Source organism: Dendrobates tinctorius, unplaced genomic scaffold, assembly GCF_039654945.1.
Source record: "Dendrobates tinctorius isolate UK_male_01 unplaced genomic scaffold, ASM3965494v1 ptg000067l, whole genome shotgun sequence".
In the NCBI taxonomy this organism is placed as follows: domain Eukaryota; kingdom Metazoa; phylum Chordata; class Amphibia; order Anura; family Dendrobatidae; genus Dendrobates; species Dendrobates tinctorius.
This window is the reverse complement of record NW_027361735.1, coordinates 4788355-5076712: the sequence shown is the minus strand read 5'-3', so window position 1 is coordinate 5076712 and position 288358 is coordinate 4788355. Positions and strand designations below refer to the sequence as shown.

At 49.6% G+C, this 288358-nt stretch overlaps 1 long non-coding RNA gene and 1 other non-coding gene across 2 annotated transcripts; one reads left to right on the top strand and one right to left on the bottom strand.

The window, feature by feature from the left end:
• The first annotated feature begins 59365 nt into the window (after window positions 1-59365).
• On the top strand, window positions 59366-187621 carry LOC141095123 (uncharacterized). The gene is made up of 3 exons (XR_012233310.1): window positions 59366-60017; window positions 185089-185239; window positions 187431-187621. It is a non-coding gene; the product is annotated as an uncharacterized lncRNA (long non-coding RNA).
• Window positions 70920-71073, bottom strand: LOC141095153 (5.8S ribosomal RNA). The gene has a single exon (XR_012233321.1). It is a non-coding gene; the product is annotated as a 5.8S ribosomal RNA (ribosomal RNA).
• Window positions 187622-288358: the final 100737 nt, after the last annotated feature.

Here is a 288358-nt window from a genome sequence, read left to right as displayed (position 1 = left end):
AATATGGGCAATAAACATGGAATAATATATGTAAAAATATCAATACACTGAGAAAATAGAATAAAACGTGTAGGTGAGAGGCTAAGACCATGTTAACATTTAATGCATTCCACAGTTGATTAATTTCCATGATCCACAATTAAATACATGGTGCCCATTCCTAGTTCTTGTTTAGAGAGTCTATAATTATTTTGTGCGAATGTCTATAATTAATAGAGTGAGACCGTTGACATAAATGCATTATACTGTTTTATTTTGAGACAAGTGCATCACTGAAAAAAAAAGTATGCCCTGTAAATAATAATAATATTTTTATGTATTGCATTACTGCATGTGCCGATTATGGGTTGTTAAAGGGGTCAACTGTTTTAGTCATTTTCTTTTTGTTAAAAGGGTCCCTTTATGAGAAGATGATCAATTACAGTGTTCCCTTACTAAGACCTTCACTGATTAGATGTCATCTTTTTAAGAGATATCAGGGAGATATTTCTGTACATCTCTGTGACATCGGAATTGATGGAAATATTGTAAACATAACCCCTTAGAGTCGAATCATGACGTGAGCGCCCTGTGCCGGCAGCACTCACTGACAGCAGACCAGCAAGCACAGCTAGAGATGTGGGGACCCATTTCAAGGGCCTGCTCTCTGATAGCTGATATCGGTCAGTCATTCTTACTAATTTTACCTCAATGGGTGTTTTACATAAATAAACCAAGCAGCAACGGTTGCAACGGTTGGTGGGAAATGCTGAAATATCAGTACTTCTGTCAGGATCCTGTCAGCATCGGCAAGGTGCCACGGCTGAGCAGGGTGACTTACCCACACTATGGGAGGGCCCGGGGTCTGATACTGCAGGGAAAGTTCAGGCAGACAGGACCTGCGATGCTGAAAGTAGTAAAGAGTACAAGGACCTATGATCATGTGACTGCAGGGGGCGGGGCTTAGCGTCCTACTGCTGCAGATGATGTAATATACTTACTACAGGGATACTGTAGTAAAGGAGAGGGAAACTCAGGTCAGACAAGCAGAGGTCGTACACGGAGAGGGCGGCGTGGTACCAGAGGGACAAGCAGAGAGTAGTCAGATCACAGGCAGAGAGTCATACACAGAGAGGGTAGCGCAGTACAAGAGGGACAGGCAGAACTCGTAACAGGGATGGAACCGGATCAAAACCAAACAAACAACAAGTTATCAGGCACAAGGCACATGTACGCAAGGGGTCAACTAACTCAGCCGAGGGCAGGAGTATAACTGACACTGGACCTAGTTTGAGTGGCCACTAAATAGCCGCCCTCTGCCAGAGAGAGGCAGAAACAATTAACCCGTGTCTGACCAGGACGGACCAAAGACAAAACCCCTTCCTGGATCATGACTGTACCCCCCTCTCAACGGGGGGGCCACTGGACCCCCGGGTCTCTCAGGATACCTGGCATGAAAGGCCCAGACCAACCGATCCGCATGAACCGATCAGGCAGGAATCCATGACCGGTCCTCAGGACCGTAGCCTTTCCAATGCACAAGATATTGAAGAGCGTGACGGACCAACCTAGAGTCAATAATTCGCTCCACCTCGTACTCAGACTGCATGTCTACCAAAACCGGTGGCGGGGAAGACAATGATCCCTCCCCACAGGACCCCACAGGTTTCAAAAGGGCTCTATGGAAAACGTTGGGGATCCGTAGAGACAGCGGGAGATGCAACCGAAAAGCCACCGGGTTAACCGCTTCGGTAATTTCATAGGGACCAATAAATTTAGGTCCAAGCTTTGCAGAGGGGACCTTGAGCCTTATGTTCTTGGTAGACAACCATACCTTATCCCCAACCTGGAACACCGGCCCCACGGAACGTTTTTTTGTCTGCAAAAAACTTATATTTAGTCTGAGCCTTTGTAATGTTACTTTGGACCTCCCGCCATACCTCCTCCAACCGCTGGATAGTCTCATCCACTCCAGGACACCCAGAGTCCAAACGGGAGAACTCTCCAAAATATGGATGAAACCCATAGTTGCAGAAAAAGGGGGATGTACCCGTAGACTGTTAAACGCAAACTCGGCCAAAGGTAATGCAGTACACCAATCATCCTGTCGGGCTGAGTTCAGGCAACGCAGAATTTGGTCCAGAGACTGATTGGTCCACTCAGTCTGCCTATTAGTCTCTGGATGATAAGCGGATGAAAAAGACAGACCAATACCCAACCTCTTACAAAATGCCCTCCAAAATCCGGAAACAAATTGTACTCCTCTATCACACACCACATTCAAGGGTACCCCATGCAACCGTACCACATGCTCAACAAACAATCTGGACAATGTTTCCGTATTAGGTAAAGCCACCAAGGGTACAAAATTTGCCTGCTTACTAAACTTGTCCACCACTACCCAAATGATGGTATTACCCTTGGCAGGGGGAAGATTGGTGATGAAATCCATGGACAAATGGGTCCATGGTCTATCAGGAATTGGCAGTGGCACCAATTCGCCGGCCGGTTATGGGGGTTTTTCGCATGGGCACATACACCACAAGCAGACACAAATTCCCCAACATCAGAGGCTAAAGAAGACCACCAGAATATCCTAGCGATGGCCTTCCGAGTAGCCGAGATCCCTGGATGTCTACCCAGAACTGAGTCGTGGAACTCCCGAAGGACCCTGAGACGAAATTGAACTGGTACAAAAAGTTTATCCACCGGCTCTTAGCAAGAGACTGAGCTTCCCGAATCTCCCACTCCAACACATAAGAAATACCTGCCACCACCACCCCAGGCTGAAGAATGGAGCATGGAGGTTCGGGGGGAGACACCGGATCCAGACTGCGTGACAAGGCATCAGCTCTGACATTTTTGGATCCTGGCCGAAAAGTGATGGAGAACTGGAATCGGGAAAAAAAAGTAACCATCTAGCCTGTCTAGGAGTCAACCTTTTAGCTGACTCAATGTAATCTAGGTTCTTGTGGTCCATAACCACGGTAATAGGATGGACAGCCCCCTCCAAAAAATGCCTCCATTCTTCAAAGGCCAACTTCACGGCCTGAAGTTCTTGATTCCCAACATCATAGTTTCTCTCCGCAGGGGAGAATTTCTTAGGGAAAAAGGCACAGGGTCTCAAATTAGTCAAAGTGGCAGGTCCTTGGGACAACACCGCCCCCACCCCCACCTTTGAGGTGTCCACCTCAACAATAAATTGTTCAGATGGGTCCGGTTGAATAAGAACCGGAGCAGACATGGAACATTTTTTTAAAAACTGAAACGCCGCCATCGCTGCGGCTGACCAATTCTTGATATCGGCCCCTTTTGAGTCATATCTGTGAAAGGTTTAACTACCTGTGAGAATCCCCTTATAAATTTGTGAAAATAATTAGTGAATGCTAGGAAGCGCTGCAGAGCCTTCAAATCACAAGGTTGAACCCAATCGACAATGGCCTGCACCTTATTAGGATCCATGCGATAACACTCAGCAGGCACAATGAATCCCAGAAAAGACAGTTCCTGAACAAAAAATAAACATTTCTCAAGCTTAGCAAAGAGACAGTTCTCCTGGAGCCTTTGGAGAACTGCCCGAATATGACCAATGTGAGCCCGTTTATCAGGTGAGTAGATAAGTATGTCATCCAAATACACAACCATAAAACGCCCAATAAAATCAGAGAACACACGATTGATGACATTTTGGAAGACTGCTGGAGCATTGGTAAGACCGAAAGGCATGACCAAGTTCTCAAACCTCATATTCCATGTTACCTTCAACCAACACAGGGTCAGGAGGTGCCGCCATAGGAACCACTGGTTCAACAAACCTCTTCAACAAGGACTTATGAAACACATTATGAATCTTAAATGTGACAGGAAGAGCCAACCGAAAAGAGACCTGATTAATAATCTCCAAAATCTTGTAAGGTCCAATAAATCTAGGTTTAAACTTTGGAGAAGCCACTTTCATAGAGATATTCTTTGATGACAACCAGACCATATCACCCACCTTAAACCGGGGACCAATGGTCCTATGCTGGTTAGAAAACCGCTGGGCCTTTTCCTGGGAAAGAGACAACTTTTCTCCCTCACCCATGACAGCACCACGGAGAGAGGGGGTCCGCCCATCAAGGACAGGAACCTACAGACAAAAGAGCGGCACCTCTCCTCCGCCCCCAGTTGGGTTCCTGTCCTTGACGGGTGAACCACGGCAGCAAGAGCGCAGCGCTTACCGGGAGGTGAAGATCCGGGACCGCCCCGTCCGCGGTCAGACAGCGGGAAGGCCCCTGTCGCGGCGGGGTCGGTTGCCGAAGCCGCCACCGCTGCAGCTGAGGGGCTGTCCAGGGTGAGCGGGCGGGGAGGACCGGGCCGCCGCTCCGGGAGGAGTAGGGGCCGAGGGACGCCGGATAGGGGCAGCGCTGGGTACACAGGTGTACCAAGATGGCGCTGCCCCGGAAGTAGAATGAGGAACTTCCGGGTCCCCGCGGTCGGCACATGCGCAGTACGCACTCCCCGGGGGAAGAGCGGTGCAGGCCGGGAAGACAGGTGACGCCAGGGCGGCTTATTCAAATTGGGAACGCTAAAGCAGCCTCAGAGCTGGAAGCGTTCAGGCGCGATGGATAGCGACCAGCATGAGGAGCTACAGCAGCCTAAGCAGCAGCAGCAGCAGCAGCAACAAAGGCAGCATCACCAGCGCCGCCAAAAGGATAAAGACGGACGGGGGAGCAGGTCCAGCAGCCACTCCACGCAGCAGTCTACTGCAAGGAGCAAGTCACCTGCCGTGGATCGCCCAGTGAGGGATTTGGATCCACTTCCAGAACTGGTACCTGCAACCGCGCATGAGGGGTAAGTGGATCTTCGTGAATGTTCCCCATTGTAATAGACTTCTTTCCCTTATCAGGGAAAGAAGAAAGAAAAGACCAAGAACAGGGAATGCCCCACCTGTGGGAAACCATTACCAACGCCCTGGGAGAAAAAATTGTGTGACTCCTGTATACAGGAGGTCCTCGGCGGTGAAACCCCGGATCATGCCGCAGACCTAAGGGCGGTAATCCGCGCAGAAATTCAGAGTGCCCTTTCATCCAGAAAACGGGAAAGGAAGGGAAGGAAGGGGGACGTGGTGATAGAGTCCCAATCAGACAGCTTATCGTCAGGGGAAGTCACCTCCCATACTGTAAATACCGACTCGTCATCCTCCGATGAGGAGACGGAAGGTCGTCATTGTTTCCCCCTGGACGAAGTGGATGCCTTAGTAAAGGCGGTAAGATCCACTATGGGGGTGGAAGACCCCCGGACTGATAGATCAGTCCAGGACATTATGTTCGGGGGACTGAGTCAAAAAAAACGGAAGGTATTTCCGTTAAATAAGAACGTCCAAGGCCTCATAGATAAAGAATGGGAAAAAACGGATAGGAAAAGCTCCACAATTCCTTCCATCAAAAGGAAGTACCCATTTGAGGAGGAAGCATCCACATCATGGGATAAGGCCCCCAAACTAGATGTGGCGATAGCCAAAGCTTCAAGAAAGTTTGCACTCCCCTTTGAAGATATGGGTACCCTGAAAGACCCGTTAGATAAAAAAGCGGATACCCTACTTAAGGGCACCTGGGAATCAGCAGGGGGAAACATCAGGCCGGCGGTAGCGGCAACCTGTACCTCCAGAGCTCTTATGGTATGGATAGACCAATTGGAGAGACAGATAAGGGAAGGGGTTCCCAGAGATAAAATCCTGGAATCCATGCCAATGATAAGAGGGGCGGCAGCCTACCTGGCCGACTCTTCGGCTGATTCGATAAGATTGTCATCTAAAACAGCAGCCTTGTCGAATGCAGCTAGACGAGCTTTATGGTTAAAATGTTGGCCTGGGGATCTCCAGACAAAAATAAAATTATGCGCCATTCCCTGTGAAGGAAAATTCCTCTTCGGGGAAACCTTGGATGACATCCTCGAAAAGGCAGGCGACAAAAAGAAAGGCTTCCCAAACCTAGGACCTGTGACCGCCACAGGCTTTAAACGGTCCTTTCGGAACAAAAAGTTCTTCCAGAGGAGACCCCCGAGAGACCAAAAATGGGAAGACAGAAGAAGGGACAGGGGGTTCATCTTCGGTAACTCGTCCCGGGATAAAAAACCCGCCAAGTGACTGTGGGCCCAGGGTGGGAGGGAGACTAAGGTTTTTCCTCCCAGCCTGGGAGAAAATATCCAACAATCCCTGGCTGATAAATCTTGTAAGATCGGGATTAAGGATAAACTTTCATTCTCTCCCGCCGCAAAAATACATAATTACCCCGATAAGGTCGTCAAAAAACGAACAGGACGCCCTCGAAAAGGAGGTTCTGAGTATGTTGGACAAAAAAGTCCTACAGGAGGTTCCCCCACAGGAGAGAGGCAGGGGGTTCTACTCGCCTCTCTTCCTGGTAACCAAACCAGACGGCACCTTCCGCACCATCATAAATTTAAAAAGACTGAATTGCTATATCAAGAACGAAAAATTCAAGATGGAATCGATCAAATCGACCATCAAAATTCTCTTTCCGCAATGCTTTATGGTGGTCCTAGACCTCAGCGATGCCTACTACCATGTCCCCATTCACAAAGAATCCAGGCAATACCTCAGGCTAGCAGTCTCGATAGCAGGAGAAATAAGAGAATTCCAATACAAGGCCCTGCCATTTGGGATCTCAGTGGCTCCACGGGTCTTTACGAAATTGGTGGCAGAGATGATGGCTCACATAAGAGAACAGGATGTTCTGATAGTGCCTTATTTGGACGACTTTTTAATAGCGAGCAACTCAGGCCAGAAATGCACAGAACAGAGGGACCGAGTGATGAGCACTCTAAAAAACCTCGGGTGGCTTCTGAACCTGAAAAAGTCAAGGCTGGAACCAAAGAGAGTCCAGGAGTTCCTAGGCCTGACACTGGATTCAAACATCCAAGTGTGTTACTTGCCAGATCACAAAAGGGACAGAATTATTCATATAGTACAAAAAGCGAGGCAAAACCCCTCTATGACACTAAGACGAGCAATGTCCCTGTTAGGGTCCCTCTCTGCATGCTTGCCGGCGGTCCAGTGGGCACAAATACATATGAGGGATCTGCAATGGGATATCCTGACCAACCAGCGGACCTTAGGAGACCACTTGGAACATCATATTACGCTAGGTTCAAAAACTATTCTTTCCCTAGCCTGGTGGGAGGACAAAAACAACTTGTCCAAAGGGATCCCCTGGGAGGCCAAAATCACACATGTAATTACCACCGACGCCAGTCCTGTGGGTTGGGGAGCACACATGGGCATCAGCGTGGCTCAAGGGGGATGGAGAAGTCAAGAACTAAAAGCCTCCTCGAATCAAAAAGAACTGCTAGCAGTAAATTATGCCTTGAGTCACTTTTTGCCAGCATTAAAAGGCCATCATGTCCGGATATTCTCGGACAACCGAGTAACAGTGGCCTATATAAACCACCAGGGGGGAACCAGGTCCAGAACGCTAATGGAGGCATCCTTCGAGATATTCGGGTTGGCAGAGAAAAACTTACTGTCCCTATCGGCGCTACATATACGGGGAGTAGAGAACCAAACGGCAGACTTTCTGAGCCGTACCCAACTACATCAGGGGGAGTGGGCTCTAAATCAGTCCGTTTTTCAGAAGATTGTGGAAATGTGGGGAACCCCAGACATAAACTTATTTGCAGACCACAAAAACAAAAAAGTGGAAACATTCTGTTCTCTGAATCCCAAAGGGAATCCTCACACCCTGGACGCATTTATGCTCCCATGGACACGGGGTTTACTGTATGCCTTCCCACCGACCATTCTCCTTCCGGCGGTGATAAGGAAAGTCAGGGAAGAGGGGGCTCGGGTAATACTTATAGCCCCTTTCTGGCCAAAAAGAACATGGTTTTCATGGCTCAGAATAATGTCAGTAACCGACCCCTGGGTTCTACCAGATCTCCCCGACCTTCTATCGCAGGGCCCTGTGCTACACCCCCAAGCAGTGAACCTCCATTTAACAGCATGGAATTTGAAAGGTCACTGCTGAGGGGGAAAGGATTTTCAGAAAATCTAATTTCCACGTTACAAAAAAGTAGAAAACCAGTTACAATCAAAGCCTATGGTAGAACCTGGAGAAAATTCCTATCCAGTTCGGGGGCAAAGGTTCAGGATGGAATACAAATGGATAAAATCCTGGAATTCCTCCAAAGGGGGTTAGAACAGGGACTAGCGACTAACACACTGAGGGTACAGGTAGCGGCCCTGGGCGCCCTCTATAATCAGGAGGTAGCGAGCGACCCTTGGGTGGCACGGTTTATGAGGGCCGCAGCCAGGTATAGACCAATAGCTACCCAGAAAGTACCATCATGGGATCTGAACTTAGTGTTGTCAGCCCTAACAGGACCCCCATTCGAGCCTATTCAGTCAGCTCCACTAAAGACCCTATCATTAAAAACGATACTGCTAGTGGCCCTAACATCGGCCCGCAGAGTAAGTGACATTCAAGCCTTATCGGCAATACCCCCATTCATTAAAATTATGGAGGATAGAATTATATTGAAACCTGACCCTGCATATTTGCCCAAGGTAGCAACACACTTCCATAGATCACAGGAGGTAGTCCTTCCTTCCTTCTGCCCAAACCCTACGAATAGAGGAGAGGAGAAATTTCACACATTAGATGTGAAGAGGTGCTTAGTGCATTACCTAGAGGCCACCAAGGGATGTAGGAAGGAAGGATCTCTCTTTGTGTGTTTCCAGGGACCTCGTAAGGGGCTCGGGGCGTCCAAAAGTACCCTGGCAAGATGGATAAGAGACGCGATTGCCCTGGCATACTCATGCAGCGGGAATACCATCCCGGAGGGTCTAAAAGCCCACTCTACAAGAGCAATGGCGACCTCATGGGCAGAAAGATCGGAGGTATCGATAGAACAGATCTGTAAGGCGGCCACCTGGTCAACACCTTCTACCTTTTTCAAACACTATCGCCTAGATCTAGCCTCTGCGTCTGACCTGACCTTCGGGAGAAGGGTCCTTCAGGCGGTGGTCCCTCCCTAAGCTACCAATCTCTGAAATTCTCTCCGTGGTGCTGTCATGGGTGAGGGAGAATAGCTTAGTTACTCACCGATAACGGTGTTTCTCGGAACCCATGACAGCACCCGCTTAATTCCCCCCCTTTTTTCACGTGTGCGGTGAGCACGATTTAATGTGTGTAGAGTGTGTTCTTAGTCACGAGGTTTCTCTATAAGTATGCAAATTATAATGTTATGTATATACTTTTGTTATTAACTAACCGGGAGACCCTCTGATGCTCTGTAACCAACTGGGGGCGGAGGAGAGGTGCCGCTCTTTTGTCTGTAGGTTCCTGTCCTTGATGGGCGGACCCCCTCTCTCCGTGGTGCTGTCATGGGTTCCGAGAAACACCGTTATCGGTGAGTAACTAAGCTAATCCACCACTTGGTCCCAAATCTGCTGCATTCTTTCCACCACAGTGTCAACCCCTGGACAGGCAGAAGACTCCACCTGCCCTGAAGAAAATCGAGGATGAAACCCAAAGTTACAGAAAAAGGGTGACATCAAAGTGGCAGAACAAGCTCTATTATTTAAAGCAAATTCGGCCAAGGGTAAAAATGAGACCCAATCATCCTGATCAGCAGATATAAAACATCTCAAATAAGCCTCCAAAGTCTGGTTTGTTCTCTCCGTCTGCCCATTGGTCTGAGGGTGAAATGCAGAGGAGAAGGACAACTGAATTCCCAACTTGGAACAAAAGGTCCTCCAGAATCTAGAGACAAACTGAACTCCTCTGTCCGATACAATGTTCTCAGGAATCCCGTGCAAGCGAACCACCTGTTGCAAAAACAAGGGCACCAACTCTGAGGAAGATTGCAACTTAGGGAGTGGTACAAGATGGACCATCTTAGAAAATCTATCACAAATCACCCAGATAACAGTCATCCTCTGAGAGACAGGCAGATCAGAAATAAAATCCATTGAAATATGGGTCCATGGCCTCCTGGGCACCGGCAAAGGCATCAACAACCCACTAGAATGAGAACAAGGCTTAGATCGGGAGCAAGTCCCACAGGACTGCACAAAATTTCTGACATCACGAGACAAGGCAGGCCACCAAAAAGACACTCACCAAATCTCTAGTACCAAAAATACCTGGATGACCAGCCAACGCGGAGCAATGAACCTCAGACATCACTTTCCTCCTCCACTGGTCAGGAACATATAACCTACCATTGGGACAACGCTCAGGCTTATCCTCCTGAAACTTCTCCAGAGCACGTCTCAAATCAGGCGAGATGGCAGAAAGATCCACCCCCTCACCTAAGATGGTAGCAGGCTTGGTCACAATAGGAGAATCGGCCAAAAAACTCCTAGAGAAGGCATAAGCCTTAACGTTCTTAGTGCCCGGAAGAAAGGAGACCACAAAATCAAAACGTGTCTCAGATTCAAGCGTTTAGCCGACTCAAGGTAGATCAAATTCTTGTGGTCAGTGAGGACCACAACTTGATGTCTAGCTCCCTCCAACCAATGTATCCACTCCTCAAATGCCCACTTCATGGCCAACAGTTCTCGATTCCCCACATCATAGCTGCGTTCCGAAGGAGAGAACTTTCGGGAAAAGAAGGCACAGGGGTTCATTTTAGATGTTACAGGATCTTTTTGGGACAAAACAGCTCCTGCACCAGTCTCTGAAGCATCCACCTCCACCTGAAATGGAAGTGAGACATCGGGTTGTCGCAAAACCGGAGAAGAAGTGAACCTCTGCTTCAGCTCCTGAAAAGAAGAAACAGCCTCTGGAGGCCAATTCAGCAAATCAGCGCCCTTCTTAGTTAAATCAGTCAATGGTTTGGCAATAACAGAAAAATTGGCTATAAACTTACGATAAAAATTAGCAAAATCCAAAAACTTCTGGAGAGCCTTCAAAGAAGTGGGCTGCACCCAATCATAAATGGCCTGTACCTTGGCCGGGTCCATTTCAATAGTTGACGGAGACAAAATAAATCCCAAAAATGAAATCCTCTGTACACCAAAAAGACATTTCGATCCCTTAACATACAGGGAGTTTTCCCTCAAAATCCGGAACACAGTCCGAACATGTTCCACATGAGAGTCCCAATCCCTGGAAAAGATCAAAATATCATCCAAATAGATGATCAGAAACTTATCCACAAAGTCCCGGAAAATATCATTCATGAAGCACTGGAAGACAGAAGGGGTGTTAGTGAACCAAAAAAGGCATCACCAGGTACTCAAAATGTCCCTCCGGAGTATTAAACGCTGTCTTCCATTCATCCCCATGCTTAATGCGAATAAGATTATACGCCCCCTAAGGTCAAGCTTGGTAAACTAGAAAGCACCTTCAACTCTAGAAAATAAGTCAGAAATCAGGGGTAACGGATACTGATATTTAACAGTAATTTTGTTGAGGGAGCGATAGTCAATACAGGGCCTTAATGAACCATCCTTGTTGGCCACAAAAAAAAACCCAGCACCCAATGGTGAAGAGGATGGTCTAATATGACCCTTCTCCAACGACTCCTTAATATAAGAACGCATAGCCTCATGTTCGGGTACAGATAAATTAAAAAGTCGACCCTTGGGAAATTTACAACCCGGACTCAGCTCAATTGCACAGTCATAACTCCTATGAGGAGGCAAAGACGCAGACTTACTCTCACTAAACACATCATAAAAATCAGCCAAATAGTCAGGAACCTCATGCGACTGGGGAGGTGGAGAAAACAGGAGTGTCACTAAGAGCACACCGACAACCCCAACTCACCACAGACACAGATTTCCAATCCAAAACTGGGTTATGGATTTGCAACCAGGGAAACCCCAGCACGATGGTATCATGCAAATTATGCAACACCAAAAATCTGCAATTTTCTTGATGGTCTGGGGCAACCCGCATTACCACCTGGGTCCAAAACTGAGGTTTATTCTTTGCCAAAGGAGTAGTATCAATACCCCTCAAAGGAATAGGTGTCCACAGAGGTGTCATAGGGAAACCACAATGTTTAGCAAAATCCAAGTCCATCAGGTTCAGAGCTGCTCCCGAATCCACAAAGGCTTTAGCAGAAAATGTGGACAGGGAGCAGATCAGAGTAATTGCCAGAAGAAACTTAGGTTGTACACCACCTACAGCAAATGTATGTGCAAAACGTTTCTCTCATTTAGGTCAGACAGAAATAATGTGAGAGGCATCTCCACAGAAAAAACATAGCTTATTACGTCTTCTAAACTCCTGATGTTGCGCCCTAGACAAAACTCTATCACATTGCATAGGTTCAGACATTTGTTCAACAGGTGGCAGCGTTTCCTGTATAATTTTACGTTCACGTAAACGCCGATCAACCTGAATGGCTAATGACATAGAATTGTCAAGACCAGAGGGAACAGGAAATCCCACCATAGTATCATTTACGGCTTCTGACAAACCCTCCCGAAAGAGAGCTGCCAAGGCACCATCATTCCAAGTGGTGAGGACCACCCACTTTCGGAATTTTTGACAGTACAGTTCTGCAGAATCTTGACCCTGGCTCAATGCCAACAGGGTCTTTTCAGCTTGATCAATAGCATTAGGTTCATCATACAACAACCCCAAGGCCTGAAAAAATGCGTCCACATTAGCTAGAATAGGATCATCTGGTACTAAAGAAAACGCCCAATCCTGGGGATCGCCACGCAGCAAGGAGATGACAATTTTAACCTGCTGCGCAGAGCTCCCCGATGAGTTAGGCTTCAACGCAAGAAATAATTTACAATTATTCTTAAAATTCAAAAATTTAGACCGATCCCCAAGAAACACATCAGGAGTGGGGATTTTTGGTTCAGCAGCGTGTGAATGAGCAAGATAGGCGGAAATTCCTTGCACTTCAGCAGCAAGCTGCTCCACACGATCAGACAATTGCTTAAACTCCATCAGAAAAAAAAAATATTCCTCCAACAGTCTCAGAGAACAAGAGAAAAAAATATACACAAAAAAAAAATTCTGCCGCCCTTTTTTTTTTTTTTTTTTAAACAATTCCTTCCTGCTTTTGAGTACCCTAGAATCTGCAGTATGGCTGGTGATTCTGTTTTGATTGAGTCACCGAGGAGGAAAAAAACAAAACACAAGCTCTGCCCAGAAAATCAGAGAGGTTGGAAACTAGCAGATTGCAGACCCCTGATCCTAACACACAACTAGCAGTAGCCGTGGAGTGTTCCTACAGTGATCTTAGACACCTCGTCACAGCCGGAGTTCTACACAAGCCTGAAGAGAGAAAAGAGAAAAACTGACTGGCCCAGAGCAGCCCCCAACATATAATGACGGTGAAGCAAGATGAAAACACTAACACAGATAGAAAGATAGGTTGAGCAAACGATGGGGCCCAAGCTAACTAAAAAGGACAGGACAGAAAAGCTGCTGTCTGCAATCCGAGAAAACCCTGCCAAAAAATACTACCAACACAACTGATAAGCAAAAAGGACCCTGAAGTCACTAGACTTCAAACCCTATATCAGCACTCAGAATATTCTGGAAGCAGAGCAAAAGAGACCACTGATCAAAGAAAGAATCCAGCACACCCCTGGCCGGGAATGGCTGAACTCAAAAAACAAGGTAAACAAAACCAAAACTAATAAGTTCAATAGCAGAGCAAAAACTTATCTTTGGAAGCAGGAATCAGACTGGTCTCCAAGAATCCAGCAGAGAAATCACCAGCGACTCAGAAGGGCGTCGGCTGCCTTATATCCAGTCTGTAGTTTCCGTTACCCAGTCACGATCCACCTGATCAGGTGTTTGGTTTCTTTCATCCAAATCATCCTCACTACCTTCCTTCACCAGAAGAGGGAGAGCCTCAGACACAAAAGATGAATGAACAGATGAGCTCACAACAAACAACCCTTCAGTAGTGAGAAAAGCAGTTTTCCACTCATCTCCCTCCCGGACCCGAATAAGGTTATATGCTCCACCGTAGATCCAATTTCGAAAACCACTTAGCCCCAGACAACTGGTTGTACAAATCAGGAATAAGTGGGAGGTGGTAAGTATTTCTCACAGTTATCTTATTTAACTCTTGAAAATCGAGGCATGGGCGCAAACCACCGTCTTTTTTCTTTACGATAAAGAACCCCACCGCCACGGGAGAGACAGAAGGACGAATGTGTCCTTTACGAAGACTCTCGGAAATGTATTCTTTCATAGCAGCCCGCTCGGGACCCGAGAGGTTATACAAGTGGGCCTTGGGCAATTTAGCACCTGGAACCAGGTCAATGGCACAATCAAATGGGCGGTGTGGTGGTAAAACTTCATCCTCTTTTTCGGAGAAAATGTCCTTATAGTCCTTCAGGTACTCCGGAATACCTTCCAGACCAACGGACGACACAGACACAGTAGCAAGACATCTTTCAGAACAATTAGGTCCCCATTTAACAATATCCCGGGAACCCCAGTCAATAATCGGGTTATGCCGTTGCAACCAGGGAAACCCTAACACCAAAGAAAACCAAAAAAGGCAGAGGACCCTGAAGGTCAGATGGGAATCAAGGGTAGACGTAGTTATGGTAAGGAGGAAGGATATAAATATCTATGAAAATTATCAGTAATACCTCAAAAATAAATATCCTTCATCTATTAATAACCATAAATATAGATGTATAATAACATTACTCCTTGATACAGTAGAGGCTCCATAAACAATGAGTAATTAACATAAGAAGATTTTTTTTTTTTAATTTTTATTAGACAAAAAATATGAATAGTGACAACATGGAAGCAAACAGAACACGGGATAGTGAAAATATGAATAAAATAATCATAAATAACCAAAACAAGGAGAAAAGCATAAGTCCTGTGTGTACAGCCGTGTGCCAACACACAGCAGATGAATGCACAAAATATTCACGACAAAGTACGGACTTAAATAGCTGTGCATATAGAGGTAAGCAATGTAAAAAGGACAAATGTCTCCCTGTGCAAAATAAATAGGGAAGGAGGGGAAACTGTCACACACTGCCTAGCATGATAGCTACAGCCACTCTCAATAGTGCAAAGAACTCCCCTTTTACCATATCTAACGCAGCCACAATGAAAAACCTAGGTAAAGTAATGGCTGTGTAATAGGCAATATAGCATAGGTGGCATAGACGGGAGCAAATAGATAGATATATTATTATGTTAGATACCTTCAGTCATGATGTAACAGAGAGTGGGTGCAGCGGGCACGTGTGGGACACCGGGAGCCTCGACGCGCGTTTCGCCTATGGCTTCGTCGGGAGGCTGGCTAGTTCAAGGAGGCATGGGCTTTTTAAATACAAAAGCTGAAATTTCAGCCAATCAAGGTTCATCATGTATAGAGGTCCGCCCATAAAGGGGAGGCGACAAAGCGCATTCCAACAAATAGAAAAGAGGGCCGTGACGTCGCTGAACGGTGTCACAGCGACGTACACATCCCCCAAAAGGGGCGGTACTAAGATGTCTCGCCGTGGCAATGCAAGTACAAGGGCAAGTCCGGGTATGTCGGCGCGCATCCTGTGTGATGCGCACGTCCGTGCTGCAAGGCGGCGAGCGCACGCCTCGGCGATGGAGGGGAGGACAACGTCATCTCCATCCATCGCCAAGGCAACGCGCACACCACCCAGACACCACAGGACGAGCGCAGCGCACACATAGAGCGCGTCTGCACCAACAAAATGGGAGTAAGATAAAAAAGCTAATGCCCGTATATTACGTTCAAAAAAAGGAAAAACAAATATATGTACTAACCATCCTATAGGCTAAATAGAGTGTAGGTATCACATATTGTAAAAGCATATATACGGAACAGGCACATGAAATCATTATTCGAAAAAAGGGGATGAAAAATAAATTTATAACAGACTTGTACCAACACATATCCCCGATTTCTCAATGCCTAATGTTAACCCATACAGATATCAAAAAGGACTAGTTCCAGTACTGTAATCGAAAAAAGATACTGCAATAGTCACATAGAAACAGAAGGTAATGTCCACTAATGTTAGATAAATATACACAAATTGTATATAAACATCAGTGGCAACAGCATCCGCATAATGACCACGAGCCAGGATAATCTTCGTCCGCCTTTGCTATATGTAATTGTGTATAATCTTGCTGAGATGATCCTAAGAATACTGGATACAGAGAACGGGGACGGAGAAAATCTATGATAAAGAAAAAATTAATTAATAAGGGAACAACACAAAAAAAATAAAAAGAAAGAAAGCCACATACCATTATAAAATATTTAAAATAAAAAGAATTTTATAAAAAGGATTTGAAGCTGACGGATTCATTGAGACCCATAGGGGCCACCGTATCAAGGATAGTGATCCATCGAGTTTCCTTTTGAAGTAATTTCTGTTTGAGATTTCCACCACGAATTCCTATATATATGCGGTCAATGCCACATACCTTCAGGCCTTTCGTATCGCATTTGTGGACCGCAAAAAAATGTTTCGGGATAGTTTTCAAAAGATGAGGTTCGGTGCAATCTCGAGCATTTTTAATGTCCCTAATATGTTCTTGAATACGAAATTTAAGGGACCTAGTAGTCATGCCGATGTATATGAAATCACAAGGGCAGCATGCATAATATATCACTGCTTCTGTTTTGCATGTGATATGATGAACAATTTTAAATTTTTTAGTCTTAGAGGAATCCCAAAATTCTTTAGTCCGCAGTATGTTATAACAGATTGAGCAATCTCCACATGGAAAACTACCCCAGGGGGGGCCCTTATTCGAAGTGAATAATGGTTTCGCCTGTGGTGGAACATAGTGGCTGCGACAGAGAATATCTCCTAGGGATTGTGATTTTCGCCACGTAATTGAAGGATGAGGGGTCAATTGATAATTTAAATCTCTGTCCGTCAGCAATATTGGCCAATGTTTTTTAAAAATATTATTAATTTCAATCCAGTTAGAATTAAATTTAGTAATGAAGCGTGGTTTGAAATCATTGGTTTTTTGTCTACCTTTTGATGACATATTCAATAAGAATTGTCTCTCAGAATGGACTGCTCGCATGAATCCTCTGTGAATATCTTTTTTGTTATAACCCCTATCTTGAAACCGGTTGGACAGTTCCTTTGCGTGTTTGAAAAAAGTATTGTCATCTGAGCAAATCCGACGTGCCCTTAAAAACTGTCCAACAGGGATTGAACTTTTTAATTGGGGAGGATGAGAGGATGAATGATGTAAAAGTGCATTTGTCGCTGTGTTCTTTCGGAAAATGTCCGTACAAATTATTCCATCCAAGTTTTTTGATATAAGGAGATCTAGAAAGTCAACAGATGTTTGACTATATTTTCATGTTAGCTTTATATTGAATTCATTAACATTCAAACGGTTCAAGAAGGTTTCTAAGTGCGACGTGGAGCCCTGCCAAATAAAAAGAATATCATCGATATAACGAAGCCACGAGGTGATATGGCAATGGCCTGGTGTGTCAAGGACCGTATCCCTCTCCCACAACCCCAGGAACAGGTTGGCATAGGAGGGCGTACAGGCCGCTCCCATAGCTGTACCCTGGAGCTGTAGGAAGGGGCGGTCCTTGAACACAAAAAAATTGTGTCAAAATAAACAATAAAAGGTCCAAAATGAATTGGATCAAACTTGGTTCCAGATTTGTCATCTGGAGAAAAAATCTAGCAGCCTTCACCCCGTGGCTATGGTCAATCGATGTATAAAGGGACTCCACGTCGCACGTTACCAACCACATGTCACTATCTAGAACGAGACCATCAAGTCGTCTGAGGACATCTGTGGTGTCTTGAACAAAAGAAGGGAGAGTTTCCACACATTGCTTCAAATAAAAGTCAATGAATTTACAGGCTGATTCACAAAGACCCCCAATGCCCGACACGATGGGCCTACCCGGCGGGCAGTGGGGGTCTTTGTGAGCCTTCGGAAGCAAATAAAAGGTTGGAACAATAGGGTGCTCAGGCAATAATGCTTCCTCCATTTTCTTAGAAATGGCTAGATTGTCTACCCCTTCATCAAGAAGGTGGACCAATTCGTGCTTAAAGCCTAGTAAGGGTATTGAATCCAACCTTCTATAGTAATCTTTCCTGTTGAGTTGTTTAAAAGCTTCCGCTTCATACATAATTGTTGGCCAGATAACTACGTTGCCTCCCTTGTCTGCCCTTTTTATTACAACATCCCTCATTTCTCTCAAAGCTCCAAGTGCTGATCGCTGAGAATGGCTTAGGTTATCATCAGAAGGATGATTATTCAATTTAAGAAGATCTTTTTTAACCATTTTAATGAAAATTTCAACAGAAGGACAGGCAGACAGGGGAGGAAAGATAGTTGACCGAGGGTATAGATGTACAGGAAGGGAAGATTCCTGAAATCCTATGCTTTCGGCTGCCAAAGATTCCAAATCACACAATGCCCGTAATTCAGTCCTTGATAATGTGGGATCTAGTTTAGGGGAGAATTGTTTTTTTAGAATTAATTTATGTGCGAATAATTCAAGGTCTTTTAACAATGTAAAATGATCAGAACCCATCACCGGTGCAAAGGATAGGCCTAAGGAAAGCACCTCAATTTGTGAGGGCGAAAGAGTATGTTGGGATAGGTTAATTACCTTTAAGGTTTCTTGCCTCTTTTGGTCCTCATGTTGTACGGATATTGTTTTCTCTTTGCTGCCGGTGTATAAGGATGTTGAAAATGATTGTTTGGTGGGCCATTGTTTTCGCTGGGCCCACCTCTTTTATCTAAAAAATGATCTCCACATACCCCTTCGGGAGCACTTTGGAATGCCCGCTCCATCTGCAATAAGCTCCATGTGATTCATGACCTCTTTCTCTCTCACAATCTTGCCTTCCTCGGCCTCACAGAAGCATGACTTACACCCTCTGACACCGCCTCCCCTGCTGCACTGTGTTACGGCGGCCTCCACTTTACCCACACTCCTCGCCCTGGTAACAGACACGGTGGAGGAGTGGGTCTTCTCCTTTCTTCCAACTGCACCTTCAACCCAATCCCACCTCTTCCCTCCCTAATCCTCCCCTCTTTTGAAGCCCACTCTGTCCGCATCTACTCTCCCTCCAACCTCCAAGTGGCCGTCATATACCAACCTCCAGGCCCGACCACTGCCTTCATTGACCAATTCTCTACCTGGCTTCTTCATTTTCTTTCAACTGACACCCCCACTATCATGGGTGACTTCAACATCCCCACTGATACCCTTCAGTCAGCAGCCTCCAAACTCCTGTCCCTTACTTCATCCTTTGGACTTACTCAGTGGTCCTCCTCAGCCACCCACACAGATGGACACACATTAGACCTAGTCTTCACCCGTCTCTGCTCTCTCTCTAACTTCACCACCTCCCCTCTCCCTCTATCTGACCATCATCTACTCACTTTCTCATCCTTGTCCTCCTCACCTGGCACCCATGTCCAGCAACACGTGCACCCCCGCAGAAACCTTGCACACCTAGACACCTATGCGCTCTCTGACTCTATTCTATCACTGGCATCCACATCCTCACTCCATGACACAGACGGTGCCACTGCTTTCTACAATGCCACTCTCGCATCAGCTATTGACGCGGCTGCCCCTCTCGTTCATGGCAGAATGCGCCGTATCAACAGACAACCCTGGCACAATAGCACCACTAAAAAGCTCCGGCTAGTGTCCAGGATGGCAGAGCGGCGCTGGAAGAAAACAAATTCGCAAGATGACTTCACCACATTCAAACAGGCAACACTCGGTTTCAAATCTGCCCTCACCTCTGCTGAACAGGCCTACTTCACAACCCTTGTATCTTCCCTATCTTACAACCCAAAACAGTTATTCAAAACTTTTAACTCCCTCCTCCGCCCACCACTGCCTCCTCCAACCTCCCTCATCTCTGCCGAGGACGTTGCCACACACTTCAAAAACAAGATTGACCAAACAAGGCAAGTCTTCATCACTCAACCACCACAACCCCTTTGTATACCAGACCCATGCCCAAACCCCATAATCTCACTATCCAACATCACTGAAGGGGAGCTTAATCGTCTCTTCTCCAAATCGCACCTCACAACCTGTGCACTCGATCCCATCCCATCCCACCTCCTCTCCAACCTCACCACCACACTTATCCCATCCCTAACCCACCTCTTCAACCTATCACTAATGTCCGGTACCTTCCCTTCTGCTTTCAAACATGCCACAATCACGCCTATCCTTAAAAAGCCAACCCTCGACCCAACCGCTATGTCCAGCTATCTCCCAATATTGCTGCTTCCATTCGCTTCCAAACTCCTGGAACAGAAAGTCCACGCTGAACTTTCCTCCCACCTATCATCTAACTTGCTCTTTGGAAATCCACAATCTGGTTTCCGCCCCCATCACTCCACTGAGACAGCCCTGACCAAAATTACTAGCAACCTACTTACAGCCAAATCAAATGGACAATACTCTATACTCCTGCTTCTAGACCTGTCCTCTGCGTTCGACACAGTTGACCACTGCCTCCTACTACAGATCCTCTCCTCCTTCAGCATCAAAGGCCTTGCCCTATCCTGGATCTCCTCATACCTTTCCAACCGCACATTCAGCATCTCCCACTCCCACACCTCCTCCTCATCCCAACCTCTCTCTGTTGGAGTCCCCCAAGGCTCTGTTTTAGGACCCCTACTCTTCTCAATCTATACACTTGGTCTGGGGCAACTCAATAAGTCCCATGGATTCCACTACCACCTTTATGCTGATGACACTCAGATCTACCTCTCTGGCCCAGACATCACCTCTCTGCTGTCCAGAATCCCAGAGTGTCTATCAGCCATATCCTCCTTCTTCTCCTCTCGCTTCCTCAAACTCAGTGTAGACAAATCTGAACTCATCATCTTTCCTCCATCTCACAGATCTTCCTTACCCGACCTAGCTATAACAATTAATGACATCACACTTTCCCCAGTACCAGAAGTCTGCTGCCTCGGAGTAACCTTTGACTCTGCCCTGTCCTTCAAACCGCACATCCAAGCTCTTTCTACCTCCTGTTGCCTCCAGCTCAAAAATATTTCCAGAAATCGGCCTTTCCTCAACCCTCAATCTACTAAAATGCTTGTGCATGCCCTCATCATCTCCTGCTTCGACTACTGCAACATCCTTTTCTGTGGTCTCCCTGCTAACACCCTCGCACCTCCCCAGTCCATCCTTAACTCTGCCGCCCGAATAATTCATCTATCTACTCGCTACTCCTCCTCTTCTCCCCTTTGCAAATCTCTTCACTGGCTCCCATTCCCTCAGCGTATCCAGTTCAAATTACTAATACTGACCTACAACGCCATCTATAACTGTCTCCCCCATATGTCTCTGAACTAATCTCCCGATACCATCCCTCACGTAATCTCCGGTCCTCCCAAGACCTCCTTCTCTCCTCCACACTTATTCGTTCCTCACCCAACCGCCTCCAAGACTTCTCCCGAATAGCCCCTATTCTCTGGAATTCTTTGCCCCAACAAGTCTGACTATCAACCACATTTGGATCCTTCAGCCGGAACCTGAAAACCCACCTCTTCAAGAAAGCCTACAGCCTGCAATGACCCTGCTGCCTCCTTCTCTCTCACGACTACTGGTGATATCACCTCAAACAACACCGTAAATGCTGCAACCCACCAACCTACTGTCTCCTTCCCCACCATCCTGTAGCATGTTGTCATGATCTCAGTGCGGGTTTGACTCGCACACGTGGGGTTAATGTTTGGAACCAGTGCTGATGACTGGCATTTCTGGGGTTAAAGGTTGTGATCCCGATGCAGGCTTACCTGCACACCTGGGGCTATGATTGTGCCCTCTCCCTGGTTCTGGGGGAGGCTTCTTATAGCCTTAGGACGCTCCCATCCCTGTCAGTTATACTCTTGCCCTTGGCATTGTGTGGTGACCCCTGAGTGTGTTTGTGCTGTGTTCTTGTTTATCTGATACTCTGTGTATGACTCGGTCTGTTCCCTGGATATCGCTTTGGATTCTGCCTGGTACCTCCTACGTCTGTTTGGTCTTGATCTCTGCTTGGCCCTGATTATCCGCTCTGTCTCATCCCTGGTACTGTACTGTGATCCTGTGTATGACCTTTGGCTTTGTCTGACCTCCCGTCTGTTTGTCCCTCCTGTACTTCGTTTGCCCGTACTGTTGTGACCTCCGTTTTGCCTGACTCTGAGTTGTTGTATGGTGTACTGTCATATCTGAAAGCAGGACATTAAGCCCTGCCCCCTTGCAGTCACATGACCATAGGTCCCGTGCAAGCTTGTTCCTTTTCAGTGTCTGCAGTGCCTCTTTACTTTCCTGCGCTGACTGGACCCTGACACTATTAGCTTGAAGCACGCCTGGTCACCTCTGCTGCCCTGCTCCCCAGGTAACTCCCTGCTTCTGTACTCAGGACACGCACACTGGCTCTATGAGCAAGTGTAGTGCGGTGTCTCTGACATTATAACTGACCCTTTCAGTTTTTTTTTTTTTTTTTTCAGAAGAAAAAAAAAAAAAAAAAAAAGTGTGTTATCCTCATGGATCCCATGCAAGCCTTGGCTGATCAGGTCAAGCACCTGACCCAAATGTTCCATAAGCTCAATGTGGAACAACGCACGATGGCCCAGACCCAGCAACAGTTGGTGGTTACTGTGCAGGGGGCTGTCGATGCATGGGCTTCTGGTTCTGAGGCTAGGGATGTGTCATTAGCGTCCCCCAAATCTCCGGTCAAATTACCAGACCTTTTCTCAGGGGATAAAAAGGAGTTCAGGTCTTTCAGAGAAGGATGCAAGCTTTTTTTTTCTCTAAGGCCCCGCTCCTCCGGGGATGAGTTCCAGAGGGTGGGGGTCATTATTTCCCTACTTTGGGGGGCTCCGCAAGCATGGGCTTTCTCTCTGTCTTCCTCTGCTCCTGAACGTATGTCAGTGAACGCATTCTTTGAGGCCCTCGGGCACATTTATGATGAACCTGACCGAGTGCGATTGGCAGAGGACATGGTGATGAGTGTCTGTCAGGGGAAACACTCAGCTGAGTGGTTTTGTTCTGAGTTCCGCCGCTGGGCGGCAGAGGTCTCTTGGAGCGACACCACATTCCGAGGACTCTTTCGCAGAGGCTTGTCCGAGCGGCTGCAGGATGCCTTGGCGTTACATCCCCCACCTAACTCTCTCGAGGACGCCATGACCCAGGCCGTCCGGATGGACCGCAGGCTGCGGGCCAGAGGGGTGATGCAGGTGGATACTCCATTATTCCCCAGTGGAAAAGAGACTGCCCCTGAGCCCATGGATGTAGGCGCCCTCTCCCTGAAGGATACAGAGAGGAAACGCCAGAAGGACAAGCAGTTATGCTTTTACTGCGGTAAAACGGGACATTGGAAAAGGGAGTGCCCGAATTGCCCGTCCTCAAACCCGGTCGGCGGGAAACGACTAGGTCTGGGTAGTCAACGGGGAGGCTGCTCAGACCCTCAGGTACCATTTTCCTCATTTTCTAAAGTAGTACTGCCTGTGGAACTGTTTGTGGATGGTAGTTCTTTTTCCTCTACAGCCTTCGTGGACTGCGGATCATCTATTAATCTTATTGACTCCCAATTGGTCACACACTGCAAGATACGGACAGTTAGGCTCAAGGTTCCGATCAAGGTGATGGCCATTGACTCATCTCCCCTCACTAAGGAGGGAATTCGCTTTATGTCTGATGTGTTTTCGCTCAGAGTGGGCGCTACTCATGTGGAAAACATAAGTTGTTTTGTGCTGGACAATCTACCTGCAGGGTTGGTGTTGGGCATGCCCTGGTTACAACACCATAACCCAGTTATTAACTGGAAAACGGGGGAGATTGTACAATGGGGGTTTAATGATTTTGAGTTATATGATAAATATGCAGTGCTGGTTGAACCTGTTAAATCTGTGTCTGTATCATCTGTTGAGCTGGAAGGTATTCCGGAATGCCTGAAGGACTTCGAAGATGTATTCTCCGAAAGCGAGGCCGAGACGTTACCGCCACATAGACCCTTTGACTGCGCTATTGAGCTGGTCCCGGGGGCTAAATTACCCAAAGCCCGTCTGTTTAATTTGTCCGGTCCTGAGCGCTTGGCTATGAAGGAGTACATTACTGAAAGTCTGCGCAAAGGACACATACGTCCTTCAGTCTCACCTGTGGCGGCAGGTTTCTTTTTTGTAAAGAAAAAAGATGGCGGGTTACGTCCCTGTCTCGACTTCCGGGAGCTTAATCAAATTACTGTACGGAATATGTAACCCCTTCCGTTGATTCCCGATTTATATAACCAACTATCAGGGGCAAAGTGGTTTTCTAAACTGGACCTTCGGGGGGCATATAATTTGATAAGGGTCCGAGAGGGGGATGAATGGAAAACCGCGTTCCTCACGACCGAGGGACTATTTGAAAATTTAGTCATGCCGTTTGGTCTTACCAACGCCCCTGCCATATTTCAGAATTTCATCAACGTGGTATTCTCGGATCTCATTGGTCGTTTTGTCGTTATCTACTTAGATGATATTTTGATATATTCCCCCGACAAGTATTCTCATTTGGAACATGTACGAACTGTGCTCCAAAGGCTGAGAGAAAATCATTTGTATGCCAAATTGGAAAAATGTGTATTCTGTGTACAAGAGTTGTCCTTTTTGGGGTTAATTGTATCCGGTGAGGGTTTTCGCATGGACCCCAAGAAGGTGCAGGCCATTGCGGATTGGGTGCAACCCCGAGATCTTAAGGGTCTTCAGCGCTTCTTGGGGTTCGCCAATTATTATCGCAAATTTATCCGGGGGTTTTCGCAAGTGGTCAAACCTCTCACGGATCTAACATGCAAAGGTGCGGATGTGAGAAATTGGTCATCGCTCGCAAAAGAGGCCTTTGCGACGCTGAAAGTGTTTTATGTCTGCTCCTGTGTTAGTGCAGCCAGATCCGTCCAAACCATTCGTCGTGGAAGTGGACGCCTCTGAGGTGGGGGTGGGGGTGGTGTTGTCCCAAGGGCCTGCCACTCTAATCAACCTCAGGCCATGTGCTTTCTTTTCCAAGAAGTTCTCTGCTGCGGAAAGAAATTACGACGTAGGCAATAGAGAGCTTCTTGCGGTCAAATTGGCGTTTGAAGAATGGAGGCACTTTTTGGAGGGGGCCAGTCACCCGGTTACGGTGATCACGGATCACAAAAATTTGTCGTACATTGAGTCTGCTAAAAGACTAACGCCCAGACAAGCCCGTTGGTCACTTTTTTTTCCCGTTTTCAGTTTACAATTACATTTCGTCCAGGGTCTAAGAATGTCAAGGCTGACGCCTTATCACGCAGTTTTCAGCCGGTGTCGCCCCCTGAGCCACCGTCCTCCATTCTTCACCCTGGGGTTGTGATAGCAGAGGTCTCATCTGATTTGGAATGGGAGATTCAGGGGGCCCAGTCGCAGGCCTCGGCGGCCAAGCCGGAGGGGAAGTTGTTTGTCCCAGAGCAACTTCGCCTGAAACTCTTGCAGGAGTTCCATGAATCCAAGCTGAGTGCTCACCCTGGTATTTCAGCCACACGTCTGGTGGTGGCTAGGATCTTTTGGTGGCCTACCCTTGGTTCGGACATAAAAAAATTCATTGCTGGTTGTGGGGTCTGCGCTCGTTCTAAAAGCTCTCATAGCCGGCCGGCAGGGGAGCTGATACCCTTGGCAGTGCCCGAAAGGCCATGGACTCACTTATCCATGGATTTTGTTACCAATCTCCCTCCATCTAAGGGTAATTCAGTGGTATGGGTAGTGGTGGACAGGTTTTCTAAGCAGGCTCATTTCGTACCCCTGTCCGCACTACCGTCAGCTGAGACGTTGTCCAGGTTGTTTGTGCAGCATGTGATCCGGTTGCATGGGGTACCCCTGAATGTGGTGTCTGATCGTGGTGTGCAGTTTGTGGCTAAGTTTTGGCGTGCTTTCTGCAAAAAATTAGGTATGTCTCTGTCCTTTTCGTCTGCATACCATCCTGAGAGCAATGGGCAGACGGAGCGCCCTAACCAGTCCCTGGAACAGATCCTCAGGTGTCTAATCTCTGCTAGACAGAGTGACTGGTGCGATGCACTGCCGTTGGCTGAATTTGCCTTCAATAGTCGGGTGAGTCAATACACTGGTAGGTCCCCTTTCTTGATTAATTATGGGTTCAGTCCTCATTTTGGTGAGTTTTCTCGTCTGGATTCGGGGTGCCCCGGGGCTGAGGACTCTGTTCAGCGGTTAAAAGATACATGGGCAGAAGTCCAGCGGCGTATATCCAGGTCTCAAGGCAGGTATAAGTTTTTCGCGGACAGGAAACGAACACCTGGTCCCATGTTTCGGGTGGGAGAGAAAGTTTGGCTCTCCACGCGAAACATTAAGTTAAAGATTCCGTCAGCCAAGTTAGGACCCAAATTCATTGGCCCGTACAAGATTGTGGAAAAGATCAATCCAGTGGTGAATAGGCTGTGCCTTCCACCCTCTTTCAAGATCCCTAACGTCTTCCACAAATCTCTACTGAAACCTTTTGAAGCAGTCCGGGGAGACTCCGAGTCTGCTGCTTCTCCTGTTTTGGTCGAGGGGCAGGTGGAGTACGAGGTTGGTCATATCGTAGATTCAAGGTTGGTACGGCGGTCGGTACAGTACCTGGTTCATTGGAAGGGGTATGGACCGGAGGACAGGTCCTGGGTACCGGCCCGGTTGATGCATGCTGATCGCCTGGTACGGGCTTTCCATGCTAAGTACCCGGGCAAGCCTGGGGGTCCAGAGGCCCCCCGTTGAGAGGGGGGTACTGTCATGATCTCAGTGCGGGTTTGACTCGCACACGTGGGGTTAATGTTTGGAACCAGTGCTGATGACTGGCATTTCTGGGGTTAAAGGTTGTGATCCCGATGCAGGCTTACCTGCACACCTGGGGCTATGATTGTGGCCTCTCCCTGGTTCTGGGGGAGGCTTCTTATAGCCTCAGGACACTCCCATCCCTGTCAGTTATACTCTTGCCCTTGGCATTGTGTGGTGACCCCTGAGTGTGTTTGTGCTGTGTTCTTGTTTATCTGATACTCTGTGTATGACTCGGTCTGTTCCCTGGATATCGCTTTGGATTCTGCCTGGTACCTCCTACGTCTGTTTGGTCTTGATCTCTGCTTGGCCCTGATTATCCGCTCTGTCTCATCCCTGGTACTGTACTGTGATCCTGTGTATGACCTTTGGCTTTGTCTGACCTCCCGTCTGTTTGTCCCTCCTGTACTTCGTTTGCCCGTACTGTTGTGACCTCCGTTTTGCCTGACTCTGAGTTGTTGTATGGCGTACTGTCATATCTGAAAGCAGGACGTTAAGCCCTGCCCCCTTGCAGTCACATGACCATAGGTCCCATGCAAGCTTGTTCCTTTTCAGTGTCTGCAGGTCCCGTGCCTCTTTACTTTCCAGCACTGACTGGACCCTGACACTATTAGCTTGAAGCACGCCTGGTCACCTCTGCTGCCCTGCTCCCCAGGTAACTCCTAGCACTGCTTCTGTACTCAGGACACGCGCACTGGCTCTATGAGCAAGTGTAGTGCGGTGTCTCTGACACATGTAAGCCCGAAAGGGCAGGGTCCTCTCTCCCCTCTGTATCAGTCTGTCATTGTTAGTTTGTTTACTGTAAGTGATATTTGTAATTTGTATGTAACCCCTTCTCATGTACAGCACCATGGAATCAATGGTGCTATATAAATAAATAATAATAATAATAATAATATTTGTGGGATTAATGTCAACTTTGTTTTGTTAGGTGACATCAAACCCACAGATTAGCAATGGAGAAGCGCCTATAAGATGCCTATCCATTACTATACATGGCCCCTTACCAGTCTGAGAACACCATCCCCCAGCTGTCTACATTAGTAGGCTGGTTGTAAAAAATGAGGGGGCACACTTTTTTAAAATTATTTATTTAAATAATTACAAAAATCAGAGTGGGGGCCCTTCTATTCATGATGACCAGCCTTGCTGAAGCTGACAGCTGTCAGTTTTGCCTGGCTGGTTATGAAAATACAGGGGAACCCATGCCATTTTTTTACATTTTTTATTTACAGCTCAGGCACTGGCTGATGAATACTCCCATCAGCCGCTCCTGCTTTCACTGTTGTTAGCGGCAGCAGGTTTAGGTTGATGGAAGCAGTAGTCCAGTGACTGGAGGTAAAGTTTACACCTACGATCATAGCTGCAGGCTCACGCTATTATTTGACAGTGTGGGAACCGTGGCTGTCTGACCGGCAGTGATGCACAAAACACGTGACATACCTCCGGTGTTCAGGGGGGCAAACCCAAACAGTAAAATGGACTTCCTGTGTTTGGTGTCCATGCCCGAACAGTAGGTTTTCAGTATGGGTGCAGAACTTTACTGTTCGGATTCACCCATCTCTAGCCATAACCCTAACAGGCTAATTAAGGTCTGAAACTTTAGTCGAAGTTATGTGAGCACACAAATCTCCTAGAGTGGCCAAACTTTTACATCAGCCCATATTCCTTTTTGTCATTTTTAAAATATAAACAATAGCTGAAGAGCCCGGCGCTGCCCGGGCATAGTAACTAACTGTGGTTAGTTATAACAAATTATAATAATCCTCCATCCCATAGTCCCGTGCCCATATACCCATCACACATCCACCATCCCATAGGCCCATGCCCATATACCCATCATACATATCCTCCATCCCATAGTCGAGTGCCCATATACCCATCCTCCATCCAATAGTCCCATGCCCATATACCCATCATACATATTCTCCATCCCATAGTCCCATGCCCATATACCCATCATACATATCCTCCATCCCATAGTCGAGTGCCCATATACCCATCATACATCCTCCATCCCATAGTCGAGTGCCCATATACCCATCACACATCCTCCATCCCATAGTCCCGTGCCCATATACCCGTCATACATAGCCTCCATCCCATAGTCCCGTGCCCATATACTCGTCATACATATCCTCCATCCCATAGTCCCGTGCCCATATACCCATCATGCATATCCTCCATACCATAGGCCCGTGCACATATACCCATCATACATATCCTCCATCCCATAGTCCCGTGCCCATATACCCATAATACATATCCTCCATCCCATAGTCCAGTGCCCATATACCTGTCATACATATCCTCCATCCCATAGTCCCGTGCCCATATACCCCTCATACATATCCGCCATCCCATAGTCCAGTGCCCATATACCCGTCATACATATCCTCCATCCCATAGTCCAGTGCCCATATACCCCTCATACATATCCGCCATCCCATAGTCCAGTGCCCATATACCCGTCATACATATCCTCCATCCCATAGCATGCCCATATACCCGTCATACATATCCTCCATCCCATAGTCCAGTGCCCATATACCCGTCATACATATCCGCCATACCATAGTCCTGAGCCCATATACCCGTCATACATATCCTCCATCCCATAGTCCAGTGTCCATATACCCATCACACTTCCTCCATCTCATAGTCAACCATTATGACATCATAATGAGCGGCGGCAGGGCTTGCAACCTATGATGACATCAGCGTCGCCATGGCAACCATTGTGACATCATAATGAGGGGCGGGGCTTGATGCGCACACGCTGCTTCCCCATTATGTAGATAGGGGCATTATGACATCATAATGAGGGGCGGGGCTTGACGCGCGCACACTTTTTCCCCAGTATGTAGATGGGGGCAAAATTGTTTGGTGAATTGGAATGCGCGGGTTTAAAATTTCGCCTCACAACATAGCTTAGGACGCTCTCGGGGTCCAGATGTGTGACTGTGCCAAATTATGTGGCTGTAGCTGCGACGGTGCGGATGCCTATCCCGGACATACACACATACACACACACATACATACATACACACTTTGAGCTTTATATATTAGATGACGATATGTATATTTTTGCCTAAAGTACAAAGAAAGTGTGTCATCTTTAACTTTAGGCCTTTTAAAGATCACTTAATTCTCAACTTACTTAACTGTTCACAAAAACAGTAATATTGACCAGGTATGCCCAAACCTTTACATTCCACTGCATCTACAGTATTTGAAACAATGCCAAATTTGTTGTTGCCTTTTCACCAAGCTGCTTGCCTATTGTCCTGTATCCCATCCCATCCTTGTGCAGGTCTACAATTTTGTACTTATACTATCTGGATGGGAAGATTGGGCCCTGTCTTTTTAGACAAGTCCACAGCTTTTCCAGAATTGGTGCATCAAATGAGAGGCACCAGTTTGGGTGATTTGCCTAGATCTTTCCAATTGCCCTGGTGCTGTGGCAGTGAGGGTAATGGTAGTTGGATTTGATGACTGCTGTGATTTGTCAGAAACATGCAGCTCCATTTCAGCTGCTTTTGATCTGGTCGCTAAAGCTTCCTATGAAACTCTGTCGTGCCAGTGAAAACTCTGCTTCCTTGCTCTTAGGAGGCACTGTGCGGAATAGGCATTGGTTGCGGCTATTGGAGGTTTGTCTTCCTGTGCTTTGTCCTACAGCTAAGTAGTTGAACTTTGAAGCTGGAGTTGTGGTACTTGGTAGTTTGCTGTTGTATGTGTGTGTTTATCTCCTGGCCCCTTAGTTATTGACCCAGCTCCAGGGACAGTTGGAGGCTCCTCCTCAATACTGAAGACTGTCATAGAGTGAAAATCGTTCACATATTTAGTAAAATAAAAAATAAAAATCCATGTGAGTCCGAAGTAATCCAACAAATCTGAAGTAGTCCAGAAAAGGATATCTGAAAGACATAAAAAGACAATAGACAATCCCTCATTCACTGACTTATTACCCAAAATGGTTCCATGCAGGGCTAGTGTAGTCCACATTCCTCAATTCTGTCTCTGGCATCTGTGAATAGCAGTAAAGTTCTTGCTCCGGGTTAATCTCTCTATATATAAGTGAATGTATGTATGTATGTATGTATGTATGTATGTGTGTGTATCACCAACCAATCACGAAGCATCTTTCATTTTACCAGAGCTTTTCAAAAAAAAGCTGAGCTGTGATTGGTTGCTATGAGCAACAGTTTTCCTTGCAACCAATCACTAAGCAGCTCTCATTTCACCAGAGCTGGTTAAAAGTAGCTGAGCTGTGATTGGTTGCTATGAGCAAGTTTTCCCACTTGACAACACCTCAGCAGACACTGACATGGTGGGAGAAATCTAGCATCTTCGGGAACATAAGCTCCGAGCCATTGTCTGCCCCCCTGAAAGGAGCAGAAAGCACATGACAGAAATGAATCCCCCCTCACTGCCCATATCCCCATCACACATCCTCCATCCCGTAGGCACATCTTCCCTCTTAAAGGGATCATTGGTATGGAAGTCAGAGCAAATCCATCCAGGGCTTTGGTTTTGACCGCTGGCCTCTCTTAAAGGGATCCTGGTATGGAAGTTAGGACCGTTCCACTCAGCTCTGTGGTTCTGAACCCAGAGTCTCTTAAAGGGATCATTGGTAAGGAAGTTAGGGCAAATCCACTCTGTGCTTTGGTACTGACCCCAGGCCTTTCTTAAAGGAATCTCCGGTATGGAAGTCAGGGCAAATCCATCCAGTGCTTTGGTTCTGACCCCAGGTCTCTCTTAAAGGGATCCCTGGCATGAAAGTTAGGACCTGTTACCACGGCTGGTCAGGAGACAAATCTCCAGGAGTGGACTCTCTGGACCATGGCACCGAGGGGCCCCGGGCGAGCTGCCAGGTGGAGCCGACCCCTATACAGGGATCATTAGGAGCAGGCCCAGAGGTTTGGGTACCTCGATAGCCGGTACCGAGAGGGGCGGCTCAGGACAGACTGGAGTAGGAGTGCGGGACTGAAGCGTAGACAACAGAGAGGGATCACTGCAGACTAGACCAGAGTACGACTGCAGGACTGGAGCATAGACAACAGGACGGAGCAGGAACACGGGAGGCAGGACTGGAGTAGGACTGTAGGACTGGAGTGTGGATAGCAGGATGGAGCAGGAACACCGGAGGCAGGACTGGAGTAGGACTGAAGGACTGGTGTGTGGATAGCTGAATGGAGCAGGAACACCAGAGGCTGCGAGCCTGTCAGAAGGGACTGCCGTGGCTGTCGGGCGGTGGGGGGCTGCGGCGTGGGAGCGGAGGCCGGGTGAGTATGCGGAGGTGGCGTGACAGTACCTTCTCCCCTAAGCCGCCCTCCCCTGAGATTAGCAAAAAATCTCTTGAGGATACGGTGGGCATTGATATTCTCCCGAAGATCCCAGGATCTCTCCTCCGGACCAAAGCCCGTCCAGTCAATATAAGAAAAAGAGTCCTACCTCTAACCTTCTTCATGGTGATGATCTCCTCCACCTCAAAGACATCATCGGCACCAACCTGCTGAGAACCAGGATCAGACACGGAATGGAGGCGATTCAGTACCACAGGTTTCAGGAGAGAGACGTGGAAGGTGTTCGGGACCCGGAGCGAAGCAGCCAACCTCAATTTGTAGGTGACTTCATTGATACATCCAAGAATTTCAAACGGACCGATGTAGCGTGGACCCAACTTGTAAGAAGGCAGTTTCAACCGGATAAATTTGGACGAGAGCCAGTCTTTGTTCCCGACACGATACGGTGGGGAATCCAATCTCTTCTTGTCAGCATAATTCTTCATCCGATCAGCAGCCCTCTTGAGTGACGTGTTGGTCTCTGCCCAGATCTTGGAAAATTCAGAGGACAAGGCGTAGGCCACAGGTACCTCGGAGGCAGGGGTTATCGGAAGGGGAACACCAGGATGTCTGCCAAACACAATGAAAAACGGAGACTTTGCCGAGGACTCGCCAGCATGGTTGTTGTAGGCGAACTCTGCCCAGGGGAGTAAGTCAACCCAGTCGTTCTGGTGGGTGTTGGAGAAATGCCCATTGGACTGTGGATGGTAGGCAGAGGAGAAGTCAAGGGAAACATTCATAAGCTTGCAAAGTGCCCGCCAGAACTTGGAGGTGAACTGAACCCCTCGGTCAGACACAATGCGTTGAGGTAGTCCATGGAGTCTGAAGATCTGATGGATGAAAACTTAGGCCAACTCAGGAGCCGAAGGGAGACCGGGCAGAGGGACGAAGTGGGCCATCTTGGAGAAACGATCCACCACCACCAAGATGACTGTACAGCCAGAAGAACGGGGTAGGTCGGTGATAAAATCCATGGCAATGTTTTCCCAAGGAACCGCAGGGAAGTGCAATGGAAGCAACAAGCCGGATGGAGGTCGTCGTGGCACTTTGTTTTTTTGCACAGGAGGGACAAGAGGCCATGAAATCGAGCACATCTTGGCAAAACGTGGGCCACCAGTAGTGACGCGTGATAAGGGCAAGGGTCTTCTTAGTTCCGGCATGGCCGGCCAGTCTGGAGGAGTGCCCCCATAGAAGAACCTTTAGCTTGAGGTTTTCGGGCACAAGAGTCTTGCCAGGAGGTGGAGGAAGCCAGTTCACTGGAGCCACTGTGATGATTCTAGAGGGGTCAATGATATGCGAAGGTTCCTCCACTGTTTCGTGTGGCTGCAAGACCCTGGACAGAGCGTCAGCTTTGGTATACTTGTTGCCGGGGCAAAAACGGAGCTCGAAGTCAAATTGGGCAAAAAATAAGGACCATCTGGCCTGACGAGGGTTGAGTCTCTGGGCAGACTGAAGATAGGCCAGATTCTTGTGATCCGAGAAGATTACAAAGGGATGGACAGCCCCCTCCAGGAGATGACGCCATTCCTCTAAGGCCAACTTTATGGCCAGGAGTTCCCAGTCGCCGATCGAGTAGTTACACTCGGATGGAGAGAAGGCCTTAGAGAAGAAGCCACAGGGGTGCAGACAACCGGAGGCAGATCTCTGGGACAATACTGCCCCGGCACCTGTCGAGGAAGCGTCCACTTCGAGTACAAAGGGTCACTTGCTCTCGGGACGATGTAGCACCGGGGCCGTGGAGAAAGCCCGTTTTAGGGTCTGAAAGGCTTCCTCCGCCTCAGGAGTCCAATCATTGGGAGTAGAGTTGAGTGAAACGGGTCTGTCAAATTCATAAGTCGCCGACTTTTGCTAAAATCGGGTTTTATGAAACGAAACCCGACCATAGCGTGAGGTCGGCCATGAGGTCGGCGACCATAGCGCCAAAGTCGCGTTTCAAATGATGCTTCCAGCGCCCTTTTTCAGCCAATGATGGAGGACACACTGTGGGCAACGCGATGACATGGGCAGCGGTCACCACAATCTTTGAGAAGGGCATGCAAGTGATTGGCTCGCTTTGTCTGGCGTCACACGGGCTATAAAAGGGCGTACACGCCAACCGCCATCTTACTTCTGCCGATCTTAGCATAGGGAGAGGTTGCTGCTGCTGATTCTGAATAAGGGAGAGCGTTAGGCAGGGAAGAAGAACAAAAAAACTGCTTCTGCTGGTAGCGATTTTCACTGTACAACACAACAGTTTGTGTGCAGTGAGAGGGGAGGCTATATTTTTGTGCATCAGCTCTGTTGGTTATTAGGCTGCCTTATAAGGCTCCCTGATAGCTGTATTGCTGTTTGCACACTGCTGTGCAAACTGCTTTTTTAAAAGCAAAAATACTTTTCTTCCTCTTTTCTGCACAGTTACCAAGCGTTCATTTTTCCACACTTTTGTGTGCAGCAGTCCTGCTTATTAGGCTGCCTGCTGCCATACTTGGACTGAGAGCATCATTGCCAGCCTCCTAAAATCTCTAGGGAGGTTCAAATTCTCCCCAATACTATTTACCCACCTTGTACTTTGACATACACCAGCCAATTTCAGCCTGTTAAATTGAGGTGTAATCTATAGTGGGCCTGAGATAATAGTTCAGCCTCCTAAAATCTCTAGCGAGATTCAAATTCTCCACAATACTATATACACTTTGTACTTTGTCATACACCAACCAATTTCAGCCTGTTAAATTGAGGTGTAATCTATAGTGGGCCTGAGATAATAGTTCAGCCTCCTAAAATCTCTAGGGAGGTTCAAATTCTCACCAATACTATATACATATTGTACCTTGTTTTACAGTACCATATAGCTGGTGATATTTTGGGTACATTTTCCCAAAAAAGAGGAAGTATGGTGGAAGAGGCTGTGAACGTGGGCGGGGGTTGCCTGCTGGTACTGATGGTGGTGGTGCATCTGCTGGGAGTGGCAAAAGCACAATAGCACCTAAGGCAGGAGGTGTTGAGCCTGCGTCATCGTCTGGCTCCACAAGGCCTCGAAGACTCCCTTTTCTGGGAGTAGGAAAACTGCTTTTAAAGCCGGAGCTTCAGGAACAAGTTTTGGCTTACATTGCTGACACAGCCTCCAGCTCTATCGCCTCCTCTTCTGAGGTTTCAAAAAATAAAAGCACTGAGTCGTCAGTGGAGGCTCCTGTCCTTCACCCCTATGAAAAGTGAAGGATGCGGCAGGCCACACTACAGATTATCAAGTCAAATCGTGTATTCCCCAGTCCAAGATTAATCTGACATGGAGTGCACTGATGCACAGCCACTGCTAGATTTTTCTGCTGGTACATTCACTCAGAGTACTACATTGTCCTCGCAGTGTACTGAACCAGAATCTGACCCTGATGAAACTCAGGTGCCCCTTCCCGCATACTATACCAACTTACACTTCCTGGCGCCGCTGGAGTGGCAGCCTGTTACAGTAGCTCCTTCTTTGCTCTCCTTTTTTCTACTTTTTTTTTTCTTTCTTTCTTTTATTGTTACTCCAAAGGGACATTGCAGTATGGAAAACCATAAGAGGACCTGGACCTTTGACGGACTTTTTACCTTGTTTTTACTAGGATCTATTGTGTTGGGAAATCCAGGAACTGAACAAGACCCTATTGTCTACTCCAGAGAAGCTAAACTGCTGCTTAGGGATACAGCAAGGCAACATGCTGCTAATAGACCAGAGGACATTTCACCAGAAATAAGGAATACTAAGAGAAGAGGTTGCAGAGCTGGAGCCCTCAGGAAAGCTAGAAGAAGGCGCTATAGACCTGTTCTTCCCTCCTTCATTATGGGCAATGTGAGATCATTCGGGAATAAGATGGACGAACTGTCGGCGCTGACCAGACATCATCGGGAATTAAGGGAGTGCAGCATGTTGCTGTTTACAGAGACCTGGCTCACCGAAGGTACTCCGGACACTGTTGTCTCGTTGGATGGCTTTAAACTCATTCGGGTGGACAGGACAAGGGAGAGCGGTAAGAGGAAAGGCGGAGGCCTGGCGATATTTGTGAATGATAGATGGTGTGACTCTAGGCACATCGTGGTCAAAGAGCAAACATGTTGTAAGGACATTGAGCTATTAGCAGTGGGCATGAGACCTTTTTATTTACCAAGGGAACTATCGCATGTAATCATGATAGCTGCATATGTCCCCCCTTCTGCGAAAGCTGATGCCGCCACTGAGGTCCTACAATCCACAGTGAGCATGATGCAGTCCCTTCACCCCCAAGCACTCATTCTGGTTTCGGGAGACTTCAATCATGTGTCTCCAGCATCCATACTACCCAGTTGCACACAGTATGTTACCTGCCTGACTAGAGACAACAAAACATTGGACTTGTTCTTTGCCAATGTGAGAGGGGCATATGCCTCGTCAGCCCTACCGCCCCTTGGAAGATCGGATCACATCCTAGTGCACCTCCAACCCGTGTACAAGCCACTTGTACAGAGAGAACCTGCTGTCACTCGCACAGTGAGGATATGGACTGAGGAGAGTGATGATGCTCTGAGAGACTGCTTTGAAACAACCACTTGGGAAGTGTTGCAAGATTCCTATGGTGATGACATGGATGGTCTCACACACTGTATAACGGACTACATTAATTTCTGTGTAGACAACACGGTACCCACAAAAGTAGTGAGGTGCTTCTCTAACAACAAACCATGGATCAGCCCCGGAATAAAGGCTCTTCTCAAAGAGAAGAAGTTGGCCTTCAGATCAGGTGACAAGGGCAGGCTGAGAGAGGTGCAGAAAGATCTGAAGAATCTAATCAGGCAGGGAAAGGCTAATTATAAGAGAAAGATTGAACTGAAATTGTCACAGAAAAGGATCCATGAAGTCTGGGAGGGTCTAAAGTCTATATCTGGGCATGGACAGACTGTCTCCAGGATGGTAGTAGATAAAGAGGGGCTTAATGAACTTAATCTATTCTTTAACAGATTTAATCACACACTGGCTGCTCCTTCCCCTGCATACCATTCACACCTCTCTGCTACAATAACCTCACCCCCTGCTGCAACTTGTCAACTGAGCCAGGGTTTGTTCTTCACAAGTACCCAGGTTGCAAAGGAACTGAATAAGATCAAAGTTTTGAAGGCTTCAGGTCCTGACGGCATCAGTGCAAGGCTAATCAAAACCTGCGGACACCAGCTGAGTGAGATCATTACATATCTGTTCAATATGAGCCTGAGAATGGGTATAGTACCACAACTGTGGACATTATCGTGTGTGGTACCAGTTCCGAAGAAACCTTATCCTAAAGACCTTAATGACTATAGACCTGTAGCATTGACATCACACCTGATGAAGGTATTAGAGAGATTGGTTCTCACACGTCTCCGTCCTCTAGTGAGCTCGGATATGGACCCTCTCCAGTTTGCCTACAGGCCGGGCATTGGTGTGGATGATGCCATTATCCACCTTCTAGATAGGACTCTCTCTCACCTGGAGAAACCTGGGAACACTGTGAGAATTATGTTCTTCGATTTCACTATTGCTTTTAACACCATACAGCCAGGTCTACTGAGAGACAATCTGGGCCTTGTTGGTGTGGACCTCCAACTCTCCACCTGGATCCTTAACTACCTCACGAACCGACCTCAGTTTGTAAAGGTTTGGGACAGTGTGTTAGACACGGTGATCTGCAAAACAGGGGCACCTCAAGGTACAGTTCTTGCCCCTTTTCTCTTCACACTGTACACTGCGGATTTTAGGTGCAACTCATCTAGCTGCTACTTGCAGAAGTATTCTGATGACTCTGCAATAGTAGGCCTCATCACAGGAGGAGATGGAAGAGAGTACAAAGATACTAACCAAGCTTTTGTGGAGTGGTGTCAGAGGAACCACCTTAGGATTAATTCCGGGAAGACCAAGGAATTGGTGGTGGACTTTCGCAAGGGCAAAAATCCACCAGTAGTCGTGAACATTCAGGGAAATGACATTGAGATAGTCGACACCTATAAGTACCTTGGTGTGATCCTCAATAATAAGCTTGACTGGGCCCATTACTTGGATGCAGTGTACAGGAAGGGACAAAGCAGGCTTTATCTGCTCAGAAGGCTGAGAGCCTTCGGAGTTAGCGGGGCACTCCTTGCATTCTTCTTCAACTCTGTTGTGGCATCAGTCATCTTCTTTGGTGTGGCGTGCTGGGGTAGTGGCATATTAACCAGGGATAGGAATAGGCTGGACAAACTGATTAGAAGGGACAGCTCTGTCCTGGGATGCCCCCTTGACCCAGTTCAGGAAGTAGGCGACAGGAGGATACTGGCCAAGGTGAGCTACATGGTGCAGAATGATTCCCATCCCATGCATGAGACCGTGACAAAGATGTGCAGTACTGTCAGTGACCGGCTACTTCATCCTAAATGTGAGAGGGAGCGCTATCGAAAGTCCTCCCTTCCTGCTGCGGTTAGGCTGTATAACCAGCACTGTCCAAAACGGAAAATGACCCAAACAGAGAACTGATAGATCCAAAGCTGTGATAGTCCGGTTACATCTTTTTTCGTATATGTACCTACCTACAGTCAATGTAAGGCCTTTATGCATCTGTATCTGTACTTGTTCCTGCCTTACTGCAGTAATGCTCTGAATTTCCCCATGGTGGGACAATTAAAGGATTATCTTATCTTATCTTATCTTATACGGTGACACAGAGGAAGGTGCACATGAAATTGAAGAGGAGGTGATGGATGACCCAGTTATTGACCCAGATTGGCATCCATTGGGGGAAGAGGGTGCCACTGCCAATAGCTCAGAAGAGGAGGAGGAGGATCCGCAGCAGGCATCGACATCGTAACAGCTGTTATCTGGCAGGCCCATAGCAGTCCAAAAACGGGTTACAAAAACCAAAAGAGTTGCAGGACAGCTTGGCCAGATGGTCAAATTAGCACAACGTGCAAGGCCTCAAAATGTCTTCCATAGTAGGAAGAGTGCAGTGTGGCACTTTTTTGAACAAAATCCTAATGATCAGGCAAAGGTTATCTGTAAGAAGTGCGCAAAGACCTTTAGCCGAGGGAAAAATCTGAGAAATTTGAATACCAGTTGCATGCTTAGACATTTAAGCACCATGCGCATGCAAGCATTGACGGACTACCAAACCTCACGTACCACATGTGCACCTGCTCCGAATGAAGGTAGTCAGCAATGCTGCATCGCTTCCCCCACTGTAAGCCCACCGGTTAGCACACCACCAGCAGCAAATGTTGAGGTGTCGTCGCAAGGCAAAAGCAGTCAGGGAATCACAATGTTATTGCTACGAAAGTCTGAAACTAGGCCATCAGCAAGACCACCAACACCATCACCATCACCAACCCTTTCTCAGTCCGCCATGTCCACCGCTAGTTCCACCATATGCAGCTCTCAAGTCCAGCTCACCCTACCAGGGACTCTGAGTTGGACAAGAAAGTACTCATCCTCTCATCCGCGTACACTGTGTTTGAACACCCATATTGCCAAACTAATGTCGTTAGAGATGATGCCCTACCGGTTGGTTGAAAGCGAAGCTTTCCACGAGCTCATGGCCTATGCAGTACCATGCTATGACCTACCTAGTCGGCAGTTCTTTTCTCAAAAAGCCATCCCAGCCCTCCACCTGCATGTGAAAGACCGCATTGTCCATGCACTCAAGCAATCAGTGAGTGGAAAGGTGCACCTCACAACAGATGCATGGTCCAGTAGGCATGGCCAGGGCCGTTACGTGTCCATCACTGTGCACTGGGTTAATGTGGTGGATGCAGGGTCCACAGGGGACAGCGGCGATGGGACAGTGCTGCCTAGCCAATGGTATAGGAAACAGTTGGCTGTAGGCGTTTGACCCTCCTCCTTCTCCAGAAGTGAAAGCTCGTCCACAGAGCGCAATCGCATGAGTACTCCATCCGCAGCTGCCAGTGTTGCACACGAGGTGTCCCACTATCGAACAGCTAGTGGTAAGCATCAGGAGGCTGTGTTGAAGATGATGTGTTTGGACGACAACAGACGCACCGCGGAGGTACTGGCTAACTACATGCAGCGACAAACTGAGTCATGGCTGGGCAGTCTACATCTTGAGGCAGGCAAGGTAGTTTGAGATAACGACCGGAATTTTGTGGCAGCCATAGCCCTTTCAAAACTCAGACACATACATTGCCTCACTCACACCTTGAACCTGGTGGTGCAGTACTTCCTCAATAATTATCCGGAGTTAACAGCCCTGCTCCAGAAGGTGCGAAGACTGTGCTCGCACATCCCCCGGTCACCTGTACACTCCAGTCGTATGCAGAAGCTGCAGTGATTGCTCCACTTTCCCAAGCACTGCCTAATTATCGACGTCCTTCAGTGTTTTGAGGAATGCACATGGCTGGTAAGCGCAGACGACGCCATCATAAGCATGAGCATCCCACTTATGCGTCTGCTCATGCAAACTTTGATGCACATTAAGGAGCAGGCATCTGTGGAAGAGGAGGAAGAGGAGGAGGATTAGGAGGATGATGGGGATGATTATTTAGGGGAGGAGGATGCTTCTCAGGGGGTAAGAGAAAATGTTGGCATGGCAAGGTCAGGTACAGGGTTTGTGCGTGACTTGGAGGGATGTGGATTTGCCAGAAAGTGCTCCTCCGCCCAGCACTCGTAGTGCATCATTGACACCTGGAACATTGGATCACATGTGTGATTATGCCTTGCAGATCCTAAAAAGGGACCCCTGCATTGCCAAAATGATGAACGATGATGACTACTGGTTGGCCAGCATCCTGGATCCACGCTGTAAAGTCAAATTCCAAAACATCATGCCACAGGAGAACTCAGAGCTAATATTTGCTAACAAATAGAGTTGAGCGAAACGGGTCGAAAAATTTAAAAAGTCGCCGACTTTTAGCAAAGTCGGGTTTCATGAAACGAAACCCGACCCTAGGATGAGGTCGGCCACGAGGTCGGCGACTTACGCGCCAAAGTCGCGTTTCAAAAGTTTGTTTTGCGCTCTTTTTCAGCCAATCAGGATCCACGGACACTGTGGGCAATGTGATGACATAGGCAGGGGTCACCACCATCTTTCAGAAGGGCATGCAAGTGACTGGCTTGCTTTGGTGGGCGTCACAGGGGGTATAAAAGGGCGTGCACGCCGACCGCCATCTTACTTCTGCCGATCTCAGTATAGGGAGAGGTTGCTGCTGATTCTGTAGGGAGAGCGTTAGGCAGGGAAGAAGACCAAAAAAACTGCTTCTGCTGCTAGCGATTTGGCCTGCACAACACACCAGTCACAGTGTGTGCAGTGCAAGGGGAGGCTATATATTGGTGTATCAGTGGTGTTGGTTGTTGGGCTGCCTTCTAAGGCTTCCTGACATTCCTGCATTGCTGTTTACCCACTGCTCCGCAAACTGCTTTTTTAAAATCAATCCCAATTTTTTTTTTTTGTCCTGCTGAGAAGAAAAAAAAACTGCTTCTGCTGCTAGCGATTTGGCCTGTACAACACACCAGTCACTGTGTGTGCAGTGCAAGGGGAGGCTATATAGTGGTGTATCAGTGGTGTTGGTTGTTGAGCTGCCTTCTAAGGCTTCCTGACATTCCTGCATTGCTGTTTACCCACTGCTCCGCAAACTGCTTTTTTAAAAGCAATCCCAATTTTTTTTTTTTGTCCTGCTGAGAAGAAAAAAAAACTGCTTCTGCTGCTAGCGATTTGGCCTGCACAACACACCAGTCACTGTGTGTGCAGTGCAAGGGGAGGCTATATTGTGGTGTATCAGTGGTGTTGTTTGTTGGGCTGCCTTTTAAGGCTTCCTGACAGGCTGGCATTGCTGTTTACCCACTGCTCTGCAAACTGCTTTTTTAAAAGCAATCCAATCTCCCTTATCCTCTAGTCACTTTTGTCACAGCTGTGCCATCGAGCCTGTGACATAGCGCTCAGATATCAGTGGGCCTCACACAATCCAAAAGTGTCCAGTGTCCACAAGTGTCTGCAGAAATTCAAAATCTCCTTTATCCTCTCGTCACTTTTGTCACAGCTGTGCCATCGAGCCTGTGACATAGCGCTCAGATATCAGTGGGCCTCACACAATCCAAAAGTGTCCAGTGTCCACAAGTGTCTGCAGAAATTCAAAATCTCCCTTATCCTCTAGTCACTTTGGTCACTGCTGTGCCATCGAGCCTGTCACATAGCGCTCAGATATTCATTGTGCCTCACACAATCCAAAAGTGTCCAGTGTCCACAAGTGTCTGCAGAAATTCAAAATCTCCCTTATCCTCTAGTCACTTTGGTCACAGCTGTGCCATCGAGCCTGTGACATAGCGCTCAGATATTCATTGGGCCTCACACAATCCAAAAGTGTCCAGTGTCCACAAGTGTGTGCAGAAATTCAAAATCTCCTTTATCCTCTAGTCACTTTGGTCACAGCTGTGCCATCGAGCCTGTCACATAGCGCTCAGATATTCATTGGGCCTCACACAATCCAAAAGTGTCCAGTGTCCACAAGTGTCTGCAGAAATTCAAAATCTCCCTTATCCTCTAGTCACTTTGGTCACAGCTGTGCCATCGAGCCTGTGACATAGCGCTCAGATATTCATTGGGCCTCACACAATCCAAAAGTGTCCAGTGTCCACAAGTGTCTGCAGAAATTCAAAATCTCCCTTATCCTCTAGTCACTTTGGTCACAGCTGTGCCATCGAGCCTGTCACATAGCGCTCAGATATCAGTGGGCCTCACACAATCCAAAAGTGTCCAGTGTCCACAAGTGTCTGCAGAAATTCAAAATCTCCCCTGTCCTATAGACACCTTGTACCTTGTTTTACATTACTATATAGTTTGTTGGATTTTGTCTACATTTCTACCAAAAATGAGGAAGGCTGGAGGAAGAGGCCGTGGAATTGGGCGGGGGTTGGCAGCTGGTAATGATGGTGTTGGTGGTGGATCAGATGGTAGTGGCAAGAGCAAAATAGGACCGAATGCAGGAGGTGTTGAGCCTGCATCATCGTCTGGCTACATAAGGCCTCGAACGCTTAGTTTTCTAGGAGTTGGCAAACCGCTTTTAAAGCCAGAGCATCAGGAAAAAGTTTTGTCTTACATTGCTGACTCAGCCTCCAGCTCTATCGCCTCCTCTTCTTCAGTTGTAAAAAGTAAAAGCACTGAGTCGTCATTGGAGGCTCATGTTCATGAACCACACCTTTCCTTGTGTCCTTCACCCCAACCAAGATTGAAGGATGACGCAGGCCATACTACTGATTACTCCATGGAGCTGTTTTCACATACCATGCCTGGATTATCAAGTCAAATGGTGAATTACCCAGGCCAAGATGAATCTGACATGGAGTGCACTGATGCACAGCCGCTGATGGATGATTCTGCTGGTACATTCACTCAGAGCACTACATTGTCCTCGCAGTGTACAGAGCCAGATTCTGACCCTGATGAGACTCAGGTGCCCCTTCCCGCACACTATACCACCATACACGGTGACACAGAGGAAGGTGCACATGACATAGAAGAGGAGGTGATGGATGACCCAGTTGTTGACCCAGATTGGCATCCATTGGGGGAAGAGGGTGCTGCTTCCAATAGCTCAGATGAGGAGCATCCACAGCAGACATCGACATCGCAACAGCTGTTATCTGGCAGGCCCGTAGCACTCCAAAGACAGGTTCCAAACATCAAAAGAGTTGCTGGACAGCTTGTCCAGAGGGTCAAAAGATCACAGCGTGCTAGGCCGCAAAATGTCTGCCAAAGTAGGAAGAGTGCAGTGTGGCACTTTTTTGAACAAAATCCTCATGATCAGGCCAAGGTTATCTGTAAGAAGTGCGCAAAGACCTTTAGCCGAGGGAAAAATCTGAAAAATTTGAATACCAGTTGCATGCTTAGACATTTAACCAGCATGCACTTGCAAGCGTGGACACAACACCAAACCTCAAGTGCCACATGTGCAACTGATCACAACGAAGGTAGTCAGCAACGCTACATTGTTTCCCCCACTGTAAGCCCACCGGTTAGCACAGCAGCAAATGTTGAGGTGTCGTTGCAAGGCCACAGCAGTCAGGGAATCCCACTGTTATATCAACGAAAGACTGATTCTAGGCCATCAGAAAGAACACCAACTCCATCACCATCATCAACCCTCTCTCAGTCCGCCCTGTCCACCGCAACTTCCACCATATGCAGTTCTCAAGTCCAGCTCACCCTCCCAGACACTATGAGTAGGTCAAGAAAGTACTCAGTCTCTCATCCGCGTACACTGGGTTTGAACGCCCACATTGCCAAACTAATCTCGTTTGAGATGATGCCCTTTCGGTTGGTGGAAAGCACAGCTTTCCGCGAACTCATGGCCTATGCAGTACCACGCTATGACCTACCCAGTCGCCACTTCTTCTCTCGCAAAGCCATCCCAGCCCTCCACCTTCATGTGAAAGACCGCATTGTCCATGCACTCAAGCAGTCAGTGAGCGGAAAGGTGCACCTCACAACTGATGCATGGTCCAGTCGGCATGGCCAGGGCCGTTACGTGTCCATCACTGCGCACTGGGTTAATGTGGTGGATGCAGGGTCCACAGGGGACAGCGGTGGTGGGACAGTGCTGCCTAGCCCACAGTATAGGAAACAGTTGGCTGTAGGCGTTCGACCCTCCTCCTCCTCCAGAAGCGAAAGCTCGTCCACAGAGCGCAGTCGTACGAGCACTCCATCTGCAGCTGCCACTGTTGCACACGATGTGTCCCCCTATCGAGCAGCTAGTGGAAAGCGTCAGCAGGCTGTGTTGCAGATGATGTGTTTGGGCAACAGACACACCGCCGAGGTGCTGGCCGAGTACTTGAAGCGACAAACTGAGTCATGGCTGGGCAGTGTACATCTTGAGGCAGGCAAGGTAGTTAGTGATAACGGCCGTAATTTTGTGGCAGCCATAGCCCTTTCAAAACTCAGCCATATACCTTGCTTGGCTCACACCTTGAACCTGGTGGTGCAGTGCTTCCTCAAAAATTATCCGGAGTTAACAGCCCTGCTCCAGAAGGTGCGAAGACTGTGCGCGCACATCCGCCGGTCGCCTGTACACTCCGTTCGTATGCAGAAGCTGCAGCGATTGCTCCACCTTCCCAACCACCGCCTCATTATCGCCATTGCAACAAGGTGGAACTCCACCCTGCACATGGTGGAGCGGCTGTGCGAGCAGAGGCAGGCCATAATGCATTTGTGGGAGGATACACGGCCAGGCACTTTGAGAGCAGACATGGAGTTGACAGGTGTGCAGTGGTCGAAGCTGAAAGACGTCTGTAAAGTCCTTCAGTGTTTTGAGGAATGCACACGGCTGGTAAGCGCAGACGACGCCATCCTAAGCATGAGCATCCCACTTATGCATCTGCTCATGCAAACTTTGACGCACCTTAAGGAGCAGGCGTCTGCAGCCAATGTTGATGAGGAGGAAGAGGAGGAGGGAATCCTTGATGACATTCAGCCATTGTCTGCTCAGGGACCTCTTCTGGACGAGGTGGAGGAAGAAGAGGAGGAGGATGATGGGGATGATTACTTAGGGGAGGAGGATGCATCTCGTGGGGCAAGTGAAAATGTTGGCGTGGCAAGGTCTGGTACAGGGTTTGTGCGTGACTGGAGGGATGTGGATTTGCCAGAAAGTGCTCCTCCAACCAGCACTCGCAGTGCATCATTGACACCGGGAACATTGGCCCACATGTCAGATTATGCCTTGCAGATCCTAAAAAGGGACCCCCGCATTGCCAAAATGATGAACGATGACGACTACTGGTTGGCCAGCATCCTGGATCCACGCTATAAAGGCAAATTACAAAACATCATGCCACAGGAGAACCTTGACCTAATATTGGCTAATAAACAAGCAACTCTGGTAAATTGGTTGCTTGAGGCATTCCCAGCACACAGCAGCGGTGATGGTTCTCACACGAGCCGTACGGGCCGGGGGCAGCTTGGCAGAGGTGTTCGTGGTGCACACAGCAGAAGTGGCGTTGGAGACAGGGGTTTCATGACAATGTTGTGGACTGATTTTTCAAATACCGCTCACACAACTGGTAATACTGCATCGATGGAAAGTGACAGGAGACAGCAGTTGTCAACTATGGTTACAAACTACTTTTGCTCCCATATCGATGTTCTCCCACACAGGTCATTCCCCTTTGACTATTGGGCCGCTAAACTGGACACCTGGCCTGAATTGGCCCAATATGCCTTACAGGAGCTCGCTTGCCCAGCTGCAAGTGTGCTATCGGAAAGAGTCTTCAGTGCAGCTGGATCAATCCTGACAGAAAAAAGGACCCGTCTGTCAACCCAAAATGTGGATGATCTAACCTTCATTAAAATGAACCATGCATGGGTTTCCAAGGATTTTGTCCCACCTTCCCCTGATGACACATAGGGTGACAGAAAAATGGCTTGCTTTGGTCCACCTCTTCCTGGGACTTCACCTATTTCGCCTTTTGCATCAGCTGAATGTCCAACATCAACATATGCCACTTTCTAAAACTCCCTAACTGTGCTGCCTCCCCCCCCATGGCCGGGGTCACCACCTAGCGCACGACACCGTGCGAGTGCCGTTGCCCTGGACAGGTGGGTAGGCCGACTCTTGGGTGCGGGCACTGGCACAGGGTCCCTCATAGTGCAATCAAGTGTCTCTGACGGTGGTGGTGCACACCCGCCGTCAGACACACCGCCGTACTATGAGGGGCCCAGTGCCAGTACCGATGCCCACGAGTGGGCCCCCCTTGCTTTGGCAGGGCCCCAGCATTTGCAATCTTTACCTCTCCCTGCTCCTCCGCTGTGTAATCTGGGCCGTCAAATCCATACTGTGCCTGACACCGTCTGAGCCTGCCTAATGATGTACAGACATATATTTTGAATGTGTACGCTATCCATACATGTTATCCGGGGATACGGTACCCTTTCTAACCTTTGTGCAATCACGTGCAATCCATACTGGGCCTAACACCGTCTGAGCCTGCCTCCTGATGTAAAAACATATATTTTGAATGTGTACGCTATCCATACATGTTATCCGGGGATACGGTACCCTTTCTAACCTTTGTGCAATCACGTGCAATCCATACTGGGTCTAACACCGTCTGAGCCTGCCTCCTGATGTACAGACATATATTTTGAATGTGTACGCTATCCATACATGTTATCCGGGGATACGGTACCCTTTCTAACCTTTGTGCAATCACGTGCAATCCATACTGGGCGTGAGAACGGCTGGCGAGCTGTTAAGCAAGCTACAGCACCTGTGGTTTGCACACGTAAGTTTTTCATTTTTTCAGGAATGACGGTTAGGCCTAATTCCGGAACTGCGGTTGACCTGCACTTACTGGGAAATCATTGTTCGCGGGTAATAATTGTCATCAGTGATCCCCATCACTAACGTTGTTCAGCGGGTTATCTGCACCTGTAAGCGACAAACGCTGGCCTTTTCAGTGTAGCGCACATGCAGCCACGGGCATGTAATGGCATGACACACCAGTTATTGACCAATCTCATGTGCCAGAGCCTCACGTGTCCCTCTAGTAAGCCGGACTCGGACCGCGGGGCATGACGGAGTCTCGTTCGTTAACGGAATTAAGCTTGCAATGTGTGCATCTGTTCTGTAGCTGGCATGGTTGAGGTTTCCCAGGTGGAGTCGAATTTAACTGTAGGCTCCACTCCTGGTGGTGCCCTTCTGGACATTCCTTTAAGGTTCAGCTTTGCAACCATAATGCCCACGTAAAACAAACACTTTGCCTTCATGAACGCTGTTTGGAGGGTCATGACTCGTGGGAATAACGCCGCCCAATCAGTTAAACTGCTAGAGAGATCGTTCGTTGCTCCCAAGCATGACATCACACTCCCTAGGAAGAAGGTAATGCCACTGTGGCGACCGTACTCCTGGGGGCGACACAAGTGCACTGATGCCCAGCCACTGCTCGATGAATCTGCTGGTACATTGACCCAGACCACTACATTCCCCTCGCACGCTACACGGCCTGAATCTGACCCTGATGAAACTCAGGTTACCCTTCCCATATACAGTTCCATCTTACACGGTGACAAAGAGGAAGCTGCAGATGAAAGTGCAGGTTCGGCCCACCCGCCATCAGACACACCACCGTACTATCAGGGGCCCTGTGCCAGTGCCGTCGCCAACGAGTGGGCCCCCCCCCTGCTTGCTCAGGATCACAGCACTTGCAAAGTTGAAATACTGTGCAGTGAGATGGAAGATGGGGACGACGAGGAGTCCAGACAAGTACAGGGATTCCCTAGCGAGGAGACTTATTTGATTGTTTTCAATGTTGGGACAGCAATTTTTGGGGAGCACTATACTCTGGAGAATGATAGATGGTGCCCACCATACACTGGAACATTCCAAAGGTGGACATCAGACACTGGAGCAGCATTTACAGGGCCCATTATACACTAGAGCATTAGAAATGGGGCCCATTATGTTTGGAGCATTATTTGGGCCCATAAGACAGTGGAGCTTCATCCATGGGGACCAACATATACTGTAGCATTATGTGGAGCTCATCATATACTGTTTCAAACATTATATGGGACCAATGATTCTGTATGGAGAAATAGATGGGCCTCGTCATGAGATGTAAAAAGTGAAGTATTTTTCATTGTACTATACCGCTATTTCTCTGCCGTATCGGAGCATGATGAGTTGTGGTATGTGTTAAAGGGGCGCTCTTTCGCCCAGGGCACATGAAAACCTGGAGCCAGCCCTACCCCCCCACAACTTTAGCCAAATAACCCCCATTTTTCAGTGCGTAACTTGTATTATGAAGTTAATTAAGGTTGACAAGCTTAAGTAAGAAGAATTGATGCTTTTGGCATTCAAATGGGCACTGTAGGTGTGTTTCCTGTCCTCCTCTCACTGCCGACTTTTATTCCCCATTGACTTACATTGGGTTTCGTGTTTCGGGACGACCCCGACTTTTCCCTATAATCGGACGATCTTGCTCGACCCGACTTTTGGAAAAGTCGGGTTTCACGAAACGAAACGCGACCCTAAAAAACCAAAAGTCGCTCAACTCTACTAACAAACAAGCAACACTGGTAAACCGTTTGTTTGAGGCATTCCCAGCACACAGCAGCGGTGATGGTTCTCACACGAGCCGTAGGGGCAACATGGAAGAGGTGTTCGTGGTGCACACATCTGAAGTGGCGTTGGAGACAGGGGTTTCACGACCATACTGTGGACTGATTTTTCAAGTATCACTCACACGACTGGTAATACTGATCGATTGAAAGTGACAGGAGACAGCAGTTTTCAACTATGGTTACAAACTACTTCTCCTCCCATATCGATGTTCTCCCTCACTGGTCATTCCCCTTTGACTATTGGGCCTATAAACTGGACACCTGGCCTGAAATGGCACAATATGCCTTACAGGAGCTCGCTTGCCCTGCTGCTAGTATCCTATCCGAAAGAGTCTTCAGTGCTGCTGGATCAATCATGACAGAAAAAAGGACCCGTCTGTCCACCCAAAATGCTGATGATCTAACCTTCATTAAAATGAACCATGCATGGGTTTCAAAAGATTTTGTCCCACCTTCCCCTGCTGACACATAGCTTGCCAGAAAAATGGCTCGCTTTTGTCCTCCTCTTCTCGGACTTCTTCGATTCTTCCATTTGCAGCTGCTGAATGTCCAACATCAACATATGCCATTTTTTCAACCTCCCTAACTGGGCTGCCTCCCCCCCAGGGCCGGGGTCACCACCTGGCGCATGCACCCGTGCGGGTGCCGTTGCCCTGGACAGGTGGGTGGGCCCACTCTTGGGCGACGGCACTGGCACAGGGTCCCTCATAGTACAATCAAGTGTCTCTGATGGTGGGAGTGCACACCCGCCGTCAGACACACCGACGTACTATGAGGGCCCTGTGCCAGTACCGCCGCCCACGAGTGGGCGCCCCTGCTTGCTCAGGGCCCCAGCACTTGCAATACTTACCTCTCCCTGCTCCACTGCTGTGTAGTCTGGGCTGTTAAATCCTTCACTGGGACTGCCACTACAAATTTGGTGAACTGATATATGATGGTTAAGACGTAGCTTTGCCCTGTCCTGCTGGGCTCTATCTTCAGATGATCAATGGCTTCCAATTGTTATGGACGTCGACTCTGAGATGCAGTGGTGGTTTATCATCAGCTTTCACAGTTTTCCTACTCACAGACGTGTGACATTCCTTCCCACATTTTTAAATGTGTCCTCTCATGCCAATCCAATAGAATCGCCTACGGCCTGTGGCTTCTGTCTTTTGCACTCCAAAGTTACCTGACAGATCATGATAGGCAGAGAGGACCATGTCTACATCTCTCCCTGTGATCACAATTTGATGGAGATGAGTAACCGTCATGGGATCCACGGTACTGCGATACAGCAACCCTTTCTTCACAAAGAACTGTTTTCGCTGTCTCCACAGACAAAGTAATTGAGGGTCAGCATCGCCTCTGAGAATTCTCCCAGGAGTTTTTCCCATGATTAGTAATTCCAAAATTTCGGCAATCACTTGACTTTCCGTCTGTACTTGTATCCATCTTGCTTCCTCTTGCGGAGAGTCTGGTCTGTCTTGCTGAGGCTGAAATATATATGAAGATTTAAAAATACCCCAACAGTGCATACTGGTGTACCCTTCGAATACATTACCCTTTTTTCTACTTTTTAGATTCTTGTCTTATCCATACTGAGGCTGTGAGTGTCTTTGTCGGACTCCGGAAACATACACAGAGATTTTTAATGTTTAAACTATGCTATATATACCTGTTATCTGGTGATACTGTACCCTTTCTCAACTTTCTACAATCTTGTCGAATCCATACTGGGCCTGAGACCGTCTGAGTCTGCCTCCTGATATATACACATAGATTTTTAATGTGTAAACTATGTTATATATACCTAGTATCCGGTGATACTGTACCCTTTCTCAACTTTCTACAATCTTGTCGAATTCATACTGGGCCTGAGACCGTTTGAGTCTGCCTCCTGATTAGAGATGAGCGGTGTTCGAGTGGAACTGTTCGCCAAGTTCAAATTCGAGCTGTTTTGGGCGGTGTTCGAGCCGTTCGTCGAACTCGAACACTTTGCTTAAAATTCGGCTGTTCGAGGTTCCGTTCGAGAACGGTTCATTCACCAAAAGCGTAACTTTATTTTCACATTAATAATGGTTTTCAATGTTAATAGACTGTTTCATGGCATAGTAGCGGTGTCTGGTAGCCAGCGGTGTAGTACACCTGTCAAGGAGCTACACCGTGTGTGTTTCTAATAATTTTTTACCGCATCTTGTCCAGAAAATCCTTTTAGGCCTTGTAGCACTGTCTGTTACTCAGCAGAGGAGCCCACCCGTGAACCAAGCTGTGCCGCCTGTTTATGTAAGAACCATTTTTTAACTCCATTTAGCCCAGTCAATACTTTGGGTCTAGTACCTGTGTCTACTGCTCAGCAGAGGAGCCCACCCGTGAACCTAGCTATGCCGCCTGTTTATGTAAGCACTGTCTGCTACTCAGCAGAGTTGCCCACCCATGAACCAAGCTATGCCGCCTGTTTATGTAAGAACTGTGTGCTACTCAGCAGAGGAGCCCAGCTGTTAAGCAAGCTACAGCACCTGTGATTTGGACACTTAATTTTTGCACATTTTTTCTGGAATGCCAGTTAGGCCTAATTCCGGAATTCCAGTTGACCTGCACTTACTGGGAAATCCTCGTTCGCGGGGAAGAATTGGAATCCCAGATAACCATCACTAATGGGATTCAGCGGGTTATCCGCACCTGTAAGCGACACACGCTGGTCCTTTCAGTGTAGCGCACGTGCAGCCCCAGACATGTAAGGGCATGACAGACCTGTTATTGCTCGATCTCGTGTGCCAGAGCCTCACGTGTCCCTCTAGTAAGCAGGACGCGGACCACGGGGGCATGCCGGAGTCTCGTTCGTTAACGGAATTAAGCTGACAAATCACTAGCACAACTAAAAACGGCCATGCACCACCACCCACAGAATCGAGAAAGCTTACAATCTGTCCATCCTTTCCGTGGCTGGCATGGTTGAGGTTGCCATTGTGGAGTCCAATTAAGCCGCAGGCTCCACTCCTTGTCGTGGTGCCCTTCTGGACATTCCTTTAAGGTTCAGCTTTGCAACCATACTGCCCCCATAAACCAAACACTTTGCCCTCATGGACGCTGTTCGGAGGGTCGTTGGAATAACGCCGCCCGATCGGCAGTTGGCATAATTTATGGTGGGAAGTCCGACGGTATATGATCATCTTCGATGTTAGAATATTAGAATTTTTTTGGTATTTTAGATTTTTATTCCAGCCTTTCTTGACTTTATAAGGGCATGACATGCCTATATCTGTGTCTCCTGCTCCTCCTTTTACTCCTCCACCTCTATTCTATGTGTAGTTGCCCTTTTCCATATGTTATTTGTGTCTTCTGAGCTTTTTGTCTGCTTTGCTTTGGGACACCTTTTAAGGTGTTTTGTATGTGTTTTCTATGTGTTTTCTATGTGTTTCTGTTTACCTGCCATTGTTTTCAATGGGGTTCGACGGTGTTCGCCGAACATTCGACGAACTTGCCTCCTGTTCGACGAACCGAACCGAACTCGAACACTAGCGGGGTTGCTCAACACTACTCCTGATATATAGATGTACATTTTTAATGTTTAAACTATGCTATATATACCTGGTATCTGGTGATACTGTACCCTTTCTGCCAGAAAGTCCTCCTCCACCCACCACTCTAAGTGTGTCATTGACTCCTGGAACATTGGCCCACATGTGTGATTATTTCTTGAGGATCTTCTTTTTATATTGTGGTGTGATCCATCCTGAGCGTGTGAGAGTCTGTGAGTTACTCCTGCAATTTATATGTAGATTTAAAAATTACCCCAACACTCTATACAGTTCTACGCTTGTGATACATTACCTATTTACTGGTTTTTATATTCTGGTCTAATCCAAACTGACCAAGTGAGAGTCTGTTTCTGACTCTGGAAATAAATACTGAAGATTGACAATGACCCCTACACTGTATACAGCTGTACGCTTCAGATCCATTATCATTTTACGGCTTTTTATATTGTGTTGTAATCCATACTGAGCCTGAGAGCATCTGTGTCTTCCTCCTGAAATATGTACGAAGATTTAGAATGTTTAAACTACACTATATATACCTGCTATCTGATGATACTGTACTCTTTTTCTACTTTTTATATTCTTGTCTAATCCATACTGAGTCTGTGAGCGTCTCGGTGTGACTCATGAAATATATACAGAGATTTACAATTATCCTTTGACTGTATACAGCGGTACGCTTCTGATACAGTACCATATATCTGATGTTATTTTGGGTACATTTTCTCCAAAATTTGGAAGTATGGTGGAAGAGGCCGCTGATGTGGGGGGGCCAGCTGGTACTGATGGTGGTGGTGCATCTGCTGGTAGTGGCAAAAGCACAATAGTAGCTAAGGCAGGAGGTGTTGAGCCTGCATCATGGTCTGGCTCCGGAAGGCCTGGAAGGCTACCTTTTCTGGGAGTAGGTTAACCGCTTTTTAAATCGGAGCATCAGGAACTGATTTTGGCTTACATTGCTGAAACAGACTCCAGCTAATATGCCCTCCTCTTCTGAAGTTTCAAAAAATGCAAGCACTGAGTTGTCAAGTGCTGGCTCCTGGTCAGGAAGAACCCCTTTCCTTGTGTCCTTCACCCCCACCAAAAGTGAATGATGCAGCAGGCCACACTTCACATTAGTCCATGTAGCTCTTTCTCACATACCGTGCCTGGGTTATCAAGTCAAATCGTGAATTCCTCAGTCAAAGATGAATCTGACATGGACTGTGGGTCGCCAGCCAGGGCAGTGGGGTTAATCGGTACCGGGCCGGTGTCTCAGAGGGATGTGTCACGGTGGTGGTGACCCGGTCCGTGGCCCTGGGCGTCCATGCAAAGGGGTGAATAACGTTTATAGGTGAATGATACGTGACGCCACCTGTGGTTTCTGATCAGATTGACCCACGCTGCAGTGTCGCTTCTCTGGGACAGATGTTGTGGTGCAGCTAAGCTGTAGAAGCCCTGCACAGGTAGGGCTATAGGCGCAGGGCAAATGAAAGAGTTGGTAGATGGTGTGCAGTGCAGGATGTAGCAGAGCCGTGCGCCAGGCGCAGGAGAAAGATGACAGACACAGTCGTGCAGCTCCTTTACCTGTACTTGGTAAGTGCCGTCCAGGACCCAGAGTACAGATGGAGAATGAAGTGCCCCCTGTTGACTCTCTTTTGGAACTTTCTCGTATGGCAGGCAGCCATAGCCTTTTCCTTCTGGCTCACACACGTCGCTGCTGGGTCCTCCGAGCCTTAGTTGGGAACAGAGCATTTACAGCTGCTACTTCCTCCGGTTTCTGCTGCAGGACCGTCAGTGTCCCTACAAACTCGGAGACCGGAATCCCGACCATGAGCTCCAGCTAGGAGTGAGCCTTAACTCTGCTCATCCTCCAGCTCCCCTTCTCATGTCCACACACTTCCCCTTCCCTTCACAAACTGCCCTAACTTCCCTCCTCCCTACCACAGAGAGCAGTTCCTCAGCAGTCAGGTTCAGAGCTCTCCCTGCTGACCTGGAGTGGGAACTGTGTTGTGTGTTGGTTTAACTGCTAGAGAGATCCTTTGTTTCTCCCTAGCATGACATCTCACTCCCTAGGAGGAAGGTATTGCCACTGTGGCGACCATGCTCCTGGGGGTGCCACAAGTGCACTGATGCCCAGCCATTGCTAGAGGATTCTGCTGGTACATTGACCCAGACCACTACATTCCCCTCGCACTCTACACAGCCAGAATCTGACCCTGATGAAACTCAGGTTCCCCTTCCCGCATACTATACCACCTTACACGGTGACAAAGAGGAAGGTGCTGATGAAAGTGCAGGTTCCTTGAGCAGGTGGGGGGGCATACTCATGGGCGACGGCTCATCTGTAATCGGGAGTAGTCTCTTTATGGGTGAGAGCAGAAATAGGTCTGGTTATTGCGGAAAAGTGAGAGATGAATTGCCGATAATAATAGGCGAATCCGAGAAATCGTTGTATCGCCCTTACTCCGATGGGGTGAGGCAATTTGAGAATGGCAGTCAGCTTCTCGGGATCCATCCTTAATCCAGCGTCTGAGATAATGTATCCCAGAAACGGCAGAGAGGTCTGTTCAAAGAGACATTTCCCTATCTTAGCATACAGGTGATTCTTCCAAAGATGCTGTAACACCAGACGGACACTCTTTCTGTGGGACGAGAGATCCGGAGAGAAGACGAGGATGTCGTCCAAGTACACGACCACACAGGAGTACAAGAGGTCCTGGAAGATCTCGCTGACGAACTCTTGAAACACTGCAGGAGTATTGCAGAGACCAAAGGGCATGACCAGGTACTCATAATGGCTGTCTCGAGTGTTGAAAGCCGTCTTCCACTCGTCACTTGCGCGGATACGGACCAGATTATAGGCTCCCCTGAGGTCTAGCTTGGAGAAGACCTGAGCCCCTCTGAGGCTGTCAAACAGCTCCGGAATAAGTGGAAGAGGGTACCTGTTCTTGATGGTAATCTTGTTCAAGCCCCTATAGCCAATGCACGGTCGTAGAGATTCTTGACGAAGAAAAACCCGGCTCCTGCAGGCGAGGACTTCCATATAAAGTCTTTGGCGAGGTTCTCCCGGACGTACTCGGACATGGCTACGGTCTCTGTGGGAGACAGGGGGTAGATTCTGCCCTTTGGAGGGGTTGAACCAGGGACTAGTTCAATTGGGCAGTCAAAAGGCCGGTGTGGAGGAAGAACCTCTGCTTCCTTCTTATCAAAGACATCAGCATAGGAACTGTAGGCTGACAGAAGGCCTGGAAGGTCTGGGGGTGGCCGAGGAGTGTCCGCTAGATAGACAGGAGTCAGACAGTGAGCTTGGCACGGATGCCCCCAGCGGAGTATCTCCCCTGAAGACCAGTCGAGAACAGGCTGATGAGTCCTTAACCATGGAAGACCGAGTAGAATTGCATGGGAGAGCTTGAGCAGAACGTAAAAGGCTATCTTCTCTCGATGTAAGGCTCCGACTTGCAACTCCACTTCCTCAGTGACCAAGGTGACGGTCTCCTGTAGCAGTTTGCCATCCACTGCGGCAATCAGGCAAGGATTACAATCTGGTATTTGTCCACCTCTTCACGCCGGATGAAGTTACCTGCCAATCCCGAATCCGCATAGGCCACCTCGGACCCATGACTCTCCCCTGAAACCAAAATAACAGATATAGTAAGAGGTTGAGAGGAATCATTAGCACCTAGGGAGGCCTCTCTTACCTGACCTAGGTGGAGGAGTTTCCCTGTTTCTCAGGACAGGTATGGACAAAGTGTGACGAGCCTCCACAATAGAGGCATAAACCTTGTGCCCGCCTCTCTCTCTGACACAGCTCGGCCAACTTAAGGTAATCTACCTGCATGGATTCGACCGAGGAGCGAGACGAGGACCCGGCAGGACGAGGACTGACAGACCGGATGGAAAAGGACGCTGGCCTAGTGGACCTCCTGTCTCTCGCTGACTCCTGGGCATGCTCCTGGAAGTGTAGGTCAATGCGGGTGGCCAGCGAGATAAGGTCCTCCAAGGTGGTCGGGGTATCCCGACCCGCAAGTTCATCCTTTATTCTGCTCGAAAGGCCGCGCCAGAATACCCCTACCAGCCAGCTAGAAGTGGCTCATTGTAACACTTACAGACAATGGCGTTTACCATCTGTGTGCAGAGCTAAAGTAAAGAAAAAAAGCTGTAGGAGATCGATATCTATCTATCTCATCTGTAGGTTTCTCTTTTTTTTAACTGTTCAATGCTGCAGATTGATGGCTACACCAGGGGCCCCAATATCTGATTTGGAGAGCAGATTTTAAAGCACATTTTCAGTGTGGGGCAGTTATTGGGGTTCTCAAACCTCAACAACTGCCAAGCAGAAGGTATTAAGCAAACTAAACTTGGCAGGAATATTGTCCAGGATGCCACCTACACACAGAGACATCACTTGTCCCCCTGCTCCCCAGAAAATTTGAATTCAGGGGGATAGAGCGTGGCTGTCCATGGATAAAAATGGTCCTGGTGGTGCAGGCTTAAGGAGGCACAAATGCCCAACAGAGCAGCACACTGGCCCAAGAACTGTTCCCTCACCTCAGTCTGGTAATTAGCTTTCAAATGACACCCCAATATCCCCTCATGCTTTACCAGAAGTCCCAAGAATTGCGCAAAACAGGTTTGGCAGTGTAAAATACAATGTACAATGCAACATTGTGTCACACAAACGCACACTGCACAAGGTAGGAAGCACATCTAGTAATTTAAAAACATTTGGGGCAGTATTGTCATGTGCACAGAATTGAGCGAAACAAGTTTGGCGCAGCAAAATCATACGAGAAAGGCTGGAGTCACACTGGCGATTAAAACGGACCAATGCAATGCAATAAAAAATCGCATTGCATTCGAACCCATGTTATTCTATGGGGCAGCTCACATCATGCGATTTTTTTTATCGCATCCGATTGTCGGACCGAGACAATCGCAGCATGCTGCGATTGTCACCGATTTTCGGATCGGATTCGACAATGCAAGTCTATGGATGCGATAAAAAAACGCAATGGAAAACGCACCACACGTGTGACTTGCGATTAAATCGCAAGATTTCTCCTGGGCAACAGGAAAGAGCATCAGGCATTGACATTGGATGTCAATTTGATGCTTAGATGCGAATAAAATCGGTTCATCTCCGGAAAATGGGATGATAGACAGATCCCTGGGCAAGAATTCTTTGTGCGATTTCGTACCGTTAAAATGGGACCGATTTTTTAATGGTTGTGTGTGACTCCAGCCAAACTCAACTTTGTATTACATAATTGCACACTGCACAGGGAAAGAAACATATTCATCAAGTTTAAAATATTTAGGGCAGTACTGTCATGTTTACGGAATTTAGCGAAACAAGTTTGGCGCAGTAAAATATCAGAAACTCAACTTTGCATTGCATAATTGCTCACTGCACAGAAAGAAAACACATTCATCAACTTGAAAACATTTAGGGCAGTAATGTCATGTGTACGGAATTGTGCAAAATAAGTTTGGCGCGGTAAAATCATATGCAAAACTCAACTTTCCATTGTATAATTGCACACTGCACAGGGAAGGAAACACATTCAACTTTAAAAAAACATTTCGGGCAGTACTGTCATTTGTATGGAATTGCGCAAAACAGGTTTGGCACTGTAAAATCCAATGTACAATGCAACATTGTGTCACACAAACGCACACTGCACAAGGTAGGAAGCACATTTAGTAATTTAAAAACATTTGGGGCAGTACTGTCATGTGCATGGAATTGAGCGAAACAAGTTTGGCGCAGCAAAATCATATGAGAAACTCAACTTTGTATTACATAATTGCACACTGCACAGGGAAAGAAACATATTCATCAAGTTTAAAATATTTAGGGCAGTACTGTCATGTTTACGGAATTTAGCGAAACAAGCTTGGCGCAGTAAAATGATATCAGAAACTCAACTTTGCATTGCATAATTGCTCACTGCACAGAAAGAAAACGCATTCATCAACTTGAAAACATTTAGGGCAGTAATGTCATGTGTACGGAATTGCGCAAAATAAGTTTGGCGCAGTAAAATCATAAGCAAAACTTAACTTTCCATTGTATAATTGCACACTGCACAGGGAAGGAAACACATTCAACTTTAAAAAAACATTTGGGGCAGTACTGCCATATGTACGGAATTGCGCAAAACAGGTTTGGCACTGTAAAATCCAATGTACAATGCAACATTGTGTCACACAAACGCACACTGCACAAGGTAGGAAGCACATTTAGTAATTTAAAAACATTTGGGGCAGTATTGTCATGTGCACGGAATTGAGAGAAACAAGTTTGGCGCAGCAAAATCATACGAGAAACTCAACTTTGTATTACATAATTGCACACTGCACAGGGAAATTGTCACGTCGCTGTCATACTCAGGGCCTACTGTCCCGACCTCGGCCACTAGGAGGCGCCGGACTGTCCCATCACCGTCTGACTCAGGGCCTGCCATTCCGACCTCAGCCACTAGGAGGCGCCATGGCTCGCGCCCGAGTGATGGCGGCGGCAGTGGAGGGGCTTCTGCGCAGGTGTCTAGTGGACGCAGACTCCACTCCGCTGTCAGTCGTGAAGGGGTTGGTGCATCATCAGGTCTGGTCCTAGGGGCGGTCCTGATGACATCATCAGCCCGGGAGCCTGTGAGGGATGACCTGATCCCTCAAATACCTTGGGACTGGGCTTGCAAGCCGTTGGATATATTCTTGGTTCCCCTGTGTGAATTGCTATAGTTGACTGACTCTGACCTTGGCCTTGACTTCTGACTCTGCTTCTGCCTAATGATTCTGTACCTCTGCTGCCCTCCTGGTTTGTGACTCTGACCTTGGCCTGAATCTGACTCTGCTACTGTCTACTTGTTTTTGTGCCTTGCTGCCCGACTGGTTTAGACCTGGATACCACTACGTTTTTGTCCTGTATTGGAACACCTTTCTGGTGACCGTCCTGCTCTGGCCACTGCTCCTATTCAGACAGCGCCTCCTGGGCTCTGCTATAAATCCAGATCCCTGTATAGGGGTAAAGGGTATCAGTGTTTCTCGGGGTGTTGTCTGGCTGCAGCCCAGACCGCAGACGGATGTCACATTATACCCGGCCCAACAAAACTGCTTTTTGTGTATATGTCCATCATATATAAAAGCAGTCTCCTGAATTTTTTTTTTTTTTTTTTTTTCTTTCTTCTTCTGACTGAGCTGATTTCCTGGCCTAACACCTGCTCCAGAGCACAGCCTGAAGGAACACTCCCATCTTCCTACACCAGCATGCTGCAGCCTGGAGGCTTCAAGGGAAATGCTGAGCGTCAGAAATCCACATTCCTGGGACGTCGGCCTCTGGGCATCTCTGGTCGTGCTGTCCCAGAGGCTCAGGTATTGCCCGCAAATGCGGCTAAACTTTTGTTACCCGTCTCTCTCTCGTTTTCTAATAAATCTCTGTGTGTGAAGGCCTATGTGGATTGTGGTTCCACAGGCTACTTCATGGATTTTTTGCTTGCAAAGAATCTTGGTGTATCTCTGCTGAGACTTAATGCCCCTATTCAGACCACTGCGATTAATGGTACATCCATTATCCAGGGTGGAGTGGAATTTGTTACTACAGACATTGCTATGTCAGTGGGGGCATTACACAACGAACAGATGTCATTTTTTGTTATACATAATTTATCAAATCCAGTTGTGTTAGGCATGCCATGGTTGCACCAGCATAATCCGGTTATTGACTGGCGCATAGGTGATATCGTGCGCTGGAGTCCACGGTGTCAGAGTAACTGTATGTCACTGTCAGTGAACCAAATTAAAATTAAAAACCCCTCTATTCCATATGCATTCAGAGATTATGAAGATGTCTTCTCCATAGTGGAGTCTGAGAAACTACCTCCTCATAGAGAGTACGACTGTCCTATAGACTTGGTCCCAGGTGCCCGTCTCCCTAAGGAGAATATTCAACCTCTCTGGTCCTGAGCGTGTAGCCATGAAGGAATACATAGCAGACAGTCTATGAAAAGGCTTTATTAGACCTTCCACCTCACCTGTAGGAGCTGGGTTTTTCTTTGTAGAAAAAAAAAGATGGTGGACTCAGACCATTCATTAATTATCGTGAGCTGAACGCTATTACTGTAAAAAATCAGTATCCGCTTCCACTCATTCCTGATCTGTTTAATCAGCTACTGGGAGCCCGCTGGTTTACTAAACTTGACCTCCGGGGGGCATATAATCTGGTCCGCATAAGAAACGGTGACGAATGGAAAATGGCCTTTAATACACCTCTTGGTCACTTTGAGTACCTTGTAATGCCGTTCGGACTCAGTAACGCACCTGCAGTATTTCAACACTTTGTCAATAATATTTTCAGAGACATTTGTGGGGTGTATGTCGTCGTGTATCTTGATGACATTTTGATTTACTCTGCTGACCCTGTGACACATGCTCAACATGTCCGTTCGGTACTGCAGAGACTGCGAGAAAATTCTTTGTTTGCGAAACTAGAAAAATGTGTTTTTTTGTGTCTTTTTTTTTTTTTTTTGCTGAAGAGGTACAGTTTTTAGGATGCATGGATCCTGCCAAGATTCAACCCATTAACCCCTTTCTGACATGAGACGTACTATCCCGTCCATGGGACCCGGGCCCCTATGCCCATGGACGGGATAGTACGTCTACCGCGATCAGCGGCGCCCACGTGGTGAGCGCCGCTGATGGCGGCCGGGTGTCAGCTGATTATCACAGCTGACACCCGGCACAATGTGTCAGGGGCGGTCACGGACCACCCCCGACACGTTAACCCCTTGCACACCGCGATCAAACACGATCGCAGTGTACCGGGGGTTAAAGGGAAGCATCGGCAGGGAGGGGGCTCCCTCCGTGCTTCCCTGAGCCCCCCACGGCAGCGCAATGTGCAGCGCTGCTGCGGGGGGCTCCTTTCCTGCAGGCCCCCGAATCCAAGATGGCGCGACGGGGGCCTGCAGGAAGCTGGCTTCCTCAGTGCCTGCAAAGCGCAGGCAAGAGGAAGTCTTCTTCAATGCCTGTGACAGATTGCTGATCTGTCACAGTGATGTGACAGATCAGAGATCTGTCACAGGACAGTGATGTCCCACCTGGGACTATGTAATAAAGTAAAAAAAAATTAAAAAAAAGTGTAAAAATATTTTTAAAAAAATCGCCAAATAAATTAGGAAAAAAAAAAAATATTCCCCCAAATAAATCCATTTTTTGGAAATAAAAAAAATAAAATAAAAGTACACAAATTAGGTATCGCTGCGTCCATAACGACCCGCCCTATAAAACTGTCCCATTAGTTAACCCCTTTAGCGAACCCTTTAAAAATAAAAAACGAAGCAAAAAATAATAATTTATTATCATACCGCCAAACAAAAAGTGTAATAACGCGCGATCAAAAAGACGCATATAAATATCCATGGTACCGCTGAAAACGTCATCTTGTCCCGCAAAAAACGAGCTGCCACACAGCATCATCAGCGAAAAAATAAAAAAGTTATAGCTCGCAGAATAAAGCGATGCAAAAATTATTTTTTATATAAAATAGTTTTCATTGCCTAAAACCGACAAAACATAAACGACCTAAATGAGGTATCGCTGTAACCGTACTGACCAGAAGAAATAAAACCGCTTTATCAATTTTACTGCACGCGGAACGGTGTAAACGCACTCCCCCAAAAGAAATTAATGAAACGATGGTTTTTGTTCATTCAGCGTCCCAAAAATAGGAATAAAAAGCAATAAAAAAATGTCACGTGCCCAAAAATGGTTCCAATAAAAACGTCAACTCGTCCCGCAAAAAATAAGACCTCACATGACTCGGTGGGTCAAAATACGGAAAAATTATAGCTCTCAATATGTGGTGATGCAAAAACTATTTTTACAATAAAAAGCGTCTTTTAGCGTGCGACAGCTGCCAAACATAAAAACCGCCATAAATAGTAAATCAAACCCCCCCGTTATCACCACCTTAGTTAGGGAAAAATAATAAAATAAAAAAATGTATTTATTTCCATTTTTCCGTTAGGGTTAGGGGTGTGTTGGGGTTCGGGTTGGAGTTAGAATTGGGGGTTTCCACTGTTTGGGCACATCAGGGGCTCTCCAAATGCAACATTGCGTCTGATCTCAATTCCAGCCAATTCTGAGTTGAAAAAGTCAAATGGTGCTCCTTCCCTTCCAAGCTCTGCCATGCGCCCAAACAGTGTTTTACCCCCACATGTAGGGTATCAGCCTACTCAGGACAAATTGCAAAACAATTTTTGGGGTTCAATTTCTCCTGTTACCCTTGGGAAAATAAAAAAATTGGGGACTAATTGATCATGTTTGTGGAAAAAATACGATTTTTTTATTTTCATGCCCTGGCATTATAAACTTCTGTGAAGCCCTTGGGGGTTCAAAGTGCTCACCTCACATCTAGATAAGTTCCTTAGTGGGTCTAGTTTTCAAAATGGGGTCATTTGTGGGGGGTTTCCACTGTTTAGGTACATTAGGGGCTCTCCAAAGGCAACATGCCACCAGCAGACCATTCCATCAATGTCTGCATTCCAAAACGTCACTACTTCCCTTCCGAGCCCTGACGTGTGTCCATACAGTAGTTTTCTCCCACATATGGGGTGTCAGCGTACTCAGGACAAATTGGACAACAACTTTTGGAGTTCAATTTCTCCTGTTACCCTTGGGAAAATAAAAAAAAATTGGGGATTAATTGATCATGTTTGTGGAAAAAATACAAATTTTTTATTTTCACGCCCGGGCGTTATAAACTTCTGTGAAGCACTGGGGGTTCAAAGTGCTCACCACACATCTAGATAAGTTCCTTAGGGGGTCTAGTTTCCAAAATGGTGTCATTTGTGGGGGTTTCCACTGTTTTGGTACATCAGGGGTTTTCCAATCGCGACATGGTGTCTGATCTCAATTCCAGCCAAAAACGTCAAATGGCGCTGCTTCCCTTCCAAGCTCTGCCATGCGCCCAAATTGTGGTTTACCCCAACATGTGGGGTATCAGCATACTCGGGACAAATTGCACAATAACTTTTAGGTTCCTGTTACCCTTGGGAAAATAAAAATTGGGGTGAAAAGATCATTTTTGTGGAAAAAATGATTTTTTAATTGTACCGCTGTACATTATAAACTTCTATAAAGCCCTTGTGGGTTCAAAGTTCTCACCACATATCTAGATAAGTTCCTTTGGGGGGTCTAGTTTCCAAAATGGGGTCACTTGTAGGGGGTTTCCACTGATTAGGTACATCAGGGACTCTCCAAACGTGACATGGCGTCCGATCTGAATTCCAGCCAATTTTGCATTGAAAAAGTCAAACGGCGCTCCTTCCATTCTGAGCTCTGCCATGCGCCGAAACAGTCGTTCACCCCCACATATCAGGTATCGGCGTACTCAGGACAAATTGCACAAAAACTTTTGCAGTCCAATTTCTCCTGTTACCCTTGGTAAAATAAAAAAAAATTGAACCTGAAGTATTTTTTTTGTGAAAAAAATTTAGATGTTCATTTTTTTTTTTTTTTTTTAAATATTCAAAAAAATTCCTGTGATGCACCTAATGGGTTAATAAACTTCTTGAATGTGGTTTTGAGCACCTTAAGGGGTTCAGTTTTTAGAATGGTGTCAATTTTGGGTATTTTCTATCATATAGACCCCTCAAAGTGGCTTCAAATGTGATGTGGTCCTAAAAATAAAATGGTGTTGTAAAAATGTGAAATCGCTGGTCAACTTTTAACCCTTATAACTTCCTAACAAAAAAAATTTTGGTTCCAAAATTGTGCTGATGTAAAGTAAACATGTGGGAAATGTTACTTATTACGTTTTTTTGTGTGCCGTATCTCTGTGATTTAAGGGCATAAAAATTCAAAGTTGGAAAATTACGAAACTTTCAAAATTTTTGCCAAATTTGTTTTTTTCACAAGCGCAAGTTATTTGAATGAAATTTTACCACTAACATGAAGTACAATATGTCACGAGAAAACAATGTCAGAATCACCGGGATCCATGGAAGCGTTCCAGAGTTATGACCTCATAAAGGTACAGTGGTCAGAATTGTAAAAATTGGCCCGGTCATGAACGTGCAAACCACCCTTGGGGGTGAAGGGGTTAAGGCTTGGGTGCAACCCAAATCACTGAAAGCGCTGCAGCAATTTTTGGGATTTGCAAATTACTACCGCAAGTTTATCAGGGGTTTCTCGGAGATTGCCAAGCCACTCACGGACCTTACCCGAAAAGGGGCGGACGTGACTAATTGGAATCCTGAGGATATTCAGGCTTTTTCCACACTAAAAGAGTGCTTCGTGGCCAACCCGGTTTTGATTCAACCGGACTTAGACCGCCCGTTTATTGTAGAAGGATGCCTCCGAAGTCGGAGTGGGAGCAGTGCTATTGCAAGGCACTGCATCCCTCACTTAGCTTCGCCCATGTGCTTTTTTTCTCCCGCAAATTCTCTGCCACGGAGAGAAACTATGACATCGGGAATTATTGGCAATCAAATGGGCCTTCGAGGAATGGCGCCACTTCCTCGAAGGTGCCAAACACAAGGTCACTGTTATTACAGACCACAAAAACCTAACCTACCTAGAGTCCGCTAAAAGAATAAATCCCAGGCAGACTAGGTGGGCCTTGTTTTTCTCCAGGTTTGATTTAAATTGATTTTTAATCACCTTTCGCCCCGGTACTAAAAATGTGACGGCAGATGCCCTCTCTCGCAGTTTTTGCCCCACACAGACCGAGGACTGTGAACCAGTCCCAATATTGGCTAATGGAATCGTCGTGTCGGCAGTGTCTTTGGACCTTCTGGAGGAGATCCGTAGGTCTTCAGAGCAAGTTCATGACACTACGCCCCCCCAAAAAAATTGTTTGTTCCGGCTAACCTTCGTCTGCAGGTTCTAAAAGAATCACACGACTCTGTCCTGGCAGGCCATCCTGGTCTCAATAATACCACCAGGCTGGTAACTAGGAACCTTTGGTGGCCAACGGTGGTCAAGGACTATGTTTCAGCGTGTGAAGTCTGTGCCCGCGCCAAGTCCCTCCATAATCGCCCTGCTGGCTGGCTACAGTCCTTGCCCACCCCTGAGAGTCCATGGACCCACATCTCCATGTACTTCATTACAGACCTGCCGCTCTCAGATGGGAAAACTTGTATCTGGGTGGTGGTAGACAGGTTCAGCAAGCAGTGTCATTTTATTCCCCTGTCTGGGATGCCTAACTCTGAAACTTTAAGTAAGTTGTTCGTTCTGCACATTGTACGTCTGCACGGTGTTCCGACAAATATTGTGTCCGACAGGGGTACCCAGTTTGTCTCGACGTTCTGGAGGGCGTTCTGTAGACGTATTGGTGTGGAGTTATCCTTCTCCTCGGCATACCATCCCAAAACCAATGGTCAAACTGAGCGTACTAACCAAGCTCTGGAACAATACCTCCGCTGTTATGTGTCAGAACATCAGTCTGATTGGGTGGAACATCTGCCTTTGGCTGAGTTTGCCCTCAATAATCGATATCAAGACTCCATTAAAACTACCCCCTTTTTCTGTAACTTTGGACTACATCCGCGCTTTGGGTCATTTTCGGCCAGGATGTCGGAGCTCCCTGGGGTTGAGCAAAATATACATCGGCTGAAAACGATTTGGTCTGAGGTTAATGCAAATTTGAAAGGGGCTCAGGTTAGACAGGCTTCGGCTGCAAATAGACGACGATCTAAGGGGCCGCACATGGGAGTTGGAGACAAGGTTTGGCTCTCTACAAAAAACATCAAGCTTAAGGTACCGTCTGCCAAACTAGGTCCCAGGTTTATCGGCCCATACGAAATTATCAAGGTGGTTAACCCAGTAGCCTTCCGCTTAAAACTTCCACAGTCATTTAAATTGCTTAACGTATTCCACAGGTCTCTCTTCAAACCTTATCGTTCTCCCATTCACCCTGTCCAGTCCCCTCCTCCTCCTGTTTCGGTCGGGGGAGCTTTGGAGTATGAAGTCCAGGGTATCCTTGACTCCCGCCTTGTGAGGGGCTCAGTACAGTATCTGGTATACTGGAAAGGCTACGGCCCAGAGGAAAGGTCCTGGGTTCCTGCGGGGAATGTCCATGCCAAGGTATTGATTAGGAGATTTCATCTCCTCCACCCTGACAAACCAGGTTTTGAGGGTCCGGAGGCCCCTCTTGGAAAGGGGGGGTACTGTCACGTCGCCGTCAGACTCGGGGCCTGCCATTCCGACCTCAGCCACTAGGAGGCGCCATGGCTTGCGCCCGAGTGATGGCGGCGGCAGTGGAGGGGCTTCTGCGCAGGCGTCTAGTGGACGCAGACTCCGCTGTCAGTCGTGAAGGGGTTGGTGCATCATCATTAGGTCTGGTCCTAGGGGCGGTCCTGATGACAATCAGCCTGGGAGCCTGTGAGGGATGACCTGATCCCTCAAATACCTTGGGACTGGGCTTGCAAGCCACCGGATATATTCTTGGTTCCCCTGCGTGTTACTGTGTGAATTGCTATAGTTGACTGACTCTGACCTTGGTCTGGACTTGTGACTCTGCCTAACGATTCTGTACCTCAGCTGCCCTCCTGGCTTATGACTCTGACCTTGGCCTGAATCTGACTCTGCTACTGTCTACTGTTTTTGTGCCTTGCTGCCCGACTGGTTTAGACCTGGATACCACTACGTTTTTGTCCTGTATTGGAACACCTTTCTGGTGACCGTCCTGCTCTGGCCACTGCTCCTATTCAGACAGCATCTCCTGGGCTCTGCTATAAACCCAGATCCCTGTATAGGGGTAAAGGGTATCAGTGTTTCTCGGGGTGTTATCTGGCTGCAGCCCAGACCGCAGACGGACGTCACAGAAAGAAACACATTCATCATGTTTAAAATATTTAGGGCAGTACTGTTATGTGTACGGAATTGCGCAAAATAAGTTTGGCGCAGTAAAATCATATGCAAAACTCAACTTTCTATTGTATAATTGCACACTGCACAGGGAAGGAAACACATTCAACTTTAAAAAAACATTTGGGGCAGTACTGTCATTTGTACGGAATTGCGCAAAACAGGTTTGGCACTGTAAAATCCAATATGCAATACAAATCCTGAAAAATTTTCTAAGTCCCAAAATATGGTTTTTCATCCATAATTCGACTTTCCCCCGTAAACCACACACTCTACCCCCATCTGAGGCACTCTCCCTCGGGTCCCCACAACATATGGACGCCCCAGAGTGGTGGGAGAAGGGAAAATCTGATTTTGAACAAAAATCCAAAAATCGCTCTAAGTCCAAAAATCTTGGAAATTTTTCTAAGTCCCAACGATTCTTTCTGAAAAGTGTACCCAGGCTCCTGGAAGCCTGCTGGGTACACCTTCTGAGACGCCCCCCTGCCTGGAAGTCTGTCTCATCTCGAAATTTTTCTAAGTCCCAAAATTCGGTTTTTCACCCAAAATTCAACCTTCTGCCCAGGATCCAGAAATTTTACCCCCAGTTTGGGGCCTCTCTTGGGACACGCTCAGACATATATTTCACTCTCTGACTTCCATCCACTGCTCACAGGGCGAATATTAAGCCTGCCAACCGACTGCTACAGGGCGAATATTAAGCCCACCAATCGACCATTAAGCCCCCTTCCGAATCTACTCAGTGTGGGTCTGAGCTGGGGGTCGGGAGTTCGCAGCCCAGCCGCGGCCAAAGTGCTCCACCTCGTTCATAGTTGTCCCGCCGAAAGAAACAGATGTTTTGTTCTGGCCGGGGAAGATTTGGGCCAGGGCCGGCAGCTGTTCGGACGAAGGGTTGATCAGGCCCCTGGGCGTGCAGCCGTCGGTCCCGCACCCTGGATGGAGTTCCCGTCTTCCCCCCCTGCGCCGGCGAGTGGGACTACGGTCAACCTCAACAGGGTCTTCTTTGCCCGCTGATTCCGCCAAGCCCGTTCTCTTGGCTGTGGTTTCGCTAGATAGTAGGTAGGGACAGTGGGAATCTCGTTCATCCATTCATGCGCGTCACTAATTAGATGATGAGGCATTTGGCTACCTTAAGAGAGTCATAGTTACTCCCGCCGTTTACCCGCGCTTCACTGAATTTCTTCACTTTGACATTGAGAGCACTGGGCAGAAATCACATCGCGTCAACACCCGTCTCGGGCCTTCGCGATGCTTTGTTTTAATTAAACAGTCGGATTCCCCTGGTCCGCACCAGTTCTAAGTCAGCTGCTAGGCGCCGGCCGAGGCGAGGCACCATCTGGCCCGGCTCCCCCGCCGCGCACCACCGGGGGTGAACCCGGCGACACGGGAAGGGGGCGGTGGAGAGGCGCCCGCCACAGCCGGGGCGATCCATGGGAAGGGCCCGGCGCGCGTCCAGAGTCGCCGCCCACCTGGGTTCATCCCGCAGCACCAGTTATGCTTACCAAAAGTGGCCCACTGGGCGCGCACATTCCACGCCCGGCTCCAGGCCAGCGAGCCGGGCTTCTTACCCATTTAAAGTTTGAGAATAGGTTGAGATCGTTTCGGCCCCAAGACCTCTAATCATTCGCTTTACCAGATAAAACTGGGTCTCTGGAGCGCGCCAGCTATCCTGAGGGAAACTTTGGAGGGAACCAGCTACTAGATGGTTCTATTAGTCTTTCGCCCCTATACCCAAGTCAGACGACCAATTTGCACGTCAGGACCGCTGCGGACCTCCACCAGAGTTTCCTCTGGCTTCGTCCTGCCCGGGCATAGTTCACCATCTTTCAGGTCCTATCGCGCGCGCTCGTGCTCCACCTCCCCGACGGAGCGGGCGAGGCGGGCCGCTGGTGCACCCGCCATGTCAACCTCTCGGAGCGGGCGGCGGGATCCCACCTCGGCCGGGGCGCCCCGGCCTTCACCTTCATTGTGCCACAGGGTTTCGCTTCGAGCCCTCGGATTCGCACGCGCGTTTGACTCCTTGGTCCTTGTTTCAAGACGGGTTGGGTGGGTCGCAGACATCGCCGTGGACCCCTGGCGACCGGTCCCGGCCCCAAAGGACTAGGGCGGTGGGCCCTCCTGCCTCGGCGGCACGGCGTGGTCAGGGCGCACTGAGGACAGTCCGCCCCGGTTGACAGCCGTGCCGGGAGCAGGGGGCCCCCTTCCCCCGTCGCCGACCCCCGCCTCTGACCGACGGCCCCCCTCGCGGGAGGTGACGCCGGGCAGGCGACGGGGAGGGCGGAGCGGTTCCGGAGGAGGTCGCGGAGGCAGTAGTCTCCCTCGGCCCCGGGCGACAGTGACTGCTGCCGAGAGGGGGATGTAACGCCGGGAGGGCGTGAGCCCTGCGCCCGAGAGCGCGGGCGCAACCGCCCGGCCACCTTCCTCCCCCGAGGCCTTCACAGCTGGCCCGGAGCGGTCGCGGCGCACCGCCGCGGAGGAAATGCACCCTGCGGGGGCCAGAGCCACATGGGCCGCGTCCGCCCCCAGCGCCCGCTGAACCGGCGGCGCCCACCCTCCACGCACCCGGAAGGGGGAAGAGGGGAAGGCGGCCGCCGGGGCGAGCCAGGGTGGGAAGTAGCGCGGGACCTGAGACGGCCGACGACTAACCCGCCTGGCTGAATTCTCCGGGCGGACAGCACGGACCCCACCCGTTTACCACTTAGCGGTTTCACACCCTCTTGAACTCTCTTCAAAGTTCGTTTCAACTTTCCCTCACAGTACTAGTCCGCTATCTGTCTCACGCCGGTATTTAGCCTTAGATGGAGTTTACCACCTGCTTTGGGCTGCATTCACAAACAACCCGACTCCAGGGAGACCGGGTCCCGCTGCACCGGGGGCCGCTACCAGCCTACCACCGTCCGCGGGCTGGGGCCACTATTAGAAGGACTCGGGCCCCGAGCGACGTCGGGGTCCCGTACGCCACATTTCCCGACGCCCGCCGGGCGGACGGGGATTCGGCGCTGGGCTCTTCCCTCTTCACTCGCCGTTACTGAGGGAATCCTGTTTAGTTTCTTTTCCTCCGCTTAGTAATGTGCTTAAATTCAGCGGGTCGCCACGTCTGATCTGAGGTCTTTAGTCGAGTCTTGCAGCCGGGGCTTCCGGCACACGTCAGTTCCCATCCACACCGCTCTCTTCCTCCCGTCGCCGGGAGCTCCGGAGGCATCCCTGTGTCTCCACAGACAGCCTTTTGGCGCGCTCCGGGGGTGACTGAGAAGGGTAACCCCGTCGGGTGGGCACCAGGCGGGTGGGTCTGGCCTTGGGGTGACTTAAGGGAGGAAGCCGCCGGGGCACGGAGCCTCGGGCCTTCCTCCGCTGCGAACCTTTGCGACGGGACCCCCAGATGCACCACGGAGGCGATCGATGGGTGGGCGACCCTCAGACAGGCGTAGCCCTGGGAGCAACCCAGGGCCGCAAGGTGCGTTCGAAGTGTCGATGATCAATGTGTCCTGCAATTCACACTAATTCTCGCAGCTAGCTGCGTTCTTCATCGACGTGCGAGCCGAGTGATCCACCGTTAAGAGTCGCGCTTCTGGTTCTGCGGACGCTCGGAGGCACCCTTCGCTCGTGTCGGCCGCAAAGGTATACACGGGGGTTGTGCCGTTGGGAGGAGGGGGGCTTTCCTCTCTCGGCCCTGTTGCCCCGGGCTTCTCGACCTACCGACCCCGGACCCGCAGCCCCAGGGAGGGGGGCATACGGGACTCAAGGGGGAATGGTACCTGGGATGGCCTTTCGCATGGGAGTTTTTTCCTGGGTGGGTCACAGCAGGGCAGAACATCGTCGACACGAGGACGGGCGTCTTTCTGGACGATGGATCGAGAGGGGCTCACCAACACCCTCCCTTCATCATCTGCCCGGCACGAACCTCGCGTGCCCTCGCTGCCCCACCGGTACGGAGTGCGCCAGCGAAGAGGAAGGATCCCCACCGCCACAGTCGGCCTGCAGGGGACGGGTCGGTCGGTGCGGGGGGGGGGGGTTTATCGGCTTCCAGCTCCGCGCCTCATCGGATTCGCCACCGTTAATGATCCTTCCGCAGGTTCACCTACGGAAACCTTGTTACGACCTTTATTTCCTCTAGATAGTCAAGTTCGATCATCTTCTCGGCTCTCCGCCAGGGTCTTGGCGGACCCCGGCGGGGCCGATCCAAGGACCTCACTAAACCATCCAAAGGGCAGGGACTTAATCAATGCGAGCTTATGACCCGCACTTACTGGGAATTCCTCGCTCACGGGGAAGAATTGCAATCCCCGATCCCCATCACGAATGGGGTTCAGTGGGTTACCCGCACCTGTCGGCGAAGGGTAGACACGCTGGTCCGTTCAGTGTAGCGCGCGTGCAGCCCCGGACATCTAAGGGCATCACAGACCTGTTATTGCTCAATCTCACGTGGCTGAGCGCCACTTGTCCCTCTAAGAAGCTGGACGCGGACCGCGGGGGGGTCGCGTAGCTAGTTAGCATGCTGGAGTCTCGTTTATTATCGGAATTAACCAGACAAATCACTCCACCAACTAAGAACGGCCATGCACCACCACCCACAGAATCGAGAAAGAGCTGTCAATCCTTTCCGTGTCCGGGCCGGGTGAGGTTTCCCGTGTTGAGTCAAATTAAGCCACAGGCTCCACTCCTGGTGGTGCCCTTCCGTCAATTCCTTTAAGTTTCAGCTTTGCAACCATACTCCCCCCGGAACCCAAAGACTTTGGTTTCCCGGACGCTGCTCGGCGGGTCATGGGAATAACGCCGCCGGATCGCCAGTTGGCATCATTTATGGTCGGAACTACGACGGTATCTGATCGTCTTCGAACCTCCGACTTTCGTTCTTGATTAATGAAAACATTCTTGGCAAATGCTTTCACTTTGGTTCGTCTTGCGCCGGTTCAAGAATTTCACCTCTAGCGGCGCAATACGGATGCCCCCGGCCGTCCCTCTTAATCATGGCCCCAGTTCCGACAACCAACAAAATAGAACCGGAGTCCTATTCCATTATTCCTAGCTGGAGTGTTCAGGCGTGGCTGCCTGCTTTGAACACTCTAATTTTTTCAAAGTAAACGCTTCGGGCCCCCGGGACACTCAGTCAAGAGCATCGGGGAGGCGCCCCAAGGCAAAGGGGCTGGGACTGGCGGTAGCACGCCTTGCGGCGGATCCCAAGATCCAACTACGAGCTTTTTAACTGCAGCAGCTTTAGTGTACGCTACTGGAGCTGGAACTCAATTTTTTACAAAAAAAAAAAAAAAAAAAAATCAAAGACATAACAAACATTCCAGAAAGAAAAACATACATTAACCAAAATACCAACAGTAACTAACATTAAGGACATACAAAAACCTGTGCAATATCAGCAGTTCACTTAAGTCCTCAAGCTTTGCAGCTCAGGGGACCCCCAGCAAAACCTTAGGCCTTCAAAAAAATTTTTTTTTTTTTTTTTTTTAAAAATAAACAAACACTTCATCCCCATTCGTTCCCTTTCACTCCCTTACGCACTCCCATCCACTCATTATATACCCTATGTACACTTACTTAGAAAAGGAAAAATAACTCCTCTGGCCCATACTGCCAAAAATAACTACCCGCCAATTCGGCAAAACCCTCACCAATATTGCAATACACCTGAAAATTTTTTTTTTTTTCCCTTTCCTCCCCACCACACCTCAGGTCCATCAGTTCATGGCCCATCACTCTTTAAGGTCCACTCAACGTCCGTGGCCTGTCACGTCTATTTGGGCGGACAAAACTTTATGCCACCCAAAAACCCTCCATCCAAAAAAACCGTGCTATTACTTATTTCCTTTCACGTGGTCCTTTCCTTTTTCCACGCTTTGTCCATCCTTTGGTTTAGGGTCATCTTTCTCCATACTTTCACCCCCCTCCCAACCTCACTCCACCCCCCATGCATTCTAACTAAAAGGGGACACAAATAGAATACAAATATAATACAACATGCAAACAATATACCAATATATACAACATAAACATAGTTTTCACCTTACCATACTGATTTACCTATGCAACCTTTATTTTGCAGGCCCAAGATCAGTGTCCGCAAGCCCAATATCCATTACATATTACACATCTTCAAAACAAAAAGCTACCTTGGCATGTATTAGCCCACCACCCGGAAGGGAGTTCTTGAGGCCCCATCCCTTGCTAACACATTCACCCTGTCCCTCAACAACTAAAAACTGTCCCTACCTGTCCCTATGCTGCCTAACTTGGCATAACTAATTCTCTATCTGTCACTCAGTGCCTGTCCCTCCCTGTCCCTAACACACCCAAGTGCAACTTATGCTGTCCCTACTTCATTCACATGGGCCTAGCTCTCCCTAGAGTGCGCTTTTAAAAGGAAAGACCCCTCCAAAGTTGAGAGGCCTTCCTCGCACCAAACCTCTCTAACTCCAAAGAACGAACTTTCACCAAGTCACCCAAAATGTTGGCTACAACCTCATCCTTTGGGAGCGATTTCTGCTGCGTCGACACTAGACACCGTGCGTTCCAAGTGTAGAACCTGACCACTACACTAACTAGGAATAACGTGCATGGGTCCCGGCCACCCAGGGTTCTGAATGCCCCATAGGCCCACTCAGCATAGGAGAGGGATGCTAGCCGCGGCCAACGTATGGAAGCACCCACCCTGTTGTAAACCTCTGTATTAAAGGGAGAATGAAGCAGGAAGTGTTCCATGCTTTCCAGCACGTCGCCACACTCCTCCCGGGGACAACCCCGATCATCAGAGTTCCTGTACTTCAGGTTGTCCCTTACATACAGTCTCCCGTGAAAGCAGCGCCAGGCCAAGTCCCAAAACTTCATGGGGATCCGTTTGGAATTTAAAAACCCCAGCCTGACCTCCAGATCCCGGCCCGGGCAATCCTTAAGGGCCAGGGGCTTCTGGAAATGGGTCAACAGAACCCTCCTGTCAAGGCATTGCCTCGACATGGTCCTGATTTTCCACATTCCCAGACCCCACCGGCGGATCACCTTCAGAACCGGGGTAGCGTAAGCCGGGAGATGCCCATGAGGTGTGCACAGGTCCTTCACTCGCCCTCCTGTCTCCCATTCCTGGAAGAAAGGCCAAAGCCAACCCCAACAGGAGACTACCCACAGAGGAGCCCTCTCTAGCCAGAGGTTGGAGATGTTGATCTTAATAAAGGTGTTCACTAGTAACACCACTGGGTTGACCATACCCAACCCACCTAGTCTCCTCGTGTGGTATGTAACCTCCCTCTTAATTAGGTTGAGCCTGTTCCCCCATAACAGTTGGCAGAACAGGCTGTAGACCCGTGTCCAGAGGGGTTCTGGCAAGATGCAGACGCTGCCCAGGTATATTAACAAAGGTAGCAAATAGCCTTTGGCCAGGGCAACCCTTTCCCTCAGGGTTAAGGTCCAACCCTTCCACTTGTCCACCTTTTGGGCGGCGATCTTCAGTCTGCCCTCCCAATTTAGCTGGGGGTAGTCCCCGGGGCCAAAATGGATGCCTAGAATTCTGGCGGTGGCCTGGGGCCCTGGAAGGGTGTCTGGGAGACCAATACTAGGATCTCTCCCTACCAGCCGGAGACTTTCACACTTGTCCCGGTTGATCATGGATCCGGATGCCTCAGAGTAGCACACCACCTCCGACATAACCCAGTCCGCCTCCCCTCTCGAGGACACGAAAAGGGAAACATCGTCGGCGTACGCCACCACCCTCAGAGAGGACCCAGAGCCCGTCTGGTCCATCCCGACTCCCGCCATCGGTCCACGATCGACCCTCCTCAGGAAGGGATCGATCGCGAACACGTATAAAAGCGGGCTCAGCGGACAGCCCTGACGGACCCCAGAACCCACCTCAAAAGGGCGACCCGACCAACCGTTCACCAGCGGAAAAGTCTCAGCCCCTTGGTACAATGTCTCTAACCAATTTACGAACCTCCCAGGCAGACCATACCTCAAATGGACGGACCAGAGGTACTCGTGGTTGACCCGGTCAAAGGCTTTCGCCTGGTCTAAGGACAATAGGTACCCCTTCCAGTGGCCTGCCCTACCCTGCTCCACTGCCTCTCGGTCACCGAGTACAGCACTAAAAGTACTGCGGCCTGGAACAGAGCAGTGCTGGGCCCCCGAAAGGAGCCGGGGTGGGAACTTCACCAGCCGATTAAATAGCACCTTGGCCAGAACCTTCCGGTCCGTATCGAGAAGCGCTATGGGACGCCAATTCTCGATACGGGACGGATCCTTACCCTTTGACAAAATAATGAGGGCTGACTTCCTCATTGACTCGGGAAGAGTGCCCGAGGAAAGACACTCATTAAATACCCCTGTCAAGAGGGGGACCAAGGAGTCCCTAAAAGTATTGTAAAACTCGGATGTTAAGCCATCCGGGCCTGGCGATTTCTTGGGCCGGAGCCCATCAATGGCCAGTCTAACTTCCTCTTCCCTGATTTCTTCTGCCAAAACATCAAGAGAGGGATCACCCCCTGGCTCAGGGACGGCTTCAGCCAGGAAAGCCGACATCCTGTCCCGATCCAGATCCTTCTTTTCCAAGAGGTGAGAGTAGAAGGATCTGACCACCTCCAGGATCCCTGATTTGGATCTGTTCAGGGACCCCGTACTGTCAATCAGTCCTGTTACCATCTTACAATTCACTGACATCTGACAGTTTCTGTAAGGGTCGGGCGAGCGGTACTTCCCGAAGTCCCTCTCAAAAACCAAAGATGTGTGCCTATCGTACTGACACCTCTTGAGCAAAGATTTCACCCTGGAGATTTCCTCGCGGTCACCTCCAGATGAGACAAGCTGCTCGAGTTTCCTCCCCAGGGCCTGGTACAAGCGGTGCCTGTTCAGACACCTGAGGCTCGAGAGCTGGCGGAAGAACCCCGCCACCCGCTTTTTAAAGATCTCCCACCTCTCTGACTTACTACTACAGAGATCCAACAGCGGTACCTGGCTCTGAAGAAAGTCCTCGAAGGATTCTCACCTCCGCTTCTTCCAGCAGGGACGAATTGAGCTTCCACAGCCCTCTTCCCATCCGAGTTGTCTCTGCAACATTCAGAGAAAAGAAAATCAGACAGTGGTCGGAGAACTCCACCTCAACGGCGGACACAGCAGAAAAGATGGCGTCCTCCTTTTAAAAAAAAAAAACCTGTCTATCCTAGACCTACAGCTACCCCTATGATAGGTGAAACCCCCGTGACCTGGGGTGCGCCGGATGTGGACATCCACCAGGCGAGCTTCACTGGCTATGCTATTCAACGCGACGCTATCATAAGCCAGGCGATCTCCGGGACCCCCCCGGTCACGGGACCTCGTAATGGTATTGAAGTCCCCACCGAAGACCACCTGTCGGCTCGTAAAAAGAGCTTGATCCTCATGAAGAGACACTTACGGTCCCACTTTGACTGTGGGCCGTAGATGTTTGAGCCGAAGCTCTTTTCCCCTCATGAAGACATAAAGGATCAGGCACCTCCCCATTTCCAACTCGGTAACCCGTCTGCATTCCACCTCTGCGGTTTTAAAAAGGACCGCCACCCCGCTATACGGCTCGGCCGCAAGAGACCAGTATGAGGGCCCGCACCTCCACTCCCTTCGTGCTTTATGGATGGCCCCCATGTCAGTTAGTCTGGTCTCCTGCAAAAATAAAATTTCTGCCTCCACTCGGGAGAAAAAATCAAAGGCCTTGAAGCGAGCCGCATCTGATTTTATGCTGGCAACATTAATAGATGCCAGCGTCAACGGGGCGAGTTCAGCCATCATGGGTGATCGAGTTGGATGGCCATTTTCTTACCCACCCCGCTATCACCTCCACCTGGGGAGGGGTCGGACACCTTCCTTTTCAAAGAAGCCCCCGATGTGTCCATCCCACCCCCCTCAGGCGTCCTCGCCCCCGGGTTCCAGGTCTGTCCCCCCCCCCCCCCCCTCAGTGCCCCCTGAGGGACGGACTCCACCATCCTCTGAAGGACCCTCCGGTGGCGCCCCCGGCCCAGCATCCTCGTCTTGCGGCTCATCGCCCGAGCCTCCGAGGACGCTGAACCGGTTGGAGAGACTGATCAGAGGGGGGTCAGCGGGCCCTTCCGTACGCACCTTGATGGTCGGGGGGATTCCGAGGGCTTGCCAGCCTTCCTCCCCCCCCCCCGGTTTACGGTTGGCACGCTTGTTCCTGCCACCCGATGTTGTAGGCTGCTCCTGGACCTCCTCATCAATACTTTCATACTGCGAGGACCCGTCCGAGTCAGCCGCTATATCCTCCCTCTCCATCCTCCTGATCTCCTCTCTCACCTCGCTCTCCCTCAGGACCTCAGAGGCTTTTGCCACGGGCCTGGAGGGAGGAGCAGGCATCGACCCGGTTGCCCGAGTCTCCACCCGCCCATTGCCCCCCGGCGTTTTATTTGCCTCCGCTCATATGCGGGGCCCCTCTTAGCAGCTTTGCCCTTCCTCACTGGTCCCTCAGCCACCTCCCCTCCGCCACCACCTGCCACAGCAGGTGGAACACTGCCAGAGGTTTCTCCCTCACGGTGTCCCTCCGCCGGGCCTGCGGCGGCATTGGAGGAGGAGCGAGGGCAGCGACTGAGAGGGTGACCTAGGTCACCACACAGGTGACAGCGAATATCCTTACACAAGGCAGCGAGATGACCCACCCCACCACACAAGGCACATTTCTGTACCTTGCAGCTTGCGCTGAAGTGAGTGGGGTCGCCGCACTTGTGGCAGACCTTCGGCTGCCCCTGGTAGAAGACCAGGATCCTGTCCCTTCCCAGGAACGCCGAGGAAGGGATGTGGGTGACCGTGCCGCCGGAAACCTTCAACTTAACCATGAAGGTCCAGCCCCCCAACCAGGTGCCGAACTCGTCCCGATTTTTTTTTTTTTTGGGACCTCGGTGACTTCCCAATAACGGGAAAGCCACGTCATTATGTCCACGCCGGCGAGTGACTCGTTACACGTAACCACGGTCACTCGCTTAACGGAGTTTTGGCGAGACACCGCTTGTGCAACGAAGTCTCGCCATCCGGGCTCTTCTCGCACCAGCTCGTAGTTCGACCAGAAGAGCTCAAGCCCCTCCGGCCGCACGAAGCTGACGTCGAAGAAGCGGGACGCCGAAGGGTGTATCAGGGCGAAGATGTCATTTGCCCCGAAGCCCATCTTAAGGAGGAGCTCTACCACCCTACTCCTAGGCGGGCAAGCATCACTGCCCCCCCACCTAAGACGGACCACATTCCTTCTTGGCGGCCCTTGCCCGGCTGTGGGGAGAGACCAAACAGTCCCTCCCTCCCTTTGGTTTTGGAAGGCGGCCAGGCCATGTCTCTCTATCCAGAAAGACAGGTCCACCGACCTCCCCTCTACGATTATCGATCGTTCCCCTTTTTTGAGAGCCTCCAGGAAACGGCGGTGCAAAACGCCGTCCCTGGATCCCGGAGGCGAGGAGACACCCCCCCCCCACCCCCCCCCCCCCCGGAACCGCCCTGAGGACCACCCCGACCCCGAGCCGCGGCCCCCGCATAAATACGTTGGGACCTTGCGGCTGGGGGGGGGCAGACGGGCCAGCCCTCCCACCACTACCACCACTTGCGCTCGCACCCTTATTCACCCTCCCAGCCACTCTCCCATTCGCTCCTTTATTATTGGCATTCACCCTGGCATTCACTCCAGCATTCACCCCTGCCCTTTCAGACCCATTCACACCCGCACTCACTCCCTCATCCATGTCACTCACATCTCCACTCACATCCGCAAACAACTCTTCAAAAATGTCACTTTCATACTCACTCTCACTTATGCTTGCACCCGTGACACCATTATTAACATTGCTATTTATATTATTTACATTTTTAACCTTGCACTTCCCCTCCCCGCCTGCTGGGGGCCCTCTCACCCGGCTGCTCTGTGTCAGTCCTGGGCCAGTGTCTTTGCTGGCCAGGAGTGCCGCTGCCCTTTTAAGAGCCTCCATGTACTGGAGGCTCAGTGTGTTGCTCTGACTGTTTCTGGGAGCAGCAGCAGCTCCTGGGCCCAGCTCATTTTTTTTACTTTGATTGTCGTCGTCATTATTTTCCTTGCTCTGGGCAGGGACGGCCTCTGGCACCGCTCCCTGCCCTGCTCCTTCTTTCTTCGCCCCCGCCGCTGGCACCACAGGAAGCGCCGGAGCCCCCGCACCCCCAGATGACTGTAGGTAGGCCGGGGACCCCGACAACTCCCCACCAGCTTTGGGGGCTAACTGCACGTTGCTGGGAAGGGTGGGTGGGACAGAGGGCCGCGGGCCCGCCGTGGCCACGCCCCCCCGCCGGCTGCAGCCCCTCCAGGTTGGGCAGCGACCTCATGCGAGGCCCCCCCCGGGTGACGTCAGCGCAGCGGGCGGAGCTGCGACCGCCGAGGCCACGCCCCCCGCCAGCCACCACAGGCAGAGCAGCGGCCCCTTGCGAGGCCACGCCCCCCAGGTGACGCGGGTTTAGCGGGCGGGACTATGGCCGAGGAGGACACGCCCCCCGCATGCCGCAGCCTTTGCAGGCTGGGCAACACTCGGAGGCCACGCCCCCTTCACAGACCACCGCTGCCAATCTGTGCCCACCGCTCAAGGCGGGCAAGGCCGGCCACTCCCCCACGTCACCCAGTGGCAGCGGAGCCCCCTGCACGGACCCATTTTTGGGTCGACGCGCCGGAGACCCCGCTCTTACCACGGGTGCCGACAGGGGAGCTACCAGCACCTTACACCGCCTGAGCTGGGTTTTAATTTGCTCTCCCTTTTTAGGCTTCTGGACCCCCATCAGCGATCCAGACTTAAAGGATCCGTGCGTGGGGGGCCCAGAAGCCCCAGCACTCGCCGCCGGAGGTGCGGCCCTGGCTGTACCTGGCGCCGGGCCAGCCCCCCCTGCCACCGGGGGCTGAGCCCGGACACCACCAATACACATACCGCCAGCGGCTTTTACCCCGCTGGCACCAGCACCGACCTCCATGTCGCTGCCTGAACTCCCACTGCCACCACTAGATGCGACAGCTAAATCCAGGCATACATCACTCTGCCCGCTCCCTTGCTGTGGACCCACCACAGGGCCCGAGCCGGGGTGGGCAGCGGGTTCCATACAGCGGGATAGGGGGGCCCCGGGAAGAGGGGCAAACACCAGCTTTGTGGTTTTTTTTTTTTTTTTTTTTTCCTCCTCCTCCCGGTTGCCTCGTCCTCTGGGCAGACCTCATCCCCAAACAGCAGCGTGCCAAACCGCGCTGGGGACTCGATCTGCCTCGCTTGCTGCAGGACGAGGCAGCCCCCCTCACTGCTACTACCACTTCCACCTTCCTCCCCCTCGCACCCACTTTCCTCCGAGTAACTGGAGTCCAGTGGGGGAGCCACCTGCCCAGGGGAAATCCCGCTATGTTACCTGGGATCCGCTGTTGCTCACCAGGTCTTCAGGTGGGGCTGGCGCTGATGGTCCGCCATCTTCCTCCTCCTCCTCATCCTCCACCTGGGCAGAGCCTCCTGACCCCCCAGGAGACCCACCGGTTTGGGCCCTAAACCGGTCATCGTTCCTGAGCTTCTCGAGGAAGGGACCGCTCCGTCCAGGATGGCCGCTCTCCTTGTCTCCAGGGCCTTAATCTCCCTCTTTAGGTTTTTTATCATGGCGGCCACTCCAGTTCTCTGCTCTGCAGGGAGCCGATTTTTGGAGATGACCCGGGCTCCCTGCAGCTCCCCCCGGAGCTTCACCAGGTCATTACCGGCCTCCTTGTACTCACAGAGGTGAGCGTGGATGTGGGAGGCATAGACCGTGGCTGGCTCTCCCGCTACCCTGGAGCCCCAGATGGTACGGGGGGCTCCCGCTGCACCCCTGCTGGCTGAGGCCATACCTCCGGGGGGGGGCCTGCCATGACGCTGCCCTTGGGGGACATGGTCCCTGGAGCCTCTTGCGGCCTCCCTGGCTTCCCCTTTTTCCCATCCCTGGGACTGGCTGGATGGTATACAGATGGTAAAAGGGCCCCCCACCCCCAGCAGGCTTGCCGGGGGGTGGGAGCCAGGGGCTCAGCCCCGAAGCTCAGTCCCAGGGAAGTCTCTCCTTGCCTGGGAAGGGGGCAGTGAATCAGTCCAGATGAAAAAAGTCCTCCCTTCCCAGGAGAACACAACAGCGATCCCACAGCCTCTCCACCAGCAGCGCAGCTCCTCCTCTTCCTGCACAGGTGGAGCTGGAACTCTATTTTTATTTATAAAATTACAAAAACATAAATATAAAACCAAATACATTACACCACATAACAGACAAAAACTTTTACAAAACAAAAATTGCCCCAACAAAGGCAGGCTTTCCAGCCCGAAGGGCCCCCGCAGGAACCCTCCCCACCTAAACCGACTTTAAATAAATTGCAAAAAATTTTTTTTCCCTATAACGCATTCACTGCCACATACACTCTTTCACACCCCATTCATACTTTCTCCCGCGCATACCCCAACTATATACAATTTTAAAGGAAAAATTATGTTCAGGCCCATTCTGCCACAAAAGAAAACTTAGCCTTACTTGGCAAACCCTCACCAACCCAAAAAATCTTTAAATTTTTTTTTTTTTTATTTTTTTTTTATACTTTGTTACCCATCACCACACCTCAGGTCCATCAATATTCGTGGCCTATCACTTCTATTCCCTGAACAAAAGTTTATGTTCCTGGGAGAAAACCCCCACCAACACCCAAAACCTTCCTTCCACGTGGTCCATGCCTCCACGATTTGTCCTTGTTCTTCTTTAGAAGTTTCTTGTATCTTTTTGTTTTCCTTTTCACGCCCCATTCACCCCCCACCCAACCTCACTGTACCCCCCCATACACTTCTAACTAAAAAAAAAGTAGCACACTACTGAAAAATAAACTATACAAATGTGTAACCTAGTATCTTAACAACCTATGAAACAACATACCATAACAGCATAACAATACAATTGCAACTTACCACACCTTACTCTTGCAGACCCAAGTTCAGTGCCTGCAAGCCCAATATCCATTCGAGGTACCATACAAAACAAAAAGCTACTGTGACATGCACCAGCCCACCACCAGGAAGGGAGTTCTTGAGGCCCTCTCCCTAACTAACGCATTCACCCTGTCCCTAAAAGAATACTAAAAACTGTCCCTACTACTGTCCCTAAAGAAACTGTCCCTATCTGACCCTCCCTATCCCTATTCTACCTAACTTAACATGGCTAAACCCTCTCTATCTGACCCTCAGTGCCTGTCCCTCCCTGTCCCTATCTGCCCCTACTTCTGTCCCTATCACACCCAGGTGAGATTATGCTGTCCCTACTTCATTCACACGGGCCTAGCTCTCCCTAGAGTACGACCTTAAAAGGAAAGACCTCTCCAAAGTTGAGAGGCCTTCCTCATACCCAACCTCTCGAACTCCAGAGAACGGACCTTCACCAGGTCACCCAAGATGTTGCCTACAACCTCGTCCCTTGGGAGGGATTTCTGCTGCGTCGAAACTAAACACCGTGCATTCCAAGTGTAGAACCTAACCACTACACTAACTAGGAATAAAGTGCACGGGTCCCGGCCACCCAGGGTTCTGAATGCCCCATAGGCCCACTCTGCATAGGAGAGGGACGCCAGCCGCGGCCAGCGTATGGAAGCACCCACCCTGTTGCAGACCTCTGTATTAAAGGGACAATGAAGCAGGAAGTGCTCCATGCTTTCCAGCACGTCGCCACACTCCTCCCGGGGGCAACCCCGATCATCAGAGTTCCTGTACTTCAGGTTGTCCCTTACATACAGTCTCCCGTGAAAGCAGCGGCAGGCCAAGTCCCAAAACTTCATGGGGATCCGTTTGGAATTCAACAACCCCAGCCCGACCTCCAGATCCCGGCCTGGGCAATCCCTAAGGGCCAGGGGCTTCTGGAAATGGGTCATCAGGACCCTTCTGTCAAGGCATTGCCTCGACATGGTCCTGATCTCCCACATTCCCAGACCCCACCGGCGGATCACCTTCAGAACCGGGGTAGCGTAAGCCGGGAGATGCCCATGAGGTGTACGCAGGTCCTTCACTCGCCCTCCTGTCTCCCATTCCTGGAAGAAAGGCCGAAGCCAACCCCGACAGGAGACTACCCACGGAGGAGCCCTCTCTTGCCAGAGGTTTGCAATATTAATCTTGACAAAGGTGTTTACCAGGAACACCACTGGGTTGACCATACCCAACCCGCCTAGTCTCCTCGTGCGGTATGTGACCTCCCTCTTAATTAGGTTGAGCCTGTTCCCCCATAACAGTTGGAAGAACAGGCTGTAGACCCGTGTCCAGAGGGGCTCTGGCAAGATGCACACGCTGCCCAGATAGATTAACAAAGGTAGCAAATAGCCTTTGGCCAGAGCAACCCTTTCCCTCAGGGTTAAAGTCCAACCCTTCCACTGGTCCACCTTTTGGGCGGCGATCTTCAGTCTGCCCTCCCAATTTTGCTGGGGGTAGTCCCCGGGGCCAAAACTGATGCCTAAAATTTTGGCGGTGGCCTGAGGCTCTGGGAGGGTGTCCGGGAGACCAAAACTAGGATCTCCCCCTCCCAGCCAGAGACTTTCACACTTGTCCCGGTTGATCATGGATCCGGATGCCTCCGAGTAGCGTACCACCTCCGACATAACCCAGTCCGCCTCCCCTCTCGAGGATACGAAAAGGGAAACATCGTCGGCGTACGCCACCACCCTCAGAGAGGACCCAGAGCCCGCCTGGTCCATCCCGACTCCCGCCAACGGTCCACGATCGACCCTCCTCAGGAAGGGATCAATCGCGAACACGTATAAAAGCGGGCTCAGCGGACAGCCCTGACGGACCCCAGAACCCACCTCAAAAGGGTGACCTGACCAACCGTTCACCAGCGGAAAAGTCTCAGCCCCTTGGTATAAGGTCTCTAACCAATTTACAAACCTCCCGGGCAGACCGTACCTCAAAAGGACGGACCAGAGGTACTCATGGTTGACCCGGTCAAAGGCCTTCGCCTGGTCTAAGGACAGCAAGTACCCCTTCCAGTGGCCTGCCCTACCCTGCTCCACTGCCTCTCGGACACCGAGTACAGCACTAAAAGTACTGCGGCCTGGAACAGAGCAGTGCTGGGCCCCCGAAAGGAGCCGGGGTGCAAATTTCACCAGCCGATTAAAAAGCACCTTGGCCAGAACCTTCCGGTCCGTATCGAGAAGCGCTATGGGACGCCAATTCTCGATACGGGACGGATCCTTACCCTTTGACAGGATAATGAGGGCTGACTTCCTCATTGACTCGGGAAGAGTGCCCGAGGAAAGACACTCATTAAATACCCCTGTCAAGAGGGGGACCAAGGAGTCCCTAAAAGTCTTGTAAAACTCGGATGTTAAGCCATCCGGACCTGGCGATTTCTTGGGCCGAAGCCCATCAATGGCCAGTCTAACTTCCTCTTCCCTGATTTCTTCTGCCAAAACATCAAGAGCGGGATCACCCCCTGGCTCAGGGACGGCTTCGGCCAGGAAAGCCGACATCCTGTCCCGATCCAGATCCTTCTTTTCCAAGAGGTGTGAGTAAAAGGATCTGACCACCTCCAAGATCCCTGATTTGGATCTGTTCAGGGACCCTGTACTGTCAATCAGTCCAGTCACCATCTTACAATTCACTGACATCTTGCAGTTTATGTAAGGGTCGGGCGAGCGGTACTTCCCGAAATCCCTCTCAAAAACCAAAGATGTGTGCCTATCATACTGACACCTCTTGAGCAAAGATTTCACCCTGGAGATTTCCTCGCGGTCACCTCCAGTCGAGACAAGCTGCTCGAGTTTCCTCCCCAGGGCCTGGTACAAGCGATGCCTGTTCAAGCACCTGAGGCTCGAGAGCTGGCGGAAGAAACCTGCCACCCGCTTTTTGAAGATCTCCCACCACTCTGACTTACTACTACAGAGATCCAACAGCGGTACCTGGCTCTGAAGAAAATCCTCGAAGGATTGTCTCACCTCCGCTTCTTCCAGCAGGGACGAATTGAGCTTCCACAGCCCTCTTCCCATCCGAGGAGTCTCTGCAACATTCAGAGAAAAGAAAATCAGACAGTGGTCGGAGAACTCCACCTCAACGGCGGACACAGCGGAAAAGATGGCGTCCTCCTTTAAAAAAAACCTGTCTATTCTAGACCTGCTGCTACCCCTATGATAGGTGAAACCCCCGTGACCTGGGGTGTGCCGGATGTGGACATCCACCAGGCGAGCTTCACTGGCTATGCTATTCAACGCGACGCTATCATAAGCCAGGCGATCTCCGGGACCCCCCCGGTCACGGGACCTCGTAATGGTGTTGAGGTCCCCACCGAAGACCACCTGTCGGCTCGTAAAAAGAAAGGGCTTGATCCTCAGGAAGAGACACTTGCGGTCCCACTTTGACTGTGGGCCGTAGATGTTAATGAGCCGAAGCTCTTGTCCCCTCATGAAGACATCAAGGATCAGGCACCTCCCCATTTCCAACTCGGTAACCCGTCTGCATTCCACATCTGCGGTCTTAAAAAGGACCGCCACCCCGCTATACGGCTCGGCCGCAAGAGACCAGTATGAGGGCCCGCACCTCCACTCCCTTCGTGCTTTATGGATGGTCCCCATGTCAGTTATTCTGGTCTCCTGCAAAAATAAAATTTCCGCCTCAATCCGGGAGAAAAAATCATAGGCCGTAAAACGAGCCGCATCAGACTATATGCTGGCAACGTTAATGGATGCCAGCGTCAACGGGGCGAGTTCAGCCATCATGGGTGATCGAGTTGGATGGCCAATTTTTTACCCACCCCGTTATCCCCTCCACCTGGGGAGGGGTCAGACACCTTTCTCTTTAGAGATGCCCCTGATGTATCCATCCCCCCTCCCCCAGTGTCCTCGCCTCCGGACTTCGCGTCTGTCCCCCCCCTCAGGAGGAACAGTGCCCCCCGAGGGACGGACTCCACCATCCCCTGAAGGACCCCCTGGTGGCGCCCCCGGCCCAGCGTCCCCATCTTGTGGCTCCTCACCTGAGCCTTCGAGGACGCTGAACCGGTTGGAGAGAACAATCAGAGGGGGGCCAGCGGGCCCTTCCGTGCGCACCTTGACGGTCAGGGGCGGGGGGAGATTTTGAGGGCTTGCCAGCCTTCTTCCCCCCCGATTTACGGTTGGCACGCTTGCCCTTGCCACCCGATGATGTAGGCTGCTCTTGGACTACCTCATCAACACTTTCATATTGAGAGGACCCATCCGAGTCAGCCGCTTTATCCTCCCTCTCCATCCTCCTGATCTCCTCTCTCACCTCACTCTCCCTCAGGACCTCAGAGGCTTTTGCCGCGGGCCTGGAGGGAGGAGCAGGCATCGACCCGGCTGCCCGAGTCTCCACCCACCCCTTGTCCCCCTGGCGTTTTAACTGCCTCCGCTCATAAGCGGGGCCCCTCTTAGCAGCATTGCCCTTCCTCACTGGTCCCACAGCCACCTCCCCCCCCACCACCACTTGCCACAGCAGCCGGGGCACCGCCAGAGGTTTCTCCCTCACGGAGACCCCCCGCTGGGCCCGCGGCGGCGTTGGAGAAGGAGCGAGGGCAGCGACTGAGAGGGTGACCCAGGTCACCACACAGGTGACAGCGAATGTCTTTACACGAGGCGGCAAGATGACCCACCCCACCACACAAGGCACATTTCTGCACCTTGCAGCTTGCGCTGAAGTGAGTGGGGTCGCCGCACTTGTGGCAGACCTTCGGCTGCCCCTGGTAGAAGACCAGGATCCTGTCCCTTCCCAGGAACGCCGAGGAAGGGATGTGGGTGACCGTGCCGCCGGAAACCTTCAACTTAACCATGAAGGTCCAGCCCCCCGACCAAATGCCGAACTCGTCCCGATTTTTTTTGGGGACCTCAGTGACTTCCCCGTAACGAGAAAGCCACGTCATGATGTCCACGCCTGCGAGAGACTCGTTACATGTCACCACGGTCACTCGCTTGACGGAATTTTGGCGAGACACCGCTTGCGCTAAGAAATCTCGCCATCCGGGTTCTTCCCGCACCAGCTCGTAGTTCGACCAGAAGAGCTCAAGCCCCTCCGGCCGCACGAAGCTGACGTCAAAGAAGCGGGACGCCGAAGGATGTATTAGGGCGAAGATGTCTTTTGCCCCAAAGCCCATCTTAAGGAGGAGCTCAACCACCCTGCTCCTAGGCGGGCAAGCATCATTGCCCCCCCACCTAAGACGAACCACATTCCTTCTCGGCGGCCCCTGCCCGGCTGTGGGGAGAGACCAAACAGTCCCTCCCTCCCTTTGATCTTGGAAGGCGGCCAGGCCATGTCTCTCTATCCAGAAAGACAGGTCCACCGACCTCCCCTCTACAATTATCGATCGCTCCCCTCTTTTGAGGGCCTCCAGGAAACGGCGGTGCAAAACGCCGTCCCCGGAGCCCGAAGGCGAGGAGACCACCCTGGAACCACCCTGAGGACTACCCCGACCCGCAGCCCCCGCATAACTACGTTGGGGCCTCGCGGCTGGGGGGGCAGACGGGCCAGCCCTCCCACCACTACCACCACTCGTGCCTGAACCCTCATTCACTCTTCCAGTCGTTCTCCCATTCACTCTCCCATTTATTCCTTCATTATTGACATTCACCCTGGCACTCATTCCTGCATTCACTCCAGCATTCCCCCTAGTCCTTTCAGGCCCATTCACACTCGCACTCACTCCCTCATCCATGTCACTCACATCCCCACTCACGTCTGCAAATAGTTCTTCAAAAATATCACTCTCATACTCACTTTCACTCAAACTTACACCCGTGACACCGCTATTTACATTACTACCATTACTATTTACATCATTATTTACATTTTTATTTTTGCAGTTCACCCCCCCACCTGCTGGGGGCCCTCTTTGTGCCAGTCCTGGGCCGGTGTCCTTGCTGGCCAGGAGTGCTGCTGCCCCTTTAAGAGCCTCCATGTATTGGAGGCTCAGAATATGCTCCTGGCTGGGTCTGGGAGCAGCAGCAGCTCCTGGCTTCTCCAGCTCTTTTTTTTTTTTTTTTTTCTCTTCGTCATCATCATCATTTTCTAGGGCAGGGACGGCCACTGGCACCGCTCCCTGCCCTGATCCTCCTCGCTCCACCCCCGCCGCTGGCACCACAGGAAGCGCCGGAGCCCCCGCACCCCCAGATGACGGTAGGTGGGCCGGGGACCCCGACAACTCCCCACCAGCATTGGGGGTCTGCTGCACGCTGCTGGGAAGGGTGGGCGGGACAGAGGGCCGCGGGACCGCCGAGGCCACGCCCCCCCGCCGGCCTCAGCCACTCCGGGCTGGGCAGCGACCTCTTGCGAGGCCCCGCCCCCCGGGTGACATCAGCACAGCGGGCGGAGCCGCGACCGCCGAGGCCACGCCCCCCCGCCAGCCACAGCCACCACGGGCAGAGCAGCGGCCCCCTGCGAGGCCACGCCCCCCCAGGCGACGCGGGCTTAGCGGGCGGGACAGTGGCCGAGGAGGACACGCCCCCCCCGCATGCCACAGCCTCTGCAGGCCGCGCAACACTCGGGGAGGCCACGCCCCCCCCCACGGACCACCGCCACCACTCTGCGCCCACCGCTCGAGGCGGGCAAGGCCGGCCACTCCCCCATGTCACCCAGTGGCGGCGGCGCCCCCCGCACGGACCCCTTTTTGGGGCGATGCGCCGGGGACCCCGCTCTAACCACGGGCGCCGATAGGGGAGCCACCAGTACCTTACACCGCCTGAGCTGAGATCTTACTAGTTCGCCCTTTTTAGGCCTCTGAACCCCCATAAACGATCCAGACTTAACGGATCTGTACGTGGGGGGCCCAGAAGCCCCAGCACTCGCCGCCGGAGGTGCGGCCCTGGCTGTACCTGACGCCGGGCCAGCCCCCCCTGCCACCGGGGACTGAGCCCGGACATCACTACATATACCGCCAGCGGCTTTTACACCGCTGGCACCAGCACCGACAACCTCCATGTCGCTGCCTGAACTCCCGCTGCCACCACTAGACATGACAGCTGAGTCCAGGCACACATCACTCTGCCCGCTCCCTTGCTGCGGACCCACCACAGGGCCCGAGCCGGGGTGGGCAGCGGGTTCCATACTGCGGGACAGGGAGGCCCCGGAAAGAGGAGCAAAAACCAGCTTTTCAGCCGGTTTAGCTGTAGTGTTTTTTTTTTCTCCTCTTCCCGGTTGCCCCGTCCTCTGGGCAGACCTCGTCCCCAAACAGCAGCGTGCCAAACCGCTCTGGGGACTCGATCTGCCTCACTTGCTGCAGGACGAGGCAGCCCCCCTCACTGCTATTACCACCACCGTCCTCCCCCTCCTCGCACCCACTTTCCTCCGAGTAACTGGAGTCCAGTGGGGGAGCCACTTGCTCAGGGGCAATCCCGCTATATGTTACCTGGGATCCATTGCTGCACACCAGGTCTTCAGGTGGGGCTGGCGCCGATGACCCGCCATCTTCCTCCTCCTCCCCCACCTGGGCAGAGTCTCCTGATCCCCCAGGAGGCCCACCGGTTTGGGCCCTAAACCGGTCATCATTACTGAGCTTTTCCCGTAAGGGACCGCTGCCGTCCAGGATGGCCGCTCTCCTCTCCTCCAGGGCCTTGACCTCCCTCATCAGGTTCTTCACCATGGCGGCCACTCCAGTTCTTTGCTCTGCAGGGAGCCGTTGTTTGGCGATAGCCCGGGCTCCCTGCAGCTCCCCCCGGAGCTTTATCAGGTCGCCACCGGCCTCCTTGTATTCGCCGAGGTGAGCGTGGATGCGGGAGGCGAAGGTTGCAGCCGACTCCCCCGCAATCCTGGAGCCCCAGATGGTAGGGGGGGCTCCCGCTGCACCCCTGCTGGTGGAGGCCTCACCTCCGGGGGGGGGGGGCCGCCATGTCGCTGCCTCCGGGAGGCTTGGTCCCTGGAGCTTCCATCTGGCCACCCTGGGTCCTTCTCTTCCCCATCCCTGGGACTGGCTAGGTGTTGTTTGATGGTAAGAGGGGCCCCCCACCCCCAGCAGGCTTGCTGGGGGGGGAGCCAGGGGCTTAGCCCCGACGCTCAGTCCCAGGGAGGTCTCTCCTTGCCTGGGAAGGGGGCAGGTGAAAGAGTCCAGGTAGAAAATCCTCCCTTCCCAGGAGAACTCAGCAGCGATCCCACCAGCAGCGCGGCTCCTCCTCTTCCTGCACAGGTGTGGAATTACCGCGGCTGCTGGCACCAGACTTGCCCTCCAATAGATCCTCGTTAAAGGATTTAAAGTGTACTCATTCCAATTACAGAGCCTCGAACGAGTCCTGTATTGTTATTTTTCGTCACTACCTCACCGGGTCGGGAGTGGGTAATTTGCGCGCCTGCTGCCTTCCTTGGATGTGGTAGCCGTTTCTCAGGCTCCCTCTCCCGAATCGAACCCTGATTCTCCATTACCCGTGGTCACCATGGTAGGCACAGAAAGTACCATCGAAAGTTGATAGGGCAGACACCCGAATGGATCGTCGCCGTCACGGGGACGTGCGATCGGCTCGAGGTTATCCAGAGTCGCAACGCTTACGGGGAGAGCGCGGCAGGGGGGGAGGCCGCGGAGGACCATCCCGACGCCGCGCCCGGGACCCCGGATTGTTTTTGGTCTGATAAATGCACGCATCCCTGGAGGTCAGCGCTCGTTTGCACGTATTAGCTCTAGAACTCTTTTTTAATAAAATGTAAAAAAAACAACAAATACATTATGTTACAGTGCATTACCACAACACATTCCGTGCTGTACAAAGCTTAAATCAGTTCCGTTATATACACAAAAAGAAATTTTTTTTTTTTCCCATACCTGCTTGACATCAATCATTCTTCATCCAACCGCTCCAATCTTTCACCCTTACTGATTCCGTCCTACCATAATAACATGTAATAACATGAATATGCATAACTTGCAAAACCCCTACATAAACAAAACATGACAAACTTTTTGTTTCCAAGCAAAGAATACAATTATTATTTTTTTTTTTTTTATAAAAAACCCCAAGTCCCCAATGTTTTTCCCCCAGTTCGGGGCGTACCCCAGATAGTCCAGTCTTGTGCAGTCCATCAGGCCCTTTAGACACCTTAGACCTCCCAAACCCATCAAAAAGGAGACCACCCACGCCCAAACCCTATGACTATACCACAAAACTATTCAATATATATTTTTTTTTTTTTTTTCCCTAACATATTCATTAAGTACTTATACTCCTAAACCCTTCCCCAAAAGCTCTTCCCCCTGCTGTGGTTCAGTGCTTGCAAACCTTTTCATCAGATTTCCAGGTTTTCCAAAACAAAATACTAGGGTGAGAGCTTAGCCCACCACCAGGAGGCTTGGAGTAATCCAGAACTAAGGCACCTGGAAGGAGAAACCTCTCCAAAGATGAGAGGCCTCCGGCGCTCCCAGCCTTTCATACTCCAAGGAGCGCACCTTCACCAGGTCACCAAAGATGTTACTACACACTTCACCTACTGGGAGGATTTTACTGCCCGTCGTCACTAGGCACCGTGCATTCCATGTGAAAAACCTGATCACTATGCTAACTAGAAAAAGCGTGCCCCGGTCCCGACCACCAAGGTCTCTGAAAGCCCCATAGGCCCACTCAGCATAGGATAGACCCACCAGCCTAGGCCAGCCCATGGAAGCGCCCACCCTACTGTACACCTCTGTATTAAAGGGACACCGAAGCAGGAAGTGCTCCATGCTTTTAAGCGTGTCAGAACAACTCTCACGAGGACAATTCCTATCCTCGGAGTTCCTGTACTTCAAGTTGTCCCTCACATACAGCTTACCCTGGAAGCAGCGCCAAGTCAAGTCCCAATACTTCGCGGGGATCCGTTTTGAATTTAAAAGACGCAACCCCACCTCCAGATCCCGACTTGGGCAGTCCTTGAGGGCCAGCGGACTCTGGAAATGGGTCGACAAGATCCTCCCCTCGAGTAATTTCCTCGTGAGAGTCCTCACCTCCCACACTCCCAAACCCCACCCGCGTATCACTTTCAAAACTGGGGTAACATAAGCCGGGAGATGTCCATGCGGTGTGCGGAGATCCTTCACTTGCCCCCGTGTCTCCCATTCCTGGAAGAAAGGCTGCAGCCACCCCCTACAGGAGAATACCCATGGAGGAGCCCTCTCTTTCCAGAGGTTTGATATGTTTATCTTAAAAAAGGTGCATATCAGAAACACCACAGGGTTGACCATATTTAACCCTCCTAGTCTCCTCGTACGGTAAGTAACCTCCCGCTTGACTAGGTTCAGCCTGTTTCCCCATAACAGTTGAAAAAAACAGGCTGTAGACCCGCGTCCACAGAGACTCTGGCAAAATGCACACACTGCCCAGATACATTAGTAACGGGATCAGGAAACCTTTGCACAGGCTTACCCTTTCCCTCAAGGTTAAAGACCAACCTTTCCACTGGTCCACTCTCTGGGCGACAGTTTTAAGTCTACCTTCCCAGTTTTTGCTTGGGTAATCACCCTGGCCAAATTCAACGCCTAGGACCTTGGCGTATTCCTGGGGCTCTGGAAGGGTGTCCAGGAGATCAAAACAAGGACCCCCTCCTCCCAGCCAGAGACTCTCACACTTGCTCTGATTGACCATGGATCCAGAGGCCCTGGAGTAGCCCTCCACTTCAGTCATCAATGCCCGCACCTCCTCTTCCGAGGAGATGAAGACAGAGACATCATCAGCGTAGGCCACTACCTTCAGGGTGGCTTCCTGCTCGCCCGCCTGGCCCATCCTCACCCCCACTATCGGTCCCCGACTCGCCCTCCTCACGAAGGGATCAATCGCGAACACATACAGCAGGGGACTGAGGGGACACCCCTGACGGATGCCGGAGTTCACCCCAAAGGCCCGTCCAATCCAACCATTCACAAGCGGGAAACTCTCTGCCCCTCCGTATAATGTTTTTAGCCAGTCCACAAACCCTCCCAGCAGACCGTACCTCAGAAGAGTGGACCACAGGTACTCATGATCAACCCGGTCAAAGGCTTTTGCCTGATCCAGGGACAGTAAATACCCCTTCCAGAGGCCAGCCCTACCCTGCTCCACGGCCTCCCGGACACCCAGAACAGCACTAAAAGTGCTACGGCCAGGAACACTGCAGTGCTGGGACTCCGAGAGGAGTTGTGGCGCAAATTTCACCAACCTGTTGAAGAGCACTTTAGCCAGAACCTTTCTGTCCACATTGAGAAGTGCTATGGGCCTCCAATTCTCAATGTGCGATGGATCTTTCCCCTTGGAAAGAAGGATCAAAGCTGACCTCCTCATTGATCTCGGAAGAGTGCCTGAGGAAAGACTCTCATTAAAGACCTGAGTCAATGAGGGGACTAAAAGGTCCTTAAAGGTCTTATAAAATTCTGACGTTAAGCCGTCAGGGCCCGGCGATTTTTTTTTTGAGCTGAAGCCCATCAATCGCCAGTCTGACTTCCTCTTCTTTGATCTCTGCCACTAAGACATCAAGCGAGGGGTCTACCCCTGATTCAGGATCGGCTTCAGCCAGGAAAGCCGATGTCTCATCCCAATCCAGCTCCTTCCTCCCCAAGAGATGCGAGTAATAAGATCTGACGACCTCAAAGATCCCTGATCTGGACCTGATCAGGGACCCTGTACTGTCCTTCAGACCCGTCACCAACTTACTACTCACTGACATCCTGCAGTTTCTGTAAGGGTCGGGTGAGCGGTACTTCCCGAAATCCCTCTCAAAAACCAAGGATGTGTGCCTATCATACTGGCACCTCTTGAGCAAGGCTTTCACCCTGGTGATGTCCTCTCGGTCACCCCCAGCCGAGACAAGTTCCTCGAGTTTCCTCCTCAGGCACTGATACAGGAGGTCCCTGTTCAGGCTTCTGAGGTTAGAGAGCTGGCGGAAGAATCTCGACACCCGATGCTTGAAGATCTCCCACCACTCTGACTTGGTGTTACTAAGGCCCAGCAACGGTACCTGACTTTGAAAGAAGTCCTCAAAAGACTGTCTTACAGCCGCTTCCTTCAGGAGTGATGAATTCAGCTTCCAATAGCCTCTTCCCATCCGAGGGGTCTCTGCAACATTCAGAGAAAACATAATCAAACAGTGGTCGGAGAACTCAACCTCCACCACCCCTAAGGGTGAGGAGACTGCATCCTCCTTCAAATAAAACCTGTCTATTCTCGACCTAGTCTGACTCCCTCTGAAAAAGGTGAATCCCGCGTGGCCCGTGGGGTTCCGGATGTGGACATCCACTAGGCGAGCCTCACTGATTATGCTATTCAGAGCGACGCTGTCGTAGGCCAACCGGTCTCTGGAACCTCCTCTGTCCTGGGGCCTCGAGACATTATTGAAGTCCCCTCCAAAGACCACCTGTCGGCTACAAAACAAAGGGTTTAATGCTCATAAAAAGACATTTGCGGTCCCACTTTGATTGGGGTCCATAAATATTTATCAACCTCAGCTCTTGTCCCCTTATGAGCACATCCAAGATCAAGCACCTCCCCATTTCCAACTCGATAATCCGTCGGCATACTACATCTGCGGTTTTGAAAAGGACCGCCACCCCGCTATACGGCTCAGCCGCAAGAGACCAAAAAGAAGGCCCATATACCCACTCCCTTTTTGCTTTTTGCAAAGACGTGAGATCTGCCAACCTGGTCTCTTGCAAAAACAAAATGTCGGCATCAAAACGGCCGAGAAAATGAAAGGCTGTAAACCTAGCCACATCAGACTTTATGCTGGCAACATTAATGGTTGCCAGCGTCAACGGGGTGAGTGCCGCCATCATAGATGATTGAGTTGGATAGCGAGCTTCTTCACACCCCCTTTTTCCTGCTCATGCGCAGCCCCCTCCTCTTGAGAAGAGGACATCTTACCCCTTTTGAGGCTTACTGACAGATCCATTTTGGCCTCAGGCACCCCTTCTTTATCAGACACACAGCCCGCCTCCGACTCCTTCACACTGGGCTCCTTATTACCTTTATCAGGCATACCCTTTCCTTTGTCAGGTGGCCCCGGGGTGACCCCCCCTGCCCCCCCCCCCAACCAGCGGCCCAGTTCCCTCGGCCCCTGATGCTGGAGGCCCAGCGCCCCCTGCCGCCCCGGTCACCTTGTCCGCAGCCATCAGCACCAGACCCTCCTCCTCCTCCCCTCCCCCCCCCCCCCCCCCATCCGGAGAACACGGGGGCTCACCCAGGGCCTAGTACTGATTGGAGAGCTCCACCGGAGGTAAGGTAGCCGAACCTTCCTTTGATATCTGGCCTCAAGGGGGTTTCCCCTTTTTATTCTGCCTCTGGTCACTTTTTTTTTTTTTTTCTTTTTATCCTTTTTTTTTTCCTTTGCTGTACCCACTCATTTTCCCCATCCCCCAACCAGACCTTCACTGGATGAGGACAGAGAAGCAGTGGCCTCCTCCTCTCTGACCATCCTCCTGACCTCCTCGTTCAGTACACTGTCCGGGACCTCAGCTGCAAGCTCCCCCGAGCTGGGGACCAAAGACATCACCCCTTGAATGGGAATAACACCGCCGGATCGCCAGTTGGCATCATTTATGGTCGGAACTACAACGGTATCTGATCGTCTTCGAACCTCCGACTTTCGTTCTTGATTAATGAAAACATTCTTGGCAAATGCTTTCACTTGGTTAGTCTTGCGCCGGTCCAAGAATTTCACCTCTAGCGGCGCAATACGGATGCCCCCGGCCGTCCCTCTTAATCATGGCCCCAGTTCCGACAACCAACAAAATAGAACCGGAGTCCTATTCCATTATTCCTAGCTGGAGTGTTCAGACGTGGCTGCCTGCTTTGAACACTCTAATTTTTTCAAAGTAAACGCTTCGGGCCCCCGGGACACTCAGTCAAGAGCATCGGGGAGGCGCCCCAAGGCAAAGGGGCTGGGACTGGCGGTAGCACGCCTTGCGGCGGACCGCCAGCTCGATCCCAAGATCCAACTACGAGCTTTTTAACTGCAGCAGCTTTTAGTGTGCGCTACTGGAGCTGGAACTCTTTTTAATTATATCAAAATACAAAAACATACAGAAACATACAAAACCAAGACACAATACATGAACATAAATAACCATAAGGAACATACAAAAACTTGTGCAAAATTGCCTAAACTTCGCCCGAGTCCGGAAGTTCGTGCTTCTCCTTAAGCTTTCCAGCCTAAGGAACCTCCTAAAACCTATTAACAGAAAAAACCTTCACCCCTCACTCTTTTTCATCCGCACACATACCCTTACATACTCCATTCACACTTTCCATCCATGCATATGTACAGATATTTACAACAAATTAAAAATCATACACCGGCCCATTCTGCCAAAAGAAATCAGCCTTACTCAGCAAAACCTCTACCAATTTTAACCACCAAAAATTTTTTTTTTTTTTTTTTTTCCCCCCCCACACTCACCCAAGGTCCATAAATGTTCATGGCCTATCACTCCTTTAAGGTCCATCTTATGTCCATGGCCTATCACATCTATGCAGGAACATGAAAGTTTATGTTCCTGAAACCCTTTCACCAATACCTCTTGCGTAGTTTACTCTCTTCACATGGTCCTTTTCCACGGTTTGTCCTTTTTTCCTTTTGCATTTTCCCCCATTCACCCTCCTCCCAAACCTTACTACACCCCACGCGCACCCCGCATGCTAACTACACGCCTAAAGGGGAAAAAAAAAAACAAACTTAACATGTAATCAAACATAGTAAGTAAACACAGAACATGTTACAAATTTTACTTTTTTAAACATTACTTTACTCACTACTACACCACATCCCATATCTTCAAATATTTCCCTTTTCTTGCAGGCCCAAGTTTAGTGCCTGCGAGCCCAATATCCATTATGACCTGTTTCTCAAAACAAAAAGCTAGAAGTGGCATGCTTCAGCCCACCACCAGGAAAGGAGCTCCAGAGGCCCGTCCCTCACTAACTCATTCACCCTGTCCCTCATGAAACTAAAGCTATCCCTACTTCTCTCCCTAGAGAAACTGTCCCTATCTGTCCCTTCCTTACCCTACCTAACTTAACATACTAACTCTCTACCTGTCCTTCAACATCTGTCCCTCCCTGTCCCTATCTGCCCCTATTCTGTCACTAATACACCCATGTGAAACTTATGCTGTCCCTACTTCATTCACACGGGCCTACCTCTCCCTATAGTGCGCTCTTAAAAGGAAAGACCCCTCCAAAGCCGAGAGGCCTTCCTCGCACCCAGCCTCTCGAACTCCAAAGAACGGACCTTCACCAGGTCACCAAGATGTTTCCTACAACCTCATCCCTCGGGAGGGATTTTTGCTGCGTCGAAACTAAACACCGTGCTTTCCACGTGTAAAACCTAACCACTACGCTGACTAGGAATAACGTGCACGGGACCCGGCCACCCAGGGTTCTGAATGCCCCATAGGCCCACTCAGCGTAGGAGAGGGACGCCAGCCGCGGCCAGCGTATGGAAGCACCCACCCTGTTGTAAACCTCTGCATTAAAGGGACAATGAAGCAGGAAGTGCTCCATGCTTTCCAACACGTCGCCACACTCCTCCCGGGGACAACCCTGATCATCAGACTTCCTGTACTTCAGGTTGTCCCTTACATACAGTCTCCCGTGAAAGCAGCGCCAGGCCAAGTCCCAAAACTTCATGGGGATCCGTTTGGAATTTAACAACCCCAGCCCGACCTCCAGATCCCGGCCTGGGCAATCCTTAAGGGCCAGGTGCTTCTGGAAATGGGTCAACAGGACCCTCCTGTCAAGGCACTGCCTCGACATGGTCCTGATCTCCCACATTCCCAGACCCCACCGGCGGATCACCTTCAGAACCGGGGTAGCGTAAGCCGGGAGATGCCCATGAGGTGTACGCAGGTCCTTCACTCGCCCTCCTGTCTCCCATTCCTGGAAGAAGGGCCGAAGCCAACCCCGACAGGAGACTACCCACGGAGAAGCCCTCTCTTGCCAGAGGTTTGCAATATTAATCTTAACAAAGGTGTTCACTAAGAACACCACTGGGTTGACCATACCCAACCCGCCTAGTCTCCTCGTGCGGTATGTGACCTTCCTCTTAATTAGGTTGAGCCTGTTCCCCCATAACAGTTGGAAGAACAGGCTGTAGACTCGTGTCCAGAGGGGTTCTGGCAAGATGCAGATGCTGCCCAGGTATATTAACAAAGGCAGCAAGTAGCCTTTGGCCAGAGCAACCCTTTCCCTCAGGGTTAAAGTCCAACCCTTCCACTGGTCCACCTTTTGGGCGGCGATCTTCAGTCTGCCCTCCCAATTTTGCTGGGGGTAGTCCCCGGGGCCGAAATCGATGCCTAGGATTCTGGCGGTAGCCTGGGGCCCTGGAAGGGTGTCCGGGAGACCAAAACTAGGATCTCCCCCTCCCAGCCAGAGACTTTCTCACTTGTCCCGGTTGATCGTGGATCCGGATGCCTCCGAGTAGCGTACCACCTCTGACATAACCCAGTCCACCTCCCCTCTCGAGGATACGAAAAGGGAAACATCGGCGTACGCCACCACCCTCAGAGGACCCAGAGCCCGCCTGGTCCATCCCGACTCCCGCCAACGGTCCACGATCGACCCTCCTCAGGAAGGGATCAATCGCGAACACTTATAAAAGCGGGCTCAGCGGACAGCCCTGACGGACCACAGAACCCACCTCAAAAGGGCGACCTGACCAACCGTTCACCAGCGGAAAGTCTCAGCCCCTTGGTATAAGGTCTCTAACCAATTTACAAACCTCCCGGGCAGGCCATACCTCAAAAGGATGGACCAGAGGTACTCGTGGTTGACCCGGTCAAAGGCCTTCGCCTGGTCTAAGGACAGCAAGTACCCCTTCCAGTGGCCTGCCTTACCCTGCTCCACTGCCTCTCGGACACCGAGTACAGCACTAAAAGTACTGCGGCCTGGAACAGAGCAGTGCTGGGCCCCCGAAAGGAGCCGGGGTGTGAACTTCACCAGCCGATTAAACAGCACCTTGGCCAGAACCTTCCGGTCCGTATCGAGAAGCGCTATGGGACGCCAATTCTCGATACGGGACGGATCCTTACCCTTTGACAAAATAATGAGGGCTGACTTCCTCATTGACTCGGGAAGAGTGCCCGAGGAAAGACACTCATTAAATACCCCTGTCAAGAGGGGGACCAAGGAGTCCCTAAAAGTCTTGTAAAACTCGGATGTTAAGCCATCCGGACCTGGCGATTTCTTGGGCCGGAGCCCATCAATGGCCAGTCTAACTTCCTCTTCCCGGATTTCTTCTGCCAAAACATCAAGAGAGGGATCACCCCCTGGCTCGGGGACGGCTTCAGCCAGGAAAGCCGACACCCTGTCCCGATCCAGCTCCTTCTTTTCCAAGAGGTGAGAGTTGAAGGATCTGACCACCTCCAGGATCCCTGAATTGGATCTGTTCAGGGACCCTGTACTGTCAATCAGTCCTGTCACCATCTTACAATTCACTGACATCTTACAGTTTCTGTAAGGGTCGGGCGAGCGGTACTTCCCGAAGTCCCTCTCAAAATCCAAAGATGTGTGCCTATCGTACTGACACCTCTTGAGCAAAGATTTCACCCTGGAGATCTCCTCGCGGTCACCTCCAGTCGAGACAAGCTGCTCGAGTTTCCTCCCCAGGGCCTGGTACAAGCGATGCCTGTTCAGACACCTGAGGCTCGAGAGCTGGCGGAAGAATCCTGCCACCCGCTTTTTGAAGATCTCCCACCACTCTGACTTACTACTACAGAGATCCAACAGCGGTACCTGGCTCTGAAGAAAGTCCTCAAAGGATTGTCTCACCTCCGCTTCTTCCAGCAGGGACGAATTGAGCTTCCACACCCCTCTTCCCATCCGAGGAGTCTCTGCAACATTCGGAGAAAAGAAAATCAGACAGTGATCGGAGAACTCCACCTCAACGGCGGACACAGCAGAAAAGATGGCGTCCTCCTTCAAAAAAAACCTGTCTATTCTAGACCTGCTGCTACCCCTATGATAGGTGAAACCCCCGTGACCTGGGGTGTGCCGGATGTGGACATCCACCAGGCGAGCTTCACTGGCTATGCTATTTAACGCGACGCTGTCATAAGCCAGGCGATCTCCGGGACCCCCCCGGTCACGGGACCTCGTAATGGTGTTGAAGTCCCCACCGAAGACCACCTGTCGGCTCGTAAAAAGAAAGGGCTTGATCCTCAGGAAGAGACACTTGCGGTCCCACTTTGACTGTGGGCCGTAGATGTTTATGAGCCGAAGCTCTTGTCCCCTCATGAAGACCTCAAGGATCAGGCACCTCCCCATTTCCAACTCAGTAACCTGTCTGCATTCCACAACTGCGGTCTTAAAAAGGACCGCCACCCCGCTATACGGCTCGGCCGCAAGAGACCAGTATGAAGGCCCGCACCTCCACTCCCTCCGTGCTTTGTGAATGGCCCCCATGTCAGTTATTCTGGTCTCCTGCAAAAATAAAATTTCTGCCTCAATCCGGGAGAAAAAATCATAGGCCGTGAAGCAAGCCGCATCTGACTTTATGCTGGCGACATTAATGGACGCCAGCGTCAACGGGGCGAGTTCAGCCATCATGGGTGATCGAGTTGGACGGCCAACCTTTTCCCAGTGTCACCTCCACCTGGGGAGGGGTCGGACATCCTTCTCTTTAGCGATGCCCCAGACATATCCATCCCCCCTACCCCGGTGTCTCCTCGCCCCCGGGTTCCAGGTCTGTCCCCCCCTCAGGAGGAACAGTGCCCCCTGAGGGACGGACTCCACCATCCCCTGAAGGACTCTCCGGTGGTACCCCCGGCCCAGCATCCCCATCTTGTGGATGCTGAACCGGTTAGAGAGAGTAATCAGAGGGGGGTCAGCGGGCCCTTCCGTACGCACCCTGATGGTCGGGGGTGGGGGAGGTTCTGAAGGCTTAACGATGTCCCGGACATATCCATCCTCCTCAGGAGGAACAGTGCCCCCTGAGGGACGGACTCCACCATCCCCTGAAGGACTCTCCGGTGGCACCTCCGGCCCAGCATTCCTGTCTTGCGGCTCATCATCCGAGCCTCCGAGGACGCTGAACCGGTTAGAGAGAGTAATCAGAGGGGGGTCAGCGGGCCCTTCCGAACGCACCCTGATGGTCGGGGGTGGGGGAGGCTCTGAAGGCTTATTAGTCTTCTTCCTCCCCTTCTTACTGCGCTTGGCACGTTTGGGCCTGCCACCCGGTACTGTAGGCTGCTCTTGGACATCCTCCTCAACACTTTCATATTGTGAGGACCCGTCCGAGTCAGCCGCTTTCTCCTCTCTCTCCATCCTCCTGATCTCCTCTCTCACCGCACGCTCCCCCAGGACCTCAGAGGCTTTTGCCACTGGCCCGGAGGGGGGAGCAGGCATCGACCCGGATGCCCGGGACACCACCTGCCCCCCGCCCGCATGGCGCCTTGCCTGCCGCCGCTGGTATGCGGGGCCCTTTGCCTTGGCAATGCCTTTCCTCACTGGTCCCTTAGCCCCCTCCCCTCCGCCACCACCTGCCACAGCAGCAGGGACTCCGCCAGGGGTTTCTCCCTCACGGCTTCCCTCCACCGGGCCCGCGGCGGCATTGGAGAAGGAACGAGGGCAGTGGCTGAGAGGGTGGCCTAGGTCACCACACAGGTGACACCGAATGTCCTTGCACGAGGCGGCTAGATGACCTACCCCACCACACAAGGCACATTTCTGCACCTTGCAGCTTGCGCTGAAGTGGGTGGGGTCGCCGCACTTGTGGCAGACCTTTGGCTGCCCCTGGTAGAAGACCAGGATCCTGTCCCTTCCCAGGAACGCTGAGGAAGGGATGTGGGTGACCGTGCCACGGAAACCTTCAACTTCACCATGAAGGTCCAGCCCCCCGACCAGATGCCAAATTCGTCCCGATTTTTTTTTGGGGACCTCAGTGACTTCCCCATAACGGGAAAGCCACGTCATTATGTCCACGCCTGCGAGCGACTCGTTACATGTGATCACGGTCACTCACTTGACGGAATTTTGGCGAGACACCGCTTGCACAACGAAGTCTCGCCATCCGGGCTCTTCCCGCACCAGCTCATAGTTTGACCAGAAGAGCTCAAGCCCCTCTGGCCGCACAAAGCTGATGTCAAAGAAGCGGGACGCAGAAGGGTGTATCAGGGCGAAGATGTCATTTGCCCCGAAGCCCATCTTAAGGAGGAGCTCTACCACCCTATTCCTAGGCGGGCAAGCATCACTGCCCCCCCACCTAAGACAGACCACATTCCTCCTCTGCGGCCCCTGCCCGGCTGTAGGGAGAGACCAAACAGTCCCTCCCTCTTTCTGTTCTTGGAAGGCGGCCAGGCCATGTCTCTCTATCCAGAAAGACAGGTCCACCGTCCTCCCCTCTACCATGATCGACCGCTCTCCCCTTTTGAGAGCCTCCAGGAAAAGGCGGTGCAAAACGCCGTCCCTGGAGCCCGGAGGCGAGGAGACCCCGACCCCCGGCCGCGGCCCCCGCATAACTACGTTGGGGTCTCGCGGCCGGGGGGGCAGACGGGCCAGTCCTCCCACCACTACCACCACCACTCGCGCCCGCGCCTTCATTCACTCTCCCAGCCACTCTCCCAGTCACTCTTTTATTATGTACATTCACCCCTGCACTCACACCCATATTCACACTAGCACTTCTTTCAACCCCATTCACACCTCCACTCACTCCCTCATCCATGTCACTCATATCCCTATCCACATCCTCAAACATCTCTTCAAAAATATCACTCATGCTCTCATACTCACTTTCACACTCTATATTTTCCTCAGCCTCTTTACTATTAATATTTACATTATTATTTACAACACCATTTGAAAAACCACCACCATCTCCCCTGCCGTTCACCCTCCCACCTGCTGGGGGCCCTCTGCTGCCTGGTGCATCCTGACTGGCTTGCTGGCCAGTGCTGCTGGCCAGGGGTGCCGCTGCTCCTTTAAGGACCTCCATTTTGTCCTCACTGGTATTGTTGCTGGGTCTGGGAGCAGCAGCAGCTCCTGGCTTCTCCAGCTCTTTTTTTTTTTTTTTCTTTCGTCATCACTATTATTATTTCGGGTAGGGACGGCCACTGGCACCGCTCCCTGCCCTGCTCCTCCTTTCTCCACCCCCGCCGCTGGCACCCCAGAAAGCGCCGGAGCCCCCGCACCCCCAGACAACGGTAGGTGGGCCGGGGACCCTGACAACTCCCCACCAGCTTTGGGGGTTTCACACTGTACTTTGCTGGGAAGGGTGGGTGGGACAGAGGGCCGCGGTCCCGCCGTGGCCACGCCCCCCCGCCGGCCGCAGCCCCCCCAGGTTGGGCAGCGACCTTTTGCGAGGCCCCGCCCCCCGGGCGACATCCGCATAGCGGGCGGAGCCGCGACCGCCGAGGCCACGCCCCCCCGCCAGCCACAGCCACCCCGGGCAGAGCAGCGACCCCTTGCGAGGCCACGCCCCCCGCGACACGGGCTTAGCGGGCGGGACTATGGCCGAGGAGGACACGCCCCCCCGCATGCTTCAGCCTTTGCAGGCCGGGCAACACTCGGGGAGGCCACGCCCCCCTCACGGACCACCGCCGCCACTCCGTGCCCACCGCTGAAGGCGGGCAAGGCCGGCCACTCCCCCTCATCACCCAGTGGTGGCGGAGCCCCCTGCATGGACCCACTTTTGGGTTGACGTGCCTGAGACCCCGCTTTCACCACGGGCGCCGACAGGGGGGCTACCAGAACCTCGCACTGCCTGAGCTGTTTAGATGTTGCTACTTGTTCACCCTTTTTAGGCCTCTGGACCCCCACCAGCGATCCAGATTTAACGGATCCGTATGTGGGGGGCCCAGAAGCCCCAACACTCGCCGCCGGAGGTGCGGCCCTGGCTGTAACAACTTTGGGTGCCCGGCCAGCCCCCCCTGCCACCAGGGACTGAGCCTGGACACCCCCATTACCAGTACCAGCACCGACCTCCATGTCGCTGTCCTGGTCTGACCTGCCACCTGGCGTGACAGCCAGGTCACAACAGCTACTTATCTCCCCGCTCCCTCGCTGCGGACCCACCACAGGGCCCGAGCTGGGGTGGGCAGCGGGTTGCGTACAGTGGGACAGGGGGGCCCCGGAAAGGGGGACATACACCAGCCTATCCACTGTGACATTAGCTGGGGGTTTACGCTTGTTTTTCCCCCTCCCGGTTACCTCATCCTCCGGGCAGGTTTCATCCCCAAACCGCAGTGTGCCAAACCGGGCTGGGGATTCCACCTGCCGCACTTGCTGGAGGATGAGGCAGCCCCCCATCCTCCCCTTCCTCACTCCCGCATCCCTCCGTGTCACTAGAGCTTAGCGGGAGGGCCACTTGCTCCGGGGGTATCCCACTGTACGTTACCTGGCTCACGCTGCTCTTACCTGCCAGGTCTTCAGGTGGAGGCGGCCCGGGTGTAGCATGGGCTCCTTTCTCCTCTTCCTCCTCGCTCTCCTCCACCTGGGTGGGGTCTCCTGACCCCCCAGGAGACCCACCGGTTTGGGCCCTAAACCGGTCGTCGTTTATAAGCTTCTCCTGGAAGGGACCGCTGCCATCCAGGATGGCCGCTCTCCTCGTCTCCAGGGCCTTGATCTCCCTCTTCAGGTTCGCTATCATGGCGGCCACTCCGGTTCTCTGCTCTGCAGGGAGCCGATTTTTTTGAGATGACCCGGGCTCCCTGCAGCTCCCCCCGGAGTTTGACTAGGTCACTCCCGGCCTCCTCGTACTCGCAGAGGTGAGCGTGGATGCGGGAGGCATAGGTTGTGGCCGGCTCTCCCGCAACGCTGGAGCCCCAGATGGTAGGGGGGGCTCCCGCTGCACCCCTGCTGGCTGAGGCCTTACCTCCGGGGGGGGCCCGCCATGACGCTGCCTCCGGGAGACTCGGTCCCTGGAGCCTCCTTGCGGCCTCCCTGGGTTCTTTTCCTTCCCATCCCTGGTACTAGCTGGATGTTGTGTAGATGGTAACAGGGCCCCCCACCCCCAGCAGGCTTGCCGGAGGGTGGGAGCCAGGGGCTCAGCCCCGACGCTCAGTCCCAGGGAAGTCTCTCCTTGCCTGGGAAGGGGGCAGGTAACAGAGTCCAGGTAGAAAATCCTCCCTTCCCAGGAGAACACAGCAGCGATCCCACCAGCAGCGCGGCTCCTCCTCTTCCTGTTCAGGTGCTACTGGAGCTGGATCTCTTTTTATTATAAAACTATCAAAACACAATACAAAACACAATACAAAACCACATACAATACAGCACATAACAAAAAAAAGGACAAAAACACGTTCCAGACATAAATTTTTGTGCAAAAACCGTTCCAACTAAGGCAGACTTTTCAGTCTGAAGGGCCCCCGCAGGAACCTTCCCCACCTACACAAACTTTAAGTAAATTCTAACATAACGCATTCACCCCACGCACACTTTCACCCTCCATTCACACTTACTCTCATGCATACCCTACCTATCCACTATTTACAATAAAGAAAAACCATGCTCTGGCCCATTCTGCCATAAAGAAAATCAGCCCTGCTTGGCAAAACCTCCACCGAGAATTTTTTTTTTTTTTTTTTTTTTTTCCTTCTCCACCCATCACCACACCTCAGGTCCATCAATGTTCATGGCCTATCACCTCTATTCCCTGGAAACAGTTTATGTTCCCGGGGAAAAAACCCCAACCAGCACCCAAAACCTTTAATTTTCCTCCACGTGGTCCATACTTTATTTTCTTCTTTACTTTTCCACGGTTTGTCCATCTCCTTTAATGAAGTCTTGTTTCTTTCCCTTTCACGTCCCATTCACCCCCCTCCCAACCTCACTGTACCCCCCCATGCACTTCTAACTAAAAGAAAATAGCACACTACTGCAATAACGAAAATACAGATACAAACACACAAATATATACAAATATATACAACACCTTGTACCAATAACCCATGACTACATCACCATACCTTTATTAACATCATTAACACTTTTCCTTACTTTACCCTTGCAGACCCAAGTTCAGTGCCTGCAAGCCCAATATCCATTTGAAATATCTTCAAAACAAAAAGCTACTGTGACATGCACCAGCCCACCACCAGGAAGGGAGTTCTTGAGGCCCTCTCCCTAACTAACACATTCACCCTGTCCCTAAAAATACTAAAAAACTGTCCCTAAAGAAACTGTCCCTATCTGACCCTCCCTGTCCCTATTCTACCTAACTTAACATGACTAACTCTCTATCTGACCCTCAGTGCCTGTCCCTCCCTGTCCCTATCTGCCCCTACTCCTGTCCCTAACACATCCAAGTGCAAATTATGCTGTCCCTACTTCATTCACACGGGCCTAGCTCTCCCTAGAGTACGACCTTAAAAGGAAAGACCTCTCCAAAGTTGAGAGGCCTTCCTCATACCCAACCTCTGAAACTCCAGAGAACGGACCTTCAGCAGGTCACCCAAAATGTTGCCTACGACCTCGTCCCTTGGGAGGGATTTCTGCTGCATCGAAACTAAACACCGTGCATTCCAAGTGTAGAACCTAACCACTACACTGACTAGGAATAAAGTGCACGGGTCCCGGCCACCCAGGGTTCTGAATGCCCCATAGGCCCACTCAGCATAGGAGAGGGACGCCAGCCGCGGCCAGCGTATGGAAGCACCCACCCTGTTGTAAACCTCTGCATTAAAGGGACAATGAAGCAGGAAGTGCTCCATGCTTTCCAGCACATTGCCAAACTCCTTCCGGGGACAACCCCGATCATCAGAGTTCCTGTACTTCAGGTTGTCCCTTACATACAGTCTCCCGTGAAAGCAGCGCCAGGCCAAGTCCCAAAACTTCATGGGGATCCGCTTGGAATTCAAAAACCCCAGCCCGACCTCCAGATCCCGGCCTGGGCAATCCCTAAGGGCCAGGGGCTTCTGGAAATGGGTCATCAGGACCCTTCTGTCAAGGCATTGCCTCGACATGGTCCTGATCTCCCACATTCCCAGACCACACCGGCGGATCACCTTCAGAACCGGGGTAGCGTAAGCCGGGAGATGCCCATGAGGTGTACGCAGGTCCTTCACTCGCCCTCCTGTCTCCCATTCCTGGAAGAAGGGCCAAAGCCAACCCCGACAGGAGACTACCCACGGAGGAGCCCTCTCTTGCCAGAGGTTTGCAATGTTAATCTTAACAAAGGTGTTCACTAAGAACACCACTGGGTTGACCATACCCAACCCGCCTAGTCTCCTCGTGCGGTATGTGACCTCCCTCTTAATTAGGTTGAGCCTGTTCCCCCCATAACAGTTGGAAGAACAGGCTGTAGACCCATGTCCAGAGGGGCTCTGGCAAGATGCACACGCTGCCCAGGTAAATTAACAAAGGTAGCAAATAGCCCTTGGCCAGGGCAACCCGTTCCCTCAGGGTTAAAGTCCAACCCTTCCACTGGTCCACCTTTTGGGCGGCGATCTTCAGTCTGCCCTCCCAATTTTGCTGGGGGTAGTCCCCGGTGCCAAAACTGATGCCTAAAATTTTGGCGGTGGCCTGAGTCTCTGGAAGGGTGTCCGGGAGACCAAAACAAGGATCTGCCCCTCCCAGCCAGAGACTTTCACACTTGTCCCAGTTGATCATGGATCCGGATGCCTCCGAGTAGCGCACCACCCCCGACATCACCCAGTCCGCCTCCCCTCTCGAGGACCCGAAAAGGGAAACGTCATCGGCGTGCGCCACCACCCTCAGAGAGGACCCAGAGCCCACCTGGTCCATCCCGACTCCCGCCAACGGTCCACGATCGACCCTCCTCAGGAAGGGATCAATCGCGAACACGTATAAAAGTGGGCTCAGCGGACAGCCCTGACGGACCCCAGAACCCACCTCAAAAGGGCGACCTGACCAACCGTTCACCAGCGGAAAAGTCTCTGCCCCTTGGTATAAGGTCTCTAACCAATTTACAAACCTCCCAGGCAGACCATACCTCAAAAGGACGGACCAGAGGTACTTGTGGTTGACCCGGTCAAAGGCCTTCGCCTGGTCTAAGGACAGCAGGTACCCAATCCAGTGGCCTGCCCTACCCTGCTCCACTGCCTCCCGGACACCGAGTACAGCACTAAAAGTACTGCGGCCTGGAACAGAGCAGTGCTGGGCCCCCGAAAGGAGCCGGGGTGTGAACTTCACCAGCCGATTAAAGAGCACCTTGGCCAGAACCTTCCGGTCCGTATCGAGAAGCGCTATAGGATGCCAATTCTCGATACGGGACGGATCCTTACCCTTTGACAAAATAATGAGGGCTGACTTCCTCATTGACTCGGGAAGAGTGCCCGAGGAAAGACACTCATTAAATACCCCTGTCAAGAGGGGGACCAAGGAGTCCCTAAAAGTCTTGTAAAACTCGGATGTTAAGCCATCCGGACCTGGCGATTTCTTGGGCCGGAGCCCATCAATGGCCAGTCTAACTTCCTCTTCCCTGACTTCTTCTGCCAAAACATCAAGAGAGGGATCACCCCCTGGCTCAGGGACGGCTTCAGCCAGGAAAGCCGACATCCTGTCCCGATCCAGATCCTTCTTTTCCAAGAGGCGTGAGTAAAAGAATCTGACCACCTCCAAGATCCCTGATTTGGATCTGTTCAGGGACCCTGTACTGTCAATCAGTCCTGTCACCATCTTACAATTCACTGACATCTTGCAGTTTCTGTAAGGGTCAGGCGAGCGGTACTTCCCGAAATCCCTCTCAAAAACCAAAGATGTGTGCCTATCATACTGACACCTCTTGAGCAAAGATTTCACCCTGGAGATCTCCTCGCGGTCACCTCCAGTCGAGACAAGCTGCTCGAGTTTCCTCCCCAGGGCCTGGTACAAGCGGTGCCTCAAGAGCTGGCGGAAGAACCCCGCCACCCGCTTTTTGACGATCTCCCACCACTCTGACTTACTACTACAGAGATCCAACAGCGGTACCTGGCTCTGAAGAAAGTCCTCGAAGGATTGTCTCACCTCCGCTTCTTCCAGCAGGGATGAATTGAGCTTCCACAGCCCTCTTCCCATCCGAGGAGTCTCTGCAACATTCAGAGAAAAGAAAATCAGACAGTGCTCGGAGAACTCCACCTCAACGGCGGACACAGCGGAAAAGATGGCGTCCTCCTTTAAAAAAAACCTGTCTATTCTAGACCTGCTGCTACCCCTATGATAGGTGAAACCCCCGTGACCTGGGGTGTGCCGGATGTGGACATCCACCAGGCGAGCTTCACTGGCTATGCTATTCAACGCGACGCTATCATAAGCCAGGCGATCTCCGGGACCCCCCTGGTCACGGGACCTCGTAATGGTGTTGAAGTCCCCACCGAAGACCACCTGTCGGCTCGTAAAAAGAAAGGGCTTGATCCTCAGGAAGAGACACTTACGGTCCCACTTTGACTGTGGGCCGTAGATGTTTATGAGCCGAAGCTCTTGTCCCCTCATGAAGACATCAAGGATCAGGCACCTCCCCATTTCCAACTCGGTAACCCGTCTGCATTCCACATCTGCGGTCTTAAAAAGGACCGCCACCCCGCTATACGGCTCGGCCGCAAGAGACCAGTATGAGGGCCCGCACCTCCACTCCCTCCGTGCTTTATGGATGGCCCCCATGTCAGTTATTCTGGTCTCCTGCAAGAATAAAACTTCTGCCTCAATTCGGGAGAAAAAATCGTAGGCCGTGAAGCGAGCCGCATCTGACTTTATGCTGGCGACATTAATGGACGCCAGCGTCAACGGGTCGAGTTCAGCCATCATGGGTGATCGAGTTGGATGGCCATTTTTTTTTTACCCACCCCGTTATCACCTCCACCTGGGGAGGGGTCGGACACCTTCCTCTTCAGCGATGCCCCAGATGTATCCATCCCCCCCCCCCCAGTGTCCTCGCCTCCGGACTTCGGGTCTGTCCCCCCCTCAGGAGGAACAGTGCCCCCCGAGGGACGGACTCCACCATCCCCTGAAGGACCCTCCGGTGGTGCCCCCGGCCCAGCATCCCCATCTTGCGGCTCATCATCTGAGCCTCCGAGGACGCTGAACCGGTTAGAGAGAACAATCAGAGGGGGGTCAGCGGGCCCTTCCGTGTGCACCCTGACGGTCGGGGGAGATTTTGAGGGCTTGCCAGCCTCTCCCCCCCCCCCCCCGATTTACGGTTGGCACGCTTGCCCTTGCCACCTGATTTTGTAGGCTGCTCTTGGACCTCCTCATCAACATTTTCATATTGAGAGGACCCATCCGAGTCAGCCGCTTTATCCTCCCTCTCCATCCTCCTGATCTCCTCTCTCACCTCACTCTCCCTCAGGACCTCAGAGGCTTTTGCCGCGGGCCTGGAGGGAGGAGCAGGCATCGACCCGGTTGCCCGAGTCTCCACCCGCCCCTTGTCCCCCTGGCGTTTTAACTGCCTCCGCTCATACGCGGGGCCCCTCTTAGCAGCTTTGCCCTTCCTCACTGGTCCCACAGCCACCTCCCCTCCGCCACCACTTGCCACAGCAGCTGGGGCACCGCCAGAGGTTTCTCCCTCACGGAGACCCCCCGCCGGGCCCGCGGCGGCATTGGAGAAGGAGCGAGGGCAGCGACTGAGAAGGTGACCTAGGTCACCACACAGGTGACAGCGAATATCCTTACACAAGGCGGCGAGATGACCCACCCCACCACACAAGGCACATTTCTGTACCTTGCAGCTTGCGCTGAAGTGAGTGGGGTCGCCGCACTTGTGGCAGACCTTCGGCTGCCCCTGGTAGAAGACCAGTATCCTGTTCCTTCCCAGGAACGCCGAGGAAGGGATGTGGGTGACCGTGCCGCCGGAAACCTTCAACTTAACCATGAAGGTCCAGCCCCCCGACCAAATGCCGAATTCGTCCCGATTTTTTTTTGGGGACCTCAGTGACTTCCCCATAACGGGAAAGCCACGTCATAATGTCCACGCCCGCGAGCGACTCGTTACATGTAACCACGGTCACTCGCTTGACGGAGTTTTGGCAAGACACCGCTTGTGCAACGAAGTCTCGCCATCCGGGCTCTTCCCACACCAGCTCGTAGTTCGACCAGAAGAGCTCGAGCCCCTCTGGCCGCACGAAGCTGACGTCAAAGAAGCGGGACGCCGAAGGATGTATCAGGGCGAAGATGTCGTTTGCCCCGAAGCCCATCTTAAGGAAGAGCTCAACCACCCTGCTCCTGGGCGGGCAAGCATCATTGCCCCCCCACCTAAAACGGACCACATTCCTTCTCGGCGGCCCTTGCCCAGCTGTGGGGAGAGACCAAACAGTCCCTCCCTCCCTTTGATCTTGGAAGGCGGCCAGGCCATGTCTCTCTATCCAGAAAGACAGATCCACCGACCTCCCCTCTACAATTATTGATCGTTCCCCTCTTTTGAGGGCCTCCAGGAAACGGCGGTGCAAAACGCCGTCCCTGGAACCACCCTGAGGACCACCCCGACCCCCAGCCGCGGCCCCCGCATAACTATGTTGGGGCCTCGCGGCTGGGGGGGCAGACGGGCCAGCCCTCCCACCACTACCACCACTCGTGCCTGAACCCTCGTTCACTCTTCCAGTCGCTCTCCCATTTGTTCCTTTATTATTGACATTCACCCTGGCACTTACTCCAACATTCACTCCAGCATTCACCCTAGCCCTTTCAGACCCATTCACACTCGCACTCACTCCCTCATCCATGTCACTCACATCTCCACTCACATCTGCAAACAACTCCTCACTTTCATACTCACTCTCACTCAAGCTTACACCCGTGACACCGTTATTTGCATTGCTATTTACATTATTAACATTTTTACTATTCACCTCCCCGCCTGCTGGGGGCCCTCTCTGTGCCAGTCCTGGGCCAGTGTCCTTGCTGGCTAGGAGTGCTGCTGCTCCTTTAAGAGCCTCCATGTATTGGAGGCTCAGAGTGTGTTCCTGGCTCTTTTTTTTTTCCTTTTTTTTTCCTCTTCATGTCATCATCACTATCTTCCAGGGCAGGGACGGCCACTGGCACCGCTCCCTGCCCTGCTCCTCCTCGCTCCACCCCCGCCGCTGGCACCACAGGAAGCGCCGGAGCCCCCGCACCCCCAGATGACGGTAGGTGGGCCGGGGACCCCGACAACTCCCCACCAGCTTTGGGGGTTTGTTGCACGCTGCTGGGAAGGGTGGGTGGGACAGAGGGCCGCGGGACCGCCGAGGCCACGCCGCCCCCGCCGGCTGCAGCCCCATCAGGTTGGGCAGCGACCTCTTGCGAGGCCACGCCGCCGGGTGACGTCAGCGCAGCGGGCGGAGCTGCGACCGCCGAGGCCACGCCCCCCCCGCCAGCCACAGCCACCACAGGCAGAGCAGCAGCCCCTTGCGAGGCCACTCCCCCCTGGGCTTAGCGGATGGGACTATGGCCGAGGAGGACAGGCCCCCCCCGCATGCTGCAGCCTCTGCAGGCCAGGCAACACTCGGGGAGGCCACGCCCCCCTCACGGACCACCGCCACCACTCTGTGCCCACCGCTCAAGGCGGGCAAGGCCGGCCACTCCCCCATGTCACCCAGTGGCGGCGGAGCCCCCCGCACGGACCCCTTTTTGGGGCGACGTGCCGGGGACCCCGCTCTAACCACGGGCGCCGATAGGGGAGCTACCAGCACCTTACACCGCCTGAGCTGGGTTCTCACTTGCTCTCCCTTTCTAGGCTTCTGGACCCCCATCAGCGATCCAGACTTAAAGGATCCGTGCGTGGGGGGCCCAGAAGCCCCAGCACTCGCCGCCGGAGGTGCGGCCCTGGCTGTACCTGATGCCGGGCCAGCCCCCCCTGCCACCGGGGACTGAGCCCGGACATCACCACTACTTGTACCGCCAGCGGCTTTTACACCGCTGGCACCAGCACCGACCTCCATGTCGCGGCCCGAACTCCCACTGCCACCACTAGACGTGACAGCTGAGTCCAGGCACACATCACTCTGCCCGCTCCCTTGCTGCTGCCCGAGCCGGGGTGGGCAGCGGGTTCCATACAACGGGACAGGGAGGCCCCGGAAAGAGGAGCAAAAACCAGCTTTTCAGCCGGTTTAGCTGTAGTTTTTTTTTTTTTTCCTCCTCTTCCCGGTTGCCCCGTCCTCTGGGCAGATCTCGTCCCCAAACAGCAGTGTGCCAAACCGCTCTGGGGACTAGACCTGCCTCACTTGCTGCAGGACGAGGCAGCCCCCCTCACTGTTAATACCACCACCTTCCTCCCCCTCACACCCACTTTCCTCCGAGTAACTGGAGTCCAGTGGGGGAGCCACTTGCTCAGGGGCAATCCCGCTATATGTTACCTGGGATCCATTGCTGCTCACCAGGTCTTCAGGTGGGGCTGGCGCCGATGGTCCGCCATCTTCCTCCTCCTCCCCCACCTGGGCAGAGCCTCCTGACCCCCCAGGAGACCCACCGGTTTGGGCCCTAAACCGGTCGTCATTGACAAGCTTTTCCTGGAAGGGACCGCTGCCGTCCAGGATGGCCGCTCTCCTTGTCTCCAGGGCCTTGATCTCCCTCTTAAGGTTGGTGATCATGGCGGCCACTCCAGTTCTTTGCTCTGCAGGGAGCCGATTTTTCGAGATGACCCGGGCTCCCTGCAGCTCCCCCCGGAGCTTCACCAGGTCGCCACCGGCCTCCTCGTATTCGCTGAGGTGAGCGTGGATGCAGGAGGCGAAGGTTGTAGCCGGCTCTCCCGCAACCCTGGAGCCCCAGATGGTAGGGGGGGCTCCCGCTGCACCCCTGCTGGCTGAGGCCTTACCTCCGGGGGGGGGTCGGCCATGACGCTTCCTCCGGGAGACGCGGTCCCTGGAGTCTCTTTGCGGCCTCCCTAGGTCCTCCTTTTCCCCATCCCTGGGACTGGCTGGATGTTGTCCGATGGTAAAAGGGCCCCCCACCCCCAGCAGGCTTGCCGGGGGGGGAGCCAGGGGCTCAGCCCCGACGCTCAGTCCCAGGGAGGTCTCTCCTTGCCTGCGAAGGGGGCAGGTGAAACAGTCCAGATGGAAAAACCTCCCTTCCCAGGAGAACACAGCAGCGATCCCACCAGCAGCGCGGCTCCTCCCTTTCCTGTCACAGGTGCTACTGGAACTGGAACTCTTTTTTTATTAGAAAAAATAGAAACCACAATACAATACATAACACAATACACTACATGACAAACTAGACAATACATAACAAACCAAACAATACCACATTCCAGACATTCATTTTGTGCAAAAACCCGCAATAAACGTTTTCCTTCTCAGAAAAGTGAGCCAGACTTTTCAGCCTAAAGGGCCCCCGCAGGATCCCACTATACCTATCCATATACAAACTTAAGAAAAACCCTTAGCATGACGCATTCACCCCACACACACTCTTTCATCCTCCTTCACACCCCATTTTTCACTCATGCATACCCTAACTATATACATTATATACAATAAAAGAGAAACCATATCCTGGCCCATTCTGCCTTATAAGAAAATTAGCCTTGCCTTTGCAAAAACCTACACCCGAAAAAATGTTTTGTTTTTTTTTGGAAATTTTTTTTTTTTTTTTTCCCCTCACCGCACCTCAGGTCCATCAATGTTCATGGCCTATCACTTCTAACGCGTAGAACAACAGTTTATGTTCCCGGGAAAAAAAAACCCTCACCCAGCACCCAAATCTTTACTTTAATTTCCTTCCACGTGGTCCATCTTTATTTTCTTTCTTTGCTCTTTTTCCACGATTTGTCCCTTTCTTGAAAGTCTTCTTTTCCATCCCTTTCACGCCCCATTCACCCCCCTCCCAACCTCACTACACCCTCCCATGCATACTTCTAACTAATAAAGAAAGTATATACACACTTTACATAGTAACCAAAAACCTTCCAAATTATGTACAAGCATCAACATCACCTTCATATACCAACATAGCCTTATACTTTTTTCCAACACAACCTTCTTCCCTTCTTTGCAGACCCAGGATCGGTGCCTGCAAACCCAATATCCATTAATTCAACGTATCCAAAACAAAAATTCTACAGTGACATGCAATAGCCCACCACCAGGAAGGGAGTTCTCGAGGCCCCATCCCTAACTAACACACTCACCCTGTCCCTCAAAGAAACTAGAGACTGTCCCTACTTCTGTCCCTAAAGAAACTATCCCTACCTGTCCCTCTCTGCCCCTATGCTACCTAACTTAACATTCTAACTCTCTATCTGTCCCTCAGTGCCTGTCCCTCCCTGTCCCTACCTGCCCCTACTTCTGTCCCTTACACACCCAGGTGAGACTTATGCTGTCCCTACTTCATTCACACGGGCCTAGCTCTCCCTAGAGTACGACCTTAAAAGGAAAGACCTCTCCAAAGTTGAGAGGCCTTCCTCGTACCCAACCTCTCAAACTCCAGAGAACGGACCTTCACCAGGTCACCCAAAATGTTGCCTACGACCTCGTCCCTTGGGAGGGATTTCTGCTGCGTCGAGACTAAACACCGTGCATTCCAAGTGTAGAACCTAACCACTACACTGACTAGGAATAAAGTGCACGGGTCCCGGCCACCCAGGGTTCTGAATGCCCCATAGGCCCACTCAGCGTAGGAGAGGGACGCCAGCCGCGGCCAGCGTATGGAAGCACCCACCCTGTTGTAAACCTCTGCATTAAAGGGACAATGAAGCAGGAAGTGCTCCATGCTTTCCAGCACGTCGCCACACTCCTCCCGGGGACAACCCCGATCATCAGAGTTCCTGTACTTCAGGTTGTCCCTTACATACAGTCTCCCATGAAAGCAGCGCCAGGCCAAGTCCCAAAACTTCATGGGGATCCGTTTGGAATTTAACCACCCCAGCCCGACCTCCAGATCCCGGCCTGGGCAATCCCTAAGGGCCAGGGGCTTCTGGAAATGGGTCATCAGGACCCTTCTGTCAAGGCATTGCCTCGACATGGTCCTGATCTCCCACATTCCAAGACCCCACCGGCGGATCACCTTCAGAACCGGGGTAGCGTAAGCCGGGAGATGCCCATGAGGTGTACGCAGGTCCTTCACTCGCCCTCCTGTCTCCCATTCCTGGAAGAAGGGCCAAAGCCAACCCCGACAGGAGACTACCCACGGAGGAGCCCTCTCTTGCCAGAGGTTTGCTACATTAATCTTAACAAAGGTGTTCACTAAGAACACCACTGGGTTGACCATACCCAACCCGCCTAGTCTCCTCGTGCGATATGTGACCTCCCTCTTAATTAGGTTGAGCCTGTTCCCCCATAACAGTTGGAAGAACAGGCTGTAGACCCGTGTCCAGAGGGGTTCTGGCAAGATGCAGATGCTGCCCAGGTATATTAACAAAGGTAGCAAGTAGCCTTTGGCCAGAGCAACCCTTTCCCTCAGGGTTAAAGTCCAACCCTTCCACTGGTCCACCTTTTGGGCGGCGATCTTCAGTCTGCCCTCCCAATTTTGCTGGGGGTAGTCCCCGGGGCCGAAATCGATGCCTAGGATTCTGGCGGTGGCCTGGGGACCTGGAAGGGTGTCCAGGAGACCAAAACTAGGATCTCCCCCTCCCAGCCAGAGACTTTCGCACTTGTCCCGGTTGATCATGGATCCGGATGCCTCAGAGTAGCGTACCACCTCCGACATAACCCAGTCCGCCTCCCCTCTCGAGGATACGAAAAGGGAAACATCATCGGCGTATGCCACCACCCTCAGAGAGGACCCAGAGCCCGCCTGGTCCATCCCGACTCCCGCCAACGGTCCACGATCGACCCTCCTCAGGAAGGGATCAATCGCGAACACGTATAAAAGCGGGCTCAGCGGACAGCCCTGACGGACCCCAGAACCCACCTCAAAAGGGCGACCTGATCAACCGTTCACCAGCGGAAAAGTCTCAGCCCCTTGATATAAGGTCTCTAACCAATTTACAAACCTCCCAGGCAGACCATACCTCAAAAGGACGGACCAGAGGTACTCGTGGTTGACCCGGTCAAAGGCCTTCGCCTGGTCTAAGGACAGCAGGTACCCCTTCCAGTGGCCTGCCCTACCCTGCTCCACTGCCTCCCGGACACCGAGTACAGCACTAAAAGTACTGCGGCCTGGAACAGAGCAGTGCTGGGCCCCCGAAAGGAGCCGGGGTGCGAACTTCACCAGCCGATTAAACAGCACCTTGGCCAGAACCTTCTGGTCCGTATCGAGAAGCGCTATGGGACGCCAATTCTCGATACGGGACGGATCCTTACCCTTTGACAAAATAATGAGGGCTGACTTCCTCATTGACTCGGGAAGAGTGCCCGAGGAAAGACACTCATTAAATACCCCTGTCAAGAGGGGGACCAAGGAGTCCCTAAAAGTCTTGTAAAACTCGGATGTTAAGCCATCCGGACCTGGCGATTTCTTGGGCCGGAGCCCATCAATGGCCAGTCTAACTTCCTCTTCCCTGATTTCTTCTGCCAAAACATCGAGAGGGATCACCCCCTGGCTCAGGGACGGCTTCAGCCAGGAAAGCCGACATCCTGTCCCGATCCAGATCCTTCTTTTCCAAGAGGTGAGAGTAGAAGGACCTGACCAACTCCAGGATCCCTGATTTGGATCTGTTCAGGGACCCTGTACTATCGATCAGTCCTGTCACCATCTTACAATTCACTGACATCTTACAGTTTCTGTAGGGGTCGGGCGAGCGGTACTTCCCGAAGTCCCGCTCAAAAACCAAAGATGTGTGCCTATCGTACTGACACCTCTTGAGCAAAGATTTCACCCTGGAGATTTCCTCGCGGTCACCTCCAGTCGAGACAAGCTGCTCGAGTTTCCTCCCCAGGGCCTGGTACAAGCGATGCCTGTTCAGACACCTGAGGCTCGAGAGCTGGCTGAAGAAACCTGCCACCCGCTTTTTGAAGATCTCCCACCTCTCTGACTTACTACTACAGAGATCCAACAATGGTACCTGGCTCTGAAGAAAGTCCTCAAAGGATTGTCTCACCTCCGCTTCTTCCAGCAGGGACGAATTGAGCTTCCACAGCCCTCTTCCCATCCGAGGAGTCTCTGCAACATTCAGAGAATAGAAAATTAGTGATCGGAGAACTCCACCTCAACGGCGGACACAGCAGAAAAGATGGCGTCCTCCTTCAAAAAAAACCTGTCTATTCTAGACCTGCTGCTACCCCTATGATAGGTGAAACCCCCGTGACCTGGGGTGTGCCGGATGTGGACATCCACCAGGCGAGCTTCACTGGCTATGCTATTTAACGCGACGCTGTCATAAGCCAGGCGATCTCCGGGACCCCCCCCGGTCACGGGACCTCGTAATGGTATTGAAGTCCCCGCCGAAGATCACCTGCCGGCTCGTAAAAAGAAAGGGCTTGATCCTCAGGAAGAGACACTTGCGGTCCCACTTTGACTGTGGGCCGTAGATGTTTATGAGCCGAAGCTCTTGTCCCCTCATGAAGACATCAATGATCAGGCACCTCCCCATTTCCAACTCGGTAACCCGTCTGCATTCCACATCCGCGGTCTTAAAAAGGACCGCCACCCCGCTATACGGCTCGGCCGCAAGAGACCAGTATGAGGGCCCGCACCTCCACTCCCTCCGTGCTTTATGGATGGCCCCCATGTCCGTTAGTCTGGTCTCCTGCAAAAATAAAATTTCTGCCTCAATCCGGGAGAAAAAATCGTAGGCCGTGAAGCGAGCCGCATCTGACTTTATGCTAGCGACATTAATGGACGCCAGCGTCAACGGGGCGAGTTCAGCCATCATGGGTGATCGAGTTGGATGGCCAATTTCTTACCCACCCCGCTATCACCTTCACCTGGGGAGAGGTCGGACACCTTCCTTTTTAGGGAAGCCCCCGATGTGTCCATCCCACCCCTCCCGGTATCCTCGCCCCCGGGTTCCAGGTCTGTCCCCCCCTCAGGAGGAACAGTGCCCCCTGAAGGACGGACTCCACCATCCCCTGAAGGACTCTCCGGTGGCACCTCCGGCCCAGCATCCCCGTCTTGCGGCTCATCATCTGAGCCTCCGAGGACGCTGAACCGGTTGGAGAGACTGATCAGAGGGGGGTCAGCGGGCCCTTCCGTATGCACACTGACGGTCGGGGGCGGGGGAGATTTTGAGGGCTTGCCAGCCTTCTTCCTCCCCGATTTATGGTTGGCACGCTTGTTCCTGCCACCTGATGTTGTAGGCTGCCTCTGGACCTCCTCATCAACACTTTCATACTGTGAGGATCCGTCAGAGTCAGCCGCTTTATCCTCCCTCTCCATCCTCCTGATCTCCTCTCTCACCTCGCTCTCCCTCAGGACCTCAGAGGCTTTTACCGCGGGCCTGGAGGGAGGAGCAGGCATTGACCCGGTTGCCCGAGTCTCCACCCGCCCCCTGTCCTCCTGGCGTTTTGCCTGCCTCCGCTCATATGCGGGGCCCCTCTTAGCAGCTTTGCCCTTCCTCACTGGTCCCTCAGCCACCTCCCCTCCACCACCACCTGCCACAGCAGCCGGAACACCGCGAGGGGTTTCTCCCTCATGGTGTCCCCCCGCCGGGCCTGCAGTGGCATTGGAGAAGGAGCGAGGGCAGCGACTGAGAGGGTGACCTAGATCACCACACGGGTGACAGCGAATGTCCTTACACAAGGCGGCGAGATGACCCACTCCACCACACAAGGCACATTTCTGTACCTTGCAGCTTGCGCTGAAGTGAGTGGGGTCGCCGCACTTGTGGCAGACCTTCGGCTGCCCCTGGTAGAAGACCAGGATCCTGTCCCTTCCCAGGAACGCCGAGGAAGGGATGTGGGTGACCGTGCCGCCGGAAACCTTCAACTTAACCATGAAGGTCCAGCCCCCCGACCAAATGCCGAACTCGTCCCGATTTTTTTTGGGGACCTCGGTGACCTCCCCATAACAGGAAAGCCACGTCATTATGTCCACGCCGGCGAGTTACTCGTTACACGTAACCACGGTCACTCGCTTGACGGAGTTTTGGCGAGACATCGCTTGTGCAACGAAGTCTCGCCATCCGGGCTCTTCTCGCACCAGCTCGTAATTTGACCAGAAGAGCTCAAGCCCCTCTGGCCGCACGAAACTGACGTCGAAGAAGCGGGACGCCGAAGGATGTATGAGGGCAAAGATGTCATTCGCCCCGAAGCCCATCTTAAGGAGGAGCTCCACTACCCTACTCCTAGGCGGGCACGCATCATTGCCCCCCCACCTAAGACGGACCACATTCCTTCTTGGCGGCCCTTGCCCGGCTGTGGGGAGAGACCAAACAGTCCCTCCCTCCCTTTGATTTTGGAAGGCGGCCAGGCCATGTCTCTCTATCCAGAAAGACAGGTCCACCGACCTCCCCTCTACGATTATCGATCGTTCCCCTTTTTTGAGAGCCTCCAGGAAACGGCGGTGCAAAACGCCGTCCCTGGATCCCGGAGGCGAGGAGACACCCCCAGAACCACCCTGAGGACCACCCCGACCCCCAGCCGCGGCCCCCGCATAACTACGTTGGGGCCTCGCGGCTGGGGGGGCAGACGGGCCAGCCCTCCCACCACTACCACCACTCGTGCTTGAACCCTCATTCACCCTCCCAGCCACTCTCCCATTCGCTCCTGTATTGTTGGCATTCACCCTGGCATTCACCCTGACATTCGCTCCAGCATTCACCCCAGCACTATCAGACTCATTCACACCCGCACTCACTCCCTCATCCATTTCACTCACATCTCCACTCACATCCGCAAACAACTCCTCAAAAATGTCACTTTCATACTCGCTCTCACTCACGCTTGCACCCGTGACACCATTATTAACTTTACTATCACTATTTACATTACCACTATTTACATTTCCACCTTTACCATTATTTACACTGCCCTTCCCCTCCCCGCCTGCTGGGGGCCCTCTCACCTGGCTGCTCTGTGCACTCAGTTTGTTGGCCAGGAGTGCCGCTGCTCCTTTAAGAGCCTCCATGTACTGGAGGCTCAGTGTGTCCTGACTGTGTCCGGGAGCAGCAGCAGCTCCTGGGCCCAGCTCATTTTTTTTTCCTCTCCCGTCATCATCATCATCATTTTTCTTAGTTTCACTTTTGCTCTGGGCAGGGACGGCCTCTGGCACCGCTCCCTGCCCTGCTCCTCCTCTCTTCACCCCTGCCGCTGGCACCACAGGAAGCGACTGAGCCCCCGCACCCCCAGGTGACGGTAGGTGGGCCGGGGACCCGGACAACTCCCCACCAGCTTTGGGGGTTAACTGCATGTTGCTGGGAAGGGTGGGTGGGACAGAGGGCCGCGGCCACGCCCCCCCACCGGCTGCAGCACCACCAGGTTGGGCAGCGACCTCTTGTGAGGCCCCGCCCCCGGGAGACGTCGGCGGAGCCGCGACCGCCGAGGCCACGCCCCCCCACCAGCCACAGCCACCACAGGCAGAGCAGCGGCCCCTTGCGAGGCCACGCCCCCCGGGTGACGCGGGCTTAGCGGGCGGGACTATGGCCGAGGAGGACACGCCCCCCCGCATGCCGCAGCCTCTGCAGGCCGGGCAACACTCGGGGAGGCCACGCCCCCCTCACAGACCACCGCTGCCACTCTGCGCCCACCGCTCAGGGCGGGCAAGGCCGGCCACTCCCCCATGTCACCCAGTGGTGGCGGAGCCCCCCGCACGGACCCTTTTTGGGTCGACGTGCAGGAGACCCCGCTCTCACCACGGGCGCCGACAGGGGAGCTACCAGCACCTTACACCGCCTGAGCTGGGATTTTACTGTCTGCTCTCCCTTTTTAGGCTTCTGGACCCCCATAAGCGATCCAGACTTAACGGATCCGTACGTGTGGGGCCCAGAAGCCCCAGCACTCGCAGCCGGAGGTGCGGCCCTGGCTGTACCTGGCGCCGGGCCAGCCCCCCCTGCCACCGGGGATTGAGCCCGGACATCACCACTACACGTACCGCCAGCGGCTTTTACACCGCTGGCACCAGCACCGACCTCCATGTCGCTGCCTGAACTCCCACTGCCACCACTAGGTGCGACAGCTAAGTCCAGGCACACATCACTCTGCCCGCTCCCTTGCTGCAGACCCACCACAGGGCCCGAGCCGGGGTGGGCAGCGGGTTCCATACAACGGGACAGGGAGGCCCCGGGAAGAGGAGCAAACACCAGCTTTTCAGCCAGCATTGAGGTGTTTTTTTTTTTTTTATTCTCCTCTTCCCAGTTGCCCCGTCCTCTGGGCAGATCTCGTCCCCAAACAGCAGCGTGCCAAACCGCGCCGGGGACTCGATCTGCCTCACTTGCTGCAGGACGAGGCAGCCCCCCTCACTACTACCACCACTACCGCCTTCCTCCCCCTTGCACCCACTTTCCTCCGAGTAACTGGAGTCCAGCGGGGGAGCCACTTGCTCAGGGGCAATCCCGCTGCATGTTACCTGGGATCCGATGTTGCTCACCAGGTCTTCAGGTGGGGCTGGCGCCGATGGTCCGCCATCTTCCTCCTCCTCCACCTGGGCAGAGCCTCCTGACCCCCCAGGAGACCCACCGGTTTGGGCCCTAAACCGGTCGTCGTTCACAAGCTTCTCCTGGAAGGGACCGCTGCTGTCCAGGATGGCCGCTCTCCTCGTCTCCAGGGCCTTGATCTCCCTCTTCAGGTTCACTATCATGGCGGCCACTCCGGTTCTCTGCTCTGCAGGGAGCCGATTTTTTGAGATGACCCGGACTCCCTGCAGCTCCCCCCGGAGTTTTACCAGATCACTACCGGCCTCCTCATACTCCCTGAGGTGAGCGTGGATGCGGGAGGCATAGGTTGTGGCCGGCTCTCCCGCAACCCTGGAGCCCCAGATGGTAGGGGGGGCTCCCGCTGCACCCCTGCTGGCTGAGGCCTTACCTCCGGGGGGGGGTCCGCCATGACGCTGCCTCCGGGAGACTCGGTCCCTGGAGCCTCCTTGCGGCCTCCCTGGCTTCTCCTTCTTCCCATCCCTGGGACTGGCTGGATGGTACACAGATGGTAAAAGGGCCCCCCACCCCCAGCAGGCTTGCCGGAGGGTGGGAGGCAGGGGCTCAACCCCGACGCTCAGTCCCAGGGAAGTCTCTCCTTGCCTGGGAAGGGGGCAGGTAACAGAGTCCAGGTAGAAAATCCTCCCTTCCCAGGAGATTAGCAGCAGTCCTTTCCCACACAGCTCCCACCAGCAGCGCGGCTCCTCCCTTTCCTGTCACAGGTGCTACTGGAGCTGGAACTCTTTGTTTATTTTATAAAATTATCAAAAACATACATGACATACCAGAAAGAAACCAAGAACAAAAATACCAACAATAATCAACATTATTATACAAAACATGTGCAAATCCGCAGTCCTTTTAAGTAGTCCCAGAGCTTTGCAGCTCAGGGGACCCCCAGCAGGATCCTATCCACCACCTTTACATAATTAAAGAAACCAAACTAATAAGGAAATACTACAATTCATTCACCCTCATACACCCCCTTCCTTACATCATTCACACTGCTCACTCATTCCTATACAAAAATGAAAAAGAACATTTCCCAGGCCCTTCTGCCTATAACTTAACCAGCCACTTACTCGGCCTTTTTAACCAACACCTTCCTATCACCCCTAAAAAAAAAAAAAAAAATAATTTTTTTTTATATTTTATTTTATTTTTTGTATTATTATTATTACCCCCCACCATCCACCAAGGCAACATGTCCGTTTAACCTTTCCCCCCAAGGCAACATGTCCGTTTAACCTTTCCCTTTACCAAGGCAACATGTCCGTTTAACCTTTGCATAGCACCTCAGGTCCCACACTGTCCGTGGCCTTTCCACTGCACACAAGAAAAACCTTGACTCTGTAGTTTTCAGAGTCTCCATTTGTTTCCTGGCGTCCTTTTGGGGTCCTTTTTCCTCTTTTCTTCTTCTTTCTCTCCAGCCATCCATCCTCCATCCACCACCCCCATACACCCCCCTCCCAACCTCACTATTACCCCCCATGCATATCTAACTAAAGAAAAGAAACATATATACGTATGAAAAAAAAATACACAGTAATTCAAAAAACAATATTCACATATTTACAATATCTCATCAACATATACCTTTACATGCCTCATCAACCAACTCTCGCAGGCCCAAGTTCAGCGCCTGCAAGCCCAATATCCATTATACACTTACACCTAAAACAAAAAACTACCGTGGCATGCATTAGCCCACCACCAGGAAGGGAGTTCTTGAGGCCCCATCCCTAACTAACACATTCACCCTGTCCCTCAAAGAAACTAAAAGCTGTCCCTACTTCTGCCCCTAGAGAAACTGTCCCTATCTGTCCCTCTCTGCCCCTATGCTACCTAACTTAATGTAACTAACTCTCTCTGTTCCTCGGTGCCTGTCCCTCCCTGTCCCTATCTGCCCCTACCTCTATCCCTAACACACCCAGGTGAAAACTTATGCTGTCCCTACTTCATTCATACGGGCCTAGCTCTCCCTAGAGTATGACCTTAAAAGGAAAGACCTCTCCAAAGCTGAGAGGCCTTCCTCGTACCTAACCTCTCAAACTCCAGAGAGCGGACCTTCACCAGGTCACCCAAGATGTTGCCTACTACCTCGTCCCTTGGGAGGGATTTCTGCTGCGTCGAAACTAAACACCATGCATTCCAAGTGTAGAACCTAACCACTACACTGACTAGGATTAAAGTGCACGGGTCTCGGCCACCCAGGGTTCTGAATGTCCCATAGGCCCACTCAGCATAGGAGAGGGACGCCAGCCGCGGCCAGCGTATGGAAGCACCCACCCTGTTGTAGACCTCTGCATTAAAGGGACAATGAAGCAGGAAGTGCTCCATGCTTTCCAGCACGTCGCCACACTCCTCCCGGGGGCAACCCCGATCATCAGAGTTCCTGTACTTCAGGTTGTCCCTCACATACAGTCTCCCGTGAAAGCAGCGCCAGGCCAAGTCCCAAAACTTCATGGGGATCCGTTTGGAATTTAACAACCCCAGCCCGACCTCCAGATCCCGGCCTGGGCAATCCCTAAGGGCCAGGGGCTTCTGGAAATGGGTCATCGGGACCCTTCTGTCAAGGCATTGCCTCGACATGGTCCTGATCTCCCACATTCCCAGACCCCACCGGCGGATCACCTTCAGAACCGGGGTAGCGTAAGCCGGGAGATGCCCATGAGGTGTACGCAGGTCCTTCACTCGCCCTCCTGTCTCCCATTCCTGGAAGAAGGGCCGAAACCAACCCCGACAGGAGACTACCCACGGAGGAGCCCTCTCTTGCCAGAGGTTTGCAATGTTAATCTTAACAAAAGTGTTCACTAGGAACACCACTGGGTTGACCATACCCAACCCGCCTAGTCTCCTCGTGCGGTATGTGACCTCCCTCTTAATTAGGTTGAGCCTGTTCCCCCATAACAGTTGGAAGAACAGGCTGTAGACCCGTGTCCAGAGGGGCTCTGGCAAGATGCACACGCTGCCCAGATAGATTAACAAAGGTAGCAAATAGCCTTTGGCCAGGGCAAACCTTTCCCTCAGGGTTAAAGTCCAACCCTTCCACTGGTCCACCTTTTGGGCGGCGATCTTCAGTCTGCCCTCCCAATTTTGCTGGGGGTAGTCCCCGGGGCCAAAACTGATGCCTAAAATTTTGGCGGTGGCCTGAGGCTCTGGGAGGGTGTCCGGGAGACCAAAACTAGGATCTCCCCCTCCCAGCCAGAGACTTTCACACTTGTCCCGGTTGATCATGGATCCGGATGCCTCCGAGTAGCGCACCACCTCCGACATAACCCAGTCCGCCTCCCCTCTCGAGGATACAAAAAGGGAAACATCGTCGGCATACGAAACCACCCTCAGAGAGGACCCAGAGCCCGCCTGGTCCATCCCGACTCCCGCCAACGGTCCACGATCGACCCTCCTCAGGAAGGGATCGATCGCGAACACGTATAAAAGCGGGCTCAGCGGACAGCCCTGACGGACCCCAGAACCCACCTCAAAAGGGTGACCTGACCAACCGTTCACCAGCGGAAAAGTCTCAGCCCCTTGGTATAAGGTCTCTAACCAATTTACAAACCTCCCGGGCAGACCGTACCTCAAAAGGACGGACCAGAGGTACTCGTGGTTGACCCGGTCAAAGGCCTTCGCCTGGTCTAAGGACAGCAAGTACCTCTTCCAGTGGCCTGCCCTACCCTGCTCCACTGCCTCTCGGACACCGAGTACAGCACTAAAAGTACTGCGGCCTGGAACAGAGCAGTGCTGGGCCCCCGAAAGGAGCCGGGGTGCAAATTTCACCAGCCGATTAAAAAGCACCTTGGCCAGAACCTTCCGATCCGTATCGAGAAGCGCTAGGGGACGCCAATTCTCGATACGGGATGGATCCTTACCCTTTGACAGGATAATGAGGGCTGACTTCCTCATTGACTCGGGAAGAGTGCCCGAGGAAAGACACTCATTAAATACCCCTGTCAAGAGGGGGACCAAGGAGTCCCTAAAAGTCTTGTAAAACTCGGATGTTAAGCCATCCGGACCTGGCGATTTCTTGGGCCGAAGCCCATCAATGGCCAGTCTAACTTCCTCTTCCCTGATTTCTTCTGCCAAAACATCAAGAGAGGGATCACCCCCTGGCTCAGGGACGGCTTCAGCCAGGAAAGCCGACATCCTGTCCCGATCCAGATCCTTCTTTTCCAAGAGGTGTGAGTAAAAGGACCTGACCACCTCCAAGATCCCTGATTTGGATCTGTTCAGGGACCCTGTACTGTCAATCAGTCCTGTCACCATCTTACAATTCACTGACATCTTGCAGTTTCTGTAAGGGTCGGGCGAGCGGTACTTCCCGAAATCCCTCTCAAAAACCAAAGATGTGTGCCTATCATGCTGACACCTCTTGAGCAAAGATTTCACCCTGGAGATTTCCTCGCGGTCACCTCCAGTCGAGACAAGCTGCTCGAGTTTCCTCCCCAGGGCCTGGTACAAGCGATGCCTGTTCAAGCACCTGAGGCTCGAGAGCTGGCGGAAGAAACCTGCCACCCGCTTTTTGAAGATCTCCCACCACTCTGACTTACTACTACAGAGATCCAACAGCGGTACCTGGCTCTGAAGAAAGTCCTCGAAGGATTGTCTCACCTCCGCTTCTTCCAGCAGGGATGAATTGAGCTTCCACAGCCCTCTTCCCATCCGAGGAGTCTCTGCAACATTCAGAGAAAAGAAAATCAGACAGTGATCGGAGAACTCCACCTCAACGGCGGACACAGCGGAAAAGATGGCGTCCTCCTTTAAAAAAAACCTGTCTATTCTAGACCTGCTGCTACCCCTATGATAGGTGAAACCCCCGTGACCTGGGGTGTGCCGGATGTGGACATCCACCAGGCGAGCTTCACTGGCTATGCTATTCAACGCGACGCTATCATAAGCCAGGCCATCTCCGGGACCCCCCCGGTCACGGGACCTCGTAATGGTGTTGAAGTCCCCACCGAAGACCACCTGTCGGCTCGTAAAAAGAAAGGGCTTGATCCTCAGGAAGAGACACTTGCGGTCCCACTTTGACTGTGGGCCGTAGATGTTAATGAGCCGAAGCTCTTGTCCCCTCATGAAGACATCAAGGATCAGGCACCTCCCCATTTCCAACTCTGTAACCCGTCTGCATTCCACATCTGCGGTCTTAAAAAGGACCGCCACCCCGCTATACGGCTCGGCCGCAAGAGACCAGTATGAGGGCCCGCACCTCCACTCCCTTCGTGCTTTATGGATGGCCCCCATGTCAGTTATTCTGGTCTCCTGCAAGAATAAAATTTCTGCCTCAATCCGGGAGAAAAAATCGTAGGCCGTGAAGCGAGCCGCATCAGACTTTATGCTGGCAACGTTAATGGATGCCAGCGTCAACGGGGCGAGTTCCGCCATCATGGGTGATCGAGTTGGACGGCCAGCCTCTTCCCAGTCTTGTCACCTCCACCTGGGGAGGGGTCGGACATCCTCCTCTTGAGCGATGCCCCTGACATATCCATCCCCCCTCCCCCGGTGTCCTCGCCCCTGGGTTCCAGGTATGTCCCCCCCTCAGGAGGAACAGTGCCCCCTGAGGGACGGACTCCACCATCCCCTGAAGGACTCTCCGGTGGTACCCCCGGCCCAGCATCCCCATCTTGTGGATGCTGAACCGGTTAGAGAGAGTAATCAGAGGGGGGTCAGCGGGCCCTTCCGTACGCACCCTGATGGTCGGGGGTGGGGGAGGTTCTGAAGGCTTAACAGTCTTCTTCCTCCCCTTCTTACTGCGTTTGGCACGTTTGGGCCTGCCACCCGGTACTGTAGGCTGCTCCAGGACATCCTCCACAACACTTTCATACTGTGAGGACCCGTCCGAGTCAGCCGCTTTCTCCTCCCTCTCCATCCTCCTGATCTCCTCTCTTACCGCACGCTCCCCCAGGACCTCAGAGGCTTTTGCCACGGGCCTGGAGGGAGGAGCAGATATCGACCCGGTCACCCGGGACACCACCTGCCCCCCGCCTACATGACGTTTTTCCTGCCGCCGCTGGTACGCGGGGCCCCTTACTTTGGCAATGCCTTTCCTCACTGGTCCCCTAGCCCCCTCCCCTCTGCCACCACCTGCCACAGCAGCAGGGACACCGCCAGGGGTTTCTCCCTCACGGTCTCCCCCTACCGGGCCTGTGGCGGCATTGGAGAAGGAACGAGGGCAGCGGCTAAGAGGGTGGCCTAGGTCACCACACAGGTGGCACCGAATGTCCCTGCAAGAGGCGGCTAGGTGGCCTACCCCACCACACAAGGCACATTTCTGCACCTTGCAGCTTGCGCTGAAGTGGGTGGGGTCGCCGCACTTGTGACAGACCTTCGGCTGCCCCTGGTAGAAGACCAGGATCCTGTCCCTACCCAGGAACGCTGAGGAAGGGATGTGGGTGACCGTGCCGCCGGAAACCTTCAACTTTACCATGAAGGTCCAGCCCCCCGACCAGATGCCAAACTCGTCCCGATTTTTTTTTGGGGACCTCAGTGACTTCCCCGTAACGGGAAAGCCACGTCATAATGTCCATGCCGGCGAGTGACTCGTTACACGTAACCACGGTCACTCGCTTGACGGAGTTTTGGCGAGACACCGCTTGCGCAAGGAAGTCTCGCCATCCGGGCTCTTCTCGCACCAGCTCGTAATTCGACCAGAAGAGCTCAAGCCCCTCTGGCCGCACGAAACTGACGTCGAAAAAGCGGGACGCCGAGGGATGTATGAGGGCAAAGATGTCATTCGCCCCGAAGCCCATCTTAAGGAGGAGCTCCACTACCCTACTCCTAGGTGGACACGCATCATTGCCCCCCCACCTAAGACGGACCACATTCCTCCTTTGCAGCCTCTGCCCGGCTGTAGGGAGAGACCAAACAGTCCCACCCTCTCTCTGCTCTTGGAAGGCGGCCAGGCCATGTCTCTCTATCCAGAAAGACAGGTCCACTGTCCGCCCCTCTACCATGATCGACCGCTCTCCCCTTTTGAGAGCCTCCAGGAAACGGCGGTGCAAAACGCCGTCCCTGGAGCCCGGAGGCGAGGAGACCCCCCCCCCCCGACCCCCGGCCGTGGCCCCCGCATAACTACGTTGGGGTCTCGCGGCCGGGGGGCAGACGGGCCAGCCCTCCCACCACTACCACCACCACTCGCGCCCGCGCCTTCATTCACTCTCCCAGTCACTCTCCCAGTCACTCTTTTATTATGTACACTCGCCCCCGCACTTACACCCGTATTCACACTAGCACTCCTTTCAGCCCCATTCACACCTCCACTCACTCCCTCATCCATATCACTCATATCCCTATCCACATCCGCAAACATTTCCTCAAAAATGTCACTCATGCTCTCATACTCACTTTCACACTCACTATTACCCTCGGCCTCTTTTACATTATTATTTACATTATTATTATTTACATTATTAATTACACCGTCATCTCCCCTGCCACTCGCCCTCCCACCTGCTGGGGGCCCTCTGCTGTCTGAAGCACCCTCGCCGGCTTGCTGGCTGGTGCTGCTGGCCAGGAGTGCCGCTGCTCCTTTAAGGACCTCCATTTTGTTCACAGTACCATTACAGCTGGGTCTGGGAGCAGCAGCAGCTCCTGGCCTCTCCAGCTCTTTTTTTTTTTTTTTTTTTTTTTTTTTTTTTTTCTCTTTCTTGTCATCATCATTATTTTTTCCTTTTTCTTTTTCCCGGGCAGGGACGGCCTCTGGCACCATTCCCTGCCCTGCTCCTCCTCTCTTTACCCCCACCGCTGGCACCACAGGAAGCGCCGGAGCCCCCGCACCCCCAGGTGACGGTAGGTGGGACGGGGACCCCGACAACTCCCCACCAGCATTGGGGGTTTGTTGTGTATATTTGCTGGGAAGGGTGGGTGGGACAGAGGGCTGCGGGTCCACTGTGGCCACGCCCCCCCGCCGGCCACAGCCCCCCAGGTTGGGCAGCAACCTCTAGCGAGGCCCCGCCCCCCGGGGTGACATCAGCACAGCGGGCGGAGCCGCGACCGCCGAGGCCACGCCCCCCCGCCAGCCACAGCCACCACAGGCGGAGCAGCGGCCCCTTGCGAGGCCACGCCCCCCCGGGTGACGCGGGCTTAGCGGGCGGGACCATGGCCGAGGAGGACACGCCCCCCCGCATGCCGCAGCCTTTGCAGGCCGGGCGACACTTGGGGAGGCCACGCCCCCCTCACGGACCCCCTACTGCCGCCACTCTGTGCCCACCGCTCGAGGTGGGCAAGGCCGGCCACTCCCCCACGTCACCCAGTGGCGGCGGAGCCCCCTGCACGGACCCATCTCTGGGCCGGCGTGCCTGAGACCCCGCCTTCACCACGGGCGCCGATAGGGGGGCTACCAGCACCTTGCACTGCCTGAGCCGTGTAGATGGTACGCCCTTTTTAGGCCCCTGGACCCCCACCAGCGATCCAGATTTAACGGATCTGTACGTGGGGGGCCCAGAAGCCCCAGCACTCGCCGCCGGAGGCGCGGCCCTGGCTGTAACAACTTTGGGTGCCCGGCCAGCCCCCCCTGCCACCGGGGACTGAGCCTGGGCACCCTCATTACCCATACCAGCACCGACCTCCATGTCGCTGTCCTGGTCTGGCCTGTCACCTGGCGTGACAGCCAGGTCACAACAGCTGCTTATCTCCCCGCTCCCTTGCTGCGGACCCACCACAGGGCCCGAGCTGGGGTGGGCAGCGGGTTGCGTACAGTGGGACAGGGAGGCCCCGGAAAGGGGGACATACACCAGTCTATCCACTGTGACCTCAGCTTGGGGTTTGCGCTTGTTTTTCCCCCTCCCGGTTACCTCATCCTCCGGGCAGGTTTCATCCCGAAACCGCAGTGTGCCAAACCGGGCTGGGGATTCCACCTGCCGCACTTGCTGGAGGATGAGGCAGCCCCCCTGGGTCCTATCACCATCCTCCCCTTCCTCACTCCCGCATCCCTCCGTGTCACTGGAGCTCTGCGGGAGGGCCACTTGCTCCGGGGGTATCCCACTGTACATTACCTGACTCACGTTGCTCTTACCTGCCAGGTCTTCAGGTGGAGGCGGCCCGGGTGTAGCATGGGCTCCTTTCTCCTCTTCCTCCTTGCTCTCCTCCACCTGGGCAGAGCCTCCTGACCCACCAGGAGACCCACCGGTCATGGCCCTAAACCGGTCATCATTCTCTAACTTCTCCTGGAAGGGACCGCTGCCGTCCAGGATGGCTGCTCTTCTTGCTTCCAGGGCCTTGATCTCCCTCTTCAGGTTTGCGATCATGGCGGCCACTCCGGATCTCTGCTCTGCAGGGAGCCGTCTTTTCGAGATGACCCGGGCTCCCTGCAGCTCCCCCCGGAGTTTCACGAGGTCACCTCCGGCCTCCTCATACTCACAGAGGTGAGCGTGGATGCGGGAGGCATAAGCTGTTGCTGGCTCTCCCGCAACCCTGGAGCCCCAGATGGTAGGGGGGGCTCCCGCTGCACCCCTGCTGGTGGAGGCCTTACCACCGGGGGGGGCCCGCCATGCCGCTGCCTCCGGGAGACTTGGTCCCTGGAGCCTCCTTCTGGCCACCCTGGGTCCTTCTCCTTCCCATCCCTGGGACTGGCTAGATGGTTTGTAGGTGGTAACAGGGCCCCCCACCCCCAGCAGGCTTGCCGGGGGGGGAGCCAGGGGCTCAGCCCCGACGCTCAGTCCCAGGGAGGTCTCTCCTTGCCTGGGAAGTGGGCAGGTGAAACAGTCCAGATGGAAAAACCTCCCTTCCCAGGAGAACTCAGCAGCGATCCCACCAGCAGCGCGGCTCCTCCCTTTCCTCCTCAGGTGCAACTGGAGCTGGAACTCTATTTTATTTATAAAAATACAAAACCAAAAACACTACACCACATAACAGACATAAATTTTGTACGAAACTTTGCAAAACAAAAATTGTCCCAACAAAGGCAGGCTTTCCAGCCCGAAGGGCCCCCGCAGGAACCCTCCCCACTTAAACAGACTTTTAAATAAATTGCAACATAACGCATTCACTGCCACATACACTCTTTCACACCCCATTCACACTTTCTCTCGTGCATACCCTAACTATTTACAATTTTAAAGGAAAATCATGTCTTGGCCCATTCTGCCATAAAAAAAAAAAGCTTAGCCTTATTTGGCAAACCTCCACCAACCCGGAAAATTTTTTTTTTTTTTTTTTCCCTCCACCCCACCCAAGGTCCATAAGTTTATGGCCCGCAAACTTAGGTCCACAAAAGTCCATGGCCTTATCACATCTATTTGGGTTGAACATTAGTTTATGCTTCCCCCCAAAAAAACCCTCCGCCACACCAAACCGTACTGTTACCCTTATCCTTCTTCCACGTAGTCCGTACCTTTCTACGATTTGTCCTTTTTGCGTCTTCAGTTTTTTTTCCAGCTTTCATCCACGCCCGCCATTCACCCCCCACCCAACCTCACTGTACCCCCCCATGCACTCCTAACTAAAAAAAAAAATAGTGCACTGTACAATGCAATAACAAAAGTATACAAATATATACAATATGACAAAATAACCACAATACTGATATTTTATTCATGTACCAATACCACATACCATAACTTTTCCTTTATTATCATACTACCCTTTGCAGACCCAAGTTCAGTGCCTGCAAGCCCAATATCCATTTACTTATCATCAAAAACAAAAAGGCTACTGTGGCATGCACCAGCCCACCACCAGGAAGGGAGTTCTTGAGGCCCTTTCCCTAACTAACACATTCACCCTGTCCCTAAAAGAATACTAAAAACTGTCCCTACTACTGTCCCTAAAGAAACTATCCCTATCTGACCCTCCCTATCCCTATTCTACCTAACTTAACATAACTAACTCTCTATCTGACCCTCAGTGCCTGTCCCTCCCTGTCCCTATCTGCCCCTACTTCTGTCCCTATCACACCCAGGTGGACTTATGCTGCCCCTACTTCATTCACACGGGCCTAGCTCTCCCTAGAGTACGACCTTAAAAGGAAAGACCTCTCCAAAGTTGAGAGGCCTTCCTCATACCCAACCTCTCAAACTCCAGAGAACGGACCTTCACCAGGTCACCCAAGATGTTGCCTACGACCTCGTCCCTTGGGAGGGATTTCTGCTGCGTCGAAACTAAACACCGTGCATTCCAAGTGTAGAACCTAACCACTACACTAACTAGGAATAAAGTGCACGGGTCCCGGCCACCCAGGGTTCTGAATGCCCCATAGGCCCACTCTGCATAGGAGAGGGACGCCAGCCACGGCCAGCGTATGGAAGCACCCACCCCGTTGTAGACCTCTGTATTAAAGGGACAATGAAGCAGGAAGTGCTCCATGCTTTCCAGCACGTCGCCACACTCCTCCCGGGGGCAACCCCGATCATCAGAGTTCCTGTACTTCAGGTTGTCCCTTACATACAGTATCCCGTGAAAGCAGCGCCAGGCCAAGTCCCAAAACTTCATGGGGATCCGTTTGGAATTTAACCACCCCAGCCCGACCTCCAGATCCCGGCCTGGGCAATCCCTAAGGGCCAGGGGCTTCTGGAAATGGGTCATCAGGACCCTTCTGTCAAGGCATTGCCTCGACATGGTCCTGATCTCCCACATTCCCAGACCCCACCGGCGGATCACCTTCAGAACCGGGGTAGCGTAAGCTGGGAGATGCCCATGAGGTGTACGCAGGTCCTTCACTCGCCCTCCTGTCTCCCATTCCTGGAAGAAAGGCCGAAGCCAACCCCGACAGGAGACTACCCACGGAGGAGCCCTCTCCTGCCAGAGGTTTGCAATATTAATCTTGACAAAGGTGTTTACCAGGAACACCACTGGGTTGACCATACCCAACCCGCCTAGTCTCCTCGTGCGGTATGTGACCTCCCTCTTAATTAGGTTGAGCCTGTTCCCCCATAACAGTTGGAAGAACAGGCTGTAGACCCGTGTCCAGAGGGCCTCTGCCAAGATGCACACGCTGCCCAGATAGATTAACAAAGGTAGCAAATAGCCTTTGGTCAGAGCAACCCTTTCCCTCAGGGTTAAAGTCCAACCCTTCCACTGGTCCACCTTTTGGGCGGCGATCTTCAGTCTGCCCTCCCAATTTTGCTGGGGGTAGTCCCCGGGGCCAAAACTGATGCCTAAAATTTTGGCGGTGGCCTGAGGCTCTGGGAGGGTGTCCGGGAGACCAAAACTAGGATCTCCCCCTCCCAGCCAGAGACTTTCACACTTGTCCCGGTTGATCATGGATCCGGATGCCTCCGAGTAGCGTACCACCTCCGACATAACCCAGTCCACCTCCCCTCTCGAGGATACAAAAAGGGAAACATCGTCGGCATACGCCACCACCCTCAGAGAGGACCCAGAGCCCGCCTGGTCCATCCCGACTCCCGCCAACGGTCCACGACTCTCCTCAGGAAGGGATCGATCGCGAACACGTATAAAAGCGGGCTCAGCGGACAGCCGTGACGGACCCCAGAACCCACCTCAAAAGGGTGACCTGACCAACCGTTCACCAGCGGAAAAGTCTCAGCCCCTTGGTATAAGGTCTCTAACCAATTTACAAACCTCCCGGGCAGACCGTACCTCAAAAGGACGGACCAGAGGTATTCGTGGTTGACCCGGTCAAAGGCCTTCGCCTGGTCTAAGGACAGCAAATACCCCTTCCAGTGGCCTGCCCTACCCTGCTCCACTGCCTCTCGGACACCGAGTACAGCACTAAAAGTACTGCGGCCTGGAACAGAGCAGTGCTGGGCCCCCGAAAGGAGCCGGGGTGCAAATTTCACCAGCCGATTAAAAAGCACCTTGGCCAGAACCTTCCGGTCCGTATCGAGAAGCGCTATGGGACGCCAATTCTCGATACGGGACGGATCCTTACCCTTTGACAGGATAATGAGGGCTGACTTCCTCATTGACTCGGGAAGAGTGCCCGAGGAAAGACACTCATTAAATACCCCTGTCAAGAGGGGGACCAAGGAGTCCCTAAAAGTCTTGTAAAACTCGGATGTTAAGCCATCCGGACCTGGCGATTTCTTGGGCCGAAGCCCATCAATGGCCAGTCTAACTTCCTCTTCCCTGATTTCTTCTGCCAAAACATCAAGAGCGGGATCACCCCCTGGCTCAGGGACGGCTTCGGCCAGGAAAGCCGACATCCTGTCCCGATCCAGATCCTTCTTTTCCAAGAGGTGTGAGTAAAAGGATCTGACCACCTCCAAGATCCCTGATTTGGATCTGTTCAGGGACCCTGTACTGTCAATCAGTCCAGTCACCATCTTACAATTCACTGACATCTTGCAGTTTCTGTAAGGGTCGTGCGAGCGGTACTTCCCGAAATCCCTCTCAAAAACCAAAGATGTGTGCCTATCATAATGACACCTCTTGAGTAAAGATTTCACCCTGGAGATTTCCTTGCGGTCACCTCCAGTCGAGACAAGCTGCTCGAGTTTCCTCCCCAGGGCCTGGTACAAGCGATGCCTGTTCAGACACCTGAGGCTCGAGAGCTGGCGGAAGAACCCCGCCACCCGCTTTTTGAAGATCTCCCACCACTCTGACTTACTACTACAGAGATCCAACAGCGGTACCTGGCTCTGAAGAAAATCCTCGAAGGATTGTCTCACCTCCGCTTCTTCCAGCAGGGACGAATTGAGCTTCCACAGCCCTCTTCCCATCCGAGGAGTCTCTGCAACATTCAGAGAAAAGAAAATCAGACAGTGATCGGAGAACTCCACCTCAACGGCGGACACAGCGGAAAAGATGGCGTCCTCCTTTAAAAAAAACCTGTCTATTCTAGACCTGCTGCTACCCCTATGATAGGTGAAACCCCCGTGACCTGGGGTGTGCCGGATGTGGACATCCACCAGGCGAGCTTCACTGGCTATGCTATTCAACGCGACGCTATCATAAGCCAGGCGATCTCCGGGACCCCCCCGGTCACGGGACCTCGTAATGGTGTTGAAGTCCCCACCGAAGACCACCTGTCGGCTCGTAAAAAGAAAGGGCTTGATCCTCAGGAAGAGACACTTGCGGTCCCACTTTGACTGTGGGCCGTAGATGTTTATGAGCCGAAGCTCTTGTCCCCTCATGAAGACATCAAGGATCAGGCACCTCCCCATTTCCAACTCGGTAACCCGTCTGCATTCCACATCTGCGGTCTTAAAAAGGACCGCCACCCCGCTATACGGCTCGGCCGCAAGAGACCAGTATGAGGGCCCGCACCTCCACTCCCTTCGTGCTTTATGGATGGCCCCCATGTCAGTTATTCTGGTCTCCTGCAAGAATAAAATTTCTGCCTCAATCCGGGAGAAAAAATCGTAGGCCGTGAAGCGAGCCGCATCTGACTTTATGCTGGCGACATTAATAGACGCCAGCGTCAACGGGGTGAGTTCCGCCATCATGGGTGATCGAGTTGGACGGCCAGCCTCTTCCCCGTCTTAACACCTCCACCTGGGGAGGGGTCGGACATCCTCCTCTTTAAAGATGCCCCTGACATATCCATCCCCCCTCCCCCGGTGTCCTCGCCCCCGGGTTCCAGGTCTGTCCCCCCCCCTCAGGAGGAACAGTGCCCCCTGAGGGACGGACTCCACCATCCCCCGAAGGACTCTCTGGCGGCACCCCCGGCCCAGCATCCCCGTCTTGTGGCTCATCATCTGAGCCTCCGAGGACGCTGAACCGGTTAGAGAGAGCAATCAGAGGGGGGTCAGCGGGCCCTTCCGTACGCACCCTGATGGTCGGGGGTGGGGGAGGCTCTGAAGGCTTGTTAGTCTTCTTCCTCCCCTTCTTACTGCGTTTGGCACGCTTGGGCCTGCCACCCGGTGCTGTAGGCTGCTCTTGGACATCCTCCTCAACACTTTCATATTGTGAGGACCCATCCGAGTCAGCCGCTTTCTCCTCTCTCTCCATCCTCCTGATCTCCTCTCTCACCGCACGCTCCCCCAGGACCTCAGAGGTTATTGCCACGGGAACGGAGGGAGGAGCAGGCATCGACCCGGTTGCCCGGGACACCACCTGCCCCCCGCCTTCATGGCGCTTTGCCTGCCGCCGCTGGTACGCGGGGCCCCTTACCTTGGCAATACCTTTCCTCACTGGTCCCACAGCCACCTCCCCTCCGCCACCACCTGCCACAGCAGCCGGGGCACCGCCAGAGGTTTCTCCCTCACGGAGACCCCCCGCTGGGCCCGCAGCGGCATTGGAGAAGGAGCGAGGGCAGCGACTGAGAGGGTGACCTAGGTCACCACACAGGTGACAGCGAATATCTTTACACGAGGCGGCGAGATGACCCACCCCACCACACAAGGCACATTTCTGTACCTTGCAGCTTGCGCTGAAGTGAGTGGGGTCGCTGAAGTGAGTGGGGTCGCCGCACTTGTGGCAGACCTTCGGCTGCCCCTGGTAGAAGACCAGGATCCTGTCCCTTCCCAGGAACGCCGAGGAAGGGATGTGGGTGACCATGCCGCCGGAAACCTTCAACTTAACCATGAAGGTCCAGCCCCCCGACCAAATGCCGAATTCGTCCCGATTTTTTTTGGGGACTTCAGTGACTTCCCCGTAACGGGAAAGCCACGTCATGATGTCCACGCCTGCGAGAGACTCGTTACATGTAACTACGGTCACTCGCTTGACGGAATTTTGGCGAGACACCGCTTGCGCTAAGAAATCTCGCCATCCGGGCTCTTCCCGCACCAGCTCGTAGTTCGACCAGAAGAGCTCAAGCCCCTCCGGCCGCACGAAACTGACGTCAAAGAAGCGGGACGCCGAAGGATGTATCAGGGCGAAGATGTCGTTCGCCCCGAAGCCCATCTTAAGGAGGAGCTCAACCACCCTGCTCCTAGGCGGGCAAGCATCATTGCCCCCCCACCTAAGACGGACCACATTCCTCCTTTGCGGCCCCTGCCCGGCTGTAGGGAGAGACCAAATAGTCCCTCCCTCCCTTTGCTCTTGGAAGGCGGCAAGGCCATGTCTCTCTATCCAGAAAGACAAGTCCACCGTCCTCCCCTCTACCGCGATCGACCGCTCTCCCCTTTTGAGAGCCTCCAGGAAACGGCGGTGCAAAACGCCGTCCCTGGAGCCCGGAGGCGAGGAGACCCCCCCCGACCCCCGGCCGCGGCCCCCGCATAACTACGTTGGGGCCTTGCGGCCGGGGGGGCAGATGGGCCAGCCTTCCCCCCCACTACCACCACCACTCGCTCCAGCGCCTTCATTCACTCTCCCAGTCACTCTTCCGGTCACTCTTTTTTATTATGTGCACTCACCCCCGCACCTACACCCACATTCACACTAGCACTCCTTTCAGTCCCATTCACACCTCCACTCACTCCCTCATCCATATCACTCATATCCCTATCCACATCCGCAAACATTTCCTCAAAAATGTCACTCATGCTCTCATACTCACTATCGCACTCACTATTGCCCACAGCCTCCTCACAATTTTCACTATTATTTACATTACTATTATTATTTATATTTCTAGATAACCCATCACCTTTTCCCCTGCCATTCTCCCTCCCACCTGCTGGGGGCCCTCTGCTGCCTGAAGCGTCCTGGCTGACTTGCTGGCCAGTGCCGCTGGCCAGGAGTGCCGCTGCCCCTTTAAGGACCTCCATTTTGTCCTCCATAGTGTTCCTGCTGGGTCTGGGAGCAGCAGCAACTCCTGGCTTCTCCAGCTCTGTTTTTTTTTCCTTTCTGTCATCATCATTATCTTTCTTCAGGGCAGGGACGGCCACTGGCACCGCACCCTGCCCTGCTCCTCCACTCTTTACCCCCGCCGCTGGCACCACTGGAAGCGCCGGAGCCCCCGCACCCCCAGATGACGGTAGGTGGGCCGGGGACCCCGACAACTCCCCACCAGCATTGGGGGTTTGAATACTTTTGCTGGGAAAGGTGGGTGGGACAGAGGGCCGTGGGCCCGCCGTGGCCACGCCCCCCCCGCCGGCCGCAGCCCCCCCCAGGCCGGGCAGCAACCTCTTGCGAGGCCCCCCCCGGGGTGACGTCAGCGCAGCGGGCGGAGCCGCGACCACCGAGGCCACGCCCCCCGCCAGCCACAGCCACCACAGGCAGAGCAGCGGCCCCTTGCGAGACCACGCCCCCCCGGGTGACGCGGGCTTAGCGGGCGGGACCATGGCCGAGGAGGACACGCCCCCCCGCATGCCGCAGCCTTTGCAGGCCTGGCGACACCCGGGGAGGCCACGCCCCCCCCACGGACCCCTACCGCCGCCACTCTGTGCCCACCGCTCGAGGCGGGCAAGGCCGGCCACTCCCCCACGTCACCCAGTGGTGGCGGAGCCTCCTGCACGGACCCATTTCTGGGCCGGCGTGCCTGAGACCCCGCCTTCGCCACGGGCGCCGATAGGGGGGCTACCAGCACCTTGCACCGCCTGAGCTGTCTTGATGGTATGCCCTTTTTAGGCCTCTGGACCCCCACCGGCGATCCAGATTTAAGGATCCGTTCGTGGGGGGCCCAGAAGCCCCAGCACTCACCGCCGGAGGTGCGGCCCTGGCTGTAACAACTTTGGGCGCCCGGCCAGCCCCCCTGCCACCGGGGACTGAGCCTGGGCACCCTCATTACCTATACCAGCACCGACCTCCATGTCGCTGTCCTGGTCTGACCTGTCACCTGGCGTGACAGCCAGGTCACAACAGCTTTTGCTTATCTCCCCGCTCCCTTGCTGCGGACCCACCACAGGGCCCGAGCCGGGGTGGGCAGCGGGTTGCGTACAGTGGGACAGGGAGGCCCCGGAAAGGGGGACATATACCAGTTTATCCACTGTGACCTCAGCTGGGGGTTTGCGCTTGCTTTTCCCCCTCCCGGTTACCTCATCCTCCGGGCAGGTTTCATCCCCAAACCGCAGTGTGCCAAACCGGGCTGGGGATTCCACCTGCCGCACTTGCTGGAGGATGAGGCAGCCCCCCTGGGTGCTATCACCATCCTCCCCTTCCTCACTCCCGCATCCCTCCGTGTCACTGGAGCTCTGCGGGAGGGCCACCTGCTCCGGGGGTATCCCACTGTACCTTACCTGGCTCACGTTGCTCTTACCTGCCAGGTCTTTAGGTGGAGGCGGCCCGGGTGTAGCATGGGCTCCTTTCTCCTCTTCCTCCTCGCTCTCCTCTACCTGGGCAGAGCCTCCTGACCCCCCAGGAGACCCACCGGCCATGGCCCTAAACCGGTCATCATTTAGCAATTTCTCCCGGAAGGGACCGCTGTCCTGTCCTGCCGTCCAGGATGGCCGCTCTCCTCTCCTCCAGGGCCTTGACCTCTCTCATCAGGTTCCTCACCATGGCGGCCACTCCAGTTCTTTGCTCTGCAGGGAGCCGTTGTTTGGCGATAGCCCGGGCTCCCTGCAGCTCCCCCCGGAGTTTCTCTAGATCTTTTCCTGCCTCCTCATATTCACAGAGGTGGGCATGGATGCGGGAGGCATAGACTGAGGCCAGCTCTCCCGCAGCTTTGGAGCCCCAGATGGTAGGGGGGGCTCCTGCCGCACCTCTGCTACTGGAGGCCATGCCTCCGGGGGGGGGGCCCGCCACGGCAACCCCCTTGAGGGTCTCGGTCCCTGGAGCCTTGCTGCCCTCCTAGCTTCTTCGATTTTTCCCCATCCCTGGGACTGGCTAGGTGGTAGGTAGATGGTAACTGGGCCCCCCACCCCCAGCAGGCTTGCCGGGGGGGGGGAGCCAGGGGCTTAGCCCCGACGCTCAGTCCCAGGGAGGTCTCTCCTTGCCTGGGAAGGGGGCAGGTGAAAGAGTCCAGGTAGAAAATCCTCCCTTCCCAGGAGAACTCAGCAGCGATCCCACCAGCAGCAGCGCTCCGCCCTCTCCACTTCCTGTCTGGGAGGAGCTGGAATTACCGCGGCTGCTGGCACCAGACTTGCCCTCCAATAGATCCTCATTAAAGGATTTAAAGTGTACTCATTCCAATTACAGAGCCTCGAACGAGTCCTGTATTGTTATTTTTCGTCACTACCTCACCGGGTCGGGAGTGGGTAATTTGCGCGCCTGCTGCCTTCCTTGGATGTGGTAGCCGTTTCTCAGGCTCCCTCTCCGGAATCGAACCCTGATTCTCCGTTACCCGTGGTCACCATGGTAGGCACAGAAAGTACCATCGAGAGTTGATAGGGCAGACACCCGAATGGATCGTCGCCGTCACGGGAACGTGCGATCGGCTTGAGGTTATCCAGAGTTGCAACGCTTACGGGGAGAGCGCGGCAGGGGGGAGGCCGCGGAGGACCATCCCGACGCCGCGCCCGGGACCCCGGATTGGTTTTGGTCTGATAAATGCACGCATCCCTGGCGGTCAGCGCTCGTTTGCACGTATTAGCTCTAGAATTACCACAGTTGTTCGAGTCAACGGTTTGGAGCGATCAAAGGAACCATAACTGATTTTAATGAGCCATTCGCAGTTTCACTGTACCATCCGTGTGTACTTACACGTGCATGGCTTAATCTTTGAGACAAGCATATGCTACTGGCAGGATCAACCAGGTAGCTCCCCAACACGACTGGACCACGTTGAGGCGAGGGAGAGGTCCGAGAGACGAGAGAGAGGAGACCCCCCCCCTCGGTGGAAAGCGGGGTGCCCGGAGAAACATCGTCATCGGCATCGCGCAGGGGTGTACCTGCGGGGTTTCGGGAGGGCGTCGGGCCGACCCTCGGGGCAGGGGGAGCCCATAGCGGAGCGCGGGGGCGTCGGAAGAGCAGCTCGCTGTACGGTGCAGAGCCCGAAGCTGAAGGCGTCTGGAATACACCCCTTGCACGGGTAGTGGCAAGGTGACTGGCCTACGAAGACACCACAGCCGCCCTGCCACATGACCCGACGCTCCTGTGGCAACACACAGTCGCTGGGGAGCGGGGCCGGGGCGCGGGGGCCTTTGCGGCACCACCGTCTGGCTTAGACCTGCCTCAATCGCGGGGGGTCATCGACCGACCAGCGGATAGGCGCGAGGATTGGGAGAGGGGGTTTGGCCGTCGGGGTCCACCGCGGCTCCGGCACAAGCCCCAGCGACACAGAGGTCGCACGGGGCGTAGTCGGCCTGGCAGTATCGGCGTCGCCCTCCAGCATAGTCCTGACTCTCCCTAGAGTGCGTTTCTAAAAGGAAAGACCTCTCCAAAGCGGAGAGGCCCTCCTCGCACCCAGCCTCTCAAACTCCAAAGAGCGGGCCTTCACCAGGTCACCCAAGATGTTACCTACAACCTCGTCCCTTGGTGTATTGTAAGGGTTCCAATGGATTGTGATGAATAAGAAAATGCTCACACAAGAATTGAATTTCCTAAACTGATTTACTTAATAAATGATAAGATTAAATAAACAATATAAAACTATAAATACAAATGCATTAATCAGAAACAAGCATTATTCATACGTTGCATTATTCATACGTTACATTATTCAGATAGATGTCGACCAGTTGTCCTCCAGGAGCCAAGAGAGAGTGAGCACCTGTGTCCTAGTTCTTTTAAATGTCCAGCTAAAAGGTGTGTCCAGCCCCACCATGTGGGGAATGATGTCACAAGACTATTGTCCATTGGCTATAAACACTTCCCCTCAATACCTGTTTTAACCAGTATATAATGCAAGAAGCTAGAGGAGGGGGCATCCTGTGTGCCACATAGCAGAAATACAGCAAGCTGGAGGAGGGGCTTCAGAGCACAAGATAGCAACATCCTTGGGAAAGTTAACACACCCAATCTAATTATGGCAACGAAGGTCCTTTGTTGGTAGATAAGTGTAAGCCAGTTATTTGCTCTGCTTGGACAATTTGGCCATCTGGTTGAAACAAGTTTCAATGACCTTCTAGGAAGATTCAAAGAGCGGAGTATAACTGATTGAAACTATATCTATAGTTGGTATTAATTGGAGTATTGAAACTATATAAAAATAACTCATAGTATACAAGCTCCAAAATGTCAGCTCCAGTACCATACAATACAGCAGTCAACTATGAAAAGCTAGTAGTATAATTTTTGATAGAGCTGGGAGTCCACCATGAGGCATGCTACCAGCAGGCAATATAAAAATTTCACCCACAGACCATGGATCAGAGTATTCCCACAGAGTCAGCTTACAAATTTCACCCACAAAGAATGAGGCACAGTATCCTCACAGAAGATGATTACAAATTTCACCCACAGAGGGCATGTGTTCACATTTCCACCTAATAGCCAAACTTTTATCTTCAGTAGCGTACAGTAGAGCAGCCGCAGATGAAAAGCTCGTAGTTTGATTCTGGATTTAACGGTGGTCAGCCGCAAGGCTTGTTACCGGCAGTGCCAGCCCCCCTTTACCTTTGGACTCCTTCCCAATGCTGTTGCCTTAAGGTCCTTGGGGCCCGAAATGTTTCCCCTGAAAAAAATATTGTTCAAAGCAGGCAATCATGCCTGAATACTTCAGATATGGATAATGAAATACTACTCAGATTTTATTTTCCTGTTTTATGGAACTGGGACCATGATTAAGAGGGGACTCTGCGTAACTCAAAACGCAGGAACTGGAGGCACTCTCAGCCATCCAATATCAAACCGCCTCTACTTGTACTGCTCCTCACTATTAGTACAGCGGTACTTGTGCCTACTAAATTATGCAGAATGTAAACATTGCTTAGTGCATACATGATTTTGTCCACAACATTACCATGGAGCAGAGTAATCCCAAAGAAGCTTATTAAAAATATCACCCCCAAACAATGGGTCACAGTACCACCACAGTGGCATTGCAGAATACACTCAGTGGCTTTTAGCAAAAGTACACCCACAGGTAGGCTTGCATAGTACACTTGGCGGTTAAAGGCGCAGTACTCTCACAGGCAGCTGCGGAGTACACACAGATGCTATTTGGCAGAGTACGCGAACAGATATGGGTGCAGAGTACACACAGTAGATTTTTGGCACAGTACTAATGTAAGGGATTCTAAAGCCATGATATACATGCCTTTTATTTGTTATGCATATTTAATGTTGATTAATGTCCACTAGAGATGAGCAATTTTGCCTTTTTTCGGGTCGAGTCTGGTGTCATGAAACCCGAGTCTCTCAAAAGTCGGGTCTAACGAAATCTGCCGATTATCGTGAAAAGTCGATGGCTGACTGAAACATAAAACCCAATACAAGTCAATGGGGAACCAAGGTCGGCAGGGAGTGGAGGACAGGAAACACACCTACAGTGCCCATTTTAATGCCTAAAACATCAATTCTTATTACTTAAGCTTGTCAATAGAATTGAGCGAAATGGGTCGAAAAATTTCAAAAGTCGCCGACTTTTGGTAAAGTCGGGTTTCATGAAACAAAACCCGACCCTAGGGTGAGGTCGGCCACGAGCTCGGCGACTTTAGCACCAAAGTCGCGTTTCAAAAGTTTGTTTTGCGCTCTTTTTCAGACAATCAGGATCCACGGACACTGTGGGCAACGTGATGACATAGGCAGGGGTCACGACCATCTTTGAGAAGAGCATGCAAGTGATTGGCTTGCTTTGGGGGGCGTCACAGGGGGTATAAAAGGGCGTGCACGTTGACCGCCATGTTACTTATGCTGATCTCAGAATAGGGAGAGCTGCTGCAGCTGCTGATTCTGTAGGGAGAGCGTTAGGCAGGGAAGAAGACACCAAAAACTGCTTCTGCTGCTAGCGATTTTGTCTGTACAACACACCAGTCACTGTGTGTGCAGTGCAAGTGGAGGCTATATTTTGCTGGATCAGCTGTGTTGGTTGTTAGGCTGCATTATAAGGCTTCCTGATCGCTGCATTGCTGTTTTCCCACTGCTCTGCAAACTGCTTTTTTTAAAAGCAGTCCAAATTTTTTTTTTTTTTGTCCTGGTGAGGTACTGAGCGTGCATTTTTTCACACCATACAGCGGTGTACGCTCCTCACATAGTACCGTGTAACGGCTGTTATCACGGCCACAGTGAAGCTATCTGTGTGTGACTCTGTAAGGATAAGTCAAGGACATGTTCCGTTCTTACAGACCTCCACCTTCTAGTTTTGTCTGGTTTTCAAACAGTTAAGTATATTTGCTGTTTGATCACATTCAAAACTATAGAAAGACAGCGTGTCAGTCCGTATACTTAAAAAACACGGAGCTTGACAATTTTACGGACACCGGACAGCGGTGTACGTGCACGCTCCCCTCTCAGTACCGTGTAATGGCTGTTATCACGGCCACAGTGAAGCTATCTGTGTGTGACTCTGTAAGGATAAGTCGAGGACATGTTCCGTTCTTACAGATCTACACTGTAGGGAGATTCCTATTCTGCCCAATTCTATATACACCTTGTAGTTTGTCATACACTAGCCAATTTCTGCCTGTGACATGGCGGTGTGATATTCACTGGGACTCACACAATCCAACAGTGTCCACAAGTGTGTTCAGAAATTCTACATCTCCCCTGTCCTATATACACCTTGTACCTTGTTTTACATTGCTATATAGTTTGTGGGATTTTGTCTACATTTCTACCAAAAATGAGGAAGGCTGGTGGAAGAGGCCGTGGAATTGGGCGGGGGTTGCCAGCTGGTAATGATGGTGTTGGTGGTGGATCGGATGGTAGTGGCAAAAGCAAAATAGGACCGAATGCAGGAGGTGTTGAGCCTGCGTCATCGTCTGGCTCCACAAGGCCTCGAAGGCTTAGTTTTCTAGGAGTTGGCAAACCGCTTTTAAAGCCAGAGCTTCAGGAAAAAGTTTTGGCTTACATTGCTGACTCAGCCTCCAGCCCTATCGCCTCTTCTTCTGAAGTTGTAAAAAATAAAAGCACTGAGTCGTCATTGGAGGCTCATGTTCATGAACCACACCTTTCCTTGTGTCCTTCACCCCAACCAAAATTGAAGGATGACGCAGGCCATACTACTGATTACTCCATGGAGCTGTTTTCACATACCATGCCTGGGTTATCAAGTGAAATGGTGAATTACCCAGGCCAAGATGAATCTTACATGGAGTGCACTGATGCACAGCCACTGATAGATGATTCTGCTGGTACATTCACTCAGAGCACTACAATGTCCTCGCAGTGTAATGAGCCAGATTCTGACCCTGATGAGACTCGGGTGCCCCTTCCCGCATACTATACCACCATACACGGTGACACAGAGGAAGGTGAACATGACATTGAAGAGGAGGTGATGGATGACCCAGTTGTTAACCCAGATTGGCATCCATTAGGGGAAGAGGGTGCTGCTTCCAATAGCTCAGATGAGGAGGAGGAGCATCCACAGCAGACATTGACATCACAACAGCTGTTATCTGGCAGGCCCGGAGCACTCCAAAGACAGGTTCCAAAAATCAAAAGAGTTGCTGGACAGCTTGTCCAGACGGTCAAAATAGCACAGCATGCTAGGCCACAAAATGTCTTCCAAAGTAGGAAGAGTGCAGTGTGGCACTTTTTTGAACAAAATCCTTATGATCAGGCCAAGGTCATCTGTAAGAAGTGTGCAAAGACCTTTAGCCGAGGGAAAAATCTGAAAAATTTGAATACCAGTTGCATGCTTGGACATTTAACCAGCATGCACTTGCAAGCGTGGACACAACACCAAACCTTAAGTACCACATGTGCAACTGATCACAAAGAAGGTAGTCAGCAACACTATATTGTTTCCCCCACTGTAAGCCCACCAGTTAGCACAGCAGCAAATGTTGAGGTGTCGTTGCAAGGCCAAAGCAGTTAGGGAATCCCATTGTTATATCAATGAAAGACTGAATCTAGGCCATCAGAAAGAACACCAACTCCATCACCATCATCAACCCTCTCTGTCCGCCCTGTCCACCGCTAGTTCCACCATATGCAGCTCTCAAGTCCAGCTCACCCTCCCAGAGACTGAGTAGGTCAAGAAAGTACTCAGTCTCTCATCCGCGTACACTGGGTTTGAACGCCCACATTGCCAAACGAATCTCGCTAGAGATGATGCCCTATCGGTGGGTCGAATGCGCAGCTTTCCGCGAACTCATGGCCTATGCAGTACCACGCTATGACCTACCCAGTCGCCACTTCTTCTCTCGCAAAACCATCCCAGCCCTCCACCATCATGTGAAAGACCGCATTGTCCATGCACTCAAGCAGTCAGTGAGTGGAAAGGTGCACCTCACAACAGATGCATGGTCCAGTCGGCATGGCCAGGGCTGTTACGTGTCCATCACTGCGCACTGGGTTAATGTGGTGGATGCAGGGTCTACAAGGGACAGCGGTGGTGGGACAGTGCTGCCTAGCCCACGATATAGGAAACAGTTGGCTGTAGGCGTTCGACCCTCCTCCTCCTCCTCCAGAAGCGAAATCTCGTCCACAGAGCGCAGTCGTATGAGCATTCCATCTGCAGCTGCCACTGTTGCACACGAGGTGTCCCCATATCGAGCAGCTAGTGGAAAGCGTCAGCAGGCTGTGTTGCAGATGATGTGTTTGGGCGACAAACACACCGTGGAGGTGCTGGCCGAGTACTTTCAGCGACAAACTGAGTCATGGCTGGGCAGTATACATCTTGAGGCAGGCAAGGTAGTTGGTGATAACGGCCGCAATTTTGTGGCAGCCATAGCCCTTTCAAAACTCAGCCACATACCTTGCTTGGCTCACACCTTGAACCTGGTGGTGCAGTGCTTCCTCAATAATTATCTGGAGTTAACAGCCCTGATCCAGAAGGTGCGAAGACTGTGCGCGCACATCCGCCGGTCGCCTGTACACTCCATTCGTATGCAGAAGCTGCAGCGATAGCTCCACCTTCCCAACCACCGCCTCGTTATCGACATTGCAACAAGGTGGAACTCCACCCTGCATATGGTTGAGCGGCTGTGCGAACAGAGGCAGGCCATAATGCATTTGTGGGAGGATACACGGCCAGGCACTTTGAGAGCAGACATGTAGTTGACAGGTGTGCAGTGGTGGAAGCTGAAAGACCTCTGTAAAGTCCTTCAGTGTTTTGAGGAATGCACATGGTTGGTAAGCGCAGACGACGCCATCCTAAGCATGAGCATCCCACTTATGCGTCTGCTCATGCAAACTTTGACGCACCTTAAGGAGCAAGCGTCTGCAGCCAATGTTGACGAGGAGGAGGGAATCCTTGATGACATTCAGCAATTGTCTGCTCAGGGACCTCTCCTGGACGAGGTGGAGGAGGAGGATGATGGGGATGATTACTTAGGGGAGGAGGATGCATCTTGTGGGGCAAGTGAAAATGTTGGCGTGGCAAGGTCTGGTACAAGGTTTGTGTGTGACTGGAGGGATGTGGATTTGCCAGAAAGTGCTCCTCCAACCAGCACTCGCAGTGCATCATTGACACCGGGAACATTGGCCCACATGTCAGATTATGCCTTGCAGATCCTAAAAAGGGACCCCCGCATTGCCAAAATGATGAACGATGACGACTACTGGTTGGCCAGCATCCTGGATCCACGCTATAAAGGCAAATTACAAAACATCATGCCACACGAGAACCTTGACCTAATATTGGCTAATAAACAAGCAACTCTGGTAAACCGGTTGGTTGAGGCATTCTCAGCACACAGCAGCGGTGATGGTTCTCACACGAGCCGTACGGGCCGGGGGCAGCTTGGCAGAGGTGTTCGTGGTGCACACAGCGGAAGTGGCGTTGGAGACAGGGGTTTCATGACAATGTTGTGGACTGATTTTTCAAGTACCGCTCACACAGCTGGTAATACTGCATCGATGGAAAGTGACAGGAGACAGCAGTTGTCAACTATGGTTACAAACTACTTTTCCTCCCATATCGATGTTCTCCCGCACAGGTCATTCCCCTTTGACTATTGGGCCGCTAAACTGGACACCTGGCCTGAATTGGCACAATATGCCTTACAGGAGCTCGCTTGCCCAGCTGCAAGTGTGCTATTGGAAAGAGTCTTCAGTGCAGCTGGATCAATCCTGACAGAAAAAAGGACCCGTCTGTCAACCCAAAATGTGGATGATCTAACCTTCATTAAAATGAACCATGCATGGGTTTCCAAGGATTTTGTCCCACCTTCCCTTGATGACACATAGGTTGCGAGAAAAATGGCTTGCTTTGGTCGTCCTCCTATTCCGCGAACTTGACCTATTTCGCCTTTTGCAGCAGCTGAATGTCCCTCATCAACATATGCCACTTTGTAAACCGCCCTAACTGGGCTGCCCCCCCCATGGCCGGGGTCACCACCTAGCGCACGAAACCGTGCGAGTGCCATTGCCCTGGACAGGTGGGTAGGCCGACTCTTGGGCGCGGGCACTGGCATAGGGTCCCTCATAGTGCAATCAAGTGTCTCTGACGGTGGTGGTGCACACCCGCCGTCAGACACACCGCCGTACTATGAGGGGCCCAGTGCCAGTACCTACGCCCATGAGTGTGCCCCCCTTGCTTTGGCAGGGCCCAAGCATTTGCAATGTTTAACTCTCCCTGCTCCTCCGCTGTGTAGTCTGGGCTGTCAAATCCTTCACTGGGAGTGCCACTACAAATTGATTGAACTGAAAGATGATGGTTAAGATGTAGCCATGCCCTGTCCTGCTGGCCGGGCTCTAGCTCCAGATGATCAATGGCTTCCATTTCTTATGGACGTCGACTCACAATGACATGAAGTGGTGGTTTATCATCAGCTTTTACAGTTTTCCTACTCAAAAACGTGTGACATTCCGGCGCACATTTTAAAATGTGCCCTCTCATGCCAATCAAATAGAATCGCCTACGGCCTGTGGCTTCTGTCTTTTGCACTCCAAAGTTACGTGACATATCATGATAGCCAGTGAGCACCATGTTTACATCGCTCCCTGTGATAAAAATTTGATTGAGATGAGTAACAGTGATGGAATCAACGGAAGTGCGATACAGCAAGACTTTATTCACAAAAAAATGTTTTCACTGTCTCAACACACAAATTAATTGAGGGTCAGCATCGCCTATGAGAATTGTGACGGAAGTTTTTCCCGTGAATAGTAATTCCTAGATTTCTGCAATCACTAGCCTTTAGGTCAGTAATTGTATGCATCTCCTTTCCTATTGCGGAGAGACTGGACTGTATTACTGAGACCAGAAATATATATGAAGATTTAAAAATAACACCAAAAGTATATAGTTGTGTACGCCTCAAATGCATTTCCTTTTTCCAGGACGTCCACCTGACAGCACCATGGAGGACGTCCTCCTCCTCCTTACAGGGACAGGAAACACACGAGAGGTTAAAGGTCACGTCCCACCCCCTCTTCCTCAGTGTTTTTCCTGTCCCTGCACGGAGGGACACACGAGAAGCTACCGGAGGGGCTCAGGGGATCGTACGGCCAGTCCAAGCCTTCCCCTGTCAAGAGGTCCCGGGGCCGAAACTCTCCAGGGGGGAGTCCCTTTGCCCCAAAGGCCAGGAGCAGGACGACGGCTCCAAAGACTCACCGCATGGCAGGTGATGGTCGGCTCCCCGCAGGCTGCAGGCGGGGCGGGCACTGACGGACAACCGGCATAGCGGCATTGGGAGGCAGGAACGAGGCCCCCGCAGTCCGCCATTGCAGGTGAAGAGGCCGGAGCGGCAGTCTGACACTGACAGATGAGGGTTGGCTCCCCACGGCGCAGGACAGAGGAGGCCGCCATAGTCGCGCGCAGAGCAGGAAGTGGGGGAGGCGGCCTAGCGCGAGAGGCCGCGCGTCACATCCGGTGACGTCAGACGCCGCCCCCTGAATCCCGGCGCGCGCTTCTGACAGGCCACTGAGCGCTCGCCTCTGAAGGCCAGACAGCGCTCGCTATTGAGACTCGCCACTGAACCACACACCGCTCGCCTGGGGGTCCACATCGCGTGCTCCTAAAGGCAGAGCGCGCTTCTGGAGAACCAGGGAGCAAGCTTCGGTGACTGCGCCAGGATGGAAGGGGTCGCTCCAGCAGGTGGAGGGGTATGTGCGCATAGCGCAGACCACCCTCCCCAGCCCATTACCACAACCCAGATCTGAATAGGTGCCCCTTCTGTATTAGGAGAGGGGAGCCCCGACAGAATCCCCCTCGGGAACGAAGGACCCGGCAAAGGCCACCTCCAAATCGGTCAAGTGCCCAGTATGCAGGGTAAAGCTGCCAGACGCATATAACAAGACCCTATGCGGACCCTGTACCTCAAGGGTCGTAGGCGAGGAACAGCCATCCCTCCTAGCCGAAATGAGATCGTTGATAAGGGAGGAGGTTCGGGCTTCTACATCCAGCCTCGTACGGCGTCAGTCTCCCAGCCCAGGGCCGAGTCGCAAACGTCCAAGGTGGGAAGCGGACCCATAGTCGGAAGAAAGCCCTATTGAGGCGTCCGAATTCCGGGATTCGGATCAGGAAGAAGGCGAGATCCGGGGGGATAGACAGGATCAGAGCAGGAAATACCTATTCAGACTGGAGGACACAGACGGGTTGGTCCAAGCAGTCAGAAATACTATGCAGATAGAGGAGGTCCCTAAACCACAGTCCAGACAGGACTTAATGTTCGGAGGACTGGTGGCCCGGAGACAGGTAGTGTTCCCTGTAAGTGAACACATAAAAACGATGGTCCAGGAGGAGTGGAAGGAGGCAGAGCGTCGACTGACACTCTCCCGAGACTTTAGAAGCAGACTGCCTTTTGATCCTGAGGAAACCCGGGCATGGGAGGAAATTCCTAAAATAGACGTCCCAGTCGCTAAAGTTACCAAAAAGACGGCTATCCCATTCGAGGACTCATCAGGTCTTCGAGACCCGATGGATAGGAAGGCAGACGTCTTCCGAAAAAGAGCGTGGGAAACGTCGGCGGCTCTTATTAGGGCCAACATAGCAGCCACCTCGGTGGCCAGATCTATGTTTTTGTGGATGGGGCAGTTGGAAGAGCATCTAACCAACAAGACCCCTAGATCAGACATCCTAGCATCCCTGCCGCTCATGAAATCGGCTACGGCGTTTCTATCAGATACGTCGGCCGAATCGGTAAGATTTGCAGCCAGAAACAGCTCCCCCTCCAACGCGGCCCGAAGAGCAGTCTGGCTCAAATCCTGGTCGGGGAACAACGCTTCAAAAACTAAGTTATGCGCCATCCCCTTCTCGGGCCTGAGGGTATTCGGGCCAGCCCTAGATAACATTCTAGAGTCGGTGTCCGATAAAAAGGGATTCCCGGAGGAAAAACCCAGGCGGCCCCAGCCCTTTCGGAGAGGCCCCTTTCCTAGGAGGCAGACCGAGTTCAAGGGTCGGGCAAGGTCCAGTAGAGGTTCCTATAAAGGCTCCTTCAGCCAGACCGGAAGGGACAGAGGTCCCCCATTCTCATCAACCTCTAGATCAAGGAGGCAATGACGCAATAGGTATTGGGGGGAGACTTTGCCACTTCGCAACAAACTGGTCCCGAGTTACCCACAATCAGTGGGTCCTCAAAACCATCACGGAAGGCTACAACATAGAACTTTATTCGCCTCCCCCCGAAAGATATATTACCCCCACTGTCCTGGAAGACTCCGCAATGTGGACGGATCTTCAGGACATGGTAAAATCAAAGGTCATAGTACCAGTTCCCCCGTCAGAAAGAGGGAAAGGGCACTATTCGTCCCTGTTCTCGATCACAAAACCGTCCGGCGAGGCCCGTACCATCATAAACCTGAAACCACTGAATGCCTGGGTCAGGTACAAGAGATTCCGGATGGAATCGGTCCGATCCGCAACCCTGCTGATAGATCGGGACGCCGTCATGTGCACCCTAGACCTAAAGAAGGCCTACTACCAGGTCCCTATCCATCCCTCATCCCAGAGGCTGCTAAGGTTTGCGGTCAGTTTACCAGCCCGGACCTGCCACTTCCAGTTTCAGTGTCTTCCATTCGGGTTGGCCTCAGCTCCCAGAATCTTTACAAAGCTGGTGGGAGAAGTAGTGGCCTACCTGAGAGATCAGGGTATTGTGATCATACCCTATTTAGATGACTTCCTTCTGGTGGCAAGATCCAGGGAAGCGCTCGTTCGCGACAGAAACCGAGCGACTACGGTAATGGAGTTCCTTGGATGGGTGATCAATTGGGAGAAGTCGAACATCAGGCCAGAAACCAGGAAAATATTTCTCGGGGTCCTCCTAGACTCAACCGACAGAATATCCTGGCTACCCGAACAGAAGCAGAGGATTATTCAGACCAGAACCAGAGACCTGCTGAGACGTCAGTGCTCCATAAGAGAGGCGATGGTGGTCCTGGGCCTCATGACGGCCTGCATCCAGTGCGTCCGATGGGCACAATTCCACTCAAGATCACTGCAGAAAGAGATCCTTGCGAGGTGGGACAGAAGTCAGGCCTTGCTAGACAGACCCCTAAGGCTGCCAGAACAAGTAAGAGAGTCCCTTCGGTGGTGGACACGGTCCAGAAACCTTCAGGTGGGCGTACTTTGGACAGCCTCTCCATACGTGGTAGTCACCACGGACGCCAGTGTGTGGGGTTGGGGAGCCCACATAGAAGAGAGAATCTTCCAGGGGAAATGGCCAGTAGATATCAAGACCAGATCCTCCAATTTCAGAGAACTCTACGCGGTCTGGGAAGCGCTACGGCGGAACCGGTCGATACTAGTGAATCGTCACGTCCGTATACTATCCGACAATATGACGACGGTGGCATTCCTGAAGCACCAGGGAGGGCCCAGACATCAACCACTACAGGACCTAGCGGAAAAGATATTCGCTTGGGCAGAAAGAACAGTCCAATCAGTGACCGCGGTACACCTAGAGGGTTCCCAAAACAAAGTAGCAGACTACTTGAGCAGACAACGGATCCGCCCGACGGAATGGGAACTGAACGAAGAGATCTTCAACCATCTCTGTCAGCGTTGGGGGACCCCCAACATAGATCTCTTCGCAAGCCGAAAGAATTCAAAAGTCCCCAGGTTCTATTCCCTGAATCCGACGGACCACCCAGAGGGCGTGGATGCCCTGAGTCAGACCTGGGGAGAATCCCTCTCCTACGCATTCCCGCCACTGGCCCTCATACTGGCAGTGCTCCGGAAAATACGCGAGGACCACGCACGAGTGATGCTGATCGCTCCATACTGGCCGAAGAGAAGCTGGTTTCCCCTTCTAGGAGCCATGGCAGTCGGAAATGCAGTCGAGCTACCCCTGTGAAAGAACATCATCCACCAGGGCCCGATCTACCATCCAAACCCAGCAAGACTTCATCTATCGGCTTGGATCCTGAGAGGGACATCCTGAAGTCAAAAGGATTGTCGGACCAGGTCATATCCACCCTACTGGCCAGTAGGAAACCGGTGACATCCGCAATCTATAGAAGGATATGGAAAAGATTCTGTCTGGAGGGTGGCAGGTCTGATCTCGTGGCAGGCAGCCCCGACCTCCCTAGCATACTAAGTTTTTTTTGCAGGCAGGTTTTAATAAAGGCCTTAAGCCTAGTACTCTAAAGGTCCAGATTTCAGCCTTAAGCGCCTTCTTCGATTACCAGCTAGCTTCACATCCCTGGGTAATAAGATTTATAAAAGCCACGCAGCGCCTGCGCCCCACGATTAGGCAGTTCACCCCGCCTTGGGACCTGGGCCTGGTACTCAGGTTTCTCTGTACAGACCCCTATGCTCTAGACGAGAAAATAACCATCTCTGCCCTCACCCGTAAAACGGCCTTCCTAGTAGCCATTACCACGGCCAAAAGAATAGGGGAGATCCAGGCCCTGTCCACTAAGGACCCATATTTACAGATAAGAGAGGATAGTATAATCCTAAGGTTGGACCCGGCATTTACCCCGAAGGTAGTCTCCTCAAAGAATCTAAACCAGGAGGTAGTGTTACCATCGTTCTGCGACAATCCCCGTAATAAAAAAGAACAGCGCCTTCACTCGCTGGACGTGAGGCGCGCGGTGCTAGACTATCTAGAAGCCACCAATAGCTGGCGCATCGACCCAAACTTGTTCATCCTCTTTGGGGGTAAAAATAAGGGGAAGAAGGCCTCTAAGGGGTCTATCGCACGCTGGATTACCTCGGTAATCTCTGACGCCTACCAAGCCGAAGGCGTTAGCCCGCCAGGGTCCATAAAAGCCCACTCTACAAGGGCGGTATCAGCCTCATGGGCTGAACGGGCGGGGGCCTCGGTTGACCAAATCTGTAGAGCAGCAACCTGGGCCAATCTAAATACATTCTGCAAGCACTATAAGCTTGACGTGTTGGCTGGTCAGCAGACCGCATTCGGGAGAAAAGTTCTCCAGGCGGTAATCCCACCCTGAGGAGGTGCTTTGGTACTCTCCATGGTGCTGTCAGGTGGACGTCCTGGAAAATAGCTATTAGACCTACCGGTAATGATGTTTCCAGGAGTCCATCCTGACAGCACGGGTAGTTCCCTCCCTGTTATGTTATGCTATGTTGTATTTTGATATGTCATATGCTGTAATATGATTATTTCATTAAACTGTTATTAGCATCATCCACCTTGCGGTACTTGTCAAATCACTGAGGAAGAGGGGGTGGGACGTGACCTTTAACCTCTCGTGTGTTTCCTGTCCCTATAAGGAGGAGGAGGACGTCCTCCATGGTGCTGTCAGGATGGACTCCTGGAAACATCATTACCGGTAGGTCTAATACCTATTTTTCCACTTTTTAGATTGCTGTGTAATCCATACTGAGAACACGGAGATTTTACATGTTTAATGCTATATATACCTGCTATCCAGTGATAAAATACACTTTCTCAAGTTTGTACAATCTGGTCAAATCCATACTGGGCCTGAGAACATCTGAGTCTGCCTCCTGATCTATAGACATATATTTTTAATGTGTAAACTAGGCTACATATATACGTGTTATCCGGTGAAACTGTACCCTTTATCAACTTTCTACAATGTTGTTGAATCCATACTGGGCCTGAGAACGGCTGCCGAGCTGTTAAGCAAGCTACAGCACCTGTGGTTTGGACACGTAATTTTTTCAGGAATGATGGTTAGGCCTAACTCCGGAATTGCGGTTGACCTGAACTTACTGGGAAATCATCGTTCGCGGGGAATAATCTGAATCCCAGATCCCCATCACTAACGGAGTTCAGCAGGTTATCTGCACCTGTAAGCGACGAAAGCTGGTCCTTTCAGTGTAGCGTGCATGCAGCACTGGACATGTACGGGAATGCTAGACCTGTTATTGCTCGATCTCACTTGCCAGAGCCTCGCTTATCCCTCTAGTAAGCGTGACGCGTACTGCGGGGGCATGCCGGAGTCTCGGTTGTTAACGGAATAAAGCTGAGAAATCGCTAGCACAACTACAAACACACATACCACACCACACACAGAATCGACAAAGCTTTCAAAGTGTGCATCTTTTCTTTAGGTGGCCTGGTTGTGGTTTCCCGGGTGGAGTCCAATTAAGCCACAGGCTCCACTCCTGGTGGTGCCCTTTTGGACATTCCTTTAAGGTTCAGCTTTGCAATCCTAGTGCCCCCGGAAGCCAAAAACTTTGCCTTCATGGACGCTGTTTGGAGGTTCGTGGGAATAACGCTGCCCGATCAGCAGTCGGCATATGTGTCGCCCTCCCAGGGCTGTGGGGTACTCGGTACCGGGCCGCTGTCAGTGGGATGTGTCACAGCAGCGGTGACCCGGACGGTGGTCTCCGAGCCTTAGTTGGGTACAGAGCATTTATAGCTGCTACTTACCCCGGTTTCTGCTGCAGGAACGTCAGTGTCCCTACAAACTCAGAGACCGGAATCGGGACCATGAGCTCCAGCTAGGAGTGAGCCTTAACTCTGCTCATCCTCCTGCTCCCCTTCTCACATCCACACACCTCCCCTTCCCTGCACAGAGTGCCCTAACTTGCCTCCTCCCAACCACAGAGCAGCTCCTGAGCAGTCAGGTTCCGAGGTCTCCCTGCTAGCCTGGAGTGGGAAATGTGTTGTGTTGGTTTCACTGCTAGAGAGATCCTTCGTTGCTCCCAAGCTTGACAACACACTCCCTAGGAGGAAGGTAATGCCATAGTGGCGACCGTACTCTTGGGGACGCCACAAGTGCACTGAGGCCCAGCCACTGATGGATGATGCTGCTGGTACTTTGACCCAGACCACTACATTCTCCTCGCACTCTACACTGCCAGAATCTGACACAGCGGAAACTCAGGTTCCCCTTCCCACATACTATACCACCTTACACGGTCACAAAGAGGAAGTTGCAGATGAAAGTTCAGGTTCCTTGAGCAGGTGGGGGGGGGCATACTCATGGGCGATGGCACTGGCACAGGGCACCGCATAGTACGCTAAAGTGTCTCTGCCGGTGGGAGGGCCTAAACAGCCAAGTGCAGTGAGAAGGAAGATGTGGACGACAAGGAGTTCAGAGTAGTGAAGGGATTCCCTAACAAGGAGACTTATGTAATTGTTTTCAATGTTGGGACAGCAATTTTTGGGGAGCACTATACTCTGGAGAATGATATATGGGGCCCACCATACACTGGAGCATTCCAAAGGTGGACATCAGACACTGGAGCAGCATTTACAGGGCCCATTATACACTAGAGCAGTAGAAATGGGGCCCATTATATATGGAGCATTATTTGGGCCCATAAGACAGTGGAGCTTCATCCATTGGGAGCAACATATACTACAGCATTATGTGGAGCTCATCATATACGGTTTGAAACATTATATGGGATCAATGATTCCATATGGAGAAATATATGGGCCTCATTACTCTGTATAGTGCACTAAGCGCTGGCCATAATACTGTATGGAGTTATATACTGTCCGTTTTTGGAGGTATTGGAGAATTTAAAATGGATATCAGTCATGAGATGTAAGAAGTGAAGTATTTTTCATTGTACTATACTGCTATTTCTCTGCTGTATTGGAGCATCATGAGTTGTGGTATGTGTTAAAGGGGAGCTCTTTGGCCCTGGGCCCACGAAAACCTGGAGCCAGCCCTTCCCCCCCCCCCCCCCCCACAACTGTAGCCAAATAACCCCCATTTTTCAGTGCGTAACTAGTATTATGAAGTTAATTAAGGTTGACAAGCTTAAGTAATAAGAATTGATGCTTTTGGCATTCAAATGGGCAATGTAGATGTGTTTCCTGTCCTCCTCTCACTGCCGACTTTTATTCCTCATTGACTTACATTGGGTTTCGTGTTTCGGTCGGACCCCCGACTTTTCCCTATAGTCGGCCGATTTTGCTCGACCCGACTTTTGGAAAAGTCGGGTTTCATGAAACGAAACTCGACCCTAAAAAATCAAAAGTCGCTCAACTCTACTTGTCAACCTTAATTTACTTTATAATAATAGATAGGCATTGAAAACTGGGGGTAATTTGGCAAAAGTTGTGGGGGGGGGGGAGAGCTGGCTCCAGATTTTCGTGGGCCCTGGGCCAAAGAGTGTCACTGGGCTCTTTTAACACATGCCACAATTCATGATCCTCTGATATGGCAGAGAAATAGTGTTATAGTACAATGAAAAATACTTCACTTCTTACATCTCATGACTGATATCCATTTTAAATTCTCCACTATCTCCAAAACCGGACAGTATATTACTCCATACAGTATTATGGCCACCGCATAGTGCGCTATACAGAGTAATGAGGCCCATATATTTCTCCATACAGAATCATTGGTCCCTTATAATGTTTGAAACAGTATATGATGAGCTCCAGATAATGCTACAGTATATGATGGGCCCCATGGATGAAGCTCCACTGTTATGGGCCCAAATAATGCTCCATATTTAATGGGCCCCATTTCTAATGCTCCAGTGCATAATGGGCCCTATAAATGCTGCTCCAGTGTCTGATGTCCACCTTTAGAATGCTCCAGTGTATGGTGGGCCTCATATATCATTCTCCAGAGTTTAGTGCTCCCCAAAAATAGCTGTCCCAACATTGAAAACAATAAAATATGTCTCCTCGCTAGGGAATCCCTGTACTAGTCTGGACTCCTCGTCATCCCCATCTTCCATCTGACTGCACTTGGACTGTTTAGGCAGAGGACATACAGACGTGATGTCATCGAGCTCTCTGACCAGAATGTTACTGTCAGGATATGCGGAAGACGTCACGGCGGTTGAGCAGGGAGAAGTAAGTATTACAACTTTGCAAGTGCTGTGATCCTGAGCAAGCGGGGGGGCCCACTCGCTGGCGACAGCACTGTCACAGGGCCCCTCATAGTACGGCGGTGTGTCTGATGGCGGGTGGGCCCTCTCACTGGCAGAGACACTTTTGTGTACTATGAGGGGCCCTGTGCCAGTACTGTCACCCATGAGTATGCCCCCCCACCTGCTCAAGGAACCTGCTTTCATCTGCAACTTCCTCTTTGTCACCGTGTAAGGTGGCATAGTATGCGGGAAGGGGAACCTGAGTTTCATCAGGGTCAGATTCTGGCTGTGTAGAGTGCGAGGGGAATGTAGTGGTCTGGGTCAATGTACCAGCAGAATCCTCTAGCAGTGGCTGGGCATCAGTGCACTTGTGGCGCCCCCAGGAATACAGTCGCCACAGTGGCATTACCTTCCTCCTAGGGAGTGTGATGTCATGCTTGGGAGCAACGAAGGATCTCTGTAGCAGTTAAACCAACACACAACACAATTCCCACTACAGGCCAGCAGGGAGAGCTCTGAACCTGACTGCTGAGGAGCTGCTCTCTGTGGTCGGGAGGAGGTAAGTTAGGGCAGTCTGTGAAGGGAAGGGGAAGTGTGTGGATGTGAGAAGGGGAGCTGGAGGATGAGGAGAGTTAAGGCTCACTCCTAGCTGGAGCGCATGGTCGGGATTCCGGTCTCCGAGTTTGTAGGGACACTGACGGTCCTGCAGCAGAAACCAGAGGAAGTAGCCGCTGTAAATGCTCTGTTCCCAACTAAGGCTCGGAGGCCCCAGCAGCGACGTGTGTGAGCCAGAATTTTCCTATGGCTGCCTGCCATACGAGAAAGCTCCAAAAGAGAGTCAACAGGGGCAACTTCAGTGAACTCAGTACTGCGAGTACCTCAGATAAGCGCTAGAATGGAGGCCACACTACCTATCTGCAGAGAGAATTCCTAATTTGCTTCCAGGCTGACCAACTCCTCCTCCATCTGTACTCTGGGTCCTGGATGGCACTTACCAAGTACAGGTAAAGGAACTGCACGACTGTGTCATCTTTCTCCTGCGCCTGGCGCACAGCTCTGCTACATCCTGTACTGCACACCATCTACCAACTCTTTCATCTGTCCTGCGACTATGGCCCTACATGTGCAGGGCTTCTACATCTTGGCTGCACCACAACATCTGTCCCAGAGAAGCGACTCTGCAGCACGGGTAGGTCTGATCAGAAACCACAGGTGGTGTCGCGTATCATTCACCTATAAAATTTATTCACCCCTTTGCATGGATGCCCAGGGCCATGGAACGGGTCATCACCACCAACGTGACACATCCCTCTGAGACACCGGCCCGGTACCGATTAACCCCACTGCCCTGGCTGGCCACCCACACTCCATGTCAGATTCATCTTGGAAAGGGGAATTCATGACTTGACTTGATAACCCAGGCATGGTATGATAGAAAGAGCTACATGGACTAATGTGAAGTGTGGCCTGCTGCATCATTCACTTTTGGTGGGGTTGAAGGACACAAGGAAAGGGGTTCTTCCTGACCAGGAGCCAGCACTTGACAACTCAGTGCTTGCATTTTTTGAAACTTCAGAAGAGGAGGGCATATTTGCTGGAGTCTGTTACGGCAATGTAAGCCAAAACTAGTTCCTTATGCTCCGGCTTTAAAAGCGGTTAACCTACTCCCAGAAAAGGTAGCCTTCCAGGCGTTCCGGAGCCAGACCATGACGCAGGCTCAACACCACCTGCCTTAGCTGCTATTGTGCTTTTGCCACTACCAGCAGATGCACCAGCTGGCCCCCCCACGCCCACGTCCGCGGCCTCTAACACCAAACTTCAAAATGTTGCAGGAAATGAACCCAAAATAACATCAGATATATGGTGCTGTATCAGAAGCGTACAGCTCTATACAGTCAAAGGATGATTGTCAATCTCCCTATATATACCATCAGTCACACAAACGCTCACAGGCTCAGTATGGATTAGGCAAGAATATAAAAAGTAGAAAAAGTGTACAGTATCATCAGATAGCAGGTATATAAAGTATAGTTTAAACATTCTAAATCTCCGTAGATATTTCAGGAGGCAGACACAGACGCTCTCAGGCTCAGTATAGATTACAACACAATATAAAAAGCCGTAAAACGGTAATGGATCTGAAGAGTACAACTGTACACAGTGTAGGGGTCATTGTTGTCAATCTCAGTATTTATTTCCACAGTAAGAAAATAACGCTCACTTGGTCAGTTTGAATTAGACAAGAATATAAAAAGCAGTAAATGGGTAATGTATCACAAGCGTAGAGCTGTATACACTAGTGTTGGGGTCATTTTTAAATGTACATCTAAATTGCAGGAGTAACCCACAGACTGTCACACACTCGGGATGGATCGCACCACAATATAACAAGAAGATCCTCAAGAAATAAACACATGTGGGACAATGTTCCAGGTGTCAATGATACACTTAGAGTGGTGGGTGGAGGATGACTTCCTGGAAGAAAGGGTACAGTATCACCAGATACCAGGTGTATATATAGCATAGTTTAAACATTAAAAATGTACATCTATATATTCAGGAGTAGTGTTGAGCCACCCCGCTAGTGTTCCAGTTCGTTTTGGCTCGTCGAACACGAGGCAAGTTCGTCGAATGTTTGTCGAACACAATTGAAAACAATGGCAGGCAAACACAAACACATACAAACACGTAGAAAACAATTACAAAACACCTTAAAACGTGTCCCAAAGCAGACAAAATGCTCAGAATACAAAAATAACATGGAAAACGGCAACTACATATAGAAAAGAGGTGGAGGAGTAAAAGGAGGAGGAGGAGACACAGATATAGGCATGTCATGCCCTTATGAAGTCAAGAAAGGCTGGAATAAAAATGTAAAATACCAAAAAAACAGTAAAAATCTGAAATCGAAGACGATCATATACCGTCGGACTTCCCACCATAAATTAGGTCAACTGCTGATCAGGCGGCATTATTCCCACGAACCTCTGAACAGCGTGCATGAAGGCAGTGTTTGGTTTCCGGGGGCAGTATGGTTGCAAAGCTGAACCTTAAAGGAATGTCCAGAAGGGCACCACCAGGAGTGGAGCCTGCGGCTTAATTCGACTCCACCCGGGAAACCTCAACCATGCCAGCTACAGAAAAGATTGACAGATTGCAAGCTTTGTCGATTCTGTGGGTGGTGGTGCATGGCCGTTTTTAGTTGTGCTAGCGATTTGTCAGCTTAATTCCATTAACGAACGAGATTCTGGCATGCCCCCGCAGTACGCGTCAAGCTTACTAGAGGGACAGGTGAGGCTCTGGCACGCGAGATCGATCAATAACAGATCTGTCCTGCCCTTACATGTCCGGGGCTGCATGCGCGCTACACTGAAAGGTCCAGCGTGTGTCGCTTACAGGTGCAGATAACCCGCTGGGCCCCGTTAGTGATGGGGATCTGTGATAACAATTCTTCCCCGCGAACAAGGATTTCCCAGTAAGTGCAGGTCAACTGGAATTAGGCCTAACCGGCATTCCAGAAAAAATGAAAAATAAGTGTCCAAACCACAGGTGCTGTAGCTCGCTTAACAGCTGGGCTCCTATGCTGAGTAGCACACAGTTCTTACATAAACAGGCCGCATAGCTTGGTTCACTGGTTGGCTCCTCTGCTGAGTAACAGACAGTGCTACAAGGCCCAAAAGGATTTTCTGGACAAGATGCGGTAAGAAATAATTAGAAACACACACGGTGTAGCTCCTTGACAGGTGTAGTACACCGCTTGCTACCACACACCGCTACTATGCCATGAAACAGTCTATTAACATTGAAAACCATTATTAATGTGAAAATGAAGTTACGATTTGGTGAATGAACCGTTCTCGAACGGAACCTCAAACAGCCGAATTTTAAGCAAAGTGTTCGAGTTCGACGAACGGCTCGAACACCACCCAAAACAGCTGGAATTTTAACTTGGCGAACAGGTTGACTTGAACACCGCTCATCTCTAATCAGGAGGCAGACTCAGACGTTCTCAGGCCCAGTATGGATTCGACAAGATTATAGAAAGTTGAGAAAGGGTACAGTATCACCAGATAACAGGTATATATGTAGCATAGTGTACACCTGAAAAACCTATGTATATATCAGGAGGCAGACTCAGAGGGTCTCAGGCCCAGTATGGATTTGACGTGATTGTACGAAGTTGGGAAAGGGTACAGTATCACCAGATAGCAGGTATATATAGCATAGTTTAAACATTAAAAATCTGCATGTATATTTCCAGAGTCCGACAAAGACACTCACAGCCTCAGTATGGATTAGACAAGAATCTAAAGTAGAAAAAGGGTTATGTATTCGAAGCGTACACTGTTGTGAGTTCATTTTTCCCTTCACCATTGAGGTCTGATGAACTCCCTCCTCTAGTGAAGGAAGGTAGTGAGACTGATTACCAAACACCTGGGCAGCTAGATGACTGGGTGGCTGGAATTGAGGACTGGATATAAGGCTGCCGACGCCCTTCTTCCTGGCTGGTGATTTTCCTGCTGGATTCTTGGAGACCAGTCTGATTCCTGCATCTCAAAGCTAAGTTTTTCTGCTCTGCTTTGTACTCTTCAGTTTTGTTTTTGTTTTGCCTTGTATTTTGGGAGTTCTACCATCCCCGGCCGGGGGTGAGCTGAATTCCATTTTTGTCTCTGATCTGTTGATATTTTGCTCTGTCTTCAGAATATACCTGAGTGCTGATATAGTCTTTTGAAGCCTAGCGACTTCAGGGCCTGTTTTTCCTATCAGTCGGTTGGCTCATTTTGATAGGGTTTTTGCGGATGGCAGACAGCAGCTTTCCTATCCTGTCCTATGTAGTTAGCTTGGGCCCCATCATTTGCTCAACCTATCTTTCTATCTGTGTTAGTGTTTTCATCTTGCTTCACCATCATTATATGTTGGGGGCTGCCTATTGCTTTGGGGTCTGCTCTGGGGCAGTTTAGTTTTTCCCTTTCTGTCTTTAGGCTATATAGTTCTCCGGCTGTGATCGAGGGGTCTAGGGCACCGTAGGAACCCCCCACGGCTACTGCTAGTTGTTGTGGATAGGTTCAGGGGTCTGCAATCCGATAGCTGCCAACCTCTCTGGTTTTTCTGGACTTAGCTGGTATTTTGTTTTTTCCTCCTTCGGTGACTCATCATAACAGTACACCAGTATACACTTGTCGTAGCTGCTTTTGTTCTGACCAAGCGTCAGCTGTCCAGATCACCAGTGAGTCCGAATCGTGAGGGTTTTTCGCCCTTTCTGTTCACAAGCGCTTGGAGACAAAGTGACACACACACACTGGTCGTGGCTAAATCACTTTATCTGACGTAATGAAATATAAGACATGTTTTTATACCATTTACAACAATATGTGACTCTGGAGCTCATTTGGCCCCCACGATCACCTCAGGGTCGTACGTACCTTGTTTACAATATACCCAGAACACATTGAGAGCAAATATGATAACAAGTATAGTTTCCTTGAAGACAGAGACTACTAGTCTACATAAGAATAATTCTAGCAATAATAAGGCAAAAGGCAATTGAAGTCTTAAAAGCATTTAAAGGGATATAAAAGCAAACCATTAACTCTTCTATATCAATTTCCCCCTTTTGTAAATGGTATAACCTTTGCCACAGGGTCAGGTGATGTCCACAAAGGAGCTACTGTCTCATGGGTCTAGTACCCATAAGGGGGCTTCATACCTGCTTCGCCCATCCACCCTCAGTGTGGACACTCACCTTCCCCATCAGCAATGGCCACCTGGGGTCTATGATACACTACAGAAGGTTCAGCCTTAGATTTTTTTTTTTCCACACATACATTATTCAGTAGCTTAAGGAATACATATATTAGCGCTTTTACGGCTACATAAAACAATAAGCAAAACAACAACATTTGCATACAAGTCTGCAAAATGCCAAAAATCCATCCTGCTAAGCCATTAAACCAATTTGCTGGATTTAGGAAAGAGAATGTGTTACCTCACCAGGAGTCACTGTTTGCACTGTGTTGCTTTAACCATTGGTCTCTACGTTCACCTATTTTGTCTATACCGGCCCTGATCTGGAGATTGCCAGCAGGGTCGATATAATTACAACAGGTGGGACCAATTATCTGACACATTCCTCCTTCTTTTGCTGTCAGGTAATCTAGTACTCTAGTATGTTGGTTAGTAACTATGATTAATTGTCTCTGTATTGTATTAGTCGCATTTAGAACTTCAAGAATCTGGAAAATCTGATCGTCCAGGTAGTCGGTACCTTCCACTAATTTATCCCACAGTTGTGTTATGAAGGGGTATGTTAGCATACTACTGAATATTTTGTTATCCCCATCTCTACTAGATGCGGCTTACCATTTGGCTGGGGCTTATTGTCTGCAGCCCTTCTATACAAAGTGTGAATTGGGACTGCTGCTGTGTCTATTTTACTATGAGGAACTATGAAAGTGGCTGGTGTCAGTTTAGCAAGAGTGCAGACCCCTCTTATGGCTGGCCTTCCCACCTGTAGGCTCGATGTCCGCAAACCAAGAATACTCCTTCAGGGAGAACACAAACATGACCAGGGGTCTGTATACATTGGTATAAACTCAAAAGTCCTGACCTAATGCAGGCTTATGGGCACACCAAGTATTATTCATTGGTTTTCCCCTTATACCAGATGTACATTTACCCCTTTCTTTCCTTATTATTTTACCCGTAGATGCTCTACAGCCTTCAATACCATCCTGGTACATCGTCTTATTAACCTGTGTTTGATCATGAGTGTATATGCGGAAGCAATTATTGTCCTCACCACAGGTGTCTGCTCCAGTGTGTTGAAGACTGAACCACCGTCCATCATTGGGAATAGGGTCTGAGTGAGGGATTTCAGTCCTCCTCCTGGCGACCATATTTCCGACATCTGAATCATATTCCCGCCACCACATTTGTACCTTTTAGGCCGCGTTATATTAAACTGAAACCAGGGATTAGCGGCCCATTCGACTATAGCCAATGAGGCAGATATATCACGGGGCACACCTAGATTGAGTCCAAGTCTCATTGTGTATTCAGTGTGGGGTTAATACTTCCCATAGCTCCAGAGGTAAGGCTAAGAACGGCATAGTCCTCGCGGATACAGAGCTGTGTGTACAGATCCAACAGTCTTTCGGTTTCTGTCCTTCCATGTCCTTTATAAGAAGAGCATGATGCCGAATAAGTTTGTTGCCCCAATCAGCATTTAAGAGTTTGTCCTGTGTCTCTGTAGAGTGCAGTAACCCTGTCACTGCCAGCAAGGTGATGAGGAGAACAGTCATTCTGCTGTTGACAGGACCTTCTTGCAGTGACTGGCGTGGATCCAGGTGGACTTTCCCTCAAGTTTTACTGAAGTGGATGTGGTCAGCTGGACTTGGAAGGGGCCGTCAAATCGTGGGTCCCGGATCCTTCTCGCGTGTCTGCGTATAACCACCCAATCACCTGGATTCAGCTGATGCACATCTGCACTGGCATTAGGATCTGGAATGTATGAGAACACATGTTTATGCACCACATTAAGTCTTTCCTGCTAGGCCTGGGCATACAACCGTGTTGCATTTGTAGCACCTGTGGGAAGTACAGACCAGTCTTTGGTGCACTACTAAACAGGACTTCAAAGGGAGACAAGCCTGTCTTTCTATTTTGGAGTGTGTCTAACTGAAAAGAGTGCAAGAGGCAAGCACTCTACCAAGCTCTTTCCTGTGTCTGCCATGGCCTTTTCAATTTTCAGTTCAAGTGTCCCATTTAGTCTTTCCACTTTCCCACTACTTTGTGGCCTATATGGTGTATGAAATGTTTGCAGTACACCCAGGGCCTGCATGACTTCCCTCATTATTTCTCCCGTGAAGTGTGTACCCCTTTCTGTTTCTGTGGCTTCTGGGACACCATACCTGCAGATCAGTTCTTTCATCAGTTTGTCTGTAGTCCTTTTAGAATTTGCACATTTTACCAGATAGGCTTCCGGCCAACCAGAGAAGAGATCTACACATACTAGGATATTTGCATACACTCCTACCTTGGTAGCTGTATGTCGTCAATCTGCAGTCTCTGAAACGGGTGGAGAGGCCTAGATGTCGCTTTCTTAGGGACTTTTACTGTTTTACCTGGGTTGTGCTGTGCACAGATGAGGCATGATTGTACAAGTTTCGCTGCGTAACTGACACCAGGAGCGATCCAGAAGGCATCTACGATGGCACACATGTGACTTTTTGAGGTGTGAGTGGGGCCATGTGCTGCTTGCGCCATGATTGGGAACAGGGACTTTGGTGGGCACATTTTATCCTTATTCTCCCATACTCCATTTGAGTTCAGCTCAGCTCCCAGTCTCCCCCGGTGTACCTTCTCTGTTTGGGCAGCCTTTTGCCGGAGGGATTTCAGGACATCTAGACCCAATGTGGCTGGAATACGCTGACTCCCCGCCACCGTCCACTGCTCTCTCTAGGCCGCCTTGTGCTATTTTAGCAGCCTCGTTCGCCCTTCTATTGCCCTCTACCTCCACGGAGTCACCTTTGTGTGTGCTTTTACCTTGACAATGCCAACCTGGACTGGTAACATCAATGCCTCCATCAATTGTTTCACCAGCTCTGCATTTTTAATGGGCTTCGAATCTGTGAAAATATTAGCGACTTTACCTGCAGCGGCTCTACACGCCTCAGTGAGTGCCTTCAACTCTGCCTCCTGCGCCGACATGTGAGGAGAGAGTGGTTCCGCTCGGATTACCTCATGTGAGGATACTACTGCATATCCAGTGTAGAATCGTCCATCCTGGTGGTATCTGGGGCCATCTACAAAAAAGAAACTCAAAGTCTGCATTAGGAACAGGTTTTTCATGAACGTGTGCAAACCCAACTGTCTCCTGACTCATCAGTTCTTATGCAGACATGTTTATGCGTCATGTCAAAGTATCCTTCCTCACTCACTAATACTGTCACCAATTCCCCCTTTTCTGAATCCACAGGCAGGAGGGTGGCTGGATTCAGAACGTTACATCTTTTGAGGGTATTGCAAAAAAAGGGGGAGACAAAAAAGCGCAATAGGGTCTTATCCACGTTACAAAAGACAGTATATCATGAAATATGCTCACCTGGTTAGGATGAGATAAGAGCGTGTAGGTAGCGGCTGCTGCAGATCCACAGGTCTTCAGTGACCAAAGAAATGATGAATCCAAAGGGAGTTTGTAGCTATATTCCGCGCTGCCGCTTTAGACAAATTCCAGGAGAATGCTGTATGATTGCAGTGGTTTTATTCTACGCGTTTCAGGGGTCTCATGCCCCCTTCATCAGGAAATACCACAAATACATACAGGTATCACAGACATAAATAGGTTTGGAAGGATGCTGGATTTCAAAAAAATGAGCGCCAACAAGTCAGATGATGCAGTGTCAAAGTTCAATGACACCACATGGTTAACAGTTAACCTAAGATATATTACAAAAGAATACATATTTTAAAAGATTTTTTGATTAAATTTTCGTTTACAAAACAGATAATAAAGTCAAATTTACGATTTAAACAAAAAAAAACAAAAAAACAAAAAAAAAAAAAAAAAAAAAGGGGAAGGGGGGAGTTTATTCCTGTTTAGAGGTGGATACCTTACAAGTGGACTATCGTATGGAAACAGCAAACCGCTTTTTTTTCATTGAAAGCATTGCAATCTTTATACAAAAAGGGGAAAAAAGTAAAAACATAATTTTAATTCTTTACCAATAAAAAATCTTTTGAGGGTGACATACTCAGGAATTAGTAGAGCACACTCAAGTCGGAGCTGTCTGGCCATAGACAGATGTTTTGGTTGAACTTGTACGAGTATGGCATGGATGTCATGTGGGGAATAGATTGTCAAAAGAAACATCAGTGTGATCTCACATGCCTTTCCTAGTAGTAGTGCAGCTGCTCCTACCGCACAGACACAATCAATTGCATTTTGTGTAAGGTCCTGGGTCTGATGACAAGCAGTCATAAAGTGGTTGGAATATTTGTGAAGCGGACCTTATCCAAGGCCTACTATAGGTCACTAAACCTAGGAAAGTGCATAGATGCTGATGTGACCTGGGTAGAGGGAGATCTTGAATTGCCTGTTTCCTGTCAGGTGTGTGGTACCTTCGGCAATACAATGTCCCAACAAATGTCACCTTTTGTTTGTAATACTGTAATTTGTCACGTGAGACCTTGCAACCCTTAGGGTCATCCACGTACTGTAATAGTACAATCAGCGGATGAGGTGATTGCCACTACTCAAGGATCCCTGCCATTGCTGCTGAATAGATGGCAGGGGATTTCTTTCCCCCTTTGTGGGAGGACTGTCCAACAATATTGTTCACTTCTATGAGTAAAGGAGAAAGACACTGACAGTCAGCGTGCAGGGGTACAGAGAAGAATGCACCTGCTAAATCAATGACTGTGAAACATTCTGACATTACTGGGATCTGTGACAGTAGTGTGTGTATGTGTGTGTGTGTGTGTTAGGGACGATTGAGGTCACACTCACTGTATCATCATTAATAGCCCTTAAGTCATGAACCTTTCTGTAAGTGTCAGCAAACCCTTGAGTCCTTTTTTTCCTAATGGGATACAAAGAGGTGTCGCAGGGGGAAGATCTTTGCAGTCCAGGGGGGGTTTGTTTGCACCAGAACCCCTGCCTTAACATACTCTCTAATATCTCTGCTCGGGGTAATTGATTTGGCTAGACTCAAGGGGTATTGCTTAAAACAATTCAATCATGACAGGGGGAATGGGCAACCGACCCACATCATTTTTTTTCCCCCCTTGCCCAAACAGTGTCTGGCACCTGTCCCATTTCCTCATCCTCAGGCATTTTGGTGTCAGGTGTTAGTTTCACCGCTTTTGTCATATACACCATTGCCGCAATCTTACACAAATGTTTGTCTGAGAGGGGACTTGTGACTGTAATACCCTCAGGAGAGTACTGTATGATGGCCGGGATCGCAGTCAGCACATCTGCTCCCAGTAAATTCATAGGGGTATTGTCACTAACAATAAGTTTTGTAAGTACCACAATTCCAGCACCTCACTGTTTCTAGGTCCTTAGGTCCCTTATTACGTCTCCACTTTTTTCCTTGTACTCCAGCATACAAGACAGGTCGTCTTATTGTCCTTGTTTGCTCAACTTCTTTAGCTACCTTAAGGAGGTCTTTTCGGATCTACATATCTCCATTCAGGTCTGGCTGTATGTACTGCGTCTCGTAAGTCTTTGTTCATACCGTCAATGAATGCATTCACCAATATTCTAACATCAAGTGGGTTTATGCAAATGTACCCCATGTCTGCCCATTTCAGCTGTAACTGTCCAAAGTACATCTCTACCCTCTCTCCTTTTTGCTGTGTCACATTAGTCAGGAGTACGGACTGCTCTGATTGTTTCACTATAGCCCATTGTTTTAGTGACTCACAGTACGTCTCCCCAGATTGTGCAGATTTATCATCCATGCCCCAAGCCGGATTCTTTGCCACATCTGTGTGTGTCTTAATTATATGTCCTAGTGCGTCACCTGCCTTTAAACTCCCCAACCTCTCTAGGTCTGCCCAGGTACACTTATATGTCTGCTGTACTCCCTTTATGTGTCTGTAAAACGGGAATGGTTGGTCTTCAGGGTCAGGCAGCTGCTTCAGCAAAGCTAGCTGGTCAGAGGGGCTCCAGGGATAATACACCTGCATCTTTCTTATTCTAGACGCACTTCTAGGTCCTGATGGGGGTTGGCCGTCTGATGTCTACTGTCAGCTTACTCCTCAAAGGTCAATGTCCCCACTACCCACTATCCACACTATTATGTCAGCTTCTTATAATCTTGTCTGGACAGGATCTAGCGCAACTCGCTTAGGTCAGTAGCACAGGTCACACAAGTAGCTATTCAGTCTGGGTTTGTCTGAGTCTGATCACAGTGTTTACAAGTCCATCTGTTTTGTCTGGGTCTCTGGTTACACTTTGTCAATCAAAACATTCATAATACACCTTCCACACTGCTGCACATTCATTCTCAAGCATCATTTATTCACTTGCTATTTTCTTCCCTTGTCTGTGCCTTTTTGTACATCCAAACATTCACACCCTGGTATTTTTGCCTTTTTCAATATTTGTCCAACCTACCTGTTTCACTGCTTCCTTTCTGCTCTGTCTTTTACAATTTGCATAGCTGTCTTGGATCTCATTGGGGGCACCGACTGTACACAGAAAAAGTTGCCATGGCTTCAACCTTTTTCTGCCGACAGCTCACCTTTCTTCTGAAATGCCCTCCCAGTGTGCCTGGACCTCTGTCTTACAGGCCACACTTAGCAAGTCAGAGAGAGCCTGCCAAGGTGTAGCGGGAAGGCTCCTTGCCTCTCACCCGGTAGACCTACAGGATGTAACGGGAAGGCTCTCTGCCTCTCACCCGTTAGATCAGCTGGCTAGAATAGGATCAGGCCTGAATCCTTCCAGCCCAGCTCCATGGATTGTTGTGGGAAGGCTATTTCAACTTTAGACAGCTCACCTTTCTTCTGAAATGCCCTTCTGTGTGTCTGGACCTCTGTCTTACAGCCCACACATAGCAAGTCAGAGTGAGCCTGCCAAGGTATATCCAGAGGGCTCCTCGCCCTCGCCTCTCACCCACAACAAAAAACCCGCTGACTAAAGTAAGAAGGCCTAGGTGTGATAGGCCTCTGACCTACTTTATCAGCCGGACAGTCGGCTACCTCCTCTGTTAATACACAATTTGCTATACAAATCAATCACACAACTAGAAGCAGGTTCAAACACATTAATGACCAAACGATCACTTAAACTTACAATTCCCTTATAATTAGGCACCATATCTTACTTTTAACTTCCAACTTCAATTAAGTACTGTTGCTTTAAAATGCACAAATCTTTCAGCGCGTACCTTACGGATAGAATTACAGAGAATTTTGAGCACAGCTCACACTCGGCAGAGATAAGAGCGAAGGGAAAGGAAAAATTGCACATAAGAGCGTCCTTCACAAAGTTCCGTAGTTCTTTAGACTTATCAAAATCAATTTCGACAAAGAAAACTTAAATTCACGGGATTTCACTGTAAGAGCAGATAACTGTATAATGAGATTAACCATGCCTTGCCCTTTTTCTGGCCAAATGCATTCAGGAAACTTTACAATGTAATGCCACATATAACACAAGCTATATCATTACTCAATTCATTCAGTCTCAGATGTAGATTTGAAATATCTATAACGCATCTGTCCGGGATTCCACCACAACTAGAAAGGTAACAAATCTCTTGACACAAAAATGTGTGATGATTCATTCATCACATTCAGGGACTTTTTTATACTCAATTACTCATCTCTCATCTTATTCAGAGGTTCTCATAGACATAAATAACAGCCTGACTATCTAGCACTTTGGATTTGATTGACACTTTAACCTACAGCAGTGTCCACTGACACTCCGAGAACACCAAAGCCAACTTCTTACACAAGAATCATTGAAAACCAGAGCAACCAAAAACTACAGCCTTATACAAATTTACTGGCAATCCAAAATAACTACTGCAGAGTCTATCCCAGACTCCGTGCTACACAGTACACCAGTACACAACCAGTTAGTATATTAGTATATTGCCAGGACAGTTTAACAGATAATAAAAATGACAATTATTATCTTATTACTCTATTATTCAACTCTCATACAGACATACTCACCACTCACTGGTGATGTGGGTTCTTTTGAACCGTGCTGTTAGTCTTACCCAGAGATATGTAGACATCCTTAGAAAGGTTGCAGATGCAGAATCAATGTAAGAATAAACGTTTTCACCTGCTGCAGCCTGGATTCTGCATTTTCAACCTTCCAGGAAGCTCCCACATACGGATTCCGAATAGACTGGTTTCCACGGTCCCCGTCGGGCGCCAAAACTGTCATAGCTGCTTTTGTTCTGACCAAGCGTTAGCTGTCCAGATCACCAGTGAGTCCGAATCGTGAGGTTTTTCGCCCTTTCTGTTCACAAGCGCTTGGAGACAAAGTGACACACACACTGGTCGTGGCTAAATCACTTTATCTGACGTAATGAAATATAAGACATGTTTTTATACCATTTACAACAATATGTGACTCTGGAGCTCATTTGGCCCCCACCATCACCTCAGGGTCGTACGTACCTTGTTTACAATATACCCAGAATACGTTGTTGAGAACAAATATGATAACAAGTATAGTTTCCTTGAAGACAGACACTACTAGTCTACATAAGAATAATTCTAGCAATAATAAGGCAAAAGGCAATTGAAGTCTTAAAGGCATTTAAAGGGATATAAAAGCAAACCATTAACTCTTCTATATCACACTGTTGGGGTATTTTTCAATCTTCATATATATTTCAGTCTCAGTAAGACAGTCCAGACTCTCCGCAAGAGGAAACGAGATGGATACAAGTACAGATGGAAAGTTGACTGATTGCAGAAATTTTGGAATTACTAATCACGGTAAAAACTCCCGGGAGAATTCTCAGAGGCGATGCTGACCCTCAATTACTGTCTGTGGAGACAGCGAAAACAGTTCTTGTGAAGAAAGGTTTGCTGTATCGCTGTACAGTGGAACCCATCACCGTTGCTCATCTCCATCAAATTGTGATCACAGGGACAGATGTAGACATAGTCTTCACTGCCTATCATGATCTGTCAGGTAACTTTGGAGTGCAAAAGACACAAGCCACAGGCCATAGGCAATTCTATTGGATTGGCATGAGAGGACACATTTAAAAATGTGGGCAGGAATGTCACACGTCTGTGAGTCGGAAAACCGTCAAAATCTGATGATAAACCATCACTGCATCTCATTGTGAGTCGACGTCCATAGCAAATGGAAGCCATTGATCATTTGAAGATAGAGCCCAGCAGGACAGGGCATAGCTACGTCTTAACCATCCTCTATCATTTCACCAAATTTGTATTGGCTGTCCCAGTGAAGTATTTAACAGGCCAGACTACACAGTGGTGGAGCAGGGAGAGGTAAGTATTGCAAGCAGGGGGGGCCCACTCGTGGGTGGTGGTACTGGCACAGGGCCCCTCATAGTACGCTGGAGTGTCTGATGGCGGGTGTGCACCCCCACCATCAGAGACACTTGATTCTACTATGAGGGACCTTATGCTAGTACTGTTGCCAAAGAGTGTGCCCACCCACCTGTCCAGGGCAATGGCACTCGCACTGGTGAGTGCGACAGGTGGTGACCCCGGCCCTGTAGGGGGAGGCAGCCCAGCTAGGGAGGTGGGAAAAAATGGCATATGTTGATGTTGGACATTTAGCAGCTGCAAATGGATTAATTGGAGAAGTCCACGGAAGAGGAGGACAAAAGCAAGCCATTTTTCTGGCAACCTACGTGTCAGCAGGGGAGGGTGGGACAAAATCCTTTGAAACCCATGCATGGTTCATTTTAATGAAGGTTAGATCATCAACATTTTGGGTCGACAGACGGGTCCTTTTTTCTGTCAGGATTGATCCAGCAGCACTGAAGACTCGTTCAGATCACACACTAGCAGCAGGGCAAGCGAGCTCCTGTAAGGCATATTGTGCTAATTCAGGCCATGTGTCAAGTTTACTTGCCCAATAGTCAAAGGGGAATGACCGGTGAGGGAGAACATCGATATGGGAAGAGAAGTAGTTTGTTACCATAGTTGACAACTGCTCTCTCCTGTCACTTTCGATCAATGCACTATTACCAGTCGTGTGAGCGGTACTTGAAAATCAGTCCACAACATGGACATGAAACCCCTGTCTCCAACGCCACTTCGCCTGTGTGCACCATGAACACCTCTTCCATGTTGCCCCCTACTGCTCGGAAAAACATCACCGCCGCTGTGTGCTGGGAATGCCTCAAACAAACGGTTTACCAGAGTTGCTTGTTTGTTAGCCAATATTAGCTCTAGGTTCTCCTGTGGCATGATGTTTTGGAATTTGCATTCATAGCGAGGATCCAGGATGCTGGCCAACCAGTAGTTGTCATCGTTCATCATTTTGGCAATGCGGGGGTCCCTTTTTAGGATCTGCAAGGCATAATCAGACATGTGGGCCAATGTTCCAGGTGTCAAAGATGCACTGCGAGTGCTCGGTGGAGGAGCACTTTCTGGCAAATCCACATCCCTCCAGTCACGCACAAACCCTGTACCTGACCGTGCCATGCCATCATTTTTTCTTGCCCCCTGAGAAGCATCCTCCTCCCCAAAACAATCATCCCCATCATCATCATCCTCCTCCTCCTCCTCCTCCTCTTCCTCTTCCTCTTCCTCTTCTTCCTCCACCTCGTCCACGAGACTTCCCTGAGCAGACAATGGCTGACTGTCATCAAGGCTTCCCTCCTCCTCTTCCTCCTCAGCTGCAGACGCCTGCTCCTTAATGTGCGTCAAAGTTTGCATGAGCAGACGCATAAGAGGGATGCTCATGTTTAAGATGGCGTCGTCTGCGCTTACCAGCCATGTGCATTCCTCAAAACACTGAAGGACTTTACAGAGGTCTTTCAGCTTCGACCACTGCACACCAGACAACTCCATGTCTGCCTGCAAACTGTCTGCCCGTGTATCCTCCCACAATTGAATTACAGCCTGACTCTGTTCGCACAGCCTCTGAACCATGTGCAGGGTGGAGTTCCACCTTGTTGCAACGTCGATAATTAGGCGGTGCTTGGGAAGGTGGAGCAATCGCTGCAGCTTCTGCATATGACTGGAGTGTACGGACGGCCGGCGGATGTGCGAGCACAGTGTTCCCACCTTATGGAGCAGGGCTGTTAACTCCGGATAATTATTGAGGAAGCACTGCACCACCAGGTTCAAGGTGTGAGCCAGGCAAGGTATGTGTCAGAGCTTTGAAAGGGCTATGGCTGCCATAAAATTCCGTCCGTTATCACGAACTACCTTGCCTACCTCAAGATGTAGACTGCCCAGCCTTGACTCAGTTTGTCGCTGCAAGTAGTCAGCCAGTACCTCCGCGGTGTGTCTGTTGTTGCCCAAACACATCATCTTCAACACAGCCTGCTGACGCTTACCACTAGCTGTTAGATAGTGGGACACCTCATGTGGGACACTGGCAGCTGCGGATGGAGTGCTCGTGCAACTGCGCTCTGTGGATGAGCTTTCGCTTCTGGAGGAGGAGGAGGGTCGAACACCTACAGCCAACTGTTTCCAATACCATGGGCTAGGCAGCACTGTCCCACTGCCGCTGTCCCCTGTGGACCCTGCATCCACCACATTAACCCAGTGCACAGTGATGTACATGTAACAGCCCTGGCCATGTCTACTGGACCATGCATCTGTTGTGAGGTGCACCTTTCCACTCGCTGATTGCTTGAGTGCATGGACAATGCGGTCTTTCACATGCACGTGAAGGGCTGGGATTGCTTTTTGTGAAAAGTGCCGACTGGGTAGGTCATAGCGTGGTACTGTGTAGGCCATGAGCTCGCAGAAAGCTTTGCTTTCAACCAACCGGTAGGGCATCATCTCTAACGAGATTAGTTTGGCAATGTGAGTGTTCAAAGACAGTGTACGCGGATGAGTGGATGAGTACTTTCTTGTCCTACTCAGAGTCTCTGGTAGGGTGAGCTGGACTTGAGAGCTGCACATGGTGGAACTAGCGGTGGACATGGCGGACTGAGAGAGGGTTGGTGATGGTGTTGCTGATGGCCTAACAATAACATTGTGATTCCATGACTGCTTTGCCCTTGAGAAGACACCTCGACATTTGCTGCTGGTGGTGTGATAACCGGTGGGCTTACAGTGGGGGAAGCGATGTAGCGTTGCTGACTACCTTCATTCGGAGCAGGTGCACATGTGGTACGTGAGGTTTGGTAGTCCATCCACGCTTGCAAGTGCATGGTGGTTAAATGTCTAAGCATGCAACTGGTATTAAAATTTCTCAGATTTTTCCCTCGGCTAAAGGTCTTTGCACACTTCTTACAGATAACTTTTGCCTGATCATTAGGATTTTGTTCAAAAAAGTGCCACACTGCACTCTTCCTACTATGAAAGACATTTTGAGACCTTGCACGCTGTGCTAGTTTGACCGTCTGACCAAGCTGTCCTGCAACTCTTTTGGTTTCTGTGACACGTTTTTGTACTGCTACGGTCATGCCAGATAACAGCTGTTGCGATGTTGTTGCCTGCTGCGGATCCTCCTCCTCCTCCTCTTCTGAGCTTTTGGCAGCGGCACCCTCTTCCCCCAGTGGATGCCAATCTGGGTCATCCTTCACCTCCTCTTCAATTTCATGTGCACCTTCCTCTGTGTCACCGTGTAAGGTGGTATAGTATGCGCGAAGGGGCACCTGAGTTTCATCAGGGTCTGATTCTGCCTCAGTACACTGCGAGGACAATGTAGTGCTCTGAGTGAATGTACCAGCAGAATCATCTAGCAGTGGCTGTGCATCAGTGCTCTCCATGTCAGATTCATCTTGGACTGGGGAATTTACGATTTGACTTGCTAATCCAGGCATGGTATGTGAAAAGAGCTCCATGGAGTAATCGGTAGTGTGGTCTGCCACATCCTTCACTTTTGGTAGGGGTGAAGGACACAAGGAAAGGTATTGTTCCTGACCAGGAGCCTCCACTGACAACTCAGTGCTTTTATTTTTTGAAACTTCAGAAGAGGAGGCGAGAGAGCTGGAGGCTGTGTCAGCAATGTAAGCCAAACCTTGTTCCCAAAGCTCCGGCTTTAAAAGTGGTTTACCTACTCCCAGAAAAGAGCGCCTTCGAGGCATTGTGGAGCCAGACGATGACACAGACTCAACACCTCCTGCCTTAGGTGCTATTGTGCTTTTGCCACTACCAACAGATGCAACACCACCACCACGATCGGGACCAGCTGGCAACCCTCTCCCACTTCTGTGGCATCTTCCACCATACTTGCTCATTTTTGTGTAAATGTACCCAAAATACCACCAGCTATATGGTACTGTAAAACAAGGTAGAAGGTGTATCTACTATTGGTGAGAATTTGAATCTCACTATATAGATTTGAGGATGCAAAACTATTGTCTCAGGCCCAGTAGAGATTACACCTCAATGTAACAAGCTGAAATTGTATGGTGTATGACAAGGTGGAGGGTGTCTATAGGATTGGTTGAGATTTTGAATCTCACTATAGATTTGAGGACGCAAAACTATTGTCTCAGGCCCAGTAGAGATTACACCTCAATGTGTCACGTGCCCCGTCCTGAGTGACACAGCCAGCAAGCTGGTAACTGATACAACAGGACGCGACACGTGTAATTCTCCTATGTGACGCGACCCGCAGGCCGGTAACTAATACAATAAGACAAGGGAATAGGGAAAACATGGGTAACAATAACAATGGTGGCCCTGTGATGGGGAATGGGGAAGTGGAGACCTCCTGCACTCACCTGAGTCAGTGTCTCTACACTCCTAACTTTCCCTAGGCCAGTTCCGCATCGGGCGCCAATCAGGAACCTAAAAACCCTGACTCGCCCTGCACCTAAACCCGCACTAGGGAATTGGTCGGTGCGGAAACTAATCCCACCACTGCACTAAACACACATAAGGAAAAGTGACAAAACAGGGGAACACCACTTAGCTTTGCTCTGTTGCTTACGCTCCCAGCAACAGAGCCCACCACCTGCGTGCATCTTTTCCTCCACCGAGTCCAACATCTGGGTGCACTGTCCAGCAATGGGGTTCAGCACCTGAGTGCAGCTGTACACCATAGCTGCCATTCTACCAAGCTTTCCACGAACTCCTCGCTGACACCATAGCTGCCACTCCAGGACTCTGACTGAGTTGTCCTGGACTCTTGTCAGCACCATAGTGCAGCCTTGCAGCAAACAGAGTCCACACCTGCGTGCAGCTTTCCAGAAACAGAATCCAGCAAATGAGTCCAGCTTTTCTGCCAAAGAGTCCAACATTTTGAGTCCAGCCTTCCGCAACCAAGTCCAACATCCTGAGTGCAGCTCTACACCATAGCTGCCACTCCACCAAGCAATGCCAGCCCTCCTTGTAGACACCATAGCTGACACTCCACCAATCCATGCCAGACCTCCTTGCAGACACCATAGCTGCTACTCTGGCACTCTGACTGGGCTGCCAGTGACTCCTTTCAGCTCCATTCTTTACCCAGGCTTGCTTGCAAATGAGGAACTTATCACCAACAGTGATTGACACACCTGACACTCTTTTATAGAGCAATCACACCTGTTACATAATCACGTGCACAAACTAAGGTAACCAGAGTGCAATGATGCTACTGGCCACTGGGGGGCAAAACTACAACTGAAACCACCACAGTGCAATGACCCTAATGGCCACTGGGGGCAAAACCACCTTTGGCACAGCCAAAGGAAAAAAAAGGTTACTTTGTGCATTTAATCTGTCAGATCCAACCTGGATCCTGACACAATGTAACAGGCTGAAATTGGATGGTGTATGACAAGGTGGAGGGTGTCTATAGGATTGGTGAGAATTTGAATCTCACTATAGATTTGAGGACGCTGAACTATTGTCTCAGGCCCAGTAGAGATTACACCTCAATGTAACAGGCTGAAATTGGATGGTGTATGACAAGGTGGAGGGTGTCTATAGGATTGGTGAGAATTTGGATCTCACTAGAGATTTGTGGACGCTGACAATGATGCTCTCAGTCCAAGTATGGACGCAGGCAGCCTAATAAGCAGGACTGCTGCACACACAAAAGGGTGGAAAAATGAACGCTTGGTAACTGTGCAGAAATGAGGACGAAAAGTATTTTTGCTTTTAAAAAAGCAGTTTGCACATCAGTGTGCAAACAGCAATGCAGCTATCAGGGAGCCTTATAATGCAGCCTAATAACCAACAGAGCTGATGCACAAAAATAGAGCCTCCCCTGTCACTGCACACAAAGTGTTGTGTTGTAAGTGGAAATCGCAAACAGCAAAAGTAGTTTTCTTTGTTCTTCTTCCCTGCCTAAGGCTCTCCCTTATTCTGAATCAGCAGCAGCAACCTCTCCCTAATGCTAAGATCGGCAGAAGTAAGATGGCGGTCGGCGTTCATGCCCTTTTATAGCACCTGTGATGCCTCACAAAGCAAGCCAATCACTTGCATGCCCTTCTCAAAGATTGTGGTGACCGATGCCTATGACATCGCGTTGCCCACAGTGTGCGTCCTCCATCATTGGCTGAAAAAGGGCGCTGGAAGCATCTTTTGAAACACGACTTTGGCGCTCTGGTCGCCGACCTCGTGGCCGACCTCATGCTATGGTTGGGTTTCGTTTCATGAAACCCGACTTCAGCGAAAGTCGCTGACTTTTGAATATGACCTACCCGTTTTGCTCAACTCTAATGTCCACTGTATAATTCTCTGTATGCTTTGCTATTATCGTATTTATGTAGGGCAAGCGTAGTTCCCTAGTAGGCCCACAAGATGAGGATATAGTTATGCTCAGAATGTAAATAGTTAATGTAGGAGGGGCTAACTATGTTTAAGTCGGGGAGCATCTGGCATTTTAGTCAGTTGGGCTAGGTAGCCCTGACAGGGCAGTTAGCCCTGTAACGGTTGAGGAAGATCCCAGCCATCCATAGCACAGGTCAGGGCAATAACAGGCCAGGAAAACAGCAAGATAGAGCTACAGCAGTGTGGTACAGAAGCTGAAGGAAAGGCCAGGAGAGTACAGGGACACAGTAGACTCCATGAAGTGGCAGCTTATTATATGGACTGATGCCCTCAGTACTGGGGCTAAACAGCTGAGGGAGACCCCAACAGCAGTAAGTATGAGCACAGAGGATGCTACATTACTGTTAAAGATGGTAGGTCCCTGTAATGTGCTGAAGGCCATAGAAAGTACCTCAGGAGAAGCTAAGATGGTACAGAAGGGCAGATCACTCGCCATGTGGCAACTGACTTCATGTACAGATGATCTGATGTCTGGGGCGAAACAGACAGAGGAGTGTCTGTGTTAGACGTCGGGTTCCAGTCACTGCACAACAGGAATCACGAGCCTTGCATTCAGCAGTCTCCCATTCCTCTCCGGCCACACAGGAGGCTGCTCAGCAGACTCGTCGATCCAGGCGCTCTGCTCAGACCAGCTCTGTGGGTTTAGTTGCTGCTGCCACCTCTGGTCCAGCTATAGCAACTCAGGCTGGTCAGCAGAGAGCTACTCCAGGGACTAAATCCTCCTTTCGGTCCACTGAGCATGCCCGTGGGACGATCTCTCATTGGAGATCGAAGGTCACATGCTCAGGTCCTTCTCCAGCTCAGATTGGACAATCAGGAAGGTCCTGGAAGGACGCAGCTATAAAAGGTTCACATGGCTGCTCGGTCATGCGCTAGTATAGACTGCATTATCAGACTATGAGGAGTGAGTGTCGTATGCATGTATGAATGTCTCTGGTGAATGACTCATTAAGAAACCCCTACCCTTGGTACGCATGTGTTGTGCAGCCTAGCTTGTTAAGTGCCCAGGCTTAGGTGTAGGTAGGACAGAGTCTGAGACAGGCATCAGTGTCCATCTGTGGCTCTGCACGCCACAGTGCACGTGATCGACACTCCATAGTGGCGTCTGCAGGTGCGACGCCGCGCGCTCAGGAGGTCTAGATGGACTCTGACCCCGTGTCCTTGGGGCAGAGTTCTGTGACCACATTTTGAGCATCCCCTTGCAGAGCTCTGTGAGTGATAACAGCCTCCGGCATTTAAGTTTCACGGTACTGTGGCTCTGTGACGTAACAGACCACTCCTGTTCACACCGGGTGAAGTTAACCCACGTATGACCTTTGTATACTGCTATATACATCCGCCATTACTAAGCAGCAGTTTACCACCTCAGCACGGTTGACCCCGGGCTGCGAACGCACCTACTATCATAATATTATTTGGTGCATTCCGCCAGCCCATAACACTATCCATGGCAGAGGCAAACAGGGAGGATGCTAATAGACCGACTGTTATGGTCCGACCCCGGTACATGCTGAGTAGCCATGAGGGAAGTGCAAGGAAAGTTGAAGATATATGTATTGTGCAATCTGATAAACGCTGTGGAGTACAAGGTTGTGCTGTGTAAAAATCTATTAAAGTCGTCCAGTTAAAAGTTGCAATGGACCGTGCCTCAGTTTGTGTGAAATCGTATGGAGAGAATACCCGCAGCAGAGAGGAGACAGAGTATGCTGACTGAGTGCTGTCATGTCTGTGTGAGGGAAGACCAGGGCGTGTCTGAGCTGTTTACCTCAGCCACGACTACCGCTCTGGCCGACCCTTACACTATCACTGACATGAGTGCATAAGATTTGAAAAATTTGTTTGTATGCACAGTTTTATCACAGATATGGGTGAATAATAGAAGAAAAGATTTCCTCACCCCAGGTATTATTTTAATTAGTGTAACAGCGCCACCATGACAATGCCTGTAGTTTACTTAGCAAAATCTGCTGATTGGTCGGCTATAAGGAAGCCTTTGGGCTCTAACTGTGTCTAAACTGCAATTTTTTCCCACTATGAAGCTTGGGGAAAATATGCTTGCTAATAAGGTTATGGAAAAATAAAATCCCTCCAATAGAATCCTCCCACTGAGAACTCACTGCTAGAGTTGAGCGAAACCGGTCGGTCAGATTCAAAAGTCGCCGAGTTAAGCCAAAGTCGGGTTTCGCTGAGCGAAACCCGACCATAGCGTAAGCATAGCGTGAAGTCGGCTATGCGGTCGCCGACCTGAGCGCCAAAGTCGTGTTTCCCATAATGCTTTCAGGCGCCTTTTCTCTGTCAATGAGCAATGGCGTCACAGTGGCTATAAAAGCCCTGATCGCCGACCGCCATTTTACTTTTATGTTAGCATAGGGAGAGGTTGCTGCCGCTGTTTCTCAATAGGTAGAGTGTTAGGCAGGAAAGAGAACAGATAGGTAGGAGAGAAAAAACATTCTGTGCTTCTGCTGATAGCAATTGTGCTGCACAGTTAGTGTTCAGTGACAGGGGAGGATTTTTTTGTGTGCAGTAGTGCTGGTTATTAGGCTGCCTGATAGCTGCATTGCTATGTGCACACTGCTGTGCAGACTAATTTTTACACAGCACTCATACTTTTATTCTTTTTCTCGGCCCCGTTACATAGCGCTCATTTTTTCCCACACCATCTAGAGCTGTACGCTCCTCACACACTGCCGTGTACTGGCTGGTATCACAGACAAATACATGCTATCTGTGTGTGACTTTGGAAATAAATATGCAGAGATTTACATTTTTTCCATACACCATATAGAGCTGTCCGCTTCTGATACAGTACCGTATATCTGCTGTGTGAATTACGGTCAAATCCATACTGAGACAGCATGTGTGTGTGACTCCGGAAATAAACATATGGAGATTTACATTTCCCCCTACACCATATTCAGCTGTCCGCTTCTGATACAGTACCGTATATCTGCTGTTTGGAATACGGTCAAATCTGTTATGATGTGTCACCGAAGGAGGAAAAAACAAAATTCTAGCTAAGTCCAGAGAAAACCAGAGAGTTTGGCAGCTATCGGATTGCAGACCCCTGAACCTATCCACAACAACTAGCAGTAGCCGTGGGGGGTTCCTACGGTGCCCTAGACCCCTCGATCACAGCCGGAGAACTACATAGCCTAAAGACAGAAAGGGAACTCTAAACTGCCCCAGAGCAGACCCCAAAGCAATAGGCAGCCCCCAACATATAATGACGGTGAAGCAAGATGAAAATACTAACACAGATAGAAAGATAGGTTGAGCAAATGATGGGGCCCAAGCTAACTAAATAGGACAGGATTGGAGAGGAACAAATTGTGGTTTATAATTCAAAAGAAACAGAGGATTCAGTTACTAAACTTAAATATCTTTATAATAAAAGGACTCGTTTGTGGTGGAATAGGGCCTTCCTGGAACGGTATCTCACTAAAGGATTGATACCACGTGGCCTGAGGATTCAGGTGTTTCCCTCCTTCAATATAGAGGATGAGGATTTCAAAAGGCAGTGGGAAGATATTTCAACCACCTGTTCTAAAGGGTTCATGGAGATGTTAATTAAATCTAACACGACTTCCCTGCATGATATTGAGGGAGAGATTAATTCAATCCAGGATAGAGCTTTTGAGAATATGTCCTCGGAATCCATTTTGAAATTCAATAAGGATTTGGAATCAGTTTACAAAATGGGAGAAGGAGATTGTGGCCTCCAAATCTAAAAAATATCAAAGAGATGTATCTGATTTTAAGACGAATCATGTGTATAGATGGAGTAGGAATCACAAGAAACAATTGGGCCCACAAAATAGGACACATAGGAATTCATTTTCATCAATGTCCTCGGTTGATGAAGAGGGTGCTTCCAGTAGCCATCTGAGTATGATGCAAAATGCTAGGATGGGCCACAATAGATCTGGTACACAACGTCAGAAGACTCAAAATGACACCACCCCAATCATTGGAAAAGAAGTAAAAAAATAATTGGAGGTAATCAACCTGTCAAGTCACAATCTGACAGAGGCACAATTAGATCTTTTGGGGTTGGGTTTGACTTTTGTCCCCTCTAACAGGTTTGACTTTTTTGCAGCAATGAAGGACTTACAGCCCTTTCTAAGAAAGATAGTCCTCCGGAAACTACATATGAAAACTTCTAATAATTTGGGTCTGAACTCAACTGAGGAACAGGAGGCTTTATCCATTTTGGAAGAATTGGAAAGAGAGTTCCCTCAACACACCAGGTACTTTCCCTACATCAATCTGTCCGAGATCCACCACTTTTCCCCCCTTCTCTTTATGTCCACAGGTGGAGATTTTCAACCAACTTGTGCTGGATGATTTTCGCCCAATTCCCAATCAGTGGAGGGGTGATAATCTCACCAAGAGACAGAGAGAAGCCCTAAGACAACTAAAAGATCTACGTGATGTAGTAATAAAACCGGCGGACAAGGGGGGAAACGTGGTGGTCTGGCCGACAGTGAAGTATGAAAGGGAAGTCTATAGACAATTGAGGGATCGGGAATCCTATACACTCCTCCCGAATAGCCCTATGAAGGAATTTTCGGGGGCTATTCTGGACATTGTGGAGAGGGCATTTTTCCCAAGGAATCATTCCTAAAAAAGTTCGTGATGGGTTGTTGGTGACTAATCCGGTGGTTCCCACCTTCTATTTATTACCCAAAATTCACAAAGATCCGATTGAGCCCCCGGGGCGTCCCATTGTCTCTGGCATGGGAGGGCTTTGTGATCCAATTTGTAAGTTTATTGAATATTATTTACATCCCATTGTCAAGACTTTGCCCTCCTATGTCATGGGCACTACGGACGTCCTGAGGAAAATAGATGGGTTAATATTGGAGCCAGATATGTTTTTGGTGACGGCCGACGTCGAGTTTCTGTATACCAGCATCAATCATGTAGACGGACTGGAGGCTGTACACTTTTTTTCTGGGTATGGGTGATTTGGAACTATCCCTGCGTTCCTTGGTCATGGAGCTGCTCGAATTTATCTTGGTACATAGTACCTGTCCTTAAATGTAAAGAAATTATCTACAGAAGCGCGGCACAGCCATGGGGGCGGCATGTGTGCCATCCTACGCCAATCTTTCTCGGTCACTGGGAGAGGGAGCTGTTCAGGGATGGCGTGTGTGCCGCTTCCCATGTGCTGTGCTGGTACAGATATATTGACGACATCTTGTTTGTATGGCAGGGTCCCGAGCATGCTCTTCACGAATTCATCAGTAATCTCAATAAGAACAATCTAAATATAAAACTAACATATAAATGTTCCAGGGAAATCATTGATTTCCTGGACATTAAAATTATAGTTTCCGAGGGTGGCTCAGTGCTTACCGACGTCTTCCGTAAGGAGACCTCGGTCAATGCAATTTTACACGCAACATCTGCATATACGTCTTCTACGATTCATGCCATTCCAATTGGCCAATTTTTGAGAGTAAAACGTATTTGTGCTACTGATATGATTTTTGAGGAGCAGGCTCATGACCTTTCCCAGCGGTTCTGTGACCGGGGTTATAGCAGGAGATCAATCAAAAGGGGCTACCTACGGGCCAAGCGAACCCCACGGAGTAAACTATTTGGGGGGAAACGTAAATGGGTGAATGGGAATCAACCCATTAGATTTATATCTACCTTTAATAATCATTGGTCCAAAATACGGGAAATTATGACTCTACACTGGCCGGTTTTAAGATCAGACCCGTTACTCAGAACAATCCTGCCAGAACGTCCCCTTTTAACAGCTAGAAGACCACAAAATCTGCGGGATATCTTAGTGAGAAGCCACTATGTGGCCAATCCTCCGGACCCTTTTGGTGCTGGTATACAGAGACAGGGCTGTTACCCATGTGGCTCCTGTTTGGCCTGTAAGAATATCCTTCGGGCTACCTCTTTTTCTAATACTGAGGGAGGTGGGTGCCATCGGATTACCAGCTATATATCATGCAGTACATGTTACGTGATCTATCTCGCTACATGTCGATGTGGATTGAGATATGTCGGTTTGACTTCGCGGGAATTTCGGGTTCGTGTTAGGGAGCACATTAGAGCTATCAGGGCAGCTGAAGAAATCGTGGACCCTGTGATGCTTAAGACGGTCCCTCGACACTTCAAGCTGCGCCACAAGTGCAACCCCACAGGCCTCAAATTCATAAGCATTGACCGTGTACGTGGGGGTATTAGAGGTGGAGACCTCAAACGCACATTGGCGCAGCTTGAGTGTCGATGGATTGTCACCCTACAAACCATGGCACCTAAGGGCCTTAATGAAAAATTATCCTTTGCATGTTTTTTGTAATTGGATTCCTGACACCCCTTTTTTCCTTTCTTTTCCTCTGTTCTCTTTTTTTTATTTTTTAATGTATGGTGTGCTGTTTTTAATTTTTATTTCTTTTTATTTCACAATTGTCATAGTGACTGTTCATGATGATCGCATTCTGTCCATGAATGATTGATGACAGCTGATGGTCTCGGCTCCGGTGGATTAGCTCTTTAATCTGAGGAGGATGAATCATACATTGGAAGACCTATTTTGGACATACTAATCCCCTTACCCGTTTGTGTGATTCTAGAGCTTTGGTTATATGTATAGTGTGACTTTCATAATATATGTAATGTTAACATTGCTTAATGTATAATTGTTTATTTGCCTTGTGGATTATCTTTTCATCCAAAGTTTTTTTTAGGAAGGTTGAAGTTAATTATCTATACTAGATGCAATGGGCGTTGTGTTTCTTCTCTGTTTTGGTACCGTTTGGGGGCGACATCCAACTTTCTATATTATGCAGGTGGCGTCTATACATATTTTCTAACATCTCTGTTTCAGAGATTTAGGTAGTTATGGGACGTATTTCTGAAATTGTTAGTTACCTCCCTTTCTGGGCCCCTCCCCCTTCCCTTCTGTATCTCCCCCCTACTTTTTTCCCTTTTCTCCTTTTTTCCTTTTTGTTTTTTCTTTTCTTATTTGCTCTCTTCCTTTTCTTTTTCACCTCTGTTTCCTTGCATCGCCTCTCATACTATACATTTTATTATTGATTTATGTGTTCCACTAGTAAGGTCATATTCGGCCGCATACCGGACACTGTTGCACATCTGTTTGCCAGAAACCAAGATGTCCGCCGTGGAGGTACGCATGCGCAGGCGACTCCACAGTCTCGCGTTGCCCAAGGCCTCCTTATGTGACTGCGCTGGGTACTGACGTCATTGGAGATTTCTCCTGACCAGCGCCGCCATTGGAGGGCCGGCGGTGACGCGTTGCCTGTGCTAGCTCCGCCCCTCATGCGCCGCGTCCTCATGGCTGATATCACGCACCTGTAGGCAGGGCTATTTATATGTGGCTAGCACACCTATCCACATTGCCCCCCGAGGAAGCCAGATAGGCGAAACGTGTGTCGGGGCACGTTCCTGGAACTTAGATATTCACCCATATGGGTAAGCACGATATGGCACTTTGATTTGCACCGTCACTTTATTTAGAATAGAAGGTACAGCCCCATAGGTGGGCGTCTCCATGCATGCTAGCCACAGTGCTGTCTCACTAGTAGTCTCTTTACTCTGTATTTGGACATTTATGTGATTCATAGAGACTTGTGCTTGCATGCATGGGGTGAGGATATGACATGGGCACCCTACTGCCCTCCTTCTTTTTGGAAATTTTCCTCATGGTGCACTTCGTTTGTGCCTAGGCTATGAATTAGTTCTGGGGAATCTGTTTTTGTTTCCCAAACACTGATTTACTATTTACTATTACTATGATTTTGTGGTTTTATGTGATGTTCAATAAAAGGATTTTTTAATCTAATTCTTTCTGATGTTCATTTACATTGGGCAGCATGCTCTTCCCCTGTGTGAATTTTGTATTATGTTTAGAGTGGCCCATCCCCTTTGGGGACTATGGAAATTGTTGATCACCCATAGTATCTGTTATATCAAACTAAATAGGACAGGATAGGAAAGCTGCTGTCTGCCATCCGCAAAAACCCTATCCAAAATGTGCCAACCGACTGATAGGAAAAACAGGCCCTGAAGTCGCTAGGCTTCAAAAGACTATATCAGCACTAAGGTATATTCTGAAGACAGAGCAAAATATCAACAGATCAGAGACAAAAATGGAATTCAGCTCACCCCCAGCCGGGGATGGCAGAACTCCCAAAAAACAAGGCAAAACAAAACTGAAGAGTACAAAGCAGAGCAGAAAAACTTAGCTTTGAGACGCAGGAATCAGACTGGTCTCCAAGAATCCAGCAGGATCACCAGCAAGGCAGAAGGGCGTCGGCTGCCTTATATCCAGTCCTCAATTCCAGCCACCCAGTCATCATCTAGCTGCCCAGGTGTTTGGTAATCAGCCTCACTACCTTCCTTCACCAGAGGAGGGAGTTCATCAGACCTCAACGGTGAAGGGAAAAATGAACTCACAACACAAATCCATACTGAGACAGCGTGTGTGTGTGTGACTCCGGAAATAAATATACGGAGATTTACATTTTTCCATACACTGTATAGAGATGTCCACTTCTTATATAGTGCCGTATATCTGCTGTTTGGATTATGATCAAATCCATACTGAGACAGCGTGTGTGTGTGTGTGTGACTTTGGAAATAAATATACGAAGATTTACATTTTTCCATACACCGTATAGTGCTGTACGCTCCTCACACTACCGTGTACCGGCTGGTATCACAGACAAATACATGCTATCTGTGTGTGTGACTCCGGAAATAAATATACGGAGATTTATATTTTTACATACACCGTATTCAGCTGTCCGCTTCTGATACAGTACCGTATATCTGCTGTTTGGAATACGGTCAAATCCATACTGAGACAGCGTGTGTGTGTGACTCTAGAAATAAATATACAGATATTTACATATCCCCCTACACCGTATTCAGCTGTCCGCTTCTGATACAGTACTGTATATCTGCTGTTTGGAATACGGTCAAATCCATACTGAGACAGCGTGTGTGTGTGACTCTGGAAATATACATACAGAGATTTACATTTTCCCCTACACCGTATTCAGCTGTCCGCTTCTGATACAGTACCGTGTATCTGCTGGTTGGATTACAGCCAAATACATACTGGGAGAGCTTCTGTGACTAAGGAAATATATACGGAGATTTACGTTTTTCCTTACAATGTATACAGCTGTACGTTTCTGATACAGTACTATATATCTGCTGGTTGGATTATGGTCAAATACATACTGGGAGAGCGTCTGTGAGTAAGAAAATATATAAGGAGATTTAAATTTTTCCTTACACCATATACAGCTGTACGTTTCTGATACAGTACCGTATATCTGCTGGTTGGATTATGGTCAAATACATACTGGGAGAGCGTCTGTGACTAAGGAAATATATACAGAGATTTAAATTTTTCCTTACACCGTATACAGCTGTACGCTCCTCATATAGTACCATATATCTGCTGGTATTTTTGGTACATTTTCCCAAACATGAGGAAGTATGGTGGAAGAGGCAGCTCACGTGGGCGGGGGGGCAGCTGATACTGATGGTGGTGCATCTGCTGGTTACGCCAAAAGCACAATAGCAGCTAAGGCAGGAGATGTTGAGCCTGCGTCATCGTCTGGCTCAAGAAGGCCTGTAAGTTTCTGGGAGTAGGTAAACCACTTTTAAAGCCGGAGCATCAAGAACAGGTTTCTTACATTGCCGAAACAGTCTCCAGCTCTATCGCCTCCTCTTCTGAAGTTTCAAAAACTGCAAGCACTGTCGTCAGTGCAGGCTTCTGGTCAGGAACAACACCCTTCCTTGTGTTCTTTACCCCCACCAAAAGTGAAGGATGCGGCAGGCCATACTTCAGATTACTCCATGGAGCGCTTTTCACATACTATGCCTGGGTTATCAAGTCAAATCCTGAATTCCCCAGTCCAAGATGAATCTGACATGGAGTGCACTGATGCACAGCCACTGCTAGATGATTCTGCTGGTACATTGACCCAGACCACTACATTGCCCTCGCAGTCTACTGAGCCAAAATCTGACCCTGATGAAACTCAGGTGCCCCTTCCCGCATACTAAACCACCTTACACGGTGACACAGAGGAAGGTGCAGATGAAATTGAAGAGGAGGTGATGGATGACCCAGTTGTTGACCCGGATTGGCATCCATTGGGGAAAGAGGGTGCCGCTGGCAATAGCTCAGAAGAGGAGAAGGATCCGCAGCAGGCATCATCATTTCAGCAGCGGTTATCTGGCAGGCCCGTAGCTGTCCAAAAACTTGGTAAAAAAACTAAAAGAGTTGCAGGACAGCTTGGCCAGACGGTCAAATTAGCACAGCGTGCAAGCCCTGAAAATTTATACCATAGTAGGAAGAGTGCAGTGTGGCACTTTTTTGACCAAACCTTTGCCTCATCAATAGGATTTATCTGTAAGAAGTGCGGAAGGACCTTTAGCCGAGGGAAAAATCTGAGAAATTTGAATACCAGTTGCATGCTTAGACATTTAACCACCATGCACTTGCAAGCGTGGATGGACTACTAAACCTCAGGTAGCACATGTGCACCTGCTACGACTGAAGGTAGCCAGCAACGCTCCATCGCTTCCCCCACTGTAAGCTCACCAGTAAGCACACCACCAGCAAGAAATGTTGAGGCATCGTCGCAAGGCCAAAGCAGTCAGGGAATCACAATGCTTTTGCAACGAAAGACTGAATCTAGGCCATCGCCATCACCACCATCACCACCATCACCAACCCCCTGTCAGTCCATCAGGTCCACCGCTAGTTTCCCCATATGCAGCTCTCCAGTCCAGCTCACCCTACCAAATACTCTGAGTAGGACAAGAAAGTACTCATCCTCTCATTCACGTACACTGGATTTGAATGCCTACATTGCCAAACTGATCTCATTAGAGATGATGCCCTTCCGTTTGGTTGAAAGCGAAGCATTTCGAGAGCTCATGGCCTACGCTGTCCCATGCTATGACCTACCCAGTCGGCACTTCTTTTCTAGAAAAGCCATCCCTGCCCTCCACCTGCATGTGAAAGACCGCATTGTCCATGCACTCAAACAATCAGTGAGTGGAAAGGTGCACCTCACAACAGATGCATGGGCCAGTAGGCATGGCCAGGGCCATTACGTGTCCATCACTGTGCACTGGGTTAATGTGGTGGATGCAGGGTCCACAGGGGACAGCGACAGTGGGACAGCGCTTCCTAGCCCACGGTATAGGAAACAGTTGGCTGTAGGCGTTCGACCCTCCTCCTCCTCCAGAAGCGAAAGCTCGTCCACAGAGCGCAGTCGCACGAGCACTCCATCCGCAGCTGCCAGTGTTGCACACGAGGTGTCCCACTATCGAACAGTTAGTGGTAAGCGTCAGCAGGCTGTTTTAAAGATAATATCTTTGGGTGACAACAGACACACTGCGGAGGTACTGGCCGACTACTTTCAGTGACAAACTGAGTCATGGCTGGGCAGTCTACATCTTGAGCCAGGCAAGGTAGTCAGTGATAACGGCTGTAATTTTGTGTCGGCCATAGCCCTTGCAAAACTCAGAAACATACCTTGCCTGACTCACACCTTGAACCTGGTGGTTCAGTGCTTCCTAAATAATTATCCGAAGTTAACAGCCCTGCTCCATAAGGTGCGAAGACTGTGCTCGCACATCCGTCGCTTGCCCATAGACTCCAGTCATATGCAGAGGCTGCTGCGATCGCTCCACCTCCCCAAGCACTGCCCAATCATAGATGTTGCAATAAGGTGGAACTCCACCATGCACATGGTTGAGAGACTATGCGAACAGAGGCAGGCTGTAATGCATTTGTGGGAAGATACACGGACAGGCAGTTTGAGGGCAGACATGGAGTTGTCGGGTGTGCAGTGGTCGAAGCTGAAAGACCTCTGTAAAGTCCTTCAGTGTTTTGAGGAATGTACACGACTGGTAAGCGCAGACGATGCCAGCATAAGCATACCACCTATGCATCTCCTCATGCAAACTTTGACGCACATTAAGGCTCAGGCGTCTGCAGAGGAAGAGGAGGAGGGAAGCCTTGATGACAGTCAGCCATTGTCTGCTCAGGGAACTGTCCTGGATGAGGTGGAGGAAGATGGGGAAGAGGAGGAGGAGGGGGATGATTATTTTGGGGAGGAGGATTGTTCTCGGGGGCAAGAGAAAATGTTTGCTTGCCAAGGTCAGGTACAGGGTTTGTGCGTTACTGGAGGGATGTGGATTTGGCAGAAAGTGCTCCTCTACCCACCACTGTCAGTGCATCATTGACACCTGGAACATTGGCCCACATGTGTGATTATCTCTTGCAGATCCTAAAAGGGACCCCCGCATTGTCAAAATTATGAAGGATGACGACTACTGGTTGGCCAGCATTCTTGATCCATTCTATAAAGGCAAATTACAGAACATCATGCCACAGGAAAGCCTAGAGCTAATATTGGCTCACAAGCAACTGTGGTAAACCGTTTGTTAGAGGCATTCCCAGCACACAGCAGCGGTGCAGGTTCTACCACGAGCCGTACTGGGCCAAATGGAAGATGTGCCCATGGTGCACACGGCCGAATTGGCGTTGGAGACAGGGGTTTCATGCCCATGTTGTGGAATGATTTCTTGAGGACCGCTCGCACGACTGTTAATACTGAATCGATTGCAACAGACAGGACACAGCAGTTGTCAATTATGGTTCAAAATTACCTCTCCTCCCCTAACGATGTTCTCCCTCACAGTTCATTCCCCTTTGACTACTGGGCCTCTAAACTGGACACCTGGCCTGAATTGGCACAATATGCCTTACAGGAGCTCGCTTGCTCTGCTGGTAGTGTGCTATCAGAAAGAGTCTTCAGTGCTACTGGATCAATCCTGACAGAAAGAAGGACCCATCTGTCGACCCAGAATGTTGGTGATCTCACCTTCATTAAAATGAACCATGCCTGGGTTTCAAAGGATTTTGTACCACCTTCCCCTGATGACACATAGGTTGCCAGCAAAATGGCTCGCTTTGTCCTCCTCCAACTTCTGTAATTCCTCCATTTGCAGCTGCTGAACGTCCAGCCTACACCTCAACATATGACAGTTTTTCCACCTCCCTAACTGGGCTGTTCCCTCCCCCAGGGCCGTTGTCAGCACCTGGCGCACCCGGGCAAGTGTCGGGGCCCTGAGCAGGTGGTGGGGCCCACTCGTGGGTGACGGCACTGGCACAGGGCCCCTCACAATACGCAAAAGTCTCTGATGGTGGGGGGCCCACTCGCCATCACAGACACCGTTGTACTATGAGGGGCCCTGTGCCACTGCCGTCGCCGACGAGTGGGCCCCCCCTGCTTGCTCAGGGCACTAGCACTTGCAATACTTACCTCTCCCTGCTCCACCGCTGTGACCTCTTCCGCGTTTCCTGACAGTGACATTCATATCAGAGAGCGCGATGACATCACGTCTGTACGCCCTCTGCCTGAACAGTCCAAGTGCAGAGAGCTGGAAGATGGAGACACTGAGGAGTCTAGAGTAGAGTAGTGCCCAGCAAGGAGAGGTATTTCATTTTTTTAATGTTTGGAGCAATATATGGGGAGCATTATACACTGGAGAATTATATATGGGGCCCATCATACACTTGAGCATCATAGATAGGGCCCATTATACACTGGAGCATCATATGGGGCCCCTTATATATGGAGCATTATATGGGCCCATCATACACTGGAGCATTATAAATGGGGCCCATCATACACTAGAGCATCATCCATGGGGCCCATCATACACCTGCGCATTATAAATGGGGCCCATCATACACCGGAGCATTATAAATGGGGCCCATCCTACACTGGAGCATTATAAATGAAGCCCATCATACACTGGAGCATCATATGGGGCCCCTTATATATGGAGCATTATATGGGCCCATCATACACTGGAGCATTATAAATGGGGCCCATCATACACTAGAGCATCATCCATGGGGCCCATCATACACCTGCGCATTATAAATGGGGCCCATCATACACCTGCGCATTATAAATGGGGCCCATCCTACACTGGAGCATTATAAATGAGGCCCATCATACACTGGAGCATCATACATGGGCCTATTATACACTGGAGCATTATTAATGGGGCCCATTATATATGGAGCATTATACACTGTTTGCATAATTATTATTAGGCAAGTTGTTTTTGAGAGGATTTTTTTTATTATTGAACAACAACTATGTTCTCAATCAACCGAAAAGACTCATAAATATCAAAGCTTAATATTTTTGGAAGTTGGAGTGGTTTTTTTTTTAGATTTGGCTATCTTAGGAGGATATCGGTTTGTGCAGGTAACTATTACTATGCAGAATTATTAGGCAACTTAATAAAAACCAAATATATACCCATCTCACTTGTTTTTTTCACCAGATAAACCAATATAACAACACAAAATGTAGAAATAATCATTTCTGACATTCAAAACCAAAAAAAGGGACCAACATAGCCACCTTTCTTTACGATGACACTCAAAAGCCTTCCATCCATACATTCTGTCAGTTGCTTGATCTGTTTACGATCAACATTGCATTCAGCAGCCACCACAGCATCCCTGACACTGTTCCCAGAGGTGTAATGTTTTGACTCCCTGTAGATCTAACATTTTATGAGGGACCACAGGTTTTCTATGGGGTTCAGATCAGGTGAACAAGGGGGCCATGTCATTATTTTTTCTTCTTTTAGACCCTTACTGGGCAGCCACGCTGTGGAGTATTTGGATGCATGTGATGGAGCATTGTCCTGCATGAAAATCATGTTTTTCTTGAACGATACCGACTTCAACCTGTACCACTGGTTGAAGAAGGTGTCTTCCAGAAACTGGCAGTAGGTCTGGGAGTTGAGCTTCACTCCATCCTCAACCCGAAAAGGTCCCACAAGTTCAACTTTGATGATACCAGCCCATACCAGTACCCCACCTCCACCTTGCTGGCATCTGAGTCAGAGTGGAGCTCTCTGGCCTTTACTGATCCAGCCTCGGGCTCATCCATCTGGCCCATCAAGAGTCACTCTCATTTCATCACTCCATAAAACCTTACAAAAATCTGTCTTAACATATTTCTTGGCCCAGTCTTGACATTTTATCTTATATTTACTGTTCAAAGGTGGTAATTTTCCAACCTTCCTTACCTTGTCCATGTCCCTGAGTATTGCACACCTTGTGCTTTTTGATACTCCAGTAACGTTGCAGCTTTGAAATATGGCAAAACTGGTGTCAAATGGCATCTTGGCAGCTTCACGCTTGATTTTCCTCAATTCATGGGCAGTTATTTTGAGCCTTTTTTTATCAACACACTTCTTGCGACCCTGTTGGCTATTTGCCATGAAACGCTTGATTTTTCAGTGATCACACTTCAAAAGTTTGGCAATTTCAAGACTGCTGCATCTCTCTGCAAGACATCTCATAATTTTTGACTTTTCAGAGTCCGTCAAATCTCTCTTCTGACCCATTTTGCCAAAGGAAAGGAAGTTACCTAATAATTAAGCACACCTTATATAAGGTGTTGATGTCATTAGAGCACACCCCTCCTCATAACAGACATTCAAATCACCTGATTTACATAATTGGCAGTTGGCTTTCAAGCCTATACTGCTTGGAGTAGGACAACATGTATGAAAAGGATGATGTGATCAAAATACTCATTTGCCTTATAATTCTGCACACAGTGTATAGGCCCATCATACACTGGAGCATCATCCATGGGGCCCATCATGTACTGCAGCATCATATGGGGCCCATTATATATGGAGCATTATATAGGCCCATCATACAATGGAGCATCATCCATGTGGCCCATCATATACTGGAGCATCATATGGGGCCCATCATATACTAGAGCATCATATGGGGCCCATTATATATGGAGCATTACATAGGCCCATCATACAATGGAGCATCATCCATAGGGCCCATCATATACTGGAGCATCATATGGGGTTCTTTATCTATGGGGCATATAGAGTATGGAGCATTATATGGAGCACATATGGGGCCTATTCAGTATGGAGCATTATATGGAGCCCTCTGTATAGAGCAATATATGGGGCACATCATATACTGTATGGAGCTTTATATGCGACTCATTATACTGTATGGAGCAATATGTGGGGCTCATTCTACTCTATGGGGACCGTCCTATACTGTATGGCACATTATATGGGGACCATCCTATACTGTAGCATTATGTGGATCTCATCACATACTGTATGGAATATTATATGGAACCAAATATTCTGTATGGAGCAATATATGGGGCTCATTATTCTGTATGGCGCACTATGTGGTGGCCATAATACTGTATGGAGGAATATACTGTCCGTTTTTTTGAGCTATTGTAGAATTTAAAATAGATATTAGTCATGCAATGTAAGAAGTGAAGTATTTGTCATTGCACTATACCAATATTTCTCTGCCGCATCGGAGCATCATGAATTGTGGTATGTGTTAAAGGGGCCCACTGACACTCTTTCGCCCAGGGCACATGAAAACCTGGAGCCAGCCCTACCCCCCCCACAACTTTAGCCAAATAACCCCCAGTTTTCTATGCGTAACTATTATAAAGTAAATTAAGGTTGACAAGCTTAAGTAATAAGAATTGATGTTGTTGGCATTGAAACGGGCACTGGACGTTCATCCACTCAATGCCGACTTTTATTCCCAATTGACTTGCATTGGGGTCGGGTTTCGGACGAAACTCCGACTTTTTTGCCCTAGTCAGACCAGTTTCATCTGAAACGAATTTTGTTTCATGAAACCCGATCCGACTAAAGTCGCTCAACTCTAGTGGCGGCAATTGTTCCTTATGTAACTTTAGCAAGGAGCGAATAAATGACATAATTGGATTTTGAACATAAATATACCAAATTTGCTTTGATGCTAAAACTCTTAGATTTCACTTTCCTTTAATAAGGATCTTGTTTTGTTTTATGTTTTTTTGTACGGTAAGCATCCCATATTTGGTAAGTAATTGTTGCATCGTTGCATCTCCTTTCCTTCAGCACACAATATCTTCATCTTCCCTACATCTTCAATGGGGCTTCAGGCATGAAGAAAGTTTCTGATGTCATGTTGGGTAAGATGCTCAAGCAAGGTTGGCGTGGGTGAGATTCGGTTCCCACTTGTTTTGGCATCCTACAGATAATTGTGGGTACTGGCTGGGTGTTTGTGTTATGAGGGCCTTGTGCCCATGCAGTCCACCAGTAGCCAGTTGTATTGGCTGGCCAGGTCCATGAGTTCCACAGATTAGTAACGGAGACTTCTGTACAAACATGGGAACTTTACTGAACTTGATGAGGATAATATAGAATGGGATAGCAAGTACACAGTCTTAAAGGGAACCTGTCAACAGGATTATGCAGAGTAACATACAGACAGTGCCAGTTTGGCACTGTTATACTGATTAAAATGATGCCTTGATTAATGAAATCTGTCTTGTGGTTGTTGTTTAATCTTTATTTTCAGTTTTGAATTAATGATATGCTCGTGTTCCAGGGCGGTCTGTTGGGGTCCTCATGTGGTGCTCTGATTAGGTATTCATACTGATGGCTTATGACAGGTTACTGATCCCTCAGTGACCTTCCCCCTATTTTACATACTGATTATTATATGTATTGAAAAACAATCACCTTCAGCAGGCTGGTACCGGCGCTGCTGCATGATCGTAAGCATAATGTGAATTAAATTATTTTATTTTGTCATAAACATTGATTCTAAAAAAAAAAATCTTTCTCAAAATGGTGCCTGCGTGGCATCTATCAGCAATCCAATATATGCTACTGCACAGGTGCCAGTTGCACCATTTTGCTAGAGAAAGAAATGTCTCTACCAAAATGGCGCTGGCGGCACCAGCGCAGTAGCATCTGTCGGCGATCAGATGCTACTGCGCATTTGCCACAGGCGACATCTTGGTAGAGACTTTTTTTTCCTCTAGCAAAATGGCACTGCCGATGCCTGTAGAGTAGTAGTCAGATCGCCGACAGATACTACTGCGCAGACGCGGCCGGCGCCATTTTGAGAAGTATATATTTTTTCAGAATCAATGTATATGACAAAATACATCACAACACAGAGCCAGACACCAATCAGACAACAATAAAACTTTCACACTCCTTATCTACGAACTGTTTCAATATTTATGGCCACAACTGTTTATCCCTGTTCCATAATGATAGTTCAGCTTCATGTCACTTGTATTTTCGATTGCATTATTTCTTTCTGTTCTGTGTTGTGTATAAATATTCTTCAGATTTTGTATTAGTCTATGCCTGATGAAGATACCTGAGTAGTCTTGAAAGCTTGCAATTTGTTAGCATCTTTTCAATTAGCCATTAAAAGGTATCAACCACTGAGGACTCTCAATTCCAAATATTTTTCTGACAAAATTAAACAATTTAATGCACATTATACATGCAATATTGATGCAGTGCAGGCGCCACTGTTGGCGCCTGCCTGATGAAGGTAATTTTTTCAATACATATAATAATCAGGGTGCACAATCCTGCTTACAGTTTCCCTTTAAGCATTTTTCATTTACAGCAAGAAGCTTTTGCACAGACATCATCCTTTCACTCAAAATCATAAGTTCAAACGTACAAAATAAGCATTAGGCACTTCAATGATTCATCAGAAAAATAAAAGGCAGGTGCGGAGTAAATCTACCTGATAACGAGAGATTCCAAACATTTGAAAATTACAACAATCTATTCTATTATTTTTAAAGACTGTTTTTCGGTGATTACTTTGTATCTCTGTTCATACTGCACCCACGCACACAAATGATACACAATTTGAAAAGTAAACTTGCCCCCTTCAGCAAGAAAATAACCAAACAAACCACACATCCACGATTTGATCACAAAATACAGTTTAAACATTAATTTTCATAAACCTGCAGTAAGGAAAAATGACCTGCAGGTGGCACCACAGTACCCCAAAGCACACTACCACAAAGCTGCTTGAAGACATCACAAACAAATCCAAACATTGCCTTGGGGGCTTTCCAGCTTGACAAACTGCTTGCCCAGTCTATTTTAGTCAAATTGGAGGATTGCACACTTCACTGCAGGTGAGGCACATATGCAAACACATTTGTATACATGCACTACTTTTTCGGCGATAACTTCGCCTGACACACACAAATGGTGAGTCACATATGCAAACACATTAGTAAACATGCACTGCTTTTTCTCTGATTACTTCGCCCACACACAAATGATACACCATTTGAAAGGTACACTTGCTCCCTTCAGCAAGAAAAGAGCCATCATCTCATGAATTACATTTACATTTGACCAGCTTGCTTTTTCTGAAATTGCCTGTGCCCTGACGACCAATGTGCGAAAATTTCACACGGGCCAAGCTAGTATTTTTATTAATACAAAAGATTAAAACCATTTAAAAAGACAGGGGTTACAACCTCCAAAGGGGGGGGAACTACTGCAAGCCAATGGATAACCTGTTAATAATGGGGAGAGTAATGGGGACTTCTGTGCTGTAATACCTCTTACTTTGCCACCCCGTGTTTCAGGAGGTCCACTCTGCTTTTCCTCACTTCTGGATGAAGGACGCTGGCTCGAAAAGGCTTTGTAACATGGGAACATATAAAAGATCACTGCTTCTCCACATATTTCCAGTGTGACAACATTTTACTCACCGGTCTCAGAATATATATACATACAGAGGACAGGACAATCAATATGTGGCGGGCCAGTAGATAACAGGCTCCAATTAAGACACCACATGTACATTACAATAGCCGCAGGTGGCCGGCGACCCCCGATCATTTACTGTGGGATTTACAAAGGTAGGGGGAGGTCTGAAGTGGGATATCTCGTTTACCTCTGCCCAGGGGTCACAGCCGGCCGGTTGCTGCATTAGGGGTATGCATCTCACATTGCACCTATCATACATGCATCTCCTATTCGGGGTGCTGGGGGGTTCTGTAACACGGCTCCCCCTTTTCAGCAACGCGATCGTCATACACAGTCTGATCCTTAACGGATCAGCTTGTGGAAGACCGAAGTCTATGGGGTTGGTACAAGTTCCATTCATCGACTTAGTCCATCGGCGTTACCATTTTGTTTGCCGGGTCTTTAGTGGATGGTGAAGTCTAGAGGTTGTAGGGCTAAACTCCACCGCAGTAATCTGGCGTTGTCTCCAGAGACCCGATTAAGCCACACTAGGGGATTATGGTCCGTTAGGAGGGAAAACTGTCTTCCATACAAATATGGTTGTAACTTCTTGAGTGCCCATACTACTTCCAGACACTCCTTCTCGAAGGCCGCATAGCTTACTTTGCGGGGCAGTAGTTTCCGACTCAGGTAAGCTACCGGTGGTCTTGACCGTCAGGCCCGACTTGGCTCAGCACTGCCCCCAGTCCAAACATAGAAGCGTGTTGTGAGTTCATTCTCCCCTCCGTCACTGAGGCCTGGTGAACTCCCTATTCTAGTGAAGGAAGGTAGTGAGCCTGATTGTCAGGCACCTGGTACTGGTGAGGACGATTGGCTGAGTGGAGTCACTGACTGGATTTAAGGCAGCCTATGCCCTTTCTGCCCTGCGGATGATTTCTCTTTGAACTCTTGGACACCAGTCTGATTCCTGCTCTCCTAAAGCTAAGTTTTCTGTTTTGCCTTTTTGCATTTAAGATTTGTTTTTGTTTTTCTTGCTTTTTGGATTCTGCCACTCCCTGCTGGAGTGTGCAGTGTTCCATTAGCTCTGTCTTCTGAAAGTACCTGAGTGCTGATTTAGTTTTTGAAGCTTAGTTGCTTCAGGGCCATTTTTATATCAGCTTGTTGGCTTTTGTCTCTGATAGGGTTTTGGCAGATTGCAGACAGCAGCCTTCCTATCCGTTCCTATATAGGTAGTTTTTGGGCCCCGTCTTTGCTCAGCCTGTCTTTCTGTCTGTGTAAGTGTTTTCATCTTGCTTCACCGTCATTATATGTGGGGGGCTGCCTATTGCTTTGGGGTCTGCTCTGGGGCAGTTAGATTTCCCCTTTCCTTCTTTAGGCCTATGTATCTCTCCGGCTGTGAACGAGGGGTCTAGGTCATCGTAGGAACCCCCCACGGCTACTGCTAGTTGTGTTGATAGGTTCAGGGGTCTGCAATCTGATAGTTGCCAACTTCTCTGGTTTTCTGGACTTAGCTAGCATTTCTGTTTTTGCCTCCTACGGTGACTCAATCATAACAGAAGCGTCTGTGTGAACAAGAAAACGTTTAGTTGGATCGGGTGCGGCCAATACGGGGGTATTTGTGAGGGTGTCCTTTAGCTGGCGAAAGGCTTCCTCACACTCGGGGGTCCAGGTTACCTGGTGGGGGAGGTTCTTACAGGTCAGATCAGTGAGGGGCTTGGCTATGCTGCTGTAATTGGGGACAAATTTCCTATAATACCCTGCTGTCCCTAGAAACGCCATGACCTGGGTTTTAGTGCGTGGGGTGGGCCATTTGGCTATGGCCTCAATCTTGGCTGGTTCTGGTCGCTGTTTCCCATTTCCCACCCAATGTCCTAAATACTGAACCTCTGCTTTGCCCAACGTGACACTTGTTGGGGTTCAAGGTGATTCCGGCCTTGTGGATCCTGTCCAATACTGTCTCTAGGTGATTTAGATGCTCATCCCATGTCGCGCTGTAGATGGCGATGTCATACAGGTAGGCACAGGCATAGTCCTGGAGACCATCCAGAAGCCGGTCAGCCAGCCTCTTGGAGGTCGCAGGTGCATTCTTCATCCCAAATGACATAACTTGAAACTGGAATAAGCTGAACGGGGTGACAAATGCAGACTTGGAAATAGCGTCAGGACTTAGGAGGATCTGTCAATAGCCTTTGCATAGATCGATGGTGGTCAAATACTTTTCCCCCGCCAGCCGGTCTAACAACTCATCCACACACAGCATGGGATCCGCATCTGTCACCGGTTTCTCATTTAGCTTGCGATAGTCTACACAAAACCGGGTAGTCCCATCCTTCTTGGGTACTAACACTACGTGGGATGCCAATGGACTATCTGACTGTTCAATGACCCTTAAACTCAACATCTTTTGTAGCATCCCTTCTCGTAAAGACTCAGGGACGCGGAAGGGGGGTTGTCTCAGGAGGGTCTGATCCTGGGTCTCAACCTTGTGTTGTGCCAGCCGGGTGTACCCCGGTCTCTCTGAAAACATCCTCTGTCACAGCCTCAACAACGCCTCCGCGTGCTGGCCCTAGGTTTTCTCCCATGTTTTAGACTGAATCCTCTCCCCTAAGACATCAGGCAAGGGGAGTCCTGCTAAATCCTCTGCTTCGGGTGCACAGATGGCCATTACCTCTTCAGGGCGCTGTCGGTAGGACTTCAGCATATTCACGTGGAACACGTGGATAACCCTGGAGCCGTCACAATCGGCGACATTGTAGGTGGTGTCGTCTATTTTCCCCACTACCTGGTAGGTCCCCGGCCATGCAGATTTGAACTTGTTCTGCCTAGTTGGTTCTAACACCAGGACCTTCTGTCCTATCTCAAAGGTGCGCTCTCTGGCCCTCCGATCGTACCACACACGCTGGCGCCATCGGGCCACCTGCATGCTCCCACGTACAGCCTGAGTCAGCTTCTGTAGGCGGTCTCAGAATTCCAGCACATAGGGCACAATAGGTATCCCTTCTATCGTTCCCTCCCCTTCCCAGTGTTCTCGCACTAAGTTTAGGGGTCCCCTTACCCGCTTCCCGTATAACAGTTCGAATGGGGAGAACCCCGTGGATTCTTGGGGCACCTCCCAATAGGCAAACAGGAGGTGTGGCAAGAATTTCTCCCAGTCCCTGTAGTTCCTGGTAAAAGTCCCAATGAGTTGTTTTAATGTTCCGTTAAATCGTTCACACAACCCATTGGTTTGCGGGTGGTATGGAGCGCTTCTAATGGACTTTACGCTGCACAGCTTCCACAGTTGGTTGGTCACCTCTGCTGTAAACTGGGTACCCTGGTCTGAGATAACCTCCCGGGGAAATCCAACCCGTGAGAAAACCAGGAGCAGGGCAGCCACCACCTTCTCTGCCAGTATGTTAGGTAATGCAACCACCTCTGGATACCGTGTGGCATAATCTACCACTGTAAATAGATACTTTTCCCTGACGGACTGGGTTTGGCTAACGGCCCTATCAGATCGACCGCTACTCGGCTAAATGGCTCCTCCACAATTTGGGAGGGGGTGTAATTTGGCCTTGCAGCGATCTCCCCTCTTGCCAATGCGCTGGCAACTGTCACAGGTCTGGCAGTACTGACGAACATCATAGGTTACCCCCCAGCCAAGAGAAGTTTTGTGTCAGACGATGCCTGGTGCGACTGACGCCGAGGTGGCCGGCCAAGGGTATGTCATGAGAGATTCGCAGAAGCTCCTGCCTATACTTCGTGGGCACTACCAGCTGTCAATTTACAGTGGGGCTCGTCCCTGTGTGGCGCTGCTCTGTAACCCGGTAGAGGAGTCCATGATGCCATACAAACTGTTCCCCTTCCAGTACTCCTTTCCCCTCCAGTGCCTTCCCACGACACCCCTGTAATGAGGGATCCTCAAGTACCTCCCTTTTAAACTCAGCTGGGGTGGCCCAAGAAATGTGTCTGGCTATGGGAATACGTGTAGGGATGGGGTGTCTTACCTGGGCCTCCTCTGAGTGTGATTCCGCCTCCGCAGCTCAAGCTTGTCTCCGGGTGGTCACAGGATAGGTCTCAGCCAGAGGGGTGACCGAGAATGCAGACAACATGGGCCCCAAGTCATTTCCCAGCAAGACGTCTGCAGGCAAATCCTCCATCAGGCTGACCTCAATAAGGCCATCCTGTTGTGAGTTCATTTTTCCCTTCACCATTGAGGTCTGATGAACTCCCTCCTCTGGTGAAGGAAGGTAGTGAGGCTGATTACCAAACACATGGGCAGCTAGATGATGACTGGGTGGCTGGAATTGAGGACTGGATATAAGGCTGCCGACGCCCTTCTTCCTGGCTGGTGATTTTCCTGCTGGATTCTTGGAGACCAGTCTGATTCCTGCATCTCAAAGCTAAGTTTTTCTGCTCTGCTTTGTACTCTTCAGTTTTGTTTTTGTTTTGCCTTGTTTTTTGGGAGTTCTGCCATCCCCGGCCGGGGGTGAGCTGAACTCCATTTTTGTCTCTGATCTGTTGATATTTTGCTCTGTCTTCAGAATATACCTGAGTGCTGATATAGTCTTTTGAAGCCTAGCGACTTCAGGGCCTGTTTTTCCTATCAGTCGGTTGGCTCATTTTGATAGGGTGTTTGCGGATGGCAAACAGCAGCTTTCCTATCCTGTCCTATGTAGTTAGCTTGGGCCCCATCATTTGCTCAACCTATCTTTCTATCTGTGTTAGTGTTTTCATCTTGCTTCACCGTCATTATATGTTGGGGGCTGCCTATTGCTTTGGGGTCTGCTCTGGGGCAGTTTAGTTTTTCCCCTTTCTGTCTTTAGGCTATATAGTTCTCCGGCTGTGATCGAGGGGTCTAGGGCACCGTAGGAACCCCCCACGGCTACTGCTAGTTGTTTTGGATAGGTTCAGGGGTCTGCAATCCGGTAGCTGCCAACCTCTCTGGTTTTTCTGGACTTAGCTGTATTTTATTTTTTCCTCCTTCGGTGACTCATCATAACAGAATCACCAGCCATACCGCAGATCCTAGGGTACTCAATAGCAGGAGAGAATTGTAAAGGAAGGAATAAGAAAAAAAAATAAAAAATGAAGTGTCAGAATTTTTTTTTTTTTTTTTGCGTGCATATTTTTTCCTCTATATCTCTGAGGCCGTAGGAGGAATTTTTCTCTCAATGGAGATGAAGCAATTGTCTGATCGTGTGGAGCAGCTCGCTGCTGAAGTGTGGGGAATTTCCGCCTATCTTGCTCATTCACATGCTGCTGAACCAAAGATTCCTACTCCTGATGTATTTTTGGGGGATCGATCTAAATTCTTGAATTTCAAGAATAATTGTAAATTATTTTTTGCCTTGAAGCCTAACTCGTCGGGGAACTCCTCGCAGCAGGTTAAAATTGTCATCTCTTTGCTGCGCAGCGATCCCCAGGATTGGGCGTTTTGTTTGAAACCTGATGATCCTATTCTGAATAATGTGAACGCATTTTTTCAAGCCTTGGGGTTGTTGTATGATGAACCTATTGCTATTGATCGGGCTGAAAAGGCCCTGTTGGCATTGAGCCAGGGTCGGGATTCGGCAGAGTTGTACTGTCAAAAATTCCGAAAGTGGGCGGTCCTTACTACCTGGAATGATGGTGCCTTGGCAGCCCTCTTTCGGAAGGGTTTGTCAGAAACTGTAAAAGATACTATGTTGGGATTTCCTGTTCCCTCTGGTCTTGACGATTCTATGTCATTAGCCATTCAGGTGGATCGGCGTTTACGTGAACGCAAAACTACACGAGAGATGTTGCCACCTGTTGAACAAATGTCTGAACCTATGCAATGTGATAGAGTTTTGTCTAGGGCGCAATGTCAGGAGTTCAGAAGGCGTAATAAGCTGTGTTTTTTTTGTGGAGATGCCTCGCATATTATTTCTGTCTGCCCTAAACGAGAGAAACGTTGTGCACACACGTTTTCTGTGGGTGGTGTTCAACCCAAGTTTCTTCTAGCAATTACTCTGATCTGCTCCCTGTCCACATTTTCCGCCAAGGCTTTTGTGGATTCAGGAGCAGCTCTTAACCTGATGGACTTGGATTTTGCTAAACGTTGTGGATTTCCTATGACACCTCTGCGGACGCCTATTCCTTTGAGGGGTATTGATGCTACTCCTTTGGCAAAGAATAAACCTCAGTTTTGGACCCAGGTGGTAATGCGGGTCGCCCCAGACCATCAAGAAAATTGCAGATTTTTGGTGTTGCATAATTTGCATGATACCATTGTTCTGGGGTTTCCCTGGTTGCAAATTCATAATCCAGTTCTGGATTGGAAATCTTTGTCTGTGGTGAGTTGGGGTTGTCCGTGTGCCCTTAGTGATGCTCCTGTTTTCTCCACCTCTCCCCAGTCGCATGATGTTCCTGACTATTTGGCTGACTTTTATGATGTATTTAGTGAGAATGAGTCTGCGTCTTTGCCTCCTCATAGGAGTTATGACTGTGCAATTGAGCTGAACCCGGGGTGTAAATTCCCCAAGGGTCGGCTTTTCAATTTATCTGTACCCGAGCACGAGGCTATGCGATCCTATATTAAGGAGGCATTGGAGAAGGGTCATATTAGACCATCTTCTTCACCCTTAGGTGCTGGTTTTTTTTTCGTGGCTAAAAAGGATGGTTCATTAAGGCCTTGTATTGACTATCGTGCCCTAAGCAAAATTACTGTTAAATATCAGTATCCGTTACCCCTGATTTCTGATCTATTCTCTAGAGTTAAAGGTGCTTGCTGGTTTACCAAGCTTGACCTCAGGGGGGCGTATAATCTTATTCGCATTAAGCATGGGGATGAATGGAAGATGGCGTTTAATACTCCGGAGGGACATTTTGAGTACCTGGTGATGCCTTTTGGGCTCACTAATGCCTCTTCTGTCTTCCAGTGCTTCATGAACGATATATTCCGAGTCTTTGTGGATAAATTTTTGATTATCTATCTGGATGATATTTTGATCTTCTCCAACAATTGGGACTCTCATGTGGAACATGTTCAGACTGTGTTCCGGATTTTGAGGGAGAATTCCCTGTATGTCATGGGATCGAAATGCCTTTTTGGGGTACAGAGGATTTCATTTTTGGGATTTATTTTGTCTCCGTCAGCTATTGAAATGGACCCGGCCAAGGTACAGGCCATTTATGATTGGGTTCAGCCCACTTCTTTGAAGGCCCTCCAGAAGTTTTTGGGTTTTGCTAATTTTTATCGGAAATTTATAGCTAATTTTTCTGGTATTGCCAAGCCATTGACGGATTTGACTAGGAAGGGTGCTGATGTGCTGAATTGGTCTCCGGAGGCTGTTTCTTCCTTTCAGGAGCTGAAGCGAAGATTCACTTCTGCTCCGGTTTTGCGGCAACCTGATGTCTCACTCCCGTTTCAGGTGGAGGTGGACGCTTCTGAGATTGGTTCAGGAGCGGTGTTGTCCCTAAAAGATCCTGTGACATCTAAAATGAATCCTTGTGCTTTCTTTTCCCGAAAGTTCTCCCCATCCGAACGTAACTATGATGTGGGGAATCGGGAACTGTTGTTGGCCATGAAATGGGCATTTGAGGAGTGGAGACATTGGTTGGAGGGAGCCAAACACCAAGTCGTGGTCCTTACTGACCACAAGAATTTGATTTACCTGGAGTCGGCCAAGCGCTTGAATCCTAGACAGGCTAGATGGGCCTTGTTTTTCACACGTTTTGATTTTGTGGTCTCTTTTCTTCCGGGCACTAAGAATGTCAAGGCAGACGCCCTCTCTAGGAGTTTCCTTGCTGATTCTCCTGTTGTGACTAAGCCTGCTACCATCTTAGGCGAGGGGGTAGTTCTTTCTGCCATCTCGCCCGATTTGAGACGTGCTCTGGAAGAGTTTCAGGAGGACAAACCTGAGCATTGTCCCAGTGGAAAGTTGTATGTTCCTGACCAGTGGAGGAAGAGAGTGATGTCTGAAGTTCATTGCTCTGCATTGGCTGGTCATCCAGGTATTTTTGGTACTAGATATCTGGTGAGTCGGTCTTTTTGGTGGCCCACCTTGTCTCATGATGTCAGGAATTTTGTGCAGTCCTGTGGGACTTGCTCCCGGTCTAAACCTTGTTCTCGCTCTAGTGGCTTGTTGATGCCTTTGCCGGTGCCCAGGAGGCCATGGACCCATATTTCAATGGATTTTATTTCTGATATGCCTGTCTCTCAGAGAATGACTGTTATTTGGGTGATTTGTGATAGATTCTCTAAGATGGTCCATCTTGTACCACTCCCTAAGTTGACATCTTCCTCTGAGTTGGTGCCCTTGTTTTTGCAACAGGTGGTTTGCTTACACGGGATTCCTGAGAACATTGTATCTGACAGAGGAGTTCAGTTTGTGTCTAGATTTTGGAGGACTTTCTGTTCCAAGCTGGGAATTCAGTTGTCCTTCTCCTCTGCGTTTCACCCTCAGATCAATGGGCAGACGGAGAGAACAAACCAGTCTTTGGAGTCGTATTTGAGATGTTTTATTTCTGCCGATCAGGATGATTGGGTTTCATTTTTGCCCTTGGCCGAATTTGCTTTAAATAATAGAGCTAGTTCTGCCACTTTGATGTTACCTTTTTTTGTAACTTTGGTTTTCACCCTCGATTTTCTTCAGGGCAGGTGGAGCCTTCTGCCTGCCCAGGTGTTGACACTGTGGTGGAGAGAATGCACCAGATCTGGGACCAAGTAGTGGATAAGTTGTCTCTCTCCCTGAAAAAGGCCCAGCGGTTTTCCAACCAGCGTAGGACCGTTGGTCCCCAGTTTAAGGTGGGTGATATGGTTTGGTTGTCATCAAAAAATATCGCTATGAAGGTGGCTTCTCCTAAATTTAAGCCTAGATTTATTGGACCTTACAAGATTTTGGAGATTATTAATCCGGTCTCTTTTCGGTTGGCTCTTCCTGTCACATTTAAAATTCATAATGTGTTTCATAAGTCCTTGTTGAAGAGGTTTGTTGAACCAGTAGTTCCTGTGGTGGCACCTCCTGACCCTATTTTGGTTGAAGGTAACATGGAATATGAGGTAGAGAAGATACTGGATTCCCGTCTGGCTAGACGGAGACTCCAATATTTGGTTAAGTGGAATGGTTATGGTCAGGAGGATAATTCCTGGGTCTCTGCCTCTGATATTCATGCCGAAAGATTGGTGCGTGCCTTTCATCGGGCTCACCCGGATCGCCCTGGTGGCATGGATGAGGGTTCGGTGACCCCTCCTCAAGGGGGAGGTACTGTTGTGAGTTCATTTTTCCCTTCACCATTGAGGTCTGATGAACTCCCTCCTCTGGTGAAGGAAGGTAGTGAGGCTGATTACCAAACACCTGGGCAGCTAGATGATGACTGGGTGGCTGGAATTGAGGACTGGATATAAGGCTGCCGACGCCCTTCTTCCTGGCTGGTGATTTTCCTGCTGGATTCTTGGAGACCAGTCTGATTCCTGCATCTCAAAGCTCCATTTTTGTCTCTGATCTGTTGATATTTTGCTCTGTCTTCAGAATATACCTGAGTGCTGATATAGTCTTTTGAAGCCTAGCGACTTCAGGGCCTGTTTTTCCTATCAGTCGGTTGGCTCATTTTGATAGGGTGTTTGCGGATGGCAGACAGCAGCTTTCCTATCCTGTCCTATGAAGTTAGCTTGGGCCCAATCATTTGCTCAACCTATCTTTCTATCTGTGTTAGTGTTTTCATCTTGCTTCACCGTCATTATATGTTGGGGGCTGCCTATTGCTTTGGGGTCTGCTCTGGGCAGTTTAGTTTTTCCCCTTTCTGTCTTTAGGCTATATAGTTCTCCGGCTGTGATCGAGGGGTCTAGGGCACCGTAGGAACCCCCCACGGCTACTGCTAGTTGTTTTGGATAGGTTCAGGGGTCTGCAATCCGATAGCTGCCAACCTCTCTGGTTTTTCTGGACTTAGCTGTATTTTGTTTTTTCCTCCTTCGGTGACTCATCATAACACCATCCCCGACTCCCCAGTTCAGGTGAAACCTGGCAGTGGGCAGTCGATGTATGGCTCCCCTGGCTACGTGGAGGCCACTGTCTGGTCCATCTTCTCTTGGTCCTGGATGAGATGAGGCTTCACAAGGGTCAAAGTTGCTCCGGAATCTTTCTCCCTGCACATGTTTCCCATTAACCCACATTGCCTGTCGATGCTGTTGTCGATTATCTGCCCGGGCTGCCTGCACGGGGTCTACTTCATGCAGCACTTTCTCCATCTCTTGCATCCCCGGTTTAGTCCTAGCCCCCAATGCTGGGTCAGCTTTGCCTTGGTAGTAGTGTACAGCGGCCGGTTGACTGTAGCTGTTCCTGCCTTTGGCCACTGGGTACACTGAGTTCAGTTGGGACATTGTCTTTGCAAGTGCCCCAGCTGATGGCAGGTGTAGCATCGCGCCCCAGGGGGACTCCGGTAGGCCAGGGTTTTAGCTGGTCCCCCGACAATCTTCTGTGGTTTAGAGGCCTCCAGACCCATGGGAGGGCCCCAAGTGACAGTCTTTGATCCTGGCAACAGAGACCTCCTGGCATCATAATGTTCATCGGCCAGACGAGCGGCCTCCTCAAGAGTCATTGGCCGTCTGTCCCGAAGCCATTCTTGTGTTTCGGGGTTTAGTCCAGTAAAGAATCACTCTAACAAGAAGAGCTGGAGGACGTCCTCCGTAGTGGTTGCTTGGCTCCCTTGTACCCACTGTTGCCGTGACCGCCGTAGTTTACAGGCCCATTCAGCGTGGGTATCTGTTACCTGTTTTATAAGTCCGCCGAACTTTTGGCGGTATGCCTCTGGTGTCAGCGCATACCGGGCCAAGATCACTTCTTTGATCCGCTCATAGTCCATGCAGTTCTCATCAGGTACCGAGCGATAGGCGTCCGCTGCCCGGCCTGTCAGCTTGCTGGCCAGAACCTGAACCCAACACTCTGGCATCACTTGATGAAGAAAAAAAAAGGGGGAGACAGGGAGCTTCCAATGCGTAGGTCTGTATGGAAAGTAGATGAGTGCACAGCAAGTGTTAGGCTTACCTGATAGGGTTGTGAGAGTCACGACACCTATAATCGCATAAAACAGCTGCAACAGTCTGCACGAGGTCCAAGGACTTGGCACAAAGAGAAGGCTGGTAGTGCAATAAGAGACTGCGCTGCTGTGGTAGAATTCAAGATATCTTTACTGCCAACGCATTTCCTGAGCCAGTCCCAGCTCACTTCATCAGGGCATCATGATGCCCTGATGAAGTGAGCTGGGACTGGCTCAGGAAACGCGTTGGCAATAGATATTTTGAATTCTACCACAGCAGCACAGTCTCTTATTGCACTACCAGCCTTCTCTTTATCACTTGATGAAGGGCACACTGCCGCTCAAAGTCCTGCAGAAAGCCATCAATGTCTTCCTCTGCCTCCCCCAACTGTTGGAAGGCATTATACTGGATTTTTTTGTGGCTTACTGCTGACGGTACCTGGGCAGAAGCCAGAGCTCCCCCTGCTCGCTGACTCTCCTCTCTCCGCTCTGCCATCTCCATCTTGGCTAGTTATATCTTGGATAGCTCTATTTTGGTCCGCTCTGCCATCTCCATCTTGGCTAGCTCTATCCTGGTCTGTTCTGCCATCTATTCCTTCGGATCAGTACGCACATCAGCCATCACCTCTCATACGATCTCTACTGCAGGGTTTGGGCCATAGAACGCCAGTCTGCTCTTTACCTCCCTCCCCTCTGGAATTCAGTCTCTTCCACGTTCACATTGGGAGGTGCTGCGCTGTCGTGTTCCATGATGGCTGCTATCAAATCCGCTTTTGTTTTGTTGCTGGCGATTAACCCTCGAGCTTCCACCAGGTCTTTTAATGTATTCCTCTTTAACTTCTGGTAGTTGTTTTCCATTCAGGGGACTTCTGTGCTGTAATACCTCTTACATTACCACCCCGTGTTTCAGGAGGTCCACTCTGCTTTTCCTCACTTCTGGATGAAGGACGCTGGCTCGAAAGGCTTTGTAACATGGGAACATATAAAAGATCACTGCTTCTCCACATATTTCCAGTGTGACAACATTTTACTCACCGGTCTCAGAATATACTGTATATACATACAGAGGACAGGACAGTCAATATGTGGCAGGTCAGTAGAAAACAGGCTCCAATTAAGACACCAGACGTACATTACAATAGCCGCAGGTAGCGGCGACCCCCGATCATTTACCGTGGGATTTACAAAGGTGGGGGGAGGTTAGAAGTGGGATATCTCGTTTACCTCTTCCCATGGGTCGCAGCCGGTCGGTTGCTGCATTAGGGGTATGCATCTCACATTGCACCTATCATACATGCATCTCCTATTCGGGGTGCTGAGGGGGTTCTGTAACAGGTAGGTAAAGACATGAAAAGCAAGAGGGGAAGGGGGGTTGTAAAATAAGACTGTGTGTTTAAAGCAAGTAAATAAGCCTATTAAATGCCATGCAGTCCTTTATAGGGCTCTGCAGAATGTGCAAATGCTGTTGCTTATCACCTCAAAAATTCCCATAAATATTGAGTAGAAACAATCCCTTCACTCAGTGGTGCATACCAGGCTATAAAAGCATACAATGGTTGTTATTTACATCCACAGGGATGGTGGTGCGGTCAGGATGCCGTGCGGTGTTCCCCTCACACCCGACGGGCACAGTTTCGCTATTGCTTCTTCCAGGGGTGTGTCTAATGGGGAAAACTCAGTGTGTATAAGTATCCTGGGACAGTAGTGTATCTGGCCATGATAGGCTGGTGGGACATCCATCTGTAGTGCTTAGATCGTGAGCCCGCCTCCCAGCTAAAAGGGACTTCCGGAATAGTACTTTGGTGGCCCCCAAGGAAGTAAGAGTTGGAGATGGACTTGGGCGACGAAAAGACCAGGTGAAGGTGGAGTCCCAAATGTTCAGTGTGCCTGAAGGGGAGAAGGGTGGCGAGGGGGCTAAGCGCAATATTGGTGTGTAAAGAGGAAAGAGCAATATTTCAGGAAGTGATCAGTGATGTCCATTAGGGGAAGATGACACTTGGTGTGAATGTAATCAGGAGTGGAGAAAGAAGAGGAGCTGGTGGGGGGGAATAGATAAGGAAGAGGGGAAGTGAACAGCAATGACCAGTGATATATTGTGAGGGAATAAAGTGAATCCTAAGGGATCACATGTTGGCATTTTTGCACAAACGGAGGAGTGGGTGCTGATGGAGATTTTGCACAAGGGACAAAGAAGAAGTTACAGGTCTGTGAGAGCCAGAAATATTGATTGCTTGTTTCTGACCAAATACTTATTTTCCACCATAATATGCAAATAAAATGAAAAAAAAAACAGACAATGTGATTTTCTGGATTTTTTTTTCTCAGTTTGTCTCCCATAGTTGAGGTCTACCTATGATGTAAATTACAGACGCCTCTCATCAAGTGGTGGAGCTTGCACTATTGCTGACTGACTAAATACTTTTTTGCCCCAGTGTATATATGCTTAATTAAAAGTCCATGAGTGCTAGATGAGAGGTAATTGAAAAACAATATACAGTACATGTAAGAAGACTGATATAAAGTGCTTTAATATAACATGCCTGTAAAAAAGTGCATAAGTGCCAAGGGGAAGAAGGAGGGTGGAAGGGGGGAGGGAATCATCTCTTAATGGGTGAATTCAATGAAGAAATCCAACCAAGGTAGGGCGCCGAGAGGAAATGAAGTGAATAAGTAGACGGGGTATTTATACCATGCTCCAATTCAGACGTGATGCCAGAAGTATACAACAATCCAAATAGGCAGTGTATTCTGCATAGTTCGGGAGTAGACGGGGGTGAGGGGGGGGGGTCAGGATACCGAGCCAGGAAGGGCTGAGATCAGACAATGCTTGTTGGAAGGTTCATAGTTTGTGTAGTGCTCCCAATAAGTAACTCATGTGTAGTCCAGGAGAAATAGGGAGGCTTAAGGGAAGGATAAAAGGGGTGTGGGGATCCATGAAGAGGGAGACCGAAAATGGTTGAGGCAGAAGTGCCCGTAGCATGGGTTAAGGGTCTTTAGGTCTCGTTGCAGTGAAAAGAAGGAAAGTATGACTCAGATTTCATTCCTTTGCTGCCACGGCCCGGTTCCAGCCTCCAGTTCTGAAGGCAGTTCAGACCATGATCCATCCAGAGAGGGACCAATGAGCCCAGGAGAGGAGAAAATGTGCATTATAAGATAAGTATAAAGAGCCATACATTAAAATCAATTAAAAACATATTAAAGGGTAATATAAAATTTAAAAGGTCCTGGGTTAACCCGAGAAGGGGGGGGGGACCCAGAATATAGCTTTGCTTACAGGACAGAGCTGAACCCAAAAGGTTACGTTTAGGATATAATTACAGGAAGCAGTCATAGTGCCCAGATGGTAGATCCACAGAGTTTCGCATTGTGCTAGAGATCTGCCTAGGTTGCCTTCTCTGGTGCCCATGTCCAGTTGGTCAATGCCCACCACCACTATAAGGTCCCTAGGATTGCAATTATGGACCATTTTAAAATGTTGTGATAATGGCTTGAGAAGTGAAACATCTTCTATTTTTATGGCCTTCTCTATGTCCCTGACATGTTCTCTAACCCTTACCTTCAGTTCTCGAGTTGGAAGTCGTATATAAATCAATTGTCAAGAGCATTTGGCATAATAGATGACTCCACGAGAGGCACACTTTACGTGCTTTCTGATGTTGTATTTTTTGGTACCATCAAAGTTGTGGAAATGTTGGGCTTTTTTAAGGTTAAGGCACCCTTTACAGAGGCCACATGAAAAAAAATCCTTGTTGTGGGGGCTTCGTTGATTATTCTTTTTTCAGGTCATAATGACTGTGGACTAGCATGTCTATTAGGTTCTGGCTACGTCTAGTCACCAATGTTGGGTGGGAGGGGATGATCTTCCGAAGGATGGGGTCCATCATGAGGATGTGCCAATTTTTTCCCAAGATTTCTTTCAGTTCTGCCCATTAGTTGTGAGTGGAGATGAAATGGACATGTCCATCTCTATCTTGTCACTGATTTTTGGTATGGGTAGGGTAGATTAACCCTTCTCTGGGGGCTCTCGTGCAGTTGTTATGACACGTCAGCCTGATGCACAATCAGCGACGTCGTCACTGTCTCCGCCCTTATACGAATTGAACACGAAGAGGAAGTCCAGGCTGCAGATGCTCTCTTGCTTCCTCTTCATGTTCAATTCGCGTGAAGGTGGGGGACAGTGATGCCAGCACTGATTGGGTGCCAGGCTTACGTGTCAAAACAACCATATGAGAGCACAGGGAACATGAGTGACAACACTGCTGAAACGACGCGACACAGGAGGTAAGTATAAGCTTTTTTATTTTATCTGGACTGAGAGTGGGGTATGAGAATGGGTTGTCCAAGTAGTGGACAACTTCTTTAAGTTAGTGTAAGTTCTGCTGAAATATTGCAGTGTTAGTGCTTTTGGAATTTGCAGCTCTAAGGCTGGTTTCACACTAGCGTTTTTTAGCGCAGCGCATCATGCGCCATGCTCCCCTATGTTTAACATGGGGGCGCATGGTCTAGCGTTTGCATGTGTTTGTATGCATTTTCGTGCGCATTTTTAGCTCAAAGCAAAATCATTGATTGCTCGATAACATAGCATGTAGACACATTTATGTCATAAGAGGCACATTGTTTGAAGTTTTTATTTTAGACCCCACTGACAACTGACTCCTCTGATTTCAATACCGTGTTTTTGTAACCCAAGAGCAGTCCTTCACATTAAGAGAAAAAAACAAATGACTGTTGACATGTTAATTCCCAGAAACCACCACAGATAGTTCATTAATAGAAAAAAGAATCACTATTGTGAAGCAGCGACTGGTGTTACATGTAAGGGTCACTGTATGTTTCCCTCTGGATGTACTCGGAGGCATATTGAGGCCATGAGAGTGCATTGCAGTCACAGGCATAGCTATGGTTGCAATGCAGACTAAACTGAGTATAGGTCTTGGACATGCTGGTTGTCCAAGGTAGATTTAGGGAAAACCTGCTCTGGGTTTTGGTGCTTTGAAACAGACTGCAGATGGTAGTGCTGCAGTCTGTTTCATTCCCGGCCTGGGTTTTCCATGAGGCCCATGGCCCCAGATTCTAGTTATAAACCCTGCAATAAAGGGTTTGGATGTGTCGGGGTTAGGATCAGTGTCAGTCTGGTGTTTGCTAGAGTGCAGAGCAGTCAGCCCTCCACAGCTCCACCTGTGTGAGGCAACACAGGCAAGCAGAGCCACACAGCCAAGGCAGCTGAATAGCTTGGCACCCACAGCGTACAGAGCAACTAGTCTCAGGAGGTGGACTGGCGTGTTTATTGGCTGTAACCCAGAGGATATGGTTCCTGGCTTTCATCCTTGTGGATATTGTGTGCTGTTATTTGTGAGTTAAACATTAAAAAGACTTTTGCTTTGAACTTTGCTGGGTCACTGCCTCATCACTAGGGATGAGCTTTCCGGTATTGAAATATCGGAAATCGGCCCGATATTTGCGATATCGGAATTCCGATATTTTTTTCACATCAGAAATCGGAAATCCTATAATCCTTCAGCCTCTGAGCGCTCCGTGGAGCCAATCAGGAGCTGATGAATTGCTGACAACATTGTGTAACTCCCCTAAGCTTGGTAGGAGGCGTCCAAACTTGCTAGCTAGGGGCTGCGCTGCGATTGGTTGGCTGGATGGTGTGATCAGGCAGTATAAAAGGCTGCACCTGCCATTTTAGCCTCACTCTACTGTGAAAGCAGATAGGGATAGGTTGCTGTTGGAGATAGGGAGAGATCTCGGATCTAATAGCGATAGAAATTGTTTTTCAGCGACTGTAACAGCCCCTGTGTGTTACAGAAGCAGTCTTTTTCCTCACTGACCCCGCTCAGTTTCATTTTTTGTGCTGTGCAGGCTCTCAGTGAGGTGCTTAGTGAGACAGTGCAGAGCACATTCACTGCAGCTGCTGCAGCTCCTCTTGTTGCAGCACTGTGTGGTGTGTGTCTCACTGCCTTTTCTTTTCATCCCTTAAATCCCCTTCCCTATTTTTTCCTAAAAGTTAAACACTATATAGGGATTGTGCTGTGAGGGACCCAAACAACCTCTGTGGCTGGTGCCTCACAGCACCTGGCCCAGTCCCGGAGAATCCTTTTTTTGGTATCACAGCAGTGTCATTTACTGCGCTGTGACATCCGACCTTAACATCTTTGTGTAGGCCACACTAGATTCAAATAATCAGACACACCATCATCATACAGTGCCAATAGTGTTTCTTATACCTGTTTGTAGTCCTACAGGAATAAGCACACTAATTCCTAATAATTACTTTCTTGCCGTTCTGAATCCATCAATAGAGATGAAGAAGGCAAGGAGAAAGGGACGTCCCCGCGGTGGCCGCGGAAGAGGTGCATCAGCAGCTAGACATGGTGCACATCCAGGGCAAGCAGCAGGCCCAAGTCACTCAGCACCTACTTTCCCCCGGCAGCAGTCATTTTTGCGCAGCTTGTTAGGAGCACAGGGCCATAGGCTGATAAGAGAGGATCAAGTAGAAACCGTTGTTGGTTGGATGGCAGCTGAGGAATCCACTTCAATGAGCACAGCATCCTCCCAGGACCTCTCCACCACATCAGATCAGGCCACTGAAGAGCAGCACCCATCTGCTTCTTCACTGCCCACTAAATTGCCCAGACATTCAGAGGGCCAGGAGCCAACCTTAGTCCTCTTCTCAGAATCTGTTGCCTTGGAATCTGTGTGCCATCCAGACAGCATTCCTGCAGCTGAAGAAGAGGTAGTGTGCACAGGTGCGCAACCACTGTGTCCGTCTGAGGAAGAAGTGGAGGGTGGGCCAGTGCCCACAGTGACCAGACCCCAGTCAGCAGATGATGATGAAACTCAGCTGCCAGTTTCTGCTGACAAAAGTGATTTGGATGACGAGGTCCTTGACCCATCATAGCATGCTGAGGGGCAGCAAGCAAGTGGGGATAGCTCAGAGGAAGAGCTTGCAGGTGTTGCGCAGCGTGGCCGTCCACGTGGGAGAGGAAGAGGGAAAAATTGGTTGTCGGCTCCCTCAACTTCAGCACTCGTTAGGAGCAGGGCTCTTTTAAAGAACACAAGGGGTGCGCCCAAGAGTTGTGGTGCATGGGCCTTTTTCTACCAAGTTGCAGATGATGTTACAGTAGTCAGATGCAAGCTTTGTCGACAAACTGTGCGGAGAGGGAAGAACCTTAATACCACCAATATGTTGACGAATGTCAGGAAGAGGCACCCTGTGGAGTGGCAGCATCACACCCAAGATGATTCGCCACCTGCAGCTGGTTCCCCACCTTCCACTTCTTCAGCCACAGCGGCCACCTCTTACTACAGCTCGCAAACGCTGCTCCCGCTTCCTCGCCAGAATGCCAGGGTGCATCTGCAGGCAGAGTTATACGGCGGCACACTGTCTGTACTTCGTCAGCATCAGCATCCCAATCGCTGGCATCCTCACACTCCCAATCCAGTGTGCAGCCATCTGTCACACAGGTGTGGGAGAAAAGGCGCCCGTACTTGGCAAACCACCCACGAGCACAGGGCATGAATTCTCGCATTGCCAAACTGCTTGCAGTGGAAATGCTACCATTCTGGCTGGTGAGCAAGCCAGCCTTTATCGATATGTTGGGGTTGGCAATCCCACAATACAGCGTTCCCAGCTGCTTCTACTTCAGCAGGCAAGCCGTCCCCGCCATGCAACAGCATGTGGAGCGTAAAATTAAGCATGCGCTACAAAATGCAGTTAGTAGCAAGGTCCACCTGACCACCGACGCGTGGACTAGTCAGCATGGCCAGGGACGCTACATTTCCATCACCGCCCATTGGGTAAATGTAGTTGAGCCTGGGACTGAAGTAGACAGTGCAAGTGCCCAGGTCCTGCCAACTCCACGAATTGCAGGCCTCTCCTCCGTACAGATTGACTCCTCCTCATACTCCTCGTCAGACTCGCCTGCACCCAGACGTACCACAACAACCGATTTCAGCACTGCATTGGCCAAACATCAACAGGCTGTGTTGAAATTGATTTATCTGGGTGATGTTAGCCACACCGCAACCGAGCTGTGGAACACGCTCAAGGAGCAGAGCGACGTGTGGCTTGCGCCGCTCAACCTCCAGCCAGGTATGGTGGTGTGTGACAACGACCGAAACCTGGTCGCGGCTGTGGGCCTCGGTGGTCTGACTCACATTCCATGCCTTGCCCATGTCCTAAACTTGGTGGTGCAGAGTTTCCTTAGGAACTATCCTGACCTTGAGGAGCTGCTGCACAAAGTCAGATATGAGTGCTCTCATTTGCGGCGCTCAAGCATGGCTGCATCGCGCCTTTCAGCCATGCAGCGCAGATTGGGCCTGCCCGAGCACCGCATCATTGTTGACCTCCCCACCAGGTGGAATTCGACTTTGCATATGCTGCAGAGGTTGTGTGAGCAGCAACCTGCAATTATGGAGTTGCAGCTGCAGCAGGCGCAAAGTAGGCGACACACATCTCAGCCCTCCCACTTTACAACAACAGAGTGGGCATCCATGAAGGACATATGCACCATTTTGAAGTGCTTCGAGGACTCCACTCTGATGGTGAGTGCGGATGCTGCCCTACTCAGCCTGACTATTCCCCTTATATGCCTTATAGAATCATCACTTAAAGGACTAAGGGATGAGGTTTCTCTGGAGGAGGAGGAGTATGATGAGACACTTGCACCAACCAGGCAATCTTCATCGGTCCGGTTGGTACAAAGCTCTGTGGGTGCCTCACAAAGGTCCAGGCAGGACACAGCAAGCGAGGAGGATGAAGAGGACTATGAGGATGAGCCAGAGGAGGAAAGTACACAGTGCTCTACTAGTAGTCACCAGCTAGAGCGTGGATTGGGTGATGCAGAGCAGCCAGAGCACATTCCTCCAGCTGGTGACAGCGATGCATGGCCAGTTGGCAGCCTTCAGCACATGAGTGACTTCATGCTGCAGTGTCTGAGAAACGACCAACGCATGGCTCGTATTCTCAACACAAATGACTACTGTGTGGCCACCCTCTTAGATCCACGTTACCAGGACAGACTTCAAAGCCTAATTACACCGTTGAACCGGGCGCATAAAATGCAGGAGTACCAAGATGCACTGGTTAATTCACTCATGTATTTTTTTCCACCGCATAGCAGTGATGCGCGTGCACTAGCAGGCACCTCAGTGCGTCCTGGGCCCAGCGGAATCCGTTCAGAAGCCGGTAGCAGAAGCAGTACAACTGCTACTGACAGGTTCAGTATACCCAAGGGCATGGGTACCTCCTGCTCCAAACCGTGTTTCGACAACGCTCGCTGTTACATGGTTGTGTCCGCTGCACTGTTCCATGCCCCCGCCGTACATCATTCCGGCTCAGTTTGCTGCTATCCGTGGTGTTGGCAGTGTAGGAGCTCCCTACGTGGACTCCGGGACCTGGCGCTCAAGGCTGGTCTCGACAGTGCCAGTAGGCCCTCCTCCTCCCCTGCTGCGACTGTGGAGTAAAGAAGACTGTGTCCGGGTTGCGGGGGCAAATGTGGCTCTTCCACCTTCTGCCGAGAAGACATTACTTCAGTAGAAGACCCAAGACAGGAAGACAGATGCAGAAGACCCAAGACAGATGCAGAAGACCCAAGACAGATGCAGAAGACCCAAGACAGATGCAGAAGACCCAAGACAGATGCAGAAGACCCAAGACAGATGCAGAAGACCGATAGAGATGTCCCCGGACTCCTGTCTTTTTGCTCTTGAACTTGCGTCTTTGTGGGGTTTTTTTGGGCTTCTCGGCAGTGCGTTTGGCTTATGTCACTACTACATTGTGGTATCCGGGCTACAGCAATGTCAGCTGTTGCCCAGTACAGCCACTGGCACTTTTACCTTCTGCTGCTTATCTGGGTTCCAGTAACGTCAGCTGGTTCTCAGTAGAGTCAATGGCTTTGGTCCCTCCTTTGTGGTATCTGAGTTCCAGTAACGTCTGCTGGTCCTTGGTAGTGCATTCTGGCACAGGTTACCTCCTGCTTAGTTATCGGCCTCCGGTAACGTCAGCTGGTGCCCGTTAGTTCCATTGGCTCTTATGCTGATTTCTGCTGCCTATATGGGTTCCAGACTCACCAGCTGGTTCTCTCAAGTTCCTGTGCCTACTGATACTTCTGCGTATTTCCTCTGGGTGTGGGACATTCTGCGACCAGCCAATAGCAGGATAACCATAGACAGAGGTTTAGGAAGCAGTAGGAGCAGATGTACATGAACCAAAAGCAGAATATCAATATGCAGAATTACTGAATAACAGTAATATAATCAGCAGAAGACTAAGCATGGTTTAAAGGGAGTGTATCCGTTCCTCCACGTGGTGCTCCTGGAAACTCCCTGCAAAGCAAGGTGAGCTGAACGCGGACACATGTCAGTCAAAGGGCATATTGACACCACCACCGGCAGTTTTAATTTAATAATGTAAAATCACTAACCCTAACTATCCCTAACCCCTAACCGTTACCCTAACCCTTACCCTACTAGCCATAAACCCTAACCCTACCCCAACTAATCCTAACCCAAAGAAAAAACACCGCTGTTAAGAAGATGGCGACCAGTTTTCCTGCTACAGCTTTCGCTCTGTGGATTTTTCTAGCGATTTTTTTTGCTCCTCTGCCTCAGCAAACTCCTTCCCCATTATCCTGAGGTGTTTCCCCTCCATTTTATCCATTATATAGCACTGTAGTGGTCATTTTGTAATTCCGATTTTTTTCTCCCATTGACTTGCATTGATATCGGAAATCGGAAATTCCGATATCCGATATTTTTTCAATATCGGAAATCGGAATTCCGATACGATATCAAGCAATACCGCTCATCCCTACTCATCACTGCATCCGGTGTTACCGCTGCACTACATATGGTGGAGAATGCGGGAAATTTGAACTGAGGCATACCTCAAAGCGTGCTGCTTGTCAGTGATTAAGCCTGCAATGCTACAGCTCAAGCAGGCTGATAAAATGAAGGCGCTTTTGAAGCAGTTGGTCCTCGCTCAGTAGTGGCATCAGCAAGAGGCATTGCAGTTGTGGCAGAAGCATCAGCAAGAGGCGCTGCAGTGGCAGAGGCAGCAGAATGAGCAATTGCAGTTACAGTGGAGGAGCTGGAGCAGTACAATAATCAGCAGCAGGCAGCAAAAGACTGTTGAGCTGATTCTGCAGCAGGTTGCAGCCATGCAAGAGGTACCCTCCACAGTGACCCCGATTTGTTCTGAGGCCAGGTACAAAGTCTGGACAGCGCTGAGTAGTGTTGAGCGAAACAGGTCGGTCAAATTCATAAGTCGCCGACTTTCGCTAAAGTCGGGTTTCATGAAACGAAACAGGACCATAGCGTGAGGTCGGCCATGAGGTCGGCGACCAGAGCGCCAAAGTCGCGTTTCAAATTATGCTTCCAGTGCCCTTTTTCAGCCAATGATGGAGGACGCACACTGTGGGCAACGCGATGACATGGGCAGCGGTCACCACCATCTTTGAGAAGGGCATGCAAGTGATTGGCTTGCTTTGTGTGGCGTCACAGGGGCTATAAAAGGGCGTGCACGCCGACCGCCATCTTACTTCTGCCGATCTTAGCATAGGGAGAGGTTGCTGCTGATGATTCTGAATAAGGGAGAGCGTTAGGCAGGGAAAAAGAAAAAAAAACTGCTTCTGCTGGTAGTTAGTGTTGAGCGACTTGGTTTTTTAGGGTCGAGTTTCGTTTCATGAAACCCGACTTTTCCAAAAGTCGGGTCGAGCAAAATCGGCCGACTATAGGGAAAATTCGGGGTCGTCACGAAACCCAATGTAAGTCAATGGAGAATTAAAGTCGGCAGTGAGAGGAGGACAGGAAACACACCAACAGTGCCCATTTGAATGCCAAAAGCATAAATTCTTGTTACTGAAGCTTGTCAACCTTAATTAACTTCATAATACTAGTTACGCACTGAAAAATGGGGGTTATTTGGCTACAGTTGTGGGGGGGGAGGGCTGGCTCCAGGTTTTCGTGGGCCCAGGGCCAAAGAGCGCCCCTTTAACACATACCACAACTCATGATGCTCCGATACGGCAGAGAAATAGCAGTATAGTACAATGAAAAATACTTCACTTCTTACATCTCATGACTGATATCCATTTTGAATTCTCCAATACCTCCAAAAACGGACAGTATATAACTCCATACAGTATTATGGCCAGCGCTTAGTGCGCTATGCAGAGTAATGAGGCCCATATATTTCTCCATACGGAATCATTATTCCCATATAATGTTTCAAACCGTATATGATGAGCTCCACATAATGCTACAGTATATGTTGGTCCCAATGGATGAAGCTCCACTGTCTTATGGGCCCAAATAATGCTCCATATATAATGGGCCCCATTTCTACTGCTCTAGTGTATAATGGGCCCTGTAAATGCTGCTCCAGTGTCTGATGTCCACCTTTGGAATGCTCCAGTGTATGGTGGGCCCCATATATCATTCACCAGAGTATAGTGCTCCCCAAAAATTGCTGTCCCAACATTGAAAACAATTACATAAGTATCCTTGCTAGGGAATCCCTGCACTACTCTGAACTCCTCGTCGTCCCCATCTTCCATCTCACTGCACTTGGCTGTTTAGGCCCTCCCACCGGCAGAGACACTTTTGCGTACTATGCGGTGCCCTGTGCCAATGCCATCGCCCATGAGTATGCCCCCCACCTGCTCAAGGAACCTGCACTTTCATCTGCACCTTCCTCTTTGTCACCGTGTAAGGTGGTATAGTATGCGGGAAGGGGAACCAGAGTTTCCTCTGGGTCAGATTCTGGCTGTGTAGAGTGCGAGGAGAATGTAGTGGTCTGAGTCAATGTACCAGCAGCATCATCCAGCAGTGGCTGGGCCTCAGTGCACTTGTGGCGTCCCCAAGAGTACGGTCGCCACTGTGGCATTGCCTTCCTCCTAGGGAGTGTGTTGTCAAGCTTGGGAGCAACGAAGGATCTCTCTAGCAGTGAAACCAACACACAACACATTTCCCACTCCAGGCAAGCAGGGAGACCTCTGAACCTGACTGCTGAGGAGCTGCTCTCTGTGGTCGGGAGGAGGTAAGTTAGGGCACTCTGTGCAGGGAAGGGGAAGTGTGTGGACGTGAGAAGGGGAGCTGGAGGATGAGTTAAGGCTCACTCCTAGCTGGAGCGCATGGTCCGGATTCCGGTCTCCGAGTTTGTAGGGACACTGACGTTCCTGCAGCAGAAACCGGGGGAAGTAGCAGGTATAAATGCTCTGTACCCAACTAAGGCTCGGAGGCCCCAGCATCGATGTGTGTGAGGCAGAAGGAAAAGGCTACAGCTGTCTGCCATACAAGTAAAGTCTGAGGAACATCTGTTAGACAGGAGGCGTTTCAGTGAACCACGGTCCTGTGAGTGCTTCCCCCACAAGCGCTAGAAAGGAGACGTTCAGGAAGGTACATGTTGGCGGAGTGTTGGAAGGGAGCTTTCCATTCTGGTCCCGGAGGTTGGCAGAGGTCCTGACCCGGAGGACACAGCACGGAGGCAGGCATCTGTGTAACCTGCAGACTGTGAGTAAAGCTTTGGAACTGCACGCTCTGGTATCCTACAGTTATTCCAGCACCGCTACATCTGGGTACCAGCACCTACACCACCTGTGCCTTTCCCCCATCACTACATCTACACTTCCCTGGGACTCCAGCTCCACCTGTGGGGAGCTTCACCATCTTTGCTGCACAACACCATCAGTCCCAGAGGATCTGCATGCAGCGTCGGCCTAACATCTATGTTGCCGAACACCACAGGTGGCATCAAACTATATAAACTCTTTACCATTATACCACGCCATTTACATGGGCGCCCAGGGCCACCGTCTGGGTCACCGCTGCTGTGACACATCCCACTGACACCGGCCCGGTACCGAGTACCCCACAGCCCTGGGAGGGCGACCCATATGCCGACTGCTGATGGGGCGGTGTTATTCCCACGAACCTCCAAACAGCGTCACTGAAGGCAAAGTTTTTGGTTTCCGGGGGCAGTATGATTGCAAAGCTGAACCTTAAAGGAATGTCCAAAAGGGCACCACCAGGAGTGGAGCCTGTGGCTTAATTGGACTGCACCCGGGAAACCACTACAATACAAGCTACAGAAAAGATGGACAGATTGCAAGCTTTGTCGATTCTGTGTGTGGTGTGGTATGTCCGTTTGTAGTTGTGCTAGCGATTTCTCAGCTTTATTCCGTTAACGACCGAGACTCCGGCATGGCCCCGCGGTACGCGTCAAGCTTACTAGAGGGATAGGCGAGGCTGTGGCACGTGAGATCGAGCAATAACAGGTCTAGCATTCCAGTACATGTCCGGGGCTGCATGCATGCTACACTGAAAGGACCAGCTTTTGTCGCTTACAGGTGCAGATAACCTGCTGAACTCCGTTAGTAATGGGGATCTGGGATTCAGATTATTCCCTGCAAACGATGATTTCCCAGTAAGTTCAGGTCAACCGCAATTCCGGAGTTAGGCCTAACCATCATTCCTGAAAAAATTACGTGTCCAAACCACAGGTGCTGTAGCTTGCTTAACAGCTCAGCAGCTGTTCTCAGGCCCAGTATGGATGCAACAACATTGTAGAAAGTTGATAAAGGGTACAGTTTCACCGGATAACATGTATATATGTAGCCTAGTTTACACATTAAAAATATATGTCTATAGATCAGGAGGCAGACTCAGATGTTCTCAGGCCCAGTATGGATTTGACCAGATTGTACAAAGTTGAGAAAGGGTACTTTATCACTGGATAGCAGGTATATATAGCATTAAACATGTAAAATCTCCGTGTTCTCAGTATGGATTACACAGCAATCTAAAAAGTGGAAAAAAGGAAATGCATTTGAGGCGTACACAACTATATACTTTTGGTGTTATTTTTAAATCTTCATATATATTTCTGTCTCAGTAATACAGTCCAGCCTCTCCGCAATAGGAAATGAGATGCATACAATTAGTGACATAAAGTCTATTGATTGCAGAAATCTAGGAATTATTATTCACGGGAAAAACTTCCGTCACAATTCTCATAGACGATGCTGACCCTCAATTAATTTGTGTGTTGAGACAGTGAAAACATTTTTTTGTGAATAAAGTCTTGCTGTATCGCACTTCCGTTGATTCCATCACTGTTACTCATCTCAATCCAATTTTTATCACAGGGAGCGATGTAAACATGGTGCTCACTGGCTATCATGATCTGTCACGTAACTTTGGAGTGCAAAAGACAGAAGCCACAGGCCGTAGGCGATTCTATTTGATTGGCATGAGAGGGCACATTTTGAAATGTGCGCCGTAATGTCACACGTTTGTGAGTAGGAAAACTGTGAAAGCTGATGATAAACCACCACTGCATGTAATTGTGAGTCGACGTCCATAAGAAATGGAAGCCACTGATCATCTGGAGCTAGAGCCCGGCCAGCAGGACAGGGCATAGCTACATCTTAACCATCATCTTTCAGTTCAATCAATTTGTAGTGGCAGTCCCAGTGAAGGATTTGACAGCCCAGACTACACAGCGGAGGAGCAGGGGGAGGTAAATATTGCAAATGCTGGGGCCCTGCCCAAGCAAGGGGGGCACACTCGTGGGCGTCGGTACAGGTACTGGGCCCCTCATAGTACTGCGGTGTGTCTGACAGCGGGTGTGCACCACCACTGTCAGAGACACTTGATTGCACTATGAGGGACCCTATGCCAGTGCCCGCGCCCAAGAGTCGGCCTACCCACCTGTCCAGGGCAACGGCACTCGCACGGTTTTGTGCGCTAGGTGGTGACCCCGGCCATGGAGGGAGGTTTACAAAGTGGCATATGTAGATGTGGGTCATTCAGCTGCTGCAAAAGGTGAAATAGGTCAAGTTCGCGGAATAGGAGGAGGACCAAAGCAAGCCATTTTTCTGGCAACCTATGTGTCATCAAGGGAAGGTGGGACAAAATCCTTGGAAACCCATGCATGGTTCATTTTAATGAAGGTTAGATCATCCACATTTTGGGTTGACAGACGGGTCCTTTTTTCTGTCAGGATTGATCCAGCTGCACTGAAGACTCTTTCCGATAGCACACTTGCAGCTGGGCAAGCGAGCTCCTGTAAGGCATATTGTGCCAATTCAGGCCAGGTGTCCAATTTAGCGGCCCAATAGTCAAAGGGGAATGACCTGTGTGGGAGAACATCGATATGGGAGGAAAAGTAGTTGTTAACCATAGTTGACAACTGCTGTCTCCTGTCACTTTCCATCGATGCAGTATTACCAGCTGTGTGAGCGGTACTTGAAAAATCAGTCCACAACATTGTCATGAAACCCCTGTCTCCAACGCCACTTCTGCTGTGTGCACCATGAATACCTCTGCCAAGCTGCTCTCGGCCCGTACGGCTCGTGTGAGAACCATCACCACTGCTGTGTGCTGGGAATACCTCAACCAACTGGTTAACCAGAGTTGCTTGTTTAGTAGCCAATATTAGGTCAAGGTTCTCCTGGGGCATGATGTTTTGTAATTTGCCTTTATAGCGTGGATCCAGGATGCTGGCCAACCAGTAGTCGTCATCGTTCATCATTTTGGCAATGCGTGGGTCCCTTTCTAGGATCTGCAAGGCATAATCTGACGTGGGCCAATGTTCCCGGTGTCAATGATGCACTGCGAGTGTTGGGTGGAGGAGCACTTTCTGGCAAATCCACATCCCTCCAGTCACACACAAACCCTGTACCAGACCTTGCCACGCCAACATTTTCACTTGCCCCACGAGATGCATCCTCCTCCCCTAAGTAATCATCCCCATCATCATCCTCCTCCTCCTCTTCTTCCTCCACCTCATCCAGGAGAGGTCCCTGAGCAGACAATGGCTGAATGTCATCAAGGATTCCCTCCACCTCTTACTCTTCGTCAACATTGGCTGCAGACACCTGCTCCTTAAGGTGCATCAAAGTTTGCATGAGCAGACGCATAAGTGGGATGCTCATGCTTAGGATGGCGTCGTCTGCGCTTACCAGCCGTGTGCATTCCTCAAAACACTGAAGGATTTTACAGAGGTCTTTCAGCTTCGACCACTGCACACCTGTCAACTCCATGTCTGCTCTCAAAGTGCCTGGCCATGTATCCTCCCACAAATTCATTATGGCCTGCCTCTGCTCGCACAGCCGCTCAACCATGTGCAGGGTGGAGTTCCACCTTGTTGCAATGTCGATAATGAGGCGGTGGTTGGGAAGGTGAAGCAATCGCTGCAGCTTCTGCATACGAATGGAGTGTACAGGCGACTGGCGGATGTGCGCGCACAGTCTTCGCACCTTCTGGAGCAGGGCTGCTAACTCCGGATAATTATTGAGGAAGCACTGCACCACCATGTTCAAGGTGTGAGCCAAGCAAGGTATGTGGCTGAGTTTTGAAAGGGCTATGGCTGCCACAACATTACGGCCGTTATCACTAACTACCTTGCCTGCCTCAAGATGTACGCTGCCCAGCCATGACTCAGTTTGTCGCTGAAAGTACTCGGCCAGCACCTCAGCGGTGTGTCTGTCGCCCAAACACATCATCTGCAACACAGCCTGCTGACGCTTTCCACTAGCTGCTCGATAGGGGGACACCTCGTGTGCAACAGTGGCAGCTGCAGATGGAGTGCTCGTACGACTGCGCTCTGTGGACGATCTTTCGCTTCTGGAGGAGGAGGAGGGTCGAACGCCTACAGCCAACTGTTTCCAATACCGTGGGCTAGGCAGCACTGTCCCACCACCGCTGTCCCCTGTGGACCCTGTATCCACCACATTAACCCAGTGCGCAGTGATGGACACGTAACGGCCCTGGCCATGCCGACTGGACCATGCATCAGTTGTGAGGTGCACCTTTCCACTCACTGACTGCTTGAGTGCATGGACAATGCGGTCTTTCACATGATGGTGGAGGGCTAGGATGGCTTTGCGAGAGAAGAAGTGGCGACTGGGTAGGTCATAGCGTGGTACTGCATAGGCCATGAGTTCGCGGAAAGCTGCGCTTTCCACCAACCGATAGGGCATCATCTCTAACGAGATTAGTTTGGCAATGTGTGCGTTCAAACCCAGTGTACGCGGATGAGAGACTGAGTACTTTCTTGACCTACTCATAGTGTCTGGGAGGGTGAGCTGGACTTGAGAGCTGCATATGGTGGAAGTAGCGGTGGACAGGGCGGACTGAGAGAGGGTTGATGATGGTGATGGAGTTGGTGTTCTTTCTGATGGCCTAGATTCAGTCTTTCGTTGATATAACAGTGGGATTCCCTGACTGCTGTGGCCTTGCAATGACACCTTAACATTTGCTGCTGTGCTAACCGGTGGGCTTACAGTGGGGGAAACAATGTAGCATTGCTGACTACCTTCTTTGTGATCAGATGCACATGTGGTACTTGAGGTTTGGTGTTGTGTCCACGCTTGCAAGTGCATGCTGGTTAAATGTGGTTGAAAGACTAGAGGTAGACTGAGATCTGGATTGTGGTTTAATTCGTTTATTAGATTGTCTAGACTGCCAGCGGTATACTCTTTTAAGCTGATAATCCTCAAGATCACGCTGATATTTTTTAGTCTTATTGTTCTGAATTTCTAGCTCCCACTTATTCAGATCATCCTCAAGGGCTGTATCAAATTTTTTAATTTCGTCACCTGAAATCAACTCGTGGATTTTTTCACGTAATAATTCAATTTCTTTTTCCAAAACTTCAAGTGTCTTTTTGTCAGCACCTATGAGTAGTTCTAATAGTGTTCGTGAACATTTAGTGAGTGTATCTTCCCACTTATTAACAAAGGATGAATCGTCTGTGTCTAATGTTGGAAACAGTTGCACCCGCAGACCTCTCGGGATAATATCCTTTTGTAGGTAATTTTCTAGTGCAGCCTTATTCCACCAGGTTTTTGCTCTTTTTTTAATGAGCTCTCTGATCTTCAGCTTCAAATCCTTAATATCAACCGTTTCCCTGTCCTTTGGTTGATTCTCACCAAACACAGCCCCAAGCTGAGCTACCCACGTTTTGTCACGTTTCTTGTAATCCATCAACCCTATAGGGAGGTCTGTAAACACAATAAAATAGTTATATAACCAAAACAAAATTCCACATGGTCAAATGGAAGAAAGCCTCTAGACCACGAACATAGAAAACCAAAAAAGGGAGAGGACCCTGAAGGTCAGAGGGGAATCAAGGGTAGACGTAGTTATGGTAAGGAGGAAGGATATAAATATCTATGAAAATTATCAGTAATACCGCAAAAATAAATATCCTTCATCTATTAATAACCATAAATATAGATGTATAATAACTAGTGTTGAGCATTCCGATACCGCAAGTATCGGGTATCGGCCGATACTTGCTGTATCGGAATTCCGATACCGACTTCCGATATTTTTTCAATATCGGAATTCGGCATCGGAATCGGAAGTTCAGTTGATTGACGGCCTGACGTCATCATGATGCGCGGTGTGTGCGCATCATGATGCGCCGTCATTTTGGGCCTTCCGGGGGTCTCTGCCGGCCTGCCGGGGGGCTGTGCCGGCCTGCCGGGGGGCTGTGTGGACTGCCCGGGGTCTGTACCGGCCTGCCGGGGGGCTGTGCCGGCCTGCCGGTGGTCTGTGCACCCTGTGGGGGTCTGTACCGGCCTGCCGGGGGGCTGTGCCGGCCTGCCGGGGGGCTGTGCTGATGTCCGGGGGTCTGTGCAAGCATCGTCCGATGGGACTACAAGTCCCATCGGGCGATGCCTGCTACCATGACAGTGATTGACACATTAGCCAATGATGGGACAGTAGTAGTCCCATCATCCGGCTAATGTGTTAAATGTTAAAAAAAAAAAAAAAAAAATACTACATACATACTACATGCATGCTACATACATACTACATGCTACATACATACTACATACATGCTACATACATACTACATACATGCTACATACATACTACATACATGCTACATACATACTACATACATGCTACATACATGCTACATGCATGCTACATACATACTACATGCATGCTACATACATACTACATGCTACATACATACTACATGCATGCTACATACATACTACATGCATGCTACATACATACTACATATATACTACATACATACTACATACATGCTACATACATACTGCATGCTACATACATACTACTTACATACTACATACATGCATGCTACATGCATGCTACATACATACTACATGCTACATACATACTACATGCTACATACATACTACATACATACTACATATATACTACATACATGCTACATACATACTGCATGCTACATACATACTACATACATACTACATACATACTACATGCATGCTACATACATACTACATGCATGCTACATACATACTACATGCATGCTACATACTACATGCTACATACATACCACATACATACTACATACATACTACATACTACATATATACTACATGCATGCTACATACATACTACATGCTACATACATACCACATACATACTACATGCATGCTACATACATACTACATACATAATACATATATACTACATGCATGCTACATACATAATACATACCACATACATACTACATACATACTACATACATGCTACATACATGCTACATACATGCTACATACATGCTACATACATGCTACATGCTACATGCATGCTACATACATACTACATGCTACATGCATGCTACATACATACTACATGCTACATACATACCACATATATACTACATACATACAATACATTCATACAATACATACATAGACATACAGTACATATAACATAGAGTAACATACTTACCAATACTTGTCACATTGTTCCCCGAAGCCATTGTCTTTTCCGGAATAAATATTAACATAACAAACCACAAAAATACTCACCCACGATCCGAAGCAGTCCACGAGTGTGTCCCACGACGATCTTGGGTAGAGAACTGCAGCATCAGATGATGCTGCCGTTCTCTACGGGCTGCAGGAATCCAATGACGGAAGGTAGGTATCCTTCCGCACTGTATTCCTCCGCCACACAGCAATGGCATAAAGTGAGACTAGGGACTTTTTTTTTTTTTAAGTGGCGGAGGAATACAGTGCGGAAGGATACCTACCTTCCGTCATTGGATTCCTGCAGCCCGTAGAGAACGGCAGCAACAGCTGATGCTGCAGTTCTCTACCCAAGATCGTCGTGGGACACACTCGTGGACTGCTTCGGATCGTGGGTGAGTATTTTTGTGGTTTGTTATGTTAATATTTATTCCGGAAAAGACAATGGCTTCGGGGAACAATGTGACAAGTATTGGTAAGTATGTTACTCTATGTTATATGTACTGTATGTCTATGTATGTATTGTATGAATGTATTGTATGTATGTAGTATATATGTGGTATGTATGTAGCATGTAGCATGCATGTAGTATGTATGTAGCATGCATGTAGTATATATGTAGTATGTATGTAGCATGTAGTATGTATGTAGCATGCATGTAGTATGTATGTAGCATGCATGTAGTATGTATGTAGCATGCATGTAGTATGTATGTAGTATGTATGTAGCATGTAGTATGTATGTAGTATGTATGTAGCATGCATGTAGCATGCAGTATGTATGTAGCATGCATGTAGTATATATGTAGTATGTATGTAGCATGTAGTATGTAGCATGCATGTAGTATATATGTAGTATGTAGCATGTAGTATGTATGTAGCATGCATGTAGTATATATGTGTTATGTATGTAGCATGTAGCATGCATGTAGCATGCATGTAGTATGTATGTAGTATATATGTGGTATGTATGTAGCATGCAGTATGTATGTAGCATGCATGTAGTATATATGTAGTATGTATGTTGCATGTAGTATTTATGTAGTATGAATGTAGCATGTATGTAGTATGTAGTATGAATGTAGCATGTATGTAGTATGCATGTTGTATGTATGTAGCATGTAATTTTTTTTTTTTTACATTTAACACATTAGCCGGATGATGGGACTACTACTGTCCCATCATTGGCTAATGTGTCAATCACTGTCATGGTAGCAGGCATCGCCCGATGGGACTTGTAGTCCCATCGGACGATGCCTGCACAGACCCCCGGAGCCTGCACAGACCACCGGCAGGCCGGCACAGCCCCCCGGCAGGCCGGCACAGCCCCCCGGAGCCTGCACAGCCCCCCGGCAGGCCGGCACAGCCCCCCGGCAGGCCGGCACAGACCACCGGCAGGCCGGCACAGACCACCGGAGCCTGCACAGACCCCCTGGCAGGCCGGCACAGCCCCCCGAAAGGCCCGTACAGACCCCAGAGAGGCTGTACAAGGGCAGGAAAGGGTTTTTCTTATTCCGATACCGGAAGTCCCATAGACTTGAATGGGACTTCCGGTATCGGAATCGGCGATACCGATACTTTTTTTAAAGATCGGCCGATACCATCCGATACGATACTTTGAAGTATCGGACGGTATCGCTCAACTCTAATAATAACATTACTCCTTGATACAGTAGAGGCTCCATAAACAATAGGTAATTAACATAAGAAGTTTTTTTTTTTTTTTTTTTTTAAATTTTTATTAGACAAAAAATATGAATAGTGACAACATGGAAGCAAACAGAACTCGGGACAGTGAAAATATGAATAAAATAATCATAAATAACCAAAACAAGGAGAAAAGCATAAGTCCTGTGTGTACAGCCGTGTGCCAACACACAGCAGATGAATGCACAAAATATTCACGACAAAGTACGGACTTAAATAGCTGATTGCTTACCTCTATATGCACAATGTAAAAAGGACAAATGTCTCCCTGTGCAAAATAAATAGGGAAGGAGGGGAAACTGTCACACACTGCCTAGCATGATAGCTACAGCCACTCTCAATAGTGCAAAGAACTCCCCTTTTACCATATCTAACGCAGCCACAATGAAAAACCTAGGTAAAGTAATGGCTGTGTAATAGGCAATATAGCATAGGTGGCATAGACGGGAGCAAATAGATAGATATATTATTATGTTAGATACCTTCAGTCATGATGTAACAGAGAGTTGGTGCAGCGGGCACGTGTGGGACACCGGGAGCCTCGACGCGCGTTTCGCCTATGGCTTCGTCGGAAGGCGTGGCTAGTTCAAGGAGGCATGTGCTTTTTAAATACAAAGGCTGAAATTTCAGCCAATCAAGGTTCATCATGTATAGGGGTCCGCCCATAAAGGGGAGGCGACAAAGCGCATTCCAACAAATAGAAAAGAGGGCCGTGACATCGCTGAACGGTGTCACAGCGACGTACACATCCCCCAAAAGGGGCGGTACTAAGATGTCTCGCCGTGGCAATGCAAGTACAAGGGCAAGTCCGGGTATGTCGGCACGCATCCTGTGTGATGCGCACGTCCGTGCTGCAAGGCGGCGGGCGCACGCCTCGGCGATGGAGGGGGGGATAACGTCATCTCCATCCATCGCCAAGGCTCCCGTCAAACCAGGGGAAGAGTCTTGAGGAGATCATTTGCATATTCCCAGTGCCGTCTGGGATAAGTGAAGAGTCTCCGCGAGCTCAACGATCACTGGGTTTTGGCCGTTGCAGCTGAAAAGAAGAAATCGGAAAACCAGGGGAAGAGACTTGAGGAGATCATTTGCATATTCCCAGTGCCTTCTGGGATAAGTGAAGAGTCTCCGCGAGCTCAACGATCACTGGGTTTTGGCCGTTGCAGCTGAAAAGAGGAAATTGGAAAATCGGCGCGCGAAATTTGGCTCATCTTTCATCGTTTTTAAGAAATCTCAAGATGGAAGAGGCCAGGAGCCATTTGGTGAGCTGCATTTCTTGCTACATGTTCACAGATTTACCAGTGGAAAAGCCAAACTTCACATGCCACAAATGCAAGCTTGTGTCCCTGTTGGAGGAAAAGTTGCAAAATCTCGAAGAGAGGTTAGCTACGTTGAAGATCATTAAGGAAGGTGAAGAGTTCTTGGACAGAGCAGAATTATCTCTTCATGTTACAGAAAGAGAAGAAATTCGAAGTGCACCTGAAGAAACAGAGGAATGGAGACATGTGACCCAGAGAAGCAGGAGGATCAGGAGGCAGTCAGCACCCATACTGCTCAGGAACCAGTACCAGGCTCTCACGCAGGAAAACGATGAAGAAATACATCAGGATAAGACTTTGCCAACAAACAGCAACCTTGTACGCCCTCAGAGTCCTCCTGGATGGAGAAAGAAAAATGTTGTGAAGAAGAAACGGAGAGTGGTGGTCATGGGGGATTCCCTGCTGAGAGGAACAGAGGCCGCTATCTGCAGACCGGATATAACTACAAGAGAAATGTGCTGTCTTCCAGGTGCAAAAATTAAAGATGTGTCTGACAGGATATCAGGACTCTTCAGACCTACAGATGACTACCCATTCCTGCTACTACATGTGGGGACAAATGACACCGCAAGAAACGACCTGGAAATCATCTGCAGAGACTTTGAAGACTTAGGCAAGAAAGTGAAAGAACTGGGAGCGCAGGTGGTCTTCTCTTCCATCCTCCCAGTGGATGGCCATGGAACAAAGAGGTGGAATAAGATTCTGCAGGTGAACAACTGGCTACGTCGATGGTGCCGTCAGCAACGATTTGGATTTCTGGATCACGGAGTGAACTACTTATACGATGGACTACTTGCTAGAGATGGGGTGCACCTTACGAAGACTGGAAAGCATGTATTTGGAAGTCGCCTTGCTACACTTGTAAGGAGAGCTTTAAACTAGAACAACATGGGAAGGGAAGCAAAAGACCAGAAAAAGCCATACACCTGACAAATGCTATTGAGAACTCTGCTATTAGAAGTGGAAAGGAAGAACAAAGACGAAAGAATCTAATTACTAAAAATATTGGAGAAAGAGAAACCAATCACAAACTAAAATGTTTCTATACTAATGCACAAAGCATGGGCAACAAACAAGGAGAATTGGAACTACTAACACAGGAACAGAAATATGATGTAATTGGAATCACTGAAACTTGGTGGGACAATACACATGATTGGAATACAAGACTAGAAGGATACAACTTATTTGCAAGAAACAGACTTGATAAACGAGGAGGGGGTGTCGCATTGTATGTTCGAAACGCGTATATCTGCACAGAGATTGAAGCTTCAGAGACTGGGAGTTCTGTGGAAACTGTTTGGGTAAGAATACAAGGACAGAACAATGGAAAGGACACCATTGTAGGCATTTACTACAGGCCGCCTGTGCAAGCCGAAGATATAGATGAACTCTTTATGCATCAGATGGCCAAGTTCTCCAAAAAATATGACATAGTTGTCATGGGAGATTTCAACTATCCAGACATTTGTTGGGAATCTCTCTCAGGCAAAACTAACAGGTCAAGGAAATTCTTATCCTCTCTTGCTGACAACTTTATCTTCCAAAAGGTAAGGGAGAAAACAAGGGGAACTGCTACCTTGGATCTAATCCTTATAAACAGGGAGGAAATGGTTGAGGAGGTAAAAGTGGCTGGGACCCTAGGAGGTAGCGACCATGCTATTTTAGAATTTTGGATTACTAGAGGTGGAAGACCTGTGAAGACTCAGACGTCAAGGTTAGATTTCAGAAAGGCAGATTTTAAGGGATTCAGAAAGAGAATTGGAGGGATCCAATGGCTGGATATCCTTAAAGACAAAAATGTCCAGGAAGGATGGGAAATCTTGAAAAATGAAATTCTCAAAGCACAGTTGTTAACAATTCCGAAAAGAGGGAAGAATAGGAAGCATTTAAGGAAACCAGGATGGATGAACACAGAACTTAAGCACATGCTAAAAAGGAAGAAAAAAATGTTTATAAAATGGAAAGAGGGAGGCATATCTAAAGAAGAATATAATGCTGTCTGCAGAACCTGCAGGGCACAAATCAGATTAGCTAAAGCTGAAAATGAACTGAGGCTTGCAAGAGATGTCAAACGCAATAATAAAGGATTTTGGGGATATGTCAAAAGTAAAAGAAAAGTCAAAGATGCTATAGGATTTTTACAGGATGAAAATGATGAAATGGTAAGACAGGATGTTGAGAAGGCTGAACTTTTAAATTCCTATTTTGCATCTGTTTTCTCTCAGAAAGGAAATGCAACATCAACTGTTATTCACTGTCCTATTAAGGGAATAGAAGAATCCAGGATATCTATAAACAGAAAGATAGTGAGGAAACACTTAGCTAACCTAAATGAATTCAAGTCTCCAGGTCCAGATGAATTACACCCCAGAGTACTGAAGGAGATAGCAGAAGAAATTTTTGAACCCCTCTCCATAATCTTTGAAAATTCTTGGAGAACAGGAGAAGTGCCAGAAGACTGGAGAAGAGCAAATGTTGTTCCTATCTTCAAAAAGGGGAAGAAGGTGGACCCAGGCAACTATAGGCCGGTGAGTCTGACTTCTATACCAGGAAAGATCTTTGAACAAATTATTAAACAACATGTATGTCAATACCTGGATAAGAATGAAGTGATTAAACAGAGTCAGCATGGGTTTCTAACTAATAAGTCATGTCAGACTAACTTAATTTCCTTCTATGACGGTATCACTGATTGGGTGGATCAAGGAAATGCTGTAGATATATTATATCTTGACTTCAGCAAAGCATTTGACAAAGTCTCTCATACAATCCTTATTGAAAAAATGACTAAGTATGGAATGGACAAGGCAACTGTTAGGTGGATTCATAACTGGCTTAGTGATCGGACCCAAAGAGTGGTCGTAAATGGCTGCACATCCAGTTGGAAGAATGTCTCAAGTGGGGTACCACAGGGCTCTGTCCTGGGCCCTGTATTGTTCAACATCTTTATCAACGATTTAGATGAAGGAATTGAGGGTAAACTGATTAAATTTGCTGATGACACAAAGCTAGGAGGGATAGCTAATACTAGAGAAGAGAGAGAGAGGATTCAAAAAGATTTAAATAAACTGGAGAAGTGGGCAGTAACTAACAGAATGGTTTTTAACAGGGAGAAATGCAAAGTACTACATCTGGGCAATAAAAATGAAAAAAGCATATACAGAATGGGAGGAATAGGGCTAAGTGACAGCACATGTGAAAAAGACTTGGGTATACTAATAGATCACAGACTGAATATGAGTCAACAGTGTGATGCAGCAGCAAAAAAGGCAAATGCAATTCTAGGATGTATTAACAGAAGCATACAGTCTAGATCACGTGAAGTCATTATTTCCCTCTACTCCTCTTTGGTCAGACCTCATCTGGAATATTGTGTCCAGTTTTGGGCACCACATTTTAAAAAAGACATCAACAAACTGGAGCAAGTTCAGAAAAGAGCGACCAGAATGGTGACCGGTCTGCAAACCCTGTCTTATGAGGAAAGGTTGCAGGATTTGGGAATGTTTAGTTTGCAAAAGAGAAGACTGAGAGGAGACTTAATAGCTGTCTACAAATATCTAAAGGGCTGTCACATTGTAGAAGGATCAACTTTATTCTCATTTGCACAAGGAAAGACTAGAAGCAATGGGATGAAACTGAATGGGAAGAGACACAGATTAGATATTAGAAAAAACTTTTTGACAGTTAGAGTGATCAATGAGTGGAACAGGCTGCCACGAGAAGTGGTGAGTTCTCCTTCAATGGAAGTCTTCAAACAGAGGCTGGACAGACATCTGACTGGGATGATTTAGCGAATCCTGCGTTGAGCATGGGGTTGGACCAGATGGCCCAGGAGGTCCCTTCCAACTCTACGATTCTATGATTCTATGATTCTAAAGGCAATGCGCACACCACCCAGACACCACAGGACGAGCGCAGCGCACACATAGAGCGCGTCTGCACCAACAGAATGGGAGTAAGATAAAAAAGCTAATGCCCGTATATTACGTTCAAAAAAAAGGAAAAACAAATATATGTACTAACCATCCTATAGGCTAAATAGAGTGTAGGTATCACATATTGTAAAAGCATATATACGGAACAGGCACATGAAATCATTATTCGAAACAAGGGGATGAAAAATAAATTTATAACAGACTTGTACCAACACATATCCCCGATTTCTCAATGCCTAATGTTAACCCATACAGATATCAAAAAGGACTAGTTCCAGTACTGTAATCGAAAAAAGATACTGCAATAGTCACATAGAAACAGAAGGTAATGTCCACTAATGTTAGATAAATATACACAAATTGTATATAAACATCAGTGGCAACAGCATCCGCATAATGACCACGAGCCAGGATAATCTTCGTCCGCCTTTGCTATATGTAATTGTGTATAATCTTGCTGAGATGATCCTAAGAATACTGGATACAGAGAACGGGGACGGAGAAAATCTATGATAAAGAAAAAATTAATTAATAAGGGAACAACACAAAAAAAATAAAAAGAAAGAAAGCCACATACCATTATAAAATATTTAAAATAAAAAGAATTTTATAAAAAGGATTTGAAGCTGACGGATTCATTGAGACCCATAGGGGCCACCGTATCAAGGATAGTGATCCATCGAGTTTCCTTTTGAAGTAATTTCTGTTTGAGATTTCCACCACGAATTCCTATATATATGCGGTCAATGCCACATACCTTCAGGCCTTTCGTATCGCATTTGTGGACCTCAAAAAAAATGTTTCGGGATAGTTTTCAAAAGATGAGGTTCGGTGCAATCTCGAGCATTTTTAATGTCCCTAATATGTTCTTGAATATGAACTTTAAGGGACCTAGTAGTCATGCCGATGTATATGAAATCACAAGGGCAGCATGCATAATATATCACTGCTTCTGTTTTGCATGTGATATGACACCAGGCTAGCAGAGAGGTTATCCAAAACAAAACATGACATATGCTCCTGGTGAAGGGCCCCCACCCTGAGGGTGAATTCTTCAGAAACAAAATGGAGACCATCCTTGGTGAGAGGTGTAGAATCAATGGCCATTATTTTTATAGGAGTCTCCAACCTAACTGTCCCTAATCTACACCTGGCTACCAGCTTGGAGTCAATCAGGTTCAAGGATGACCCACAGTCCACAAAAGCCGGAGTAGGGAAAAAGCAATTCTTAACACCAAGTTCCACCTTTAACTGTATCTTAGAAAATGAAGAAAGGGGTACCTGAGAGTCTGAGTGACCTCCAAGATGATCACCCAGACTCAGCCGCTTGTTAGTCAGTGGGCAGGAGGGACAGTTCTTCTTCCAATGTCCATAATCACCGCAGTAAAAACACAGTTTTCCTAAGCGCCGTTGTCTCCTTTCTTTCTCTTTGAGGTTGATGGTTCCCATCTCCATGGTCTCCAATGTAGGACTGGCTCCCCTTCCTCGGGAGAATAACGGGGTCTCAATCTGCATCACTCCTCTCGCCTGTAGCCTGCGATCCATTCGGATGGCCTGTATCATAGCATCGTCCAGAGAATCAGGCGGAGGGTGAAGTGCCAAGGCATCTTTCAGATGTTCAGACAGTCCTCTAGGGAACAAGCCCCGGAGGCGGCATCATCCCAAAAGACCTCAGCAGCCCAGCATCTGAACTCTGAGCAAAACCACTCAGCTGAGTGCTTCCCCTGACATACTCATCACCATGTCCTCAGCCATACGCTCCCGATCAGGCTCATCATAAATATGCCCCAGGGCCTCAAAAAATGCATCCACTGACATACTCTCAGGGGCAGTGGTAGGAAGGGAGAAAGCCCAGGCCTGGGGGGCTCCCCTTAACAGAGACATAATGACCCCCACTTTCTGACTTTCATCCCCAGAAGAGTGCGGTCTTAATGAGAAAAAAAGCTTACAGCCCTGCTTGAAAACTTTAAATTCCTTTTTATCTCCAGAAAAGGTATCCGGCAATTTAACCGGGGACTCAGGGAAAACTAATGTAACATCCTGATCCCCTGATGATAAAGCCCCCTGCACAGTGTCAGTGATCAGCTGCTGAGACTGAGCCAGGACTCGTTGGTCTCCAATGAGTTTCTGAGACATCTGAGTCAGGTGCTTTACCTGCTCAGAAAGAGCGTGCATAGGATCCAGGAGAGAAAAAAAAAAAGGTAACGGTCAGTTATAATGTCAGGATCCTGTCAGCGTCGGCAAGCTGCCATGGCTGAGCAGGGTGACTTAACCACACTACGGGAGGGCCCGGGGTCCGATACTGCAGGGAAAGTTCAGGCAGACAGGACCTGCGACTCTGAAAGTAGTAAAGAGTACAAGGACCTATGATCATGTGACTGCAGGGGGTGGGGCTTAGCATCCTACTGCTGCAGATGATGTAATATACTTACTACAGGGATACTGTAGTAAAGGAGAGCGAAACTCAGGTCAGACAAGCAGAGGTCGTACACGGAGAGGACGGCGTGGTACCAGAGGGATGAGCAGAGAGTTGTCAGGTCACAGGCAGAGAGTCATACACAGAGAGGGTAGCACAGTACAAGAGAGACAGGCAGAACTCATAACAGGGATGGAACCGGATCAAAACCGAACAAGCAACAAGTTATCACGCACAAGGCACACATACGCAAGGGGTCAACTACTGAGGGCAGGAGTATAACTGACACCGGACGTAGGTAGAGTGGCCACTAAATAGCCGCCCTCTGCCAGAGAGAGGCAGAAACTAAACCACTTCCTGGATCATGACAACTTCCTTGCACAACTGTAACAAACTGCAGGTGTTGGGTGTGTCACCACGGAACAGAGGGACCAACAGTTAAAGGGTTTATTTACAGGGATGTAATCTGACAATATAACAGTGCGAGTATTAGCAGAGTGAAACAGGTTATCAGATAGGCAAGCAGTATGAACAGTCATAAACGGTATCTCTTGGAAAGAACTCAACAGTCTGACGAGGACTTGCTTGCAGGGTCGAACTTCTCCCACGTTGGCGCCGAACAGCGGCACTTGTCGTCTCTAGTCTCTGTGAACTCTGTGGTCTTTAATAATCCCCAGCCGGGGTTTCAGGGGTTACTGCAGGAGCCATAGGGGGTACGAGGCAAACAGGGTCCCCTCTGCTCTGGGTCCTTCGCTTCAACACTACAGTTAAGTCTCTCCACAGGAATCAGGGGCTCTGCACTAACACCGCAGGCACCGGGGCTTTGCGCAAGGGCCACTGTCTCTGCATGGGTCACTGTCTCTGCATGGGCCGCTGTCTCTGCACGGGCCGCTGTCTCTGCACGGGCCGCTGTCTCTGCACGGGCTGCTGTCTCTGCATGGGTCACTATCTCTCCATGGGCCGCTGCCTCTGCATGAGCTGCTGTCTCTGCACGGGCCACTATCTCTGCACGGGGGTCAGGACTCACCTCTACTGTCACTGCAGACTCCAGTTCCACGTAGTCACGAGATGCAGTCTTTCTGTGCAGTTCCCCGGTATTTGCCTTCTGAACGGGAGTCCTCTCTCCTCCCCGGAGCATGGCTGCGTCTTGTCTTGACCGCTGCCCAAGCTGCTCTGAGGTCTGCACGCACGCTTTTCACGCTCTCTGCCCGGCTTCCTTCCTGTGCAGCACCACTTCCTCCTCCCCACTACTACTGACAGGCCCATGATTCAGTCGGTCCAGGTCCAATAGTCTTCCCCCTGGCAACCCTACTGCGCAGCTATATGGTTCCGGGCATGGAGCAGAGGAGGTAATCCCTTTCTTGTCCTTCTAATACTTCAGCCCCTTACACAACCACCACCAGGAACTTGGTGCACCTGACAGTCGAACTCCTGCAATAACAGCCAGGGTCAGTGCCCATATCATCCCTGGCTGATAAACCCTCCTGATGCCATGATCGATAGTGATGCGGCATTTAGAAAGTTGTGAGAGGGAGTGGGCTCCCTTTCTTACCCCCAACAACATTCCCTTGACAAAATCACAGGAAGTTGATGGTTGTCATGGCACCCAGAGATTAAATAATGACTTTGTGGTGTTCCAGGTATGGTCGCTTGTGAAACCCAGCAATAGACAGGGTCTAACAGGCAATCTTCCTATGTAATATATCACAGGTTTCATGTAGAGATGAGCGACTTTGCCTTTTTTCGGGTCGAGTCGGGTTTCATGAAACCCGACTTTCGCAAAAGTCGGGTCGAACGAAATTGGATGATTATTGTGAAAAGTCAAAGGCCGACTGAAACACGAAACCCAATGCAAGTCAATGGGGAAGAAAAGTTGGCAGTGAGTGGAGGACAGGAAACACACCTACAGTGCCCATTTTAATGCCAAAAATATCAATTCTTATTACTTAAGCTTGTCAACCTTAATTTACTTTATAATAATCGTTAGGCATTGAAAACTGGGGGTTATATGGCTAAAGTTGTGGGGGGGTAGGGCTGGCTCCAGATTTTCGTGGGCCCAGGGCCAAAGAGTGTCAATGGGCTCCTTTAATACATGCCACAATTCATGATCCTTTGATATGGCAGAGAAATATAGGTATAGTACAATGAAAAATACTTCATTTCATACATCACATGACTGATATCCATTATAAATTCTCCAATAGCTCCAAAAACGGACAGTATATTACTCCATACAGTATTATGGCCACCGCATAGTGCGCTATACAGAGTAATGAGGCCCATATATTTCTCCATACAGAATCATTGGTCCCATGTAATGTTCCATACAGTATATGATGAGCTCCACATAATGCTACAGTGATATGTTGGTCCCCATGGATGAAGCTCCACTGTCTTATGGGCCCAAATAATGCTCCATATATAATGGGCCCCATTTCTAATTCTCCAGTGTATAATGGGCCCTGTAAATGCTGCTTCAGTGTCTGATGTCCACCTTTGGAATGCTCCAGTGTATGGTGGGCCCCATATATCATTCTCCAGAGTATAGTGCTCCCCAAAAATTGCTCCCAACCTTTAAAACAATTAAATAAGTCTCCTCGCTAGGGAATCCCTGTACTAGTCTGGATTCCTCGTCGTCCCCATCTTCCATCTCTCTGCACTTGGACTGTTTAGGCAGAGGGCATACAGACGTGAGGTCATCGCGCTCTCTGACCAGATTGTCACTGTCAGGAAACGCGGAAGACGTCACGGCGGTGGAGCAGGGAGAGGTCAGTATTTCAACTTTGCAAGTGCTGTGATCCTGAGCAAGCAGGGGGGCCCACTCGTTGGCGACGGCGCTGGCACAGGGCCCCTCATAGTACAGCGGTGTGTCAGATGGCAGGTGGGGACCCCCACCCCCCTACCGGCAGAGACACTTTTGCGTACTGCGTACTATGAGCGGCCCTGTGCCAGTGCCGTCTCCCATGAGTATGCCCCCCCACCTGCTCAGGGAACCTGCACTTTCAGCTGCATCTTCCTCTTTGTCACCGTGTAAGGTGGTATAGTATGCGGGAAGGGGAACCTGAGTTTCCTCAGGGTCAGATTCTAGCTGTGTAGAGTGCGAGGGGAATGTAGTGGTCTGGGTCAATGTACCAGCAGAATCATCTAGCAGTGGCTGGGCATCAGTGCACTTGTGGCGCCCCCAGGAGTACGGTCATCACAGTGGCATTACCTTCCTCCTAGGGAGTGTGATGTCATGCTTGGGAGCAACGAAGGATCTCTCTAGCAGTTAAACCAACACACAACACAGTTCCCACTCCAGGCCTGCAGGGAGAGCTCTGAACCTGACTGCTGAGGAGCTGCTCTCTGTGGTCGCGAGGAGGGAAGTTAGGGCAGTCTGTGAAGGGAAGGGGAAGTGTGTGGACGTGAGAAGGGGAGCTGGAGGATGAGCAGAGTTAAGGCTCACTCCTATCTGGAGCGCATGGTCCGGATTGCGGTCTCCGAGTTTGTAGGGACACTGACTGTCCTGCAGCAGAAATCGGAGGAAGTAGCAGCTGTAAATGCCCTGTTCCCAACTAAGGCTCGTAGGCCCCAGCAGCGACTTGTGTGAGCCAGAAGGAAAAGGCTACGGCTGCCTGCTATATGAAAAAGTTTCAAAAGAGAGTCAACAGGGGGAACTTCAGTGAACTCAGTACTGCGAGTACCTCTGATAAGCGCTAGAGCAGAGGCCACACTACCTATCTGCAGAGAGAGAATTCCTAATTTGCTTCCATGCTGACCAACTCCTCCATCTGTACTCTGGGTCCTGTACGGCACTTACCAAGTACAGATAAAGGAACTGCACGACTGTGTCTGTCATCTTTCTCCTGCGCCTGGCGCACGGCTCTGCTACATCCTGCACTGCACACCATCTACCAACTCTTTCATCTACCCTGCGACTACGGCCCTACCTGTGCAGGGCTTCTACAGCTTAGTTGCACCACAACATCTTTCCCTCAGAAGCGACACTGCAGCGCTGGTCAATCTGATCAGAAACCACAGGTGGCGTCATGTATCATTCACCTATAAACGTTATTCACCCCTTTGTATGGATGCCCAGGCCCACGGACCGGGTCACCACCACTGTGACACATCCCTCTGAGACACCGGCCCGGGACCGATTAACCCCACTGCCCTGGCTGGCCACCCACACTCCATGTCAGATTCATCTTGGACTGGGGAATTCACGATTTGACTTGATAACCCAGGCATGGTATGTGGGAAAGAGCTACATGGACTAATGTGAAGTGTGGCCTGCTGCATCATTCACTTTTGGTGGGGGTGAAGGACACATGGAAAGGGGTTCTTCCTGACTAGGAGCCAGCACTTGACGACTCAGTGCTTGCATTTTTTGAAACTTCAGAAGAGGAGGGCATATTTGCTGGAGTCTTTTTCGGCAATGTAAGCCAAAACCGGTTCCTGATGCTCCGGCTTTAAAAGCGGTTAACCTACTCCCAGAAAAGGTAGCCTTCCAGGCATTCCGGAGCCAGTCCATGACGCAGGCTCAACACCTCCTGCCTTAGCTGCTATTGTGCTTTTGCCACTACCAGCAGATGCACCACCACCATCAGTACCAGCTGGCCCTCCCACGCCCACGTCCGCGGCCTCTTCCACCATAATTCCAAATTTTGGAGAAAATGTACCCAAAATAACATCAGATATAAGGTACTGTATCAGAAGCATACAGCTCTATACAGTCAAAGGATATGTCATGATCCAGGACGGGGTTTCGCTTTGGCCCGTCCTGGTCTGATTGGGGGTTAATTATTCCGCCTCTCCCTGGCAGAGGGCGGCTATTTAATGCTCACTGGACCTAGGTCCGGTGTCAGTTATACTCCTGCCCTCGGCTGAGTTAGTTGACCTTGTGCGTATGTGTGCCTTGTGCCTGATATCTTGCTTGCTTGTTAGGTTTTGATTCGGTTCTGTCCCTGTTACGAGTTCTGCCTGTCCCTCTTGTACTGCGCTACCTCTCGTGTATGACTCTCTGCTTGTGACCCAACTTCTCTCTGCTCGTCCCCTTGGTACCGTGTCGCCCTCTTGTGTATGACCTTTGGCTTTGTCTGACCTCCGGTCTGTTTACCCCTTCTGTACCTCGCTGTCCGTACTGTGAACGACCTTCGTTTTGCCTGACACTGAGTTTGCTGTCTTCTGTGAAAGCAGGATGCTAAGCCCCGCCCCCTTGCAGTCACATGACCGTAGGTCCCGTGCCGGCTTACTAAACTGCATCACTAAGGTCCTGTGCACCTATACTTTCTGGCTATTCTGGTCCCCAGGGGTCCCTACAGTACAGGTGAGTTCCTGCTCAGCGGAGGCTGTACGCCGGCGCTGTCAGCATCCTGATATTATAACTGACCGATACCATTTTTTTTCCTCTCTGCTTCCATTCACCTGTGTGTGGGATGGATCCTATGCACGCTCTTTCTGAGCAGGTTAAACACCTAACCCAGATGTCTCAGAAACTCCTTGGAGAACAGCAAGTCCTGGCTCTGTCTCAGCAGCTGATCGCTGACACTGTGCAGGGGGTTTTTTCATCGGGGGCTCGGGATATTACATTAGTTTCCCCTGAGTCTCCAGTGAAGTTACCAGATACCTTTTCTGGAAATAAAAAAGAGTTCAGAGTTTTCAAGGAGGGCTGTAAGCTTTTTTTTCCCTTAAGACCACATTCTTCTGGGGATGAAAGTCAGAGAGTGGGGGTCATTATGTCTCTGTTAAGGGGAGCCCCCCAAGCTTGGGCTTTCTCCCTTCCGACCAAGGCCCCTGAGCGTATGATGGTAGATGCATTTTTTAAGGCCCTGGGGCATATTTATGATGAGCCTGATCGCATGCGTATGGCTGAGGACATGGTGATGAGTGTGTGCCAGGGAAAGCACTCAGCCGAGTGGTTTTGTACAGAATTCAGACGCTGGGCAGCGGAGGTCTGTTGGAATGATGCCGCCCTTCGGGGTTTGTTCCGTAGAGGCCTGTCTGAACATCTGAAAGACGCCTTGGCTTTCCACCCTCCGCCTGATTCCCTGGAGGAGGCTATGACACAGGCCGTCCGAATGGATCGCCGGCTACGGGCGAGGGGAGTGATGCAAAGTGAAAGACCGTTACTATCCCAAGGAAGGGGACCTAGTCCTATTTTGGAGATCGCGGAGATGGGAACCATCGACCTCAAGGAAAATGAAAGGAGACCACGGCGCGTGGGAAAAGACCGTTTTCACTGTGGCGATTCTGGACATTGGAGAAAGGATTGCCCCTCCCGTCCACTAACCAAGCGACTGAGCCCGGGTGATTGTCGTGGAGGTCACCCAGGCTCTCAGGTACCCTTTTCTGCCTTCTCTAAAATGTTGTTGCAGGTGGAACTTTGTTGTGGGAGTGTCTCCACATCCACTTCTGCCTTCGTGGATTGCGGATCAACATTTAACTTTATTGACTCTGATTTGGTATCCAGGTGTATGTTAGGGACAGTTGGGTTGGAGACTCCTATTCACCTTGTGGCCATTGACAAAACACCACTGGTAAAAAATGACATGTTTCGTACTGAAGAGTTTCTCCTTAAAGTGAGTTCCTTGCACCAGGAACGTATTTCATGTTTTGTGATGGACAACCTGTCAGCGGGACTGGTGTTGGGGTTCCCCTGGTTACAATTGCATAATCCTGTAATTAATTGGGAATGTCGAGACATTGTTAAATGGGGCCCTTATTGTTCTGAGAAATGTCTTGATACTGTGTCTGTGTCGTCCATGGATCTGGAAGGTATTCCAGAGTGCCTGATAGACTATACGGACGTTTTCTTCGAAAAAGAGGCTGAGGTTTTGCCACCACACCGCCCATTTGATTGTGCCATTGACCTGGTTCCAGGTGCTAAATTGCCCAAGGCCCGCTTGTATAACCTTTCGGGTCCAGAACGGGCTGCGATGAAGGAGTATATTTCCGAAAGCCTCCGTAAGGGACACATTCGTCCTTCTGTTTCTCCTATGGCAGCGGGGTTCTTTTTTGTAAAGAAAAAAGACGGTGGTTTACGCCCATGCCTCGATTTTCATGAGTTAAATAAGATAACTGTGAGGAATACGTATCCCCTTCCACTTATTCCTGATTTATACAACCAATTGTCCAGAGCTAAGTGGTTTTCAAAATTAGATCTACCGGGAGCATATAACCTTATCCGAGTCCGAGACGGAGATGAATGTAAAACCGCTTTTCACACTACTGAAGGATTGTTTGAAAATCTGGTCATGCCTTTCGGCTTGACGAATGCTCCAGCGGTCTTCCAAAACTTCATAAATCACGTGTTCTCTGATTTTATTGGACTTTTTTTGGTGGTATATTTGGATGACATATTAATCTATTCTCCTGATAAAAAGACTCACATTGGTCATGTTCGGGCAGTTCTCCAAAGGCTTCGGGAGAACTGTCTCTTTGCTAAACTGGAAAAATGTTTGTTTTTGTTCAGGAACTGTCATTTCTGGGGTTCATCGTGTCTGCTGAAGGGTATCGCATGGATCCTAATAAGGTGCAGGCCATTGTCGAATGGGTTCAACCTTGTGATTTGAAGGCCCTGCAGCGTTTCCTGGGATTTGCCAATTACTATCGCAAATTCATAAAGGGGTTCTCACAGGTGGTTAAACCCCTCACAGACATGACTCAAAAGGGGGCCGATATTAAGAATTGGTGAACCGCATCGGTAGCGGCATTTCAGTTTTTGAAAACATGTTTCATGTCGGCCACAGCTCTTGTTCAACCGGACCCATCTGAACCATTTATTGTTGAGGTAGATGCCTCAGAGGTGGGGGTGGGGGCGGTATTGTCCCAAGGACCCGCCACTTTGACCAATTTAAGCCCTTGCGCCTTTTTCTCAAAGAAATGCTTTCCTGCGGAGAGAAACAATGATGTGGGAAATCGAGAACTTCTGGCCGTTAAGTTGGCCTTTGAAGAATGGAGGCATTTTTTGGAGGGGGCTGTCCATCCGATAACCGTAATTACGGACCACAAAAACCTAGCTTATATTGAGTCAGCTAAGAGGTTGACTCCTAGACAGGCTAGATGGTCACTTTTTTTTCCCGATTCAACTTCTCGATCACTTTTCGGCCAGGATCTAAAAATGTCAGAGCAGATGCCTTGTCACGCAGTCTAGATCCGGTGTCCCCCCCGGAACCTCCATCCTCCATTCTTCAGCCTGGGGTGGTGGTGGCAGGTATTTTGAATATGTTGGAATGAGAGATTCGGGAAGCCCAGTCTCTTGCACCGCCGGCTAAGACGGTGGACAAACTTTTTGTGCCAGCTCAGCTTCGCCTCCGGGAGTCCCATGACTCAGTTCTGGGTGGACATCCAGGGATCTCGGCTACCCGGAAGGCCATTGCTAGAGTATTCTGGTGGTCTGCTTTAGCCTCTGATGTTGGGGAATATGTGTCTGCGTGTGATGTTTGTGCCCGTGCGATAACCCCCCATAACCGGCCGTCCAGGGAATTGGTACCACTGCCAATTCCTGAGAGACCATGGACGCATTTGTCCATGGATTTCATCACCGACCTTCCCCCCTCCAAGGGTAATACAGTCGTCTGGGTTGTGGTGGACAGGTTTAGTAAACAGGCACATTTTGTACCTTTGGCAGCTCTACCTAATGCGGAAACATTGTCCAGATTGTTTGTTGAGCATGTGGTGCGGTTGCATGGGGTACCCTTGAATGTGGTGTCTGATAGAGGAGTGCAATTTGTTTCCAGATTTTGGAGGGCTTTTTGTAAAAGGTTGGGTATTGGTCTGTCCTTTTCATCCACTTATCATCCAGAGACTAATGGGCAGACCGAGCGGACCAATCAGTCTCTGGACCAAATTCTGCGTTGCTTGACTCCAGACCGACAAGATAATTGGTGTTCTGTGTTACCGGTGGCTGAGTTTGCATTTAACAACCGTGTTAACCAGTCTACGGGTACATCTCCTTTTTTTTGCAATTATGGGTTTCATCCTAATTTTGGAGAATTTTCCCATTTGAATTCTGGGTGTCCTGGGGCGGATGAGATGATCCAGCGGTTAGGGGAGGTATGGCGAGAGGTCCAGAGTAATATTACGAAGGCCCAGGACAAATTGAAATTTTTTGAGGACAAAAAACGATCCGCGGGACCGGTGTTTCAGATTGGGGATAAGGTATGGTTGTCCACCAAGAATATAAGACTCAAGGTCCCCTCTGTGAAGCTTGGACCCAAGTTTATCGGTCCCTATGAAATTACCGAGCAGTTAACCCGGTGGCTTTTCGGTTGCGTCTCCCGCCATCTCTGCGGATCCCAAATGTTTTTCATAAGGCCCTTTTGAAACCTGTGAGGTCCGCTGGGGAGGGATCATCAGCTTCCCCAACACCGGTTTTGGTAGGCGGGCAGTCGGAGTACGAGGTGGAACGAATTGTCGACTCCAGGTTGGTCCGTCGTGCCCTTCAATATCTGGTACATTGGAAAGGCTACGGTCTTGAAGAACGCTCGTGGGTTCCGGCTCAATCGGTTCATGCAGATCGGTTGGTGCGGGCCTTTCACACCAAGTACCCTGAGAGACCTGGGGGTCCAGTGGCCCCCCATTGAGAGGAGGGTACTGTCATGATCCAGGACGGGGTTTCGCTTTGGCCCGTCCTGGTCTGATTGGGGGTTAGTTATTCCGCCTCTCCCTGGCAGAGGGCGGCTATTTGATGCTCACTGGACCTAGGTCCGGTGTCAGTTATACTCCTGCCCTTGGCTCAGTTAGTTGACCTTGTGCGTACGTGTGCCTTGTGCCTGATATCTTTCTTGCTTGTTCGGTTTTGATTCGGTTCTGTCCCTGTTACGAATTCTGCCTGTTCCTCTTGTACTGCGCTACCTCTCGTGTATGACTCTCTGCTTGTGACCCGACTTCTCTCTGCTCATCCCCTTGGTACCGCGTCGCCCTCTTGTGTATGACCTTTGGCTTTGTCTGACCTCCTGTCTGTTTACCCCTTCTGTACCTCGCTGTCCGTACTGTGAAAGACCTCCGTTTTGCCTGACTCTGAGTTTGCTGTCTTCTGTGAAAGCAGGACGCTAAGCCCAGCCCCCTTGCAGTCACATTATCGTAGGTCCCTTACTAAACTGCATCACTAAGGTCCTGTGCACCTATACTTTCTGGCTATTCTGGTCCCCAGGGGTCCCTACAGTGCGGGTGAGTCCCTGCTCAGCGGAGGCTGTGCGCCGGCGCTGTCAGGATCCTGATAGGATAATTGTCAATCTCCCTATATATTTCATGAATCACACAGATGCTCACAGGCTCAGTATGGATTAGACAAGAATATAAAAAGTTGAAAAACGGTACAGTATCATCAGATACCAGGTGCATATATAGTATAGTTTAAACATTCTAAATCTCCGTATATATTTCAGGAGGCAGACACAGAAGCTCTCAGGCTCAGTATGGTTTACAACACAATATAAAAAGCCGTAAAACGGTAATGGATCTGAAGCGTACTGCTGTACACAGTGTAGGGGTCATTGTCAATCTCAGTATTTATTTCCACAGTCAGAAACAGACTCTCACTTGGTCAGTTTGGATTAGACCAGAATATAAAAAGCAGTATATGGGTAATGTATCACAAGCGTAGAGCTGTATATATTGTTGGGGTAATTTTTAAATCTACATATAAATTGCAGGAGTAACCCACAGACTCTCACATGCTCAGGATGGATCACACCGCAATATAAAAAGAAGATCCGCAAGAAATAATCACACATGTGGGCCAATGTTCCAGGAGTCAATGATACACTTAGAGTGGTGGGTGGAGGAGGACTTCCTGGCAGAAAGGGTACAGTATCACCAGATACCAGGTATATATAGCATAGTTTAAACATTAAAAATGTACGCCTATATATCAGGAGTAGTGTTGAGCCACCCCGCTAGTGTTCGAGTTCGGTTCGTCGAACAGGAGGCAAGTTCTTCGAACACCGTCGAGCCCCATTAAAAACAATGGCAGTCAAATACAAATACATACAAACACATAGAAAACAATTACAAAACACCTTAAAAGGTGTCCCAAAGCAGACAAAATGCTCAGAGACACAAATAGCATATGGAAAAGGGCAACTACATATAGAAAAGAGGTGAAGGAGTAAAAGGAGGAGGAGGAGACTCAGATATAGGCATGTCATGCCCTTATAAAATCAAGAAAGGCTGGACTAAAAATCTAAAATAAAAAAAAAATCTAAAATTCTAAAATCGAAGAAGATCATATACCGTCGGACTTCCCAGCATAAATTATGCCAACTGTCGATCGGGCGGCTTTATTCCCACGACCCTCCGAACACCGTCCATGAAGGCAAAGTGTTTGGTTTCCGGGGGCAGTATGGTTGCAAAGCTGATCCTTAAAGGAATGTCCAGAAGGACACCACCAGGAGTGGAGCCTGCGGCTTAATTGGACTCCACACGGGCAACCTTAACCATGCCAGCCACGGAAAGGATGGACAGGTTTCAAGCTTTGTCGATTCTGTGGGTGGTGGTGAGTGGCCGTTTTTAGTTGTGTTAGCGATGTCAGCTTAATTCCGTTAACGAACGAGACTCTGGCATGCCCCCGCGGTCCGCATCCAGCTTACTAGAGGGACACACGAGGCTCTGGCACGCGAGATCGAGCAATAACAGGTCTGTCATGCCCTTACTTGTCCGGGGCTGCATGCGCGCTACACTGAAATGACCAGCGTGTGTCGCATACAGGTGCGGATAACCCACTGAACCCCGTTAGTGATGGGGATCTGGGATTCCAATTCTTCCCCGCGAACGAGGATTTCCCAGTAAGTGCAGGTCAACTGGATTTCCGGAATTAGGCCTAACCGGCATTCCAGAAAGAATGTGAAAAAATTAAGTGTCCAAACCACAGGTGCTGTAGCTTGCTTAACAGCTGGGCTCCTCTGCTGAGTAGGACGCAGTTCTTACATAAACAGGCGGCATAGCTTGGTTCATGGGTGGGCAACTCTGCTGAGTAGCAGACAGTGCTTACATAAACAGGCAGCATAGCTAGGTTCACGGGTGGACTCCTCGTAGCAATAACATTGTGATTCCCTGACTGCTTTGGCCTTGCGACAACACCTTAACATTTGCTGCTGGTGGTGTGCTAACCGGTGGACTTACAGTGGGAGAAGCGATGTAGCGTTGCTGACTACCTTCATTCGGACCAGGTGCACATGTGGTACGTGAGGTTTGGTAGTCCGTCCATGCTTGCAAGTGCATGGTGGTTAAATGTCTAAGCATGCAACTGGTTTTCAAATTTCTCAGATTTTTCTCTCGGCTAAAAGGTCTTTGCGCACTTCTTACAGATAACCTTTACCTGATCATTAGGATTTTGCTCAAAAACATGACACACCGCACTCTTCCTACTATGGAAGACATTTTGAGGCCTTGCACGCTGTGCTAATTTGACCGTCTGGCCAAGCTGTCCTGCAACTCTTTGGGTTTTTGTAAACCGTTTTTGGACTGCCACGGGCCTGGCAGATAACAGCTGTTGCGATGTCGATGCCTGCTGCGGAATCCTCCTCCTCTTCTGAGCTTTTGGCAGCCGCACCCTCTCCCCCCAATGGATGCCAATCTGGGTTAACAACTGGGTCATCCATCACCTCCTCTTCAGTTTCATGTGCACCTTCCTCTGTGTCACCGTGTAAGGTGGTATGGTATGCGGGAAGTGGCACCTGAGTTTCATCAGGGTCAGATTCTGGCTCAGTACACTGCGAGGACAATGTAGTGCTCTGAGTGAATGTACCAGCAGAAAAATCTAGCTGTGCATCAGTGCACTCCATGTCCGATTCATCTTGGACTGGGGAATTCACGATTTGACTTGATAACCCAGGCATGGTATGTGAAAAGAGCTCCATGGAGTAATCTGTAGTGTGGCCTGCCACATCCTTCACTTTTGGTAGGGGTGAAGGACACAAGGAAAGGTGTTGTTCCTGACCAGGAGCTTCCACTGACGACTCAGTGCTTTTATTTTTTGAAACTTCAGAAGAGGAGGCGATAGAGCTGGAGGCTGTGTCAGCAATGTAAGCCAAAACTTGTTCCTGAAGCTCCGGCTTTAAAAGCGGTTTACCTACTCCCAGAAAAGAGAGCCTTCGAGGCCTTGTGGAGCCAGACGATGACGCAGGCTCAACACCTCCTGCCTTAGGTGCTATTGTACTTTTGCCACTACCAGCAGATGCACCACCACCCCCACCACCATCAGTACCAGCTGGCAACCCCCGCCCACTTCCACGGCCTCTTCCACCATACTTCCTCATTTTTGGAAAAATGTACCCAAAATACCACCAGCTATATGGTACTGTAAAACAAGGTACAAGGTGTATATAGTATTGTGGAGAATTTGAATCTCCCCAGAGATTTTAGGAGGCTGAACTATTATCTCAAGCTCACTATAGATAACACCTCAATTTAACAGGCTGAAATTCGCTGGTGTATGACAAAGTACAAGGTGTATATAGTATTGGGGAGATTTTGATTCTCCCTAGAGATTTTAGGAGGCTGACAATGATGCTCTCAGTCCAAGTATGGCAGCAGGCTGCCTAATAAGCAGGACTGCTGCACACAAAAGTGTGGAAAAATGAACGCTTGGTAACTGTGTAGAAAAGAGGAGGAAAAGTATTTTTGCTTTTAAAAAATCAGTTTGCACAGCAGTGTGCAAACAGCAATGCAGCTATCAGGGAGCCTTATAAGGCAGCCTAATAACCAACAGAGCTGATGCACAAAAAATATATCCTCCCCTGTCACTGCACACAAACTGTTGTGTTGTACAGTGGAAATCGCTAACAGCAGAAGCCCTTTTTTTGTTCTTCTTCCCTGCCTAACACTGTCCCTTATTCAGAATCAGCAGCTGCAACCTCTCCCTATGCTAATATCGGCAGAAGTAAGATGGAGGTCGGCGTGCATGCCCTTTTATAGCCCCTGTGACGCCACACAAAGCAAGTCAATCACTTGCATGCCCTTCTCAAAGATGGTGGTGACCGATGCCCATGTCATCGCGCTGCCCACAGTGTGCGTCCTCCGTCATTGGCTGAAAAAGGGCGCTGGAAGCATCATTTGAAACGCGACTTTGGCACTCTGGTCGCCGACCTCGTGGCCGACCCCACGCTATGGTCGGGTTTCGTTTCATGAAACCCGACTTCAGCGAAAGTTGGCGACTTATGAATTTGACCAACCCATTTCGCTCAACTCTAGTCTCATGCATTGCAGTGATCAGAGCAATAAAAGTTAAAGTCCCATAGAGGGACTAAGTAAAAATGTAAAAATAAGTTAAGAAGTTTGAAAAAAATATTAAAAAACAATAACAAAAAAAAACTGAAAATAAAGAACAACAAATATTACACCAATAAATACACATTATTATGTAAAAATAAAATAGAAAAGAAAAAGTATAATAGAAAAAATTTGGAGTCTGGCTCAACAGGACTGGATTTTCCTTTTCTTTTTCAAAAGAAATAATAGTGCATACAAATGAAAAATGTACATGGCCGACATGACCCAGTCGACACTTTTCGACTGCGCTAAGCATTCTTAAGGCCCCTTTACATTTAGAGATGCACCAGCGATCCCGACAACCATACGACCCGGTCAGAATCGCTGCTGCATCGCTAAATGGTCGCTAGTGAGCTGCCACACAGGCAGATCTCACAGCGATGCATCAGCGATACAGCGGTCGTTACTTACCTTTCAGACGTTGCGATCCTGACGTCCTCCCGCCCGCGTCGCTCGTCGGCGCCAGCAGGAAGCCCAGCAGGAAGCGCCTGACGAGAAATGGAGCTGCGCGATCTTGCGCGATCAACGACAGACAGCGGGGGAGCCGGTCGGAGGTAAGTATCACACATAGCGATATCACTAGCGATATCGCTGCTGCGTCACCAAATCGGTGATGCTTTAGCGATATTGCTAGTGATATCGCTATGTGTAAAACCCCTTCACTCATATACCACCATCGGTTTGTATTTTGTTTTGATTACCTTCGTATGTACCTAAGACTGAGTGCTTATGGACGAAGCCGTGCTAGACATGGCGATACGCTTGGGGTCTGTCTCTGCCTGCTTTACCCTATAGGATGCCTTTCCTAACCTCATTACTTTACAGTCTAATACATGCAGGTGCGCTTTTACACTGCTTTTCTTTCTTACCTTACCTCCTTTCTTATTGTATGGTATTCCTTAGGTAAGGGGTCCACAGTAAGTGGAATTGTGTTCTCAGGGCTCTTGCAAGTTGCTACTATCTTGGACCATATATGGGACGGGTCTATCATCTATGTGCAGATATAGATATAATTTCTTATTATTGCTAATACCGAGGTATTTTTCCATATAATATTATATTCCCTGGGTATTAGGCATTTTAAGGTGTTGTATGGCATGATTTACTATCTACCTGTCCTTAGAGACATATTGTTATTAACAGGAGACTTTATGCTAAAAATATTGGTGGTTCATATGTTAGGGATTCTGCGTGGAACATTCCTTTTCATTCATGTCTATTGGGTTTTGGCAGGGCTATTTGTTATTTTAAATGTGCTTAAATGTTTGTCCATTTTTGCCTCAATACATATTTTACATATTTTTATGATTATTCAGGTATGCACATTGTTTTGTAGGCCTTCCCCCTTTCTTCTTCTTGACGATGGCTATTTTACTAAATTATGTACTACTATTTCTATTACTACACCCTCCGAATTATTGTGTTGGATATATCTCCAGAGCGCTCTGGAAATATTTTCAGTTTTTTAAATGGTGTCACTTTTGGGTATTTTATGTCATGTCGCCTCTCAAAGTCACTTTAAATGTGATGTGGTCCCTAAAAAACAGGTTTTGTAACTTTTCTTGGAAAAATGGAAAATTGCTAATAAACTTTTAACTTCTTTACAAAAAATGTGTAAAAAATGTTGCTTATGTGAAGTATACATATGGGAAATGTTATTTATTAACTTTTTTGTGTGGTATGAAAAATGGTCTTAGGGCATAAAAATTCAAATTTTAAAAATTGCGAAATGTTCAAATTTTTTGTCAATTTTTCAATATGCTCATAGACGCAAATCTTATCGATCAAAATTTACCACTAACATGAAGTACAATTTTTCATGAAAAATCATTTTTGAGAATTACCGGAATACATTGAAGCTTTCCAGAGTTATTACCACATAACGTGACGCTGGTCAGATTTTAAAAATGAGGATGGGTTATAAATGTACAAAGTGACTCAGTCCTTTAGGAGTTAAAAAATTGTTTGGCAACAAAGAAAAAAAATCTGTGAAGATTATTAGGATTCCTTGATGGTAGAATAGTTCTTAACTCATTACAAAGACTTACATGGTGCTACGAGCTTGATGGTTCCAACCATCTTACAGGAGGCAACTACCTGACTTGGACTATACTGTTGGTATTTTAAATTTTGTGCTGGCACCTGTTACACTTTATCACACACAGCCTGCTGCCAATCTCTTCAGGAGCTCCCTATCTATACAGCACAGCAATATCAGTGCTTTTCACAGATCTTTCCCTTTCAGTCACCTCTCTTGGCAGTAATATCCTACAGTATGTCAACTTTCCTAGCAATTTGGACACTTGTGGGATCTACTCACATATTTACCGTGTCTTAATCCCTCATACACATGGGCATGTTGGTTCACTATATGGTATGACCAGGCAACCACAGTGTACACTCAAGCAAATGCATAAATTCTATATTTATGAAAAAATTCTAAGAAAAATCAATAAACAATCAATATAGAATTAAAAAGGTGCCTCACACTTTGAGGGACATTAAAATAGACATGCTTATTTCTACATAAAGCCCCATTACCCACAGACCATATAGTTTACATGCACTATATAAAAAGACACCATGGTACCAAATACTAATGAAATGTATGTAAACTTTTGGCTTTTCAGTAAGTAATAAAAATGCCTTAAAACATTCTCTCTCTCTCTCTCTTTATTCTGACATTTGGCAAATGTTAATAATTCTTGTAATCCTAACTGACCTACAACGGGGAAGGTTTATTCTGATTTCATGTCAAATATTAGAAAAACATGCATATGTGTCTTTTTATATAGTGTGTGTGTAAACTTCTGCTTTCAACTGTATATCCTAATACAAACCTCTAAAGGAACATAAGAGTCACAATGCTTAGCAACATCTAAGTATTAATATAATACAGAGTTCTACATTTACTTGGATAAAGCACACGAGATAAAGAAAATACCGAGCAGCTGTAAACAATGTCTAGCAGTAATAACACGGTAACCTGATAGAGAGTAGCACTGTTTCTTATATAAAGTGCATGAAACTTTAGCCAGTGCAAAGCAGCAGGATAGTAAGTGATATAATTACCTTCTAAATAAGGTGCGTGAATTTGGGCTAGTGCAGCACAGCCTTAATGTCTCTCCACCCTGTTAATGTCGCAATGCATGGTGTTAAAGGGAACCTGTCACCCTTTTTTTTTTTGACTATCAGCTGCTGGCATTGACATCAGGGGCTTATCTACAGCTTTCTCTAATGCTGTAGATAAGCCCCCGATGTAACCTGAAAGATAAGAATAAAGAGATTATACTCACTGGAGGGGGCGGTCCGGTCCGATGGGTGTCAAGGTCCGGTCCGGCGCCTTCCATCTTCATAAAATGCCATCCTCTTCTTTCCTTCCTGTAGTGGCTCCGGCACTGGCGCACTGCTCTGCCGTGTTGAGGGCAGAGCAGAGTCCTGCAGTGCGCAGGTGTCGGGAGAAGTCTGGCGCCTGCGCACTACAGTATTCTGCTCTGCCCTCAACAGGGCAGAGCAGTGCGCCTGCGTCAGAGCCACTACAGGAAGGAAAGAAGTGGATGGCATTTTATGAAGATGGGAGTCGCCGGACCGGACCGCGACACCCATCGGACCGGACCGCCCACTCTGAGTATAATCTAACATGTTTTTCTTATCTTTCAGGTTACATTGGGGGCTTATCTACAGCATTACAGAATGCTGTAGATAAGCCCCTGATGTCAATGCCGGAAGCTGATAGTCCAAAAAAAGGGTGACAGGTTCCCTTTAATTAATTTTGTGATCTACTTTTTTCTGAACAGAATACTTTTTTATCTTTACAACAGTTGCAATCAGAAAATGAGGATTTTCATATGATCAGAAATGAGGAAGTTTTTATAAAAAAATAGAATCCATCATATTGTCCCCTGGAATCTAAAACTACAGTCTCTAGTTAAAATGGATTAAAAACTTTTGCATGATGAAATTGCGAAACAAACCAAGCAAAAAAATCTCGCTAAAAATCAGTCTGAAGCAATACATGAATTGCATTCCAACAAAGAACTGGTAATACGACTATCGGACACATCTGTTTGCAAAGTAGTCATGGATGCCTCCCTCATGGGCAGACACACCGCATGTACAGCTGCACAGGGGCCCAGAGGCCCCGGGGGGCCCCTGTAGGGCAGCTAATAATGAGGGCAATCTGGCCTGTTTATCCGGCCTCGAGGCTCGGTGGGCCCCTGGCCAAACTGCCCTCATGAGCTGCGGGCAGGGAGAGAGCCTTGCAGCTCCACTGCCTACAAGAGAAAATGACAGCGGAGCTGCAGCGATCCGTCCTGCTCCCTGCCCGCGCTTCCTGTCTCCGTCACAGCAGTCAGCAGCGAGGCTGGATGACGTCATCCAGCACCGCGGCTGACGGCTGTGACGTAGACAGGAAGCTGCAGTGCAGGTGAAGGTGATGCTGCGGGAGAGAGTGCGGTGAGGTGAGTGAGTGAGTAGGAGAGGGGAATGATGGGGGGTGATTGCGGAGAAGGCAATAATTGGGTGGTGGGGAGGAGGAAATGATGGCCAATATGCATAAAAAGAACATTTCATATTCTGGTGCTGCCAATCATTTTGTCGCTTCTAGAGTTGAGCGACTTTGGTCGGATCGGGTTTCATGAAACAAAATTTGTTTCAGATGAAACTCGTCCGACTAGAGCAAAAAAAGTCGGAGTTTCGTCCGAAACCCAACCCCAATGCAAGTCAATGGGGAATAGGTTTCGGACGAAACTCCGACTTTTTTTGCCCTAGTCGGACGAGTTTCATCTGAAACAAATTTTGTTTCATGAAACCCGATCCGACCAAAGTCGCTCAACTCTAGTCGCTTCACATAACGGAGACATCACACATTTCCTATTTTATGGCATTGAGAGGGTTTAATGTCATGCCAGAGGAGGTAGCTTGCAAAGACATCTCAGCTTATGTGACGCTTTTTAGATTTTGACTTTGGATACAAAGTTTCCAAAACGTATGAACTTCAGAAATGATCATTTTATATATACTAATGCATTTCTTTTTCTGCATTTGTAATTTTGATGCCAATGTTATATTTCCACATTCTGTGACACGTGTTTTCAATGGTGCTTTTTCCTGATTGGATGCTGTAAGTTACAACCATGATTGAACGTGATTGATTCATAGTTTTGGTAAAACTAGAGCTCATGGATATGTTTGACAAACTATGATTAAGGGTGCTGAGTGTACCAGAAACGTGTCAGTTGTTTAATCTCTCCGCTATTTTTATTTGTTTTTAATGACTGAATAAAGCTATTTTTATCAGTTCTCAGATGGATGTGCTGAATATCTTTCCTTTTAGCCTATTACTGCTGTGCTCCTCCAGTTGATTCAAGCACCCTCTGGTTCTACCATCCCTGGCTTCTCTGTCAATTGGCAGGCATGGGTGAGCTTCTTTCATTTTCTCTACTCCAGAGGATTGTAAATTCTCAGACAAGTTGAGGCTTGTCTGGTCTGAAGTCAGAGAAAACCTGAGAGGGGCATAGAGGAGAAAGACCTCTTCTGCTAATAAGGAGTGCATGGACGGGCTGAGCTTTGCTATTGGGACAAGGTGTGGTTATCTACTAGAACTATCAAACTTGCGGTCCCCCTAAAAATAGGCCAGCCTCTCTGGACGCTCAAAGGGTGAGGGGTTCTAGAACTCACAGGACGGTTTCATGAAAACCAAGGTAGGAGTTGGCTTAAAAAAAATTGAAAAAAAAAAAAGAAAAATTAATAAGAATAAATAAATAAAGGACTAGTTTTAGTAACTAGTATAAGTCCATAGTCTACACAAAACCTATAAGTGTGACCAATAAAACTAGAACCAGAAGAAAGAAAGCTGTCCCAAATATATAAGCTGTGCATTGTGCTAGTTAATAGGAATCACTATTGGAAAACCTCTAAGATACTATAGTGTTAAGCCCCCCGTCACACAAAGCGATCTCAAGTTTTGTGACGCAACAGTGATCTCACCAGCGCGATCGCTGTGTGTGACAGCTATCAGCGACCGGCCCCCTGCCAGGTATCGCTGATTGTGCTGGAATGGCCAGGACTTTTTTTGGAACGTTGGTCTCCCGCTGGCCAGCACGCATCGCTGCGTGTGGCAGGCGGGAGACCAGCGATCAGCGAGCTGGACGCTGGTATCCAAGGTAAACAGAGGGTTTCTAGAAACCATGTGTGTACCTTAGCTACCAGCGCGCTGGTGCAGGGAGCTTGTAACCAAGGGAAACAGTGGGTTTCTAAGTGCCGCACGGCACTTAGAAACCCGCTGTTTACCTTGGTTACCAGCTCCCTGTAAATAAAGTACACAGCGACGCAAGCGCTCGTCGTCGCTGGTGCTGATCGCTAGTGAAGCTGCCTGTTTGGCAGCTCACCAGCAATCAAGTAGCGACACACCAGCGATCCTGACAAGATCATATCGTTGTCGGGATCGCTGGTGAGTCGCTATGTGTGACGGGGCCCTTACTGAGTGATCCAGACCCTAGTTAAATCTATATAAATTCGTAAATAACAATAATATGGTGCATGTGTGTATTACCTTGTAGTGCTCGACGCGCGTTTTGCCGTTGATTCTTCCTGGAATGTTATCATTCATTTTTTATCTTGTTTGTATGTTTTATATATTTATTTAATATATTTTTTATTTTTATACATATGTGGTCACACTTGTAGGTTTTGTGTCATGGTGCTGATGATTACCACCATTACCTTGCATTTATTATTTCACTGGCCCACTGGTTTGCTACCAATTCTGTAGGTTATATAAATCCAAAGTCTATGTCAGAAAACTACAGGAATAAACACCGTTTCCACATTAAAACTCATCAGCAAGTTTATTCCGAGGAGGAAATAAGAACTAGTTCTGGGAGCTAGGGGATTAACCTCTTTGTTAAATATGTATGAATATTTATATTGTAATTTTGTTGTCACATTGTTTAGGGTCATTAATCAGTGTCTAAATGTATGTTATATCAACAGTGTTTTAGTCAAGTCCTCAGAGACTGAATAAATGGGCCAGTTGCTTGGGTGTATGCCGTAAAAACAGGCTGGCTGTTATTGAAAATTCACCTATTGGGTCAGTTGTTTGAATGAATGCCATACAAATTGACTGATACACCAATTTGTATTGTATAATAATTCACCAAGGGTGTCTGAATGTAATGGTAGGGAGTGATTGAGAGAACAAGAGGCTAAAGAACAGTCCCAGATTGATGAGGCATCCTTGTCAGGCTGTGTGAAAGGAATATAACCAACCTCCTCAAGGCAGGAGAACTAAGCTGGGGACACAATTTAGACATGGAAAATGATGAAGCAACCTACCTTGATGAAGAATGTCGAATGAGACTGCATCCTGGATACACCACGGTTTTGTTGTGTGGCGACTGAATCAAATGTGATGCCAAGTATAGAAGTCAGAGTGACATGAGTAACATTTTTGGTTATCAGAGTTATTGAAGCTATGTTTATATTGACTGTGTTAAGAGATTTTTTATAATCTTAGTCTTTTTGAATATATATGGACTTTGCCTGTGTTACTTAGTCTGGAAAGATCAATAAAGGGAATATGCAACATTGAGACTACCTTAGATGAGGTGATTTGTGGAAATTTGTCCATGTGTATTTATTGTGTATATACAGTATACATACACATACAGTAAATATACCAAATATTACCCTTTGTGATTAATCAGAGACCTGTTGAGCGAGGTTGTTTTACTAAGTTTGCGTGTCATACTGTAGCCCCATTTTCAGCAATTAGAAGACGATGGGAGGAAGATGAATTGCAGTTGGGACATAGCTTGTGACATAGTGTGGAGGGTGAAGAACTAAAGTGGATAACTAGAGATGAGCAAACCTATTTTAGGCTATGGCCACACTATCAGTATTTGTTCAGTATTTTTTCTCAGCATTTGTAAGCCAAAACCAGGTGAGGAACAATCAGAGGACAAGGTATAATAGAAACAAGTGCACCAATTCTGCATGTTTGACCCACTCTGGGTTTTGGCTAATACTGATGTGAAATACTGGCTAAATACTGATAGTGCGGCCTTAGCCTTAAGGTTCAGTTCAGCGAATGTCCCGATGTTCGCCAAACGGTTTATTGAACATAACCGAAAACCATTGAATTCAAAGGAAGGCAAAACCTTAAGTGGGGCCAAAAAACTTCACAAACACCTCAAATTAGGGTCAGGCACCAGGAAAAGTGGTATCAATGAACCCAGAGTACAAATAGTATAATTGCGCAACATGGATGCATGGGACAGGGCCTGAGACAGGGCTTTGACCAGCATTTCTAGCTTAAACAATGATCAGTAACAGGTGGAGGAGTGACAGGTGAGGCCTGGTGCTCAGAGAGCCCTGTCAACTTCAGGCAACACACAAGAAGGATACCCAAGTTGTAGTCCAAAAAATATTAAAAATTAGGGGCAGACACCAGGAAAAGTGGCATCAATTTACCCACAGCAGAAATTTGATAATGGCACAACAGCAGTCAGCCATGTGCCATGCATGAGGTATCAGGGTCTGGACCAGCATTTACAGCTTTGAATTGAAGTTTCAATGAAGATGAGGTGGATGAGGGACCAGTGTAAGCCTTATGTGCTCGGAGCCCTGATACCTCATGCAACAGTTGAAACTGGATTTTTCCTTAGCCACACTCAGGTGGCACAAATATTGGCTTGGTAGACCACAAATGTTAGAAAAATGTAAGAATAGTATCACAGGCAGCTGACTGATCAATTTTCCCACTGTAGAAATTTGATAATGGCACAATAGCAGTCAGCCATGTGCCATGTATGAGGTATCAGAGTCTGGCCAGCATTTAGAGCTTTGAATTGAAGTTTCAATGACAACGAGAAGGGTGGGGGATTGATGTAAAACTTATTTGCTGGGATCCCTGATACCAGAGTCATCAATTTCCCCAGAGTAGAAATAGTATAGTGGGTCTTTGACATCTCTTTCACTACAGGAAACCCAAAAGATGGTGTTCCGAGTTTGAGTCTCCACATTTCCAAAAATTATTGCCACACGTCACTAAAGTGGCATCACTTTCCTCAGAGTAGAAATAGCATAATGTTGATCTGAGACCCCTTTCACCACAGGCAACCCAACAGATAGAGACCCAACTTTCAGTCTCCACATTTTTGAAAAATTGTTTGCAACATCAACAGCAGTAGCAACAGAAGACACAGAAGCCATGACAAAGATGCCACAGACTGTAATAACACAAGATCAATGCATCACCCTACAAACAACACCATCGCCTAGTCGGCATAGTCTGCTAATGGGGTGCAAAAGTCATTGGAGGTCCATAACTTGTTCATCTTGATGAAAGTTAGGTGGTCTACGCTTTCAGGGGGCAGCTGGATGCTTTAATTCATCAGGACACCACCCGCAGCTCTGAATACACATTTTAAGTGAATGCTGGCTCCCGGGCATGACAAAACCTCCAAGGCGTAACAGGCAAGCTCTTCCATTTTTGAAGACCAAAATGCAAAAGGGTCTAAATTCCTCCTGATGGCATTGATATTGTGCTTGAGATTCTCCTTCATTATTCTCTCCAGTCGTTCACAACATGTCAGACTTGTACTGTTCTGCTGGTGCATGGGCTGTTAAAAAAAAGTGTGAAACCACGCACAGAAATTGATTATGCCACTTACACTACTGCTGCTAATGTCTTTGTACTGACGAATCGACGTTCCTGGCACTGGACATCTATAACTGTGATGCACACTGTGTGTCTCACTGCTGTCTTGGGCAAAACCACTCTTAAGATTGTGTACAAGCGTGTTTCCATGCTCCAGCATGCTCTTGTCTCTTACCGGGGGGGGGGGGAGGAAGCTGGTTAAATGTATTCTTGTACCATGGATCTAACAGAGTGGCAACCCAGTAGTGAGCACTATTTCTAATCCTAACAATCTGGGCATCATATTCCACATAGTGCAGCAAGAAGGCGCTCATGTGTTGGGTGCTTCCATGAGGTCTAAGTCCATGATGCATTTGTGGAGGGATAACACTCTAGCTTGCTTCCTCCGTCCCCTCCTGCCAACCATGGACAACAGAGAGGGGATCATTATCCTCCTCATCTCTTGATAGTTGCATGCCCTTCACCTCTTACTCCTCATCCTCCTCCATTTGTTCTTCAGCTCCTGCACCTTTACTAACAGTTTGTCTGGTACAATGAGTCAACTCCCTTGATTGCTGTAAAGCACCCTCCCATGGCACCCACCTGTGTGATGACAGTCCAGAACTTAGAGATATTGTTATCCCTTCTGCATCCTCCTCTGATTCCACCACCTCCTCCCGCAGACTATTCAAAGTGTGCTCCAGCATGTAGGTGACCGGAATAGTGATGCTGATGATGCTATTGTAGAAAAGGTGACCTGACGGATGGACGGACTTGTCAGAATAGAGAAGGGAAGATTTGCACAGTTTAGACAGGTGTCAGTTACTACAGTGGGGAGACAGCTGAGAAAGTGTAGTGGACGTGCAGTACCTTGGGTTGACCATTAGAGGGCAGGGAGGAGTGTGAGCAAAGGACTTGACATCAGCTTAGGGCTTAGGAAACCGTTGGTCATGGGGGAGTAGTTATAGGGAGCCAGGAAAGATATAAATTTGAAGGAGGGTTCCAGAAAGTTCCAGTCCCCAGGGGGAGCTCCAGTGACAGGAGGACTACGACAGTTTGTGCACTGTGAGGAAAACCAAACTAGGGGGACTGAGGAGAGAGAACGTCAGGGGGGTGGTCCTGACAGGAAGAACCGCAGTATAGACGAGGCACGGGGTGAAGGACACCGTATTTGGAACGACGAAACTGACCAGTAAAGTGCCGATGGTGTACGGGCCTAAGGCGGCCACAGTGACTGAGCTGACAGGATCGTCACAGAGTGAAAAAGGGGCGGTACGTATAGATACGTCCCTGGTGTAAAGTACGGTGTGTGAAGCGGCCCTGGACACGGAGGGCCGTGAGAAAGATATTGTGGTGTGCTGTGAGGGCCGTCAGTTGGACGGTGGAAAATAAACTTGGACCTGTCGCACCCGAAACTTGCCTCTATCTTGTGTCTGTACGTCACTGCGCGGTATACAGAGGGACCACCCCCCAGCCCAGCCCACGACTCTACACTATCATCAGCGCTAACCATCTTAGTAACCATTTTGAAACTGTGTAGAAGGGTGCAGAGGTCCTTCATCTGTTCCATTTCGCAAGCATGATTTGCACCGTGTCTGTACTGCATGGACCCAGGCTTTACATAAGGACATACTGCACCAGGTGTCATTGCTGCTGCCACAGTCGCTGCGACATGTACAGAGTAGAATTCCACAGTTTCAGCACATCGCATATCAAATGGTTAACTGGTATGCCAAAAGACCTCTGCAGCGATGGACGTCAATGACTTGTGGTGAGCGAAAAACGGAAGAGAGCACACAGCCACTGTGTTATCTGCAGCAACGCATACATGTCGGGATAGTGGTGGAAAAATGACTACCACCAAATTGAAGATGTGAGCCATGCAAGACACATTTGTGAGGTTGCCCCAGCATAGGGCTGCCACCAGATTTGCACCATTATCGCACATGGGGAGTGGTTGAGGGTGCAGGTGGAGGCCCTAGAGGAGGAGGAGGAGGCAAAAGCAGTGGAGAAAGTGTTAGATACAGAGGTTTCAAATCTTATGGAACTTATTTTTGGACTTCCATGCACTGCTTATAATACACGATTGCAGTTATAATAGAAGATTAATAATTTATTCCAACGGGTTTCGAAGTAAGAACTACTTCTTCCTCAGGGATGACAGACAGAGATGTCTGTCATCCCCTGAGGAAGAAGTGGTTCTTACTTCGAAACGCTTTGGGAATAAATTAATAATCTTCTATTATAACTGCAATTGTGTATTATGTCAAGCAGAGCATGGAAGTCCAATAATAAGTTCCATAAGGGGTTCCATTTTGGCACCCCTGAGGTTCAGTCGCCACAGAGGTACTGCACCTCCTCCTGAGGTGTGGTATCCCACCATCCAGGTAAGGTGGAGACTCCCAACCACACTCCAACACCAGCACCCCACACCACAAAGTAATGTAGCAAAGCACCTTCGGCGGCTCCCTGCTTGGAGTATAGCAAAGCACCCATTGGTGGCTCCCTGCTTGGAGCATGAAATGTGCTGGGAGGTGGGTGGAATTAGTTTACATTACAAGGAGCAGGAAGAGTTTAGGATTAGAGGTCAGTTGGTTAGAGAGTTGGAGAGAGGAACATCCCCGGAGAGATGGATAGATGGATGGAAGTGCTGCAGCAGATCCCAGTGACCTGGGTCTGCTGGCATGGGAAAGGAAGAGAGAGAGCAACATAGACTGAAAGCCTGATTCTCCATAGAAAGAAAGGATTAGTACAGAACGTGAGGAGTAAAAGAGAACAGAAGACGTGGGTTAGAGGAAAACTCCTCCTAGAAGTTCTAAGAGCAAGGCCGGGGCCCGGTCCCCGAGGTTGTATGGATACTAATGGTCCTGCAGCAAACACCGGAGGAATAGAAGTAGTGACCACTTTATTCCCACACAAGACTTGGGGGCACAACAGCAACTGGATAGTGTGCCGGGACTTAGTAGCAAGGAGTCCCCGAAGCAGGCTACAGCTGTCTGCTGTACAAATAGAGTTCATAGGAACATCGGACAGGAGGAACTCCAGTGTTACTCAGTACTAGGAGTACTTCATCTAAAGGCGCTATAAGAGGAGACGTTCAGAAAGGCACATGTTGGTGGAGTATTCCATCTGGCCTGGAGGTTGACTGAGTCCCTGACTCAGAGGACACGCACGAAGGAAGGCACCTGTTTGCACAACAGACTGAGTAAAGCTTTGGAACTACATGCTCTGGTGTCCTCCACTTATTCATGCGCCAACACACCCGGCACTGCTACATCTTGGTGCTCGACATTGCCTCACCTACACCTTCCCTTGACCTCTACATCTACACTGCCCTGGGGCTACAGCTCCACCTGTGGGGAGCTATAACATCTTTGCTGCGCCATACCATCAGTCCCAGAGGATCTGCATGCAGCATCGGCTTAACACCTCCCTTGCCGAACACCATAGGTGGCGTTAGGAACTATTCATTTCAACTACATTTCACCATTCAATCTCCCTTTTACTTGGGCACCCAGGGCCACAGACTGGGTCACCGCTGCTGTGTGTTACACCGTTCCTGCGTACTCACCCGGCCATCGCTCCCACGCCGCAGCCCCCCGCCGCCCGACATCCACGGAGGTCGCCTCTGGCAGGTGCGCGGTCGGCGGCGTCCCTGCATGCAATGCGCATGCGCCATAGGCCGCGGCCGCGCCTCCCTCCAGCTCCTTGTGCTCTGGCAGCCTCTCAGTCCTGTCTCCGGTGTTCCTGCCATCCTGCTCCAGTCCTGCCGTCCTACTCCAGTCCTGTCTCCAGTGTTCCTGTTCCATCCTACTCCAGTCCTGCCGTCCTACTCCAGTCCTGCCTCCAGTGGTCCTGTTCCATCCTGCTCCAGTCCTGCCGTCCTACTCCAGTCCTGCCTCCAGTGTTCCTGTTCCATCCTACTCCAATCCTGCCATCCTACTCTAGTCCTGCCTCCAGTGTTCCTGTTCCGTCATCTATACTTCTATCCCACAGTCCTACTCCAGTCCATCCTGAGCCGCCCCTCTCGGTACCGGCTACCGTGGTACTCGAACCCCTGGGCCTGCTCCTAACGGTCCCTGTATAGGGGTCGGTTCCACCTGGCAGCTCGGCCGGGGCCCCTTGGTGCCACGGTCCAGAGGGTCCACTCCTGGAGTTTCCAGCTCCAGACTACCCACGCTAACAGTACAATCAGGCCATGGATCCCGCCGGTACCACAGCTGCCACCCAGAAAGAGTTACTCTTCCTGCGGGAAAATCAGGGACGCATTATGTCCATCATGAAGTCCATGGACACCCGTTTGTCGGCCCTGCAGGTGACCGATCCTGGAACTGCCACGTTACTGACCAGTCTTCAACAGGAGCTGGTCCAGCAACAAGATACCCAAGCCCATATTTTGTCTCTCATGGCCTCCTTTGATAGCCGCCTGTCGGCCCTATGTTCTGCCGCCGCAGCTCTGACTCCTCCCCCCGCTCCTACAGCTCTCCCAACACCCCACCTCGCCAAACCGCCTTGCTTCACTGGGGATCCTAAGCGCTGCAGGGGGTTCTTAAATCAGTGTAGTCTCCACTTTGAATTTTTGCCGCAGCAATAACCTTCTGACCGGGCCAAAGTAGCCTTCATTATGTCCCATCTCCGAGCTCGGCTGGAATAACACGGCTTTGGTAGGGGCGTTCTGGCGCGGTCTTTCAGGCAGAATAAAAGATAAACTCGCAGGTCGAGAGACCCCGAACTCCTTAGAGGACCTTATTTCGCTGGCTACCCGCATTGATCTACGCTTCCAGGAGCGCGCTCGGGAGTCAGCGAGAGAGAGGAGATTCACCAGGCCAGTCCCCTTTTGCATCCGTTCTGCCAGTCCTCGGTCAGTCAAGCCCATACAGATTGACCGTCTCAACTTGACCGAGTTACATCAGCAAGAGAGGCGGGCACAAGGTCTGTGCCTCTATTGCGGAGCTTCATCGCATTATATCCGCACCTGTCCTAAGAGACAGAGAAACTCCTCCGCCTAGGTCAGGTAAGAGAGGCCTCCCTAGGCGACGATGGTCCCTCTCAACCTCTTACTATTTCTGTGCTTCTGGTTTCAGGGGAGAGACGTGGGTCCGAGGTGGCCTATGTGGATTCGGGTTCGGCAGGTAACTTCATTCGGCCAGAAGAGGTGGACAAATACCAAATTCCCGTGGTTTCCCTATCTAACCCTCTCCAGATTGCCGCGGTGGATGGCAAACCGCTACAGGTGACCGTCACCTTGGTCACTGAGGAAGTGGAGTTGCAAGTTGGTGCCTTACATCGAGAGAAGATAGCCTTTTACGTTTTGCCTAAGCTCTCCCATGCCATTCTACTCGGTCTCCCATGGTTAAGGACTCATCAGCCTGTCCTCGATTGGTCTTCTGGGGAGATACTCCGCTGGGGGCACCAGTGCCAAGCTCGCTGTCTGATTCCTGTCCACCTGGTGGCCGCTCCTCGGCCGCTCCCAGACTTTCTGGGTCTTCCTCCAGCCTACAGTTCCTACGCCGATGTCTTTGATAAGAAGGAAGCGGAGGTCCTTTCTCCACACCGGCCTTTTGACTGCCCAATTGAACTTGTTCCTGGTTCAACTCCCCCAAGGGGCAGAATCTACCCCCTGTCTCCCGCTGAGACCACAGCTATGTCCGAATACGTTCGAGAGAACCTCGCTAAGGGTTTTATACGGAAATCCTCGTCACCCGCGGGAGCCGGGTTTTTCTTCGTCAAAAAGAAGGACGGAGCTCTACGGCCGTGCATTGACTATAGGGGTCTGAATGAAATTACCATTAAGAACAGGTACCCCCTTCCACTCATTCCGGAGCTGTTTGATTGTCTTAGAGGAGCCCGGGTCTTCTCCAAGCTGGACCTCAGAGGAGCCTATAATCTGGTCCGCATCCGGGCTGGAGACGAGTGGAAGACGGCTTTCAACACTCGAGACGGCCATTACGAGTACCTGGTCATGCACTTTGGCCTCTGCAATGCTCCTGCGGTGTTTCAAGAGTTCGTCAATGAGATCTTCCGGGACCTCTTGTACTCCTGTGTGGTCGTATACTTGGACGACATCCTCGTCTTCTGGCCGGATATCTTGTCCCACAGAAAGAGTGTCCGCTTGGTGTTACAGCGTCTTCGGGAGAACCGCCTGTATGCGAAGATTGAGAAATGTCTCTTCGAACAGACCTCCCTGACGTTTCTGGGATACATTATCTCCGACGCTGGACTAAGGATGGATCCCGAGAAGCTGTCTGCCATTCTCAAGTGGCCTCGCCCCGTTGGAGTAAGGGCAATTCAACGATTTCTCGGATTCGCCAATTATTACCGGCAATTCATCTCTCACTTTTCCGCCATCACAAGACCTATTTCTGCTCTCACCCGTAATGGGGCTACTCCCAAGGATTGGCCTCCAGAGGCTGAAGAGGCCTTTCTGACCCTAAAACGGGCCTTCTCCACAGCTCCGGTTCTGCATCGCCCCGAGAGCAACCAACCTTTTGTACTCAAGGTGGACGCTTCCTCGACAGGTGCCGGGGCAGTATTGTCCCAGAGATCCGCCTCCGGTCGTCTGCACCCTTGTGGCTTTTTCTCGAAGGCCTTTTCTCCATCCGAGTGTAACTACTCAATCGGCGACCGGGAACTCCTGGCCATCAAGTTGGCTTTGGAGGAGTGGCGTCACCTCCTGGAAGGAGCTGTCCATCCCTTTGTCATCTTCTCGGATCACAAGAATCTGGCCTATCTCCAGTCTGCCCAGAGACTTAACCCTCGTCAGGCCAGATGGTCCTTGTTTTTCGCCCGATTTGACTTTGAGCTCCGTTTCCGTCCTGACAACAAAAATACCAAAGCCGAAGCCCTGTCCAGGGTCTTTCAGCCACACAAAACCACGGAGGAACCCTCGCATATCTTTGACCCCACTAGGATCATTACAGTGGCTCCAATGAACTGGCTTGCCCCTCCTCCTGGCAAGACGCTTGTGCCTGAGAACCTCAAGCGAAAAGTCCTCCTATGGGGGCACTCCTCCAAACTAGCTGGCCATGTCGGGATCAAGAAGACCCTGGATCTTATCTCGCATCACTATTGGTGGCCCACAATTCGCCAAGATGTACTCGATTTTGTGGCCTCTTGTCCATCCTGTGCAAAAAACAAAGTGCCACGAAGACCTCCATCCAGCTTGTTGCTGCCGTTGCCCGTTCCTGCGGTCCCTTGGGAAAACATTGCCATGGATTTCATCACTGACCTCCCCTGTTCTTCTGGCTGCACAGTCATCTTGGTGGTGGTGGATCGTTTTTCCAAGATGGCCCACTTCGTCCCTCTGCCCGGTCTCCCCTCGGCTCCGGAGCTGGCTAAAGTCTTTGTCCACCAAATCTTCAGACTCCATGGACTACCTCAACGCATAGTGTCGGACCGAGGGGTTCAGTTTACCTCCAAGTTCTGGCGATCGCTTTGTAAGCTCATGAACATTTCCCTTGACTTCTCCTCAGCCTACCATCCACAGTCCAATGGGCAGGTGGAGCGCACCAACCAGACGTTGACTGGGTACCTACGTCATTTCTCCAACGCACACCAGAGCGATTGGATTGACTTACTTCCCTGGGCAGAGTTCGCTTACAACAACCATGCCGGTGAGTCCTCGGCCAAGTCTCCGTTTTTCATTGTGTTCGGCAGACATCCTGGTGTTCCTCTTCCGATAACTCCTGCCTCCGAGGTACCTGCGGCCAACGCTTTGTCCTCCGAGTTTTCCAAGATCTGGGCCGAGACCAACACGTCACTCAAGAAATCCGCTGATCGGATGAAGAACTTTGCCGACAAGAAGAGATTGGATCCTCCACCCTATCGTGTTGGGGACAAGGTCTGGCTCTCATCCAAATTCATCCGGTTGAAACTGCCTTCTTACAAGTTGGGGCCACGCTACATCGGTCCGTTTGAAATTCTTGGACTTATCAATGAAGTCGCCTACAAATTGAGGTTGCCTGCTTCGCTCCGGGTCCCGAACACCTTCCATGTCTCTCTCCTGAAACCTGTGGTGCTGAATCGCTTCCATTCCTTGCCTGCCTCTGGTCCTCAGCCGGTGGGTGCCGATGATGTCTTTGAAGTGGAGGACATTATCGCCATGAAGAAGGTTAGAGGTAGGACATTTTTCCTTGTTGACTGGAAGGGCTTTGGTCCTGAGGAGAAATCCTGGGAGCCTCAGGAGAATATCAATGCTCCCCGTGTCCTCAAGAGATTTCTTGCTAATGTCCGGGGAGGGCGGCTTAGGGGAGGGGGTACTGCTACACCGTCCCTGCGTACTCACCCGGCCATCGCTCCCATGCCGCAGCCACCCGACATCCACGGAGGTCGCCTCTGGCAGGTGCGCGGTCGGCGGCGTCTCTGCATGCAATGCACATGCGCCATAGGCCGCGGCCGCGCCTCCCTCCAGCTTCTTGTGCTCTGGCTATGCCCTGACCTGGAAGCACCTCCCTGACCAATGGCAGACCAGACAGGAGCATATCAGGCCGCTTCCCCCTGTGGGAGGTGCCTGATTGTTGTGTTTCCAAGCAAACTGGCCTTGCTGCATCGTATGCTCTCAGCTCCTGCAGTTCTGTTCTTGCCTGCTCTCCGCAGCAGCCTCTCAGTCCTGTCTTCGGTGTTCCTGCCATCCTGCTTCAGTCCTGCCGTCCTACTCCAGTCCTGTCTCCAGTGTTCCTGTTCCATCCTACTCCAGTCCTGCCATCCTACTCCAGTCCTGCCTCCAGTGGTCCTGTTCCATCCTGCTCCAGTCCTGCCGTCCTACTCCAGTCCTGCCTCCAGTGTTCCTGTTCAATCCTACTCCAGTCCTGCAGTCCTACTCCAGTCCTGCCTCCAGTGTTCCTGTTCCGTCATCAAATTGAACAATCGAGCCTTAGGTAACTTGGCTCCAGGTACTAAATCAATGGCACAATCGTAGGGTCTATGTGGTGGCAGCGCCTCAGCCTCACTTTCGGAAAAAACGTGGGCAACAGGATAAAATGGATCCTAAAATTTGTTGGGCAATTTTTCCTGAGTACACCGATACCTCATATGTGGTTATAAACCATTGTTTGGGTGCACGGCAGGGCTCAGAAGGGAAGGAGCACCATTTGACTTTTTGAATGGAAAATATGTTGGAATATTTAGTGGTTGCCATGTAGCGTTTGGAGAGCCTCTGTGTGCCTAAATTCCAAGACTTGTGGAGCAGCCCCTTGCCCGCCTGCCTGCAAAACCACCAGAGTCACCCAGTGCCCAGTGAGTGAGAAAGTAACACCCATGCTCATGTTTGCTCATCCAGGTGTCAGTGGCGAAATGCACCATGCCAGACAGATTTTTTCAGGGAACGGGTGATGTTGCTTGCAACATGCTGATATAGCACAGGCATAGCTTTCGCAGAGAAGTATTGGGCAACTGGTACTGGGGAACTGTGACAGCCATTAGCTTTCAGAAACCGTCTGTATCCACCAGGTGGAAAGACAGCATTTCCATGGCCAACAGATTAGAGATGGTGGAGTTCAAGATTAGGAGGAAGTATCCTTTTACGTGACCACAACTGCAGGACCGATGGCTGGTTGCTGTTCTTAACCCCTTCATGACCCAGTCTATTTTGACCTTAATGACCTGGCCATTTTTTGCAAATCTGACCAGTGTCCCTTTATGAGGTAATAACTCAGGAACGCTTCAACGGATCATAGCGATTCTGAGATAGGTTTTTCGTGACATATTGGGCTTCATGTTAGTGGTAAATTTAGGTCAATAATTTTTGCGTTTATTTGTGAAAAAAACAGAAATTTGGCAAAAATTTGATAATTCGCAATTTTCAAATTTTGAATTTTTATTCTGGTAAACCAGAGAGTTAGGCTGGTTTCACATTAGCACATTTTACATGCAGCACACGGCGCCGCTAAGCCCTGCCCCCTGCCCACTCCATGCCCGCCCCATCTGGTCATCGCCTCCTACTCTCGCACACGGCTGCATGCGATCTGCGCACCCTATCTTTAGCATAGGGTGCGCAGACCGTGCGCTGGCCGTGCGCTAGTAGGATTTTGGCGTGCGCTGAGCACTTTTGAAGGTGCGCCGGTGTGTGTCGAATGCACCATGTTGCATTTTGGCGCGCTCGGTGCACCTTCAAAAGTGCGGAGCGCACACCAAAATCCTACTAGCTAAAGATAGGGTGCGCAGATCGCATGCAGCCGTGTGTGATAGTAGGAGGCGATGATCGGATGGAGCGGGCATGGAGCGGGCAGGGGGCGGGGCTTAGCGGCGCCATGCGCTGCATGTAAAATGCGCTAATGTGAAACCAGCCTTAGGTGACACAAAATAGTCAATAAATAACTTTTCCCACATGTCTACTTTACATCAGCACAATTTTGGAAACAAATTTTTTTTTGTTAGGAAGTTATAAGGGTTAAAAGTTAACCAGCGATTTCTCATTTTTACAGCAAAATTTACAAAACCATTTTTTTAGGGACCACCTTACATTTGAAGTCACTTTGAGGGGTCCATATGGCAGACAATACCCAAAATGACACCATTCTAAAAACTGCACCCCTCAAGCTACTCAAAAGTACATTCAGGAAGATTATTAACCTTTCAGGTGCTTCACAGGAACTAAAGCAACGTGGAAGGAAAAAATGGACATTTTAATTTTTCCAACAAAAATTTTCTTTTAGCATCATTTTTTTCATTTTCACATGGGCAACAGGATAAAATGGATCCTAAAATTTGTTGGGCAATTTTTCCTGAGTACACCGATACCTCATATGTGGTTATAAACCATTGTTTGGGTGCACGGCAGGGCTCAGAAGGGAAGGAGCACCATTTGACTTTTTGAATGGAAAATATGTTGGAATATTTAGCGGTTGCCATGTAGCGTTTGGAGAGCCTCTGTGTGCCTAAATGTTGGAGATCCCCCTCAAGTGACTCCATTTTGGAAACTAGACCCCCCAAGGAACTTATCTAGAATTGTGGTGAGCACTTTGAACCCCTAGGATCGTCTGTGGGTCTATTCACAAGGAATGGGTCGCCCACTCCATCGTAGGGCATCAGCCTGTCAGGAACACCGCACTGAACTTGCCCACTGAGCCAGTGCGCGTGTCCTGAGTAAAGCAACTGTGCTCAAAGTTACCTGTGGAGCGGGCCGCAGCCGAGTAGGTGCGCACTTCAGAATAGCAGGACCTGAAGCACGTGACTGTTGGGGGCGTGGCCTAAACTCCAGAGAGCTAGGAGCTGCAAGAGAACTCCTAGCAGGGTAACTGCGAGACAAAATTACCAAGGGGCATAGACAGGGAGGATAGTCAGGACATAGCCAATGAGTCATACACAGAGATAGCTGCAAGGTACAAGAGGGGCGAGCAGAGAGTAGTCAGATCACAGGCAACGAGTCATACACAGAGAGGGTAGCGCAGTACAGAATCAACAGGCAAACTCACAAAGGGGAACAGAACTGGGTCAGAACCATATAAACAAGCTATAACAACGAACAGGCACACAGAGGTCACCACACTCGGCCAAAGGCAAAAGTATAACTGACAGAGATTGGAGCTTCCCAGGGGTTTAAGAAGCTCTCCCAGAACCAAAGAGAGGCCACAATCATTAACCCCAGGTGTACAGGTCAAAACCTGCACTGAGTTCCAGACATTAACCCCTGACGTGCAGCTCAAAAACCTGCACTGGGATCATGACAGTACCCCCCTCTCAACGGGGGGGCCTCTGGACCCCCAGGCTACCCCGGGTACTTGGCATGGAAAGCCTGAACCAGGCGATCTCATGTACATAGCGAGCAGGGACCCATGAGCGCTCCTCTGGTCCATATCCCTTCCAGTGGACCAGGTACTGCAAAGAGAGGCACACCCACTGAGAGTCCACAATATGTCCGCCTCATACTCCAACTGACCCTCCACTAGCACTGGAGGAACAACAGGCTCGGAGTCCTCTTTGACAGACCCTACAGATTTCAACAGAGATTTATGGAACACATTGGATATTTTTAAGGAGGCAGGGAGATACAACCTATATGCCACTGGGTTGGCCATCTCCATAATCTCGTGCAGACCAGTGAACTTTGGTCCAAACTTAGCTGATGGTACCTTTAAGTTGATGTTTCGTGTGGAAAGCCAAACCTTCTCTCCCACCTGAAACATGTCTCCCGAGGCTCTCTTTTTCTCAGCAAAATATTTGTACCTCCCCTGGGCCCGAGAGATATTACGCTGGACTTCAGCCCAGAGGTTTTTTTAACCATTGAATGGACCCCTCTACCCCTGGACAACAGGAATCCACAGTGAAAACTCCCCAAAATGCGGATTAAACCCATAGTTAATCAGGAATGGGGACATGTTGGTGGACTGACTCGTCCAGTTGTTAAAAGCGAATTCCGTCAACGGTAATGCATCACACCAATCCTCCTGTCTGGCGGAGGTCAGACACCTGAGAATTTGTTCCAGGGATTGATTGGTGCGTTCTGTCTGACCATTACTCTCCGTGTGATATGCCGACGAGAAGGAGAGTGAGATGCCCAATTTCATAAAGAACGCCCTCCAAAATTTGGCCACAAACTGCACACCTCTGTCAGACACCACATTCAGGGGTACCCCATGCAATCGGACCACATGCTGCACAAACAACCTTGACAATGTTTCTGCTGAGGGTAATGCTGCCAAGGGAATGAAATGGGCCTGTTTAGAAAATCTATCCACCACCACCCAGATCACGGTATTGCCCCTGGAAGGTGGAAGGCTGGTAATAAAATCCATGGAAAGATGAGTCCATGGCCTATCAGGAACCGGTAAAGGTATGAGTTCCCCAGCCGGCCGGTTATGCGAGCTTTTGGAACGGTCACACACACCACAAACAGAAACAAATTTCTTGACATCGGACCTTAGTGAAGGCCACCAAAAACCCCTGGCTACGGCCTCTCTAGTGGCCGTGATACCTGGATGAGCACTCAGCCTAGACTCATGAAACTCCTGCAGAAGTCTAGGCCTCAATAAATCTGGAACAAACAATTTATCCCCTGGCCTGGTTGCCGGAGCTAGGGCCTGAGCCCTTTGAATTTCTTGTTCCAACTCAGATGAGACCCCTGCCACTACCACCCCTGAGGGAAGAATGGAGGATGGCTGCTCGGGGGGAGACACCGAGTCAAAACTTCTGGACAGGGCATCCATGGAGAACTTAAATCGTGAAAAAAAGAGTTACCATCGGGCTTGTCTAGGAGTAAGCCTCTTAGCAGATTTAAGGTATGCCAAATTTTTGTGATTCGTGACAACCGTGATAGGGTGAGCCGCCCCTTCCAAAAAGTGCCTCCATTCCTCAAACGCCAGCTTGACCGCAAGAAGTTCTCTATTGCCTACATCATAGTTTCTCTCAGCTGAAGAGAACTTCTTGGAGAAGAAGGCACTGGGTCTGAGATTGGTAAGGGTGGCCGGACCCTGGGACAGCACTGCCCCCACCCCTACTTCAGAAGCATCCACCTCCACAATGAATGGTTTGGACGGGTCTGGTTGGACCAACACTGGGGCGGACATGAAACATTTCTTAATAGCTGAGAAGGACTCCTTAGCGAGTAGAGACCAATTTTTTACATCAGCGCCCTTCTCGGTAAGATCCGTGAGTGGTTTAACCACTTGTGAGAAACCTTTAATGAATCTCTGATAATAGTTAGCAAATCCTAAAAAGCGCTGGAGCCCCTTGAGATCTTGAGGCTGAACCCAGTCAGCGATCGCCAGCACCTTCTTAGGATCCATACGAAACCCCTCACCGGACACAATCAACCCCAAAAAAGACAGTTCCTGTACAAAAAAACGAACATTTTTCCAATTTAGCGAACAATTGGTTCTCTCTGAGTCTCTGGAGAACTGTCTGTAGATGTTGCAAGTGAGATTGGCTGTCCGGGGAATACACCAAAATGTCAGCCAAATAAATAATAACAAAATGGCCTATCAGGTCAGAAAACACCACATTGATGAAATTCTGGAAAATAGCGGGCGCATTAGTTATCCCAAACGGCATTACCAGGTTTTCAAAGAGTCCTTCTGATGTGAGGAACGCAGTTTTCCACTCGTTCCCTTCCCGAACTCTTATCAGATTGTAGGCCCTCCGGAGATCTAACTTGGAGAACCATTGGGCCCCAGCTAACTGGTTACATAAGTCTGGGATGAGAGGAAGCGGGTAAGTGTTCCCAACCGTTATCTTGCTCAGTTCCCGAAAGTCGTGGCATGGCCGCAAACCACCATCTTTCTTCTTCATAAAGAAGAATCCTGCTGCCACAGGTGACACAGAAGGCCTGATATGCCCTTTGTGGAGACTCTCAGCTATGTACTCCTTCATGGCTTGGTGCTCAGGCCCAGACAAATTGAACAATCGAGCCTTAGGTAACTTGGCTCCAGGTACTAAATCAATGGCACAATCATAGGGTCTATGTGGTGGCAGCGCCTCAGCCTCACTTTCGGAAAAAACGTCTTAGAAATCCTTCAGCTACTCCAGAATACCTTCCAGACCAACAGACGACACAGATACGGATTTAACAGCGTTAACAAGGTGTCCCAGGTTACCACATTTATCCTTGCATCCCCATTGAGTGATCTCCCCTGTAACCCAATCAACAGTAGAATTATGGCGTTGAAGACAAGGCATCCCCAGTACCAGTTCTGCAGGCAAGTTATCTAGCATAAGACAACTTAGTTTTTCAACATGAGTGAAACCCACCTTTAGAGAAAAAAGTTCAGACCTGCAACGGATACCGTCCTGGGTAAGAGGGGACGAGTCAATTGCCGCAAGTTTAACAGGATCCTGAAGCCTGACTGTCCCTATCTTATTAAGAGTCATAATTTTGGTATCAATCAGGTTTATAGCAGAAACACAGTCAACAAAAGCAGTAGTCTGAACCGGACCATTACCAAGTTCCAGTTCCACCTGCAGCACCATTTTTGCACGTGAGGAAAATTGTACCTGAAGGTCTGGGTAGCCTCCTCGACTACTACCCAGACCTAGTTGTTTCCCGCCATCTTGGAGGATGACGGACAGGAGGGGCAGTCTTTCTTCCAGCGTCCAGATTCCCCATAATAGAAGCACAACTGCTTCTCCTGGCGGTGTCTTCTTTCCTTTTCCTCACAGGTGACAGCGCTCACCTCCATAGCCACAGGAAGAGTCCGAGTCTCATCTTCACTGAAGAATAATGGTGTTTACAGTTGCATAGCGCCTCTAGCCCGTAGTCTGCGATCCATGCGAACCGCTTGGGTCATGGCATCCTCCAGGGAGTCAGGTGGAGGATGGATTGCCAAGGCATCCTTCAGACGTTCACACAGGCCTCTATGGAACAGCCCCCAAAGGGCGGCATTACTTCAAGAAATCTCGGCTGCCCAACGTCTGAATTCAGTAAAGAACCACTCGGCCGAGTGCTCCCCCGGACAGACACTCATCACCTTGTCCTCAGTCAAACGCACTCTATCAGGCTCATCATAAATAAGCCCTAAGGCTTCAAAAAACGCATCCACAGGCATTCTCTCTGGGGCAGAAGAGGAAAGCAAAAATGCCCAGGCTTGTGGGGACCCCCTAAGCAGGGACATAACCACCCTCACTCTGTGTTTCTCATCCCCAGAGGAGCGGGGTCTCAAAGAGAAAAAGAGCTTACAGTCCTCCTTAAACGCTCTGAATTCATCTTTGTTACCAGCAAACGTATCTGGCAAATTAACCAGGGATTTGGGTGGGACTAAAATGACATCTCTATTCCCCACCTGCTGAAAGCCTGCGGAAAGCACCCCCTGAACTGAGTCCTCATCCCGCCGTTGGGACTGAGCCAGAGTTTGGTGTTCCAAACTAAGCTTCTGCAGCGACTGAGTCAAGCATCTCACCTGCTCAGATAAAGCACACATTGGGTCCATGCTTCAGAATTGAGGAGAGAAAAAAAAAATTCAGGGTCAGTTATAATGTCAGGAACACCGCACTGAACTTGCTCACTGAGCCAGTGCGCGTGTCCTGAATAAAGCAAACTGTGCTCAAAGATACCTGTGTAGCGGGCAGCAGCCGAGTAGGTGCGTACTTCAGAACAGCAGGACCTGAAGCACGTGACTGCTGGGGGCGTGGCCTAAACTCCAGAGAGCTAGGAGCTGCAAGAGAACTCCTAGCAGGGTAACTGCAAGACAAAATTACCAAGGGGCATAGACAGGGAGGAGAGAGTAGTCAGATCACAGGCAGCGAGTCATACTCAGAGAGGGTAGCACAGTACAGAATCAACAGGCAAACTCACAACGGGGAACAGAACCGGGTCAGAACCATATAAACAAGCTATAACAACGAACAGGCACAGGCACAGGCACACAGAGGTCACCACACTCGGCCAAAGGCAAAAGTATAACTGACAGGGATTGGAACTTCCCAGGGGTTTAAGAAGCTCTCCCAGAACCAAAGAGAGGTCACAATCATTAACCCCAGGTGTGCAGGTCAAAACCTGCACTGAGCTCCAGACATTAACCCCTGACATGCAACTCAAAAACCTGCACTGGGATCATGACACAGCCTAGTCGCAGTGCAGGGTCAGTTTTCCCCCTCCTACCCTAGTCCTGTGCTGCAGAACCGTAACACCAAGTGCTTCACAGAAGTTTATAACGCAGAACCGTGAAAATAAAAAATCATTTTTTTTCTACAAAAATATTTTTTTAGCCCCCAATTTTTTATTTTCCCAAGGGTAACAGGAGAAATTAGACCCCCCAAGTTGTTGTGAAATTTTTCCAGAGTATGCTGATACCCCATATGTTGCGGTAAACCACTGTTTGGGCACACATCGGGGCTCAGAAGGGAGAGAGCACTGTTTGACTTTTTGAACGCAAAATTGGCTGAAATCAATGGTGGCGCCCCTGATGTGCCTTAATAGTGGAAACCCCTCAATTCTAACTCAACCTTAACCCCAACACACCCCTAACCCTAACCACAACCCTAACCACAAGCATAACCCTAATCCCAACCCTAACCCCAACACACCCCTAACCCTATTCCCAACCCTAACCATAACCCTAATCACAAGCCTAACCCTAATTCCAACTCTAACCCCAACACACCCCTAACCCTAATCTTAACCCTAATTCCAACCCTAACCCTAATTCTAACCCTAATGGGAAAATAAAAATAAAAATATTTTTTTATTTTATTATTTGTTCTTACCCATGGGGGTGATAAAGGGGTATTTACTATTTTTTTTATTTTGATCACTGTGATAGGGTCTATCACAGTGATCAAAATGTACCTGGAGGGAATGAATGAATCTGCCTGCCAGCAGATTCAGCGGGTGCACTGCATATGCACCTGCCATTTTGGAAGATGGCATCACCCATGGAGGAGGGAGTATGGAAACCAGGAGGGACACCGGAACTTGGGCGGTACCGGTGGGGGGAGGTGGGGTGATCGGAAGGCGGGGGGAGTGTAGGGCAGGGGAGGGGGAGCAGATACTGATGGCGGTGGCAGATCACCGCCATCAGTTGTGGGGGGGTCAGATTATGGTCTCCAGTCATGGCGGATGATATTGCAGCATCAGCCATGGCTGGATTGCAATATTTCACCAAGTTTCATTGGTGAAATATTACAATCACTCTGATTGGCTGTTTCACTTTCAACAGCCAATTAGAGCGATCATAGCCACAGGGGGTCAAAGCCACCCCCCGGGGTGAAGTACAAGTCTCCCAGTAACTACAGGTCGGGTGACCTTTCATTGACCCTGGTCACCCGACCCGCAGGAATGCGATCTCCCCATGATGCCACATAGGCATCACAGGTTGAATTGGCACTGACTTTCATGATGCCTACGTGGCATCAAAGGTCGGGAAAGGGGTTAAAGAGAGTGGAGTAGGGTGAACACAACAAACTGCTGGATTATGTGTGAAGTGCAGATGGAGATGTTATGCTGGATTGAGAAAGATGTGGTGTGATTGGTGAAGCAAAAACAACAGGCATCTCCACTTCCATAACAGCTGACAGGCTCTCACTCACCCCGACTGCAGATGGTAAAGAAGTTGAGGTTCTGTGGCTGGAGATCTGTGTGAGAACACTTGCCATGGTGACAAAGGAAGAAGAAGCAGGAGATGCGGTTGATGGGATAGCCGGTGGTTGGCGAGGCCCTCTAGTCCATATTTTATCACAGTGAGATTCCCAGACTAAAGCACATTGTTCAAGAATGTACTGTTTCATGCATGTTGTTGTCAAATTATCACAATTTGTGCTTCTACTGAGTCATTTTTTGCAAAGATAGCAGAAAATGTGAGTTGAGTCATCCTTTGCGTTCTACAAAAAGGCCCAGGCTAGACATCCCTTGATGTCCCTGCGAACTGCTTACTCGCGACTGCTGCTTGACACAGCCGGAGTTGTGGATGAGGATGCAGTGCTTGTAGTGGTTTCATCACTCCATGTCTGTGCGGCAAGCTGCATCATAACCTCCTCATCTTCTTTCTCCTCCACCTGCTCTGCTGAGCTACCCACCTAAAGTTGAAACCAGATGCCTTAAAACCCACTCTCTCTCTTTCATTATTCTGGCATTTGGAAAATATTAATAATTATAGTAATCCTAATTGACCTAAAACAGGAAAGGTTTATTCTGATTTCATGTCAGATATTGAGAAATACATGCATATGTTTCTTTTTATATAGTGTATGTAAACTTCTGGTTTCAACTATACATGACTTTGTGTTCACATCAAGTGAGATCTATAACCCCATCGTCATCCTCACTGTTCTCCCATTCCTCGCCCTCAGAGCCACCCTCCTCCTCTTCCTGCCCTGACAACACAGTATAGTGCGCGTGCGCCTCAGGTATCTGTCTGTCATCAGGATCACATCCACCCCCCCGGAAGTTAACGTCTGGTGACGAGGGTCTGGATCCTGCTCAGACTCTACTTCGTTGAGCCCCGGATCCAACAGGAAAACATTTTGGGCATCGGTGCAGTTGCTTTCCTCCTCTAGATTCTGTCAATCTTTGGAGCAGACCTCTGAAGCCTATGGAATAGAATGTGTGAACAGTTCTGCAGACTTGCTCGTCAGTTGGGCGGTTGGAAAGTTGTGATGAGGGGGAGAACAAGGGTAATTGGGGTTTCAGCTCTGAGGATTGTACTCTGTGTGATGTTAAGGTAAAGGAAGAGAAGGAGAGGCCACTTGATGCAGGGCTTGCCATCCACTGGAGAACATGCTCTTTATGGCCCTCATCTACAAGGCGTACCACTGTGCAGCTGCCAAAGAAAGGGAGTCGAGTAGCCCTTCCAGTAACAGATGTTGTCAGTTATCTTTGGATAGGATGAGCTAGTGTTTGTTTACTAGAGCTTTCAGTAACATTACCACCTAACCCACGTACACTTTGATCACCAAGCCTATATCACCTTTGACCATAACCTTGCTTGTTCCCACTTATGTTGTAATAGCCCAAACAATTTTACTTAGGAAAAGGGGCCTGATGCATACACACCAATCTTAGCTCTACCGATCGAGAACTGAAAATGGGGCCTGGTGCCTACACCCTAATTTTAGCCCAAATGATTTTGATTAGTAAATGTGACCTCCTGAGTGTTGACTGCAACGCAGTATTAGCCCAAATGATTTGGACTAGGAAATGTGGCCTCCTGCCTGTACAACACTAATAGCACAAACTAGTTTGATGCTGGAAGGTCGATTTCACATGGGACCGGACCCTATCTCTATGACAACTTGCAGCAGCTGCAGGAGCAACCTCTCTGTGCTGTTATGCTGACAAAATGGCACCATCAAAACAACATGTCCACTTTTTATATGGAAAGGGACCTGTGAATTTGGCAGCCAATGACAGAAGCTCTTATGTCTGGACGTTGTGGATGGTTTCGGCGTCTTGATTGCCTGCAGAAATGTACACACATTAAGCTAATTGAAAAAAAATAAATTACACTCCACCACTCCACTGATCTATACACACCCCCTCCCCTCATAAAACACCCCCCCGCTCATTATACAGCACCACTATCCTAGATAAAGTACTAACAAAAGCATTAGTGGAAACACAATCATTTACCAAACTGTGGTCGAATTTTGCTGACTTTGAAGGAAAATGCTTGGGAATCCAAACATGAATCCGAATGAGCTACGTTCATGCCGAATTTGACAATTACGAACCTTTTCTGAACAAGTTCGCTCATCTCTATGGATAACCAAACATCTAAAAAATGAGTGTATTATTGGGGATGCCAAATTTATGCATCAACAGGATCTCTTAAATATAAACACACCCTCAGGGAATCAATTCTGGAAAAAGGAGGCCTAGATGCAAAGTTAACAAAATTGAATTTTTAATGAGACATATGTACTAAAAATTAGACTTCCAATTCAAGCAAGAAAACTATGAGTAGCATGCTACAATAGACAACTATCTCAGCATAAATTAGCATATATCACGATGGTAATGCAGTATAATGACAGTGAGTCCACATAAGATTGGGTTAACCCGGTCACACCAAAGTTTTAGTGATTAAGTGAAATGTCACTTATATATATAGAAATCCATAATGGAAAAAAGTTACGAAGTTCAAGTACTTATAAGTGTTAATATGGATTATTTTTTAGCACAATTGGTATTGACCTGGGCAAAACAATATAAGGTGGTTATAGTAAGACCAATGTTGCTTAGTATCTAACAAAAAATGAGACGCAAAATCGCCATAAATTGCACAGAGGATATACTTACAAAGTGACCAGTGCCTCGTCTGTGTATGTAGCAAGTCGTTTCGCCTAAGCTTTTTGCAAGGGGCGTTAGCGGCCTTGTTTTACTAAGTTTGCGTGTCATACTGTACCCCCATTGCAAGCAACTGGAAGATGGTGGGAGGAAGTTGAATTGCAGTTGGGACATCGATTGGGACATAGTGTGGTGCTATGTGTGGTGGAACTAAAATGTATGACCGAACATCTAAAAAAATGAGTGTATGACAAATTTCTGCATCAATAGGATCTCATAAATGTAAAGTATTTTTAGAAGTGGCAAGAAAATTAAGACATGATGACACAATAAACAATATGAATATTGTTATATTAGAAGGCAAATTACAAAAAACAGATTTGTGAACAAAAATTTATGACAATTTTAAAAATGCTGAAGAATCTGCTCCTGAGACAATGAAGGCACCAGGTCTCTGATTTAACATGAATTTTGGGACAATAAAACTATTTGTTAGCCTTTAAAAGGTGTAACTTCAATATTAATATTTTGCTTGTCCCACTGAGAACAATTTCTTTTTCTGCTGGCTAACATGGTACCAAAACCTTTTTTTTTCTTTTCACCCAAAACTGATCCCTGAACTGAGATTTGGCCAGGGAGAAATATACAGAAGAGTAAATCTTTATACGGGAATGACTTTTGAGGGAAACCCTACATGCATTCCATTCAGATGACTGCGAAAACTTATAGCAAAAAGAGGATTCAAGGGCTCCATTGTGTGTCCATATAGTGTATTATCTTTTGAAGAAGGAGCTAATACAGATAAGGGCTTTGTAGAGGATTATTGGATGTAATATCTAATATCCTTTAAAAAACAAACTAAAGAAGGGTTTTCACGACAAAATATGTTGCTGAAACACCCGGGATGGTTAACTGGACCTCTCTGTGATCTGACTGTAAAGACCTTCCAAGGAACTGCTGAAAAAAACAGTAAAAAAACCCATTGTGTTACACAGCGTTCCAGTGTTTTCTGTTGGATCGCGATAGGTATGTAGTGGTGTTTCAAAACCATTCTTATTGAACTTTTGCCACTGTTTGAATTTTTGTGTGTACATCTTGTGGTCTATTACATATTTCAATGTGTCTTTAGATGTTTAATTAGTAGTGATTAGTGAACGTGCTTAGATAATGTGTGTCTTCGGCGTGCTTGAAAAATATGTTGAATTCTGCATGTCTACTATTGAATGATGAAGACCCCGACATAGAAGTGACCATTGATGGGAAAAGGATGTCCCCCTGTTTGACTCAGGGGCATCGAGAACAGTGGTGTATCCTCAGAACATACCCCATTTGCGAAAATCTAGAGCAAGCATATGTATAAGAGGGCCCAACGGTCAAATGCATAGGGAAAAATTATTCATACTAGTAAATATACAGGACAAATATGTGCCTGATGAGCGAATCTCTCATATTTATGTTATCAAGGGGTAGATAGAACATCTATCAAACTTACAGTTACCAAGCTTATAATATTGAAAATTCATGATGCTGTATCCACTGTCACTAGAGTTTTGGTGAGCACTGATTGTCAACATAATTTGTTGGGTACTGATGTACTCAGTGCCACGAAGGTATCCATTGATATCTCTTCAGGTACGCCTCAAATTGTGTCCCTAATACCTAAAGAGACATTGTGTACAGCCAAATTTAGAGCTCTGTAAAAGTGAGAGTAACTCTCCGGACATGAGGGAGGCAGCGGTGGCTAGTGTGCATATAAGAGAATGACTTAGCTATAACTGAAAGTAACTTTCAATGCATGAGGAAAAACTCCTCCTGTGATGATGGGTCAAAATAGAGATTGAATAAATCTACTGGACGAATACAGGTAAATTTTCAGTACATGTCAAAGGGAGTCTTGTGTTTCAGTGACAGGAAGCTATGGATCTATCTCTGAGTTTGGATCGAGAAGCCATGTAGGGGGTACCCAACACTTTCTAGTCAAAAGTTGCAGAAGATGTGTGATTAACAATAGGAATCCAAATGGTTGAAATCACTCCAAAAACTTAATTTAGGCCTTCT